The 283,588-nt window shown below is 39.8% G+C and overlaps 8 protein-coding genes across 14 annotated transcripts; 6 read left to right on the top strand and 2 right to left on the bottom strand.

Moving 5' to 3' along the window:
• Window positions 1–13,992: 13,992 nt before the first annotated feature.
• NT5DC1 (5'-nucleotidase domain containing 1) lies at window positions 13,993–162,531 on the top strand. 2 transcript variants are annotated; one of them, XM_037391260.1, is made up of 12 exons: window positions 13,993–14,148; window positions 16,296–16,387; window positions 18,035–18,106; window positions 19,630–19,736; window positions 21,108–21,187; window positions 24,859–24,940; window positions 113,134–113,308; window positions 117,926–118,023; window positions 142,016–142,134; window positions 143,002–143,160; window positions 149,358–149,526; window positions 153,202–155,423. In XM_037391260.1, the coding sequence occupies exons 1-12, from the start codon at window positions 14,056–14,058 to the stop codon at window positions 153,240–153,242; spliced, it is 1,287 nt and encodes a 428-aa protein (XP_037247157.1). In that variant the 5' UTR covers window positions 13,993–14,055; the 3' UTR covers window positions 153,243–155,423. The 2 variants fall into 2 exon arrangements, with proteins under 2 accessions (XP_037247157.1, XP_037247156.1); XM_037391259.1 differs by lacking the exon at window positions 153,202–155,423 and adding an exon at window positions 162,291–162,531 and having other exon boundaries at window positions 13,994–14,148.
• COL10A1 (collagen type X alpha 1 chain) lies at window positions 31,246–39,590 on the bottom strand. Its single transcript, XM_037391261.1, has 3 exons — window positions 39,516–39,590; window positions 38,776–38,929; window positions 31,246–33,398 (listed from the first exon to the last, which is right to left on the bottom strand). The coding sequence occupies exons 2-3, from the start codon at window positions 38,912–38,914 to the stop codon at window positions 31,504–31,506; spliced, it is 2,034 nt and encodes a 677-aa protein (XP_037247158.1). The 5' UTR covers window positions 38,915–38,929; window positions 39,516–39,590; the 3' UTR covers window positions 31,246–31,503.
• A 12,953-nt stretch (window positions 162,532–175,484) lies between the features above and the next one.
• Window positions 175,485–212,690, top strand: DSE (dermatan sulfate epimerase). Of its 5 annotated transcripts, none has more exons than XM_037392133.1 (7): window positions 175,485–175,690; window positions 176,619–176,688; window positions 189,688–190,156; window positions 201,535–201,788; window positions 205,544–205,783; window positions 207,249–207,456; window positions 209,667–212,690. In XM_037392133.1, the coding sequence occupies exons 3-7, from the start codon at window positions 189,741–189,743 to the stop codon at window positions 211,429–211,431; spliced, it is 2,883 nt and encodes a 960-aa protein (XP_037248030.1). In that variant the 5' UTR covers window positions 175,485–175,690; window positions 176,619–176,688; window positions 189,688–189,740; the 3' UTR covers window positions 211,432–212,690. The 5 variants fall into 5 exon arrangements, with proteins under 5 accessions (XP_037248030.1, XP_037248032.1, XP_037248029.1 ...); XM_037392135.1 differs by lacking the exon at window positions 175,485–175,690 and adding an exon at window positions 175,982–176,062; XM_037392132.1 differs by lacking the exon at window positions 175,485–175,690 and having other exon boundaries at window positions 176,535–176,688; window positions 207,249–207,426.
• Window positions 212,691–224,636: 11,946 nt separating this feature from the next.
• On the top strand, window positions 224,637–227,943 carry CALHM6 (calcium homeostasis modulator family member 6). Its single transcript, XM_037393225.1, has 2 exons — window positions 224,637–225,258; window positions 227,425–227,943. The coding sequence occupies exons 1-2, from the start codon at window positions 224,725–224,727 to the stop codon at window positions 227,839–227,841; spliced, it is 951 nt and encodes a 316-aa protein (XP_037249122.1). The 5' UTR covers window positions 224,637–224,724; the 3' UTR covers window positions 227,842–227,943.
• Window positions 227,944–232,030: 4,087 nt separating this feature from the next.
• Window positions 232,031–253,290, bottom strand: TRAPPC3L (trafficking protein particle complex 3 like). Its single transcript, XM_037392887.1, has 5 exons — window positions 253,025–253,290; window positions 249,864–249,961; window positions 247,094–247,193; window positions 234,013–234,198; window positions 232,031–232,969 (listed from the first exon to the last, which is right to left on the bottom strand). Exons 1-5 carry the CDS (start codon window positions 253,061–253,063, stop codon window positions 232,850–232,852), a joined length of 543 nt encoding a protein of 180 aa, XP_037248784.1. The 5' UTR covers window positions 253,064–253,290; the 3' UTR covers window positions 232,031–232,849.
• On the top strand, window positions 234,815–240,141 carry CALHM5 (calcium homeostasis modulator family member 5). The gene is made up of 2 exons (XM_037392886.1): window positions 234,815–235,486; window positions 238,298–240,141. The coding sequence occupies exons 1-2, from the start codon at window positions 234,947–234,949 to the stop codon at window positions 238,685–238,687; spliced, it is 930 nt and encodes a 309-aa protein (XP_037248783.1). The 5' UTR covers window positions 234,815–234,946; the 3' UTR covers window positions 238,688–240,141.
• Window positions 253,291–257,744: 4,454 nt separating the features above from the next.
• CALHM4 (calcium homeostasis modulator family member 4) lies at window positions 257,745–259,822 on the top strand. Its single transcript, XM_037393146.1, has 2 exons — window positions 257,745–258,302; window positions 259,075–259,822. The coding sequence occupies exons 1-2, from the start codon at window positions 257,745–257,747 to the stop codon at window positions 259,477–259,479; spliced, it is 963 nt and encodes a 320-aa protein (XP_037249043.1). The 3' UTR covers window positions 259,480–259,822.
• A 3,799-nt stretch (window positions 259,823–263,621) lies between these two features.
• Window positions 263,622–275,410, top strand: RWDD1 (RWD domain containing 1). Of its 2 annotated transcripts, none has more exons than XM_037392495.1 (7): window positions 263,622–263,830; window positions 265,663–265,728; window positions 266,957–267,087; window positions 268,096–268,239; window positions 269,270–269,402; window positions 271,121–271,183; window positions 272,899–275,410. In XM_037392495.1, exons 1-7 carry the CDS (start codon window positions 263,758–263,760, stop codon window positions 273,009–273,011), a joined length of 723 nt encoding a protein of 240 aa, XP_037248392.1. In that variant the 5' UTR covers window positions 263,622–263,757; the 3' UTR covers window positions 273,012–275,410. The 2 variants fall into 2 exon arrangements, with proteins under 2 accessions (XP_037248392.1, XP_037248393.1); XM_037392496.1 differs by having other exon boundaries at window positions 263,772–263,830; window positions 267,034–267,087.
• The last annotated feature ends 8,178 nt before the right edge of the window (window positions 275,411–283,588 follow it).

Here is a 283,588-nt window from a genome sequence, read left to right on the forward strand (position 1 = left end):
GCAAACAGACCAAGCCTGGGTGTCTGGATACTGCTGTTGCAAAGCAGCCTGGAAAGCCAACTGCCACATCCCAGCAGTGCAACCCAAGCTTTATAACAGCTGGAAACCACCACAGCCTGGGGGACACACAGTGATTGGAGCAGGAGCAGGAAGCACAGGAGATGGCCTGTCTGCACCATGTGGTGGCATTTCAGTAAGAGGCAACTCTTATGGGTGACAGGTCAATCAAAACTATACATGGACCTATGGCTCCTGGTGATAAAGAAAACTGGCTCCCTGGCTCCTTTTTTTTTTTTTTTCCCCTGTCAGGAATAACTGCTGTTTTCCTAAACATTTACACATGTCTCTCAGCTCTGTTTAGAGTTGCCAACTTCTGTTGCTTCACTTCACTAGAAAGAAAACCCAGCTGAATAACTTCAAAACCAAAGCCACTTGTTTTCATCATGTCTCTCAGTTCTTTGAATGGGGAGACCAGTGGCACAGACAGAAGACTACTGATGGACTAGGGACTGTGAGATGACCGAAAGAGGTCTCATTGAAAGTTTATCGCTATCAGGTGCGTCTCTACTGAAGAGGACTGAGGAACTGCTTACTCACTCCTCTTCTGCAACGCTGCAAAGGAAACCGAAGAAAGGAGAAAGTATTGTGCATATTAAGTGACCACTGAACCTCATAATCCGTAATAAACATTTTGGGTGTGATAAAAAAAATGGCATGCTTATTTTTCAGATTACGAAAACCATATTTAGTTTCTGAAGCACTACTGGAGATTATTTTGCCCCACAGCAATTACTAATTACTACCTAGATCAATAAGAACACAGATATGCAAGAGATAATTAATTTTCTTAGGTCTGAAGAACAATATCCAAGGTCAGGAAAGGTCGGTTTTGAAAAATAAACTATCTTCATTAGTCTTATTTAAAGAATTATTTACATTTACTGAAACCAGAGAACATTAGAAAAGCTGTTTTAAATAATCTGGGGGGTTTCAGTTTGCATATTTGATTGGCTTTTCCTGTAATTTTTGTGGTTCTGACAACTTGGGCATTAATCTGGCAAAGATCTGCATATGCATCTACTGCATAGAATAGTTTCATCATGACAATGGAGCCACTTGCATCGCACAGAATCAGTCTCATGCACTGTTCTTTTCAGGATCAAGACCCATCTTTACACTGAGGCGCCAATATATATACGCATTAGAAATCACTGCATTCACTGAGACCACTCAGATAAATATTTATAACTGCAGCTAGAATGGGGCTTAAGCCTACAAACATTTGTGTATATGAATATCTTATCTCAAATAAACCCAGGCATTAAATTCATCTTCTCTACCAATTCAGTCCCGTGCTTGGCTTTAGAAAACCAGAAAGACATTTGCTGGAAGAGATCAATAAATATAAAACAGATTACCTTCCTCCCAACCAACTCTTCAGGATCAGTTTTATTTATGAAACAAGTGGACTTTAACAAAAAGCCATGAAATTCATTAGTCAGATTTAAAACTGTCCTCAAAAAGAGAGAGGAGTGGGGTTGCTGAGAACTGCTAAGCAGATTCCCAAGCCCATGTGGGGCAGGAGCGTGGCTGAACTGTGGTGGCCACACTGCAGCAGTGCCTCTGCCAGGGTCTTTGTTCCCATACTGGTGACTTTGAGGTTTTCCTGCATTTCTGAAAATAAAGCAGTACCATTTATGTTTTAGAGACTATATAATTTTATCACAGGCAAGAAAAAAAATGAACATCCAATAAAAATGTTCTTGCTGGTTTTACTGAAAAAAATAAAATCTGACAAATCCCATAATCCTAATTTTCATGCTCATAGTTTGGAACAAATGACAATAATCATATATATTCAGGGGCTTTTCCATATAAACTATTGTCTGAGTCCTCAGCACTAGTATTACATATTTAGCAGGATAATCTTTGCAGCACCTATTTCTGGACTTAATTTAGGTGTTTTTTGCCTTGCATCTCACGATATTTTCTTTTTGCAAAAGGAGGCCAAACAGATCTGTATTGCTTCCTGGCCTTCTGTATCTTTACTGAAATGTTTTGGAAGCTAAATGTCAAACCAGAAATTATCCAAATATATAAGCTACTGGATGTAAAGTGGCTGTGAAAGACTTAATCAGATATATTAATGAATTTTATTAGCAAAAACGCTTTGAGAGGGACACAACAGTCTCACCTCATTCTTACAGCCAGCAATAGCTAGTGAGAAAGATGAATTTATTATTACCAGAACAGCACATTTGTGGTATGGGTACTGAAATTTAGTTTTCTGGTCCCTATATTATTTTAAAAAATCATTAATAATGCAAGTAGTTTCTTGAAATATGCAACACATTAAAGCAAAGATAGATCATTTACAGAATGTGTCTGACAGGATCATATAAACCTAGATTTTAGGAAAGGAAACAAATCTATTCAATTAAGTAGTACTTCTCCCCTTCAAACTAGGTAATTCCCCATTGCTTTTAAAGTGTGTTTCCTTGTTCCATTAAAAAAAGAACGTCCACACTGATGCTATAGGTTTGAGGATGACAGATATCTGAAGTTACTTTTTATATTCTATATGTTGCTTACAAAGTCCCATATAAGTTGGACTCTTGCAAGGAGCCTTACCTCTGCTTAAAGCATAAATTTGCAGTCCTTTACATCTATTAAATCAAATTCTAATTAACTTAAAGTCCGTACTCTTTAGGCCTTGTTTATTCTGCCAAACCATCATGTTTAAACATGATCGTGAAACAGACTTCTCTAACTCCTTTGAACGGACAGAAAAACAATGTGTTAATACACTGTGTTTTAGTAGGCCTAGTACAAATCTACTCTGCAACACCGATATTAATTGAAGTGCTTTTGGAATGGGCTACTGCTCTGCATGAATTAAGGTGTCAGACTGAGTCGTGAATAAGTACAGATAAGACTTGAATCCATAATATTTCAAAAGTCTTGTTTTGATATAATTTTAATTTGTATTCGATGCTTTAAAAAATTTTGTATGAGTTTTCACTACAGATATTTCCTATGTTTATTGATTTTTACGTGCTCTGAATGGAACTTTTGGTATAATTACATAAAAATTTAGAGCTTTAGAAAATATGAACCCTCCTCCACCTCATAAATATGCTGCTTCATATTTCAGAGGCAAGGAGTGAACATCACTGAGCATCAGGCTTTGGTACTGATGATACATGATGTTTGAAACAATTCCCCTATGCCATGCAGAGAAGAATTACAGTTAGAACTGTACTCTGCTGGGGAAAAAAGAATATTCAAAGGCAACAGTTTTGTTAAGAAATATGAGTCAGTTCAAACTGGAACTTGAAAAAGAGAGAATTTTTTCTTAATAATAAGGTGAGACCACAAGAGAAACATTCATTTTTCTCCGCAGTTTTTTCAGATTTTGTAAACAGGAAAAAAGCACCATGTGGCAAAATAAGGAATTAAGATATAAAATACAAGAATCATAATTAAATAGTGCATGAAACTGCTGCCTGTTGCACCACTTTCTATACTGCTTAATCTTTTTCAAGTCAGTACTCATACTGCTGCATTAATATATGCTAATTTAAATAGTTGACATAACACATCTTGCTTAGAAAAACTTCTTAATACATTATGATAAGGCAAGTCAAATATTCCAGAAAAGTACAATATTCAAATAATATGATCTTTAAAGAAATTCAAAGAAAAGCAAATACATGCTGCTCTGAATCTGTGCTTGGGAAATAATTTAAATGATTAAACATCTTAAACTTGTGTTGTTTTTTTTAAGGTAATGAATTGAAATGAAGCACAGTGATTTTTTTTTATTACAGCTGTCTTCTCAGCTATATTTCTTTCCATTTGCACATTAGAATGGCACACATTACCACCACTTTGTAGCTTTTTTATAATCCTTTTAATCAGCACTTCCATTTTGTTTCTGTAATTTGCAAATTGCCATTCTTTTCAATGAAAATAAATTATGTGTGCAGTTTTACTCTTGACAAAATTGTTTACTCTTATTGATTAATCACTTTCCTGGTTTTGTATATTATCTTAAACCATAAATTCACAAAGACATGGAGTTATATTTGATTCGGCATTTTCCAACCTTAAATCTTTTGCATTTGTAATGAGAAAACTCTGGCTATTTATTTTCATAAGGCTGATCCGGTAATCCATCTCTACTCTAGAAAGCATTAAAAGTACATATTCAACTGCTTCACTGATGAGGATTGCTTATTTATTAGCTGAATTTGGGCCTAAAACAGGCTACGTCTGAAAACAAATGAACACAGAGGAATAAGGCTCTGTCAAAAACTGACAGAATAGAGACTTTCTCTATTTGTTCAAACAATAAGACCTCGCTGCTTAAATTTAATGTGAATTTTGCCATTATCTGCAATGGGACCAGACCTCAGCCATTATTTTTCATTTTATCGTACATTATTCTAAATGACATACAGCACACACTGTTAAAAATTGTAAGTTAATTTGCTTTCTATGAAGCAGCCTTTCTGAATAAAACCATGCTGTAGCTCTCTAAGGCATGAAAAATACTTCTAATCGAGCCTATCTCTGGGTGGAAAAAAATATGGTAAATGGATAACAAAGATATATCAGCGAACATGACTTTGCCATTCTTCTAACAAAATGTATTCCAAAACTGACCCTGTTATGGATAGTTTTTAAATTTAGAAAGTGTATATATTTATGAAGATTTTATGATGGGTCAAGATCATTTCTCGCATAACTCTATCAAAGTCTGCGTGCTATGCCACAGATGACTTATGAACGTGATTTACCATCTTTATCTTCAGAAGCTGAATTGCATCAAGAGAAGCAGAGAAATCCAAAGAGCGATGGACAGAAAGGAACAGTGTATCAAAGTACTATACTCATTATTCCCCCTGTGAATGAAAGTGGGTGCATTTTTTTTCCCCAAAATAAAATCAGCACTCTCTCCTGACCTGTGCATGTGGGAAAGGAAACATCTTACGAGGACCTAAAACTTACAATTAGAATATATTGATATACCATATAAAGGAACACATATTTTTAATTACTTTAAATTACTGAAATATTACATGTAAAAGTAGTAGAAAAACACTATGTATTAATTTTTAAATAGAATACGACAGGACAGGGCAGGACAGAATAGAATAGAATAGAATAGAATAGAATAGAATAGAATAGAATAGAATAGAATAGTTCAGTTGGAAGGGACCTACAACCACCATCTAGTCCAACTGCCTGACTGTATTGGGGCTAACCAAAAGTTAAAGCATGTTATTAAGGGCATTGTTCAATTGCCTTTTAAACACTGACAGGCTTGGGGTATCAACCACCTCTCTAGAAAGCCATTTCAGTGTTTGGCCATGCTCTTGGTAAAGAAATGCTTCCTAATATGTAGTCTAAACCTCCCCTGGTGCAGCTTTGAACCATTCCCACGTCCTATCACTGAATGCCAGGGAGAGGATATCGGCACCTCCCTTTCTCCTCCATTTTACTTTTATTCTTCCTGCTAGATAAACTGTATTTATACACATTGCTCCACATTACTGCAAATTGTGCACACACTAATATTTTATACAGCTAAAATCTCTCTGTAGGAAAACGGCTGGGTCTATAATCAGTTCCTGTGATTACATGAACCCGGTGCACTGTCCATCCATCTTTCCAGACTAGGTCCCTTTCTCCTTGTGTATTTTCTATATAGTTTCCCACCTCCTGATTCTATTCTGCTGTATCTCTCTTTCATAGGTATCCAGTGAGATGCTGTGCAGAGAACATTACCGAACATGGAAGACATTGTCTTCAAAAAATAGAGGAAAAGGGATCAGCAGTGCCCCACACCAACCTTGGGATGGGCATTTGCACATTTTCCACATGAAAAGGAAAGAGTACGCAGAAAAGGAAGGCATAATCCTGGGGTTTACTTAAAAATTAAGTTGGGAACCAGTATCCAGGGCATGTGTTAGACTCTGGAAATCATCTCAAACACCATAGCATAGCCATGGCCAAGGGCACAAGTGATTTAAAAACTGTTATCTTAGCTATTCATCTTCAGAAGCATAGCTATAGTCTGAGGGTCAAAAAATACCAGTACCTAGGTGACTAATTTCTATATTAGACTCAGTATAAAAGGTCTTAAAATCATGTTTTTCTTATTCTGAAGTCAGTGACAGTATACTCATTGGTTTAACTGAGAGCAGGATTTCATTTTTACCCTTAGTTCATGTATCATAATTTTTGTATCAGTTTTTGGCTCATGTTTGGAATAATCTTTATGTAATGGTAAAGATGCAGTATGTGAAATTATTTCTTTACTATGTTGCAGCAGCAGTCTGACCAGTTTCGTGTGTGTTCAAATGTAACTGATGCAACTTCTCCTGCAAATATGTGTTCGCTTACTTTTCTTCCTTTCCTTTTGTTTCTGTGTTCTTCTCTCCCTCTCTCCTAGTATCTTTTCTACATAGTTTACTACCTACTCTTTTCTTTCTGCTGTATCCATCTTTCACCAGTATGTAGTGGGATGCTGTAAAAAGAATATTACCCAACAATCAAGACATGGTGTTTTTAAACTTCCCCTAAGGAAATGGGATAGGAAGTAAGCACCTTTAGCGATATGCATTTTCAGTGAGCATTTATGATACAAATTTCTGTTGTTGTAGAAAAAATAATTTACTCCCCTTCTCTGACAAAATTTTCCCAAATTCATATTCCTCCATCTTCATTTCCACAGCTTTAAACCTTGTCAGAATTCCCCCTCTCCCTGAGAAGAGTGGAAGGCTCAACACAACACAGGTAAACCTGAACATACTGTTTTCCTAAAATAGAAGGCATTGACCCTCTTCACAGACTCACATAGAAACAGAGTACTTAAAAGTTACATCAGCATGATGGAATCTTCTTGGGCCTTCGTATTTACTTAAGAGTTTTAGAATATATTCTTCTGGATCACTTCCCTCTTATCAAAATCCAGCATACTTTTATTCTTTCATCCAATCATTACTAGACACCCTCTAGAGGCAGCAGCAGAACAGTAAATATCAAATGCAGTTTACATTCAAAATAAGCTCTTATGAGTTTTATAAGCATTACTATTAGCATTCTGTTATGGCAGCTCCAAAGAACATCACTCTCAGTTTCCAGTATACTCAGCTATGAACACATACAGAACAAAATATTTCTTAAATAGAGGATCAAGCACTCCTTAGGAAAGATGACTCCTCATTAAAAGAAGAAAAAAAATTGGTTTCTTTACTCATCATAGTGATAGGATAGAATTTGATCTTGAAAATCCTAACACTGTGATGATTGCAATGAAGTAACTAACTTGTATGCTATTTTTCGAAAGCCCAGATTGCTGTGTTACATTACTGTGCGTTCAATATTTCTGTACTCAGCCCTAGTAAGGCAAAAACTGAAGCAGGTTTTGATCCTGTATTCCAGGGAAAAAAAAGTATATGGACCAATTTGATAATGAATGAGTGATGAATTAATAGCATCCAGGCTGAGAATGAAAGATAAGTGGGCTCAAAACCCCTCAGCTTTTACGGAAGAACCTTAAATAACTAAATAAAGAGTCTGTGGGAAAATATGAAGTAGTGGCTGGTGTGCAATGTACATGGTTCACACATGTGCTAGGACACAAGAAGAACAGATGCATTACAGCAACGGAGACTTTGTTTTGACATGAAGGAGGGGAGAAAACCCAGGGTGTTGTGTGTAAGGACTGTTAAACATTGGAAAAAATTGCCTCAGTGACTCTTTGGTCCTCTTTAAGAGGAAGTTAGACAATTTACTATTAAGGATATTTGTAGTTGGATTGATCCTGCCCCAGGGCAAGAAGATTACTGTCTTTAGGTCTTTCCTAGTTGTTATCTTCAAGTCCATAGTTTTATAGTTGTGGCATTTCCCACTGGCTGTTCAATAGCTGTTCTTTTGTGCAGACTGTGTAATGAAATGCATCAGATTTGTCTTTTGTGCAATTACTAGCAAGTGTCCAGACTTGAAATGCAAGCCTGTAACCTACCTGAAGAACCCCGAAATCCTCAGAATGTCTGAATTAGACATATTCCAATTTTACTCATGAAGAAATCAAAGCCATAACTGATTAAGGTATCTGCCCATAAAGACACTGTGAACGAATGGGAAATGAGGTCTGAGAACTTAGGAGTCCTACTCAAGATTTTATGTTTAAAATTGTAAAAATAAAATAATGGTATGTTAAAAAAAACAAAACAAAACAAAAGACATAAGAAATAAGAAATAAGGCAGTGTCCCCTAGATCATAGAAACTGTAGTTCTCTCGCCATGAAATACATACAGGTCTACTTTGGAAGTATAGTTTACCAAAAAGTCCGTAATTCCAGTGCTGCAATTTCTTTTGACTAAATATAACATCCACCCAGCTCAAAAAGAAAAATCTTTTGAAGTACCTTTAGACAACTATTCAGAGTTTTAAAATATATACTCACTAAGGGTCCAGCAATCAGTCGTGGCTATTAATCACTCTGACAAAATCATTGATTTTCGTTCCTTCTTTCATGTTGCGTGGGAACAGCCTGAGTTAGATTACAAGATCTGAGAGAGGCGATAACGACAATAAGCAGGCTTTTGAGAGATTCTGAGCATCCTAGTGGATTACTGTCTATTTAACCTGTTAATGCACTCTTGGGTTTAGTTTTGGGAATCTGCTTTCTTTAGCAGCATGAATCTCATTTGTAAGCTGGTGAGACAGAGAATGTAGCCAATGTAGTACTGAGGTGTCAGATGTAATCAGATGTTGTACTCTCAGCAGGATGCTATAAATTGTACATATGTGATTCTACTGAAAAAGTTAATGAGTCCATATTTTGTGCCATATAAAAAGGCTATTAAGCAACACAATAAACTTCTGAAATAGCTAGAATTTAATCCTGATCAATAGGCAACTATGTTCACCAGGATTCTCTACCTAGTAACAAAGCACCCCGTGTGTCACAGAGGGACACCTTGAAAATTACAGAGTATTTTGTTAAACTTTTAGAGGTCTGCTAAACAAATAGCACATGCTAGTTACTGTTTTTCAAAGCAAATATATTCTTATCAGATTTCATTCTCTTACAGAGAATCAGGTCAACCTTGAAATGAATTAGTGTTGCTAGATGTATGTCTACTAAAGCATCACTCTGCAGTAAGTCAGAGGCCTGCTTCTGTATATTCTTAGCTTATTCCCTTCATGGTTCCTAAACAAAAGTGTTTCCTTCTAAGCGTCCTAAACTTAAGAATATAGATCCTGCAGTCCTCTTTAACTTTAAACACATCTAAAATCCCACTGAAAGTATAATTTCATGCAAAATGAAAAGTATTGTACCTGCATGACTACCACCAACTACTAGTAAGTTATTCTTTCAAGCTGCGATTGCAGTGTCAGCGATGAAACCAGCTTTACGCTCCCCTCTGAGTTAAATAGGTAGAGCATCGTTATGCCTAAACCGCTGCACTGTATTTGAATCTGGTTATTGACCCACACATAAGAGAGGAAGCAGAAGGGTAGTGGTGCATTGTCAGGAACTGCCTGTAGGATGGGAGCTGCGTGATGGCTTTTCAGGAGTTGTTAACAAAATGGCGAATACACGGGTCTACCTCAGATGGGAGTGAAGTTACAGCAACAGCAGTGTTTGTCTGGGGGCTGCCCCAGGCTGTGGGGGGTGGGGGGGTGGGGTGGGGGGTGGGGGGGATTGTAGGTAAGGGGAGCTCTCGCGAGACATGTATGCAGGTCTCGCTGAGCTGGACCAGCTGGTTAAGGCTGAGACGTGGTCTCTGTCCTCCTGTCAGCCTGGGATGGAAGTAACAGTACTCAGATGGGGAGTATGTACTGTGAAGAGCAGGGAAGCTATCCCAACAGGGAGAGCGGGCATCATGCTTCGGGGGGGATAGAGGTCAGTGCAGGATGGGGATGCTGGGCTGTGAGGCACTCTTCTACCTGTGCATTGAACAAATTCATGTGTTAAAAGCTAAATCAATTGCAAATCTGAGGTTCTAGCTCTTGCTAGTCTGCTAAAATAAAATATATATTTAAAAACCCTAACACTTTTTGGTTTATTCTGCTTCAAAAGTATTTTAATTTGTTTTTAAAAACAAACAGGGAAAAATCCAGAATTTTCTGAGCTTACTTTTTAGTAAGAAGGTGTTACTTGTCCAAAATGAAAATGCTTCATGTTTGTTCCAATTCTTGTTTTATTTTCACATATCACTACTGCACGCTCTTCTGTAGCAATATGTGGGGCCCTTTCCTTTTTTTAAACTAAACTCTTAGAACCTTTGCTAAATAGGCAAATGGCTGCAACTGCATAGTTGGACAAAACACCACTGACAAAGTCAGCTTATACAGCCTTAGGAAAATAAAAGCAAGGGTTAAGGAAAGTAAAATAGATTAAGGTGCTGATGCTTCAAAGTTAACTGGGAGGGACAGTCCACTGTATCGTAATGCTGCCCTCTTAAGGACAAAGAGAGCAAGGAGCTGGAGTACCTCTCGCATACAGGCCTACAACTTCTGTGTGACAGGTAAGATTTATTTCAGGTATTTTGACATAGTTCTCATGCCTTTATGTATGTTGCTGCACTCCGTTACGTTCCTTTCACCTGCCAGGGCATGTTAGTAGACTCCTTCACTCCAAAACTACACGGTGGTAAGAGCCTCTTCTGCACGGAAAGCAGGCATGAGGCACAACGAAAACCAAAATGGCCCTTTGTATGTCTAGAAAAGGCTTTGATGCACCAGATCTCACACGTGTTTCCTACAGATTGCTAAACCCGAGTGTGCCAAGCATGGACAGCACCTGCTGCCCTGTCCTGCCTGTCCCATGGGGGTCTCTGTACCCACCAGCAGCCCCGCCACCGTGCAGCACTGGCTGGGGAGCTGGGGGGAGTCCCTCCAGGTGGCCTTTCCGCCCCATGCCAAGGGATGCTGCCACTGCAGGAGGCGAGCCATGACACAAACACCTCTATCTCCTTCATCCTGACCAACTGGAAATTTCCCTTGCTAGGGCAGGATCTATGATTTTTCTCAGTGGATTATTACCACATATTTACAATATCAAATGATTACTGTGATGCATAAATTAGCCATGGGGAAACCTGAAATATTATCAGTTAGGACCTGATAACCCAAAAGGCAAACTTTAGTTATGTGGACATCTCTGAATGGTGCCATCAAACTTGAAAGACAGAACTGAAAAAGTAATTTGAAAGGATGCTGTTAACACATTAAGGTAGTTCAATTGTTACAGAGGATTTTGATTAAAGGCAGCTCCTTTCTGAGAAAGGCCCTAGAGTGGGATGTCAGTATGTTTAAAGGATTGATCTGAAAGGAAGAAACTGAGAGACAAAGCAACCCTTTTAAGACAAAAGAAAAAGAAATAAAATTTAGGAGTTCTGTGCTAGAAGTAAACAACTGAGACTTCCCTGTTATCAGGTTTGTGCTGTGAATGCTGAACATGGTGATATTCTCTCATTTATCTTCGCTTTTCCCAGAACTGAAAACCAATTCTCTTCATCCATATTTTCTATATTTCTTGTTGTCATACTTCTAATTTAATCTTCAGTTTCATGTACCTGAAATTTAGCTTGCTGAATCTCTCCAGTGGTGTGTATTGTTCCTCACGCAAAGTGGTTTAAAATTAAATATGATTCGTACTTTTGTATTGCAGATTCTAAGACAGCTTGTCATTACTGCCAATATAATTGTTCAGCATTCACAAAATCTGGATTTTCAAGATTACATTCATTTGACAGGGAATACAGTGACCAGAGGGCTGGACTAGATGATCTTTAAAGGTTCCTTCCAACCTAAATTATCCTATGATTCTATGTTTTATGGGCACAGCAAGCAAAGTTATCAATTTAAAATGCCATAATCTAAACACAATTTTGGAAGCTACATGAGTCCTTTGGGGGGGAGGGGGGGGGGGGGGCGGTGCAGGGAGGTCAGTCAGAATTGTGGCCATTGACCTCAGTGAAGCAGGAATTTGTTTCATATTTCCTAAGGTGAACAGCTTTAGGAAGATAAATTGTCTTGTGCTCTGAGTTCCCAGGCTGCTACCTCATCCTGATAGTTGTAACCCCTGTTGTGTGTAAGATCCTGGATGCATCTTCCTCTATGCTCAGGTTTCACACCTGTTAATTTGGATGTATTTAAGTATATATGCATATATATATATTTATTGGACATACATATCTCTAAAACATATGTATGTACCATTGTGTATATATAATTTATGGTGTATATATATAATGTATGGTGTGCAATATATATATATAATATACAATATATATAATAGCTGTTGTTCATGTATATACATACACAACAGCATTAGAAAGCATAATAATGTCTGTAAGATACCAGGAACCTGTGAAAGAAGGTACTATACAATGGGATGAGGTAAAATTATGCAATCCATTTCTTTCTTGCTTTGACACCTTAAGTGCTCACCCTGTCCTATTATTACCATTAATGAATTTTATTCCTGATTTCCATGTATTTTTCTGTCTAGTCCACTTTCTAATCTGATACTGAACTTCTCCGTAGAATTTTTAAACATATGCAATTGGTCATGTTATTTAAATTTCTCTCATCTGTGTCTATCTGAGCACAGCAAACTGGATTTCAATATGTAAGTACATTGTATCTCATTCAACTATTTGAATGCATTTTCAAAAGCATTTTGCTCTGGAATACGAAATTATCATTGAGCCATCCTGCAAAAATCAAATCATAATTTGGTATAATCAAAGCATAATTATTTTGATATAATCAGAACTGCTGCTGTGCACTGCTGCCATGGTTATGCACCCCAACACCCACCTGCAAAGCACAACCCTTACAGCTGTGCACAGGAAGGCAACACTGGCAAAGACAACTTGCATTAAATGTTTCATAACAACTTCTCTTAATTCAAATACGGTTTATGTTATTATTTTCATAGAAATAAAAGATTTTTTTAAAAATTATTTGCAGCAAAACGAAGTTTTGAAGGTGTACAGGGAGACCAGAACTGCAGAGAGGACCAAGGGGCCCTGCAAGCACGGCTGCCAAGTGCAGCTATTTCAGCATCCCCAGGCCGGCCTTACTGCAGACTAGGTTCAAGTTCAGCCCCGGAGAAGAGAACGAAGCCACCCCAGCTCATCCGTTTGCTTGTCCCCAGACGCGGGGCTTCCTTTCAGCCAGCACCTTCTAACAGCACTGAGGCCACCCTTGTTGGGCAGGCGCCCATCAAAATACCCCTTTGACTCCGTTACGCGGGAGCAGACCGTACTCTTCCCCGTGTTGCCTTGGTTCCCGATTGCCAAAGCTGTCAGGAAGTTAAAAGGTAGGCAGTGATCTCCGGGATTTTGTTTTCCCACAGCTAAACGCGCAGGGCAGCGTGGTTCACTGCGCGCCGCTTACAGCCTGCAGCGCTGCGCGCACCCTTGAGGAGGCCGCAGGAGCGGGGCCTGGCCCCTCACGGGGGGCGGGGGGGGCTGTCCCTGGCAGGGCACCCGAGCTGCAGCACCCGCCGCCGGGCTAGCGGCTGCCCCCGCCCCGCCGCCCCCGGCCCAGCACGGCCCCACCGGGCCGCCTACGCGGGACGCGCTCACCCCCCGACAGAGCCCTGGCAGCAACGCGGCCCCCCTGTTTCCGCGCCCGTTCTCAAGCGCACAGAGCCTCGGCGGGAAACGGACATTTTAAACCCGAGCGCGGAAGCACGCCTCCGGGCGGCTGCCTGGCGCCCGCCTCTCCCAACCCCGCCTTCCCTGCCGGGGGCTCGGCCGCCCAGCTGCCCTGGAAGCCCCGGTTCGGCGGGGGAGGGTGCGCTCGCACCGGACCCAGACCCGGACCCCGCGCAGGTGAGGGCGGCCCCGCCGGGCGGGGCGGGGCGGGGGCGGGGCGGCTGCGACCGGCCCGCCCCGCGCCGCAGGAAGCACCGCCCTCGCGCCTTCCTCCCCCTCCTCCCCCTCCCCCTCCCCCTCCTCCTCCCCCTCCTCCTCCTCCTCCGCCCGCCTCCGCGCGGCGGCCGCGGCGGTTCGGGGATGCAGCGGTACTTCTGCCTGGCGGACTGCGACGTGATGGGCTTCGACCTGGATCACACGCTCTGCCGGTACCACCTCCCGCAGAGCGCGCGGGTGAGTGCGGGGCGGCGCGGCACGGCTCGGCACGGCACGGCACGGCACGGCACGGCTCGGCACGGCACGGCACGGCACGGCTCGGCACGGCACGGCACGGCACGGCTCGGCGCGGCACGGGAGCCGCGGGCCGGGGCCCCCCCGCTCCGTCCCGCTCCGCCCCGCCCCGCTCGCCTCCGCCTGCCCAAGCGAAAGGGAAAGTGCCGGGAAGCGGGGCGGCGGGTCCTGGGGGGCGCGGGCGGCCGGGACCCCCGCTGGGGGCAGCGATCCTGAGTCTGCTGGCGCGGGTACCCGTGGAGGAACCCGAAAAGCCAAGGGCAGCACAAGTGCGTGTTCGCCGGCCGCTTGCTCGCAGGCCTGTGCCCGCGGGGGGGACAGCCATGTCTTCCTCCTTGAGCGTGGTGCCGCCTGGCAGCTTCCGAACGGTAGCGGCGCTGAGGGAAAGGTAGAGACCCCCCCGAATGTGGAGGTGCTGCAGACAGGGTGACAGGAGCCCGCGGCGCTCGCCGCAGGTGACCTTTGCAAAGTTTCTGGTGCTTAAAATAAATCGCCGAGCTTAAAGGCAGCCAGCATCTCTGGCTTAGAGGCAGCATCCCTGTTGTGCCTTACGGAGAGGAACTACTGTCATGTGCTGTGCCTTCCCGCCCTGAGCACTGTTGGGTTTTTTTTCGAAAAAAAAAAAAAAAAGGACATTATTAAAGGACATTGACTCATCCTTCGTCGTTGATGTCAGGACTTTGCCACAGAGCTGTCCAGTGTCATGGAGCTCGTGTTGTCCCCTTCTCCCCTTTTATTTGCCTCCATTCACCTACAATATGTTTTACACTGTACAGGATTCCTACGCCAATTGCCAGATACTTCAGCATTTGATATAGAAACAAATGTTTATGAGGTATCCCGTTTATAAATAGGCATGGTTCGGTGTGTACTGTGTTGAAAAATCGCATTGCTTCCTTTAGCTGTGTGTGACTTTATGTAGAGAGGCATCTTCCTAGCAAAAGAGGGTTCAATAGTAGCAAGTTATAAAATGTACATGCTCTTAAGTTCAGGCTGGAAGCTACAACTCTAGGCTTACCTTCCATGTTCCTTCTGTTGTGCCACACACATTACACCTTATACAGGTACATTCTTCCTAATAAGGATTTTTGCCTGTCAGAGGCAAACGTCAGATAATGTATAACTAGAGTTTCAAAACAAAACAACAACCGAAGAAAAGAATAGAAAAAAAAAACCAAAAAATATTTACTGTTGTTCACTCTGCATCTTCTCACAGCACACAGACTGACACATGCCCATTTCCTGCTTCCTTATCTATTGGAAATAAAAAATACTTTCAAAGGCTGACAGGCACAGCGGAAAGTGCAGTTAGTGCTTACTCTTTCAGCGCTGGCCTTCATATTAGTCTTTCTCAGACATTATTCATATTCATTCCAAGATCAGCTTTTGTAATTAAAAAAAAAAGGCCAGGGAACAGCTTTAATGAAAGAACCATGAGAAAAAGGGAGCAATTACTATTTCTGGATGGTCTTTTAAGGACCTGGCAGCATCTGCATAGATCTTGTACAACTTTACCAGCACATTACACTAATAAATTGCTGACTGATGACCAAGCTTTAGCAGAGTTCTTTCTGAACTTAGAAGTAGTAGCAATTCACTTAGTAGTTGCCTGCCTCCTTCAAAAATATGTTCCTTTGAATACTTTTAAAATATCCCCTAAGGTTAGTTGTTTATTGGTTTGGAATTTGCTTGTTCAGTCTTGGTAACTATGACATTTAAAATTAAAAAAAAAAAAAAACAAAAATAGGTTGGGAAACGGAAGTACTGACTAGTCTTAAGTACTTACCATCTTTGTTTCCCAACAGTCTTGAAGCACAGGGGCAATAAGGTAGAATGCTGTAAACTTGGTTAGGCTGGACATATAGCACCAGAACTGCTGTGTGAGCATCTTGAGCTGTTTTCCATCTGTGACAGAAACAATCTCGGGCACTATTTCCCAGAAGCAGAGGCAGTGGGACAGGGCCTCTAGCTCCCTGGTTTGATTTTGCTAAGGAGGCACCAACACTGGTGTCTTGTCTCTTTCCAAAGAAGCAGTAACTTTGGTCCCATTTAATCAATATAATTAATGCATATATTTTTTTCATTTGTAGCTAATATATGATAGTTTTGCCCAGTATCTGGTAATGGAGAAGGGTTATGACAAAGACTTGCTGACTCTAGCTCCAGACAGCTTGGACTTCTGGTGAGTACGTTGAAAAAAAACAAGAAACTTTCTTCATAACTTCCTTTATGCCATAATTTTTTACAAAGCTTGGAAAACAGCTTCTCTTATTAGGTAGTTGTTATGATTGTCAAACCCAACAAAATTACAGTTTTAAATACTTGTTCGAACAAGTATTTGTCACGGGATACTTCTAACATGGTATTTTGAAGAGAGAACTGAGCATTCAAGCTTGATTTGTGCTTTCAGCTGTTTAGACACAAGCCTTTTAGTCTGATTTACTCTCTTATTTTATCTCTTTACTATCTTATTTTATCTCCTTTGTCTTCTACCTTCAATTCAACTGGAAAATCCAGTAACCATCAGAATTCAGTAATTTTTATTTTGACAGATGTGGTTTCATTTGTGTAAGGCAAAATAACCTCAACAGCCTTCTGAGGAACTGAGGAAAGGTGGTGTGCCAGGAGGTAGTCCTTGGGTGGCATGTCATGCGTAAAGCTGTGAGGCAGAAGACTGAAATGCAAGTTTCTGCTCTGAGCTCAGTGGTCTCTGGGCAGGAGCTTAAGCATGAATCTGTGATCTTCCAACTTTAACAGGTTATAATCTAGGCCACGAAGGTAGGGACTTGATGCCCAGGTAATCACTACATTTTTTAAGAGAAACACAGGGGGAATTGAATAATGGATGTATTATTGTATAACAGTTTTGATCATTTTTTTTTTACAATTCTGCATTTGACTGAACAGTTTTCAACAAGATTGTTTTCAACTTCCATAAAACAAGCGATGTATCTGTATTTCTCATATTTTGAGGTCTCTGATATGTAAAATCCTTTGTTAAGATCTAGATATCTCAGCCTCGGTCCCTTATTGGAGCTGGGAGGTCCATGAATGTGGACCTGCGAGCCTGCAGTGTTGGTAGCTGCGTGTCAGTTTCTCACCCAGGTGTCCTTTGTGAAGGGATGGGGTCCACTTGCTGCCTTCATGGCATATCTTCTTTTCTTTGGGTACCTCATAAAGGAGGATGAAGATGCCACTACTTTTTCAGTATTGTTTATACATTATTATTTTAGCCACTGAACTCTGAATGAATTTTTCAAATAACCCAAGTGAATGTAGATTAAATTATCTGGAAGGTATAGATTTACCAGGAGAGTTGGGAACTCCTGTTATCTGTCGTATGCTGTCAACTCTTCACTTTGTCAGTGCTGGCTAACATGGCAGTGCTTCTGCTTTATGTGTTCCTTGGATATGCAGTTGCCTCATTTAGAATGATGTTCTAGCCCTCTGTCCCTTAATAACTGGTGTTACCAGTCTAGTAATAATAAAAACTTATTTCTTTAATGGAAGTGGCTTAAATATCACATTTCTTAGTTGTATGTGTTTGGACCTTAATCCTCCAACCTTATCTGTATGAACAGTCACTGAACAATGGAACTGTATTTATTTAGTAGGAATTTGCTATGTAAGTGAAATGCAGTCCTCATGGTAGTAATAAAGTATTTCCATATATAAAGTATTGTTAAAAAATGGAAATATTTGAAGGGTTGTGACTTTGTTTGCTTTGTGTAGCATCATTGTGTAGCTTCTGTAGCTGCATTTTGCTGATATAACTAGGCATTCCTCTGAAAGCGTTAATTGTTCATTTCTTCCTTAAAATCATTCTTAGTTGCAAAGGCTTGGTGTTGGACATCGAAGAAGGAAACTTTGTGAAGCTTGCAGAAGATGGAACAGTTTTGAGGTAATATTGACAGTAAGTTTATGTATTTAAACAAATACCAAAATCTTATCCTTTTTCTGAAAGCCATTTCTTAGTTTTATGAAATATTTAAATACTAATTTCAACATATATTTATTTATTAGATGTAAAAGTTTAAATACTCTTTGGTAATGTGGTGCTCAGTCTCTCTTAATGTTGTGTAGGCAGTCTAGTTAGCTGCTAGTAAAGAGTATCTCTGTTTTAATAAATATCTAAGACTCTGAGGGCATACTGATCTTGAAAGTAAATTCACTTTTTCAGTGGCTACCAGTGTACTTTTAGTCCAGTTCTCCTAAGATCCAGGATAATGTTTTTCTTTGGATTGTGAGCAACCTGACTGAGTCAGCGCTCCCATCATTAGCATTAGTCATTAGCACTACTATCTTTGTACCATACACATTCAGAATTTTGCAGGCTTAGAACATATAATTTCAATAGCCTGAGGTAAATTAAACACAGAAACTGACAACCAACATTCTGGGTTTATTTCCTCTTAAAAGCTATGTTTTGCCTTCAGTCATCATTTCAGTATATCCTTAGTTCCTCCTTCCTTCCTTTTTTTTTTTTTTTTTTTTTTTAGACGTGGAAGACTGCTATTTTGAATCACAAATCTGAAAAGTAGATATACCTAAGTATATCAGTCCCTGTCCTGTTTCCCCCTTATTTTTTTCCAGGATGAAAGTCTGTGTAATTTAGTATGCAAGATAGACTCTACTGCTTTGATTGGTGTTTTTTTCTGATAGTATGTGGGAGAAGGAGCTTGAAGATGCTAGGGAAGGTCGGATCTTATTGAAAGAAGGGAAGAAATTCCTGTGTGCCTCTGCTGTGTAACCCAAAATTCATTTAGTACCATGGATTTCAGAGTGCTAAATGCAAAATTCAAGACTAGAGGGTATACCACATTACAGGGAAGAGTGATATAGGATTAGTTCTCCTAGCATTGCCTGCATTTGCTTCAAAACTAGATTCTGTGCATTCTTTTGAGGCCTAATTTGATGGTCAAGCTAGTTGATTTTTATCCCTAAAAAGGCTTCTGCACACTTCTGTATTACACAGCTGCTTGCAGAGCTCAAACTAGCACTTTTCCATAGTTCTGCCCTGCATTCTGTGAATGTTACCAGGCTTCAGAATGATGTATAGGCTTTCTGTACTGTGTTTTATTGTGCAGCGTATATTGATAGTTCAAGTATAGCGAGTGTCCTCACACAATTGAGAACATTCGAGCAATACAGAGTGATTGTGTTAGCAGGTGAGGCACAGTAGCTGTGCCCCCAGCCAACCAAACCTCTGTGTAGTAAGGCTTTTATTGAGGACTGCAATGTATATGACAAAAGCTTAGGTTCTGGGAAACTTCTAAGTTATAAAGAGAGTTACTTTTGATCAACTTGCATGTACTTCAGTGTTCAGTTGCAATGCATTATTTTACACAAGGAGTAGTTTGGCTGTTTTTAACCTTTTTTTGGTTTGTTTTGTTTTTTTAACGAATAACCAAATGCATCGAATAGGGCAAGCCATGGTACAAGGAGCATGACACCTGAAGAGCTCCTGGAGACATACGGAAGGAAGGAGTGGAAGCACTTTAATACAGTCAGTGGCATGGTTTCCCGCTCAGGTAGCTATACCTTAGCACATCCTCTTCTTTGAAATTGCTCTGGCCCCTTCAGTGCCTCATACTTCTTACCACAAATATGTAAAAATACTTGAACTGAGAATTATTGGAATAGGTGAGGGTTTTGTTATTTTCAACTTCTAATACTAGAGTTCAACTTAAATTTAGGTCACCAATGATGAGACAAATGAGCTGACATAGGTGTGTTTTGGTTATAGAGATGGGCACATTGTTCCTTGATGAAGTAGGCTGATAATCACAGTCTGTCTCATTTAGGACATGTCAAATCTTAATTTTTCTTAACCGTTGACTCATTATCATCCGTGCTGTTACTGGAGCCCTAGGTGCAGGTGCAGAGAACAGCGTGGGTCTGGAAACAAAACTACTCCTCCTGCAACTGAAATTTCTTGATTTTAAAATGGGAGTCACTTTGAAGGCGCTGTGGCTAGGTTTGCGTTGTGGGTCTGTACTTCCTCTCTGTTTTACTTTGATCTTGGCAATTGTGAGTAATACACATACAGTGCTCAGTTAAGTTGCATTGTGCTATGTAATGGAGGTATTTTCCTTGTGATTTTTCTGACACAAACTTGTTTGTGATGCTTATTATGAACTGCAGGTGATCTTTTGCAACAAGGTACAAGAGAGGGGTTTTTTGCTTCATAGAGCACATGTGCCTTTCTTTTTCACTGAAAAGTGCACTTGGTCTCTCTTCTGAATGTTAATCCCCGTTTTGCTCACTTGCTCTTTAATATATCTAAGAGACAGCATAGACAAGGTCATGAATACAAAAAAAAAAAAAAAATCACTAGTTAAGTCATTTTGCTCCTAGGAGAGAGTTGTTGAACATGACCTCGGTCTGGGGGGACATTTGCACCTCCTGATTTAGTTCTGTTTTGTGGGGGTCATGTAATAGTGTGGGCATGCTTCCAGTTGCACTAAGACACTGTCTGCGGTGTTTGTGTGCAAAGGGCAAGGCTATGTGTGAGACGTGTCCAAATGTTTCTGAAACAACTTCTCAAACCCTTTATTTGTCTTTCCACTGTTAGGGAAATAGATATTTTAGAAGAGTTGAATGATACTGTCCTGACTCTTAAAATTCATCGTTCTCTCCCATCTCTTCCACCTTAAGTTTTAGAACCTTAAAATGTAATTTTAAAATCTCACTGCCTTGATATAGATGAACAACTTTCAGTTACCAATTATGAGAAGCAAAAGTGGGGATAAAGGCTAACAAAGATTGGGAAGCAGATAATGCTTGTTACCAGTAAAATCCAAATAGGAGCTTATATTCTTATTTAAATGTGGTTTTTATTTGTGATTAAAGCATACAGTATGGATTAAAAAATTTAGGTTGTTTTGTTGTTTTTTTTCCAGCTAAATACTATTTATATGATAACTATTTTGACCTGCCAGGAGCTTTCTTGTGTGCAAGGGTTGTGGACAGCTTAGATCAGGTAAGAACTGTATTGTTTGAAACTAAGTATTGCATTATCATTCTCTTACCCACCACAGATCTTGTATATATTATTAAATGCGTACAAATAGAGTATTGAACAACATCAAGGTTTTTAGCTTTTTTTTTTTTGTTTGTTTGGAATTTTTCATATTGGACTTGGTGTGTTGGCTCCAAAGGTATTGTGAGCTACATGGCATGTTCAAAATACATGTACTTCCACCAGAGGGCACAAATAACTAGGATACGACTAGAAACGCACTGTTTTCTCAAGTTCACCCTGCAATATGTAGAATATAGTTCTTAACATCTCCTTTAATTATACTTGATGATACTTCAATTAAATCTAATGCGAGTCTTCTGAATGACATGGTTTCCTAATTTGCAAAGTGTTAATGGATTGAAAGCTTCATTCCATGCTTTTTTAAACTTGTTTTTGTCTTAAATATATTGATCTGTGTACACAGATGTACACCTCTAGAATAATACGATTTTTTTTTTTCTCTGCTAAACAGTAGGTTATATTCTCAAGGCATAAAATGCAATTGCTTGAACATTTTTCAGTGCTTTTTAGACAGAATGTCCTAAATCCTACCTTTGAAGTTTGATGCTAATTGATTTGATTGTGTTAAAAAAGGCTTGAATCTTTAATTTGTGTGCAGCTGGGAGTAGGAGGGGTTTCTTCTCATACACAAGTATATTGATGTCAGAGTACTGATGTCGTCTTCTAGCTAAAGATACCAGAGCACTACAGCACTGAAAATTGTCAATACTAAACTTTGTCTGCAGAGTGAAATCCAGAGCTGTGGGATGGGTATCAGAGATTGCTTTGGGTATCAGCTGACTTGATGCTTTAGCTTCCACTCCAAAATAGCATGCTTAGGGGATTGCTGCCTAAGTCCAAGTGCTGCATGAAGAGTTAGCTAAAGCTAGCTTATCAGGAAGCACTGAGGAGGGGTGCACTGTAAGACTCTTAACTTTGTGCCTGATTAATCTCCTTCCTCTAAGCTGTTCACAGCTTAGAACTCTATCTGAGATGTAACACCTGTGTTGTATTACTTTCTTTTGTATTTAATTTAGACTTGGCACAGAATCATCTATTTATTGAGAGAGGAAGCATGTCATAGCATGTGTGTAGTAAGCTTTCAAATTCAGTTACTAGTTCATGAGCTGGAGCGTTGACCCTGGATCAGTGCTGTCTTCAGCCAGAGAGATTTCAACCTGTGCTGTTTCTCCAAAGAGCTACCAGAAGTGGGTCATGAACCCTCTTTATCTAGAGCTAGCAGTTCCTGAATATTTTACTGAATGTTGGTGGGCTACGGTAATTCCAGGGAAAGTTAGCATCAGCTAGATGAGCAAGATGAAAGGCAGGAGCTGGTAGTTCTCTCCAGCGCTCATACCTGCAAAATCCTGCATCCTAGCATCCTAAGGGTTAGAAACCATCACATTTTCTTCCACATTTCTAAAGGGAAATAGAGGCTTCTGTTTCATGTTCTGGGAACTTGTTTAGTAAAGACTACTCTCTTACATTTTCCAGACACTGTTCTAGAATCAGGAAAGCTTTCTACTGGAAACAGATGGGAGAACTGCTAGGTTTGGATTCAAAATGAGTTTAAATATGAGTTGGATGCTGGCCTGCTCTACACTGTTAAAAATGAATCTGCTTTTGCTGTATCCAGAGCCAGAACTCTTATGTATTTTCAGACAAAGCAGAGGAGCTTCTTGGTGTTTTGGATCTTCACACTGAAAAGCTACACAAAGTCCTGCTTTATCTGGTAGCTAATGAAAGCACATTTGACAGTTACACCAAAATAATGGCGGACTGCACGGGCATGCACAGAATTTTCTTCCTGCTTTCTGGCAATTGGTCTGTTTTCTTGTACATCTCATATGCAACGGCTGTAGATTTGCAAGCAATTTGTTTGACAATTATTTTAGTCTTCTCTGAAGTCAAATGTTTTGAAGGAAGTGTACCCACTTTTAAACTTGTATCCATCTGTCCTCAAAACAGGGCTCTGAGAAACTGTTAGCTCATTGCACTGTTTGGTTTTTTTTTAAAGAAACAAAAAAACCCAAAACTCCAAACTAAGGAGCAAGTCAACCACATGGAGTATGAGGGGGGCGGACATTTGAATTTGTCTGTCTCTAGATTAGTGCTAGTGCCATTGCCACTAGACAGACAGGTACACCCTAGCACCACCTGAACATGGCTTTGAATAATGACCTTGGTTACCAGCTAACTGAAGTTTGACATATATGAAACCTTTTCTTTTAGTTTTTAGTTCTTTTATGTATTTCTGGGGCTGTTTGCTATAGGGACAGATTAAAAAAAATATTTGAAAGCCACAGCATTGTATCTTTCCTGCTCTTAACCTGTAGAGCTGGTGGATGGTAAGCAGACTGTCATAGTGCTTGTCAGTCATGCACAAAAAACCTTGTTTGTGTGACTTACTGGTTTTGAAATTGAGTGGATCATTCCTCTGGAAGCCTCCATGGCAGATTAGGCCCAAAATAGCAGTTTACTTCAGTATATATAAACTACATGGGTTTTGTTGGCAATGTTAAGGGTTTGTGGTTTTTTTCAGTTTCTGAATATTTCCCTCTCTAGAAGATGCTTTATGCTTACAAAATGGTTATTGTTCAGGTATCAATGCAGTGGTAGGGACACAGAAGGTGCCAATGCCATGAAATCTGTTAACAGTTACCTTGAAATTTATCGTAAGGTAGGTGTTGAAAGCCTGTAACGACACTTACAAAGATACTTCCCATGGTATACAAACTCAAAGAGACTGTACCACCTGCTTTACTGCTGCCAGGTTAGCTTGTAACTCTGAGCATCTCTTAAGGGATCCATAGCTGATCCTCTGCTCTGTAATACTGGGTGGCTGTGTAATTGCATCTGTTTAATACAGCACTCCTAAAATTCATGGAGTTTGAGAGTGCTGTGGCACTCAGCTCGTTGGGAAGCTTTTCCTCTCCCTTAGTGAGATGCTGAAAGGACTGTTGAGGTCAGCTGGAGCTCTTCTGTGCCTGGGCAGCTTTCTAGGAATGGCGAGAAACTCTTCACAAGCACAGATCGCCTTCCCCTGTCCTTCTGCCAGAGCTGGGGTTTGGCAGTCTGCAGAGCACAATGCAATGCAGTGCTGCTCAGCCTGGCTTCTGGATGGATGTTTGATACAGCATTTGGAGTGGAGTTGTTGGCAGAAGGGCATTACCTCTAAATTATAGCAAAGGAGTTTGCTGGTTCTGAGGGTGGAAGGTGATATGGATGCCAGGCTGTAGATAATGTCAACCTGCTAATTAAGTACTGTATCTGCAGCTTTAGGCACTTCTTTTTCCCAAATGTCACTGGGGATGGCTCATTCAGTAAGTTGCTATTCTGTCTAATGCCCCCTTTTGCTGCAATGTTTTAGAGTTCCTCACAAATATTAATCCTTTCTCCTTTTGCCTTCCTCCCCCCACCTCAGCCATAACCTTCTTAAGTAGGGAGATAATTTGTCTGTGGTTACCCAAAGTTAAGCTGGGTACTACTGAGTCCTGAATCCTACTGTCTAAGACTGTTTTACTCCAAATACTTATGCTTATTAATGGCATTGCTGTCACTGCTTCAGTATGAAAGCTCAAAATAGCTGATACTTAATATAATGACTAGGTTCCTTTTGACACTTACAGCATGATGGTCAGAAAAAGTATGACTTCTGGAAGGACATGGTGGCTGCTATCCAGCATAATTATAAAATAACAGCTTTTAAAGGTAAGTGGGTTCACTGAAAACTTACTATAATAGCTGAAAATATTACATGCGCTTGCCAGAGCAAATAACATTTGCAAATACACTGTAGGCTACTCGACACAGCTTTTACTTTTCAAACTTACAAATAGTTGTATAGCAGACATGTTTATCCTGGAGTAGAACATCTTTATGACTACTGTTTCTATTTCATTTAGTTGAAACTGTTTTGCTGTCTTTAGTAACATTTGTGATGTGCTACTTCACTGAATTTAGAGGAAAAATGATTTCTCACAGTGATTGGTATTGTAATGTGGATAAACTTGAACTGTATCTTGATTCTATTCCTTTGATTGTAATAATTCCTTATGTTCTTGTAATCATAAATATTTGGTATTTTTCTTTAGCATTCTAGTTTTGGTTAGAATTCCTCATATAGTATTGACACAGTAGTGAGGAGATAGTTATTTTGTTATAAGCTTACTAAAAATTGCAGAAATAATAGCCTTTCCTCACCCAAAGCCAGCCTTATAATAGTGTAATATAAATTAGATTTGGAGATCTTGGCTACCCTTCAGCTAGAAATTATTTCCCTTCTTTCAAAGAGTAAACTTCAGAATTTCTGTTAGGCATATGAAATAGTTGATAGTAAAAGCTAACAATCTTGTGTGTGCACACACAGTTAATTGAAATTATTTTTAACCATGGTTTTTTGTAAAAAAAAATGTTATGCAGCTCAGTTCAGAATCCTGTAGCATTTTGCTGACAGCGTTTTCTGGTAGAATTGCCTCTGTTAATGCAACATTCATTAGGCACAAGTGTAGTTTGGACCCTCTTAAAACTTATTTGTTCAACCAGAGCTGTAATACTTGCTGTATTCCTTTGAAATGTAATGGACAAAATTGTCTCAGAGAAGCTCCAAACAGAAACAGAAATTGACTTCAGGATGCATATTGTAAAAGACAGCAAAACATTACTAAAATGCTTTGGTTGTTGTTACAGTGTTTCCATTGGAGCTTAGAGTATGATTGGTAGTTAAGGGTTCTTCTAGGAACTCATTCATACATGGAATAAACGTATCCTTTGTTTTCTGCTGATATTAAACCAATCCAAATCAACTGTAACTATTTTTTTGGCATTTTTGTTAGTTCTTTTTTCAAATCATGAAAGCCTATTGTTTTAAAAGGTATGGATCCTGCAGCATTTGGCAAGAAGAATGATTTTTAAAAGTGTTCTTTGGAAATGAATTAGATCAAACAAAATTTAGTCTGATCTTTGAACTCACTTAAATAATTGCTCAGTTTTATTTATATGTAAGTGTCTGCTTGTGTGTACATGTGTATGTTTATGCATATACCTACCTATCAAGTATCTCTTTGTATACGTAAGCATGGAATCTGCGTACAAACAGATGTGTGATAAGACTTAATCCTTTCTAACTCCTATCAGAATTGGTACCTAATTTAATACACCTCATTCTCTGTTATAAGAGTCATGAGGCACATGCACAACAGCGTTGAAAATGTAAGAAAATATAGTAACTGATAGGCATGAGTCATTTTGGATAAAGCTCTGTAAAATCAGAAGTGAAATGGTGTAGATTTTATACCCTACTTAAATATTTTAATGCGTGATGCATGACAAAGCACAGCATTTTCACTTTGACAGGCTTCATAGTGGTCTTGTTTTCCTTTTAATAACATGGTCCGGTAGATAAAGCACTGAACAGGGAGTCAGAAGAACCAGGGATAATTTCTTCCTTTATCACCTACCTGTGATATTCCGATGGAGCGTGTCTTTTTGCTTCAGGTCACTCTGTGAAATGAGAATAATGGTACTAGTCTTCTGTCACAAGTTTGTGGCAGAGATATTTTTTTTTACCTTTTTTTCTTTCTCAGTTGCAAACTTAACATAACTTCCTGAAGAATCTTAAACCTGGCTCCAGCCCAACATCTACATGCCAGGAAGCCCCACGGTCTTTCTTAGCCGAGAACCTGGCCTGAAGACCACAGCTTCTTGACTTAACTCTGCCCTCATGCCTTGTAGAGGGTTTAACCCTTTAGAGAAAAGCAGAGCTTATTAGCAGTTAGTCAAGGTAAAATATCCAAAGCAAACTTACTAAGCCGTCAGTTGAGGAGACACAAAGTTCCCAAGTCAAATGCTGTCTTAGTAGTGCCATTGTCGGTGATGGAGCAGAACGACTGACCGTTTATTTTTTCAACGCTATTAAAGTATTTGCAATTTGCTTTGGTTTGTTGTCGATATGCCCTTATTTCTCTGTCCCTTCTCTTTCTCATGATTTCTTTGATCAGGTGTCTGGTGAATTTTGCTTTTCATTGTCTTAGCTGTGGTAATTGCCTTAGATAATTGCCCTATGATATTTTTTTTGGATGGCTTTTTCAGATAGGCATGACTGTCCTGACTCAGCTTAATGAAGGGTATTAACCTACTCATCTACTTGTAAAGAAGTGAAGAACTGAGGTTTGCAAAGGGAAAGTTAGAGGGTTCCAAAATAGGCTTGTGCTATTTAGACCTTCCTTTGTGAAGAATAATTCCAAAAACTGAGAGAATCTATTAAACATACTATCAGAAAAACATGATGTCAGATAGTAATGAACACAGATACTCGTACTTGCAAAATGGTAATTTCTAATTTAATAATACCTGCAAGAATGTCCTCTGCAATTGATACCCAAGTTGAGCACTAAATTACTTGAGAATCCTTTTTGTAAGTCTTTCTTATTTTTTCTTTTCTTCTGTGAGTCTTGTATTACTGGAATATTTTGCAGCTTTAAGGTGATTAATGTTACTTTGTATGTGTATCATTTAGTCTATGTTTTAGAGACTTCAAAGAGCAATTTTAAATTAAATGTGGCAATGTATTTTACACTGTATCAAGTGGACAGCACAACACATGGAAACAGTTTGATCTTCAGAGGAGTAAAGAGGTCTTGAAGTATTGTGTATTTATTCCCATGTGAAAAGTCTCAGATTTGGTGATTTTTTGACATAAAAATCAATGGTGTTTGTTGGAGGAAGTTGCCTAATGTAACTTCTCAAAGCAGGATTTTGTAAAATTTCTTCTGTTAAAGGCTGTTCACACTCTCACATGATTTTCTTTCCTTATGATTTCCCTGACATTTCAAAAACCGTTGTATCTGTGGTTGTATAATGCAAATGATATATTTGTAATATTTTCAATCAGTTCATAAGATTGGATTTCATTTTATAAGTAAGAAGATCATGGCTAATATGGTGGCAGACTTAATAAGTTGCCCATAAAAATGCTTGGTGGGATCTGCTCTCACGTTTCAAGGATGCATCTGAGAAATCTGTCACTGACGATCTTTTATGAAAATGAAAATTATCAGAGAAAATGCTAAACTTAAAACATGTTTTTTAATAACTTGCATTTGGTTGTTTTGGGGTTTTTTTGTGTGTGCTTGATCAGTATTCTGAAGTGGCATGCTGATATACAGGAATTTGGGAAGGAAAATTTTGGATCTTTCTGAACTACTCCATCCTCTTCCAAAAAACATGTGCGTGCACATACACACACATACACACACAGAGGTTTTTTGTTACAAGTTTATGGTATTACCCTGTTGTCTTGGCAGAAGATACTGAATCTAGATGTCTGTGATACATGTGTTATATCTTTTATATGGAACTTCAAATACATCAAAAGAACCCAAAGATGGTTTTCTGGCCAGAAAGAATCCTCCAAACATTCTGCAAAACATTAGAAATTTCTAATGTTGATGTAGTCCAGTGATCAGTGGTCTTTATTTGTCTTAATTGTGCAACAAAGATAGAAACAAGTAAATTTGTTACACTTCTATTCTGCGCTTTCCAGCTAAATACAGAAGGAATTATTTGTGTGCTTTGTGTGTTTGACCACTTAAGGCTTCAAAAAATTCAGTAGTTTTTTGGAAGTGAGTTAGTTTATACTATTACAGGCTCTTATGTTTTCATTTTAATCTCATACTGGCTTTTCTTTCCTGTAATGCCTATGACACAGAAGAGATGTGGTTTCTGGAAGAGCTTTATCTTTAGGTAGGTTGCTGATCTTCATGTGGAGAAAATATTTAAAAACAAACTTAAAAAACTTACAGTCCTTTTCAAAGTCCCCTCTAAATTGAGAATCCAAAGCTAAAATCATGGTTGTGCCACAATTCTTACCTGTATTCTCTAGCTTTTCAGTGTTGCTTTCTTGGTGACTTAATGTCTAAAAAATTATGAAAACTCTTCAAAGAGGCTGGCATATGAGGTACAAAGCTGTAGGCTTATTTGAAGTCCTATGTGCTAATTCAATAAACAAAGACATTAAAGGACAAAACATGATTTAAAGTGGATGGACAATAAGGGTTAGTGAACTATGCTTTTAAGAATACTGTCTGAGCCCAGTTTCTGCTGCAGAGACTAGTTAATTGGAATCACAAGACAGTAGTGTACTGCTGAGCACCAAGCATCTCCATTTTTACATGTGCTTTAGCATATGTTTCATATGTAAAGCAGTTGACCAGAAACTTTACAGCTACTGAGCAGTATTTTCCAGCTGCAGTACCCAGTCCCTGTATTTGTTTCTGAAACAAAAGTGCCAGATGTATGGTTGAATGTATGGGCAGCAGCACATGCTGTGTTTAAATACTGGAAAGTGCTGTTAACTAATGCAAGTGACTGCACAGGAAAACATCTTTTATTCCAAAAAAGAGATCATTCTTAGGAGATCTGTACTTAGTATTTGGCCTAAAACAGGAAGGTAGAAAAGCGGGTTTAGACAATTCAGACTCAAGTTTCTTGAGCTTTATATTGGCTTGAAAGAAAAGTATAGCAGAATTGCTACTTATAAATGGTGATACTGTCCACTTTAGTATTTCTATACAAAGATTTGTGTGCAGTGTTTACAATAACAGTACCAATTTGCTTGCCTAGGTCTACCTGGCTGCTAAAATAAGCAGATCTCATGTTACACTCTTTATTTAAGCATTTATTAATTTACCAAAGTATGGCCTAAACCACAGGCTTCTTTATCCAGCAGCACTTAATAGGGGGAGAAAAAACAAGCTTACTTGCTTGGTAGTTCTTTAAAGTTTTCAAAACATTATATGGTTTTGCTAATAATGGATCGACCTGAAAGTGTCCTCACTTTTTTTATTGATCCCAACATATTATCAAGTACTTTGGTGATTTCAAATGTATACAACATAACAAGTCTCAGGTTCTGCCTTCATGAAGAAATGGTAATATGAGAAATTTTTAAACTTAAGCCTACGTACTTTTAGTGTAAGTGGTTAAAAGCTTCTGTTTAAAAAAAATGAAGCTAAAAATAATAGTTGAAGGGTTCATAAGGTTTTGATGTATATGAGACTTCTAAAGCATGTGCGTGGTAGTTGTCATTGGAAGAAATGTTTGATCAGACTACTGTGGTTTCATAATTTATAAGCACTAATTTTGCTAAGCTGGTTTACTTCATACCATTAACTTTTCATGGTGTTACAGCAAATTAATGTTATATCTAATGTTTGTGAGGCATGAGTGTATGTTGGTATGGTAAATATGATTATGTGTACTGACTAATTACTTCCATCATCTGATAGATTTACCGTGTAAGTAAAATACCTTCCTCAGACTATTGTGTTTTAAAGGAAATAACTGTTCAGGGAAAATCAGTTCAAAGATTGTCTCCAATTTTGGGGTGGTAAAGCTGTTCTGATTTTGTGCATGTCTGCGTACTTGTGAAGATAGGTTCTTAATGTCTGGATTTGCTGATAATTCTTTTACAGTATTCTGTATATTGTAGTTTTACAGAACATTAGGAGCTTAAAAGTATTGAACTAGTTCATTGCTGCAGCTTAGAAAACATGCATTAAACAAAGTTAATTGGATTTCTAGGCTTCAAATCTGGTTGGTTTTTCATATTGCAAAAGTCTTAGATCTTCAGTAACAGGTAATAATTTATCAGTCTACCTTTCTCTAAGGTAGTTCTTAATAAGAAAAGTGGAACTAAATTAAAACTGTGATGTGGCATGTATTATATTAGAGTTGTTTTCTTGACTCCTGTTTGATAGCTTAAAGATGAAGCAGACAGATAGCAGAATGTACCTGAGGTATAATATCCAATTTTTGTGATGAATGTTGGGTATCTGAGTCTTTACTTTTAATAATACCTTCAATTAATTCAAGTTTAGTGAAATATAATCTAGAGTCCTGAATGAGTACTTTATGAAAAGCGATAGTTACAAATTGTGATTTTCCTTTGGGGGATGGGGGTACGATTGGTGCAGGGAAAGAAAAAGGAAAGAAAAAAAGAGGGAGAGTCTGGTGCATTATATTAATTCATAAAATTTTAATGTTGCATTCAGTCAGACAATTGATCCATCATTTGGAAACAAATTTATTGTGACAATTCTCTAAAAATATACAATATTCTACTGGGTTTGAATGACTGTCTTTCACCTTCTCACTTCCTCCTCCATTTCTGTTGCAAAATTGAAGCTGCATGGCCTGCTAATGACAAATCAGATCAGCGCCCAGTCAAAATGGTCTGAAGGAAAGAGTGTCAGGACAGTGTAAGTGGGATGTTGTTAGATATGAGCAAATAGGAAACCTGAGAAAGAAGAGTGAACATAGTCAGAGGAGTAGAGACCATTAGATTCTGAATTGGGCAATTGGAGCCATACTTGATCATTCTCCATGAGATCAATGACAGCACTGCCAGAAGCCTGGTCAAGGTATCCTTTCTTGTATTCATCATAAGTGTACATGAGTGGGGAACCATTTTTGTAGAGTGCAACCCAAACATTTGTTCCTTTTGCATGTACGTGGTAGGAGAAATAATACAGTCCAGGGATCCTGCAGGTGAAGATTCCTGTTCTGGGGTCATAGTGTTGCTGCCTATTGTACAGGATTTTATCAAATTTGATGGGGACTGTTGCCCCAGGGTAGGCTTTGGAGAGGATGACACTGAAAGCGGACACTGGCATCCCTGTAAGAGCTTGGTTTACGCCTCCTTTCATGAAAGACATTCCTGATAGCTCCCGAGACTCTCCTGCTTTAACGTAGCTTTCAGGCATCTGTGGGATTACAGCTTGGCCGGGGGGACCAGGAGGACCTGGGGGGCCTGGCAGGCCAGGCTCTCCATTGTTGCCTTTAGGCCCGGGGGGTCCGGGAGGTCCCATGGGTCCTCTTAAGCCTTTCACAGCAATACCTGCTGGGCCTGGCAGCCCTGGTGCTCCTGGCTCACCTTTCGCACCAGGGGCTCCTGGCAGGCCGGGGGCACCAATGGGACCTCTGATCCCAGGTATTCCTGAAGGCCCTCTAGGGCCTGGCTCACCATTGATCCCTGGCACTCCCTTAACTCCTTGTGGACCCATTGGACCGGGCAAGCCAGGTAGGCCAGCATGGCCAATGTCACCTTTTGGACCTGGGAAACCTGGGTGCCCCTTAGGACCAGCAACACCCTGTTCACCTGGGTATCCTGGTTTTCCCTCTAATCCTGGTAGACCTCGTTCACCCTTGGCCCCTGGGAATCCTGGGGGGCCTGCAGGGCCCGTGTCACCTTTTGGCCCTGGTAGGCCATTCTCACCGGGCAAGCCTTTGAGTCCTTGAGGGCCCATGTTCCCTGGTGGCCCAGCAGGCCCTGGCTCACCTGGCACACCAGCCGGGCCTTGATCTCCTTTAGGTCCTGGAAGGCCAGGAGGACCTTCAGGCCCTCTGTGTCCCTTCATCCCTGGCAATCCTGGCTTTCCAAAGCCTGGAAGACCTGGGGATCCAGGCAAGCCTGCAGGTCCAGGGTGTCCCTTGGCTCCAGGGATGCCTGCTGCTCCTGGTGGTCCCATTGGCCCAGGCTTGCCAATGCCAGCTTCTCCAGGTTCTCCTGGGGGACCCTGGGGACCTGGGATACCAGCTGCTCCAGGTGCACCTGGTAAGCCTCTATCACCTTTCATACCTGGCTGACCTGGAAGACCGTTTTCACCAGGCTTGCCTACCCCAGCAGGGCCAGGGAGGCCCCTGGGTCCCTGTGGGCCTGGAAGGCCCCTGCTACCTGGGCGGCCTGGAACACCAAATCCACTTTCTCCCTTTTGTCCGTTTATACCAGGGATACCTGGCTCTCCCTTCTCACCGGGGAGGCCCCTCGGCCCTTGAGCTCCCGGAGGGCCTTGTGGTCCTGGCTTGCCAGGAACAGACAGTCCTGCAGGGCCGGGAGTGCCAGGGGGTCCTTGTGGCCCTCTTGCTCCTGGAAGCCCAACAGGTCCAGCTTCTCCTTTCTCACCACGTAGTCCTCTGTCTCCTGGCTTTCCTGGTAGACCAGGCACGCCTGGCTTTCCAACTGCAGAGAATCCAGGTGGACCTGGGGGACCAGGGGGGCCTTGGGGACCAGGACTTCCAAACCCTGGTTTTCCTGCAGGACCTGGTTGTCCTCTTGGCCCGATAGGGCCTGGGGGACCAGGGGGTCCTTGTTCACCCCTTATCTGCACACCTGTAAGAGAGAGGAAATGGGTAAACCAGGGCAGTTATAACATTTGCAGTCTTATATTGTGGTGGTGAAATGTGCGAAGGGTTAACTTCACTTGAACCTATGGAAGTCAAGCTTCTTATTAATATACTGTGTTTGGTCGCTGAGAACCTGATGTTCAGAGCAAAAGTGTTTCAGAGCTCTTACAAGTGCAAATTTGTTGGAGTTGTGTCCTGAGTTATGAGGTCTCTAGAATTACTTTTTTTTTTACTTCAATACATTTAGGGTCATCAGAGAGCTTAAAAAATGCTGTGCAAGTAGATGCAAACTATTAAGGAAAAAAAAACAAACCTCAGGTAACTGATTTAACAAGTCATCAGACTTGCATCTTGATGATGAACAAAACCAGAAAAAGCTTCCTGTGCAGGTGTAGCTGCTTTTCTGAAACCAGTTCATGCAATATTTAAGTAATGAGATTTTATTCCTTTCTCCCCCCAGCTTTCAAAAGTGGGCTATGGCTCTGGGGATTTTTTGGTAAACATGTGAGTGTTATATATTCAAATACTGTCTTAAAGATTTGTGTTTGTCATTAAAAATGTCACACAGTGGCAAAGTCACAACTGATAATTCATCTTCCTGCAGTCAGAATTCTGGCATGGTGTTGCTCTTTTTAATAATGCTTCATTTTCTTAGTTACCAAAACAGCAGGTGGAGCCACTTAACCAAATGTCACAAATAGAGGAATAAACAAACAAGCTCACTACTTAGTTTTCTGTGCACTATGGGGGAGCTTGCAGCTTCGTGTTGGAATTAGGATGCTGATTTGTGGGACATTACAGACAAGATTAATATCAATATTGTGAGACTAATTCAGTAGTTTGAAGCAGCTGACAACTTTATAGAACAAAACACCATATCTATGATGAATGTTAATTTAAGAAGTAATTACAAAAATAAAAACTGAGGGATATAGGAACAGCCTGGATTCAGTTTTTTATAATGGCAGCATATTCTGTTCAATACTTGTTTAGAAAAGATTGATAATTGATCAACAGCTGGATCAGCTAAAAATTGCATTTCAGTCTCACAAAAAGAGCAGTGTTTGTATATATATATGACAGTTTATGCAATGACTGTTCTCCTGTCTCTTGGGTAATTGCTTTTTCCAGTCTGTGGCTAGTCTTGATGAAGCAAACATGAGATGGAGGAAGAAAATTGTTCTTGTACATATTCTATTTAAAAAAAATAATAGAAATGTGTATATAAATATATTTGATTTTGGTTTGATATTGCATCTGCAAAGTTGCTGCCTTCCTATATTCCAGGGAAATTGTTCTTATCTACCAAGTATAGAGAGTGCATTTTCTTTTTTGCTGATGCGTAAAATCAGTGTAAATGCATATCACCTTATTTTGCACACCTTACTATCTCATCCTCCTTAAGGCAGTGAAAAGGAAGATAGTTGTTAAAATCCTACACATAGAAAGAAAGCAGTATCTGTGATTTATGGAAAAACTGAAAATGCAAGCACACATCCTTCTCAGCTGCAAAGGCAATTGTGGATTCTGTGAGTACCAGTCATAAGCCTGGTGCAGTCTTCCCTATCTTACTCATATTGTATTTCTTACTACTGAGCTCCCAGATTCAATAAGGTGCGATTCCAAGTTGGTTTTCTTGTTATATAGGTGATATAAGATATGGCAAATTTTAAGAACTACATTGTGAAAAAAAATTGGGAAAGGCTTAAAAGCCTATCAGAATTAACATGTACCCTGCAGCAGAAGCAGTGTTTAAATGTTCTTTACATGTTACATTTTCTCTTTACCTCAGGTAAGAGAACTGCCATCAGAGAAAACAGCTTACTTGGCTGGAGGACTCAATTTATTCCATAGGTTCTATATATGAATAGAACTTCAAAAACTAACTGTTCACATCAGGGAATGCAGGCAGGTCAGATCAAAGCCTCAATACAAATACCTAAGCAGATTCCTGAGTTAATGCTGTTTCAGTTGTGAAGCATTAGGGGAAAAATACTAATAGTTTTCTACATCAGCTGCATCAAATTCAAAACCAAGCTTTTATGTGGGTACTTTGGCAGAAAACAACAGTGACCCCAGTTAGGTCTGCTCTTTCATAATGATAACTCAAGGAATTTTGTTCAACATTGGTTTTATTCAGCTGTGTTTAAGTAACATGCAGTTATTGCACTTGATCTAATATATTTTATTTTTTTGGCAAATTGCATGTGGCTTAAGCTTCAGAGTGCTTCTCTTTATTGCTTTTTACCATGTATTAGATGCAATTTCATATCAGTGCTAGGTTCACAAAGTGGTGGGTGCTGCCTTTTTGGCATAAGATGCTAAAGCTTTGTCAGTGTTCATGTTATAGAAATTTTCTGTGAGGAGCTATAGTGTTTCAAAGCTGTGCTGCTTTTAGATTAAGATGTCTGGTAATTGTGCTGTCTAGAGACAACAGTAAGCTTTCCGAGGAAGGGATAGCTGAATGTATTAATAAAGTAGGATTTCTACCAGGAAAATTGAAGTAGTGGTTGGCTACTTTTTTGTATGTCTTGGCACATATCTTGATGCAAAATTGGTTTACATTCTCTGAATGCAGTCAAAACCTATTTATGTATTGAATTAATTATGAAGACTTTAACATAACCTGTAATAATGGCTTATTTTAGCATTGCTGAACAGTCATGATTATTCTCAACTAGGACTTTTCAAACATTCCAAGCCAAAGAGCTGCTGGCTTAAAAATGATGTCCTGGTAATGTTAAAAAGCACTAAATACATACAGAAAAGGAAAGTATATTCTGATGGGGGAGCTGTCAAGCAAGATTTTTAAAACAATGTCACCAAATTAAATGAAGCTTTAATAGGTTTTGATTACCAAAATAAATATTACATGTTGTCCTGAGTCAGGTTGGGCCTACACTGTCAAAAAGCATCCTGGAACTAAAATTTCAAAGTTGTACAAAGCAAAAAGAAAATTTATTAATAACTGAATCTCCAGAAGCCAATGTTTGGTGATGAAATAGGAAAAGTAAGCTGTGATGAAAAACTTGCCATATGCTACTTGAGTTACTTGCATATAGAAGAACTCACTAGTTAGACAACAGTTAGATTACTTTGGTTCTGTAATCTCCTCTTTCATTCTTCCATGATCATAACAGATCAGAAATTATGTTTTCTAAGTCTACCTGTTTGTTTTTTTAATTCTCCTAAAAACCCTCTGTAGGATGGTTGTTTTCAAGAGTGGTTTTCCAGTCATCCATTTTGATGCTTGTTCACCAAATGAAGATTTGTCACACAATTTTGGGTGACTGGACTCCCATGTCTGTAAAACTATAGGCTGTTCCTGCTTTTAAGGTCTAGTATATAGTCTTTATTACCTTTCCTAAATAGAGAACATTTTATACTCATATGTTGATATAATCATTTTCGCTCTAAGTATGAAGTTTCACACACATTAGGTTGTGTTGGTATATAAAGTGGAAAAATTAGTTCAGGACAATTAATATCCCCCTTTCGCCCCATTTCCTGTCTACCCTGCTCCTCCCTTAATTTGCTGCTGGTTTCCCCCTTTCCCAATGTTTTCTATAGAGGGGAACAAAAGCCACTATGAGAAGAGAAGTAAGGGAAGTATGGTAGAGGATAACCAAGTAAATACTGTACTTCACTTAAAAAATATATAAATGATACTGAATAAACTAATGGAAAAACACTATGAAAATTTAATGAGGGGAGAGGGAAGAAATGCAGCTTTAACTCATTTGGAATTCCAGTTAGTAAGTCTTCAGAGTAGCTCTTTATGTTCAGGTACCTAAATTCAATCTGAGAGTGCTGGTAGGGTTCCAGAAAGTTCTTGTGCTCAAGGCAATGGATGAAAACTGTGATGATGGTATTTTGGTACAGCCCAGAAGAACATTTGGAGGGTAAGTTTCCCAGCCATGCTGCTTTCACTTGGTTCTTATTGCAGAGTGTTTCTTGGAGCTTGTAGAATGGAGCTGGTTGGGATGAGACCAGGGCTGTGTCTTTGGGGTTGATGTGTGCTGCTGTGTGTGCTGTTCATGGGCATCCAGTCCATAGGATCAGACTAGAGCTATTCTGAAATGAAACCTCCTAAATTAATGTAATGTGGATGCAATGTTCTGAGCAGCAACTCTTCTGCTTTCCAGATCTACTTCTGTTGTGCTACCCTATTTTCTAGTGCAGATGTAGCCTAAAATGTCCTCTTTCTGCTGAAGAGAAGCTTATTTGCAAATGCTATTTTCTGAAGTCCCTCATTCAGTTTCCTAATTTCTGTCCAAATATGATGATTACAACTAAAAGTAGATGAGACACAGCAAAGCTGAAAGCTATTCTGAATAATCAGTGATGTCTGAAAGAAATTAATGGGGGGGGGGGGGGGCGGGGAGGGGGATGGTTTTAAGGAAGATTCAGTTCTCTTCAAAATTATCATCACTAAAACAAATAGACTGCTGATCATACTTTGGGGGACAATTCATGAAATAAAACCAGTATCTAGGAAGTTAGAAGTTTTGATTTCAAGGTTTGTTTTTTTTTTAAAAGGCTTTAGTCTAAGTATGGAAAAAAAAATACAGAGGTCAAATAGTTTCAAACACTGGGTATAGCTACCCATTTCATTTCCAAGATCGGAGAGGATACCCAGAAATAAGATGTCACAATGTATAGCATTGCAGTTCTGTATGGCCTATACGATCTGCCATAGGACTGATTTATGAAATTAAGAGTACTTTTTATAATAAAGCTAGAATTGTTATATTACTATGAGATTTGTCTGATAATTAAAGTATAAGCTTAAATCACTTATGAAAAAACTGTGTAGAGGTTTGCCACATTTTTTACAACTGTATATAAGTTTATTTTGCCTTTCTAGACTTCAAACAGGTCTTCATTTGGCCATGTGTATCAGATATGTTTAAATTCACAGCTACAGTCTGTTTTGAGTAGAGATAAAATGACAGAATATGTAACAGTTCTTTCTGAATATTGTAGATGACAGGTCTATTGTTAGAAACCCCTGTGTTGAATCAAGAAATCTGATAACTAGCAGGTTGTACATAATTATGTACACAATCACGTTCTATTATTCCCACTACTGAAGATCAGATCTGTAGCAGTGATTTTGTTTCTGCTTTATATGCTTTTAGTGATGATGGTGTAAAAAAACTTTGTGACAAGTGTGCATCTTTGTAAATAGGAGGCAACTGCCAGAACCACTGCCAGTTCTTTCTGCAGTGGTGACATTATTTTAATAAAACTTAACTGCTAGTGAAAGTTGAATACCCGTAGTATAAACAAAGAGCTTTTGTCATGTATTGACCCACTAGGAACAATTGTGTTATTAAAAATAATAATAATAATATACTTACCTTGACTCTTTACATTGTATGGTAGAAAATGTGGCCCCTTGATGCTGGATTGTTTCTGATATCGCTCAGAAAAATATCCATCGCTACCATGGACAATGTTCAGACAAAATGGCAACAGTAAGGATATTTGTAAATGCATGTTTCCAAATCCGTTCTGTGTTAAAAGGGGAGGAAAAGTTTGTTATAAAGAAGAGCTGTTCAGTTCTGTTTCTGGTGCATGAATGAGTTTTCTTAAAGTATTGGTATTAAAAGTAACGTTATTTGTGCTTACTTCCTCCTGCTTTCACTAGTTGTGAAAAATCCTCTAAGAAAAAAGGAATCTGTATTCCTATCACTTTGAATGCTAGAATCTTGTATAGGTAGCCTAAAGGCAATAGTCTCACTCTTAGGAAAAGAGTAATTTTAAATGGATGCCAGCATATTTAAAACCACTGTCTTCAGAAACAGTGATTATTTTCCTAGTTACACCAGAGCTCCAAACGTAAGTTTGGAGTTGCGTGTATCAAAACTCATGAAATGAAGCACGATATCCTGGCTCCTTCAGCATCAGTGGCAAAAATCTCACATTGCCTTGCTTGAAGCCAGGCTTTCATCTGTAGCCTTTCAAATAGCCCTGGTGGCAGTAAGGATGTTATTACTGGCCCTTAAATATCAACCCCCTTCCCTCCCCAGTCAGAAGACATGTATCCTATAGAAGTTACCTTCAAAACCGAATAGAATGAAATGAAATCATAACATACCAAAATGTTGCAGAGCTCCAATGCAGAGTGGTAGAGCAGTGAAACCTCTACTGAGGAGTTCTTTTGCCACTGGTGAGTGAGCAGAAGCTGATGATTTCAAGTGTAACCCTTGAGTATTTATACGATTTTCCCCCTAGTTGGGTGACTGCTGGTCATAAGCTCCTCCCCAAAAATCAGTAAGCAGTAATTATCTGTGTGTCTATGTGTGTTTTTTAGGGGTGGGGGAAGCTATTTTGGGCGGTCGTCCTAGGTCCTGTTAACGGGGTTTTGGGGTTGGTTGTGGTTTTTTTTCTTCCCTTAGATTTCTTAATTGTTGATGAAATTATATTGCTTATAGCTTTTATTTTCTAAAATTTTATGACCCCTTTTTTTTAGAGCTTTTAGAACTAAGAAGGATAACATTGGAGAAAAAAAAATAATGAATTTAAATAAGATGAGTAATTCTAAGTGTTTCATTTGGATTTCTTTGTAATGTTTTAAGGGAAGAACTATACATTTTGAACTATGGTGAGCTGTTACTTTCAGGAATAACCCCTCTGAAGTCTGTAGAGACTACTTATGTGAGTAATTGTTCGTTGGGATATAAGTAGAGAACTTGAAATCAATTAAGTTGTTAATAAGAGAGTTTTGTGAGAACCTGAACTTTTAAGTAGTTATTTTAGGTGATTCTTAGTTTCACATTATATTTCTAGACTTCTGTTTTGATGCTGGAGGCACAGTACTATGTATATGATGTATTCTGCCAGTAATGTTTCGACATTAGGAATTCTTGAAATGCAAGCTTACCTGACACAATGAGAACTTCATTGTGTCTAGTTGTAACAAATACATTGAAATTCATACTTGTATGAAATGCAAGCTTACCTGACACAATGAGAACTTCATTGTGTCTAGTTGTAACAAATACATTGAAATTTAAATTTGCAAATGTTATACAGGCTTATTTGGGGCTGATGGAGCTTTTTTTAGCTTTTCTGCTGTCAGCAATTAACTTTTTTTTAAGGTTTGTTCAATCAAATGCAGCTATTGCTGTACTTCTAAATGCATGTGTTTCCTGTTAAATGGTTTCAGTTTAGTAAATTTAAATTGCTGCTGGTTTACTGCTGGTGGATCAAACTTGATTACATCTTATCTCTCTTTTTTTTTTTTTTTTTTTTTCCCTTCAGATTATAAACCAGTTATAGCCGTTAGTTTGTTAAACCAGTCTTGATTAATGGACTTAATCCACACGTTGTGACTTCTTTTTTTTAATAAATAATGGAATCTTACAGTGTTTCAGTGTCACTTTGATTAATGTTCAGTACTAAATTGTAACTTTCAACCCTTGAATTGTTTGGGATGCTGAAACATCATTTAAGATCAAAGGGCAGAATAAGAGAGAACAAAATATTAGTGTACTTTTATCAAACATTCTCAGTGAAAATCCCTACATATAAATTATTCATGTATTAAAATTCTTCTGCTAATTGCAAACTTTTTTGACATTTTTATATGGTATTCAGTCTTGCAGGTTTTTTTGGATGTGTTTGAAATTCTTTGTTTCCCTTGCACCAAAAACTGGTTGAAAAACAGAGATAATTTATATGTGTTGTTACTAAAGGAAGTTGAGCATGTTCTACAAGTTATAGTCCTGATGAAATGAGCATGTATTTATTTTTCAAGGTTATTTATGACATTTATGGAAGCTGTCTGAGGAGCTTTTTGGTGAGGTACAAGCAATAACTATGCAGAAGAACATGTATGCATCTGTACAGTATTTCTACAATTGGTATTAGGATAATCAGGAAAGGGTACTAGCGTGTTATGTTATAGGAATATGAATAAATAACATACATTACTGTTCTCATGCACGGTAGCTACAGAAGGGACACCTGTTACCGTTCCAACCAAAAGACTGAGCTGATAGCCCAGAACTGTGTGGCTATCCTGTGGAATGACAGGTTAATGTGGGCTGAATTTTACCTGCTTTGTGTCTTTGTTTAATTCCACACTCTTCAACTTTTTTGGCTTTTATGTATTATGGCAAATATCCTAGAACACAAGTTACTGTACTGAAAGAGACCAATGGACCATCAAGTCTATTTTGCTTACAATTGTGCTAATACCTTTGCTTACTAGAGGGCTGTATTAATGTTGTGACTTAAAGGCTGCTGCAATAATTTATTTAATGTATTGTTGAACAGTTCTTTTCTTCTATTCTTCTTCCTAGCCATCCTCTAAACAGCAGTATGTTCCATTTTTGTAAATAAACCTTTTCTGCTGCAGGGGTCTTCAGACTGAAGCCTGCTTTTTCCATTAAGCTTGCATGCCCAATCTGGTCAGTGGTTTTCAGAGAATGTTTGCATGTCTGAGATAGCATTTTTACCTCCCATACGTGCATTCGGTTCCTTTTTAATATTTTGGAGAAGGAAGGTTTGTCCTCAAGTTGTTTGTGTAACTTCTCGAGGTGTTTCATTTAAAAATTAGTATCTATAAATTCAAGTAAGCATCCGGTCATTTGCTTTTGACAGAGGCAGCAAATGTATGGGCATAGAGTTTATTTCCTCCTTGAAGAAATGCAACTCCAACCCCTTTTTTTGGTTCACATAAATCTAAAAATAGCTTTTGATTTTAAAACATTTAAATATACAGCCCTCAGTGGGAAGTGTGGTTGTTGCTAATTTGACAATATTTGGTTAAGAACAGCAGGCGACAGTTTTGTGCACACACAGGTTCATGCTAATTTCTAGCCTAATTCATAAATACCCCCAAAGCAGGCACACTTACGTTACAAAAGCACCAATAATGTACACTGATATTTACCCAGCAGCCTCGCTTCCTGCTTTGGCTCCTTCTGGGCAGGAAGGTGAATAATCTCTACGTGTTTCTCTAAACGGGGATGATTGTGGGCTCAAAAGGCAAACCTGTTGTCCTTGTGTTTAACCTGAGCTCCACTCTATTGTGCTATCTTATGCTACTTGTTTGGTTTGAGGTTTTGTTTTTTGTGGGTATGGGAAACTGAGAACTGGACTTCACTGCTTTTTTATGTTTTCCCTGTTGCTGTGCATATTTCCTATTGGCAGAGCACTAGCACATATTTAGCTCTAAGCATGCATATAAAAGGCAGCCTTCGGTATATTTTGCATGTGCAAAAATACATGCAGTAGACATACTTGTATATACCTGGTTATAGTAACAGCATGTTTTTAAATAGGTATGCAAATAACCTTTCTTGTTTTCAAAGTATAGACATTCAGATGTTTTTGTTTTATAGTTATGCATTCAGAAAGTTGTTTTTGCTTACAAAGGGAGGTGTCTTTGCTCCCTCATGCTCCCCGTCCTACTACTGTAATAGTGAGGAATAACATTTGATCCATTGCACCATTACAAAACTTGCTTTTTAGTTATGTACTGGCAGCTTCTTCCCATGTAGAGGTAGCCGTGGTAGGTGCTACAGTGATGTAATAGCTGAAGTCCTAAGCTTAGCTGCAATAAAAAGACTCAGAATAGTTTCTTTGGACCATTTGAAATAGGTACTGGAATCACAGTGTCTTTAATGCCGTTTGCAGCAGCAGCAGTGTTTGATCGTATTTGCTGACTGAATTTCCAGTTTGCTGTTGAATGTTGTTGGAAAGCAAGCGCTCACACGTGCTTTCCAACCCCCCCTTGTTGCTTCAGTGTCTTACTCCCACAGAGTCGGTATAAGTGACATGGTAGTGATATCATGATTTGGGAAATGGGAACTGACTTTCACTGCACTCCTGCAAGTTACAAAGTGACTTGAATGAGTCCCACAATAAGTAACTACTTCCAAGGGCAAAGTATGGAACGTATTTATTAAGCATAAATTTTAATAAAACAAGCAACCACTCCCTGTCACCCACCCTATCACCACCCTCATGAATACATACCCCAAAAAAAGGGAAGAAGAGAAGCAAAACTCAGAGAAAGACTGCGCTAGGTCCTTGTAGTGGTTGGAAACTGGCTAAATATGTAACTGATGCTGAGGAAAAGAGCTGTGAGTCCTTTGAAAGTAATAATTTACAGCTTTAACTCAGAATTTGTCTTATTTTTAATAATTGGCTTTTAATCTTAATCCTGAACTTTTTGTACTTTATAATTACTATTTATGTTAAAATATGGTACTCAAGGAACCTGGTGGGTGTTGTTTACTCCTTTTGTTTGGCTGGGTAATCTCAGCTGTGAAGAAAGGGACGGGAATGCATTGGAGGGAGATTTTTCCTGTAGTTTAAAAAGTAGTCTGAAACATTTGGAGTAGCTTTTTATTGATGACTGAAAATCTCAACACAATTATTAACACAGTTAAGACAACACAATTATTTTGCTGTCTCTGGCTCAGTATTTATGACTAGTGTTTTCTGATGTTGTTGGTTCCAGTTTTGTTATCTGCATGAAGTAACCTTTGAAGACTTAACCTTAGTGTGTGAAAAGTTTTCCTCTATTAAAGTGCTTATACCCAAAACTCATGGTAGGTACCACTTTGCAAATTATATGCAAAATAATATGTATATGACAATATATATGTGTATGACAATATACGTATGACCATAATAGCTTGTAGCACCATCTCTGGTGAAGAAATTCTCCAGTCTCCAATTTTAAGTTCTCAAAGAAAGGCACTCAGGAATTTCTAAAAAGTGTTTGAAAGCCTGCCATGAAATTAAAGGAGTAATTGGGTTTCCTAGTCTGTGGTGCACTTTGACACTCTGGAAGCTCCTAAATCATCTCAACTCCATATTTTAAAACTGTCCTCTCTTTCTTTCTGTCCCGCTATGGTGAAGAGTGTTTGCATGCTCCTGTGTTAGTGGACAGGTAAGCCCTCAGTGGAAGTGCAAAGAAACATGTTCCACTGTACTGTAATAGGGGAGACTAATACAGAGGTTTTGCAGCTGCTTATTGCTGACAGTCAAATGAACCCAAAGTAGTAGGAAGGAGAAAAAATTATGAATTCAATACCTGTGGGAAATCTGGGGGGTGGTTTTTGGGGGGTTTTAAGTTGGCTTTGCTTTTGTTTTGTAATTGTTGATACTTTGTATTTACATGGAGGGTATTTTCTGTTCCAACACTAACCACTTAGACTGCATGGGACTAGAAAATACCTTGGTGAAGAAGATACTTACCTTGCTAATTGCAAAATAAATAAGATTTCTTTTGCGTTTCAGAATGCATGTCATCTTTTGAAATCAATAGAGGCTTGTTGAAGTAATCTGCAGGGCTGTGTAATCCTGTCTATCTTAATATTTTGAGGTACAATAAAGAATTCTCTCTTTAAACAAAACAAAGGAAACTGTTTACTCCTACAGTCCCGTACTAGTCTTTTTATAAAGTCCTTATACTTTTAACACTTGTAATTGTGGTTGAATAAATGTCCTACTTTCAAGTAGTAATGGAAAGATGGTCTGTATTTTTTCTGGCACTGCAAAACTGACTGCTGACCAGTTTGTGCTGTTAGCTCAGATAACTGTTGATCATAGGAGCTCTACTTAGTATAGCAGTATATTTAAATAGATGACACCAAGTTAAATATTTATAGTTGTATTCTGACTGTGTTAACTTGCAGAGGCACTGAATAACTACGCTGAAAGCTCAGGAAAAGTGTTCCACATAGGCTATAGAGAAAGCTCTGATTCTGACATGAGTTTCTGTTTATCCATTCCACAGTCAGATAGTATTATTGCATAATGCTTTCTAACAACACTACATTTTTTGTGGCCCCATTTCATTATGCTTCTATAAAGATAACATAATCTCCACCCATCTTAGAGAATTTATGAGACTAGCGTAGAAGATACGAAACAGAAGTACTGGTGTTAGGAAGGATGTTTTGCAGTACCTTGGGTATGTTGCTGGCCTGTCTATTCCTCCCTCATTTTTATTCCTCCCTCCCTTGCCTCTGAAAGTAAAAACAACAAATATTGTTCAAATTAGTGCATTAATTTGAAACTCCTATCAGATGTCTGGCTGTAAATGAAAACTGATCAATTTCCAAGATATGGAGAAGACAAAGCTGTTTTTATATGTTGATATTAATCCTTTCTCTCAGAAATGCTTTTCTAGTTAAGTAGTTTAAGTGTTCATGTCGCAGCACTCTCAAAACTATCAAGCTGCAACATCTCATACCATCATTCTCTTCATGCCAGTCCCTCTGCTGCCTTCTCCTCATCCAGGGCACGTTCTCACTCTTCTCTCTGCTTTTTCCTCTTGGCTGCCCAACCCCTTAACAGAACCAGCCACAGCTGCACTGTATCTACATCAGCCAACCCACCACCCCTGAAGCCAGCCCACAGCTGTATGTTATTAATATTAATTAACCCAGCTTCATTCCTCTACATGTTCATATATTTAAAGTTTTGGATTTTCACTAGATCTGTTTGAAGGTGTAAACATGCAGGTGATGGCAGGACTTGTGCCTTCCTGATGGAGGGGAGGAGCAGCATTATCCAGTGAACTTTGTACACAGTTTAGGAAGAAAAATTTTCAGGAGGCCTGACCACTGAGTAGCCTAAGCAAGTACGAAAATGTGACTTTGGATTTTGATGAGGGGGTTCCACAAAACTGTTTCTGGAGCTGCTTAAACATAACCAGGTGAAGAGATTTCCAGTTGCTTCTACCTGGAGATGCTCATTTTAAGCCTTCTGCCTGATGTTCACTGCACACTCAGTTGTGTCAATACAGTGGTTTATGAAGCTTTCCTGTAAGCTAAACGTAAGAATTTGATTTGGAGTAAAATGCAATCAGACTTTCCTGGGAGTGATGGAAGGAGGGAGGCTTGTTTTCCATAGGTCCAGATCATTTCACAGAATGTGTTAAATTATTTTTCAACACCTGAAATATACAGTTGGTCTTTAAAGACTGCTGCAAGTGTTCTTTCTTTTTTAGTAAGTGCCTGATGTTTAAAAACCTGATATCTAACAGTTTAAAAAGCATTCACATAAAAATGTAAAAAAGCTAAATAGTCATATTTTCCTGGGGAGGAGTAGTTTTGTGGCTTTTTAAATTAATTTTTTATTTTTCTGTGACTTTTATTAGATTATTTAATACCTTGTCTTACCTCTGTGCCTGCTGGGCACAAGGTTTCTGCAGACTCCCTGGACCACAGTGAATACTGTAGAAGACATGGTAAAAGAATGTAGGAACCACTCCTACTTTCCAAAAGGTGAAAAAGTTCAAGCAGCTTCCTCAGGTATTCCATAATTAGGGGAATCTTCCAAATACTTGGTGAAAAATAGGTGTAACTGAGCTGCTTTTTCAAGTGTACCCACTGGAGCAGGTAGTCAGCCAGCTGAATAGTCTCATTCATTGACCTTACTACCTGCTGTGGTTTGGACAATTGGCACAGAGCTGTTTTTTAAACATTCATGTTTAAAAACATGTGCCAGAGGTTGGGGGGGGGGGGGGGGGGGGGGAGTGAAGATCCAGACTTTTACAGCCAGAACAAATAAAAATTGTCTGAGTTCACTTTAAAAATAAGGGATTTATTTGTTTTTTTAAAACTGGTATTTTAAATATTGCTGTCTTCATTTATTTAAATCGAAACTTAGGAAAGTTCTGTTAGTGGATAGGCATATGGTGGATGCAGGTCTTGTGAGGAGTGGCTGAGGGAACTGGGGTTGTTTAGCCTGGAGAAAAGGAGCATCAGGGGAGACCTTACCACTTGTTAAAACTAGCTGAAAGGAGGTTGTAGTGAGGTGGGTGTCTTGTCTCATCTCCCAAGTAGTAAGCTATAGGACAAGAAGAAATGGCCTCACGTTGTGTGTAAACTCATCAAGTTTAGACTGGATATTAAGAAAAATTTCTTCACCAAAAGGGCTGTCAAGCGTTGGAACAGGCTTCCCAGGGAAGTGGTAGAGTCTTCTTCTCTGGAGGTATTTAAAAGACTTGTAGATGTGGCATTTAAGGCAGTGGTTTAGTGGTGGACTTGGCAGTGCTGGGTTAACAGTTGGACTTGATGATTTTAAAGGTCTTTTTCAACGTAAACGGTTCTATGATTCTATATAAACTTTCTATACTCTCTCCCTTATGCAAAGTAAGTTTGAGTCCATGGAGCCTAATTGTTCCTGGTGATCATTAATAGGACTAGATTTAGTTTCACTTAGCTGAGATTGGATTTTTACAAGCATTATATCGTCATAAAGGGGAGTCATAATTACCTGCTTGTAATAAAGCGCTAATGAAGTGGCTGCTTTTTATTATTACAGAAAATGCATCAGGGCTGCAAAATTTTATAGGTGACACTTACTGTATTACCTGACTCAAATGTACAAGCTTCAATGTCTCCTGCATTTAATAGGAGAAAAATCACATGAATGTGAAGGATGTTTTTTTATAGTACTTTAACCAGTAGGCTCTCATATTCAAAGGCTTGAGGATTGAAAGATAGTTATATAAAAGTGGTTCTTATGTGGAGCAGATAAATACTTCCCAAACTATTGATACAAAAAAATATCCAGATACCAGGGAAGGATAGGGACTGCTAAACTCATGACAGACAACCTGACCAAACTGTCAGCTTGTTTCCAGTGGTGATACTTTCTGATCCTGCTGTTACTGTAGAAAATGGCAGAACCAAAAACTGAACTCCTGCTGTAGGCGATGTTCGATGACTTCTGCACCCATTGATGGTGAGATATAAGCAAGGATCTCCACAGGGTTAATGGATAAACCTGATGTGTTTCTGCTGCATACAGAAGTAGAAGTGGATAACTTTGCAAGCAAAAATTAAGTGCTTTGAGATTTTGAGTGTGTTACTCTTGGATTTAGGTGTGCAGGTTCCACTAAAGCCTTTAAACCTTTCTGGACATTCGCAGTAAATTGACCGCACCTTTGACTTTGTAATTATCACAGCTTAAGAATATAGCTATGGAAAGGTAATGGCTGCTTGACTGTATGTGGTTAAAGTGCCGTAATGTGGATGTGTTTAAGTCTTAATGGATTTACTAGATCAGAGAAGTTGAGAGGCAGGGAACTGAATCCACAAATGTCAGGTCCCCATCTGATTCATTAACAAGTGAGACATTTTATTCTGTGAGATCTGCAACCAATAAGCCAGTGTTTGTTCTTGAAACAGATTTTTTGGTAGTAACTTAGCTAGGGATGTGGACAAAGGTAAAGTTTGTGGGACTCCTTTTGTTAAACAACTCATAGTCCATAAGCAAGGAGGAGGCTGCTCTGCTGTCAGCAGCTACTGACGATGACATATGCTACAGCAGAAGGCTGCTGCCAGATTTTAAGGAAGATTTTCTGACATGCAGGTATTGCTGCAGGTCTGGAGTGGAATAAGTCTTCCACCAATCTGCGATAACCAGGATAAAGAGTTAGGAACTTGAAGGGGGGATGAGAGAGTCCTATAGGATAGGAAATGGTATATGGAGGAAAGGAGTCATTTATCTGATTGTGATATTGTGTCACATATATCCAGATTGTGATGTGGAGTCTGATTTTTATGGTTCTGTCATGCAACATCTTTCTTGAGAAATTCTTGTAGAACCTGTGGGTTTCTTTTAGTAACAAAAGATTAAAGGAGGGAGGACATGGCAACTCCTGGTGCTCAGGTCATCTGTTTTCTGATCAAACTTTTAATGAAATGGGGAAGACCTTTGAGCAGTTCACCATACTAGGTGAATGTAAGCCTATATAATACACAAATTCAAGAGAAACAAATGATGTTTGGGTACTGCTGAGTTGGAAATTAAACCATCTTAAGAGTACATGCCTTATCCTGGGCCTGAACCCAGCCTTTCTGGCTGTATACAGGCTGTTGGACCTTAGTACTGAAAAGATGAAGCAGTTTTACCATACTTAGCTGGCTGGAACCTGTGTTGAGCCGCTGGAAAACCAGAGGGACAGACAGGGTAAATGCTTTGTGGTTAGCTTGCACTGTGCTCCAAGGTGTAGTGGGAATGAGCAGTCTCCATCTACAACCAGTCTGGGATTGTGTACTGTGCGTTTGCATCTGAGGCATGCTCATGGGTGTACTCATTTTGCTATACATTATACTGTTGTGACTGAGGTTTGAAACTCACTGTACTCTGAGTATGAAACTGTATTTGTTTCATTTTGTTCTCGCTACTGAATGGATTTAGTAGGTCCTTACAGAGCTTGAAAGTCAACTTTAGAAAACCTCTGGCAAAGGAAGTCTGTTGTCCAAATTGCCTTAGTTCCATGTTTCTGATTAGATCTTTAAAATGTTTTGGGTTTTTTAATGTATGTTTCCTGGCTGGGAAATGTCTTTAAATGTTGCCGCTATGACATTGAAATATAAGAGCATGAGAACTGATCAAGATCTGTAGTGAACATCTACTCCAAGTATCCTGGAGTTCTTTACAGATTCACCTCAGACAGAAGTGAAGAGGGGTATTACTTAAGCAAGCGCCTGTCTTCCCTAGCACATATTCCAGACTATTCAAATGGTGCAAAGATTTGGCCTCCCACAAGCTGTAGATTCCAGTTTGAAAGCTGCTATAACTACTTGTCTGCAGAGGAAAAAAGTATCATAAATTTTTAGGAGGACATTTTAACATGGAAAAAAGAAGGCAGGATATACGTAAACCCTGAATGTTCTGAGACAGCTTGCCATGTTACGCATAAAAAAAAAAATACTTTTCAACTTAAAAGTGTGGAATCTGGGAAGACAGGGCTAAAATGAATGCTGTTATTTGATGCGGTTTCTACAGTTTGCTTGATACATTTTATCCATGCTAGTTACATCACATCATTTATCATTAAACCTGGTAGAGTCGATTCAATACTGCCTTATTGCCATGGCTTATCCAATTAGTATCTAGTTGTCTGATTCTGCACTAGAAGCAAGGCAAAATTCTGTCTTTATATTTGCAATTTTATTCTGCTTGCTAGCTTTTTTGTTTGGTTTTTGTTTTTTTTTTTTTAAAGGTACTTCACAGTTTTGGGATAAGTGAGAAATAGACTTCTGTATTCAATTCAGATGCAGTAGCATCAAAAAGGATCCTTATACACAAAAGATCCATCTGCAAATTCACTAGAAGTTACAGAAATGACATTTGGAATTTGGGTTTATGATTGAAACCTTTTCATTTACCAGCTTGAAATATTTTTATATAAAGCTGAGCATCTTTAAACATTCTCATTTTTTCAGGATCTAAACATAACACTGTTTGTCTGTTGAAGTATTAGGTCACCAAGAATGCATGTTAGTTTATTCAGAGAGAGCTTATTGTTTCAGAAAATAGACTTCCTATGTCTATAGACCTATGGTGGGATGTATTTGTTTACCTACCTATTAGTAAGTAAAAGTAAAATTAACATTACTAGCATATTCTCCTCCTTGTTCCTTTTTATACCTGTCTAAATCCAGATCTTTTCTGGTATGTCCTGTGTACATAAATTGTATTGGGTTTCAGTGTTGGATTCCACCTTGGGCTGTGCTGATGACCGCAGGATGTTTATGTGAACTATGCTGTTTCTGGCAGATTTCTCCCTCTGAGGCCTTCATGCGGTACTCTGTGTCAGAGACACTCATGTTATTTAGAACAGGTTTTTTTGTTTGTTTGTTTGTGCACCAATAGTTTGAAGGTACTTTAAGGGAAAATATATTTAGGCTAGTCATGTAGGGAGTGTCAACACTGCTGGGAAACCAAGAGCTGGCAGGAGCATGAGCAGAATTTCTTTGATATGTGGAATAATCTGTGGGCAACCTTAAATTATTTAATAGTAGTATAGGATAATTTTAATACCTTTTCCAGTTTTTAGGGATCAAAAATGCAAAACCAAAGATAAGACAACCTTTTGCATTGCGTTACCTCACAAACTTAGAGGGGGTAATGGACATATTTTTGTCATGTTCTTTCTAAAACTGCTTTGGAATACCTGAATTTCTACTGGATCATCTTTTAGAAGCAGAGAAAGACTTCTCTGTAAAGGTTCATATTATCTAAAAACACAATCTGTAGTTTCTAGAGAATTTTATTAAAGTTGTCACAGTGATATTATCTATAATCTCCCAGTTAGGTCTTAATGATCTCATGGGAACTCAAAATCTTGGTCTTTTGAGAATGGAAAGTCAAAAACAGCCATAGAGGTAAAGGATCAGAATATCTGTCTCAGTTGAGAGGTCACTTCTGCAACTTCAAGAGTAGAGAGCAAGTTAACATTTCAGTATTTTCAAACTGTCCTTCTCCTGAAAGATAGTGTGGGTCACACTACCATCTGACTGTTCTGATGGAAAACTGCCTTGGGCTGTTTGTTCAGAGCCCTGGGAGAAGCCTCTCTCCTGAGTTGTTAACATGCTATCCTTGGGAGTCCTTCATTCCTAGGTTACGTGAAGGACCAATGTGACACCTAAGTGCATAGATGCACATGCTTATTTGTGTCTACTAGCTGTGGGCAGTTATTTTGAATATTTACATGCATACAACTGCAAAAAAAGTGATAGTTAACAAGACTACATATTGTGTTTGGATTTATTTTATGGCCTACATCTAAAATGTCTACTGAAACAAAACATTTTTTAGTCCTCGGTTTTACTTATGGTCAGGAAAAGACTGTAGTGCTGCCCAAGTCTCAACAAACAACTTGCCACCAAGGTTTGATGGCATCATGTTACATTTAAGATGAATGGACAGTGAAAAGTAAAATACTAGTTTTTTTGGGTTGGGGTTTTTTTTTTTGGCAATGGGATCTACACTGGTTTATGCAAATGTGGATAAAATCTCTGATGGCTTTTTAAAGGATATATATGGCCCAAATCTCTATTTAACAGAAAATGAGTTTATAGAGTCTAAGAACCTAGTTCTGAGTTTCTGCAATCAGGTTGATGGCCCATCAAAAGTCTACCAGCTCCCTGTATGCCTACAGCACAGTACTTTCCTTACTTCTGCATCTATGCCTTGTGCCACATGCCTGGAAGGCACATAAGAGGCATCTCAAGTTTCTGTTCTTGTGCTTGGAGGACAAAGCAGAGGCAGTTATACTCTGTTACTGTCTCTTCCAAAAGAAAGTCTGTTTCTTTCAGAATGTAGTCTGTTAAGCAGTGAAGTAGATGTGAGGTCTTGAGGAGCATTTAGATGCCAAACTGTAATAAGTTTTTATTGTGCAAATGCAATCTGAAATCTGTAATAATTGTATAGAATTTCATGACAGTGGCATAATAGATATTTGCACATTACACCAATATGTGACAAATTCCAAACCTATGGAAAGAATGAAGGAATTGAAGCTGCTTTGCAAGATGGATGCACAGAGCTAGGGAAGAAACATTTTTTTCCTGATAGTTTTATTAATGAATGGAAAACAGTTTTAAACAAATTTTTCTGAAAAAGCAAAAGCCTAGCGTATAAGAAATTGAAGTTGGACTGGTGAAAATTTGACAATGTTTTAATTGTCTGAAAACCTAATCTTGAGGAAACCTCACATTTTCCACTAGAGACGAAGCAAACGATGTTATAACGTTGGGTAATTATTTTAATGGTCAGGCTCTTTTCTCTTACGATTTTATAATCCAGGGCACCATTTTTTTTTGTTTTGAGGAAATAGACTTTTGCAGTCTTTACTGATTATTATTGCTATTAAAGACATAATATTTAATATTATTATTAAAAGCTGTTTAATCTACAGAAACTGATGTTGGAAGTGCTGTGTGTTAAGACTAAGTGACTATAAATTAAAATGAATTCTTCACAAGAAAAAAAGCCAAGAATACAAATATTTCATACATGTCCTCTATGTGTCTTTTATATTTCTGTAATTGAAAGCATAATCATTTATTGTCTCTGCATTCTCTCTCCTTACTGATATTTGCTTCCTCTAAGAACCTCTTGCCAAACAGCTCCTAAGAGTAAGAAACTAGTACTTTGGAAAAGTTGAAATTCACAAGTATGCCAGCTTCAGGTCATCTCTTCCCAATGGGGCTTCTTCTTTTCTTCCTCCCAATCATTTATGAAGCTTGCATCTGGAGAACCTTTTAAAGATTGGTATTGCAATGTTCCTGGCTCTTCCTGAAGAACAATGTTTTTTACTTTTGAAGTAAAAAAAAAAAAAAAAATGACGGCAAAGTTGTTAAGAACTGGTTTTTTGAATTGTGTTTTCCCAAGGTCCGGCATTTGTTTGCTTTAGTACAGAATGTTTGCTCTGAATTTTAGTTATTGTCCTTCAGTATGAGGACAAAGTGCTTATAATATATTCTATGTTTTGGAGCTGATTGAACTGTTAATCTTGTATCCTCCTATATGTATGTATATCAGAATAATCTGTAAAGAACTATAAATATAGTTAGGAATATCAGTATATCTTCTAGAGTGCATCTTTTGGGGGAATTGTAAGCTGCTTTTGGAAACTGCTTGGTCATTACAATATGTAAATACAGAGAGAGGATAAAGGTTTTAAAACTCTGTGTGTGTGTGTGTAGGTGATCATTCTTTGGCTTTACCTCAAAGTAATCGGAATACAACTATCAGATAACCCTTTTTCTGTGGTTATTTTTGGGGGCTTGGTTTTGTTTTGTTGGGGTTTTTTTTTCCCCTGCGCTTTGCTTCCCCTCGATATTGTGGCTAGGCAGGTACTGGAGATTTCCAGTATTATATAGACCTCCAGATTTTCTTACTGCCCTCATGCCAGGAATCCTGGATGACAATGGCATGCTTATACACACACACACAGGTAGGCATGACCACTGCTGTTTCAATGGCAGTAGCTAAAATGGTAAATCAAAGTACAGATGTTCGTATATCAGCGTGCTCGGTTCATACTGTTGTCTTTTAGCTTACTACAGGCAGCCCACAGGTCCAACGCTGCCCAGAGAGATTTGGCCTTACTGCCCCCATACTGTGCACTGCAGTCATGATGTTATGTACAGTAAACACAAAGCTTTCAGGAAATTTTGTTACACAGGTCAGCTAAACTGTAGATCCTCTCTTGGAGGCCTTGGGATTACTGTGTGCTACAGTCATCTGGGAAGCCTGGGTTGTCAGACACGAGCTGTAATTCAGAAAATTAGGGATATATTTTATTCCACTTGCAGTCAGGAAGGAGCCAGTGTCAGGGGGGCAGAGTAGAGCAGAATGGGAGTCACTCCAAGGGCAGGGGTTTTTAGTGATCAGCAATAGATGGTAGAAGTGGAAGAGAAATGAGAGACAGAATCTACTCTAGTTCAGTCAGGTTATGAGAAGGTAAGAAAAGTGTGCATGCTGACAGAATTTTTAGACCCATACTCATAAACTAAACTCACTGTGCAGGCTTTATCAATTTCTCTAAGCACTGAAGTTCTTAATTCTGAAAACAAAGTGTAGTTTAGTTTCTACTGGAAAATAAAATACTGAAAGGGATTTGAGTAGGTGTCGCTATTGCAGAGAGTGCCGTCTCAGATCAATAAAACCAATGGCTTTAAAAACTGCTGCCTTCTTAGGCATCACACATTTTGACTTAAATTTTGTAGGTGCTTGAAGTACTCACAAAATTACCTCCATTTAGGCAATGAGACTCAAGCCCATGCCACAGATAGCCTCAATCCTAGGGGACAGGCACTTCCATGTTCTGAATACCACTTTTACAGAGGCAACTAAATGCTGTCCTCAGGATGAGGCTGAAGATAAGATTTCAGATACGTGCCTTTCTCCAGGTGGCCGACTGAGGCATTGTGGCACTCTGTATACTGCCAGTTATAAATCCATCCTTAAGTGTCTCACGCTGTCCGTTATTCAGTGAATTGCAGGACTGAATGCTCTGTGATTCCTGCATCTCTCTTTGCATCTGGACCTTAGCACCCACTGATGACGAATGGCTTCTGCTCCCTCTAGGCAGAACCACCCAAAAGGACTAAAACACACCAGATGCTGTCCACATTTTAGTCAAACCTTCCTAAAATGCAGTTGCAAGTACCTTCATTGATGGAGGAAGATAAGATCATACAGTTGAACACATTTGTATTATAGTTCATATTTAGAACAGTTAGGCAGTGGAAGATGGGGGAGTAATTTTATTTTTTTGGACTTCAGTGTTATGTTCTTTCCCTGTCTTACCTCCCCCTCAGCATCGCTTAGGGCAGCTGTTTAAGGCAGTATAGTAGAATAGGCAGATGTTTTGATTGGACCCATTTTGGTCACTTGTGAATTCTTAAAGCATGTGTCTCACTCCCCAGCATGTTTATCTAATTCCCATGCTATGGATTGGACCAGATTAAAAGCAGCTTTCTATTCTGCTTCTGACAAAGCTGGATTACTGCTGAAAACCATGAAAGATTCAGGGAGCCAGAAAATGTTTGCATAACATCTTGTTTGTACTGCAAACTTCAGTGTTGCTGCACAGTGTAAGACATTATTTCAGAAATGTTCTGTTAAGCAAAGTAACTTAAATGGCATTTAACAAGTATATAAACACTTGTATAAACAAATGCTGCCATATCTATGATCCATGCTGATTCTTCACCTGTTTGTTTAAGGAGCATAGAGGGACACATTGCAGCAGCAGAACTTTCTGATATGGAGTCATAGAATTCAATAGAATCATACAACCATAGAACAGCACAGCTTGGAAGGGACTTCGAAAGATCATCTGGTCCAACCTTTCATGGGAAGGGAAGCCTAGATGAGATAATCTAGCACCCTGTCCAATTGCGTCTTGAAAACCTCCAGTGATTGTGACACTACCATGTCCCTGGGGAAGTTGTTCCAGTGAATGATTGTTCTCACTGTAAAAAAAATCTTATGTTGATATGAATATACTTCACAGCAGTATATCAGTGGATTTTGTTGATTCGTTTTCTTTTGTAAATTTTGGGGGGTTGGGGGTGTAGTGGAATATAATTAGTATTAAAATAATAAATTTTAAGAATACCTCCTTTTCCCTTTCCTCTACTGCTAGTTTTTTCCTCAACCTGTTAGTTCTTGAAAGTTGCTTTCCAAAGTTTGCAAAAGGCTAAATGGCAAATCATAAGAAACCAACAAAGGAAACCTGTTTTGCTTTGAGGCTGTCCTCTTTCCAACAGCACATCAGAACGTGGTTTTAATCTCTTTATTGCTGCAGGATTTCTTTTTCTGAAGACTCTCTGGTCTGATGGAAGTGGGTGTCTTTTACCTAGAAATGTGAATGCTACACATCTCATACATCAAACACGCGAGCAATGAATTTTAGAAATGAAGGCTTATCTCTGTCTTTCAGTGATTCTTTCTATGCATTTCTTTCCATCTTCCATACCTTTAGCTTTGCTGTCTGCTTCTCTGTACATTTGATGCTTCCTCACACTATTTACTATGTTCTATCTGTGCCATTCAGCATGGTATGGGTGGGAGAATTTGTTGCTTCTCCTTGTTATCAGCTCTTGATACCCATGCATTATCAAGCAGGAGCTCCTTGGAGCCAAGCAGCATCAGTAGAGTAAGAGTCTTTTTTTGAGAAACGAGGCCCAGAGAAGGAAATAAATTTTTGAAGTTGGGTAGAATAAAGGCTTTAGATAGCAAGAAACTGCTGCATTGTACACTATATTCTTGCTGCAAATTGCCTGACCATATTGACAGAATCACTGTTTTTAAATAGAATAATTTAACTAGCACATAGTTTAGGTCATATTTTATACTTCCTCAAAAACTATATCCAAAACTCAGTATTTAGCATTTAGACAGCCAAAGGTGCTGGTCTGTCCATTGACTCACTTTAAAATGTGTTCCTGTAAAAATGCAACCTGAGACAAAAGCCAGCAATCCTGAAAATGCGGAAGCAACCACCATCTATTTCAGGTGAAAGTTTTGGATTTTCTAATTTTATTATTATCATTTCTGTCATGCTGTCTGAGAGCAGAATTTTCAGTCTGTCTCATCTTAAATAGCATGTTTCCCATTCAGCAGAACTGAAAGTCATCTGCGTTTGAGTGCTAGCCTGGGTATACTTGGTAAAAATTAAGTTTTAGATTTCCCATTCATTTTGCTTGTATACACACAAAAGAAAAACCTGCCTCTTAGCTCTGTGAAGCTGCAGAGTGACTCAAGCTTGTGATGAAATGTTTCTGCTGTGATGACAGCCCAAGAATGCTGTCTGTTTGATCAGGTCAGCTTTGGAATTCAGGGCACTTTTTGTTTATGTCTGTGAACTTGACAGGAGCTTCTTCCAGCGGGAAACAAATACAGATATTTTTATGAAATGCCACTCGTTTTAGGTTTCTTCTTGCAGTTACTCAGTCACTTGTTTTCTTCAATTTTATTTAAACTCTGAGACACAAGAGCTTTCTTGCTATCAGAGAAATCACTACCAGGTTTCCCAATAATTCTCTGGAGTCTTGACATGTGTCTCCAGCTTATTCTCCCTTGAGCAAAACATAATTTTAAATATTTCCAGTGGCTAAGGCCAGACTGGGTCATTACAATAATTCAATCCAACTGTCATAACACAAGCCAAAGAAGCTTGCCCAGGAGCTTATGTTTCTGTCCAAAGCATATCTTTAAGGACGTAACACCGTAGCCTTTATTTAGCTGTGGGTTGCTTCACACACTGCTCCTGATTCTCAGGAGGAGAATTCTTACTTCACACCACATAGGGGAGCTCCCTTTAGATGGTTAGTTATCACATCTGTCAAATGGTTGGCAGGAAGTTTTTTTGGTTTGTGGGGGGTTTTTGTTTGGGGTTTTTTTTGGGGGGGAGGGGTTGGGTGGGTGGGTTTTTTTACTTTTAGATGTGAATTCTGCATTTGAGTATTGTGGAATACCATTTTAGGATGCAAGGAGATCTGATCTTTGTAAAACTATATGTCCTCCTTTTGATTTTGGAGAATCTAAGCTGGCTACTTCAGTCACACAATCTGTCCTATAGCTGCAAAGGAACTTGATTTTTCTTAGTTTAGTGTTCAGAGAACACTTTTCACTCTTTCTCAAATACTGCTTTAAAAATCAGTTCTGTGGTTCCATTTTCATATCTTTCTTTTTCTTTTGAATTTTATCCTGTCTTCTCTTGTTTGGGTATGATATATATTCTGTCTCTTTGATACAGCACATGTATTGCTGTTAATATATACCTGTCTATATCAACATAAACTGTGTTTAAGTGTACAAATTGGACAATAGATTTGCACAAATAAACTCTAAAAATATGCTTTTTGGTAAAAGACAACTTCTGCGTATATGGAGATAAAAAGTTGCCTAGCATCAACTAATTCTCAGTATTTGTTTCCAACACCATTTTTAGGCCACATATAAAAATCATAATTTTTTTACTACAAAATATTCATTAGTTTTGGAAAAAATATCTAAAAAATAATCTAGACAAAATTATGAAGTTACATAGAAAGTATATAACCATGTGTTTCTCATCTGTGAATTCAACTAGTTCCTGACTTAAAAATTCAACTGTTACACTAATTGACATCGCAGAGATAACTATCAGAGCTAGGTAAGCTGTAGCAAAACTTTGTAAAAAATCTATTAAATACATTTACCTGCAAATTCAAAAGAAAGAGGAGCACTTTTTCCTTATCAAAGAAGGAACATTCCTTGAACTATTCTTGAGACTTTACCCTTAGGTGCATCTAAATCCTTGCTTTTTCAAGTGTCTTTTTCCTTTTTTCCAAAACAGTTTTAAACAATATAATCATCTTTTGAGAATTATGAATACTTTTATTTATAGAGCTCAGTTAACTCATTCATTATGCTTTAAAACAGGATTGTTTCCAAAAGCAAAATTACAAGCAGTTTCACAATTATTTCAGGCTCCACACACTAGAACTTGCCCCCTTTGCAGATGATGGGGAGGAGAATGACCAACCGTACTATTCACCAGAGCAAATGTCTAGACTGGCTCCCTGCATCTGTCAGTAGAGTCTGTTGGTTCCTGACTTTGTCCATATTGACAAAGGTCCTGCCCTTGTCAAAAGTTTCCTATTAGGATAGTCTGCTAAATTAGTCTGAAGTGTATCTTTCAAGCTGGAAAATGAGTTAAAATAGGAAAGGTTAAGGTTGAAATAAGGCTGTGGCAGCAAGTACAAGTCAATAAAGGAATGCTGTTAAGCCTGGCAAGCCCAAAGCCTACATGACTTACATGAAGGATTTCAGTGTTTCTGTCGACAGATGCATGACTGAATTTGCATCTGGCAAGTTCTACTGAGAGGCACCAAAACATCTGGGTTTTTTTGTTTTTGTTTTGGGTTGGTTGTTGTTGTTTTTTTGGCCAGAAGAGTGGATATAAAACCCTTTCTGTGACTTGCCAAATGCACACAAATAAACTTGGGACACCAATTTCTATTTGAGACCATGGTAGCAGGTTGTACTTTTCCTCTCGCTGTCATTATTAACTCTTCACAAGTGCTACAGCACCTCTCCATTGCTAATGTGTAGTTGACCCTGTTAGATTTGTTGTACTTCCATTTGAGTTATTGGGAGGCTGCCTCTTCTCTAGCAGCAGCAGCTTTACAGGAGGATGCTCCTCAGCATATTTCATGCCTCTAGCCAGCTACACAAAGCAAATTCTGCTTTTTGATATTTGGGCCTCTGAGGACATGTCTGTACAGCTGGTACCACTCTTGCGATACTGTGGAATCCGGCTGGATGTGAAGCTGGCCTCAACTGGAAGCTACCTGATCATCCTAGAATGGTGCAGCACCAGAGCACTGATACATCTGTTAGTGAGGGGGCATCCATGCTAATGCAGCTGTTTCCAGGCCACCACTGCTTTGTATGTAGCCAGCCCAGGGTGTAAGCAGACTCTGTTTGTACCTGCCAGTGTAAATACCTCTGCTGTGTCCAACAGATTGTGTAGAACTGCCAGTTCTGGTCACCTAAAATTAAATGATCAAATTACAGCAAAAAGAATAGTTGTGCCATTACAGAATATGAGAAGAGTGGAAAAAGAATGCTGCTGGAAAGGGAAAAGGAGTTTTACTTTTACACCAAACTATTTCCGTCAAAATGCCAGAGCATACAAAACTGGGAATTGGCAGGAGCCTCCTCCACGCAGCAGTTCTCTGTTGGACGCTTAGGGGAAAGCAGCTTTGGAGCTGGATGAGTGGGGAGTCTGGAAATGCTATTGTGTGTGCGCTTACAATTTTGAACTGAAGAATTTTTTCATTCTGAACTGCAAAATATGATAGTTGGTATGTGGCAAATGGTAAGGTTTGTAACAAATATGCACAAGCAATTGTGGGGTACACTATGAAGCAGTGCATCTAGAGAGAAGAGCTTTGGTGTCTGTTATACTGCATTCCTAGAACTTCACTTGATGATTGAACAATTTTAAAGAAAGTGAAAGATAAATACTTACAAACCCATTGGAAAAGCAGATATTTTCCTTTTAGCAGAGAACATCTGTTGTGGTTAACCTTATATATGAAATACTTTTTGCTGAGAAATCAGAGCTACTGCAGTTTTTATGAACAGTAAAGACTGAAAAGAGGATAGGAGTCCTTATGAATTAAAGGTACCCTTCTATATAGAAAATAAATGCTTTGTTTATATCAACAAAGATTTTACCACAACCTTCATGGCTCACATTGGTTTTGTTTGGTTGATTTGTTTTCTATCTAACAAAAAAAAACAATCAAAACAAACAAACAAAAAAAATCAGAATCTCATCCCCAAGAAGAGCTCTAGAGCTGTTGCTTTCCTCTTTTTAAATAGGTGTGGTCTGTGTTAGTATTCTGGAAACGTAGATATATCAAAAGCCCTGCTTTACACACTAGACAATGTGAACAGCTAAATATTTGTGTAAGTGACATTAGGTAGCATTAGTCTTTGTCTCCTAAAAAAGCTAGTCTAGATAATAGTATAAGGGCCACCTTCTTTAGCTCAAAAGTTGACTCATGCTTTTAGTTACTGATTCAGCTGAACATGTTCTGTTTACGGCACGTGAACAGCCCCATATAATCGCACAAACTGCTCACGTGATTCAGAGAACAATTATCGTTTTGATTAATATGATGGTGCTTTTTTTCCCCCTCCATAAAGAAGGTCAAGAGTCACAGAAGGCAGTTTAATTTATCTTTTAAAAATGTTTGATGCTGTACTGATAGAAGCAGTGTTTTGGGGCTGATTTATGGCAGAAGGAGCCTCTAAACATGGATTAGGAGAAGTAGCATCTACTATTAAATCAGCCAGCACTATTATAAAAGACAACTTTGGGGACTCAAAAGTAAATTTGATGGCGTTTTTAAAATATATATATAAATTAAAGCTAATCAGTCCTGAAGGCTTTTTTTACTTTTTCTAGATGTTGCAGTTAGATAAATAGGTAGTTATACATCAAAAAATGTGGAAGAACAGAAAACACTATAAATGTGCCTTGTTTGAGGACCAACCACAGCTTTGATACTTGCAACATTGACTACAACTAAGTGTTTTATATAGCCTGACTTAATTCAGTAGCGTATGGATTTGCCCGAAGTAACTATTGATTTAAAAAAAAAAAAAAGAAGGCAGTGTCCAAATTGTTTAGTGCTGCTACAACTTAATACCTGGTTCAATCTATGAATTTCCAGTCCATCTATGCATAGGTTTTATCCTGTCATGGATTAGTTAAAGCTTCCAAAATAGTCTAAGGGAAATGCAGAATATTGATTTACAGTGCTACTAACGCAATGTTAGCGATGAGCTGTTTTGCCTTGAAAGCCCAGTGGAAGCAGTTATATGCAAGATGTGACTGGTTTTATGTGAATGGAGATAAAAGGGACGCAGTTGATGAAGTGAGCTGTTGGAAAATGTCATTGTACTCCTCAGTAACTAAATTCCCTCTGTACCCTACAAATGGAAAGAAATCTCAATGTTTTAAAATCTGGGTTTCCTTTTAAAAAGCACTTTTCAATTAAAAAAATCTTTTGTTAGGAAAACTTTCTAATATTTTTTTTCCCCTGAAACCCTTTTTCTTCTAAATATTATTGTGAAAGGCTGGGAAGCTTGTGGCTCAGTTTCGTTATTTCATATGGTCTTCATTTTCTCTTGCTAAAAGCAAAATAAATTTTATATGTATGTATGTGTATTTATAGTGAGAGAGTAAGGAGGGCAACCTTAACCTGGAAAAGGTGACAAAAGACTAAGAAATACTGCCCCATCACTAATTTAGCCTTTCCAACTTAGTTACATATGGTCAACTAGTAAATTTCTCTTTCCAAACTGGCTCATGAAACACAACATGTTTACTTTGGCTGCAGGACCTCTAAGGAGACGTGGTACGAGAGGTGAACAGTGCCAAGTTAGTTGAGAAGTCTATTAAAACATTTTAAAGTGGGCAAGGAGGAACAGTGCTACTTATTTATTTGGACTTAAAGTATGGAAATATGGAACTTCTTCATGTAGTAGTAGAGAAAGCTTATTTTTTCTAGTTGAGAATGTAAGATAGCATTGGCAGATGGCTGTTACAGGTAGAACTATTTGAACTTACCCTCTTCTATAAACCTATTTTGTTTACTTAGCAGTTTGTGAAAGAAAAAGAGTAAAATTTCGCATTAACACTGAGGATGGAGAAAATATTTAAATTATTAACAGTGGTTTGAGTTTAGCCTGGGAGGATGCTGGTTTTTCTGAAGGTGCAATGCAGTTGTTTTTCTTTTGTTTGCCTGAGGACTTAAGTCCACAAAACATGGCAGGTCCACTGGTCTGCAAATAGCTTTTAATTTGTAATACTTAATGCATAAATTGGTATTTTTTTTCATTGCATATTAAGTTTCAACTTAGATTTTAAAAAATGATGCGCTGAAATACAGAAAGATATCCACAAAACACCTTATAAAAAGCAACAAGGCATATGTCTGTCTCTAAAACTGAGTAACACAGTTTGCCCCTTCTATTTCACTTTCCTTTGCACATCTTTGTCACTGTTACCCAACTTCCACCTTTCATTAGTCTTTTTTTCTTTTGGTTTTCCTAATTTTGTTCAGATTGTATTTTTTTATTGTCAACAACATGTTTTATTACAGCCTTCTTTTAAAATCTGCATTTATTTTTCTCATTTCCTGTATGTAATAACATTTTATATGGTATCACATCATTACATATGTAATTATTGCATTGTCTGTTATGTATGCCTAAGGATAAAATGGAAACAAGCTCTTGTAATCCATTTGGCTACGTAGAACTAAATGAAAATAGCACCTTGTTGGAATTATTTGTTGAGCAGTTTATGTCATTTTATGAATATGAGAAGTCTGCTACTGTCTTCCATTGGTTTTGTGTAATGGACAAGAGACATGGTATTTTGGTGAAAGCAGAAGAAGTAACCCTTTTCCAGAACTGTAAGAGCAATGTGGTTGTGAGACATAACTGATTTGAATTTTGCTTTAAGCTGGATCGTCATAGCACTAAAATTTCTCTGCATGACTTTTTGAACAACTATATGTCCAATTCCTTATTGCAGTAGGACAGAGGAGCTGCACAAGGTATAGAGTGGACTGAGAACTCCATGGTCAGAATTTTTTGCTTATTGCAGCACATCCCAGCCATCCTATCAAAGCAGCTTTAGCACCCTCCAGTAGCATTCCTATATTCATATTCAACATACAAATTATTCCGTATGTTCCTTTACATTATGCCTTCTCATTATAATAAGAGAAATAAACAGAGAAGGCCAGTTCATACACAGGGCACCACAGCTGACATGCATCAGGGTTTATCTTCTGCCTCCAGACTCAAAATCTGTCTTAAAGGAAAAAGTGTTAATAAAGAGCAAAAAGAATACATACCTAAGTGCTAAAAGTATTCTTATGTTTCCATTTAAAGGTGTCTCTGAGTAATTCCCACAGATATAACATGTTTTCCTTTAATAATAACAGCCTACAATTTCACGTGTGTTTTACTACAAGAGTTTTAAGTGTTCAGTCTAGCACAGAAAATGTCATCTGCATGCAACAGGAGAGACTGCATTTAGAAAATTTACCCCTTGACTATTGGAGTACCAGATTCTTGGCCTCTGAGTTCCCATAGTGCCTATTTATACAGGTAGTACTAGTTGGCTTTAGATGAAGGATGGCAAAAGGGGGCTCTCAGCTTACATTGTAGTAGTGTAATTTGTTTGACAAAAAAAAAAAAAATCTTTAATAAGAAAATACCAGAAGCCAAAGGCAGTAATATCTTCAGCATTTGTGGCATTTGCAAGTTACTTTCCATATTTTAAAAGCATTCCAGCTCTTTTTCTTCATAATATAATGCTGCTTCCTAATTTAATAACTTTCAAGATAACCTTTAATCTAGCAAATGATTGTAAGAAAACTGTAACGTTAAGAGACATTTTTGCAAAAGTTAACCTTAACATCTAAAATGCCAAGAGGAAAACTATTCCAAATTAGACATCTGTCTCTTATTTTAAGCAATAGTTTGAATAATTTCACATTATACAACATGATCTTTATCAAGTGCATGTTTTTATACTTGATAAATTTTGCCCTACATTTCTGCAAGGTATCTGCTTCTTTCTTACTGAGTAACCCTTTCCCCCCATCTCCCCCAAAGTGTCATAACTATTGGAATGGTTTATGTGTATTTCCAGGGGTAGGTACTTGGAGGTTCACATTTTATGAGTAATATGTGCTACTATGGTGTTAATTCAAAGTAATTTGGAGGCAGAAGGATAAGCCACCAGCATGTAGTCCAAAGCGCAATGCTAACTGTCATCCCTCTTATTTCTGTGCTTTAACTCTGGGACACACCATGTAATGAGTTACCTTGCATCAAAACAGCAGTGTGTGAATATGTGCTTAGTAGCCTGTGGTAAATATGGAAATAATGAGAGTAACTAATTCTAGTCTTTATGAGCTAAGCCAAAGTTTCATAGCTGAGCCCACCCATTGGGCTGCTGCTGCCAAAAGTTCAGCTTCTCTGCCCTAGCTCTGTCCTCTCCTCCCATTCCTATGCTCTCCTCATTCCCTTACACCATGTGTGGCGATTGCCAGGTTCTTCTGGGACCTGCTTTAGCTAAGATAGCTAAAACTAATCAACCTTATTCACTGGTTTAGTTTTCTTCCATTTTAGAAAATTAAAGAGCATTACAGAGACATTTCATCAGCACTGGATTGAAGAAGTGATCAAAGAAGGAACAGGTCCATAAATCACTTAGCATGTTTCATAGTCCATATTTTGTTTCAGGTCTTTGGCTCTGGCTGTGAGCACAACAGTATGATTTAGCTGAGTGGTGCGATTTTTTTTGTTTGTTAAATCTGCATCTTGCATGTGAAACAGAGCCATTTATTTCCTTATATGGTTAAAAGTAAACTGAAGTCCTGAAAATTATCTGTTGCAATTTATCTTTAGATAACTTTATATATGTGTGTGTGTGTGTGTGTGTGTGTACATACGTGTATATATATATTTTAAAAAAAAAAACACTTTAGGTTTATTGTATGTCAGTGTATTAATGCATTCTAGATATTTGAAATCCTTTTGGGTTACCTAGCAGTTTGGGGCATCTTGAGTTAAGACGTATGTTCTGCAGGAAATCAAACCAGTCTGGGTTCAGATCTGTGATGGCCAGTTATTTCAAACTGCTTCATGCTGGAAAACAAAACTTGGAGAGAAGTGTATGCTGGAGGAAGAGGTCCCGTGCTTGGCCGGTCCACCTTCTCTTTTCCTCTGTACATCATGACTACATACAGCCACCACAGCGGCATCTGAACAAATCGCATAGTCAGTCCTCCAGTGCAGATACGCAGGTGTCCGGGATGTGGCCACCCTCCTACCCATGCCCACAGATTGGCCAGAGCTGGTTGCAGGCAGCTGCAGATGGACCACGCTGGTGGGCTCCACTGGGTACAGCAGCACAGCGGCCAAGTGCCAAGGCTCGACTCTTGCGTGTGCCTTGTACCACAGCAGGGAAGTAGGACAAGCTGTGACCTTATCCTGTGCTAGAGACTGCAGAAGTTGCAAACATTGTAAATATTAAGGAGAGCTGTTTCTTAGTTAAATCACTTTCCTAAGCCTGTAGTGGGTGCAAATGAAACTAGGAAACTTCCATTAGTACAAAAGCAACTATACTTTTATATAAAACTTGGATGCAAAAAACCCCATATATGTACTATTTCACATCATTGTGTGAAGTCTGGGCTACGTGTTGAGACAGTTCTGAAAGTTATAGACAGAAGATTAGAATATAATGGGCATTTAATTTGGTAAATAATACAGTTGTACCACTGGGTACTATTTGATATATTCTGCATGTTTTTTAAGATCTAGGTCTTATATAATTCAAATATAAAAGTGGACTCTCTGATGTTATATTAATTATTCTGAATACCTCAACTTTTCAGTTTTTTAATTTTTAGTTCCTGCTTTTAAACTCATGATATTTGCTTTACTGCAAAATTGTTACCATTTTCCATCCCTGTCCTAGACAAAGATGGACTGTGCTGTTCCGAGGGACATGGAATGAGGTCACCTTATGGAAATGTTTGTCATATAATAAACAAACATAGGAGGAGAGTAAAAATGGAGCATAAAAGTGACAAAAAGAAAATTGTCAGCTATTGGCAACAGCTGAGAGGAGTAGAAGGAAGCATGTGGCAGCAGGAAAGTATGGGAGAGGAAGGGGAGAGCAGTGCAAAAAAGAGATGGAGTGGAAAGTTGGAAATGAGTTCCTGTTGTTCAAAAATGATATCATGACAGCTTTGCATACACCAGCAACAGGGAAGGTCAACATATGTGTATTCACTGAAATACAGACAACAGGTTTAAGTCTGTATTTAAAACTGAATGTTGGCTGTAGCTGATCCAACTAAGAAACTGTCAGAATGCAATGATATACTTCGTCTCTACAACCCGGTGTGCTGACTTACAATAGTCCTAAGCAGATGCTTGGAGAAGAGTTTGAACAGGATGGGCATCCCAAAGGATGAAAAGGTCAAAAGGCTGTTCAGTTTGGTTTTAATTTCTTGTTTCTTGGGATTTCAGTCACAGTTTTTGAATACTTGGAGATAACAATACTTCTGTGTCTAAGTGCACTTATCATGCTTTCCCCTTTTTACTTCCTGATAAAAATTCAATTTCTTGGAATGTCTTGATTTTGTTAGAAAAAAATATTAAAGATAATTTTTAGATAATAAATAATCTCCTCTGAGCAATTTTCCATGTCTTAGATTTTGAAAATGAGGACACTTACTTTTTCTGCCAGAAAAAAAAAGCAGCTAACCAGCATAACTTCAGCAAAGTATTGTGTCTTTTTCTTCGCAGCTTTTTGAAAGGAACCGAATGCTTGGATAACAGTAGTGCTCCTAAGGATTTAATAGTCTGTTTTGGTTACACAGATTATACTTAGGCAACTTTGACCCAGTGGATTGTTGTTTTCCTCTCATTCCTAAAAAGGGGTATGATTCTTACGTACTGCTCATTTTGAGAACAGATTGAGCTATTGATCACTGTTTTCATCGAGACCCCAACATAAGAGCACCTGCCAATTGCTGTGTATTACACACTGCCATCTGTGGTATTATACACTACCATCTGCAGAGTGGCCTAACAGAGGATTATGATGTTCCTTAACACCGCCCATCTGGGTGGCTGTCCTAAAAATAACAAGATAATGCTACTCAAGGTGATGCCCCAAGCACATTGACTGCAACCACTGCCTACTGCCCTTCCTGATAAACACCATGCTGTCACCTAAAATGCAGATGAGTTACGTTATGCTTGTTTCGGTTCTTTCTGCTTTAGAGTTGATCATGGCATGCAGTTTTGCTCTCCATGGTCTGTTTTGTCATTTAAAGAATCCAATGTGTACAGCCTCTCCCCTTTCACCTATTTGTCACATTATTGGGGAAGACAGCCTCTACAAAGGATCCAGGTATTGTTTGATGCCGGGGTAGGGAGCTATGAGCAGTGGCATTTGTGAAACATTAACCCCCAAAATTACTACCTAATCATGTTCTGACACTTAAACAGATTTTTTCCTAATGGATCACTTAGTACAGGCCCAAAGCTTGTCTTTGCAAAAGGCAGACATTCTTAGTTAAAGATCTAGATGCTTCCCCCAACATTATCATTGTTGTACTCTTTTTTTTCCTTTGTGTAAATTTCTGTGTGGAATTCTTTGGGTTGGATTTTTTTTTGGTGCTGTTTTCTTCTGAACCAATAATTGGTGCTCTCTATGTTCCATATAAGTATTAAGTGTTAGACAAAAATAAATACTGAGCTAAAAAGTCGCCTCAGTAAGTTTAGCCAAATTCTTGTTCCACTTTTTCATGTTTAGAAGTTGTTTTCAATTATTTTTTTTATCCTAATTATGTGCTATTTTTCTTTTGTCATGTTTCACAAAAAATATTTGGTGGCCATATCTTGGAATCGTTGTTAGGATTGAGTTGGCTCCCAGACACCACTACCACAATCTACATGGGTAGTTTTTTCATGAAAGACCTTAAGTGTGATTTCATATGTATTCTTGACCAAATTCTGTTCACTAATTTATTTATTTATTTAATGTAAAGTGAAAGTCAATAGCATCACAGTCGCTGGGCCATTGTGTGTGTGTGGTACCCATGGTCATCCTGTGCAGAGACAGGAGTCACCTGTGACAGTGCTTCCTCTCTCTGGTAGGAGAGGGGATGACTGTATCATGGCTGATTTAGGCCGCCATGCCACCCATACCACAGGGGAACAGATAATACTGTAAGTTATAAGTGTAAGGTACTACTGCAGTATTTGCAAGTTGAATTATTTTTGCCTTCTGTAAAAATTTTCCAGGCTGTGGTCAGTAGTGTCACTTCTCGTAACCCTAGAGTCAAGCCATGCAAAAAATACTCTGGTGAAAAGAGCATTTTAAATGCCATTTTATTGTTCCAAGAGGAATAGTATTTATAGAAGGTTGGTAAGTAACCTTTCCCTGAACTGTGTAGTGAATGAACAAGACAGTGGACTTTTTCAAATGAAAATTGTTTGAGAAGAGTAATTAAACTGTTTCAAGCTATGGGCAGGGTAAGGGAGTAAATGCTTTCAGAGCATTAAAAGTTGAAGAAAAAATCACTGATAAGTCAGTAAGGAGAGCAATCATAGAATCAGAAAAATCTGAATTGGTTTAGGAAGCACCCAACCCTTTTCTCATTGCCCAAATCAATTCCACACTTAATCTAATTTAAATTTGTCAAAGTAAGACAAATTTGTCAAACGTTTAATAATCTTGGGGCAGAATTATGAAATACGCTTATGCTTTGAACTTGACTCAGAAAATTACCGAATGCAAAAATAAATTACTCTAATGCTGTTTCTTGGAAAGTATTAAAGATGAAAATTCAGCACTTGGAACTACTGATGTGATTGGTAACAAATAATGCACCATCCTGTGAGGAACTGTGCATGGGACATTGATAAGTGATTTATAACTGAAAGATCAGGCTGAGTCCACTGGAAAACAGTCACAATAAGGAAAAGGCTGGTGATCTGCAGTCTCCCATACCGTTGTAGAAAGTCACCAAGCTTGAAGAGAAGGTGAGAAGCAATTCAATTCTGACACTGGAGGAGCCACAAATAAGATTTTTTGCTGTCAGAGTTACTCAGACTTCTTATATTCTGTTTAACTTCAGGCTGTCTCCCTGGTGCAAGGTTTGCTTACCAGGTTAGACAATCCAGAGTGGAGTATTTACACGAGTTATAATGATAGTTTCATTGCTTTTGGTGAAGCAGTTGTGTTAGTTTGATCTTGCTAATTCCTTTATGCTATAAGTGATTTGCAAATCTCTTTGCAGCCTTTTGAAATTTCTTTGATTTGGTAATCTTAGGCTATGCCTGTATGAGTAAATTGAGCTGTGCCAGGTCCCAAGCCCTGGCCCCAGCAGGCAAAGTGTTAAACTCTCCTTGTCCTCCTCCCTGCAGCCCAAAGCAGCTGCCCTGCTCCCGGGTAATCCTCAGGCACACTTCAGGGGTTAGGGAGGTGGCCAGCCTGGCAAATGAATCCCACTGCGCATTTGGGTGGAGCCTTTTTTATTCTTTTTTTTTTTTTCCAATATTTTCTTTTGTATGGCCAGACTGTGCCAGTTGTGCTCAGGGCCAGAGGGCAGCAGGCAATGGCCATGCCAGCATCCTGGCCTGAGAGGTGGAGTGGGAACTACCAAAGCACACCAGAATGTTCTGCAGCCTGTAAAAGATACATTGACAGCAAATAGCAAGTACTGTAATGAAAAATGTCATTAAAAAAAGATGTCTGGGCAAACAATATTTGATAAAATATTATTAATTTGGCAATTCCTAAATGCAGCTTCATATAAGGTAAATTTTATTATGTCGATCCATTCCATAAATATGTTAGAAAACATTATTCATTATATCCTCAGATAATAGCTTGAAGTAAATTGCAATAATAGCTCAAAGTTGTGGTGCACTGCAAATAAGTCAGGTCCTGATGGAACACAAAGATAAATGAAAATCTTGGAGTTTAACTGATGTGTGCACTCATATGCTCTGGAGATCCTTAAGGCTACCAGTGGAAGATATGCTGAATCTTTAAAAATTGAGTTCAGTAGCTGACTATTATGGGAAAGTAACGCTCGGTCAGCAATGGCTGTGTTTAGGAGAAACAATATTGTCTGGTACATTTCTCTCTCACTCCATCTTATTTTATTGAGGATATTCTCCTTTGATTTATACCACAAAATTATTTAGGCCATGATTATTAAAATGCATACTTTTCTTTCTCCAAGCCACTTTTAAAAGGCAGGATTACCAACTTTCATGACCAACATTTTACCAACCATAATTTAGTCATAAGCCTTCAATTTTAGGAAGGCTGCATGCTGTATGATAGACGAATTTCTGGCACATCCATTTTAAAACGAAGGAAGAGTGTTCTACTCTTTGTAACAGGCTGCTTAGGTCTTCTGCACAGATAAAAATTATGTTACATTTAAAAATATGTTTGACATTTATATGCAAATAATTGTTTAAAAGTAAGTGCTTTAAAAATTCTAATGCTATCGGAAGACAATACTGATTTAGGCATAAAGGAAGGACATTTTCTTGGGGTGCTCTGCAGCTTTCTTTGATTTTTATACTGCTTCTGGTAAGGTGTGTGAGGATGAGCATGGGGGCCGGTCTCTTGCTCACTGTGCAGGTCTTTCCAGGTGATGACTACCTGCAGCAGACCTCCCGGATCCTCCACCCCACACTTGAGAAGGCCCTAAGAACATGCTGGGATGCAGTATGACCCAACTGAACAGAGCTCCTTAAAGAGGTGGCGAGTTACAGAGCTTGTATTATTAATATAACCACAAACGCCTGGAATGAAAGACTATTAATTAGCTTTTCTGAAGCACAAATGTTAATATTCAGTCTTGAGCTCTGCAGCCCAACTAAGGTTAGAGTCATGCCTAACTTTAGAAGTGCCGATCCCCTTCTAAAAGTGTCTTCAGTGTTTTATTTTGTTATACAGAAGTGGAAACGCAAAAAGCATTGAGCAATATTGAGTAATTCCAGTGTCAGGAGCCACAGGGCTAGGCTGGGGAAAGGTGGGGTTTGATATGAGCAGGTTTCAGGTGCAGTGTGGGGTTGGAAGCAGTGGATCAGGAAAAGAATAATTTGAGGAGGGTACTTGCATGACACAAGCTTCAGTGGGAGAGAACTTGATGGTAAAACCTCAGAGGAGGTGCAGACTTGACATTAGGAAGCATTTCTTTATGAAGAAGACAGTCAAACACTGAAACAGGATTCCCAGAGAGGTGGTCAATACCCCAAGCCTGTCAGTGTTTAAGAGGCATTGGGACAAGTGTCCTTGATAACATGCCTTAACTTTTGATGAGCTCTGAAATGATCAAGCAGTTGGACTAGGTGCTCCTTCTAAGTCCCTTGCAGCTGAACTTTTCTATTCTGTTCTGTTCTATCCTGTCCTATCCTGTTCTGTTCTGTTCTATCCTATCCTGTTCTGTTCTATTATATTCTATTCCAAAAGGATTGGAAAGGGATTGGATGTGGAGGGGGAAAAGCAAGAGGTTTGGGGGGATTGTTTTGGGAAAACAAGATAGAGTTTAGTTAGAAGCAGCAGTGGCTGGCATGGCCAGTTTGGGAGAGTGGAACTTTGGGAGGCAAAGCATTGGCACTCTGGAGTAAGGACGGTTAGATTTTGGAGTAATTGGGACAAAAGAAGTAAAGCCAGGGGCTTTAGGGGAGAGGAAGCTGGGGGAGGAAGACTGGAGAGGTGGGAAGTTCTATGGCAAAATGGACCCTGAGTCAAGATCAGCTTCAGCTGCCAGAGGCCTTTTCCCTCTGCCAGACATATGCATGGTTTTGATATATCTTTGCCCTGACATTTTGCCTTTGTAAAGCCCTATGTTTCAAATTTCAGGGATGTGTTTTCTTAAAACAAATGCCAAACAGCTTTAAGATTCTGATTTTCCTTAAATTCCAAAGTTAAATAATAAACTCAGCATTTGTATTCTGTTCTTGAATCTCTGCTTCCCCACCCCTCCTGTACAGAAGGAGTGTGGAGTGTAACTGAGAACATAGCCGTGACAGCTTTTATGCTTTCCTTTTACAGACTCATTTTGGGGCTCGTTGATTTATGTGTGTCCTGGTGTGTAAGTTCCCACACCAGGCTATGATACATCCAAGAACCACTTATAATGAAAGCTGTAGTAGAACTGGGTCAAATGCATTTAAGTAAATACACTAGAGAAATAACACAGTAAAAAAAATAATTTAAAATAATGTAATGCTAAAAAGATAATAGTCTGCAAGATGATTAAGTGTGAAGTACTCTTGTTAATGTCGAGCAAACTAATGAGTTCTTTTGAGTTATCAGCATGCATTATTTAATTTCAGGTATGAAGGAAGTATGTATGCAAAGGTAAGCCCATACTTGCACTTTACAATGTGAGCTGTAAGATAAGACATGGAAGAAGTTCTGTTGGTGGCTTCCTACACCAAATTTGGGCCCTCCTGCATTAATATATAATACAGCAACGCTCTCGTAAGACAATTTTTCACTTTATTGAGATGGGTACTTTGAACATTTAGCAGCTTAGTCTAACTACAGCAGAGCTGTAATAGTTGGCACAGTGAGGGTTGTCTGGTATCTGCATTGAAAGTTAATGTTTCTCCCTTCAAAAGCCAATTTTCAAGTCTTAAATTTTTAAGTAAGGCAAACACAACAGTTGGTTGCTGAGGAGCCTGAAGTTCAAAGCAGGATTATGGGATCATTAAATAGTACTGGGTAGACTGTGAACAATACCTGAAGCATCTCCCCCACTTTGGCCTAAAAATAACCAAATCAATTTAAAAAAATATCTTGGGAGGTGGGGGAAAAAAATAAAGACACTTTTATGCAAGGTATATGTTCAAATCTTGTTCAAAGTAAAATAAATTAGACTATTTTTAATGCAGTCTCAGTTCTATAGCTGTGATGAGCTGCTTCCCCAAAAAAGATGGTCATCTTTGTAACCCTATTTTTACACTTTCTCGTGTAGATGCATTTCCAATGTATTTAAATAATAAGGGCAGACATCAAAACAGATAAAACAAAATGAAGTATTTGTTTTTAATCTAATTTTTCAGCACTTCTGTGCGACTCACACTGTTTTGTTAAGCTCAAGCAGTTTTGCCTACTGCTACTGTAAGAGTTGCAAGGCTGCTCTGGAATATTTTAAACAGAAGCCTTTTGAACACATAGGAAATATTCATTGTTAGTAATTTCTTGAATCATCAAGCTAGTAAAAATCTAATATATGATTAACCTGGGAGACAAATATTATTTCTTTCAGTTGGCTTAATGAGTAAGGATAAAACCCCCATTCAAAATGCATCCCCTTGGAAATGTGAGTGAATTACAGCAGAAATAGTTTTCTGATTGTGTACATTGCATGAAGGAATATTAAAAGCATTTGAAGGCACAGCTAAATCATTCTGTGATTCAAGCACTGAATTTAACATGAGGGGAATGTTTAGTGCTATTTTAACATTTTTATCGCTTCCCAAGACTTGAATGGAATGTCTTTTTCCAACTTGCAGTAGTGTTTATTACTCAATTATTCAATGCTTGCTATTATAATCATAATATAGAAGAAAAAATCAGCATATTTTATGAAACATCTTGTTTTAGGTAATGAAACATTTTTCTTTATAGAAAACAGTATATTGGATTTTTTTCTTTAAAAGCTCTATGGTTAGGGGAGAGTTGTAATTGCTATGTATTTTAATCATCTATCTAAGTCCTTTTCAGTGTCCAGCTACAGGAATTTGGGTTTGTCCTACCTTTTAGTTGAGTGAAAGCTGTCCCTCCATAGAGGGAGTGTCTGCTTGCCAGCTGTCACTGAAAGTCCCTGCTTTCTTAACTCAGAGGTGCTCCTCTTGCCGCAGGCATGATTCACAGGAGTGCTCAGCAGACATTTCAGAAGAGTTAGAAGGAGGCAGCCCTCTCATTCAAAACCCCTTTTTTGGTGGCTTTTGGACTTTTTAAATTACTGAAAAGCTGAGCTGAATCATATGCTGGCTACCGACTGACGGGTCTGCCTTCTGATTCCGTTCCAGGAGAGAATAATTTTTTTGTTTCCCAGCAGAAAATGGCTCTGTATGAGAGGTGGAAGGGGACTGGGGATTTTACTCATTTAACCCCCAAGTTCTTATTCATCTGTGTTAAAGAGCAGCATGAAATTTATTTGACATTTCTCTCTAATGGGATGGGCTTTTTTGGAAAGTAGAAAACAAATTCCTTTATGTTCTGTAACCAATACAAATTGCTTCTTAGGATAAAAAGTTACATGATTTTCCCATGTTTGGTACTCTGTTCATATTCTTGTAGCAAAACTCAGATTTCAGAAAGGGGAGACAAGCTTCCTAGAAGATCTTACAAATCCCTTCGTGTCTGTTATCCATTTTTCTGCTTCTGTGAATGTACAGGTCAGATACAATATCTGAATATTTTCCATATTAAGGAATGATAGGTAAGTCCAAAGTATTAGTGTTTCCTGGAATCCAAAAGAATAATTTCAAATCAAGATCTTCTCTTCCTTTCTGTTACCACTTCTAAATCTATTAATTCAAGTATTGGATTTGGATAATTTGAAAATTCCATCTTTTAAACGCTGGTTTCATGCCTGTAATAGTCCCATACCAGACTTTCAAAGATGTCTATGCTGTGCTTTATTGAATCCATGTTTTATCTCTTGTTGTCTTGGTTTTATCTCATTGACATATTGTTTATGCTGATACTTATATTCAGCTAAACAGTTCTTCATTATCAAAGGAAAAAAACAAAAATCAACCTTGCTCTTGGAATACATTGAGTCATTGCCATAGCCCTTGGGAGAAAAAAAAATATAAAATTAAGTATAAATGTTGAAGACGGCAATGCAGAGTGCAAATTATCATCATATCCCTTGGTTGAGGCAGATTCAGTTTTTTTACCATCACTGGTTTGTTTTGGTATTTCTTTGATGCGAGACTTGTAACTACATCTTAAGTGTGCTTCTTAAACACCATTGGAGTTACTTTATTGTGCTATTTTAAAATGCAGTATCAGAAAAGTTACATACTTCTGTTAATTCATACAGACAACTCTGTCATGTTCTCTGTACCTTAGTTTCAGAGGTATTTCAAACTTTTCAAAATTAAGTGCAAAATACTCCAGTATTTCGATACCAAAATTGTAATCAGCTCCATGGCCTTGAATTTTACTGGCATGAGAAATACTTTTTACTTCTGATTATTTTCTGCACGTCAACAAAATCTTGTGAGAGTAGTTAGTCCTACATCTTTTGATCCTGCTACGTGGAATGTATTCTTCGAGAGCTGCTTATCTGCCTGATTTATTGCAGTTTAACATAAGTCTGTCCATTCTAAGGATGAGCAATTTTCTGAGATAACATTAGCTTCATTCAGATTGTAAGTCAGTTGCAGCTCTAAACCTGAAATGAAAATCATTTGGCTGAAAATTTTAATTTAGTGCCATGGAGAAGACTAACTGGGATGGCCAGTGTTAGGGCATTGCTTCTCTGGAGGCAGCAATCCTATTCATTTCTGTGACGTTTTTGACAATGGCTTCAGGAGAGGCAAGCTTTTCATTGAACTGCAGAACTTCTGTACGTTGAGAGGCACAAGGCTGACACGAGGCACATCTCTTTGCAGGTGATCATTTTTTCTGGACCTTTTTTCATCCTTCAGGGACTGAGGGCAGTAGAAGGTTTGAACAGAAGAGTGTAATACAAGTGACTGGGATTTCTGTTTATAAATAAGTTTATAAGAAAGAAAAAATATGTCAAGGGAAGGCATTAGTTTTTAGGAAGGAATTATATCCACCCAAAATTAGTGGATATACGTACCACAGAATCTCTTTGCTTCAGGCACCTGGGATTCCTGTAGCATTGGGATAACAAAATACCAGTATCTCATAGAAATCTGATGAATGTTCATAAATGTTTGTAAAACTCTCAGATGCCTTGATGGGTGGTAATGCTGACAGTCATAAGAAAGCCAATATTAACAGATTGGTGTGCCAAGTATATGCATGTATGTAAAAAGCATATAGAAATAGGGTGGTGAGCCTGACATTAAGAGGAAAAAATGAAACTGCATGGTTATAAAGTAGAAGGAATAGAACATTATTTTTCTGGAATTTCAGTCTCAGCTGTTTGCTTCACATAGTGGAAGCATGACTTGACTTTTATGATGGATCTTATAATGAAAGTGACATTCCTGTCTTGTATTTATTGGGCTGGCTCTTTAACATGTTTCTGAACATCCTTAATGCATCCCTTTAAATCCACAGTTTGGGACTGCCGTATCTATAGTCTAGAGTGGTAAGTGCTGCAGGACTGTTGAGAAAGACAGGAATTGACAGCAGGTCAGCTACTGATCTCCATGAAGTAGTTTCTGTATATGTGGGCCTGAATTCAGTCTTTGTGAGTTCTGAATTTTTTTGAGTCGAATGCACTAGACCTTCACCCATCACTGCTGGGTAGTTAACATGGCTGGGATGAGGACAGGATAAGCCATCATTCCTTTGCAGTAGGTCATTGCTTCTTCCCCTCTCCCTTCATATTTTCCTAGCCCCGCTTCCCATGTCTGTTTCTTAAAAATTTCTACCCTAATTGTCTTCAAGATGTGTCATTACTTGAGAGACTCTTTTGTTCCTTGCCAGAATACCAAGGTAGCTGAGAACTGAGAAGCTTGTTGCTCCTACCTGTGGCTGCTTCTCCACTGGGGGAAAGAACTGCAGATGAAGTCTTCTTTGTGCTTAAGGAGACTTGGAACAGGGTGTGTTGTTTCTAGGCAGGAATAATGAATTATGTAATCCTACTGGCACAGCAGCACTACGTGGGAATAGAAAATGCATAGGAAAGATGGAATCTTTGAAGAATTTTACTGCCTCAATCCATAATGCAAATTTCAGAAGTGTGTATTTTAGATTGTTGCTGAAATGTAAAAACAGAGCACGTTAGCACCAGGAGACAGTCTGTGCTGTTACATAAATTTCAAGGACCTATATTATAAAAAGTAAGAGTTTCTTATTAGTATGATTTGGTGGTGGTGGTGGTGGTGGTGGTGATCACTGCTGTTGTTGTTATTATCATTGTTGTTATTCTGTGCAAGTAAAACAATTTTTTCTTGTTCTTTGCGTTCATGGCAGTGGTCAAACCACTTTTCTGAAACTCTACAAATAATTTCTTTTTAAAAAGTAAAGAAATTCATCATGATGCAGCCATCTGGTGTGGAAAATCCTGACTGGTAGAAGTTTAGCAGTCACTCACTTTAGGAATGGAAATGCCAACCCACCCTAGCTGTAGGTATGGTGCTTTATCTATAGATAAATTCTTTTCATGCCCTTTTCACAGCGAAGGAAATCCTTGAAGGACAAATATTTTTAATCCTGTTTACAAATCTTGCTCTGAATGTAAACCAGACCTGGGTGACCTGTGTTCTCGTCTTAAATTACTTATCATTGCAATACCTGTAATACTAGAAAAGACTTCCAAAATCAAATCATTGATACAAGCTGACTTCATTACAGTAAATCCTGCATGTAGCAAAGTGTATTTTAGCAATCACAGCTATGTAACTTTTTAATAGGCTTTTATCTTAAATCAAATCATGTTGGCACGAACGCTGTAGTCATATTTCTTTTCTCAATTCATACTCTACTTGACATTTAAGCACATATTTTCTTTCCTGTTTTAATTTAAATATATCATTACACCTTTTGATAAATGTGAAATCAGTGCCATAAAACACACACACAACGTCACTGGTCAATTCTGATTGAACTTGCTTCTTTACTCTGAATACCCAGTTGCTAACCTTATCAAAATGAATTTAATGGCTGTTAGTTTTGTTTCCATTAGAGCTGTGGAGAGGTTGGACTGTGATGCTCATTGGAGAATTCTGGGTATTGTCTGAGTCATGCTGGTCTGCTTTGGACAATGAACTTTGCATTCAAAGTGGAATTTGTGTTTGATTTGCGGACACATTGATACATTTATACATCTTCAAACTTGATTTCTGTAATTCAGTCTTTTAGTCAGGAATCATAATTCATAATACAGATTTCAACACATAGATTATGTATCAGTTTGAGGTGGGTTGATGCTGACTGGATGCCATGTGCCCACCCAAGTCACTCTATCACTCCCCTCCTCAACTGGACAGAGGAGAGAAAATATAACAAAAGGCTCCTGGGTCAAGATAGGCAGAGGGAGATCACTCAGCAATTACCGTCACCAGCAAAACAGGCTTGACTTGGGGAAAGTCTTACCAGATAGATCAGAGTAGGATAATGGGAAATAAAGCCAACGCTTAAAAACACCTTCACCCCCACCCCTCCCTTCTTCCCAGGCTTAGCTTCACTCCTGCGTTCTCTACCTCCTCCCTGCCAGTCACACAGGGGGACATGGAATGGGGGTTGCAGTCAGATCACCACACGTTGTTCCTGCGGCTCCTTCCTTCTCAGGGGGAGGCTCCTCATGCTCTTCCCCTGCTCCAGCATGGGCTCCCTCCCATGGGAGACAGTTCTCCATGATCTGCTCGAACATGAGTCCTTCCCATGGGCTGCAGTTCTTCACACACTGTCCCAGCGTGGGTCCCTTCCATGGGGTGCCATCCTTCAGGCACAGACTGCTCCAGTGTGGGTCCCATGTGGGGTCACAAGTCCTGCCAGCAAACCTGCTCCAGCCTGGGCTCCTCTCTCCACGGGGCCACAGGTCCTGCCAGGAGCCTGCTCCAGTGTGGGCTTCCCACGGGGTCACAGCCTCCTTGGGGCATCCACCTGCTCTGGCGTGGGGTCCTCCACAGGCTGCAGGTGGGTACCTGCTCCAGCGTTACCCTCCATGGGCTGAGGGGCACAGCCTGCCTCACCATGGGCTTCACCAGGGGCTGCAGGGGCATCTCTGCTGCAGTGCCTGGGGCACCTCCTGCCTCCTTCTGCACTGACCTGCGTGTCTGCAGAGTGGTTGCTCTCACGTGTTCTCACTCCTCCCTCCAGCTGCAGTTTCTATTGCAGAGGGGTTTCCCCGCAAACTTTGCAAATACGCTATCCCAGAGGCACTACCACCATCACTGATGGGCTCAGCCTTGGCCAGTGGTGGGTCTTGTCTTGGAGCTGGCTGGCATTGTCTCTATTGGACGTAGGGGAAACTTCCAGCAGCTTCCACAGAAGCCACCCCTCTAGCTGCACCACTACCAAAAACCTTACGGCACAATCCCAATACACAGTATAAAGTACTTCAATTGTCTTTTGAGATGTTTTGTTACCAGATGCATTGCTTTTTATTCTCTGTTAATGGCATTAAATCACATGTGACTGTGCCCCAGTTCTCAACAACATGAATGTATTTAGAGCTGTGGGGTTTGTTTCCCAACTAAGCATGAGTACATAGGATCCAGTTCTTCTGTAGTGGACAATCCATTGGATTTTAGTTGCTAAGGAGGAAGAACCTGAGGCCTGAAATTGAGATGTTGTGGAGCTGTAGCTTCCTTTAGCCATTGACTATGTAATTCTTACGAACGCAGAGAGTTGATCATTAAAGATCTTACTCTGTTTAAACAGAATTATTTTAGTTTCATGGACCAAACTTTCTGCACTGTTTCTGGAGACAAAGAGCTGTTAAAACCAAATCATCACAGAAAACAAGCAGATAGCAGCCAAAAAAACTGAGGCTGGGCGCCACCAATCTAAAAGATTTGTTTTAATTTAAATAGATAAACATTGCATTTGTAAGAAGAGGAGTTTTTTCCCTTTTTCTGAATTAGAGTTTATGCATTTTCTTTTTCCTGTCTCTTGATTAAAGCTGTCTCAATATTTTTTTTCCTAAATACAACTGTTAATTATGATGATAAATGCATTTCATCTAAAACATGTTATTTTGGGAAATACGAATATGTAAAAATTGTCTTACATCATTTAGTTTTCATCTTTCATTGGAGATCCTTCTTCTTGCCTTGAGATCTGCCTAAGAAAGCTATGAGTAGATTTCTGCTTGGAAAGGAGAAGTGGTAGTATTTAAGTTTTTACTTTTAATTTTTCCTAGCCTGGAGTGTCAATAAATATTATGAAAAGTAAGAATAAAAAAAACAGGAAATCAAATTACGAGCTGGCAAAGTTCCTCACAGTTTTGGCATCTCATAGTGTTTGACCTGTCTCTGTCATTTAGAAAGGCATTTGTTCGTTACAATTTACTTGTAAAAATATTTAAATACAGATTTTAAAAGATGTTGTATAAATGGGATTTATTTGTGATTTACTATTTTAATACTGAAAGTTGAAAGAGAGCTCAAGCAAAGGATGAAAGTGACATACCATAATCTGTGGCAAACAGAATGATTTAGGAGACTGGTCATGAACTAAGATCCAAGGATTATAGTTTCTGATTTAAATTCACATATCAGGTATTCACTGAGAACAAGTATTTGATAACAATAACTTTCCATTAATCCATTAGTTTTATTTCACATTACTGGAAATCTTGACCTTATATTAGGTACAGCCTGATAGATGGAATCATTCTCCTTTTGTTACTATCAGTGTGTCTTAAATGGGAGAGTTTCCATTTTTCAGGGGGTGTACTGCTTCTGTACTGCAGAGCTAATGCCAGAAGACACTGCTGTTTCTGTTGCTGTGTCATAAAACTCCTAAGATCATGACCAATAGTCTTGTACATGAAATTGCAGAACAATGGGAACACATATGGGTTTATCATGAGTGCTGTCAGTCCTGATGACTTAATAAACTGCTGTAGGCTAGGACAGATTGCCTATAACTAAGCATCAATATGCATAATAACCTTGTTCACAACAGAAGGGGGAGATACCTTGCAGAAAAATTTGTTCATCCAACAGCTTAGCTTTGAAGTGTGAAATAATTTTAATACATAAGTACAATGAAGTTCAGAATGTGTATACTCTGATTCAGTGAAGAGAGTCTATTTTTACACAAAAGTTAAAATGACTTCTTAATAAAGAAGAGAATGTTCTGTTATGTGGGAAAGAGAACCAGATGCTTCTTCAACAGTGGAAAAACTTGTGGTCTTAAAAGTTCTGCCTTCAATTTTGTCTTCTTCACTTTCCTATACTTAACTGATGCTTCTTTCATCTGTATGCTTGACAACTACAATCCCACTCATCCATCAGATATGGTTCTCCCTTATCTGTGTTCTTACTTCCTTCACATACAGCCATCTCTCATCAATCAAGCACCAAGCTATAAATGCATAATAAATTCTACCTTGCAAAAATATTTTAGGTCCTTAGACACTCCTAGATCTTCTTAAAATTATTCTGGCCAAAGCAGCTTTGTAAGGCTTTGTGCTGTATAAAAATGCAAACTAAAAAAAAATGAAAGAATATACAACACACATCTGAAATGAGAAAAATGGAAGAAATACACTCTTAGCTTGGTGTGAGATTACTTCTCAGTGTTTTCAATTGCAAAATGATAGAAATTATGTGTAAGGAAGTTTGTTAAGTACTGCAAAATGTTTCCAACTGCTTTGCTTAAAAAAATATTCCTTCTTGAAAAGTGTAGTACTAACATGGGAAACTTTTCACCCATTAAAAATTACCTGCCCAGAGCTTACCCTACTGTTAATGAGCCAGAGTTTGTTTCATTAGCACAGCTGCTGCCACAGCTCTTGAAAAGAAAAGGGAAAAAATAAGAAGAGAAAAGAAAATAATAAAAGCAGTCTATTTAGAGCTCATTAGGAAAAGCTTTGTAGTGAATACTACTCTGAATGCCAAGTGACATCTTACCGATATGAAATGGGGATGCCGTTAGCGCTCTGGAGCAGGAAGGCGTGCCAGTCATCTGGCCTTTCTTCACATTATGCAAATCAGTTATCTCTGGACCTTAGTCCCATAGGTAGAAAACAGCTCCCACTGTATGCGCTTGGTTATGAAAATATTGGGCTGGAACTCGTAGGTATGATAAGCCTTTAACAGAAAAAAAGACTAATGTACAAAAGCTGGAAGAGCAAGCTTGTCATCTCAGGAGAAGGATCTGTGCATCTCTTGACCAGGCTGCTGAGCACCTTCTAACCATGGCAACAAGTACTTCCAGCCTGAGGGTCCCCACGCCTGTTACCAGCCAGATTTCCATAGAGCCCTTGGCTTGTTTGGAAAATAAATGCATTAACATTCATAAGAAACTAGACATTTCAGTGAGGTTCTTCATAGAAACACACAGACAGATAAGCAGGAGGAAACAGAAGCGCTTGGAGCTTGAAACTGAATTTGTCAATAGTAAAGCTAAGCTAAGGCTTCTTTCTTGTTCCCTTAATTGAGTTATCACATGATATTAAAGTATATTAAAACTAATTACAAAAGATAGATAGACAGAAATAAGATAGTAATGGCATATGTAGTTCAGTCCCTTATTTGTCTATATATTTCTGTTAAAAATATGGAAAGTTTATTTTGTTCTGAATGTATATGAAATACGAAGACATCCATACTTGCAGTGATTTTCTGCTGTTCTAAAAATTGTATGGCTTTGCTTCAAAACTTAGCCGTAAAACCATACGGCTAGGCTTCAACGTATGTCATTACTTGTGGCAGTTTCACATGGGCTTTATTTTAAAATAATTTATCTATGCAAGATATACTTATTTAATAGCTAATATATCTAGTAACAAATAAGAGACCCAACAGTGAAGACTGACTGGCTAAATAGATTTGTGTGTCTTTTTGGGATGAGAGTGCCCCTAACATAATATCCTTATATCTTCAACATGAAAGAATGACGCTGTAGCTTCATGTAAAGAAACAGAGTGAGTTCACGCTACAGTTGGTCATTACCTCTGCAATCGTTACCATGTTCACGTGATACAGTTTTTTCTTTATATACAGCTGGCAAGATAATGTATAGTGTGGAAAAGTCAAGTTACTAAACAATAAATTAGTGCACGTTTCCTGCACACTGATTTTTCAAGGAAACTCTGCCTGCAGTTCTGCCCTGCTTTGCAGTGTTTTCTCTTCTTTGTCATCATATGTAGATGTCACTTTTCTATACAATTTTGGCTTTAGGTCACTGTTTCAATGGTACACTGGTCCTTATCCTGGCCCCTTTGAGATTGGCAAAACGATTCTGGATGGAACTATTTGAGGTCTGTTCTCCTATCTTTAAATGTTTAGCTTGACTTTCTAAGAGAACACATATGGAGTCTATGTGAACACAAGAGGGTAGCTTGTGTGGGTGTTGCAGGGTAAATTGTACACCTTTGGGAAATTTCAAAGGATTTTTACAAGTTCAGATGTGATTAAATTCCTAAAAAGCTTCATTAGAATTGGTAACCAGATGAAAGAAGGAGACCTGGTTTACTACCTTTACATTTGCTAACAAGCTCTAGGAAATCCACGCTGGGGAGAGGCCATAGGAGCTTCAGCTAAAATTCGGAGTCGGTCTGTGCAACAGAAACCCATAGGGTCATCAGATGTCCTCATTTTGATTATGCAAGCAAAATCCCACCAGATATATGGGAGCAGAGGGGAGGATAAGCATGTAAGGGATACACAGCCACAGTGCTCTGAGTATGGGGAAAACTTCCTTGCATGAAAGCAATTCTTCAGACTGTAGTTAGAGGTAGCAGGCCATATGCCTACAGCAGCCATATAGCTCTGACTACACAGTTAGTACATCTGAGCATAGAGCAAGCAAGATCCCTGATAAAGAAAGAAATTAACAGATTTAAATTTTTTATGATATGATTGAAATAGTTTGTAGAACAGTGCAGCTAAAATAATTAATTTTAAGGTGTACATGTCCCTGTGAGTAATGTAATTGATATTCTTGAGTTTGTTGGATGACTTCTGCTTGTTCAGACACAGCACAGAGAAATTTAGAGATGTCTTGATTTTACCTGTATTTTTGGTTTTACAGAAGGCTTATTGTGTGATTTTGGATAAGCCACATAAACTTCTAATTTTTCCATTTCCCATATAAAATCAAGATAATGTGTTTGCCTTCAGGGACTTTTCAAAGATGCATGAAAGAAAAGGTGCTATATCAAGTGTAACTTTATTTATATATTTTCATTAACTAACTTCTTTTTATTGGGTGAGGTAATGTAATGCAAGGTTGGGAATTGAAAACTAGCAATTATCTTTTTTTATCATACATTTATTTTACAGTTCCAATATTTTTGTCCATGCTTGTTTCAGCATGTGCTACCCAAGATCTATGCTACAAGAAGATGCATTTATAAAAAAACTTAGATTCCGTCCATAGCTATTTGATACTGCTACAATTATGACTGGCATATGGCAAAATGACAAACTGAGATTTGAAGTCCTAGGAGAAGAAATAAAAACATTATTCACAGTTGTTGACTCTTACACTGAGCTGATTTAACCTGGACATGCTACAAAACAGTCTGGTGGCTATGTTGTAAGCTTTGTAAATTCAACTTTTTGATGAAACTGTTCAAGGTCTCTTTCAAATTTAGGTAAGGGCATCAGACATTAAGTAGATTTATCTCATAATTAATCTTAAACCTTCTATTTCACATGAAAAAGTTACTGAAACAACTCAAGTTACAATATTTAATTTAGTTATGGTATATATTATTTTACTAAATATTAATTTATTTAACAATGTGTATATACCTGAAAAAGCTCAAGGAAAAGAAAAAAGTGGAAAAAAAATCTGTAATAAAAAGTTCATGCGCTTGATCTGTCCAAATGAAAAAAGGGGGGGGGGGGGGGGAAAGCTGTAAAGAAATAGTGCATTTGAACACATTTCAAGGGAGGTCTCATCTATATTGTTCAAATCACTTTGTTTCTTTCTAAAACAAAAAACTAAAGCATAAAATCAACAACCAAATGTTTGATATGATTAGATTAACATGCCCCCATAAAGAAAAAACATTGTCTTCGGGTTCAGGCATTTGGTTCTGTTACTGTCATCAGAATTGACAAATCTGTTATTTCCCTCTAAAAACCTGTATAAATATACTAAGGTACACTGGAAAAATATTTTAAGAGCTTAGAGATGGATCTTGGGTGGGTTTTTTTCAGTTTAAAATAAGATTTTCCAGGGCTTTTCAGCCCATTTCCAAATTACATTTAGGAATTTAGCTTCTTGATTATTCTTTCAAGCAAACTTAAAGCTAGCAAGATCCTTCCAGTGCACCAAGTACAGCCTCTTTTTTTCAGGCCCTGCCTCATATAACCTATTTCATAGAACTGTCCAGCTCATTCTTAAAACTCTTCAGGTTCCTAGCCTTCAGCAGTTTTCTGAGAGGCAGTTCCACAACCTCACTCTTCTGATGGTTAAGAAAGTATCCAGCCTAAATCTGATTGCGGCAAGTTTGTAGCATTTTTGCTCTTGTGCTTTGAAAAGATTAAATTGTCCTTCTCCCTTGCAGGGAGGTCTAATATTACGATGTATTTAACTCTTCACATGGTTCTTACTCTTGCAGTGTTTTTTTGCAAGACAGGCTGGCTGTGTTTTGAAAGACTCTTGCAGAATATGGACAGCCAGGTGCTTACTCAGATGAGGTCTCACTAGTGTTTTCTATGCTTGCACTGACTCTTTGCTGTTTCATTTGAATTTACCTTGTGTAGTACATCTGAAGAAGTTATTTGTATTTTACAGAATCCTGGATCATATAAAAAAATGCATGTTTTCCTCCTGTCTAATTTCTGGCTGTTAAGCTACTATAATGAACATTTTCAGTAGTCTTTGGGGAGATTTTTCACATCAAATTTAGAAGTTTATAAGTTAGGCACATAAGTAAGGCTTCCAAGTGTCCTTTATGAATGACTGTAGAAAGGCGGAAGAATCTCCAGAGAATCTCCATTCATCCCATATAGACGTGGGTCTAAACTAGGTAATGTGAAATTACCAGAGGACTTGTTCACATCTTTGTAGTGATTATACAAGGAGATTCAACAGCTGCAAAGACACAGAGCTTTTAGGTGTATTAGATGAGATTAATTCCATTTTAACTGCAGATGCTGTACTTTGTAGTATTACATTTCATCCCACATTAACTGTTCCAGTCCATTTTTCCTTTCGCAGGGTGTTCTTCCCCCTTCATAGTTGCAGTGCTTCTCATTTTTTTTCAGACTTCTTGCATTCATTCCTATTTTAGGGGTGAAATCACAAAGTAAAATAGTAAACCAAATGAATGCTAAAACTAATCCAGGAGGAGAACTACTGGAGTTACCTGTTTTCAGCCCAAAGGTTCCCCTTTCAGCACAGTTATTGGCATTTCCTCTGCAACAGTCACTTTAGTTGGCACCTTCATAGTCTTTTTCTAATCTTTTTTTCCAGTTTACCTAGTAATCTCCATTGTGACACCTTACCAAATGTTCTGCTGAAGTTCAGATAAAATCTAATCTCTCTGTGCCGTTCTTTTGTGTGGAAATCCAGGTATCCTATCAAAGGAAAAAATCAGGGTAGTCTGACATGACCTACCTTTACTAAAGCCATGTTACATTTTATTCTATTTTCCATTTACCATCAAACCATTAATTATTCTTTCCTTCAAATTCTATCCTAAGATTAACATAGAGCTTGAGGTGTGAAAGGATAGAGAGTTTGGAGTCACTTTTTATTCCCTGGTGTTGGCACACGTTCTGTTATAACCTGAGTGTATTTTGTAGCTCTACAGATTCTGACATGAAAGCAGGCTTGGGGCAGGCTGAAATGCATTAAACTCTTTAAGCTTTGCTTGTGCCTTGACTATGATTATGGACATATTTATCTCACGTATATACCACATTGTCTTCACTGAAGACTTCCATTTAATTTGGGGATTTCTACTACAGGATTTTCTGCTTCTTCCCTAGAGCTCCTTTTTTTCCCCCACTAGATAAAAGAGTCATTGGCATTTCCTGGAGCATATTTTTTTTCAAGGAGTACTTAATTTTGCTATTTTGACAGTTCTTCCTTTTTCCAGTTATTTTAGGCTCTCTGCTTTTTCAAAAGTCATTACTTCTCCATTTGGATCTGGAGTGTTTGTATAAAAGGATTTCCCTTTCCTTGAGATGCAAGTTCCAATTAATATGTGAATATTTGATATAAAGAAATTCAGGTGTCCTTCATCAATGTGGTGTTCTTTATATTTTGAAATACATCTCAAGGGAGTTTTTTGGCAAAGGTACTTTGAAGTATGTCCTCTCTGCTGAGTAGTTTATTTTACAGGTAAAATAAATAGCTATGCAAGTTTAATAGTAAATCTAGGCTTATATTACTTGCGTACTTTTAAGAGAGTTTCTGGTTAGTCAAAGCTTGTTTTCAGTGACTGTAGCATTGCTTACGTAGAAAGCAAAAGTCTTTGGTATTAGTGACCAAACGACTTTTAGAAAACACTTTGGCTAAGATATAAACACAGTATTTTAAGTCATGAAAGCGTAGTAGACTAAAAGACATTTTGCAAAGGAAATACAAGAAATAAGGCATCGCTCAATAACAACCACAGAATTATTGTGCTATAACTTCACCAGAAGGATGTGGAAAGGTAAAAAGACCAAATGCCTGTAGACACGTGCCCCACACAGTGGATGTCACTCTCCCATGACAGTATGGGGCCTTTTGCTGTCTAGATTTAGAAGTGTTTTGAGAGGTCAGCATCTTGAGCTGTTTGCTTTACAAGAAGGGATAAATACGATTGATTAATGCCATTTTGGACCACAGCTGCTTTGTTTGCTCCTTCATTTGTTTCTCCGAACTAACTGGACCATGATCCTAGCAACCTAGTTCAATAAACAAGGGAGTACAGTTACAAAGAATATCACAACTGAATGTTTTATTATGAAATCAAAACACCTTGCCATCAATGACACTTGGCTGCATATTTTTTTCTTCTGTATTAAGTGGACAGAAAGAGGATTATTTAGCTCAGAGAAAGAAGATTATTTTGCTAGTTTGTTCAAATGTTTAGTCAATGGGGTTTGGAAAGTTGCTAATGAAGTACAAAGGCCAATATTCTCTTTTGCAAATATGAAAGGAGGCTGTTGTGTGCCCCACTGGGAATACTCTGCTCTATTTGCTGTGTGCAAAAGGCTTTGCATGACAATCAGAGGTCACTGGGAGACCCTTTTTCAGCAATCTCCATATTACCAGTTTCTTAATCCAGATTATGGAATGAAACAGAAACACCTGTTGTTACCTGCTGTAGTATACTGATGTTTAGGACTGGGATCAGCTAGTTACCCTGGGGGTTTTTATTCATTTTAGCCTAATCTAAAATTAAATACAGATAATTAATTGCAGCATTTGCAATAAAGAGCAGAGCTGCAAAACTGTATGAGAAAAGTGAATGCAAGTAAAAGAAGTTAACCCACATGACTTCGCTTAGCATAAATATTAGTTTAAAGGTCTCTTTCATCTCCATGCCCTTTGACAGTGGCTGTATTCAGGCTAAGATATCTCGTTTTCCCCAAATTGTGGGTATTTGTAGAAGACAGTCAAGATTTGGGGCATGTCCTTTTTTATCTGCATAGTCAACATTCATCTTTCATGAAAGAAAGGAGGAAGAGGATGGAAAAGGAGATCATTCATATTCTGACAGTCTTATGCCTCTAGTCATTCAGTATTCATTAATCCAGTTCATCCTTGCCTAATCATTGTTTGCTATCTCCTATTTTAGAGATGTCCATGTTTAATTGGCCCAGCTGAACAAATTTCATCCTTCCAGCCAGACTGGGTTTCATGGGACTGAACACTGGACATCAACAATTAGGCATCTGTTGTGTAGATTCCTTTTTTAAGCAAAGGAAAGAAACGGGCATTTGTAGTGTATGACTCACATGATCTATTTTAGGCATCTGTGTACACTGGGATGGGAGAAGCAGCATGCTAGAGACACCTGTTTGTCTCTACCGACTATAAAAGAAGCCTTGCCATCCTGCACAGATTTAGGGATCATCAGCCTTCAGTGGGGTGATTCCCATCCTTAAGGATTGTTCTTGTGTTAGGCTGTTTTTATCAAAGCAGTGATTCATGAGCAAGTCCTTTCCACTTCTTGCAGAGCTGGGAAATTTCCATGTCCCACAGAGAAACTTCTCATCCTCTCTCTTTGCTCACCCCACGATTACGGTGTAGCTGTACCTTATGTAGCTGGGAAAATGTATATGCATTTTGAGGGACAGCTCTTGTCAGGACCAGTCCCAGATGTGACCCATCACTGCTGGCATTAACTCCTTTGGGAGCTTCTTACTCTTCTTCATAACACTGTGATGAAGGCAATGAAAATCTGCCTTGGAAGACCTGGAGGGCAGACAGGAGTTCCCAGCACTGCTCTCCTCCATGAGCTCACATAGTTCCAGGACTTTGCCATCATTGTGCTTGCACCTCCAAATGTTCCTGCAGCAAAGGGAAACAGATTAGAGTAATTGGTACAGAAACTTTAAGCGAAGCTTTTACAGAAACAGTGTTTGCAATAAGTAGAAACCATGATAGATGCTCTAAAATTGGTGTAATTGTGGACAACTGCAAAAGGGAGCATTTAGAAATATCTTTAGTGTCCAAGTATAAACATCTTCAAACACTTCCTTTCGAGTTGAACCTGAATGCATGTGCTCTTAGATTCAGTGATGAACTGAAGCTGGCTTAAGGCTCCTAATGCCTGATCCAGAACACCGCGTGACATAAAGCACAGGTGTAGGGTAAAATCAATTTGGTGACAAGATTTCTCTCCAGAAATATAAGGTTAACTTTGTCCCAGCAGGCTTTCTTTGAGGCCTCCGTCACTCAAACTTTATAAAGGATCAGGTATTTATCTGCATTTAGCATAAAATCAGCACAAAGTTATGATGTGAGCATAAAGAGCTTATTATAATGTGCTTGGGGAAATGTGAAAGTAATGTGATTACATCCACAGCTGACCTGGTGCAAATCTGGGTGATCTGCTAGAGCACAGATCTGATATAAATGTCTGTGGAGCTTAGGTTTTATCCTGTGACATTTCTGTGAAATTACCTGCCTATTCTAAAGAAAATAAAGAGTGATAAAAGAGAAGCCACCTGATGAAGGTATTAAGATGACAAAGGTGCTCATATTGCAACTGTGCTAATATTCCCTTCCCTAAGAAAAAGTGAGTATTGTTCTGGTTCCTGGGAGGAATGACAACAAGGGAAGATTCTTATTACAATTAAAAGAAAATAAAAGCAAAGAAAAAAAAAAAAGCACATTTTAATAAGACAACACCGCTACTGCTTGATTTATTCATTTTTAGTTCTAGATTACCTAGCAGGAAAAAAAAAAAAAAAAAGGTGTAAAGAAGAACTAGAGACACTGAGCCTTTAGTACCCCTTTGTGGTTCAAACAACATTACAAATTTTTGCTGATGTAGATTTCATCAATTAAAAAACAGTAGTATTCTCAATATCCTAACTGTTCCTCTACGTTATAAAGCATACTAGGGCTTTGGTTTTGAAAGCTAAAATACTGCAAGCTGTAAATGGAATTTTATATTTGTGCACCCAAGAGATTTAAATGAAGTCTTGAGGGTAACCACAGTCCCTGGCGAGAATCCTCTTTCCTATTCAAACTGACCTGGACAGGACTTGCTTTCATGCCACATTTAAATTGTCCAGAAAAAAGAATCATTGTGGGAGACATCACACATTCTTCTTGCCTCTGTGCCTCTGACCAGCCTAGCAGAGCCACTGCATCTTAGTCATTAGCAGGGGAGAGAAGGAAACCAATACTTCCCAGTTCTGGAAAAGAAAACCCTTCAAGAAAAAGTACTTAGTAGATCACACAAAACTAATAATGAAAAGTCTGTTTGATTGCCAACTTACTCTTGACCTCACAAACTAGAAAATTTTTCTGTTCTGCTTGGGTAAGTCTTGTCAGTGAATTGTTTCAGGATTTCTTGGGATAGATGAAGTAACTTCAAAAGTTATTTGTTTAGTTTTTTTAACTGTTGGTTTATTTATTCAGTACACTTCAGTTTGCTAATTATTTAGCCTGAGCAGAAGCCATTAGCTGCCAGTAGAACACTAGCAGTGAGCTTTCTGTGATGTTCCCTCTACAGAGTTAGCACACCTGTGTTAAATTGTTGTTCTAAAGCACCACCCGGACCTGCCTCAGTCTCTGCATTAATAACTTAGAAAAACCGGTTTGGAAAAGTTAGACAATATAAAAAGCTCCCCTTCTAAAAAAAAAAGAAAAATAATATGTTATTTGCATACTTTTTTATATCAAATAGACACTTTAAGGTTCTTTTATTTTCACATTTACATAGTTTGAAGTTACTGAATCTGCTTTATAAGTCCAAAGCAGAGATTTGCTAAATATAGACTTGCTTGCTAGATATAAATCTGGAGTGAATTTTTGTGGTCAAATGTATAAATAATAACTGTTATTATTTATTATACTACTTTTTAATGAGGTTAAAAAACAAAAGAAAGGATACTGATGAGATACAGGATCTAACTCTGTATGGGATCTGACTGTGTGCAGCGCCATGTACTTTAGAACTGCTATCAAACTTTAGGAAAGAGGTCAACTTCTTTTTAAAAAGAAAAAAAAACCAGAAGACTTGGAAAAGGATGGGAGAGGAAAAGGAACCAGAAGTAACGTGTGCTGTTAAAGAGGACTGAAAAAAAAAAACTTTAAATCATTTTCCATTAAAAGCACATAAGTGTCTGCTAAATATTGATACTGGTGGTAACTGATTTTCTGACAAAACTAAAACAAAAAAACTATATATGATCATGTGCTATTTTTGGAGGTATATAAGTTTCAAAGAAATCTGTCAGGAAGACAGATAACTACTTCAACACAAAATTACTTGAATTTTCTTGCTGCTAAATTTGAAAGCAGTGTGAAGTATGTTCAGTCTCTGGGTGTATGGCATACATCCACCTTCCATCATGAAAGCCACTATGTGGCGTTAATGTGTATTTCAGAGGGAAACTTCCAAACAGCTGGAGGGTATCAGCCAGCTGCCTGCACGGAGAGTATAAGAAACTGAAACCCAAAGGGAGAATGCCACTGCTGAAATCCTTTAAGCCTCCTGTGCCTTTGCACCAACTATTTGCCGTATAGAGCTCTAAGCAAAACCAAACAGGAAAGATCTTAGACCTGTTGCACTGCCAAAATATTCTGTGGTCTCTGGGAGCTGGAGAGTTGAACTACAAGACCTGTGCAGTATGTGAGAGGGCTGGAAAGGGTTGTTTCAAGCAGGGAGGCAGTGATGGCACTGCTGGATCTCGGTAGCCTGCATAGGTGCCAGACAGTCTCTTCCCTGGAGTTTAACAAGGGCAAGTGAAGCGATCCAACAGCTAGTAAGTTTATCCAGTAAGGTCAGGTGAAGAACAAACTCCCTAATTACAGTGACCTTTCTGCTTACCAGAAGAGGGTAAAAAGCTCTGTGGCATTTATGAAATCAGAGCCATATTGTTTTCATTCAGATACACCCTCCAGTCTTTAAAACCTCACGGTTCTTCCTTAGACCTGGTATACCAATTTTTGATGGAGTTGTGCTAGTTGCAAACTACAGTCCCAATAACATGTCTCAGAGAGAAAGATGCCTTAGAAAAAGCTTGTTGCAGGGGTGTCCCACCCAGAGGTGGCCGTCATTGTACAAATGGCCTTTCTTTGGATGAGGGTTGCTAACAGTGCTGGCCTGGAGCCCTCTCACCACAAGTTGCCACTGTATCAGATACATGAGCAAACCTAAGAGCTCCAGTGGGACAAGGTAAATATCAATGATCCAAAGAAAAAGAGAACTTAAGTGGCTTCTCATAGAAACAATTAAACTCACATAAGAGCACTGAATCCCTGGGACTGCATGAGCTTGGTACTCTAGATGAGAAGGTATGTCCAGAATGGAGAGCTGCCATGCCATTTGTGGAAGCTAAAACGTGGTTACTGGGCTACAAGAGCCATATACTCTTTTTACATACTGTGAAGTAAAACTCAGAACTTCAAACTAGTTACAAAGGCAACTCCATAAGAAAAAGTTCAACACAGTGTTTCACAACACAGTATTGCCTCAACAACAGATCTTCAAGTACCAAAATAATGGGAAGGAGACAGAAGGATGTAGTTTGTGGACAGAGTTCAAGAAGCCCAGACCTGGGTTTGCTTAGGGTTCCTTAAAATCTTATTTCAGGACCTCCCTAATTTCTGAACAGCCGATGTACAGCAGGGCAGTGTAGTGGTGATGCACCCCGAGCAGAGAAATGATGCAGCCCAGAGACAATGAGGGATGAGCTTCTGAAGATCTCTATCACAGAGGGCAGGCCTGGCAGGGCATGACCTTCTTCACGTATGTACCTGTCTCCTGTATTGCCCCAGTCACTGCTTATACTCCAGCAGCCCTCACGCTGCCAGATACTGTGACAGTTTTCCTTTTTTTCAGTCTGTACTTTGGAAGCAGGAAGACACTGGGGTCTAGGCATTAGAAATCCTAATGCTGCCTAAAGGCAACTAGGGGCAATAAGGCATTCTCTGACACTTTTTTTGTTTGAAAAACTTTTGACTGACTTAAATACAGCTACAGGGCATGTTGCAAAGTGCTGTCTTTTCGTCATTCTTTTTGCTTGCTCCTTGCACCCAAATCTTTGTTTCTTGCTATAATTATGATGATCAAACCCCTGGGATGATTAGTGCCTTTCTCCCCTGTCATCATAAAGTGTTTGGAGTAATGTAATGTGAGCCAGTTTGCTACTACAATGTCAAATAGATCCGCTCGAAATAAACCTGTCACGAATTCAGCTTTCTGCTGCCGTTGCTGCTCCCTGACCAGAAACCCTATTCACTCGGGGGGCAGCTCTTTTTCCCTTCTCCCTCTGCTTCCCAGGCTTGGCTCTATGACTTCCTCCACTCCTCCTCCCTCTTTTCTGAAACTCATTGTTCTTACATTGAAAGCAGACTCCAAAACCACCACAAACTTTTCTGCCGTTTGAAACAGCCATTCCTGTGCATACTGTATATACGGAGTGACTTGCTAAGTCTGGATCAGGCGCCAGGCGCCAGGCACCATCTATAATAAATTTCAGGAGGCAAAGGGAATTAAAATGAAAAAAAGCTTTATTTTAAACTAAAATGGAAGACCACCAATAGTCTGAACAATTAAGAAAGGTGAAAAATTCTCCATGAGGAGAAATTCCACTAATGGCAGTGCAAAGACGACTCCTGACTTGAGAGGCCCCCCTGGAGCAGGGCACCACCAGCAACAGGACAGCAGTCACGATGAGAATCGCTTGGGATCTTACCATGTAGTGGGTGGCACTGTCTTCTGGCCAGATCTGGGCCCAGCGTAATGACGTAGAAGGATTTGTATCATTGCTGAATTTTAAGCAGTACCGGTGATGCAGGCATACATAGTCACTTCGTCAGTCCATAAGAGCAGCTGAACAGTTTCAGTTCCCAGTTAGGACTCACCACAGGGTCACTTCTGATTCAGGTCTGGGTTTTTCAGACACGAATCATCAGAGAGACAACTAATTTGGTGGGCTTTTTCTTTTGAGTCTTGTCTAGGTTTATGTCCTAGTGGAGGACAAGAGAATGTGTTTTTTCCAAGTAATTCAGTTCATCGCATAGGTGGGTTTGACTTTGATAATTTCTGTGGCTTTTTTTAAATCTTTTGCAGGAGGTATGAGTCACAACTGAATCTCTGACTTTGTGCTGTGGAGGAGGAGTGTGAGTCAATTTTTAAAAATCTCTCTGTGCCAAAATAATCTTTATTAGACAAAGACAGCAAGGCTGTTAGGTTTTCATCCCGTAGTCAGTAACAGAACATTTTTAAACTTCACGTGTAAAAACCTGTAGCCATCCAAATGAAGCGCATCCTCCGTTTTTCTGATGTTTCATGACTCCTTGTTACATATTTCATCACAAGTTGAAGACCTTTGCTTCACTGGTGTATCCCCAGCTGTTCCTGGTAATCTGACTAAATTCTTTTGCATCCTACTAAATGACAAAACACTGTTAGTAGCCGGGAGAGTCTCAATAAAAGCGTTCGCTCCTCTGTGAAACTTGCTCCCTCTGGTGTTTCAGCAGAGCCAGTGCTTGGTGACATTTGAATCCAGCTTTAATTATGACATAATTTAATTATGTCATAGTAATGAAGGAATTTTTTCTTCACAAGATCTGTAAAATTATTTTAAAACATACTGTATCTTATTGTAAAATAAGATTTTGTTCAGTGTTTTCGTAGAGACACTCATGTGTCATTACAGTGAATACAAAGAGCAATACATATACCTTCCCATATTGCTCTGAATGCCATCTTCCCTATAAATAATCTTTTCACTTTATTATTTCATTGTATTCCCAAGTTTTTGCTTACATACTTAAAGAAAAATCTTTTGTCAGTCTCATTTTGGAACATTCATTTAGAAACATAGCGTGTTATTTGGGTTTTTTTGTTTGTCTGTTTTTGTTTATAATGTAAAGCTACTTGTATCTGTCAGGCTAGAAAAAAAATGGCATGTAAGCATGCTTCTAATTTAAATTGTTACCAGAATATTTCTAAAAAACCTATTTTGGGAATATAAATTATCCTTGATGCTGAACTAGAATTATGTTTAAGAATACCAAACTGTGGAGAGGGGGCAACTTTCTGCATCCATCTGACATGAGGTATTTTAAGAGTTTAGTCCTACTCCCAGTGAAACTGATAGTACAAATCCCTTTTACTCTTCAAAGGGTCAGGACCAGGCTGTCAAGAACAGGTAGTGTGGATAGCAGTGGAGGTGATAGAAAGTACTTGAAAAAGCAGCAGTTTGACTGATGCCTGGGAAAGGCAGATTAAAGGTAGTCATAGAGAGATTACAATCTCCTTCACAACTATCCAAATTATTTATCTTGTATCTATTTTAGTGGATTATTACATACTTCAGTTGCTCTCTCATTTAGATCAGGAAGCTGTCATTACTAAAAACTTCATTGGTGAGCAAGCAAGTTGAAATTTCTCGTGAACTTGAACAGTTTCTGTAAAAATGAACTCCGGCTTCCGTTTATCAGTATAAGGTGTGTTATGGTCCTTCAGTTCTCATCTACTACACACAAAGCTGATATGCCATATTATGGCATGATTTGGGGGTGGGGGAATTCTCTACCTTAACATGATACAAAACTTTGGATAAGCCAGTTTTCTGTTTCAGGTTGTTTTTTTTTATTTGAAGTGATGTAGTTAGAATTTGAATATGTGCTTAGAACTCAGATAAGGTTGACTGAGTAACCTGAGACACATACCATGTAGACAAAAATTGTATGTAGCAATTGAAACGTTTCTTGCATGCCTAAGATTGTAAGTCGCTCAGACAAGCATCTTACTGCACCATGGGGAAATACTGTCACCTGTTTGGTTTAGTTTTCAGCGCTTAATAAGCCAGAGTGCTTTTCCCAGACTTGTAATATATCCATTTTGTTTGGCCAACATAAGGGACATTTTAAAGAAGCTGGAAAGGAAGAGTTTAAACTTCCCAGATGAGTATTGTGAAAGGTGTTTTTAGATTGGCATGTTACATGGGGCATGTTCCTGGACTTGCAAGTGGCATAAAAAGTTACTGCCTGTCAGGTGAGATGGAGTGACTAATTGTGTATGTGCACATTAAACCTGTCCCCATGGTGAAATAACACATTTGCCTAAATGAGGGAGAAAAGAAAACAGGTATGCAGGTACAAGTTCTCAGCTGCCAGATGGTAACTGCTTAGATTTGCTTGTTTGATCACTTGCAATCGTCTGAACGCAGGGAGTTAAAATGAGAGCAAAAGTGGGAGCAAAATCGGCTTGTGTCTTTTGAATATATAAAATTTCAGTAACTGATGGTCAGTCTCTTTATCAGTCCTCGAAGACCCTTATCCCTTTGAAGTCAGTGTAAATTCTGTCATGGGAATATGAACAAATCCTTAAGATGCATGCTTCTATCAATCTATAAAATATCTCTTAGTAGTGCACAGTCAGCTGTGGTCAAGTAGTAACAGCTACACACATATCGAAGCATATAAAGCTAGAAAGAATCAGATAGAAATTGCTTAGACCGCTTATGGCATGATACCTTTTGTTTCTATATAGTACTTACACTCTTTGAGCAAAAATATTTAAGCAAGAATGCAACCATAGCTCCAGGATAAACCAAAAAAGACTTTTATTACCACAGTGATTGTGATGAGCTAATCATGAAAGAGCGTAAGGTTAAATAAAAATTCCAAGAAAAAATTTATTATAACCTTTCTATATTTTTCCATTCATAACAGCATGTGATGCTGTCCTCATACTTTCTAACAATGCTTTTCTGTAGATGAATGATTCTAGTCTATAAATGCAGCCACATTGCTGATTTCATGAACAGTAACCCGTCACATTATAACGACAAACGAGGCATTCATCTTTAGCATCTGAATAGCTACCATATCAAAGCACCTCACAATTGACTAATCTTTCCAGTCATATTACAGCTTACCTAAATATTGACTGTTGTTCAGTGCTGCTTGTACCAAATCTGTTCACGCAGGTGACTCTTGGATAGTTTTCAGTTCTTCTCACTTATGAGGATATATTTCATTCTTCTAGACTATCCCGTATTTTTCCATTTTACTATCTTGTAATTGCTGTCTTATGAGTTCCTCCATTTTACTTTCTAGTATAGTTGTTATTGTACACTTGGTCATTCTAGCCAGCAGTAAAATTGTATTCCCACAATTTGAATTTCTGTGAAAGGCAGATTGAGGTTGTAACAGCTGGATGCAGGCACTGTGTGTCTGTCCTCACTTTGACACCTTATATTCAGTTATGTAAATGCAGAAAACATACCACTGACAAAAACACCTGTGTCTGATTTCTTAGAGACTTTATTTCTTGTATGCAGTGAGCAAAGGAAATAAACACTAACAGCATTAAATTAGATTTTCTGGCTTATCCCGGGATACTGACATAAACAGTAGGCCAAAAGTTCTGAATTTTCAGAGAAAACCAGCATCACCTTTTACAATCACAGAGACTTTGGCTGTCTAACCATGGGAAGAGTATGAATGTAAAAAGAGAAATTCAAAGATAATTTAATGCAATTTTTATCCTTTTTCATTATAAAACGATGTGCAAGCATATGCCCACATTTCATTAAAAAAAATTTCTATTAGCAATTATGTCAAAGATTATATATTATCAAGTAAATACTGTGTTGCACCTTATACATGCAGCTTCTTTAGCAATTTCATAATTTATACTACTGAAGCACCACACAATTTCATAGAATCGTAGAATGGTTTGGGTAAGGAGGGACCTTTAAAGGTCATCTAGTTACTCTCTTTAGTTTTCTAATGTATTTATGGCATTCCAAAATGCTTATCTTATCTACTGGTCTAACTCTGTACTAAGCTGTGCACCTGGTATAGTATTATCAGACAGAGTCATGTCTTTGATACTCAAATGGTTTCTGATGTCTGACAATTTCCATTTTAAAAGGAAAAAGAAAACCTTATTTCTAATTCTTTTTCTTTTTGAAGGAGTCTTTATACAGCAGGGAAATTCCTCTTTAAAAGCAATTGTGACATAGCTATTAGTGCTGATACAATTTAAGGTTGGTTCTGATAGGTGCATTTTAATGATAAAAATAGAGCTCTGCTTTGTGTCCTGTATCACAATAAACAGTCTGAGACCCGCATTATTTATAGTTACATGTTTCATACTCCATTCATATCTTCTAGTAGAAAGGAGGTAATAAAAGAAACCCCATATAGCATGATATCAACAGAAGAATCTGACATTAATATTCAGGTGTCAGTCCAAAAAATAAGTGAACAAGGATGAAAATGTTAAGTCTCATTGCAGAATGTATAGAGCTAGCTGCATGCAAACACACTGTGCATATGTCATTGCTTTTGGCAGGAATGGTAATTTAAAGTCTAAAGCTGAAGCAGGACTCATTACATGTCTGTTTTCTTGGGATTTAATAACCAGTCCTGCAGTCTGAAAAACAAAAGAGCTGTTTGTGTGGCATCTGGTTTCTTCATAAATATTTTTTATCCTCTTTCATTGTAAGGGAATGTGCAATCATATGCCCACTTTTCATTATTTTGTTTTGTTGCTCTGTGGAAGCTGCCTCTACAAACATTTTAAATGTGTAAGTACAAATTTTTCATGCAGTCTTTACTTTCGTAAATACTCCGTCCTGTTTGGCCCCGTGTAAGTGGGCTTCGAATGGCAGGACTTTCTTCCTTGCAGATTAACGAGGGTTCAAGTGGTAACCAGGCTCTTGCCTACTGTTTTTTCTCATCAAATAAGTGTTTAATTGAGGGGGGAGGGGCAAGGAATTGGAGCAGGGCTATTGGTGGTGGAGAGGAGATCCATGGAAACCCTCCTGCTCCACAGCCCACCCACCCTGGAGAACAGCAGCAGGATGCCCAGGAGTGCCCACTGCTGTGACGAGTGCTGTGGGTTCCCAGCACCCGCTGCCTGCCAGCCACTGCAGAAGACCTGAGGGGCTGAGCCCGGTGAAGTCTGAATTAACAGAAAGAGCAACAGGCTTTCAGCCGTAAGGCACATTCTGTAGATACATTGGAAATGTAAGAAAGATTCTGTAGACGCTTTTAATACTTTTTGTCAAGCATATAAATTGCCTCAAATTACGAGAATTTCCTGCTAGCAGCTGCAGACATCAATGCAAAAATGGCCACAGAAAGCCAAGAGTTCTCACTTAATAGAGCCTACAGATGACCTGAAATGGCAAGGTGGTTTGTCCAAATACATGCAATCTATCCAGAGTACCATCCGCTTGCTGTAAGAGGTCTCTTTTAAAGCCAGAGCACACTTAGACATGTATCAAAATGTATCTTCAAAAAAGTTCGGACTCTGCTGTCCTAATTGTAAATGTAGCTGTTTAAATGTTTAACAGCAAGTTTCTTGCAGCTTGTATGCAAGATTGCTATCACCTTGAATAGCCCATGCTAGCATCTCTGCAACTCTGGCACAGAAACAAAAAATTGAGATACTTCTTATAAGAAAATGGTAGTGGAACTGGCTGAGGAACAGTTACTTAATTTCTGATCACAATGAGGCAAAAGGAGAGATCAAGCTTATCAGGTACCCTTAGTCAGATATTTATGTGGCATGTAAGAAGGCCTGTGTTCACATCATTCCTTTTCTGCAAGATTTAGGTTGCAGTTTTGACTAACAGATTTCCGAAGGATAAGCTTGAAATACAGAGAGTAATTGCAGGTTTGATGATTAGGACACCCACACGCAGAGAGGTATTGTAAAGTTTGAGTCCCTGTTGCCATATGAAGTGGCGAAGGTCAGGTAAATGAGATTAAAGCACAAAACCAAAATCATATCAGCTCCAGGATTCATCAGACTGGAACCATGTTTCAGCAACAAAGAAACAGTACTTCTGCCTGACTTGCAAAATGGACTTGTGCGTAGTAAGCAAGTCCAGTCCATGTGCACATGTGTTTCTCCATTCTTTATTTTTCTTGTTTTTTAAGGGCTTCTGTTTAATCTGGTGCAGGGCAAGGGAAAATCTGGAATCCCAGAGAAATTTGTGAGCTAAAAATAATTGCTTCTTGCACAATTCTGCTTACAGAAACCCTTTTTCCTCCTCATGCTCACTCCCGGAATTATTCTGGGCTAGCCACTGTTCATTTGGGATCTATTTTACATTAAGTGATACTTACAACTTGACTTTTGATCTGTTTGCCCATGTTTGGATAATGTTAAAACAGATGAAGAATCAAACCGGGAGAGAAAAGAATGCAGAATCCCAAATAGAAGACTTGGAAGATTTTTCTTCATAACTTTTAAACAGATTTCCCTGGCCTCTAAACTAAAAAATTCTGGTAGACAAACTGACCTGCAAGGACCTTTCCAACAGAGCTTAAGGAATCATTGTAAATAATTTCTTCATTTCCATTCTCCGTAAGAGAGTGATGAACTCAACACACAGGCTCTGCACAAAATTAGTTAATTTAATTTTGCAATTTTAAAAACATTTTTATAGGAGATTGTACATCTTAATTTCTAGAAAGCCACTTTTTTTTCTTTGTTCTCAAGCTGATAGCACTACAATAAAAAAACCAGGTCTTTATGCTCAAAAGAATGGCATTAGAAATGGAATGTTCCTCTCTCAGCCTTCCTATGGAGAGTTATCTGGTACAAACGGGAGAGGGATGGTCTGCAGTGAAAGTAGGATGAAGTCAGTAGTCTGTGACTCCCTTTTGTTTTGATGAAGTTGTCAGACCTCTGGTTTGTGTATTGTTCAGATTGGCAAAACTGTGTTGTTAACAGCAAGAAGTCAAAAGCTATGCTGCTGCTCCTTGCTGAATTCATTCCTTTTACCTCCTACAAGGAAATTTTGTTTCTGACATGATGATAGGTGAGGTGGATATCCATAGGTGAGGTGGATAAATAGGAACACTAGCATCATTCACTAAAGCAAAGGGTGGAGATGGGGGTGCCTATGCATCTGTAATATGTAATAATAGTACTTTAAGGAACTATAGAGGGTATCTTGCGTTTAGCCTACCACTACCAAAGGGGTGGGTTAGGTGTGCACTTCCTAACAGATCATTTTCTAGCCTCTTTTTAAAGACCTGAACTTGCAAAGATCATACAACCTCCTAGGCAGCTTTTCCAGTGCAGCAATAGCCTTGAAATTAGGAACTTTCTTATCATCTGTAATCTAGGCTTGCAGAAATACAAGCTCACTGCTTCTTGAGTCATTGACCTTGGTCTCCGGGGACAGATAATTCCTTTTTTTTTCTTTTTTTCCCTGAGCAGGAGCCTTCTACATGTTTGATCGACTGTTATTGTTTCTCTTCTAGATTTAACTTTAAACTGTCAAATCATGCAGTCTTTGCTATTAAGCTTTGCCTCGCACCCTGACTTCTGGTGGTTGCTGTTGGCAGATCATTGCCTTCTGGGGTCATTTCCGCAGAGCTGTTTGTTTCAGCTATGTTCTGTCTTTTAAAAGTTTTATCTAAAAATTGTAGGGGATTTCCCAAGGCCCTGCTGCCTTCATGGAGACCAATAAATAGGGAAAAGGAAAAGGTTAACCGAAAAAATGAGCAACCCAGGAAGCAGCAGGGGTTTACCCTCCCGACACCCGTGTTTTGATGGGTCTTGGTAACCGAGAGGCGCTGGTGCTTGGAGATGCAGCTCCCCACCCGAGGGCATCCTCCTCCACGCCGCCTGCGGGGCTGCGCTGCCGGGGAGCGGGGCTCTGGGGGGCCGGGGCCGGGGGAGCGGGGCTGCCCCCGGGGGAGCGGGGCTGCCGGCGAGCCGGGTTCCTGCCCGCTAGGTGGCGCCACCCGCACGTTGTACCGGAGAAATGCCGCCTGCGGGGGCGAGTGTCCAGCTTGGGAAGTCGCTCGCTCTCCTTCCAGTGCTGTATGGCTGAACTGTTCGTATGGGAAACATACGCGTACCTGTAGGGTTTGTTCCCTCCAGCTGTGCTGGCTTCTTAGAGATAAATGAATGCCTTTATACTGCCTCTCACTGCGGTGTCTAGATGCAGCCTGACTCTCTTCTTGTCATTTAGGGCCTTTGGATCTTATCCTGATGGTCCTTCTTAGTACATCATCCTGTTAATACTTTTTGAATACATGGGGACTGGAAATACACTTCTGCAGTCTCATCCAGTGGTTCATGAAGCTCTATAGGTCAGAATCACAAAAAGTACTTGGTATATATGTCATTTCAGACCTGTAGTAACAGGACAGCTAGTGTGAGATCCCAGGCAAGAAGAGTAAGTCTTTCATTATATATTTATATATATTATAAATTTGATAATAAGCTTAACAGGAGTTGGTACATCACCTACAGAAGAAGTAGTTGTTACATTACTCGTAAGTTAGAAAAACCATGAGATCACAGAAAGCACACGCGATTTGTAAATTGAATTTTCTGGATATATAGGTTAATCATAAGATGAAAGGTAAATAGCCTGTTACAAATCTCCCTTACTGTTACACTCTTCTGTATTGTCTTTTATTTTCTGCTGTGTTTTTTTGATTCAATTTAAAGTGCCTCATTTTACACCTAGTTCTTCCCCCTATCCCATTCTTGTGGTGCTTTTTGCTTGCAGTTTCCCATTGCCCATCAAGTTGTTGTTGAAGTGTGGATGTGACAGCTGTACAGGAATGCTAAGTAGCAAGCAAAACTGGAATCTACATACAGCTCTTGGTACATCTGTACCCATTTGGAAAATTTGCAACTGCAGACACAGAGGATGGAATTAACACCATTTGTTATTGTCAGTGTGGAGTTCCTTGGGAGTCAGGAAAAGATTATTTCTTGTTTTAAGAAAAAATACAGGGTTTTTGTACAATGTGTATACATACATACGTATATATCTCTTTGTGTGTCTTTTAGTATATGCATATGCATGTATAAAAGGTATATGACACTACTGCTTGCAGTAAAAATATTTCGGACAACTTTTACTTCATTCTTTCTGCAACAAGTGCCTTAAAGTAGCTGGTGCTTTCAAAGCTTCAAAAAGAGTTTCAATTCCTCCCCAGAACTATTTTAATTTGAGATCTACAGAAAAGGGGATTTCCTGTAATGTCTTCTTGGTGGAGCAGTACAGCTGAATAAACTTTTAGTTTAAGTTTATCAGCAACCTGTAGTCTGGGTGTCATTATAAAATATCAATTGACTGCGTTTTATTTCTCCGTTATGCGTTTCATTTCCACACCAAACACAACAGCAAGTTTCATGCAAGCCGATGGACTCAAGCAAGCCTCATCAGATGTATATACAAAAATGTACTCTAATATTTGACTTCCTCTGAAATTAGGTGCCAACATTTCTTTTAGACTACAGCAGCATCCTGAACAGATCCCATTTCCCACCTGCTTAGTTGTAGTCAGTTGAACAAAACAATTTCCTCCTTCTGTCCTAAATTCTTTTGCAGTTTTTTTATGATGTGTTATACAGGGGATATATTTTAAAGGTTTGTGAATTGGCCTCAGGTAGAGTTTAACAGTCATTTAAGTACACAAAGTTTGTTGGGAAAAGAAGGTGTTCAGTGCAAATAGTTACAATGTATATCGAAGAATAATCTCAAATATATTTCTATGGAAAAGAGCAAGCTGGTATGACAAATGAATGTATAAGGATTGTTAGCTTCAGCAATCTGCATATACATGAAGATGGAGATCTCCAGAATACTTATGATGATTTCTCACTGATGGGTTGTCGTCCTCTAAATATTGGTTTATATAACAAGTGATCCATGTAAATCTTTTAACAGGAGGAAAAAATGTGGGTTTTATCGCTTTGAGTAATCACTATATCACCCTTCTGTCTTATACTTCTGATCATAGCTAAGTGTGTTGCATGAATCCTATAGGAAGACATTCTTGACAATCGAACAAAACGTATTGCAGTAGGGATTATGAAGTTCTGGAGAATCAGACTGATTTAACTGAACGTTTGTCCAAAAAATGGTAGTTGCCTCTGCATGGGTTTAGTGCTCAGCCCATGGGCTACAAGATTGTCATCACAAATTAATTGACCTCATACGGTTTGATAAATCTGGTCTGTTATACTGCAAACTAGCATGGTAATGTAAAGCAAGGAAGTGAATTATTTTGAGAAAGAATTTCTTCTAAATTGTAGCAGCAGATCCTGTCCTACCTCCCAAGTACATTCTTCCTGCTTTGTAGTGTACTGTGGAAACAGTGCTATGTTGATGTAAATATTAACATAAAACCAGAAGGAAAAGAAAAAACAAGGAAAGAAATGCTGTTTCCAAGTTTTGTTTATACAAAACTTTGGCAGGTCATTTGAACTACCCACATCTAGACACCTTTCTAACCAATGTCATGTCTTAGCAGTCCACATGAAGTCAGTCTGAAAATTTTGCAACGTACAAAGTGCTTTTCATTACTTTTTTTAAATGTGTGTTGTTACCCTTTACTAAAGGAAGGGATCTGCAAGCATGGGATAAGACAGGACACGGACTGCAGAGTAGGGCTAACTGGTAGTGGGAGCAGTTGTACCAGCAAGGTAGAAGTGGTCTGGGCTAGACTCAGCCATTTGGGAATGCTAAGAAGAACAGGTAACATATGAAAATAGCCTGGCTTTCTCTTCGGGTGTCCATGGACCTCAACAAGAAGCAAGAATAATTCTACATGCAAAAAACCATTTCAGTGTCTGACTGTAGCACTGCACTTCAAGGAGCCTTGATGGTTCTGCAGCCAGAACACGGCTGATGCGATAGGAGATGGGGCAGGATTAGGAAGCAAGAGGGTGAAGGTTTGAAGCAGACTGAATGGGGTTGTTCTTTCGGATAGGAAGGAGTGAAGCGTTTCAGAAAATGGTAGATTTTAAGCTTGCTTGAAAGGCTTTTGGGAAAACAGTAGTTACCAGGTTATGTTTTCAAGAAAAGATACAGCCTCATCTTGAAGTTGGCTTTGGTTAGGGCCAGCCCTGAAACTTGCAACCTTGAGGTTCTGGGCTGGTCATCATAGGTCGTTGGTCTGCTGTGAAACACAGATAGTGGGGTAGGGGGTGTTTTTCAGCTGTGAGATGGCAGAGCGGCAATAGCCTCTGAATTTGACATTATGATTTCCATTTAAATATATCTAAAGGTCCAGTACTGTTCCTGACAGCCTTTGGCATGGATGTCTCACCTCGGAAACACAAGGGTGGGAGGGGGTGTGGTGGTTCCTGCATCATTATATCAGGCCGGAAGAAACAACAGCTGCTCTTGCCTTCCTTCAAAGAACTTCTAGGCATTCAGCTTCCTTTTAGTTTGAGACCTATCTTTAGCAACCAAAGCATTTTAATTTTTGCAGTAAGCTTCTTGTAGGCCACAGGAGTAGAAAATAAGTAGAAGAGGAAGTGACCCATGAAGTGCTTGCAGAGGTGCTGTTTTGTGTGTGTCCTGCTAAAGTGTTTTGTTCAGTATATTAAATATTTGTATAGCCCTGCAGTCACTATTAATCCCAGTAGTCATGTTTTCCCCAGCCCACCGCAGATCCTTACCTTATGGTCACCCCCTTGAAATTAATCAAGGTGAACACAGAGTTGTCATCACTGGGAAACAGTTTATTATTTTAGAAAATATGATCTATCATATTTTATGATAAAATATGATCTTATCATATGAGCCTGACAAGAGCTCAACGTTGCTAAAAATATTAAGAAGGTTAAGGTTATATGAGCTGTATACATTTTCTTTAACAGATACACAGGCAAAAGAGGGAAATAGAGGATCAGTTGATCCTGTATTTCCATCGGTAGTACGTGATTTGTTCAAAACTGAAGGGCCATATGCAAAGCATTTACTTTGTGATCATAGAAATCCTTACTTTTCTGAGAAAATAGGAGGAAAAGTTTTCTCATTAATTTGATTTGCCATACTGATACATGTTCCCTATCTGTAGGTATGCATTATTAATAGAATACAATTTATCCTTAATACTGGTCTATTTCTAATTGCTCTTCTTATTTCCTAGCTCCTCTCTTCTGTCTGATTTCTGTCGTTTTTTCCCTTTTCTTTCTCATTCTGTTCCACTTGTACATACAAGAATAGTTTGAAAGATACTCTGCTTTGTAGGCAACCACTCATATATCAGGGCACACAAGCTAACTCTTAGCTACAGCAAGCAGGGGTCCATCATGCTATGCTGCTGAGTTTGGCCTCATGACAGGCAGCAACTCACTGAGGTGTCGTCCTGCATTCTTGGTCTCCACTGGGCAACCCACCCATACTCCTTTTTTTCCCTTCTCTCCTCCCAGAAATACTGCTTCTCTCTTTTTTTCAGTGAGAATGAGAGATTTGGTACCATAATACTAGCATCTCCTTTGTCTCCAAACTCAGTATCCTCTTTCCATATTAATTAAGAGGTGTAAATAACTAGTATTCTTCCTGCCTGAACTGGACCAGGATCCTTGAGCCTCTGGTCTGTTAGGAAACTGCACAGTAAGGAGTTGAGACAATTGCAGAAAACTTAAAAATACATAATATTTTACATCCACCACACTTCTTTTTTTTGCTCTTATGACTTTTGCCTCTTCCTAACCTCCTATCTTCCTGGTGTCTCATCCTTTTATTCTGTTTTTAACATCTTTATCTCCTGGGGGAGGGATAGGGATGATTTATCTCTTCCTGCTTCTCCCTGCTCCTGGTATCTGCCTGAACCCAGGCCTCCAGAATGTAACAATATTTTGCCCAGTCATTCCTGTTTCATGCTTCACTCTGCTTTCTTATCTTGCTTTATGTTAACATTTCGTTCCCTCTGCCTCTCGTTTTGCTTCTGCTGCTCCTACTAGAATACACACTTGAGCTTAAATGAAAGGAAATGTAAGACAACTTGTCTAATGTAATTTCAGCTGTCACCCCCTTTCTCCTCTGCTTGCTTAGATGAAATGTAAATTCTTTTGCAAAATCTTCTGTAATGAAGGTACTTTTCTTGTGTTTCGGTTGAACCTTACATTAGTTGTTGGATGTGTTTGTTTAGACAAGGGAAGAAGACAGCAACAATAGTCAAAGAAGTGTCTCTAGTAACTAAAAATCCTGAAGTGCTGTAAGAGCACAGTGGAAAGCAATATGCAATGAATATAGTTGTCTGCATCATTGTTAGTAACACTTTATTTCAGTTCTACTCTGTTTATCGAATTAATAACTGTTACCTACAAGCCTGCATTCAGACAAAAATTAGGGAGGAGTTGTAAGTTCTTACTTGCATCAGAGCTGCAGAGAATCTGGCTATGGGTATCAATAGCTAAGCTATCAAATTGCCTTTGAATTTGAAAGAGAGAAAAGTCAAATCCCCAAATACTACTTTCATTGTAAGAGATGGTTAGTTGTTAAAGCCACTAAATACAAGCTACCAACTGGCAGCTGAAAGTTTATTTTTCTTGGCTGAATTCTCAGAATTTTTTTAGCCTCATACCCCTCTGCTTAGCTAAATCGAATAAATAGCGGATAAATTATATTTAATTCAATCAAGTAGGTGCCTCTTAGAAGCAGTGACAATACTAAAAAATACACTGTGTTCCTGTGTTTAGTTCTGGACTGAAACCTAGCCAGAAACATGCCTCTTGAACAGTTGCCTTTTTTATAATCCAGCTAAAAGTTAAGGGATGAAAACTGCAGTGTCCTGGCAGTGCAGATTTACAGACTTTGAATCCAAAGGAGTCCAGAGCCAGTGGAGTGTCAACTGACCCTGCCAAGAGAAATGGTGTAACAAAGAGCACAAAAATCCACTATTATTTTTGTCCCCAAATACAGGTATTATATTAGAACATCAAACTGCACACTTCAATAACATTATTTTGTGACCATAGTAGAGGTGGGTGGGTGGATTAAAGACTTGATTATTGTCTGTGCTGGAAGGCTTCTTGACAGTCATGGCAAGCACTGTACAGGCTCTTTCTGAGTTTGGTCTGGGGGTTCTGCATTTCCAGCTATACATAATTCCCATCACACTTGCTATCACAACTGAAAGGCAGGACAATGCAAAGAACATCTTGATCAAATTACAATGTCAGATGAGACAAGAAAAAACAAACCTCAAACTGGACACTAAGAGAACCTCTGATAATACGCAGAGGAAATTATATTGCTTTGAAAATACAACAGGACATAGATCTGATAAGAGGCTTTGCAGGACTTTAATATGTGGCAGTTCTAGACAACTCATTTTAACGGCTTATATTTCTATCTTCTGCTTAAAAAGGAAATACATTTTTCTTAAAGGTTACTTAATGGACTTCAAAGGCAATTATTATTTTTGAAAGTGTATTTGGAAGATGCTTATAAATTCCTACAGAGGCTAATTGCTAATTTGCTATCCCAGGCTGTATTTCAGAGATTTCAGATAACCTCCAAGTCGTTCAGTAACAGGAATGGAAATTGCAAAACTGCATTTGTTCCATGGCAACATACATGTAATAAATTACAAAGTTGTGCATTAAATGCTTAGACGCTTTCCTGCTCCATGTTATTGGATTGAGTTTTCTCGTGCAATCACAGCTGGTAAATGTCTTGATTGCTATGTCCATTGTCAGAGTCTTCTTGTTTCCATGTTCTTTATGAAATGTTTTCTTGTATTTTGCGAGTGTTCAGACAGCCTAAGAGCCAGAGGTTACTAGTGTAGGCTTTGGCATGCATGCAGATAACTGAAAACAATAGAGACATTCGAGGTGAAAGTTGGGACATTTGTTATTGTCGTTTTGCTTTCACTGATTTGTGGCTACACATTAATACGTGTCAATGTCCATATAGCTGTATGTTAAGTGATATTCATAAAACAGAGAGATAAAGACATAGATATTTTAAGTGGTGTACAGACAGTGAACTGACATTTGTAGATCTGGTGGTGACCACAAGACCCCCATTTTGATACAGTGAATTTGTAGACCAACAAAGCTTCTCTAAAGCATGCTTATAGTTCCATTTTTTAAGAGTATTTTGAAACTTGGGTGGCCCATAAGGATTATCACAAAGGTACTGCAGGCTAAAGACATTTCTCAAGAATGGTGTTTGTCTGAAGAATTACTTCTTTGTTTTTCAAGAACAGAAGTGTATGACAGTTCCATAAAATCACATTATTACCATTAACTCACTTTCTCCTTTCCTCTGTTGCCTCTGGTAAAATTAGTTCTTTTCCAGTTTCTCACTGACTCTTTGCTTGATGGAGGTTTTTTATTATTTTTATGGTTTTCCTGCTTTAGAAAAATAAAGTGCAGCATATGGCATAATGGTAATATATAACCTTGGAAAAAATGCTTTATTTCTCACTGTCCAATCAGTCCATTTGATTGTGAAAGCTTGACGTGATGCTATTTCTCCATCACATGTTAAAACTTCCACAACTGTTTTTTGCCAACAAGGTGCCTGTGGCTCTGCTGTCCTCCTCAAAACTGGCTCTTGCCCCAGGGTAACGAGCAAGGGTTTCAACTTTTATTTTGTTTGGCTTTCAATACAATCTTGCAAGCTTTGGCTGTTAAACTCCGTTACAGGTATGAATATATATTTGACCAAACTGAATTCACCAGACACAATAGTATGTTAGGAATTAAGTGAAACTCTGCTTTCCCAGGCCATGTTGGTCTAATTACAGTAGGGTATGCCTTAATGAGAGTTCTTCTGAGGTACCTCTGCCTGATATGGCAAACAGCCCAGAGGCAAACTTCAGATCCCAGTGTCAAGAACTGATTCATTGGTTGTCTGCAATTAATAGTTGGGCTTCAGGGACTAGATAGAAAACTAGAATGAGACTGTCTTTCAGCTCATATGTTGAATCCAGAGTTGTTGACCTTTTCCAATGCAAATGTAACTCAAAGGCCAGATATCATAGATTTATCACGTAGCAGATACTGCGCAGAGTATGAACAAAGAAGACAGTGTTGATTAAATTAACTCAAAGTCTTTAAATCAATTGCACATTAAAGAATGGTCAGCAGAATGTGGGAAGCATTTAATAAGGAAAGAAAGAGTGTCCAACGGTAAAGATCATTTAAACATAGCTTTTTACCTTTGAGTAAAAAGTGAGAGATCACTGTATATATAAATGAACTTTTCCATCTTTCTTTTAATTGTTTTAACCCGAGAGAACTAATGCCAAGCCTGCTTTGTTTACATCCCCCTTCATTCTCATGTATTGTGTGTTTTCCAAAACAACGAAGAAGAAAAATTGTCATAGCATAGAATATGAAATATAATTGCTAATGATAGTACTGAAAAAAATAATGCAGCTTCTTCTCCTGAAAACTATATTGCTCACCCCAAGCAATATTCACACCCGAGGAAGGAGAGGGGAGAAAACACTACAGGAAACATTCTTTTTTAAATCTGCTTTAATCAAGAAAATCTTTGGTCTTGGCTAGCTCTCAAGGCAAATGTCATGGCATCCCGTAATGCTGGCTGCAGGAACAGGCTCATATTCCCCTGGTACAGGCTGTTACACAGCCTGACCTAAATACTATGAAGATCTGGAATAGTGACCTGGTTATGAGTTGCAAGATTTTGTTTGAGAGACTTTCTTCAGATGCGGTACTCCACTTTGTAGCTTATGGGAAGAAATCTGTCAAGTCACAGCACAGAGAATAAGACGCTTTCGTCTCCTGTCTAGTGGCAGTGATAACAGCCACTTTGAAACTTCTTTTGGGAGAGTTTTTTTCCCTGCCATCTGTAGATGTTTGAATGTGTAATTTATGAAATAGTGTTATGTTTAGCACCCAGCATCTTTCAGTCTTTCTTTGATACTACAGTTTCAAACATACATGTTCTCTTTCATTAAATAGCTAAAGTTCAAGTGGTTTAAATCTTATTTTTTCAAACTAGAGGACAGCATTACTCACATACCAGAAGGCTAAGTAATGTCTGGGATTTATTAAATCATTCAGCAAAGTTGACCACAGACAGTTGCATATAGAACAAATGCTGGAAGAAAAATAATCTCCTATGACGATGTTCATTATACTATAACACTCACAGACTGAGAGCCAAATACTTGGTATCATTTCTGTCTCTACAATTATTATATTTCTTTTTAGACCTTTAACTGGCTTGATATTTTTGGTTATAGAGGGTTGAGAACAGGGGAAATAGGTAGTCTTAGATCATAGGAATGCTAAAAAAAAGGTAAATTTAATGTTAATTTGACGTCTTGATAAATCAGCTGTTGGTTGTAATAAGGTAAATATTTATTGGTGACTTAATAAGTAACTTTTACTGCCAACCTAGTGTTATTGCACACTTTTTAAAAACTTACATTCCGAGTGTATTTGCAAAATTCTGTTGCTGTTATATTCAGCAAAAATAGGATTATTGAAGATGGAGTTGGAATTGTTTGGGGGTTTTTTTGCGTCAGTTCCTAGTATTCCACATACCTGTGAATCCTTGCCAGTTTGTTTTATCAACCTTTCATAGATAAAGTGCTAGTTGTGAAAAGTGCAAACATATTAATATGGATATTATCAATCATACAATGCAAACCTGAAGTGTCAGAAGTAACTGAACAGATGTTCTTGGGAATTTCAGGTTCATACTATTTTCTAAACATTAAATTCATTTTAAAATCACAAATTGAGTATCCAAAAAATTGAGCAAAGGTAACAGGAAGTAATTATTTGCTATGTAAGACTACAATCTGTAATTTATGTATTATTTACTCTTATGAGCAAAAGAACATCAAACAAAATTACTATGAAAATACCTTAATAAATGAGAAAAGTCATACAAATGTATTTCTGCTACGGTGTATCCTCTTGGTTTGATTGGGTTTTTGGTTTATATTGAGTTACAACCCAGGGAAAATTTTAGACTTTGCTTTGCCTTTTTGAAATTGTATTGTTTGCACATAAAAGGATGTTTGTTGTGTGGATTAAGTGGTTTGTGAGCAGGATTGGATAATACATAATTATGCTTTAATTTTTTAGAAGACTGTGGGACATATTTCCCAGAAGTGAAAAATCATCCAGACAAATATTTACAAAGATGTCCCGAGTCTGTAAAAAAGTGGCTGAAACAACTGAAGAGTGCTGGGAAGATTCTGCTATTAATTACTAGTTCTCACAGTGACTATTGCAGGCTCCTGTGTGAACATATTCTCGGGTACGTACAATGTCCATTTCAAATTATATCTGCCAGACAGCAATTGGAGATAAGCCTGAGCTATAGGGAAGTTAATTTGAGTTTCTTTATTTGGATCTGAGATTTCTGGTGGGCCTCTCTCTAGCAGAGTGCTACAGGCTACTCAAGGCAAAGTAGTCCGTCTGTGAGCCTGTGAGCTGTATCTGACCCACAGCATACTTATATCCTGCCTTTTCTCTGGGCATCACAATGGGATTGAAGATGACAGGGAATATCTTTCAGGCCAATACCAAATACATCATCTGAATCCTAATTTTATTGTAAGTTTTTGCTAGACTGCCATATTCAAGCCACTTCTTTTCTGTGCTTCTCCAGTGGTGAGTGCAAGTAGTAGTAATATTTAATTTCCTTGCAGTAAATCTGCATGGAAAAGCTTACAAATACTTCTTCCCAATGGTGGTTTCCAAGAGAAGGTTGCATGAGAAATGTGCATATACACATCACAGAGGAAGAGATAAAACAGGCAATTCATTGCACTTGGCAATTGGTTGAGATCATAATTGCTGATCACAACAGCTATTTTTAGTTGTAATGTTAAGAACGTGACTGGTCAAGTAAAATTCAGTGAAATTCAGTAGAACCATCACTTACCTCCCTAGAAACAAATCATTCAGTGATGCAAATAGCAAGGTGGGTTATATAGTGAGACTTTTAATAAATGAATAAAATAAACAGAAGTAGTGCAATGTGAGCCAACCTTGGCTATCTGGATATCCAAGGGAACAGCAGAGTGAATACAGCGGCACAGTAAGAAAACCACAGGTAAGGTGAAAAACAGAGCTCCAGTCCAGTCCAGAGTCCAAAACCAGTCCTGCCAGTATCCCTTCTCTTTTGTACTTTCTGGGTGAAATGCTAAACAGAGCATCAGCTGTGCTTGTTCTCACTGCCTTGCATGAACATTGTACTTGCTCATTTGAGGGGGGAATCTACCTCTGCACAAAAAGTAATTCTCCTTATGAGTAAGAGGCCTATGAATTAACTCTTCTGTATAGATCTGTCTGGTTGCTTTCTGCATGAAAATTCAGTATGAAAATAAATTCTTGGCACATAAAATGATTTTTGCTGTTTTTTCCTTGGTGAATAATGTTTCAGCTATTTAATGCAGCTGTAGAGATCCTGCTGGAAGGCATAAGCAAGGTAGCAGAGAGGGTCAGTTGCCTTTCAAAAGACAGAAAAGAGATGTTCTGCTAGGAGGAGACTGGATCACTCTCTTTCCACTTAAGTGTAGGATGTTCTACAGTGTTTATTACAATCATATTTTCCAGGGACTCCTGCAATGTGGCTTCCAAGACATCTTCTGGAGAACTGAGTGCTCCACTTCCCATTAGATGTTTCTGAAGATGTTTTTTCCCTGAAAATAACTCAGAAATTTTTATTGATTTTGTTTGTTCCATGCCTCTTATATCAGACAATAAGACTGTACACACCCATGCTGCTTTTTGCGGTACTGGAATATAGTCTAGGTTCACACCTGTTATCTCTGCCCTCAACTTTAATTTGACCAGGGTTTTGACTGCATTTTGTTCTTGAACTCAACCCTTATGAATTACATCTATGTAGTCCTTTATTAATTTCTCTTGCCACTTCTTTCAGTTAATCAATATGATAGTGAGAAGTTCAGAACATAATAGTATTACTTAAAAAAACCCACTGAAGAATAAAGATGAAAAGAGGACATGTGTGTGAAGTTTTAGTCTCTTACTCCTAATATCCTTACCTTTTAACTGTTAACTTCTTTGCACTTTATTTTAGAAGTTCCTTTTTGGCTAAGAAATTATCGTCCACATAAAGTCAGTGCTGGGAAATTCATGCTTAAGTGTATCATTTACCATTTCAAGAGCAAACTATCCCAGTTGTGTCCATCTGACCAAGTCATTCTTGATTGAAAGACATTTTGGTAAGGAGAGAGGAAGTCTAAAGGAAAATCTCATTCTGGAATAAAGTGAGAGCCATTTCCCAGCCAGAGCACACACATATTGCTGGGATCAATATATAAGGCATGCAAACCTACAGAAGCAACTGCCAGTCATTCACACAAGTAGCAACATCATGGTGTGACTCTTCAGGCTTACCTACCATGAGGACATGTTTCCAGTTAACTGAATGTTTAAGTGTTGGCAGGCGCACACCTAAAGACAAGTCAATAATCACGTAGTCACTGGAGCAGTGACATTTCACCTTTTCATGTATGTTAGCCATCTAAAAGCTAGAAGTTTTTTGAAGCTGGTCATTTTGATTCCCTCTGTGGTTAGTGAAGAGAAAACACTGGGTATCACCCTTGGTAATTCATTCTGTACCATAGAATTATGTCTGAAATAAGTGGGATGAATTGCCTTCTAAGAATGTGGATGTTTCTCCGTTGGCTCTGTCTGTGGTATAGATCAGTAGCTGTGAATTCAGCATGCAATTTTCAGATGGCTAAGGTTATGTGAAATATATCCTACCCTTTGTCTTAGCCGTTTACTGTAATCACAGGCCACTATACCAAGCACAAGCAGTAACTGGAACAGATTTTATCATGTATAATGCTACGTAGTAATGTAACACAACATATAGGCTCTCATAAAATCAGTAGCTTTGTACATGAGATATAGTATGATTCAAAAAAGGCCACAGGTAACACCTCTTTTCACACAAAATGTAGTTTTTTCTTCAACAAATCAATAAAACGTTAACTGAATCTTGTGAAAACTCTGTTTATTCCATTTCAAAGTTTTTACACAAAGCACTTACCACTGCTCCCCCAGGTCTTTGTTGTGCTCCTGACTGTTGGCTTTATTTTGAAAGTTCAAGCTTAACTTACACCTTGGAAGCATTATTTGCACAGTATGCTAATTTGAAAAGTTTACTTCTATTGATACTTTTCACCGAAGGACAGAAGAGCTATGCCTGTTTGTTCAACTTCTGGAATCTTCAACACAGAAGCTAATTTTAAAAACACACCATTGTCCTGTTTAATACTGGTTCTTCTAAGAAGGTAAAGATCTACATGTGGTCACAAGTGCAGAAAAATAGACAAAGCTGAAATTTCATTAGAGGAAGGAAATTTAAAGACATTCTATTTTAAGGCTGGAATGTAATTTAGAGCACAAAATAAAAGCTTGAAGATAAGCTCATAGGGAGAGCATTCAGTTTTTTAATTAAGATATCTCGGTCTCATGGCAGATTGTAGATTATTTGAAAATGACACAGTTAGCTAGTTTACTTCCAGTAAACTTCCTCTACTGTTGGTAGCATTTTGGTGCCTGTACCCATGCTGGACTTGCCGTCTGTGACTTCTTTGTTCTGTGCCAGAGTACCCATCATTTTTGGGGTAGACATTATTTATAGACAATAAAATCACCTAAGCAATGAAGCATTTCTAATAAAATAAAATCAGTCAAAGGTGGGGAATGTTTACATCTTCCAATAACAACAACAACAAAAAAAAACCCAAAAAAACACAACCCTTTTTAAGCAACATTTGACTAATTTTATATTGTATTAACTTCAAAACTTGTAAGTAGGCATTATTGTTATTATTTCTTGCTCAGTTCCCAGCTTGATGATGTAATAAGTGACGTTAGATTCCTTAAAGTAAGGAAGACCCTTGCTAGAGTAGAAATAACTGGCATCTCCAGAAACAGTCTGTCTCACAGTGGGACACTTGGCCTGAATGTTCCCCAAGGTTGCCTGTTTTTCCTATTGGCTTTGTAATGTTAATGACTTTTATACAGGTCTCTAAAAAACACCTAAATGTAAATAAGTCCCACCTATATACCATGCTGAAACACTCAATCCCATTTAATGGGATTTCCACAGTTCAGATATCAATCTGTATTCTTACGGACCTAACGATCTTTGAAAAATCTGAATCTAGTGGTGGGATTCAGCTGGCAGATTAAAACTCGTCCTTGGTAGGTGTTTATCTGTGAGCCACATGTCTAACCTCTCTGTAACCAGCAGGGATTTAGTCAGAGCAGCCAGTCAGGTCTGAAGAAAGAGTTCAGCTAACAACATGGCATTTCAACCTCAGGTTATGTGAAACCATCCTTTAGATTGCATTGGCTATGTTAATTAGATCTCTGTTGACTACCCGTGGCATCTTAGACACCCATTACACCTGTGCATACGTACAGTATGGATACCAACAATACAAGCACCTGTCTTTAAGTGTCTTCAGTCTTCAGTTACTTCCTACCGTATCACTTGACCTCATACATTCTGCTTTATAAAGAAAATCCCTCATTTACACCTTTCTGTACTTGTCTATGCATATGTTGTCGCCTGAGATTAAAATATGTGATCTGTTACGTGTTCTCCTGAGATTTAAAACTTCCTGGGCCAAGGAACATCTTTTTACAAGTGGTGAGTGATCCTGAAGGCACAGCGCTGTGGGTCGTCAGCCAGCTGCCTTCTCACTTTTGACTGCCTCAGGAAAAGAAGGGCAGTAGTGACACTGAACAAGTACTGGGGGAAAAAGTGACAAGAAAGGTGCCTTAAAGAAGTGTTTTACTATTTTCTCAACTCTTAAAGAGTATTTAGTGGCATCTTAGCTAATTCATTAGTTTAACTAATTCAATTCCCTTTACTTTCTAGGAATGATTTTGAAGAGTATTTTGATGTTGTGATCACAAATGCTTTAAAACCTGGTTTCTTCTCCCATACTCCAAACCAAAGACCTTTCCGGATTCTTGGTAAGTTGTAGTCATGACTTCCTTCTCATGGGCTTACCTCTATTAAAATTTAAAAGAGAGAGAGAGAGAAATAAAAGAGAACTCAACGACATATTTTGAATCTAGCACTGGGGGTGAAATGGACTATACAAAACTCTTCCAGAGATATTAGTAAAAGATTCTCTTAAAACTGAGGAGCACGGAGAAATGAAGAACTACAGTGCTGAGGACAATGAAAAGGCAGAGCTGCAACAGTAATTAAAAATGGCATTGGGGCTCAAATATTGCATCACTAATGAAACAGTAAGAATCATTTTCTTCATTATGCTGACAAGGTCATGCACAGAAAATGAAATTTAGTTTTGGGGAAAAAACGTAGCCAAAATATTTCAAGAATTTAATGGAAATTCACAGAACAGTACAAATAAAATTGCAAGGCTGAAGGAAATTATTTTTGATGGAAATCTGGCAGTGTTAAATCTGTGTACTTTGGCTAAATAATGACAGAGTAGGTGAAAAGGAAGTGCCCCTGTATTCACTTAATTAAAACAATCTGAAACATTTGGCAGTGTTATTCATTAGGTAATTAAGGTTGTAACAACAGGGGTTGATAAGAGCTATGTTCATTGAACTACAAATAGCAATAGAAACATGGCTGAAGACAGTTAATTTTTTTATATTTCAATAAATACCTTTATGATTGTTACCTGAAAATTAATCTTGTATCCAAAATAGCACAAGTCGACATATATTGAACTGTATTTTAGCATTTCGTGACAGGAAAGTCAGCTGTTCCAGCCCAAAAGAAATTTTGCCTGTGGAACTTTTACAGGAAAACTAAAATGAGCAGCGGAAGTACATATTAAAACTGCATTTTAATGTTTCACATATTTATATAGGAAAATAAGTAAGAAATATCTTAAATGTGATTTTTAAAGGATTAGTTCAAATAGGAAACTGCCAAGTTGACAATTTGAGAAAAAATAAGCTCAGAAAGGAAATTGAACCTATTTATATGAAATGAGGGGGAGGGAAGCAAAAACATAAAGGGTGAGAAAGGCTCAGTTCTGCAAGCATTTTATTTAGTTTCATATAATGCAAGTTGAAAATAAAATATAATTCACTTTGGATATTTTTTAAACAGTCAGATTAGCCTGACTTCCTAAGGAAATCCTGCTGTGTCCCTCTGTCAGTAATCCAGCCAGCGACTTTGGAACCTGTTGGCCAGTTTCAGTAAGTTTAACAGGCAGCCAGAAAGTTCCAAGATATTTTGACAAGGTTTTTTTTCTGCAAACAAGGGCAGAACAGAGGGAGAAGACTTGATATTACTGACAAAATTGTGTAGGATTAGCTTAATGACCTTATTAGATTGTAAGTACCAGTTTTCTTGAAGCTATTTTTTTTCTCATGAGTTCAAACAGGAACAACATTCCCTGGAGTCCTCTTAGTGACTTACTGGTTTTCAGTCACTTTACATTTTGTCATTGCAAGGAGGCTGAAGTGAGGGTTGATAAGTCATTACATTAATACCTTATTAATGCAGAATAAAATGTGATTTCTGTTCTGGAGACCTCACTATCTAAATAGATAAAGGACACAAACATAAATAAAGCAATCATCAGATAATTTGCTTACTCACTGACCTGTGAGTAGGTATTTTTTTACTATCTTTGTATTAAATTGACAGTAACTGGTTTCTTCTGAAAGACCAGCCTGAATATTCAAAGCAAAAAATTATACATATAGGACAGGTTTTTAGAGACATGTTTTGAAGTAGTAAAGAGCTTGTTTAAGAGTACATGAAATTTAAACCATCAAAATAGGAGCAATTATATGAGAATATAATATATAATCATATATTTTTATAATGGATCTTTTGCTGCCCTCGCTCTGTGTTCCTCACAACAGCTGTATAGCATCAGGTAGGCACTAGGTAGTTTCACCCAGTCACTGCAGGCAGCCGGGAACGCAGTTCATTTCTGAAACAGCATACAGTGGAACTTCTAATACGTGGGGGGGGGGGGGGGGCCGGGGGGGGGCAGTTTTCCAGTTTCCAGATTTTTTTTAAGGCTTTCTTTCATATTGTAACTACTGAAAATTCAAAATTTCGGCTTCAAGTTTCTATCTTCCTTTTGCCACTATAGTGGCAGAAGAGTTTAGTCACTGTGCTTCAGACCCTCTCTTCTCTGAGACCACTGGAGATAATGTATCAGGGAGACAAAATTTCCTTAATTTTGCTTTTAAACAGGGAAAAAAATTAGGGGTGGACATCATGGTAAATATTTTCTTGAAGCAAAAGAATAAACTTTTTATTTTCTTGAAGCAAAAGAATAAACTTTTGCTAGTGTAATTTAGGGAAAAAAGTTCAAGTGAAACAAAGTTTGTTCGTGAAGAAATTTGTTGCAGAAAATGAACTAAAGTAACTGCTTATCAATCCTATCCATTTCTCCAGGGCTGAGTTTCAGTTATGTTCTTCAATCCATCAGCAGGTCTGAATTACAATAAATTCCCAATAATACCATATTCCCTTCTAATCCAAGGTAATTGTGTGGTGAATGGACTTCAGGCACAAACTGTGGAATGTGTTCTTAGTTTCAAAGCCGCCAAGTGTTGCATTGTTATTTATATATAACAGATCTTTTGCTGCAGATTTACAAAGAAAAATGTTTTGAAGTTTACTACAGAGAAGGATAAATTCTTTGCAGTGAATAATTTCAAAAAGGCAACTGTGTTCAGCAAACATTTGAAGGAGAACAAGAGGCAGGACAAGATGACAAAGAAGGCATTGTCAAGAAATGTGATATCGGATAACTGCTTGGCAGAAATGTTTTTTTCAGTAGACAAGTACTTTTAGAACTAATCCACTTAGAAACCATGAAAAAATACTTTAGTTGTGCAATTAAAAACGCATCACTACTTCATTTGAGTTTCAAAACATGCATCATTTAAAGCAACCAAAACATGTTTGAAATATTAAAAGATTTGTGTGACTGCTTTTTATTGGACTGGGGCACTGAAAAACACAATAATTATTTCATTTGCTTAATGATCTTTCAAAGTACTGTTCTGTTAAATGGAGGAACAGTTTTACATATCTTTACAGATTTTTGAACAGCTACATTCATTTTTACCTGGCAAAACAGTTTTTATAATTAGGGGTAGCTTCTATACCAAAGCACATAGTCTATGAGAACAATGCAATTAAAAAACCAAACAAATTAAATAAAATTAATAAAACCAACTATACTACCATAATATTAATATCCGATAATTTACTTGTTTTTCATAAGGTTACATTTTCTTTTCCACAGGGGAATTATTTACATGATTCTTGAAAGTATTAATATATTGAGCTATTCAATCTAAGAATCAGGTCGAAAATGTTTTTGTAAATCCTGTGTTGAGAATGTCGGATTTTCTTTGCTTTCAGCAGCTACATCCAGCTTAAAATAATACATTGTTCCACAAAGGACTTGAAGGAACACAAATAGCAAATACAGTTGTGATTTATCTGATAATCTGCAGTACACCAAGATTTCTGTAACGTTCGACAACACAGCTTTCCCTTTATCACATCACTCATTAATGTATGTCAAATTACTAGCCTGACTGCCAGTTCTGATCATTGTCTCATAGATCTTTTTAGAATTCAAAATTAATCGAGAAATGCTACAGATAACCCCAAATTCCCTGAAAGCCTTTGGTAAGCCTGTATGCACAGGGAATTCTGACTTGGTCCTAAATAAGACTTTTATATCTTTTATTTCCAGCTCAGGATCAATACACAGCTATATTTTTTATCTGTTTTTTTAACTGAAAATGTGTTGCTGATTGTTCAGTGTCTGAATGTACAATGCATATTTAACAATTTATATATAACTTCATATATATGTATATATATGTAGAGGCTAAAATCAATCCTATATATGGAGTGCCAGTGGATGCCGTATTTCTGTGAGATCATGTGCCTTTATCCAATGCCTACAGAAACAAACCCACTCTCCTTCTCCTGCAGAGTCTCAGGTTTTCAAAGCCCATTTTCAATTGCACTTCCAGACTCTCTGCCTTATTCCTGCACTTGAATTTCTGTCCAGTTTATGGTGCCTCTGCTATGTGATCTCCAGATCTTCCCACCCTGACCATTCCATGATTCTATGATGTAGCCCCCAGTTTAGGAAATGCTTTCAGTCCTCCCATTTTTTACAATTCTCTGGTAACTCCCAACTCATTGCAGAAGCTTTTTTCCTGCTTCGGTTATTCTTCTGTAGCCTTCTAAAAATACAGGGAACTTTCTATAAACTGAAAGGACCAATTAGAAAAGAAAATAAGGGGACAGGATGTAAAATTAAATACTTCTAGACTGAACACTGCCTTTGATTATTAGGGGCTGCAAGACTTCAGAAGAAGGAGGTGATCCCATTCCCATGTCTGCTATTTAAGTTTTCTTCCACCATCTTCTGCGACATCTGGGCTTGACTGTTGCCAGAGATGGGATACAGAACTGGGTGGAGAATCAGGGCTGGTCCTACGTAACTATTTTTATGCATTTATGCTCTCTGGCCTTTCAGGCCTGAGGAGGGGGATCAGGAAGGGCGTGCCTTCATTTTCTTGGAAGTTAAATGTGTAAGCCATGTAACTTCTTTTTAGGTCGTTCTTTTTATTTGAGACTTCTGACTTTACCACCAGAAGAATACCAAAATACTACCCAGTAAATTTTATAAGACCTTTTAGTGAAACTGTAGAATATCTAATAAAAATGTGGAAATTTTGAAACAGATGATATTGCAGCACCATTACAAGGGACTATATCATTTAAACAGTCTTGCATTATTAACTCATCTGACGAACGTAAATGCCAACTCTAGAAAATTCTGATTCAATTTTCAACCAAAACACGTTGAATTGAGTCTACAATGTAGCTCAGTTGCTCTAACTGCTATGTAATAGGTATCTCAGTTGCTACCTCTACAGTCAAGGCCACCTTGCTAAGATAAAAAATGCTTCTTTCTTTTACATCAGCCTGTGAGCTTAAAACTCAAGAGACCATGTGTACTCTTTGGCTATGCTAATTGTTCCAGTCGTCTCTTCTTACCAATCTTGTCTTGCTTTAGGTCATCAGATCTTCAGATTTAAATTTAAATGTAAAAATATTTCTGGATTTATCCTTTAGTTTATCACAGATACAACAGCACAGTTGTTGATGTTTTCATGCAGAGACTTGATATTTGATGGAGAGCTCACTCTCCCAATAGGAACCTGGTCTTCTGCTGCACCTGTGAATCCTTACCCAGATGTATTGGTTGTGGTCTTCAGTCTGCAAAGACTTTCATGTTTTCCAGATTTGGTCTGTGCTGAATTCCTCCAGCCACAGGTAATTTCTGGGATTAAATAGGACACTTTTCTTCCTTCGTTCGACATGGATCCCTGGTACATCTTTATCACTGAACTCTGAAGCTCGGCTGCCCACTGCTCCCTCCATGAGCAGCAGAGGAGATAGGGGGAAGGAAAATCTCCAAAGCTAAATCAGAGCTGCACAAGGGCGTGTGTGTGCAAGGGCATGTGTGTGAGACAAAGATGAATCAGAGAGGGGATGGAGAAGCTAGGGGATGGGGAGGAAGAGCATGGGAGGAGGCAGAGTATGAGCCAAGCAGCACATGTACACACACAGAGGAGAGGGATTGCACTCTGATGGGGGTTTCTGAATTTCAGGTCTTTGCTTTTTGGTTTCAGCCATTGCCTTAAGGAGGACTTTTGAAATAAGCCTAATGTGTCAGACAGCTTAAAATGATTTACCCATGTACTGCACGGATTGATGCTCCCAGCTTGCCCTCCAGTCACGGCAGGGAATGCAGCACTGCCCTCCTGGAGGCTCTCTGGGTTCAGGAAGCCTTTTGCAGGGAACCCCATGAAAGTCCTCTTCTCCCTCAAAAGACACAAGCAGAATAACACCACCATCAGCAAAGGACACTTGTGTAACCTACTCCCTCAGTGACTCAGGGTGTTCCATATTTAATGCAACTGTGGTTGCTGCCATTCTTCAGGAGATGGTGCTGCTTCATATTAGCCTGCCTGGAAATACTCTTTACCATAAGGCCACATAATAATGCACCTTTGCTGAAAGTTTGTGACAGAGTAGCAATTAAAGTTGCATTGCCCGCAGACTGCGTTGTTCAAGAAAAGTAAGGCCCATAACTGTTTCCTATATGTCTTCTAAAATGACTGCCTGTATATTGGTATAACATCCCACAGTGGCATATAGTTTTGAAAGCAATGCAATTCTTTTCAAGAAAATCCTGTTCAGCAGTTCTTTATAGTGTATTTGCACTGTTTCTCATGTATTTCCTGGCTATTTATGAAAGAAAAAGAGGAGTTATAACTGATAAATAATCACATTTTGTACTCTAGTTTTCAAAACTAGATCTTTTGTACCTCTTGGGTTCGTGATGTACATCATGATGTTCAAGATACATATATGATGATCAAGAGTCTCCTAACTCTTTAATATCAGAAATAGGTTCGTTATGTAGCTGGCAGTAGGAGGTCCAGTGTTTTAAGGGATAAAGTATCCAGTTCTGTACTCAAGCCACCAACGAGAAATTCCCTACTCTAACCTCAGCTAGAGATTTTGATTTTATCCATCATTTCTGGAGAGAGAGGAAGTTCTTTTTAAGCAACTAATTTGTATGAATGATGATATAGAAAGATCTTCACATTCAGTAATAGAACCTGACCAGGTTTATTTTCGTGAAAACCAATAAGGATTATGGAAGTACCTTATAAAGATGATTCTTTCAGCTGACATCCTCTTTGGCAGCTTGGTCAATGCCGGATTCTACTTTCTGAAAAGCAGTTTAGGGTAGGCCAGTAGGGCTGTCAGTGGGACACACATACAAACAAATTTAATCTCATGTAACAGGGTTTGTTTTCATACAGATATTCATCATCCACCAGAGAAGTTCAGAGGTTGTTTCCAAAAATCTACAAGGACAGGCTCCTTGGTTGACTGTTTCACCTCCCATCTTTTGTTTAAATGATCTTAGTCTAAAACTACTCCACTTCACATACTGCATTTGCACAGATAGCCACTCAGTAGATTTTTTTCTGACAGTGTAAACAGCTGCCTTAGGGACTTCCGGTTTCCCAATATTATTTATGTGCTGAAGGCAAATAATTAAAAAATCAACATATGTTACCTTGTAATCAAAGGGATTTACCAATTAATCTTTTTAAAGTTTGCTAAATAGCACCTGTGTGTAGTCTGAAATCAACAGTTTGGGAATCATTTGAGAATAGAGGTGATCATTTCCTATCATGTCATCAATGTTTCTAATTTTAAGCCATGCGACAGGTAAGACAGACTGTAGTTAAGGACCTCTTTTTTCTAACAGTTAAATTTTATTTCATGTTTTATAAACATAGTCTTAGTTGACAATAACAGTCTGGATTTTGTTTTTTACATGTTCAGTACTGTGGTCTATGTGAAAGCATTTAAAACAGATGCAAAAAGCAAAATAAAGTTGTACCAGCACATACCCACATCCTTTTGCAGAATAGACTATTAAAGTCACAGACAGACAGAATACGTTTTTAACAGATGGTAGCAAAATGTTAGCATAAATCATTATTTTTTTGGATGGTTTTCAAAGTCCTTGGCCACCATATTTGATGGTCATTGCATCATAAAAACAAGTGTTTTGAACGTTTTTTGGTTCCATTGCAGAGGTAAAGAATTAGAAATTGAGAAGGTACATTTTATTACTAATTGGAAGTGTGTCATTTATAACTCTTTTGTAAAATGATGCAAGGAGCCACTCCGCAGTTTGCACTGATGGTACATGTATCCACAGTGACATAGTGTAATTTCCATAGGTGGCTGCTTTGTAGTAGTTAGACTGCACGGCATCCAAAGAACAACTTTCCCTTACAGAACAACCTTCTCACCATCTGAGCAGGGAAGCCATTCCTTTCTCCCAGGAAGAGGAATGGCGGGGGTTTGTTTTGTTCTGGGTTTTTTAGAATGGTCTTTATTGGTATTTGCTTCAGAAGTGTTGTAAGGCCAGATTGTCATTGCATCATTTATATGTATTCTCAATGATGGGTTTCACTCAGGCATTTTACAGAACATCAGAAGCTAGAGGCTGAGCTGTTTCTACCGGGAGGGCACAGTGGTGGCCTGACCACAGCAATTCACTGTAAACCTGGGGCATGGGCCGAGTGCTGGGATTTCAGCTGATGGTCCCTCCTAACTGGCATGGGAGGCACCTGGTTATCAGCCAAGCCAGCCATTGGAAATTGGGTTGGATGCTACTTCATGAGCTCCTTTGGGTTATGCCTCAGCCATATTAGCCAGAGGAGCTACCAGGACACAGGCTACATCTTTAACATTTAGTCTGTGTTCCTAAACGTTGTTGCTTATGTAATCACATAGCATGTGTGAGTAGGAATTTCTGCACATCTCCTCCTGCAAACCTCTATCAGTAATGCAATTTCAACCAAATCTGAATGTGGCATAGTATTCTCAGACACAGCACCTCAACAGGCTGGGAGAGGAAAAAATGGGTCTGTCACTGCCAGCTCAGAGAAAGGCTGCAGTGTGAACTTACCCCTGATGAGATAGCAGAGCATCCATCCAGGATAGTCTGGCCACAAATGACCCAGCTACTAGAAAAGGATCCATGAGACTTTGTACCCTATTAGACATTCAGTGAATCCAGCGGCAACATACAACTTCGTAAGAAGATAGGACCCATTATTTGCACTGTTGTTCATTAACAGCACCCTGTTTGTTTAAATAAATAAATAAATAAAATTAAATCGTCTTTGAAGTGTGGCATCTGTTTCTGAACATGGAGATGAATGCTGAACTGTGGATGCAGTCTCCAATGCCCATCCTTCTTTAAAAGAAAAAAATAAAGTAAATGTGTTGATCCAAGTTCTTTTTGTGTTTGCATAGTGTTCAAAGTACCTCAGAGGATAAAAGGGTAAAAGGAGTAAGAAGTTATTCATCAAAAAATCAAAACAGTTGAAAACTGCAATGTGCTTCTGCATAAAGACAGCAGGGGTTGCTCCAGCTGATTACCTTTGATATTAAATACCGTGTTTGGCACAAAGCTGATAAGAATATTACAGAAAGCTAGTTCAAAGAAAGCTAAAGCTGCTGCTTTCAAAAGCACGGTATCAACAATATTCCTTTTGTTAAAACTCAAAAACATGTTTAGCATAATTGCCAAGTATCCAAAACCAGAATTCTCTGTATTTTCATTTTCAAAAGGAGTTACAGAAACAAACAATACTGCAAAATCCTAGTTATTGACTATATCGTGTTATATTCAAGGCCTGGATAAAACTCAAACCCCGGTTCTTTAAGGTATTGTGCAGGCACGTGATAAGAGTCAGTCTCTGTCTTCAAGGAGCCCACAGGCAGACCAGATAAACAAACAGTGGAAAAACAAAAGCTCTGGCTCTGACATTAAAGCCAAGGAACCAAGAGATTGAATGACTTACCCATAATCATATCTTTAGCAGATCTGCATATTTAACTAAGATTTCTAATGTCCTAATCCAGAAGCAGTGAATAACTGTAAACTGAAGTTTGCATAAGGACCTCCTGAGAATCTTGACTCTGAAATCTTTCCAAAGATTTATCATAATGGGGAAATTAAGATAACATAATTGCAATTAATTCTGCTGGATTTACTTTTTATGATTCAGCGATATATCCTTTATAAGTTCAAGGAATTGGATCTACGAACTTGATGTGTTCTATACTGAAATTGTTCAAATTATTCAATAATTATTTCAAATTATTCAAAGCAATAAGCTAGAGTAGTTGTTTGTTTTGGAAGACAGTTCCGTACCAATGATTTCTTAAAATTGGTTATATGTAATCAGATCATGTTTATGTTTAATTTAAATTATTTTTAATGTTTATATTTAACTAATTTTAATTTATTATTTTAATTAATAAAATCTAATTATTTTTAATTTGGAAATTTAAAATTTCTGTCTTCATAGAGAAGCATGTCAAATGCTTCCTTGATATGGTGAATTATTTTAAGTTTTCCAAGCCTGTGTACCTAAAAGTTTATCAAATAACCACTTTTTGGGAAATAGGTTGCAAAATCTGTAAGTCATGATGATGTTTTAAATATGGTTGCCAAAAAGGTGACATCAGGATTTAAAAGTAACAGCTGTTTTAACAACAACATTTAGTAACTATATAAACTGTAGATAAAGTGAGTTAAATATAGAAGCTATATATAATTGCATTTAAACATATACACCATGTGATTAGGAGGTCATTAAAAGTCAAGATCTATAGAAAATTCTGAATCATAGTTTTGTGATCTCCTTCTGGTGTTGCTATATTATTTTCTTTTATTTCAGGATATTCACAGAGAATGGAAATGTGACACAATCTGATCTGGATTGTACCTGCAGTACCAGAGAGATAAGGCGTGAAAGCTCCCACACTTAGGAGGCCAAATTCATCCAAAAAATGCAACTTGTTTTTACAGCAAAATGAGCTACTAAGGGCTTGTCAACCCCATCTTCTCCCTATAGTGAGTCCCCACAGAACGTGAATTGCCATGCCCTAGCCTGTGTTTTTGCAACCCAAACCAAAATGCCTAAATGACCGGTTTGTATTCCAGACAAAGCTGTGTTCCACAAACAGACTTGTCTGGCTTAAGGAAATTCGCCTCCAACACACGAAAAGATTATTAAGAGGAGATTATTTTTTTTCTCCATAGTCTCTAAGAAAAGACAGCCAAACAGTATGTAAGATTTAGAAGCAAAGCAGTCAGCACTCAACATAGATTGCATTTATAGTGGGATAATACTCTAACAATGTGTGATGCTGAAAAAGACTTGGGATTTATGGAAGATTTTGTGCAGAATGTGAAGAACCAATTCAGTGTGGAAGACAAAAGTGAATGCACATCTTCCATACGTGATCAAGACTTGCAACACTAACTCTCATTGCAGCATTAGTAGCAGCCATTCTGAAATAATACCTTCAAGTTCTCATATTTATACTTCCGTAGAATGCTGCAAGTTTAAAAGGGTTGGCTGAGCAAAGGCACCTGAGGGGCTTGCAAGCTCACTTAATTATATTTATTGAAGAGCGCATTAAGATGTAGTCTTAATGATCAAGTAGTTTGTGGCTCCTTTACTTTGGCTGCATGGGAGCTCAGACTACTGTAACATAATACCTGAAGAATGTCTAGAAATTATTTATACAGAGAATTCAATATCCAGAATTCTAGACTAGAAGGGGTTTTTTTAATATTGCTTCTGGTTATATGAAATACTTATTTTCACCTTCATTCTATTTCCCAGCACACATAAGACTTGTCTGCCTGTGACTGGGGGGGAAGAGCTAAGTTGGAAATATCAAAAGACTGAAAGGAACACTAGGGAAACAAACCATGCACAAGTCAGCAGCTGTTTTGGCATTAAGAGAATGCATATTTCATTTTGATCTGTTTTGTGCATTTTTAATATAAGATTGTTAAACAGATATGTTTTATTCAGTCTGCAGAATAATAAAGGTCCCACTGGAAAGCTTGTTAACTCATGCAGATCATTACCAGACCCTACTGCTGTTTATAAGGAGGATGTTAGGACATAGCTTAGTTCAAAATGTGGCTTCTCTTCCTGCCAAACCTGTATCAGAGAAATGGATAGTTCTCAGAAACTGATTTATTACATCTTGTTGCAGACCTCTCCCTTAAACAAAAATTGACTCACAGCTACACTGTAAGGGTGGTATCATATGCCAAAAATCAGAGGTTTATTTTGAAATAAGTACCAGGAATGGATGCAGAAACCACAATGTACAGAAACTACTCTGGCTGTCCATCATTTGGTATTCCTCAGCCAACTCCCCGTGTAGGCAACAAGACCTAGCCAGCACAGTCAGTGGAGAGCTGTACAGCTGCCCAAAGAGCAGTGCCTACGCCGTACAGAATGCATTGCCCACATTGACTCGGCGCTGCAATCCGCAGGAGCTGTACTTCCTATTGTAGAGCCTTTACGTTATGTTTCTGCATCTGGGGCTGAATCCCAGCTGTAGTGCCTAATTATAGGCCTCCAGTGCTAATTGAGAGCCCCAAGGAACCCAAGCACAGGTCTTACAGAAGTGGCACAGGACCCATGCCTTGCCAGCTCAGACTAAGGAGCATCTCAAACATCTCTAACCACCAGTGTTTTAGCAACTGAATAGAACAGGGCTATGTGCTGAGTAGAAAGCTGTGATCTGTGCAGGTCTGCTCCTATGCCTAGAGCAGCCAAGGTCAGAGTGGCTGCAGGATAGGTCAATACAACTTCATAAACCAGCACTCATTCAGTGCAGACCTGTGAGAAATGACTTCACATTATACTTCTTAAACAGCTGTCAGAATCCACAGGGAATTTCTGGAAGAAAGATTACCCATGTCACGGGGGGCTTACCAGTATGACTTTGCAGGGAAAAATATTATTTGACATAGATCACATATGCGTAAGCAATAGGTGATAGAAGTTGGGGAGTTTATTCATCTTTGTTCTCTGTGTAATTGTTTTCTTCTGTAGGATTCAAAAATAAGCAGATAATTAGAAAGAGAACCTCATAAAGAGTTACCTTGTGATTTGATCTGTAATTAATTTGGAAACTGGGATTGAGGCAGTTTGGAGTAGAGCAAAAATAGAGTTGTGTATGGTACATTCCTGGCAGAACGAGGGTTGGCAACTCTTGCCGAAAGCTTCCTTTCAGCATAGTTTCCACGAGTCTGTATGTGCTGGTTTTCATTAAGGAGCTTTAGAGTTCTCTTGTGTGTTCTTCCAAAATGTCAACCTTTTATTAATGCTAGCCTGTCGAATTGTTTTTTCTCAGAAAGCACACATTGATTTTTGTATTGCAGACATCAGATCTGCTATTGGAAGCAAGTAGTGAAAGGAGCTGGTTAGGAAGCCCTAGAAATGAAATGAGAACACGAGGAGAAATCATGACCAAAGCCTGGGCTGAGATCTGGTTCACTTTGATGTGACAGTGAATCTCTGCCTTGGTTTCTCAATTTCTAAATACCAAGGCTTACCTGATGTTTATGAAGCACCAGGGAGAACTGCAAAGCAGTGAGTGGCAGAGGAGAGCTGCAACAAATAGCGGGTGTGGATTTACTGGGGCAGGAGGGGGATCTCAGGTGGGTAAAGAGTTACCTAGTTCAGGAGCAGCTCTGCCTCTCCCACCCAATACAGGGAAGTAAAAGGACAGAGAACACAAAACTGGACATTTCTCAGCTGGCAAGCGATCATGGGACACTGCGTCTTTTAGATAAGTACAAGTCCTCTGCAGCTGGTGTTCAGAAGGGAATTACTTCTTGTAAGCTGAAGGCTCAGGAAAAGGTAAAAGTGATGTACTTCTTCTCCCTAACTCTCTTTGTTCTTCAATCTTTTTATTATTCACATAGGACTCCAGATGTCCTAAACTTCAGTATGTACGTTGCATGTTTTACTAGGTAGAATTAGCAACCCCAGGACTTTTTCTCTTCATTAGTAAGCACGTTCATTCTAACCTGATACTTATCTGCTGTGAAACCACTTTATATATTATTACTGTCCACAGATCCCAGGTGTCTCTGTGATACTGCCAGACTAAGGCTGAGCCTTCCAAGATGACTATTTTTTCTGGAATAATAGTAGCAAGAGATTTTATCTGTGAAATTCCTGCATACAGAGATCTGGCACAATACACTTGGCTCTGAGAAACAAGGTGAAGTGCATTTTTGTATAGACACTAAGTGGTTTTGCAAACTACACAAAATACACAGATAAGGAACTTGAAAAGTAATATAGGAAGTGTCACAGGGATCATTTCTTTTTCACTTCTTCAAAAAACTCATCACTACTAGTCTTTCATGTCGGTCTTCCTATCAAAGAGCAACTAAACATACTTTGCCAGAAAGGAATAGTTTCCATTTTTCCTTGCCATCTCCAGCCTGCTTACTTTGTTCTGATATTTACAGTGACTGCTTTACACATAAAAACTTTTCCTCTTTGTTAGAACGTTTATTTCCTAAGGTTTTTTATCTTGTTTATTAAATATGTAAAGTTCTACTATACCTCAACAAATCTAATAGGAACACGGTTTCTTGTTCCTTGTCATTCTGGAGTTCCATGACACGCCTGGCCCCACAGCAGACCTTAAAAAGCATCCAACATCTCTGCCAGTTGTTCTAACCATTCTTTGTCCCTTCTTTGAGTTCATCCACGACCGTGGTCCACAGGGCCATGAAATTGTCCCCAGACCTCAAGACTGAACTTGCCATCACCTTTCTGTCTTCTGTCACACACACACACCTGCCTTGTCCTTCCCTTCTGCTCCCCATCCACCACAGGCTGTAAGTCTCAACAGGGAGCTCAGTGTTCACACCCTACATGGACAGGAGCTGCAAAGGGGCAGAAGAGGCACAAAGCAATGGCAAGAAGATGAAAACATTTCTTAGATTCCCTGGCCCCCAGGAGAAGTTTTCCCACTGTACTCTCATCTCCACATTCATGGCCTGAGCAGCATCACAGCACAGTTATTTGTTCTTTTATCTAGTCCACATAAATTGAGTTCTATCTCTCTCATCTCCATCTCATTTTGCCCTCTAAGCTACTTAAATAGCTGTTGCTGCCACTGTACCAAAATATATCATGCACCTTAATATATTTATTCTCATAAGACTTCTGATATATGGGAGCCTTAGCACTTATATTTACATACAAAGCACCCAAGGTCAGGTAGGAAATCTTTGGCATAACTGGTGAATCCCTGTCCCAAATGCCAGACTAATGCAAACCAAACCATGGATGCAGCATCCTCCACCCATGCAGCTGACTACAATCCCCCAAATGCTAGCTGCATTATGATGCTTTTTCCCTGCTACTCTCCCAAGGACAAGCACTTTTCCCAAGGACATCCTTGGTCACGGCTCCCCCATACCTCTTGGCAAGGCACGTGCTCACAGAGCCGGCCGCAGCTTGGCCATCCTGCTCCCCAGCTGGTCCAACTCCAGCACACCTATGGTCTGGGGAGGTTTTCTAGTTTACATTCTCCTCTTTCTCCTGTTTAGCTGTAACTTGTAGTGCCATCTAATTACTCACCAGCACAGCTCCAAAATATTTGCTTTCTTTAGCACAATTTTCTTGCTTTCTTTAGTTAAAGCAGGGGTCCTCAAACTTTTTAACCAGGGGGCCGGCGCGCGGATGCAGTGGCAGGCAGTCATCTGCGGCTTCTTGGTTTCCCCCCCAACCCCCTGCGGGGGGGGGGCGGGGGGGTCTGTAAATACCGGGGGCCGGATTGAGGACCCTGGGGGGCCGTATCTGGCCCATGGGCCGTAGTTTGAGGACCCCTGAGTTAAAGGCTTTCTGTGATGGACCCTAATATGCATGTTGCTCATGGCAAGTATGCATTGCACAACCCCAATTTTTTTAAGGATTGGTTTGGGTTTTTTTCTAGAAGGGATGCTAATGATATAAAATGCAGTAAAGAATATAGTAAAAGCATCTAAAGGTCCTCCTTGTTGCAATAAAATTGCAAAATCCCCATTGGAGTTCATTGATGATACACAAACAGAAGTATGTCTCCGAGAGGAGATTCTCTGAAGCTAAAATCAGTGTTAGGTCCTGAAGTATCTTTTGGTGCTTCTTGAACATTGTCTTAAGCAAAGGGAAACAAAATATAAGCTAAAAAATGGATCAGGAAAAAAAAGTCTATTTGCTACTGAACAAGACCACCCACTGTGATTGTTTTGATATTTTTTTCTTTTCTTCTGTGTTTGATACTGTCATGTCTATGGTTTTAAACTATTAGTGGTCATTTCTGTATTTTCTAATAGAAAATGGTCTTTAACTATTCCATCTATTCCTTAACTATGCCATCATATTCTGATAGTAAGTAAAGATTTTTTGTTATTACTACTTGAACTGCTAAATGTTACTAAAAACCTATAAAAATACTCACAACTTAGTACATATATGTACTCTCTTCCCTGACAGCCATATTCAAACGGTTTTAATACGGTATGATTTTTAAGTATGTCATATAATGCTTATCTTCTACCATGTGATAAAAAGAAGTCTTGGGTCAACAGGAGCCAGAATCCCTCTCTCAGTAGTCTCAGGTGTTATCTTTCATTTCCATTAAAAAATTATTATTCTAAGGCATCCAGATTTGTTTAGAAATATTGGAAATGAGCATACTTCACAACTTCTAAATAGCAGGATACCTGTGAAGCAGTGAGAGAATAAGCTATTTTCAAGTTCTCGTGCTTTTTTCCCTTTTTTTCCTTTTTTTTTCCTTTTTTTTTTTTTTTTTTTGAGAAATTTCCCCTTTTCAGACAGGAAAAAAAGATATTTGAGTTTTTTAACCTCCACACAGCAGCAGGGAAATGCCCAGGCTCTAGCGGCCAGGCCCCTGCACCTCCCAGGAGTACCCTGGCTGCGCTTGCCGGGCTCAGCAGCAGCGCTGGGCGAGGGAGCGGGGCTCTGCGTTTTTAATTACTGAGACACAAGGTTTTCATAACTGCTATCTGCAGCTATAGAATGCTTGTACAGTTACTAACAGGCAGAAGGCTAGGTGGATCTATTTATATTTTTTTAAACTCCCAGATTTGATATTTTTACTTGTGGAATCTTGACTTTTAAGTTAGTCTTTAAAGGTCGATATAAAACTGCCCTCTTCAGAGACAGCCAATATTTGGAGAGCTAGAACCTCAGACAGAATTAATCAATAAAATTAAAGTAGAGATTTGAGGTAGTGTAATAAGTTAGGAAAAAAGAATGGCGCTTTCTTATAAATCATAACTCAACTTGGCCATATAAATAGTTTTCACATAAAAGTTAATGAAAATGTCTTGCGTATTCCAGGCAAATGAATATGTGCAATAACCATGCATGCTCATGTCTACTTCACATTTATTATGCCTTTGGAAATAATGTATTTTAGGGAAATAAAAAACTAAAACAGAAAGATCGTTGCAGCAGAATCTATATATTGCTTTACGGAGATACATTTGTTCAGGATCAAACTGTCTATTCTCGTTTACATATATATACTTCATACCTGAAGTACTAAGATGTAGGGAATAAAAATTCTTAGTCTTTCTGTAACTGAGAATTAAAGAACTTTGTTGTTCTTTGTTTAATGTCTGAGGCCAAAGCGAATGATGGCAGGAAGCTTTTCCCCACTATGCTGCATTGTCGATTTTCCGTGAGGAAGAGCACGGTCCAAAAGCAAATTGCAATATGCCTTATTTCAGTAGGTATTACTAGAGAGGCTTAGAGGGCTGGGATAAACTGAGAGATTACAGTCTGCACAGTGCAAAGAAGATGCTTTGTGTGTCTCAATTTTATTTTAATTACGAAATTTGAGGCATTTTTCCCAACTGACTGGTGGTGCTTATCTCATCTTCTGTGCTTCCCACCATCTTCTTCTTCTATCAACTCTTCAAATTTTTGTACAGCAATGAAGCAGACCCTAGTAGGAAAGGTTATAGACAGCTGCTTGAACTGAACTGCATATTCCTGAAATGATTATGTCAGTTTTTTCTTCTATTACCATACCTCTCCTAACTTATTTGAATTCAAAATGCTTTCTGGAAAACTTTGTTTCTCTCCATAATTATATGGGGATCTCTCCGATGACTATGATATCAGTATTGATAGGGTTATTTGAGGACCTTTGTCTGGATATCGGGAGTTCCTAATTTATAAGGCTCTGGAGCTTCTTACAAAACTAATGAGATCCAGAATAAAACTGTTCTGGGGAGGGAATTTATTTATTTTCTTGCCATTTTGTACCTCTCCAAGATCCCAATTAAAAAAAAAAACAACAAAAAAACAAAAAAAAAAACAAACCCACCAAACAATTTAAAAAGTATGTGCAAGGAAGAAATCAAAATCTGTATTTGTGCCTCTCTTACCCTTCCAAAATAGAGCTTCTCTGAGTTATAAATGCAATTAAATAAAATCATGGAAAAAGCTTCACCAAATCTGTGCATGAGCTACATTTTAAAATGAACTTGCAGATTAATCATTTTCCAAAAAGTGATTTTCCTTTTCCAGGGAAAAAAGGCCTTGCTTGTATTTCATCATATCAATGTTTTAAATAGAAACACTTTGTTCATTAGCCAGGCTGTTCCTGGGAGGGTATAAAGTTAATGGCTTGACATTAGAAAACAAATTACTAAATCTGCAGTGATCCGTTATTTTCAGTTCCTGTAACACAGTAATCAAAACTTCCTAAAGAAACTTATTTGCTGACTTCTCTAAAGCAAATACTGATTTTCTTACAAACAAGTAAAACTTCAGTCTTTTCTCTACATAGCCTGTTACTTGGCAAAATTAAGCAGTAAAGCAGATTTTAGTAAAAACTAAAAATGTAAAACTTTTTATTCACATATATATTTATTTTTCCTCTCTAAGGAGTCTGTGGTTCTTATATATATGCCCAGGGCAATTTGAAAATACACTATCTTGTACTCTGGTCTCATCAGGCCTTATAAATGAGTGGAAGAGCAGAAGTCCATTGTGAGAAAAGGAATTGTTAGTAATTGATAAGTAGCACTTAGGAATTATTATGAAATAGTTTATTTTTTTCACAGGATGGTATTTGTTTTTTTCTCTCAGCATTATATATGATGTTCTTTCGGAGTATTGCCAGCTTTTAGTAGTACTGTTATTTAGTCCTCCATATGAATGAGCACATATATGTTGGGATTTCTGAGCGTAAGAAGGATGTGTCGCTGCCTATGTAAAAGTGAAAATCATGTTCCAGTTTTCGGAACTGAATTTTTAGTTCGATTATTTCAGCCTTTGTCTCGCCAATCATAAGCCACCCTAAAGAAGGCAGAACAATGCAAGGGCAGGAAGGGGAGCTGAGTTTCAGGCTTTTTTGGAGGGGGCGGGGGGGGTGGAACTAAGCAAACCAAAAAAAAAACCAGATTGGACAGCCAATCACTAGACAGGCTGAAATCACTAATCACTTTGGGAATCCTTAACCTTTTATTTCAGCACATCACACTAAGGGAATAATTTGTTCCTTATCACTTCCCTGCAGTCATCCAGTCAGACAGGAGACTGGCAAGCGCTGGTGCACGTGTCAGGCAGATGGATTTCACAGCTGCTTCCAGGGCACAGGAGTAATTCAGGGATGGCGAAACACACAGTACTACCTGCCAGAATCCTGGAAACCACCCAGTAAAGGTGGTTGGTCTGTACATAGGAATTCGGGGTGCTATGCTACAGAAGGGTGCCCATAGGGTATGAAATTTTACCTCCAGCAAGCTTGTAAGTACTTGCTTTCTTCATGGAGAGCATGCCCACAGGGGAACTCTACAGCTTATGCCATCCTGCCTTATTACCTTTACAACTGGAAGAACCTACCAGAAAGATTTTACTTATGCAGGTCCCTTTGTCTTTCCTGCTTTCCTGCCCCAAGTCTCCTTCTGGAAAAAGAGTTTGTTTTTCTTAACTGAGCTCGAAATGCCATCTAAAATCAGACTGTGCTTGCAAGCTGGGCTGGAACAGAACCCAGCTTTTATATTAATGCCCTCAGGGCCCGAAATGGCATTATTTTAAATTGCAGAGAGGCATATCAGTATGATAGTTGTGCATCATAAAATGTACTTGTTTTACAATAGCCCCCTGAGGTGGTAACCACGGCTTCAGCATGCCAAACACATATGCCCATCTGCGCTGAGCTCCTGCATGCAGCGAGAGCCCATAGGAGCTGCCTATGGGTAGGAAGAGGCAGGAGCAGGTACAGGCACGAGCAGCGACAGAGTCACTGCATGTTTTTATTTGATTGTGCAGTAGGAAGGAACAAAAAATATCAGTAACGCTAATAGCCTGTCTAACTAGATTTGTATGGAAACGAGTAAAAGGCTGTCAGGAGAAAGATAGAAAGGCAGAAGAAGGGGTCGCTGGGATGCTGTACACACACTGCAGCAAAGCCTAGCACATCTGTGGCCAGCACGGCCTCTGGGCACTTGGAGATGCTTCCTCAGCCCCATCTCTGCCCAATCAAGTAGGTGTGAGGCGTCCTTGGACTCTTGGGTGAATCACTGGTGGGTCCTGTCCCCAGCACATAACCAGCAGTCACTGTAGGACACCCAACCCGAGGAGCCGCGCACCACGGCGGCCTCAGGGGTGGTGAGCTGATGAAAATTAACTTTGGTTAATTTGGTGGCTGAGTATAGGTGAATAACTGTCAAAGGGTACATTCGCCCTCACCCCTTAGCTTCTCTCTTAACCTTGGGCTTCCCAAATGAGAGGCCCATCCCATGGGCTGGGGATTAACAGTGTAAACAGCAGGCAGGTTAGGGATAGAGCTCCAGCTGCAGACCCTGAGCTGAACATGCAGTGTGGACACAACCTCTGCACTGCGTGTGTTCAGGTTTCCGTCTCAGCGGGTATAATGCTTTAACAGATAGCAAAGCAGGCGGCAGTGTGCAAGCATGTGCAGAGCCTTTCCCAAGGAGCGACTCTGTGCCAAAGTAAATTACCGTCAGTTGTCATTTAAATGGAAATAAGCTTCGCTGATTACTTTTTGCATATTCATTCAGAACAAAACCAGATGTTCTTCAGCCCATGTTATAAACCTGCAATGCACATTTAAAGGCAGGCGAGAAAATTCTCACAAGGAAAAGGATATTGAATCTTGTCTGTGAATCTGTTTATCTGAAAAACTGTATCTGCTAATGGTGATGGGAGTACATTTCTGATTCCGAAAACATTTCCCAAGCTGTTAGACATAGCAATATGCAAATTGCCATTCCAGCAAATATTAATATTGCCCCAGCATGAGTCAAGCTTTTGTTGTTGTTTTTTAAAAGGAATGGTAATTTCCCCTCAGGAAAACTGCTCTGAATCACTGTTGAGGTTTGGGTGAGTGTTTTAATAGAATGATTTTCTGGGTTTAATTATTTTAATTTTAGTTGCTTGCTACCTCTACACTTCTTGTCATGGCATGTTTTCATTCTACATCCAGGAATCCAGGTTGCAGTGATATATTAGACTTCAGAAGGAAGCAGGTCACTCTATCTAAATCATCTGAGAAATTCTTTTCGGTTATCCAGTCTGTTTGAAATTGTCAGGATGTCTCCTTTTCCTTCCAGCTTATAAGACATGAAGCATTAGCATCCCCGCCTATATATGTGTTGCTTCCTGCTGAAGGAATATTTATAGCATTTCTGACCTTTACATGAACCTTTACAAATCAATAACAGCAAAGTGGGAGGAAAGTCAGCAGCAGTTTTACTCTTGTCTGAGTGTAGTTAGTGTTAGGCCTGGAGTATCTAAAATACGTTAGGAACTACCATGATCACAGGCAGCATTTTTTCAGGAAATTTGCAGGTTTCTTCAGCACTGTCACGTAGCTGCTATCTGACGGATACAATACGAGCCAGAGCCAATGGTGTCATAAATGGGGTTTAAAGTTGTTGTGTATCAATTTTTATATGGCAGAACTACTACAAGAGGCCTTAAGAGCCAGTGCTGAAGAATAATTTTCTTGACTATATTTTGCCACAGGGATAGCGTAAGTGGATTAGAAATTGTTCGTATTAATGACTGCAAATGAAACACCATTAATTTCCTCCCACTTCAGGTTACAGAAATAGAATTGACATGGTCACCTCTAGATGGGTGAGCACAAGAGCTGTATGAGATGGTTCGAGGCAAGGTTTGCCAGTTCAGAGTCATTACCCCTATGACCCTACAACTGAAACATTATAAAAGACCTTTCCTAATTCCTCAGATTTCTGAAGTTCCTTTCAAAATCAAGGTTTTCCCATAATGAATTAGACATCTCAATGCTGTTTGCTGCCTCCAAGCACAGAGGAAGAAACCAGGCAAAATTTCCCTTCTTTTCACAGCCTAAAAGCAAAGTTCCTAACTTAATTAAATCCTTTCCTTCTCCAGAGCTGGCACCTCTAGAAAGTGCTTCTTGCACTCTTTTTTGCCTACCAAGGGATCCTGGCCAACTAGTTCAGACTGTAACTGTAAATTAGAAGCCTAAATTCCAGATGCATCGAGTTAAGTGAGATGAATCCCATTGCTAGGGGTGACAGTAATAGATCTCACAGAGTGAGAGATCTTCTACCTTGTAATTACAGTGAATTTTTTCAGTCAAGAGTGCCCCTCATGCCTTTCCACAGAGGTAGCCAAGCAGGGTCTTTCTTTTTGCTAGAACCTTCTGGTGCTACTGTAATACATAGGGCTCCTATCTGCAAATGCAATGCTGTGCTTTTGACAGTCCCTCTCGTACTAGCTCAATTTTTCTCTAGTATTTTCCTCATTGACTGAATGGAGAGACAGTGATAGCTATACTTCACAAGTTCAAGAAAGTTTTGATAGCAGCTCTGAGGACTTTTTTTTATAAGTTGCTTTTTCTATGTCCATATCATTTGAAGATTGTGTCTGCTTGTTCAGTCAGCCTTACAATTATGTCTAAAAATACAGGGCAAATAAAACAAATTCACTGAAGTTTGACAACTTCTGTTTGATCAAAAATTGTGCAGTCAAAACCATTTTAAAAGTCAGGAAATGAAGATTTATTTTTCATGGATGTTATCTTACTTATTATTATCGCTAGGTTCCTGAAGAAGAACAAAGGAAAACTTTTCCACACAAATTCTACATGAATTGTTAGCATCAACTTTGAATTTCCTTGGTTTTCCTAGTTTATAAAACACCCTGAATATGGAATCATTTTGTCTGAGAATAAGTCCTGTGTTTATTCAAATCCATAGATTCATAATACTGAAGTTATTTACTGCCTCTCTCCACATATCTATTTCTCTCTTTTTGCTTTTTTTATTTTTCAAGGACCAATGTCTGTGCCATATACGTCTTCAGTGCTCTTAAACATAAAGCTCACTGTTCTCCAAAATTTGCATTCCAGCTTTCAGCGGTCTCTAACCAGATGATGTTTGCTCTTAGTCTTCTTCATAACACATTTTGACTACTTTGAAACATTCTATAAAGCAGGAGAAAAACGGAAGTCTGGATGTTACACCTAAGTCAGGTCAAAGTATGTATTGGCTTCTAACCCCTCTGTCTCCAGCATAAAAAAAAAAAAAGACATGTTTGATTGAGACTGAATAAAAAAATCACCAAGGTACCAACATTTGCTGTACTTCAATAGACAGACATTAATATTTCTGATGAACTCCTAGTTTATCGGTTCACTAAGGCTCATATTTTGGCTCCAGCAAGAAGCTAAAAGGAGTTCATCTGGCAATAGCACATAGTTCTGAATGAGCAATAAAGTTACATGGACACCAGAACAGATCCAGCTGCTTTGGGACCAGCTACAGACAAAGCCTATGGCACAGTTGGGTGATGACTGGGGGGTTTCATTTTCTACTGATTTTTCCACTTCACTGACAGCTGCCAGTGTGGATATATATGCCAATGTGGATTATACCACCAGCAGCAATATTGCCTGCTCATCGTTTCTTCAAAACTGGATGATAACTAGAACTGCTCATTGTGCTGATCTAAGTCTGGCGAGTGCCCATAAGAGCTATCTCAGTCTGTTTTGTTATATTTATGTCAGTGTTTAAAAGCAGTAATCATTTGTCTGTGAGGAAGGGTGCATGCTGTCTCTTACAGTCTGTCTCGACCCATGGTTTCACCTTAGATCTGTAGCAGCTCCTCCATCGGTCTGGTCCATGTGGTTTCCTGCCATCCCTGCTGCAGCGTTTGCGGGGCAAAGCTTATGGCTGATTCTCCAGCTCTTCTGTAGCCCCTGCAGGCAAGGCTTGGCTGCTGCCTGTCTCACAAATGTCTGCCTACCTCCAGCTGCCAAACACCTTGACTGAACCCACAGTCAGTACCAGGACTTGAGCCAGACACTGGAGCTGGTTTAATGCCAAGGCAGACCATGGTCTCCAAGCTGTGCACAGGCAGTTTCTGACACATCTCATGAATGCAGGCGCATGGGCTGCCCTCACTAACGGCAGGTGATTTTGCTTGGTGTTTTCAGAGAATGACGAGGAGCAGGAAGCTCTGCTATCACTGGACAAACCCGGCTGGTATTCCCAAGGGAATGCTATCCAGCTTTATGAACTACTGAAGAAAATGACTGGCAAGTTGGATCCCAAGGTACATTAAAAATGAGAGTAAATCTTTCTGAAAATACCCTGTCTCAGTCTAAAATTCACCAGACAAATTTTCATTACAGTTAGGGATGTGATTGGTCACAAATTTTTGTTCTGGTTCACTTGCTGTTGTCTAACAGACTGCAGTCCAGAACTGGAAGGAGCATATTAGTCTTCTTATCGGTAGAATATGTCAGCTTTCTAGATGTTTTATTCTTTGTGCACAGTCACACACTTTGGCAGCTTTGGGGAGAATCAGACTGTAATCAGGAAATAAACAATCTCCCTGAGGAAACAGATTAAATCGGTTAAAAGGTGGCATCAGTGAAAACTAGGATCACGTTATTTTAATTACAGATCTGGATGGGTGAAAATGCTACTGGAGATGGTGGGACCACATTTTCCCTAATGGGTAAAATGGGCAAACCACCCCCTGGGCACAGAACAGAAGAGTTCTGAGTCACCGAGAGGTGTTCCATGTTCTCCCTTGTTTCCAAAGTTGTCCAAAATTCATTCCGGTTGCTCAGTATATTGTCTTGGTAGTCTTTTCCACCGGTTCCTGGCAGGCTATTTCTGTCAATCAAAAGACTCAGTAGTGTCTCTGTGCCAGTCCCAGCCAGGGATTCCCCGTCCAACACCCCTGGCGGGTGGGAGCGAGGAGGGTGTGCAGGGCCAGCCTTTTCCTTACAGAGCTGGTTGAAGGTACAGCTCCAGGCTGTGACATTAATAAGATCTCTGTGTGTCTTGACCAACCGTAACATGAAGGAATTTTTATTAGGTTGTTTTAAAGCTTTTTCTCTCTCTGTGAAATAAAGTTTGCTTGTGTTTTCCCCATATACAATGAACTTTTAATTTGCTGCTTCCCTCATAGGTTGTTTATTTTGGTGACAGCATGCACTCAGATATTTTCCCAGCTCATCACTATAGCAACTGGGAAACTGTCTTCATCTTAGAGGAGCTTCTAGGGGACAAAGTTACGGTGCCTGCAGAGACTGAATCTGAGCCCGTGGAGAAGAAAGGAAAATATGAGGTAAGGGTTCCTTGCAGGTGTTTCCTGGAACAGAAGAAAGTAAGTTACAAAAAAAGCCTCATGCCACCTGCGCTGAGAATGAGCCTGGTTATCTTACCAAGGTGCTGGCAGCATCAGCATCCCTCACAACTGTATCCTCCTGGCTGCACCGGGAGGGTGCCATTCTGTCCCAGCTCGGCATTGCACGGGTGACACAGAGCCTCTACCCAAAGCTAAATCACAGATCTCAGAGAAAGGACTGTATGCTCTTTCCCTTAACAAAAAAATGTAGTCTTCTCCTTTTCAGTAACAAGAACCTGCCCTCCGTCCTACAAGGAGAAATTTCATCGCCATTTACGGCAACTCCAGCACCTGAACTCTGCCGAGTTCATGACATTGCCCTGCATGTTGTGGCCAACTCTGAAACACGGAGGAATTTCTATTAGTCTGTTTCGAAGCTCTCTTCCTCTCTGTGTGAAATACAGTTTGCTTGTACTTTCCTTATATACAAATAACTTTTGAGTTGCTGCTTCCCTCGCAGGTTGTTTATTTCGGTGACAGCTGCACTGAGGTAAGAGGGGCTGGTTTGAAGTCTGGTCCCATGCAGACGGCTCATAGTTACCTCAGATAAATCATGTGAATATTCAGGTTGATCTGGGTTGATCACAGCTGGGAACCAGCGACTTAGCACTACTGCCACTCTAATTCTCCCACAGAAGGTGGAGGGTTACTATGGTTTATCATTTTTCCACTGCCAAAGAACTAAACAGATGGGGAACGGTGCTCAGACGGCTGACATGGCAGCGCTGTAGCTCCAGCGTGTCCTGTGTAGGAACTACAGTGAAGCTTCACTCTCCATTTGGAGTGTTACTTCTTTTTTGTATGCTCCTAAATAAATAAGTCATTTTCTTCTAATTGCAGAGAGATATATATGCTTTTTGCATGTTGCTTTGAAAAGCACTTAACTTTTTTTTTCTTCTTAAATAATTAATCTTTGTGATTAAAAAGTTAACTTACTGATAAGAAGATTTTTGTGGGGTGTTTTTATACTAGAGATGCTTTTGATCTGACTAAGAAGCCTTTTAAAAGCTGCTGGGTTTTATGGAGAAAAGGATATCTTCAATGAAACTAAAACAATATAGATGTGACATCGAATTCTCTAGTTTTTTCAATAGACTTATCTAATATTTTCCCCCACTATCCTGATTTCTAAACTAAGGTCAGACAAGGGCATTTCAGTTACTTAAATAGGGAAATTAATTATCAATGTTTAGGCTTTTCCCCTGAGTTGCAGAAAAACAAAACTGAAGACAAACAAATTCAAGTCTCTTTATCAAGAAAAATGTGTTTCTCAGTAAGAAAGCAGGGGGGTGGGGGTGGGGGTGTGCGCGTGCGTGCACTATTAATAGGTTAATATAATTTGATTTAATTAATGAATCCTATGAAAATAACTCATTTTCCTCCATAAATCTGTTCATTCTCTGACTGGAGGCTCTGCTGCATTGCTGGTAGATCTTACATCTCTGTAAGATTTGGGGGGGGGGGGTTATTCAGCCATGGTTTCTTAAGCATGTTCAATATATGCTTTGAAAGCACACATTTTTAATTTTTAAAGACAACCAGAAAATGTTACTTTTCCTGGAAGTACAAAGAAACAGTTATAGAGTGATTGATGCATTTCTAAGCCCTTGATGATGATTTGGTTTTCTTTTGTTGCAATACTTCTGGCCAACTGCTCACAAGATCCATCTTCTCTATCACTGCAGTTATCGAGCAGGAAACTGAGACTTTTAGACAGGTGCTTGACATTTCACTAATGCTGTAGTATTCCTGATAAGAGATTGCAGTATCTCGGGGAGACACCACCCCTGCCACACACAGCCCCTGTTCAGCTTACATCCGCTACCAGTGACAGCAAGCAAGCAAGGGAGAAATGAATTGCGCTGATTAAAGGAACCTGAACCAGGGGGGCCGTGGCAGGTCAGTGGTGTTATTTCATTACCACGCTGCTCACTGGAGTCTGAACAACAGGTCACATCCATATCTCTGCAGTTGACTGGACACCACTAACTTAACAGGACTAGTTCAAAGGGACTCCCTTTACAAGCCTATGAAACTTTTATTTTCATTCCCCCAATCAACTTCTCCCATTAACCCTTTGATTAAGAGAGGGGAAAAGCCTATTCAAAGGACTGTAGAAAGTCAGCTGGGTTTGGAAAATTAGGCATTAGGAAATTAGATTTAGTCTTGTTCATCAGCCTTATCATTCATTGGCAATAAAAAAAATACACTACTATTGCAGATTTTCCATGCCATGCCGTGTGTGCAGAGGGACTGAAAATTTAGTATAAGATGCAGTCCTCCCTTCTATCAGTCTTTACAAAATATTATTAAAGAGATAAAGTAGTAGTTCTAATTTGCAATTGCATCTTTCAGAAAGATACTGCAAAAACCTGTTTTCAGTTGTTTGACTGGTATTTCATCACTAATGGAGAGAGGGGAAAAAACCAACCTCCTCAGACACAAACTGGGAGGCTTGTAATTTCCATTTTCATTAGCAGTTTTTGTCTTTTCCCTTCAATTAAATGCATGATATAAGCCAGTTACACATAACTGAAATTATGGTAACAACTGCAGTTCTTTCAAGTGTATGAGTCATAACCAAATGATCAAGAGAAAAGCTATTCATGCAATTACTCGGCTCCTCAGCGAATTGCAGCATGCAGCGGGGGGAAAAAATACCAAGCATTGTGTTGAAACAAGATTCCCCCCAGATTTGGGGGTTTGTTTGCTTGGCTGGAGGCTTTGGTTTTGCCTTCCGTTCTTTAAATATGTGATCACTTCCATCAATGAAAACTCAAAGAAAAGCTGGAATTTGTCCCAGGAGTTCGAGGGAAACAATTACAGAGGAGCTAGTCAGTGTGTAAAAACCTTGGCCTATAGGAATGAATGGAGCAGATATTGAATAATTTTTTGGTGGATATAGATGAAATTTTTCCGGTTAAAAGGAAAAAATAATTTTTACAGTATTGCCTAGTGTCTGATTGGTTGGGGGTGCGTCAGGGCCCTTAACCCCCCAATTTCTGGGACTCTCTCTGGTAACAAGGGAGTAATTTAAAAATAAGACAAGGCTAATTACTGTGTGCCTTTTGGCTCTGTTTGTTTGTCTCTTCATTCCTGTTTATCTTGAACACAAATCTAACAGTACTTGCAAGAACAACCCGATGGGCTGTTGTAAAGCCTGGCGAGTTAAAGCAATATCCTGAAGTGAAATGCATTTTATTTTAGTCTGCTTATAGTGATCCATATTGTACTTTAGGTACAATGATCATGGATGAAATGTTTTATATTTGCGCATGACTTGTTGGGGAAAGATTCTGTGCAAAAGTCAGACCAGTGGCAGACCTGCCCATTTGTGCACCCAGCTTGAGTGTGTTATTCAAGGACATCTGGTTGTTGTGACCAGCACAGCTCTGTTGGTGGAAACACCTCAAATACTTGCTGTTATACCGGCAAAACCATATTTCGAGCATTGATTTTTACTGGCACTAAGAGTCAATGGTGGTGTTGCTACCTCAGCACAGAGCATACAGCCATCAGTACCATCCATCACATTGGATGCAGTAAAGTAATCACAGTGCTCTGCACTTGGTACAAAGACAACGGCATAGGTGGCAAATCCCCATCTAAATAATGCCTTTAAAAAATACTGACAGCAGCTTGGTTTTTCACTTCTGTCTCCTTTACATCCTTCTTTCTTTCATTGCTTTACCAAATGTAGAAAAACTTCAGAGCTCGGCTCCCTGCCTGTTTGTGTTTTAGAAAGGTCACTTGTAAGCTGACAAATCTGCGTTACCCTAGAGTCCTATTAACAGATTCTGTCTGCTCTGTTAACAGACCCTATTTGTCTGCAGTTAATAAAGCAAAGGTGATAGTAAGTACTCCAGGTGGTTTAACTTAGCGGAAAGCCCTGGGACCTGGGGAACCCTGGTACCATCATTATTTCTCTAAAGTCTAGACATAGTCTTCCAGGCTTTGTACCCTCAACTGACACAATCAACATCTGACCTGCTACTGTCTGACCAATAAGCCTGAGAGCAAAACCACATGCTTGGGGGTTTTGCATAGGAAAGAGGGATTGCTCAGTAATTCCCAGGATCTACTGTCCTATTGCAAGAGCAAACCCCATGTGTGGGGACTGCAGGAGTGGCTGATGCACCTTCCAGAGCTCCTCAGCCCCACTGTTGAATGTGTGCCTTCAGGTATGTGAAGAGTAGTGATGTTAACAGGGGACTTTTGCCTCATTTCACAGATGTATAGATTCATGGTACATGGTCTTTCCTTTATTGCAGGCTATCTAAGCTGCAGATGAGATATGGACATCTTCTAGGCATAGTTAAGGATGGCAGGGGGAGCGATGTCTGATGCTTCCTAAGGATGTGGGCATAGTTTTGACAGCTCTTCTCAGATTTGAGATCCAGATTTAGCCTGCCAAACTGCCCGTGTCATGTGGTGATAAGTGAGTAGCAAAATGACAGTTCTCTACCAGGTGGCTTGATGACAACTCTCCTACCTAGCTAGGTTTGGTTTTACTAAGAGCTTGGGCTGTAAATGCAAAATCTAACGTTAACTCCCTCCTCCTTAATAAGGAAGAAATTCCCACTCTGAGAATCAGACCTCTGAAAAAATCAATTCATTCCTCAGATTTCAACTTTAATTGCCTGTTGAACCAACCATATGTTTCAAAAAGCAGTAGCCTCAGATTTTTTCCCCTGTCAATAAACAAGACCCTGCATTTTGTGTAAATGCTTATGCAGGCCAGTACTGGGGCTGTTGTTTGGATTTATCACCTGCACAGCTGTAATGGCCATAAGAGTTTTCTGCTTATGTCATCCAGCTGGCAAACATTTTAATTCAGCATAGCATCTACATTTAATTATAACTAATGTAAAGTCCTGGGATTTGCATGGAAAGGTAAGACTTGTCAAAAAAAAAAAAAAAAGTAAGATGCTGTCCTTTTGTGTGAGGAAGAGAAAAAAGGGAAAAAGAAAAAAAAAAAAAACCACACACAAAAAAAAGCCCAGCTCTTAATACCTTGTTTTGAAACAAATTGTATGGATTTTTTTTCCCAACCTATTTGCATCAGAAGCCAGAAACCAGTATCTGTTTGTCCAAATCAATACTTCCTCCCCAGCCCCAGCTATGCTTGGAGAAAAAACTGTTACACAGAATCACAAAAAGAATGGCCCTGTGTTTACTGATGTGGTCTGCTCGGCTAGATCAACAGCTGACTTGTGATCAAAAGCCACAGACCTCTTTCATAAAGACAAATTATTCCAGCAGATTCTCAGATCTGTTAAGAAAGGGGTTAAATGGGAAATAAAGTACAAAAGTTCACAAATCTGGAGGCACACGCTAGGATATCTGTTCTATGCTTTACTGGTCTGAAAAGTTAATTTGTACACAAATTACTTTAACAGATTTTCTATACTGTAGTTCACACTTTTGTTTTCCAGTTTTTCATCTTTCTGCAGAGGCCTCCTGGAGCTTTTTCTGGCTGCTCATGGCAATATATAGCAGGTTTCAAGATGAACTGCTAAAAAAATCAGTTTTCCCAATGCTGCTTTAATGCTCTCTTTAAAACATGAGTCTACATGTTGTTGTCTGAAAAAATACATGAAAAAAAATCAATTTTTCACAGTTTGCTAGGCAACTGAATGGCTTTCCATGGATCCTGCAGCTCTGTTCTCACTCATTCCTCAGCTCAGAACCAGATAACACGACACAGGTGGCATGATGTGTTCTTCCCAGTTACTCCATCTAGCACTGGGAGACTCCTTTCTCCTGGGAGGAGGTCCAGGCTGGGTTACTGACTGCGCCTCAGCTGTCTAGCTTCTCTAGCAAAGGCAGCAGGCTGTTCACACTATCAAACCCAGAAAAATGGGGAAAAGAAAGGTTTTTTTAAGGGACAATTTAATGCCAGCTTTTTATGTTCTAGGGAATCCATAAATTGCATAAACAGGAGCTTGGGGACTTATGGGAGGAAGATTGTTATTGTTTTTCTTTATAATATTTTTAAAGTTATATGGCTGCTGAGGTACAATACAGTTTTCCTAGAAAATCAGAGAAATGCTAATGTTCCTTAAACTAACACTTGTGGTTAGAGAGAGAAAGAAGATTTTTTTTTTTCTAAGATTACATGTTTCTTTTTCTTTCAGGGAGATTCGCTCAAAGCTCCTTACTTTGCTTCTAAACAGTGGGGCTCCTTCTTCATGGACAGATTGCCAGGCCTGGAAAATGCAGAGGAAACCTTAGTTCGCACATGGTCCTGTAAATGCGTTAGCACTTACAGCACTATTGCAATCCCTAGTCTTGAAGCAATAGCAGGTAAGGAAGATGGCTTTTTTTTTTTACCCCCCCTAATGAGCATGTAGTATTCATAGTAACCTTGTAATACTGTGGATGTATTTTTGAGATTACCTGTATCCAAAATGCATTCAAAAATACTGTGTTCATATCACACAACACTTAATGTTAGTGGCTATTAATTACTTTGATATTTGTGCTTTTAATAGTTCTCTGATACACCATTTTTTTGTTTGGCTCTGGAAATTTTAGATATTTAATGTATCCTATGTTAAAAATAGGATGCAACACTTACCAGACTGTAGATTAGTTCCTGAACTTGGTCAGGACTTCCTCACAGTATTTTGCTGTTTCTACTTTCAGTGGTGAGTTACTTTAGGAAACAAACGCATGCAAAGTTACTTGGGGTTTTTACACTTGCAGATATGTTTCCTTCTGATCTGGCTTATTATTCTTCCTCAGTCAACCCACTTATCCCATTACAGTTGAAATGTAGATGAACAAAGGCAAGAATGTAATGAAACCAAGAATGCCTAGGACTGTGCTTCTCTCTTTCCTTTGTATTTAAAATGTGTGCATTGCTTTTGAAACTGCATCATTATGGATAGAACTGGAGCCTAAAACACTCTCCTTGTCTGGAAAACAAGGCCATCACAAGCAAAGTCTTGTTCTCCACAAATTCACCTAAATAAGAAACCAGCTCAGACTTTCTACCTTCTTACATGAAGGCTGCGTTAAAGATACAATTATGGCTGATCTTCTGATTTCCACTGTTTATCCCCGGAGGGACCATACGTTATTTTGGATGGTTTGTAGCCATAGTTGTAGCAGTAATATGGCAATAACTTTGCAGCTGCAGTACATATCAGTTGATTATGAAGTGGTGGTGAAGAATCTCTTTCCATATATCCTCAGTCTATCATTTTGCCTTACTGAACTTTATCAAGATACCATATCTAGAGGAATAAACAAATTATTAAATGAATAAGATGCTTAGCTGTATGAAGAACACAGCAGGTATTTCCTTTACTGACCCCTCTGTTCAGCATGTTTCCTCCTTCATGCATAAGACCAAGAAATAAGTAGTTGTTCTGTGAGAGCATTTTAGATTTGCCCAGTGGTTATTTCTACACCAGAACATGACAGACCTGTTCTTTGCAGCCATATTGTACACATGTATGTACCTTGCAAGGAAATCTCAAAACAGAAAACTCGTATGGTGCCACAAGTTATTCATACTTCTGATATTTGCTCGGTATGTCAGCCTAAAGGTACAAAGCCCAAATATACCAAGGGAAATTGCCAAGAGAGAGGTAACTTCTGTAATACTTCCTTCTAATACCTCTTCTGGAGTAATTCTGTGGCTTGCTTTGGAAGCATTGGTCTAGAGCAAACACATTGGTCAGCCACACTCCGTGAGACTCTGCCTCCCAGCCAGCTCCCCCCAGCCACAGCTCACTTTGCAGGGCCAGCAAAGGCTTCAGACCACAAACATACCGCCAAGTTTCCAGCTACAGATGAAGGGGTGAGAACCAGAAAGGCATATCTGTGGAAATTAGCAAGTAGGATAGCTGCCTGTCATGGGCGGCGGAGCCCCCGCAAAGTCTGTTCCTCCACCAGGAGGGACACTGCGAGCCATCCCTCGCTGCGTCAGATCGCTGCTGGGGCAGGGGCTGGTGTCTGCAAAACTTACCTTCCAGAGCTAAAGGACAGGGGAGAAATAACGTTTTTAACTTGCAGCTGTGCACCTGAAAGCAGACTCAAAGCTGAAGGTATGAGAACATCTCTGGTTTCTTACAGAGAGAGGTATTTGTTTGTTTGTGCGGAAGAGCAGATGTTCATTATTATGGATGTTGAGGAATTCCTGACTCCTCTGGAGTACCTTGTCTGACTCCTGTCACAGCAAGCTGTGAGAGCCCCTGCTTTGCCAAGCCCTGAAGTTTTTGGCTGCAGTTGTAAGTCACAGCTTAGCTGCAGCTATTTGGGAATAACTAGCTAGAAGAGATTCAAACGGGTTGTGCAAGTTTGATGCACTCCAGCTTTTCCTTTTCTATTAATCTACTTAATTACCAGCAGAGGACTTTCCACTGCCAAGCTACAAAAACGCAAGCCTTTCCTCAAGGTGCCCTGAGCCCCGCCAGGCTGCCAGCATGCTGACCATAGGAGCCCAGCTCCTGGTCACCGGCTGGCACGGCACAGCAGCACTGGCTCAACCTGACCCCGCCAAAGGAGCTGCTGCCTCCCTGCAGGTGTGCTGCAGCCTCCCGTGAGCTGTGGGCTCACCGGGGCTTCTCTGTCAGCCATATCTGACCTCGCTTTTGTGCGATAGTAAGTGCCACATACAAGTAAATACCCCATCAGCTTGCAGCCTGCAAAAATACTTGGTGAAAGGCAGACAATTGCTGCTATGCTAACTTTTAATGAATTTATTCTTGTTGTTTGGATGCAACATGTATCTGTGCGTAAAGAATAGCTTGGTTTACTTCTCAAGGCACAGCTTTCATTGAAAAAGTTTATTCAAAAAATTATGGAACGTTATTCAATACTAGTGGTGTTTTACAAAAATAACTCAGTTTTCATCAACATTCATATGAGAATTCTTTTGAGAGAGTTATCAAAAATTCATTTTGGGTCATAAAACCCATCAAGCCTGTTCCCATTTCTTTTATTAAATAGAGGAAATATGTAAAAAAAAAGTAAATAAACTAAGCTATGGATCTGGATTGAGAAACTGAAATGGAAACAACTTTGACAGTTCTCTTTTTTCACCATGTTATACATTTGGTGCGGATGCCTTCTGGTAGTTTCATCTGAAGAATTTAAAAATCTAACAAAAGGGAACGATCTGATACTCACTAAAGAGCATGGTAGGAAAAGGCTTTCACATGCTGCTGCTGCAGTTTTTGTCCATTCAGAGCATAAAATAACAACACATACACACAAATTGTGCGTGTAATTAGTAAAATGGCATCTTGTTGATAAGATGATCCAATCCTTTCTTCATTAGCTTTCTGTGCTCATCAAATGTAGTCATTCTTCTATACTTCTGCCCCCGTCTTTACTTGAAAATTCAGTATTTGACTCAAAAGGGGTTTGGTTTCAAAGATGCATCAGCAATTCTGAACTTTAATCTCACCTGTGACAAAGGAAGTATTAGTGGGATTGTGGATTACTGCATCACAGTTTGTCATCTAAACTCCCCTGACAGACTCTGAAGAGAAATTGCCATTTTCCTTGTGCATGAAAAAGGACATTTTGTTTAGTGTTAAAATTTCCCCAAGAAATGGGGGATCTTGTATAATACCTTCTGTGTACTTTCCTGTTTGGAGTGGAAATCAGATAAAGGTCAAGTAAGACTCTTAATTTAAGACACCTTGACATTAAGATGATATTAAACAAATTAACCGAAGAACATCATTATGGTTATATCATTGTAATATTAAGAGAAGATGAGTTAAGTTTTAAGTTTTCTAAACATCTTGCAGGACCTTTATGAGCTAGTTCTCCTTACCCACTTTCATTAATCAGGGAAGTTTTTCTCAAGTATTGGAAAGCTGATGAGCTCATGATTATATTGGCCAGTACATGGTTAATAAAATAGTAGAAGCCAGTGTCCCTACTCCTGTTCTATGTGCCTCATGCACAAATCCATGTGTTTCTTCACTTTTCTGCTATTGAATCTCTCCTCATTTACAGCTCTCTTACAGAGTTTGACCATTTCAAGCACAGTGACATGATAAGCCAAATTTTCCATCCCTGTGGGAACATTACATTTGAGCTCAGACACAGAAACTGAAACGTGTAGGGGTCTGTGTGAAAAATGGCTTTTTGCATAAACCACAGTTTCTAATACATCCTCCTCCACTTCAGAAAGTTTGGTATGAGCCAAGTAGAGGCGAGTACTCTTATCTATCATACCTGGATAATCTGAACTTTACCTCCAAGGGGCAGGCAACTACTGCTCTGTGGCCATTTGATCAAATTTCCAGATACCCGTGTAAATAATTCCATGTCCTGCATCACATAGGTATTCCAGCAATAATCACAGAAGATCTCTCAGATTTACAAAGATCAAATATAAAATCAAGGTTTTTTAGGAAAAAGTCACTCAAATAACTAGCCAGTGCTTCCATTTCTGGTGGATATTTGATTAACAATTCTTTGATCCCAAAAATAATATGCATATTTCAAGCTAATACTTTTCCTTTGAATCTCATTATGCTTGGTATGTTTATAAAAGTCCCACTTCAAAAAATTCTGTGAACAGTAATTGTGGAGTTTTAGAGCGTACAGGGGTATTTTGGTAAGTTTGTTTTGCTCTTCATTGCAAAGAAAAGCTTAAGAAAGTTTTACAAAGATGTAAATGCTAATAAGGAAAAAAAAAAACTTTTTTAGAATTTTGTAATTGTTAACCTCATCTACTGAACATGTCTCAAAAGTGCTGAATGGTGAGGTCTGTCGTAGGATTAAAAGTCACTCTAAGCAAGAAGAGGAGATTGAGCAATGTTGCAGCTCAAGATAGTTGAATTTCAGAGAAGAATGAGTGCAAATGTAAATGTTTTATGGAGACAGTTCATCTCACACTTTGGAGATTTGATAACCAAGATTGTGTCACACATGAGGATAATGCATATTTTAAATCTTGCGTGCTGTATGAAATCTTATCATGCTTTGCCCATAAGTTTTCTCTTCATGCCTTATTGCTATTTCAATCAGCTAGTACAAGAGAAAAATCTCCATTATAATTTACCAAAGCTGTCTCTTTAAAGACGCCTACAGATCTGTATGTACCCTGCCACTTTCTGCGGGAGCTTGAGTTGTCAGCCTGCTTGCTGTATAAATATAATGATAAAATTGCCAGTGAACCATGGCAAAGAAGTTCATGTTTCTGCTTAGAGTTGCAAATTATCTGCACAATGGAAAGCCCAAGGCAGCTGGGGCTGGGGCACCAGAACTGGCAGCGTGCAGGTCGCAGATACACGGGTCTGCCTGTCACAGATCAACTACGAACTGCAAACCTCACACTCTTTCTTCAACAGGTACTTTAAAGATGAATGCCCTTGAAGAATCAACTATTACCATGGAAGTCATGAATTTCTATATCCTGAACAGTTTCATTCATAATTATTGCTGAAGTGAAACAAAAAATCCCCCGTATTTTAATACATTAGTTCTATTTTTTTCATTGACATTAAATCATTTAAAGTCAAATCCAGCTCCTATTAAAACTAAATTAGTCTTTCCTGTAACTAGAGTGATAATTACATGCTCTTATTCAAATAATAATAGCATATAATTTCCTTAAACATATAGAACTATCCATATTATACATGACTTGTTAATTAGCAGTAAACTTTTCTGTTTAATGCTTTACCTTATTACAACCATGCCTTTACTTACCAGCTTCAGTTTAAGAATGTATCTATACAATATCATCTGAAGACTAGGTTTATCCAAATGCTTTGAGGATGTAAACTGCTTTGGGGCTTAGCTGCTATAAATACTAGTTGCTACTAAAAGGCTGAAGAGGTTATTTTTATAATGAAACTTTTTATGCAAGAAACGTATTTTTACATCTGGTGAAAAATTGGTATAAGTCTACAACGACAACATTTCTGAGGTTTTCTGATTCTGAGGTTTTGATGCAAGAAAAAAAAAGCAGATAGCAAAGGTAACTGACTAGAGAGAAGATACATGTTCTGAATGTATGAACATTGTATTAACAGCATCCTGCTCTGTGTAAACTGAAAAGCATCAGATAAGGTAAATCTGATTCATCAGTTCCATGAAAATAATTTCAGTGTTCTTCATTTAAGAGAAAGAAAAACATACTCAACACTACAGATAAATGTAATGCAACTATTTTGTCAGTTGCAAAATACAACTGAAACCGACAATAAACTGCATTTAAACCATAACAAAGTAGTATTCAATAAAGCAGAACTAGTTTGTAAAAAGCCTTCAGAACACAGTTATTTCCCCAAGGGTTCAAGACCTCAGCTTTCCCAAAAGATTTGGCTACTTGCTAGTAATTTTCAGCACAGAAAGGACAGCTGTCAGTGTATTACAATTTGTTCAGCCTTCCCTTCCTCCTCCAGAAAGGTATATTGACTTGTGCCCCTGAAGGCCGTGTCAAATCATGCAGAACCCAAAAGATTACTTCCTAGCCAATAACTGACAGAAATGTTCCTGCCATCGTTACTGTGCTCTGTGAGATGTCAAAGTACAGCCACCTCTAAAAGATTAAAGGGAGAACTCATGAGCAACTCATTAAGAAAGGGGGAAGCACTCAGTCAATTCTGCTTTAAAGTTATCCTTCAACTCAGGCAGCATAATTTCATTTGCAGGCTGTAATTAAAGCTATAATTGGGGTTTGACTAGATCACGGACTTATGGGGTGAGTTTAGATTGCTTCTTTAAAAACACTGGTGGTTACAAAAGTGTTGATAATTTTTGAGTGTGAGAAACAGTGAAAATAGGTAGGTCACCAAGTACTGGAAGTATTTCTTTGACCAGGTTGCAATTTTACATAACCTACAATCTCATGTGCACAAGAAAAAGTTGCTGGAAGTATTTAAATACCCTGGATTGGTGCCTTACATATTCCCTTTGGATTAAGGTGGTAACTCACACACACAAAACAATGTAGGCTTTGACTTCACTGCTTAAAAAGCTTAATGTGTGTCTGTGTGTGGCTTTTTACCTTAAGGTAAGTAATGTTTGTCACCCATCCAGAGGAAAAAAGTAGGGAGAGGGAAAGAAAACATTTGTTTTACAAGAGAGGGGAACATTACAACGTTAACTCAGGTTTTGAGAGTAAGGTTGATCTTGGTGAGTTTATCTCAAAATGAAATAAATATAGCTCCTTCACAGTCTCAAAATGCAACTGACTTCCTTTCCTTATTCAAAAATGCCTGTCATCTCAAACAATTGCTTGTTTTCAGGCTAACTTCTTCAACTTACCTCAGAAGCCCTTCCCACCGCCCTTAGATCCAGGATGAGTCAGTCAGAAATTAATTAACAGATCCCTGATAGACTAACACCTGCTAACAGGATCTTGGCATTCTCTTAGGATTTTTTTCAGATTAAGTCTTCATATAAATGTTTTAAAATATTATAGTCCAATATTTTCTTTTGATCAGCTTCAGATCAAGCAAAGAACCAACCACACAGGGCTATTTTCTCAAAGGAGCTCCAAAAATTAATATTTAAACTAAAAAAAAAAAAAAGAGAAAAATTACCCTCATGTACAAATAATGAGTTTTCTCACATAAACAGAAAACATGGAAGGAATTTCTAAGGCTTTCCTTCACTGCAGACTCTATCAGGCTCAGATGCAAGTTTAGTGCACACCTTGTGCACAGCTGTTTTGTTCCAGCCAGCATCAGCAGTCCCTTGGCCGTAGGGTAGACCCAAAGTAACTCAAATTGTTACTCCCAAGATAATTGCAGTGAAACTGCATGCCACGGGCAGTTGCAACAGCCACGACGGGATGGTCTCTCCATCCCCCCGGCACTCATCCCTCTGCAAAACTCTGATAATGAAGCTGGTGCTCCACATCTCCCCACAGCTCGCCACTTGGGTTTTCTCTGTTGTCACCATCTTCCGTGTTAGAAACAGCAGAAGAGTAACCAGTGATAATCCCCAGGGGCAGTAAAACTCTTCCTCAGGCCAAGCTCATGCTGCAGATGCCTATTGGCAGAGCCACAGGCATCATCTCCAACCAATACAGCTGTGTTGGCAAAAGCTCATGTGTAGGTGCAATTAAAGCAGCAAAGCTGCACTTTCACTGAGGCTAGTTTTAGTCTAGGATACCCAGGAATAAACTGCACTGGCTTATATCACCCGATAAAACTCAGAAGTTTTATTAATTTCCTTCTGCAGAGATAGCTATATTGAAGAGTCCCCCCCGTTCCCATACGACACCACACAGATACCCTCGCTTCTCCTCCTCCTCTCTCACTTTTGATTGCAGACAGCAGCAATGACTTTCATGTAGTTCATAGGAGGAACACTTTCCTCGTGCTGACTTCACTATTTGGGGAGCTTTGTTTTAGTACAGCAAACACCTAACCTCCTGTTTAGGAAAATCGGCCTTAGAAGTATGGCTAAAAATAACCGCTATCAGATAAACCTGCTTGTGACCTTGGTTTGTTTTTTTTCTTTTTGCCACTAGTATGCTCCCTACATTTTGAGCTCTAAGTGCAAGCGCTGCTTTGACTGTTATAAAATAGAAATGGGTCAGGAGACAAAAACATTTAGTATTTGACAGAAAACCCAACACCTGTTATAGTTTATTTGCAAACTGGCAATTCAGGTCACTCAACAATGCAGCCAAACTGGTGAGTTCCCCTGCAGCAGTTGTGCTTACTCCATTGTTAAGAAATTATTATTAGAAATTGTTACCATTAAGAAATTAATATTTTCCTTTTTCTTCAACAGCAGCTTTGAAATACAAGGAAAGATTTATGGCAAAGCTTCTAGGCCTGTAAAAATTACTGGAATTTCTGTAAAAGCTGAAGAATTAATACTGCCTGGTGGTTTGCCCTTGTAGTTGTACCACCTGGATGCTGAGCTGTGAGATAAGAGCTCTGTCTGTGTTTTCTGAGATTTGCCACCATTAAGCAGTTTAAAGATTTTTCAAGTTAAAACTTGGATATCGCTAATGAGGTTTTAGTTCTCCTCCCTGTGCCCTTTCCTTGGTGGTAATCGGGAGGATACATTTGGATTCACTGAGGAACACAACCCTGCTGTTTACTAGGAGGTTTATGCAGCATCTGGCTCCAGCCAGGGAGCAGACCTCAGAGAGGGGAGGGGAGTTCTGCTTTCTGCAGGGCTTCTCACTCGTCATGGGGATGCTGCTGTGGTGTCATCATTAAAAAATGTTGGCTTTGCTTTTGTTGGTCAATACTGCAAAATGATTCCTGACATTTCTGCTGTGTATTTTGGGAGAAATCTGTTTCAGTCTTGAACTGGGCTTTTAATTCAAAAAAAATGCCTTCCATCTAAAGAGATTAAAGATCATATTTGTTTAATGTACTGGTTTGTTCAAGGAAATCTCCAAAAATTATTAGCTGTGAGAATTGCGTTTATCATGCAGGCCTGTGTCTGGATTAGATTATAATTGTCTTCCATTCAGTTACTCAGATACTTTCCTGATCACTCATCGAGAATATTATTTTCCCTTCTTCTTGTGGTTTCCTTTTCCTTCCTTGTGGCTGGAACTCTAATTTTACTTCTGATAAAAGCTTGTGGCTTTCGTTTAGTTGGCTTACACTAACTGAACAGCACACAGACTGAGATGTTGTCAGTTTAATAACTATGAAATAAATCCATCCATAATGCCTAAATACATGCATGGGTAGGGGTATGCATAACCATCAGAGCACAATGTTGTAACTAGTGTCACTTAATACCTGGATCTGGATAACTGGAACACAGTGACTTAAACACAGTAACTGGCGGTGCTTGCTGTTCAAACATTGCCATTTCATTTATACCAGGGCTGCTGGAGTCCTGCAAGCGAGGTAGGGAAGGGCAAGAGTCCTGCCTTTGAGCTCAGGCTAAGGCACGTAACCTGCCAGAGCTGCCCAGGCCATTGGGAAAGGCTTGTGATGCTGAATGGTCGCTGCAAAGGAAACTGGTTTTCATCACTCACTTGCACTCAGGCTCTGGTGTGGGAGCAAAGAAAGGAGTGGCACAGAAATTCAGGGAGATTCATCTAATAACTGACATTTCTGTAGATCTAGAAAGGGACATAGACCTTGAGACCCTCCATGTCTGACTTCTAGGAGTTGTTGGCTCTGAAAGTGAACATCCTATTTGTCTTGGGAACAAAATGAGTCTGCGTTGAATTACCTAAGTATGATAGAAAAATTCTTGGATTGTGGTCCTCAAGCAATTGGGTAGAGAGAGCCAGCTAGTTCATTCTTTCAGCCTCAAGCTGTTTAGTTTGTTCAGGGTTTGGTTTGGATTTGGGTTTTTTTAGGATAGCGATAATATTGGATGAGTTTTATGCTGAATTCATTATCAGTGCAGGTTAGGACTCAGTAGAGCCTTGCTGTCAAATTATACCTCAGAGAGGACTGAGTATCTGCCCCCTGCCTAATTTATGACCGTCCATCAGGGTTAGGTGAGAAGTGGGTGCCAAGATGCAAAGGTCTGCCACAACAGCAGCAGTTCTGAGCATGCACAGTAGCAGAACCTGAAGAAATTTACTTTCAAAAACACTAGGAAAATTAACAACTTGGAAATAAGCAACTATTTTTTCCTGAGACTGCCTTTATTATCAATTACTGTATCTTAATTTTTGCATGGTTTTGCATCAAGCTGTGGCCTGTGCAAGCATTTCAGTTTAGTGAAATGGAGCTGCTTATTTCTTCTCTATGTCATCAGTGATAATATGGAATAAGACCAGATATGAATCGCTGCTGTATTCTAGGAGGCAGACTCCAGACCTCTATCATTGTTCTTGGTGGATAAGCCAGTATTGCTGGACCTAGTGAAACCATGGCCATTTACATCAAAGAAGTTAGACTGAGCTTTGGTGTACAATTCACATACTTTTGCAATCCGGGGCAACTGTGCTTTATTTTAAGTTGAAAAGTTTTCAAAGAACTTCATTTAAATGAATAGTCTTTATCTATAACATTTTCTGGATTTTCATTTTTTCATACACTTTGCATTCCCCCAATTAAAAAAATCTTCATTTCTTTTTCCTTGTATACTTGCCCTTATTCCTCACTGTGTGTTTATTTATAGCCACCGAGATTCCAAGTATCTCCGGATCAGCCCAGAGTTTTCTCATAAATACATCACACTGAAATCAAGCAATAATATAAAATGTTGCGTATTCCCAGCAAAGGAGGTGGCATTGATGCAGCAAATGAAATCATTGATGAAAACAAACCTGGAAATACAGGAAGATCTTTCCTATGTGATACATAAAATCTGCTTCATAGACAAAGGATAGTATCTGCTTCATGCAGCTTTCAGTGATGCCTTGGGCAACATTTTTAAATATGGATGCCTTCTGGTCATCTTCCAAAGTCAGCTTGCTCAGACACAAGCAATATTTAAATGGATAGACTGGGGTTTGAATGTGTAAAAAAGTGATTATTCTCCTCTGGAGCCTTGTGCATTGTATACAGAATAGGTTTGGTGTTTAAGCTGATGGTGTAAAGCTGGTTTACCAGGAAATATCAACAAAATTACCATTTTGATCCAACTGATTCTTGACTTCAGCATAAGCAGCTCTGCAGCATGTCTGCCCCATTGCTGCTGCTCTTTGGTTAAACTACTCCTGAGGGACTCCAGACTGCCAGACTGAAGAGCTAGTGAAAGCTTTTATATAAAAGTAACTGTATGGCATTTGGTTTTTATAGATCATAAAGATATTCAGAAATATTTGCTTTCTTTTTAATTATTATTTGTTATTCTGGAAGCCTTTGTTTTAAACGGAGCTCTCATAAATAGGCTCAGCAGCCAGTAAATCCATTGGGCCCTCCACAGACTAGAAAAACATCTTTATTCTGCTGTGCTCTGAATGAGCTCCAGAGATTCCCCTGACTGACAGAATAAGAAAATTTACTTCTTCGACAAGCTGAAGTAACCCACATAATAAAGCGTAATTCACTTCCAGTCAATCTCCTCCCATTCCTACTTTGTTCCAGCCTCTATCTGATTTTTCAGCTGGATATAAATACTAATTTACTTGCTTCAGTTATGTTTAATATGGTTTTACAGCTGCAGACCTGGATGCTGTCCTGTGCCTGCCTGTGAATCGCGTATGAGACAGCCCTGAACTTCCTGTTTATGCTGAAACCACTAAAATTGTGTTTTTCTGTTTCACAAAAGTTGCTAAGTGAAAAAAAATGTAGCATATAGTGACAGGATATCATCACCACGATTTTACTCCATTTTTTTAAAAAACAGTGTTCATTAATAACAATGTTCAGAGTACTACTTTTTATGTTTTGCTTTGATTCTAAACAGACAACTTGGGAAGGAGCTAGCCCATTTTTATTGGGTTTGGGTTTGTTTGGTTTTTTCATTTATTGGAAGGGTAATTGCTTCTTGAATGAAGTTTTATTTGTGTGTTTTTTTAATTTGGTTTCTTGAACTGTGAATAGGAGGTGAGCATGGGAAGTATCAGTTTTCTGGCTGTGAGGGTGGCTGGGTCACCGCTAGCAGCAAAGACTTTTTTAAAAAAACTACAGAAAAGAAAGCTTTGACTGTTTAGAACTAGTTTAATGCATTCAGTGTTCTTTACAGACTGGAAGTGATGACTACACCAAGTTACACGTGCAGATTTCTAAGAATGCTTGGTACAAAATTATGTTTTTAACACTGGACGGCAACAAGGTCAAGAGCAGGTGCCTTTGGGGAATCTTACTATAATAGCCCTCGAGTAGATTGCCCAGATAAAAAAGAAAGGTGACAAATTGACGAATGAACCTGAAAGCGTTCTAGTGGGAAAATTCCATCTAGGCTCACTAAAGATTTTTTAGGTTTTAAGCATTAGTTAAATCATTTTCTTTCACTAGCATTATTTCAGCAATCAAAGAACTGAATATCCTTTACTGCAGTTGAGTAAACTCTGAAAGTCAATCCCTTGGACAGCTGAAGATGTCAAATAAATACGTAATCACACAATCTGATTGGGTTCTAATGCTGGTGAGCAAACAGCTCAAGGTCTTAAAAAGTACTGCTGTTCACGACAGGCTTATTTTTTATGTGATATGGACTGTGTTGCTAATCAGATGTGGTATGTTTCTGTCTTTCAGATTTACCACTGGATTATAGATTTACACGATTTTCTTCAAATAGCTCAGCAACTGCTGGGTACTACCCAAGCCCTCCAAGAGCACTGCTGCCAAATGAGGAGTCAGTGACTATGAAATAGGTTGTCGGCTTTTTCCTTAAATAACCCTGTGGCCCTTACTTAAACTGCTATTGAATACTAATTGGTGAAAATGCTGTGTGATGCTTCATAAAATGATGGATTAAAGCAGACTCCTGTGTAGACTTGTGTTTCACTTGTTTCTCTAGTCCAGCCAGAGCAGGTGAGCAATGCATCCTTCTCTCTAAATCTTCTGACCACCACTACCTTTCACAAAGTGCTGTTGGCTTTTTCCGTGCACTGCCCAAAGCCTTCAAGAGAAATGTAATAGTAATAACTCATCCCAAGTTACAGTCTACATTTTCAAGGACATTTTCAATACTATCCCTATGTAAGGTGATGCTGTTGGCTACCGTAAGCCCCAAGAAAGCCATGAACCAGACCTTCAGCCTTAATTCATTGAGAGTTACCTTGGATAGCCCAGGTTATCGCTGTAGATCAGATCGTTTTGCAGGCTCTGAGGAATTTATTCTCTCACTGTAACTGCTGGAGATACAGAAAGACTGAGGCCCAAAGAGAAAGATGCGTCATACCCAAAAAGATACTGGAATAGGATTTAGGCAACTAAATGCAGACTGATAGTCCTGGAAGCCTTTGCCACGTGCTTTGTATTCCTGAAAGTGCCTAACCACTGTTCAACAATAAGGTTCCCTTACTTGCCTTTTCCTTCTTCAGTCTTCAGCACCTCAAGAGTCAGAGCTCTTCTGCAGGAGGAGGGAACCCTGTGTACAGTTCCCTTCTCAACTTGGGTGGATTCAAACCCATATTCTCCAACTCCCTGCGAAATCCTTCCAAGAGTAGGAAGGATATAGCACCCAGCTATATAGAGCCATCTTTGCTAAGTACAGGCTGAAGACATCAACTGAATATATGCTTTCTTATAGGATAATTTCAGAAAACGGGCATCCTGTTCTCCATGGATTCAGTTCCAAAGACCCATTCCTCAGTGCTTTGGACAGGGAACCTTTGGTAACTAACACAGGGTAGCGGATGAAAAAACATGTCAAAGACACTTGTTTAGGCAGCATTTTTTTCACACTAGGGTGACAGATTTTTGGATAAATTTCCCCAGAAGTTTAAAGAACAATAAACAGAAAAATTATTTTCTTTTTTATAAGAGAAAGAATTTATTTTCTTAGGCCTAGACAATTATCAGAATGGATTTAACTTGTGTTGACATTTAACTTGTGTCACTGCAGCTCACTCTAAATTTTTGCAGCTTACCAGTTAAAATACTTTGTCAGACACAAACACCATTCCACCTCATTTCAGAGATATCAGCTTTTGTTTCCATAATTTTTTCCTACCTTTACATAGGATGTTATTTTCACATTCTTGTGGTCCAGTATACTTACAACTAACATGCAAGAATCCCAAATTAACATTAAACATTATTTTTTTGAAAGGGAAACATATGAGGAAAAAAATGATATAAACTTTCCTTTAAACAAGGTGAGTAAGGAAGGAAAATGAAAGCGCCATTCTCCTCATAAACTTTAGGTTGAAAATGTTTGACTCAGGAAGCTAACATTAAGTAATACTTCGGCTTATTTTGAAATCTTGAGATTAGCATCAATGTCTTGGGCAACAAATGTAGCTCATGATGAGGGTATGATTAGTATTAAGCAGAGAGATACCCAGATTAAAATCTCAGATCCCTGATTACAGCATCAGTTGAAATTCTAACCTGACTCAAGTAATCCTCTGCAAAGAATTTCCAGTATTTTAAGCCCTCACACTTATTGTTCTGAATTTGAAACTGTTTTTTGTAGGTTGGGTTTTTTTTCTTGTTTTTTTAAAGAAAATTAATCAAAATTGAATAGTTAATGAAAATTAGAGTGAAAACCCTCTAAGTAAGTCCTTGGTTCCTGGCATCTCAGTGGAGAAGCAGTATTTTTTTTTGATGGAAAGGTGACACATTCTAAGGACAGCCTGAACACAAAGCTCACAAGAAGAAACGCATACATGGACTTGCTCAGCTGGTAGGTAATGGTACCCATTTCTGACAAAGGCTGTCACCAGCCATTCGCTGCCAGAAGGACCACACAGTAGCAGAGAAAGGAACGGATAACAGAAGGCTCCTGTGAGCATGACTCAATGTGCCACCACAGCCTCCGGCTGCAGGAAGACTCAGGAAATATAACTGAAGGATTTGCCAAAATGTCAAAGTTCCTCTGAAATCAGGATTTAATGACTCTTACTAAGGACTTCTTATTCAAGAATCTCTGAAAATTATACAGGTCTTACTACAAAGCGGAGGTTGGTAAAGGAAGAACTTCCAGGAGGACAATTGGTGCTGTGGCAACAGGAGAGCTCTTGGAAATGGAGGTGGCATGGAGACACGGAGAAGAAATGCGCATGGCAGAAAACTGGTAGAGAGCTGGCCAAATTTAACATGACACTATAAAGACACCATCTTTCCTTCTTCCTTCCTTCTCTTTTTTTTTTTTTTCCCTGACCCCTGGAAATCTCTGAAATTTCTTGGATTCTCTTGTAAGAGGCCATTGTGAGAGACAGAAAGATCGCTGAAGTGCCTGCAAAACTATCTTGAGTATCAGCAGGGAGATATAAAGTTGCAGAGATTCTTTAAAAGCACTGTGTCTGGTTATACAGCCCTGAAAGCCACAGTTCTGCTTAAACCCAGACATGAATACCAAGTCTCTTGGCATCTGTTTTGGTGTAAAGCACGTGTCTGAATTTTAAAATAAAGAAAATTTATTTCTGAAAAAGATATACGTTCTCTGAATTTACTTTATAGCTGACAAGCAAAAAGAAAAAAGGGAGACAAAGTCATCACAAACCAGTGCAAGGGAAGGATCTTGCTACAGCCTTGAGCAAAGCAAAATTTGACTGACTCTGAATAAAAGATACATAAATCAACCAAAACCTAGTATAAATTAATATCCTTAATACCTATAGGGAAGTCAGCTTTGATTCAAAGCAGAGCTCACTGCAAGGGTTTCCTGAATAGGGCTTGATCCTGGAAACTAAAGGCTTCTTAATCCCCAGGGAGTAAAAGGTAAATAAACAAACACAGAGAGCTTATCCATGATGGATACAGGGCACTGCTGGACACAGGCCTTCCTGAGACTGCTGGGGTTCTCCAGCTCGCCTGGGTCCCAGGTGTGTGATAATGCAGCAGCGCTGGAGCAATTTCTAAGGGAATTCACAGGAAAATTTGATTACAGGCACCAGGAACCAGCACTCCCAAAACTGGTTTAAATCTGCGTAAGTAGCAAGCAGCTGTTGTCCAGCCTGGTGTGACAGCCTACTGAGGGAAAAACCATCTATAAAACAGGGTTGCAGGACCATGAAAAGGCAGGTTTGTACACAGATGTCCGACAGGAAGATCTTTTGGCCTGCAGAAGGGCTCCCATACCCCAGGCAGGGTGGCTGGACTGGCCCTCCAGTGTCCTAGGGTTTGAAACACTGTGTAACCACTGGTCTTACCCATCCCCTTAATGACCCGTGATGCTCCAAATGTTATCTGCATTCAAATAAATAACCTTTAGCCCTGCCCACATTGCCTAGCATGATGTTTTATAGCAGTAGTTGGCTATAGCAATTGAAAACAATATGAACTTTTCACTATGACAAGTGAACCTGTGCATGCCATGTCCTCCCAGGTCACGTTCTCCCAGCAGCTTGACAGGCTGCTGCTGCTGCAGGGTCTTAGTCTTTTTGACAGCTAGTTTAGAAATTGAAGAAATGTAACCTACTTCACTGGCAAGTTGGAGGTTACTTATCGGTTGCTATATTATAAAATAGGATGCAGAAAAATGCCATACACAATACTGATCTTTGTTTGAAGGGCAATAAGTATCAGCTTTGGCCCAGCTCCAAGTCATCGGCCCTAACACACCCTGAATCAGACCTGGCTACAGCCAGGTTGCAAACCATGTAACCCTCTGTAAAGGCTGGCTCATCATGAGGTTGCGCTAATTCCAAACTCTTCACTTGCATGTTCCTGAGAAACTGTCATTCTCCCATAGGAACTCCAATTATTTTTTCCTTTTCAGGAGTCCTAATCCAACCTGAGAGTGGGGTACGGCCAACACCTATAGCCCTAGAAAAATTAATGATTTCCAACCTGGCCTTGGAGTGCTTCTCTTTCCTATAGATGTATAGTTTTATTTTCTAGCTACGTAGAACAATATACAATTTGTACAATATACAATCATCTTTCTTGGCATCAGTAGAGATGTGAACTTAAATTTCTCACAGTGGCCTTGTTTGAAGTGTTTGTCATGACTTGTCCAATCACATAACAAATAAATATTGTAGCTTCACATTTAAGTCTTTCCTCCTGGGGCCAAGTATGCATTAAATCATACCAAGGCCAATGACAGCAGAGAGTGAGAACATAGACCTTAGCAGAGAGATGCTGTCAGTGAAAAGGCAGTGTCTGCGCTTCCATGTCAGCCTTCTTTTGCCACCACAGGGATCAAAAATGCAGTAAGTGTAAAACATACTTTTGTACACAGCCTTGATGTTTTACAGTACAGTTTCTCAGAAAGTCAGGTTTAGAGATAAAACCCACTTCTATGCAAAAACGTAAAAGCCTCACATGCTACACCATACAGCGAGGGATCTGGTAGGAAGGTGTCGCCTCTGACTCCCCTGGTGAGGGGGCACGGCATGGGGCATCCTGCTGATCCTCAGCATCGTGGCAGGAACACGACATGTTTTCTGGTACGTTTACAAGATTAACTTTTCAAACAAAATATGCCTCTTTTTGTACACATTCTTGGAGGCAGATAGTATTTCCACTGAAGCATAGCATCAGATCTAGGAGGGAAACCACACGGCTAAGCTACAGAAACCTTGTCTGCAGAGTGGCAGGTGTAATGGCTCTAGTGGTGTAGCCACAGATACCTGTTCTTAACAACTGCCCACAGACCAGCCCCTCCAGCAGGCACAGAGCTGATCCAGAACACCCTGGGGGAAAGGTTCAATCCCATTATGAATCCAGTTACCTATAATTTTGTTTCCTGCAGCCATGAATAACAGGAACATCAAATGGCCTTGGTGAGTGATGGGAGAGGAAAAAAAAATCAAGGATTTCTTCAGAAAGTTTTCAGTGCAAGAAACAAATCCCACTTTTCCATAAGCATTATAAATAGAAATGCTTAACTTGATAACAGAGCTTGAATTAGGGCCAAAATAAAATGGAATCCAGGAAGTTAAACAGACTCAGAGGTTTCCAGCTCGAAAAGCTTGCCAGCATCTTTACAGGGCAAACTGGGGATTCCTATCTACAGGTCAATGTTCTAGTATTCTGTGACCAGCATGACCGATCATTTTCTTGAATATACATCAAAGGTGTAAGGGAAATCTTTTCAGTATGAGCTGGGTACCCACAGCAGTTCTCTGGCAAGCTTGTCAAGACCACAGATGTTTGCAGCTGACCAGGTGTCACAGTTCGCAGAAGGGCAAACATCTGAAGCACCGTGTCTAACTTCTGACCTGCTGCAGCTAAACTGATTTGATCAGAACTGTGCTAAAAATCCCTCTTGCTTCCCACTCACGCTGCCAGAGCGCATACGTAGTTCTCTCACACATGGTCATAATGACTTTTAAATACTTGCACGGGGGTGAGAAACGATTGCAGCCACTTCAAAACTATGTTACGGCTTCCAGCCCTTTTTGCAAATTAGAGGGTGCAAGACACAAAATGGCAGCAGCACAAATGGAATAACAGTCTGCACAGCCCCCACCACAGCTCCGATGGCCCAGGCCAAGCAGATTCTGCCAGCCAGAATGGTATTTCTATTTCCCATTGTACAAACCCTTAAACACTCAGTTTGATTTCCTCTTACATGGTTGAAGAACTTATGTCCCTTTCAAGAGTGAAGAAAATCATAAACTATCTTGCACTGTATACAGGAGGAAAAAAATAGATGTTCTTGTCCAAAATTTATGAAAGCAGTATTTTCAGTTTATATCTTAAGAAAACAAGTTCACTAACTTGCAATAGCCTTTGTCCTGTCACAACACTAAAACAACTCCAAAAGTTGTGGCTCCATGTGCCTAATAAATTTACATTTAAAAAATTACTTTTTAAAGCCTCCACCACCTCTGAGGAATAAAAGTATAGGTGAATAAAGCAAGTCTTTTCTTGCCTTATCTCAAAATAACACCCGAGAATTGCAGTTTTCTTGCTATGCCATCCCCTGGGACCTCACCCCACACCGAGAATTTAAATGGGTGCTCCCAGGTGCTGAGCAGCCTGCAAATTACATTAATCCAGAGAAAGAAGATGCCACTGTAAATTTTGCAAGAAGATACATGATATTCTGAAATTGAGAGATAAAAAATTCATCTTATACTGACAGAAGGCCTCAAAAATACCTACTGAAGGGCTGCTGTTGAAACAGCAGTGTTGGAGACAGCAGCAGTGAACTTTTATCCCTATTTTCTCCCTCAAAACTGCCCAGAAAAAAAGGCATGACTGCCCAGATATATATATAGACACACAAACAGGCAGCAGTTAAGGGCAGGATCCCATGACAGGGAATCCCAGAGACTAAGGGAATGAGGGAATTATCTGCATTTCACAGGAGGTGTGGGGTTTTACGTCAATTAAACAAACTAAGCACTCTTAGGTAGTAAGCAGGGAAATCTCTAGATCAGTAGTAGACATGTGATGGAAAACAGAGTATAGATGAAGCTCAAGAAGGATAAGTTTGAGAGTCAGCATGAGCTGACATTAATAGCTCAACAGGGCAATAGATGGCTAGAGGGTATCAGGGAACCTGATATATTATTTACATATATTACAGTGAATAGTAATTACCAAGATGTATCTATTGTGTGGTGTTTACCTCTTTCCTCTAACCTTTCTCCTGTTACTGCACAGGACTTGGAGTACCTGGTACATTACTAATATTAATCCATACACAAAATTGAGAAGGGGGGGGGGGGGAATTGTAACGTGAAAACAATTAAATTCATATCAGAAAATAGATATAGTAACCATTAGTATGACCACTGTCAAATAGATATTATTAAAAGTAACTGCAAAAGTTTTTGTATATATGTATACACATTTAGAAACTATTGCTGTGTAGAGTGACTGCCAGTGACTCACAAATATGGGGGCGTATGAGTGAATGAATTATAATGAAGCAGTTACAGGAGCCCCTGAAATACTCAACAGCAGTGCCCCAAAAGCCCCAGAACTATACACACAATAACCAACTATTGATGCAGACCAGTGCAACAACCTCATGAAGCCCCTGAAAACTAAGAGCAGAGACAGCTGTCTTTAGGGAGTATGTATGACTACAACAACAGCAACCAGTTGGTGAACACCATTGCTTCAGAATCAAGTGCGCAGAATTGATCACTACGGTATCCTCTAGTGCTGCACAGGTAAGTATTTAAGTGGGAATTAATTTTTAATGCCTGTGTTTGTGTTTGATCAAATGGCCCACCTTTGAGTCTTGGCTGCAACTAGGATGCAGCAAATCAGAGTGAGATGGTTACAAAGAGAAGTGGAGAGTCAGCAACAAGTTCAAATACAGTCTCCAAGACACACCTTTTCATTCACATATCTCTAGTGTAAGGAGGAAGAGAAAGACATGAGAAACATAAGAATCAGGGGTGGGGATAAGTAAGCAACTTGTAAATATTTTCATTAATTCCAGCAGTTGTTTAGCCATCTGCTTGGCTTTCCACATATCAAGTGACTCCATAAAATAGGTGGATTCTAGCCTTTAAAAATACCTTTCACTGAAAACAGTGTGTTACAAATGAAAAATGTTATTGCAACATACCTGGCATCTAGAGAGGGAGATTGTGGCAGTCAGCTCTAAGGGAGCGCTCGCCGAGCCTGTCTTTGGAAGGTTTCTCTCAGTATGAGCATTAATGGTTTGTGCTCCCCAGGGGATACCGCTCGGTTTACAACATCGCAAAAATTTGGAAGGAAAGAAGTTGACATGTTGAGAAAGGTCACACATTTGAGAACATAAAGTAACAAGCAATTCAGCTGAATGAAAAGCCACATGCTGCTGGGTGCCCCCCCACTCCAACCTGTTCTGATCATTACCAGAGGGAAGAAAGGGTAAGTGCTAAAGAAGGAGCAGGCCAGTTAGGCAACCTGACAGCTGCTAGAAGGAGATAAACATAAACCCAGCTGATGCCTACACAAAGGTAAAAGCAATAAAATGGATTCTGCTGTTGAAAGGCACAGATGACATGATACATGTAATTTTTTATTGGATCCAGGTATTTTTTGGCATTTCACAGTATGTACCTATGTCCCTGCTTTGTGGTTGCTCTCTTCCTGACATGTCTGAGGACCATGAATCTGTCTCCATTCACCAGTGTTTTACCTTGTTACTGATGCTGCCCATCATGTTGTTATCCATTCCCTAAGAAATCTGCAGGAATTTTTTCTCATCTGACTTTCTGTCTGCTGGCCTCGGGCTAAACCAGACTGAACACATGGTGAGAGCAAGAAAGGGGGAAAGAAAGGAAATGTAAAGCAGAGAAAGATGTTCTATTTACATACAAAGAGCTGTTTAGGAAACACATCTAGTGCTTTCCCCTTCCAGCTACCCTACTGATAATTTGGCTAGCACAGTGTAGGAGGGTAAAACGCTGCATCTGTGGAAAGAGAGAAGCGTTTCCAGTCTGTCAATGTAGCAGCAGACAAAGGAGGGAAGAAGCAGTTGTTGCACTAACATACACTTCCAGTCCCATAAATGTACCTGACACCTGATAGAGCCATAGGAAACAACTGGCTAGATTTTCCTGTGAGATAAATTGCTTTGTGCCACACTAAACATGCCCCAGGCAGGAACGTGTCCTGATGAGTTAGGCAAGATTTCCAGATTTCCAAGTCTTTCTGATTCTCAGGGCTGATTTCAGGCTACTTCTTTTCATTACCCAGTTTTGGAGCTGTGACTGTTTCTGCCCATTGCCTGCACAGTGAGCCAGAGCCCCAAATCCCCAAGTAGTAAATGGTATGAATCATGCAACACTCTCATAAACTTGAAGGACATAGTAGGAACAACAACGAAGTTAGGACACTGTCTGGTCCACACCCTGGCTGGAAAAGAGGAGATAGCCAACATTCCCCCATATGAGGCTGGAATTGGGATAAGTTTTGAAAAACAGAGCTGCCTTCATGTGGCACTAATAAAATCCAGGGGGAAGAGTTAGAGAGAACAGCTCAGATCAAGGACAGCAGGGTGAGCATTATGCAAGTATCCAGATTTGCAATTCTGCAGTTCAGCTCCAAGGAGAGATTGGCCTAACACTCTTGTCCTACAGATTTCAGCTCACAGGGCTAAAACAGAAATCACCACAGCTGGACACAAAAGGCAAAGGGAACACAAGGGTTATGGTCATAAGAAAATTAATTGTTTTGGAGAATTAGTGAAAGAATCCAGAGAATTTTGTATTTTTCTCTCTTTTCATTTGAAGAGGTTTGTCACTTAATGACAAAAGTAGAAGCGCCTCTTACATGGAAATTAAGAGACCAGACAGATCACACAGAGAACAGGACTTCAGTGCTAGGGAGGTACCTTAAAAAAAACAACAAAACAAACACACAGAAGAAAAAAGGAAAAAAAAAAAAGCTATTGCATAGGCTGGGCAGGAAGAAAGAAAAGAATGGCCAAGGCTGTGTATGTGGAACAGACTGAATGACATACAGCTTCCCTCTTTAGCCTAACTTCTTCAGTCACAAAGAAAGAAAAAGGAAACGTCCCCCCATTTTCACAACTAAGTGAGAACCAAAAGCTTTAAAATGTATGAAACATCAGCAGATACTTGGTGTCTCCTCCAGAAAGGATAAGTTCTACATCACTGGCCTACCGCCCTGCTGCCTTCCTTTCTCCCTGCCCTTGCACAGCGATGGGGGCTCGCTCTCTCTTCATGTCCCCATGACCCAGCTCCTCAATGCAGCAGGAAAATAAAGCGCCTTTCCCTTCCCTGCAAGCCAGACAACCACAGGGTCTTCTCGGAAGTTTTCGCTTCTCTAACTTCATTTACTATAAGGTGGAAAAAAGGATAGATGTTACCAAGATGTTACCAAGAGCTGGTTGCTCACAGTCTCAGATGCCAGAGACATTTTCAAGACGTGCACTGTATACTTCGGTGTCTAAGGCAGTGACTTCTATGTGTGTGACCTACAAAAATTGCCATTGTTGTAAAAGGGCACATTTCCCACATACGTTTGGCTCAGTCACACAGACACCAGACATTTCATGTTCCTGGTAATGTTGCTTGCCATAAAAGCCAAGAAAACATAAATAGCATGTGACGTATGAGTAGAACAGTGTCTGACCTGAACACTTTTCAATTTTCATGGAACATGTTCTGCACAATTGGACAAGTCAATGGTCTTTAGCTCCAAAAGGCAAATTTAGCTCCTCTCCTAAATCCATTCTGGAGCAAAGCCACCTGAAAGGTCAGTTTGCTCTATGTTTCAGTGTCTCATGATGTAATATAAGGAAATGACAGCTACAAAAATTATTAACCTCAGTGAGACCCTTCCAATAAAAAAGAGGAGAGAACAAATCTAGCATTCTGATACTTGGGAGCAGAGAGGGAGTGAGAGATTTCAGGGACAGAAGCACCAAGGGAGTGGAAATTGTATAATGGTATGCTACTGAGTCAGTCATTTAAACCAACTTTATGATTGGTGCTCAGAATAGGTAGCTTGGGGACAGGATTTGCCACATCTTAAAGAAGACATATAAAGCAAGTCAGAATAATTCTGTCCCAAAAGTATTTATTTTTCTCTGCAGTCATAAAGAGAGTCTAACATGACTAGATCAGAGGTACTTATCAGTCAAGTATGGAACAAAAGTTCATGACACATTCAGAGATTAGACGGATCTGACCCATAATTTCTGCTCCAGAGTGACACTGTTCTATTGTTTAAGTGTTTTCTTCTTGCTGTCAGCAGCAACAAATTCACTGGCATGCAGCAAGGCTAGCAAACCACCGAGAGAAGCTCAGCCTTAGCAAGGGAGGTTATACCCATTGCTAAAGAGGTGAAGGGCACAGGAAGATCAAAGAGGAGCCATAATCTTGCCTGTGCAAGCAGCAGTTTGAACAAAATCACACAAAACAGGACTGCAAAGGACTTTGACAGGTCATCTGGACCGCCCCTTGCTTTAAGGCAAGATCCATCAGACTTTCTAGACCTGAATTGTTCTTGTCAAATATATGTCCAACTTGTACTTTAAAAGCCTCCAGGGACAGAAGTGCCGTTCATTCCTGTTTTGTTTACCCTTATAGATTACTTTTTTTTTCTTATTTAGCCTACATTTCTCTTACTGCAACTTACATGCTATTCTCAGAGGATGTGGCTAAGATCTTATTATCTCCTTTTGAGCAGTTTTTATTTAGTTGAAGGTTGTTATCACATCTTCCTCCAATCTCATCCTCAGGCTAATTTTTTCAGTCTTTCCATATACATGGTGCTTGCTAAACCTAGGGTCATTCTCATTTCAAAATTGTCAGTGGCAACGCTGAAATTAATCTAGAATGGACAGATCTTGCCTCTCTTCGATATCCCTAAATCATCCTATGAATTTTCTTTATTTCTTTAGCCTGACAAGCACCCTGTGAGTTATTGGGAAGTAAAGCAAGCCCCATGTTACACAAGAGGACATAAGGCAGAGAGGATCTGTGGCTCTCCACTCCGTGTATGTACCTCCACCATAGTCCAGCTGCACAGCAGAGCAAGATCCAAGCACATCCAAGCTTATCCTCTATGAGACAGAAACCCAAGCGCCCAGGGTGTAGGGGAGCCACAGTGTGCTTTGCCCAGGCCAGGGTAAGGCAGCACAGCACAGTTTCTCTACGATATAGATAGATACAACCACAGACTAAGGTCAGGATTTCAAAAGCTTTTTGGGCAGGTGACCATTCTGTTCACAATTGTAAGGGCTAATTCCATTTAACTTGAGGTCAGATACTTAATGTATTTAAATACCATGATGCAGATACGTGACCAGTACTTAGATACCTCCCTTCTCACCGCTTTAGGCATCCCAATGATTTTATAAATTCCAGCAGAATTGTCCTGTTAGCCACATCAGGCCTGACTGAGGGACTCTGTAGCTCTTCTCATGCTCATTCATGTCACAACATTGATATTTTCCAACTCTACTATCAATGCAGTATAGCACAATACCGTTCAAATAGGTGTTTAGAAACGTATCTTCTAATGATTAATTTAGTGTTTGCATGACTGAAACTGAAGCACTTACTGCTTTTAGGCATGTCATTACTGGTAAAAAAAGCAAGCCTTCATTCCAGGCTCTGGCATTGCTCTCGGAGTTTGCAGTAACAGCTTGCGGATCCCTATTCATCACGCTGTCAATAGGTATCGCTGGGAAATACAACAGGAGTGAAGGGGTGAAGGGAAATGTATAGCTTCTAGTTTTCACTAGTTTATTAACCTCGATAGAACAGCAAGAAATCACACTGAAAACCACGAAAAGCCTGTATAAAACCATCCTCAGAAAACAGCTTTTACATTGGAAAGCTGAGGAACTGAGCACTTCGAGCCCACTGACCGATTCAGTAACATCAGCAAACACATTATTAAAATGAAGAATAAGGTTTGTGAAAGGCAAACTTCAGGTAGGACACCATCTTGGTCTGTCACACGCATTTTTCTTTTCATTTCAGTTGAGTAGTCAGAAGATGATAAAACACGCTTAGCTTTCAGAACCCAACAAACATTTGGAATTCTTCACTTCGTACTTTCTCTTTGTTCTAGTGGCTGAGAAAGCAAAGAGAACTGTTCCAAAGGACCGTTTATTTCATCTTATATTTTTATATTACTTTCCTAAGTATCTTCAGTAGTGCGGCTGCAAAACACGTCTGTGAGGCTGCCCTCGAATGGTGACGGTGTTGCAGGTTTTTGTTCTACACGGGAAACGTTGATGTAAGTCACCCCGCACCGAAAGGGGCAGATTGAGGAATTGGCTTCTTGCCTCTTTGCTGGCTGGAGGGACCTTTGGGACGGGGCCCTTTGCTCTCGTACAGCACGGTGGCAGCGCGGGAGGTGGATGCTGCGGGTGAGCGGGTCACCCTGGCGGCTCCCGCCTCCGCCGCCCCCCTTGCCCGAGCCGCGGTGCCGCTGCCCTCCGTCTGGGTGCAGAACCCCGACCTGCCGACACCGCGGTGCGGGGCCAGCCCGCTCCCCGCGGAGACACGGGTTCCCCCGCCAGAAGGGGAATTCGGGTATTTCTGCGCAGTACGAGACGGGGAGGAGCGGGCCGGGAGGAAAATCCGTGCGGCCGCCGGCACCGAGTAAGAGCCGAGCGCACGCAAAGCGAAACCAGCGCCCGGGGGCTGCGCAGCCCCGGTGCCGGCCGCCAGCCGCGTCGGCGGGGCCGTGAGGGCCGGGCGGGCTCCCCCGCCGCCCCCGCCCGGCGCTGCGGTCCCCGCGGCGGCCCGAGCGCGCCCGCGGCCGCCATGGCGTGAGGGGCCGGCGGGCCGGGGCGGAGGGCCGGGAGAGGTAAGGAGGGAGGGCGGAGGGCGGGGAGGCGGGAGGTGGAGCGGGGGGGAGTCACTTTCTTCCTGAGTTGAAAAGCGCCCCCCCCCGCGCCGTCCCCCGCGGCTGCCGCGGAGAAACTTTCCGGCTGCGAGCGGCGGGGCCGCGCCGGGCAGGGGCCGCCGGCGGTGAGTGCCCGTGCGGCGCGGGCAGCGCTGCCCTCCGCGCCCCGCCGCGCCGTCCCGACCCTCGGCTTCGCTCCGCTCCGCCGGGCGGCCGCCCCCGCCCCTCCTGCCCGCGGCGGGCCCGGCGGCGGGGCGGGCCCCGGGAGCGCCCCTGCGCCCGCGCCAGGCTGGGGCATCGGTTGCCGGCCGATTCGGGGCGGGGGAGGTCGGACCCAGCGCCCCCGTCCCCGTGGCGCGGGGCCCGCGGTGGGCGCTGCCGGCGGCGTTAGCGGGGGCACCGGGCGTCGGCGGGCGCCCCGCGGCAGGGCCCCCAGCTCGACCCGGGGCGGGGGCCGGGGGCGTCCCGCGGGCAGCGGCCCCCGGGCACGGGATTTTCCGGGCTGTCCGCGGCGGTGCGGGGCGGCGCGGTGGGGGGTGCGTTCAGGGCACCCCGCCGGGGGTGCTGGGCCGCCCGCAGGATGGGCCCCGCCGGCGGCGCGGTGCGGTGCGGTGCGCGCGGGGGACGCAGCTGGCTCTGTGCGGGCTGCGCCCAGGCTAACAGCTCCCTGCTCTCCCGTAGCACCATCGCCGCAGGAGCCTCCCAGCCGCTTGCTGCCCGGTGAAGCCTCCCAAGCATGCGTGTGTGAAAGGTAAGCGGTAGCATCCTCGTCTTGCACCTAGGGAAGCTGAGAGGCAGGAAAAGAGCCATCTGCCCGATGCGACTTCCAGCCGCTTTTTTGTTGTTGGAAAAGTCGTTAAGTGACCTGGGACCACAGCTGTTGACGCAGGCAGTCCGCTCTCCTCAGCTCTCAGGACGGCAAGCTGCAGCTCCTTTAGCCATTATGGCATGGAATCGGTGCATCGGCACTTGGTGGCATCCAATGCCAGTTCCTAACATTCACGTTGGTATGAATGAAAGTAGCCGCTCTCTCTGCTTTTCTGTCCATTCCTCTTGAAACCGTGTAAAGCTGTGATGTACTTCCAGCACTTTTCAAGCTGGAGTGGCTTCTTCGGATGTAAGCAATGGCAATGTAAGAAATAGATAAAATTGTGAATGAAATACAGGAAATATTGCTCAACTAGGTGGAGATTTTTGGTTGCCCTAAGAAGATCAATTGCAGTTTAAACAACACTGGACTTTTAATACGGTCTGAACAAAGACAAAGCAAACCTCGGCTAAATATTGCCACATTATGTTTATCATGCCAACAATTATTATAACTCATTGCAATATTTCAAAAAAGGAACAATTTAGCTGAAGGGCAGCAGTGGGAATCAATAATTCTGATGCTGTTTATTACTCTGAAAGACTCTTGTTGGGTAGCCTTGGGCAAGTCACTCCACCTCTCCATGGCTCTGTTTCCTTCCCCATAAAACAGATAAATGTGCTTGCTTGCTTCACAGGGGTGTTGAGAAGTTTAATTAATTTGTTTCGTAACTACTTGGAGATCCTTGGGTGCATTTTTCTACAGAAGCGCTAAATATTTTTTCAACTATGAGTTCTTTTATTGTGTGTCATTGCTTATGTGTGTTTCTTCAGTGACCTAAATTAGCAAAGTTTTTACTTGAAATCTCCGAAGTAGCAGTTCTGGGTTGGGGTTCTCTTGGCTGTCTGTAAACTCCGCTAGGATGCGAAACTAGAATATACTAATCACAGCGTGTTTTACTGAGACTGAACTATTTGTACTTTAAGAAAATGTAATTTTCTTTTCTTATTCGAAATAAGAGCTTCCTTTTTGTTGTTTTGTTTGAAGCATTGTGATACTCCACATAATTTTGAATTGCCATGGAAAGAACTGGCCGTTACTTAATGCAAAAGAAAGAGATGAGCATAGTTTATAAACATACCTGTGTCCTTTACTGTGGAGACTGACCTCACAAGACATGTGGTGCTGTTTTTCCACTGCATATTTGTACACAACATCCTCTAAAACCTATTCTTCAGTCATAGAATATATGGGTTGCAAAGGAAGAAAGGCAAGAGCTGAACAAATGGTCTGAACAGAAATTGAACAAAACAAGTTGATAGATTTTGGTTGCCTAAGCAACTTCGGTCTTTACTACAGTGTATATTATTTAACTAGATATTTCGTAAAAGTCACCACCACAATGGAGAGGAAAATATGTTTAATTACCTGGCAAAATTTTAGATGTGATTTCCATAGGTTGCATACAGTTACAAGTAAAAAGGAGTAGCTGAAAGTGCTGAAAGTAGCTGAAAGTTTTAGAGTGACATGTGAACTTTGGTACTTTATAAAGGCTCATGCCTTTAGAAACACTGTGTTCATAAGGTCTGTGAGTACCATTTCTTTTCCTCAAGTCCAGTGACCACAAGCACATAAGTTTTTTTCAAAACTGAATGCAAATAAAGCCTAGATCAGTGGTGGTAGAAAGTCATTCCCATCATCAGGCAGCTCTTGGGTTGTGACTGAACATAGTATATATGCTGGTGGAGAAATGGTCGCATCCATCAGTACTCAGCAGTCTGAGCAGTGATACCTAATGTTAAATGAGGCTGTAAACAATCTCTAAAACTGAAGTGTCCCTTCTCAAAAGTGATTGCGTTTAGCTAAAACTGAGTCACATTCTTAGGCTTGTGTGTGAAGACTTGCACATCTGGCACCCACAACGTAGTCTAGCAATGAGCAGAAAGAAATTTAGTTACTACTGCTATTGTTCCTGGACATTTTGCAAGAAATAAAGCCTGTTTTCCCTGGGTTTGGGGTTGGGGTTTTTTGGGTTTTTTTCTGAAAGGATTGAAAAAATAATTAAGCAACTTTCTGTAACCGTTGTTTCATGGCTTAAACTTGGTAATCCGAGTGTTTGTTGGGTGAATGAAAATATGACTTTTGCTTAGCAGGTTATATTTAATTGGTAAGTATGATATCTCGGCAGCAAGTTTGTCCTGGCTGTTTACACCTTCTTTTCTGCATCCATTCAGCTGGAATAGATAAAAGAGCTTAGTTACAGTAGCGTAGTCCCCTAAAGCTGTTAAACCATGGTACCAGTGACTGTAGCCAATTATCTATTATAAATAGACTCAATATATGGTGGAAAGTCCTTCCTTTGAGCTACTTTTCTGTTTAGATGGGTAAGCTTTGTACCAATGTCTGTTAGCCCTGCTAAGCCCAGCTGGGATATGGTGAGGGTGTGACAAAGCTGCATTAGCAAAAACCCCAAAGCCTTGTGTGCTGCGCTTTGGCGGGACTCAGTTATCTGCTCAGGATGGGAACAGAGCAGAGGAGGGGATTAAAGCCTGCTAGAAAAAAAGCTGATGTCACCTGGGACCTTTCTTATGAATGCTTTGTCAGTAGGAGTTTAGCAGGAGCGTAGCGTTGGTAACAGACTGCTGACCAGAGGGGTCTGGTCATTTTGGGAATGACACGAAGGTCAGACAGAAAGCTGGAGGTAGTTTCTCACATCAGGTGCTGGCTGTCACCTGCTCTTGGGACATAGTTAGGTGTGAAAGCCCAGGCACAATGCGGCCATTATGTACCCAGTCTGGAATTACCTTTGTCTGGTCTTTCTGTCTTTCCCCTTGCTTAGACTCACATAGTATAGAGCAGGAATTGGCGATAGCGTTGTTTACATCAGGCAATGGGTTGTAGGGACCCTGGTCACTTGACTCAAGCAGGTGTTGTATCTCAGTACCAGATAAATATAATTCTAACATAAGAGTTCTTTCACCACAAGTTGTCCTGGTTTATGTTCATTTTGGGGTGTGTTGGTTTTTTTATTTATTTATTTTTATCAGTAATGTTATAAATACTGAATGGTTTCTAGAAGCCTGGTAACCCTCTTAAGTCTTCTAATCAAATGGCTGCCTAGAGTTGTTACAGTATTTTCAAAAGTGTTTGAAAGTATTTCTGTGGATGTCACATCATTTTAAAGCATTTTAATCAGATCCTTGCAACTGTGGTGCATCACACTTTTTTGCCAAAGCAGTCTGTCAGGTTTCAGTTCTGCTGCAAGAGCTATGCCTGCACAAACCCAAAGGTCAGGAATAACATGATACAATTCTAAATTTCAGAATTAACCTGTAATTTTGTGGTTGTGTTGACACATACACGAATTGCTCATGCCAACTCTGAGTAGCTGAATTTTGCAGGAGTAATATAGCCAATAACTTCATCTGCAGCTGGAGGCTCTGTCCATGAAAATTTGTCTCTTCTTATCAGGGGTATTCTGGGCAGCAGTGGGGGCATTAATAACCCCGAAGGAGCTACAGGACAATACGTTTCATTGTCTCTCAAGTTTTTACCTTGAAAATATAAGCTGCACCTGGGTGTGTATATATATTATATCTATCAGGAGAGAAAAAGGAACTGTATGCTATATCTAGATGTGTATAGAAACCACAGATGATGATAACAGATGAAAGCAACAGAGGTAACAACAGAATTGTACCAATAATAATGAACAGCATATTGATCTGCAGAGAGATGTACCTACCAGGTAGGGTGGTGCAGTTTAGGCCTACAAACACAGACACATTTATCCTGTAGCAAAAGGAAGAGTAGTTCTTCTGTGTGAATACACGTTTGGGGTCTGTGTACACACATTGTAAGATTATGTGTAGATTATATAAAAGCAAGTGTTGATTTAAATTGCTTAGATTGCAGTCTTTGTAGGTTCGTAAATTGACTAGCATAGGTGCCTTTGGACTTTGCTGATGCTCCTATATGCTGTCACAATACTAAAATGAATAATTGTTGTGGTTTAACCCCAACCAAATGAAGCCCAACGCAGCTGCTCACTCACTCCCCTTGGTGGGACAGGGGAGAGAATTGGAAAAGTAAGTGAGAAAACTCATGGGCTGAAATAAAGGCAGTTTAATAGCTAAAGCAAAAGCCACGCACGCAAGCAAGCAAAACAAAAACAAGGCATCCATTCACCACTCCCCATGGGCAGGCAGGTGTTCAGCCACTCCCAGGAAAGCAGGGCTCCATCACGCATCACGGTTACTTGGGAAGACAAACGCCATCGCTCTAAATGTTCCCCCCTCCCTCTTCCTCCTTCCTCCCCCAGCTTTTATTGCTGAGCATGACATCATATGGTATGGAATTTGGTCAGTGTGGTCAGCTGTCCCAGCTGTGTCCCCTCCCAACTTCTTGTGCCCACCCAGCCCTCTAGCTGGTGGGGTGGGATGAGGAGCAGAAAAGGCCTTGGCCCTGTGCAAGCACTGCTGGGCAATAGCTAAAACATCCCTGAATTATCAACATTGTTTCCAGCACAAGTCCAAAACAAGCCCCATACTAGCTACCAAGAAGAAAATTAACTCTACCCCTGCCAAAACCAGCACAATAATGAATACAAATTTAATAGTTTTGTATGTAAGACCAATTCATAAACAGGATATGGAAACTTAGATAAAATGAGTTTTGATCCCATAGCAACTGAAGGATGTGATGCATTTTAGAATTCCTGTCTATAAATATGACGTCCTGTGGAAATGCTTTACAAATACAAATATTTATTTGGTGTCTTCAACTACTGAAGTCTGTAGATAGATGTACAGAGAGTGAGAACTGGTTTTGTAAAACTCCAACGGAAACACTTCATCTGTTTCCAGCGTCGTGGAGGCAGCTGAATGAAGGACAATTAAAACAATAAGCAGGAAAGATTAAAACTGTTAAATATACACAGTAGAGGAGAACAACAAGCCAGGGGACTTAAAACATTTAGAAGTATCTGGAAGAGTAAAGGTCAAGGCTAACAAAGAAGTGTTAGTTGGAAAAGAGGATAGAAATTAAAGTCAGAAATAGAAACACTGGTCTCACAATCAAGACATTTCTGGTGCTGTAATCAACCTCCTGCGCAGTGAGGGCAGCAGCTGCACGGCATGCAGCACTGAGTGTGCTGGATTAGACACAAGGAGGAATTCTGTTTTGACAGCAATGAATCTGGCTTCTTCCTTTTGCATATATGATTCGCACCCCCAAGCCCCCGGCCCAGTCCTTTATTTGTGCATCCTGGGCATTGCGATCTCACTCTGAAGATTTCCCGGCCCTTCCTGTGTGCTGTGGTTGTACCACTCGATCCATGCAGAGTCCACGGTCTCGGTTACCTCGGATCCTCTCTTCCATTGCTCGCTTGCTCTTGTGAGGCACAGTTGTGCTTCCCGGTTGTAGGCTGCTGTCTGAGGAAACCCTAAGTGTGGTTTCCGATACCCCACACCGAAGGGCTCACAGCCTTGCAGACCCCCTGAATGGGTCTGTGTGCATGGGCAAGGGAGATCCGTTACTTCCAAGCAGCTGCCAAAGGAATACTGTTTCACCACCCAAATTGCTACAGGTGCTTTGTGTTTCTGCTGTGTGTGTTACCATCATAGTCCTAGGCACCAACAAATGCCCTACGTGCTGTAACAACAGAGTGGATGAATGAGTGGTTTGATTGACTTCTGGGACATTAATGGAGCAGATGAACATAGTTAATGTAGCCTTTTGGCCTTTAGAAAAATTCTCAAACTGTCTTCTGTGAGTGTTGGTGTCTCTGAAAGCATTTCTACAAAAAATAACTGTATTTTTAATTATCAAAATGGCCTTGTAAAATACTTCAGCTCAGGATAAAATGCCAGTGCTCTACAGGAAATCCTTCTGCGGTAGCTTATAGTTTTATGCCTTTGATGGTAAAAATGACTGAATTTTTATTCACTGAACGTAGATGCCTTGACAGGCATGCCTGTACTGGTTGGGAATGATCAACTTCAGGATTCTGGATACAAAATTACTTCCTTACTCACTCTGTACAGTGAAGTGTGGAATAAAAGATCCCAGTAAGGGATAGTAATGTTAGCGCAGCCAAAAAATTATTGAGAAAGGATTTATATAGTAGGATACATTATAAAATAGAATAAAATTCCAAATTCCCGGATTATGGTTTGGGCATGCAGACAATTTGAATCTTGTTTTAGCTTGAGGCAGAGAGAAGGTTGTGCATTCAATGTGCATGTGTGTATGCCCCATTAATTCATACCTACAGTAGTAAAATAGACAAATAAGCTTTTAAATGAAAGGAATTAAGAGATGAAACTTCCATCACAGATACTTTATGCATCCTACTGTAAACTTATAAAAATACTTTGCAGTTGCTGTCCTGTCTGTAGCATGGTGGTGAATGAATGCAACCCTCCATTCTCCCAGAATGATGGTCTCACACTGCTGTGTACTGCTCTAAATAGAACCATTGAATTTTGTGCATAGATCAAAGGACAGATGCAAGTTTAAATCTTGACTGCTGACATGATGTCATATGCTGATAATTCCTATAGGAACTGCTTGTTTCTGGTTGCCTTTGTAATTTTCATAGCACAGCTGTTATTCAGGCATATAAGTTGATACAACGCTTCTTTCAGGGTGTTTCAGATCACTTCAGAACAAGTGCAATACTAACACCTGGGTACCTGAGCTGTACTTGATTTATTGTATTTTTGATTCTGAATTATATTTGGGATTTCAGTATTTAAGCTTTTAAATACCTTTGACATTATATAATTGTGATGTAGCATATTTCTCGTAGTGAAAAAATCAGAGGAAGAAATGAAGTAATGTCCCCTGGTGGTTAAGGTCATAGTAGGTATTTTTGAAGTTGTAAGCAGTGATTTTTATAGGTTCCCAGCATTTTTGTTGGAGAGATAGATGGTCCGTGGTTTTATCTCGCTGACCAAAAGGTGGGTGGAAGGACTCCCGACTGCTCTTACTTTGAAACGTGGGAGTTCCTTGCACTGTTGTCCAGCCCTGCAGCTTTGAAGGGACTTGGCAGTACTGCTTGCTGGTGTGGGAATTATACTTTGGTCAGTAGTTTTATTGTGATTGTTACAGTACAAAAATAAGTATATATTCCTTGGTCCCAACTCATTTGCTACCTAATTTTGCTGTATCAGGTATGTTTCTGTGAGTCAGTAGGAACGAAATGGCAATATGTATGGGAGTTTGTTTCTACTGACCCTTCCACCTTTCTGGTTTTGTGGACTTAGCCCATGTTTTTTAGTACTTAAATGTCATTGGATTCAGTTAGAGGACTTTTGCTCTCCCGTTTCTAAATCTGTTTGCAAAATAAAAAAAATTGCAAAAAAAAATAAAAAATAATTGAGTAGAAAAGGTTGCTTTCACTTTCAATAATTTATCAAGAAGTGATGCAGAAAAATTGTGAAAGTTAAGTCCTTGCTGATTCACTGGTCATTGTCTATTGTAAAAGTTTATAGGCTGAACCTGAAGATTTGCTTTTTGTCAGTATGGTGGAACAGATTTTTCCATTAAATATTTGAACACAGTTCTTACCCAAACACTTGTGGAGGTAATTGGGGTAGCAATAATGAGAACTGTAGCCTTTGTGGAAAACCGGAGCTGCCCAAAAGAAGACAAAAAGTTGTAGAATCTGTGGAGATAAGTCTTTAAATGGTAATTCTGAGTTTTAAAGTAGTTTAAATATACTAATTTTTTTCTTACAGGCATAGAGGTGGGATACCCAAGCTGAGTGTCAGGGCTTCTCTAAAGGCAGCTACGTGCTTTGCAGGGGCGTTCAGAGGAAAGCCAGTATGTCAACAGTAGAGATGCCAGGAGTTTGCCTGCAGCATCTCCTGAGCAATCTAGAAGAAGACAGCATGCGAGTAGGAAACCCACCTCTCACTGAGGGTGTAATTCCGTCCACCACCTTCTGGCTGGAGACTCCTGTTCCTGTTTGAGTGTTAGCCTTCCCCAGGGTACACAGTGAGGTGACTTCAGCGGGTCACACCATGAAGTAGAAGAGGGCCCGTGGCTTCCTCGATGGTTACGTGGTGAGGTGTAGGAGGGCCCATGACCTCGGCGAGCATAGGCAAGAGCAGTGCGCTGTGACAGTCACTCCTGGTGTGACCACATGGGCAGGTCTGACTTGTTCATGTCCCAGCCCTGGGCTCTGGGAGGCTGTTTCATTCAGAAACCTGAGTAATCTCTGGTGTAGTGATGCCTCCGGTTCATAGAAGTTTTAGTCACCAGAAAACCCACTTTTTCTGTTCGTGGCTGTAAATGTTGATGAGTTACCCATGTCAGAGGTGAGTCATGGGCTGGTGTTGGTGATGCTGGCAGAGACACCTGTGATGTCTGCTTTTTAAGAAGTGATGCAAATGTTGTCCCAACAAAAAGCATCCACAAAGCATAGTGGCTTATTAGAAGTGATACTGCAGAAAGCCATGATTCTTCATGGTTTTATTTTTTTGTGATCCACAAGAAGGTCAGATTGCTTCAAGGATAGTGCTGCCAGCTGATGGTCCTAATGGTGCTGTCCTTTCCTCACCCTGTCCTGCTGCCCCTCTCCCACTCTGCGCTCACTGCTGGAGCAGCCTTTCTGTGCACCAGTGGCAGAAGTAAATGGGGCCTCTCTTTTAAATAGTGTCTCAAACCAAGTTTGTTTGAACTTGTTTGTATAAACCAATGTCCAGTTCAGTTACTGGCATCAGTTTTACGATACTGTTTTTTTTTGCTGCAGTTGAACATCTACTCATTGATGCACATGGTGAGAACTGAAATAGTTAAGGTTTAGTGTGTTTTTTCTAGAGTAATTGTTGTTCTTTACTGTTTGTTTCTGCTGGCAATGGAGTGGAAATCGTGGCAAATGCTCTTTCAGTCTAATGCTAAGTGACAACCTTTTCAAAGCACATTAGCATTTTCATCCATGGGCAAGCATCCTTCACACTCCTTTTAATTTTTCATACTTTATCAGATCATGGTTTCCAAACTGAATAAAACCACCTCATTTTCAGAAAAGGTTGAGTTGCTTGGTAAAGTTTTTCTTGGAAGTTGTGGCTGGTAATGATGTAGTGTAATATGAGAGTAAGGAATTCTTTTAACTGTAAAAAATAGTATTGAGTGTGCAGTTTAAGCAATCAGAAGGCCCAGGCTCCTATTCTTTTGAGCCCCACATATCAGACTTGTAGCAGGGTCACTCACAACTGGTAAATTGGAGATTATGTGGCCAAGTTTGTGCAAGTCTGGCTTCACCTAAGCCAGGGATTCTCAAACTATGGCCTGTGGGCCAGATACGGCCCCCAGGGTCCTCAATCTGGCCCCCGGTATTTACAGACACACCCCCACACCCCCACCGGGGGTTGGGGGGAAACCAAGCAGCCGCAGATGACTGCCTGCCACTGCATCCGCACGCCGGCCCCCTGGTTAAAAAGCTTGAGGACCCCTGACCTAAGCTATGCAGATAATTGAGGTTCGTATGTGTGTCTTTGAACAGTGCTATGTGTTTCTTTAGCTTTTAGTATGCAAGTAAGTTAACTAAAGAAACCTCAAAGTATGGAGTTCAATACAGTTACATTTGTGTTCTGCTTCAGTGGTTTTGGCTTGTTTCCACACCCCACCTCCCCACCCCACCCCAGGTACATTTATGCCATTCTAATGAATTCTAAATAATCCCTAAATGTCACCAGTTTGGGTCATATTCTTCTACTGAAGGTGCTTTGGTTCTTTTGCAACCACCTGGTAATTTTTGAAGTGGTTTTATAGATCTTATCCATCAGTGTAGTTTCTAAAGAGCTACTGAACAGAGGAGCGGTGATCATTCCCGTTAGCCCGACGGAGTTGCACGGATGAGTCAGTAAGGCAGTGAAGCGTGTGGTCAGGTCTGGTCCTAGTCAGTGAAGGACTCGATGATATGCATGGTTGAAGGCAGTTCTGCCAATTGAACTCCCTGCAGGGGTGGTTTGTCATGGTTGTATCCAGAACCATCCGATTTGTATTTCCTTACTATCTGGGTGAGGATATCCACATGTTTATTCCATGTGGAGCTTTGTGATTGTTTCTGTTACTACTTTTGCTGGTCCTACTTTGAAGGACATCACAGATGAGAAAATGTGGAACACCTGTCTCTCTCCTCGCTTTCTGTAGCACAGTTTGAGCTATAGTCATGCCACCCTGAGGCCTCATCTGGGTGATCCTCTCCACATAGGTGTGGCTGGTACCTCCACAGAGGTTTGCATGGAGAGGAAGGTGGACTCCTTTCTAGCTGCCTCCTCCCATCCACCAGTCACACCAGCCTGAGCCCTGCAAAGTTATGGGATAGGGCTCACTGGCCTTACGGAATTGTGGCTGCCATGGGTTTTCTTCATATCACAGGAAGGATGTCAGTATGATTTAACCAAGAATAAATAAGAATGACTTTGTAGTCCTGCTTTTGTCACTGCCTATTGACTTTCTTCCAGACCTTGACTCTGAATGTGCTGCCTGTGAATATACCGTAGATCGGTTTTCCAGTTATGCTGCTGTTAATCTAAACTGTGTGGAATGGTGGTTGCTTCTCATGTACAAGGTAAAAAAAGGGTTTACCTTGTCTATTAAATGCACACACACATAAGGGGAGAAAAAAAAGGGGACTATTGAATTCTTAAAATATGGACTATGAATTTTAAACAACACTGGAGGTGTCTGATAATGAGGAAACGCTGGGAAACGTGTGTCCAGGCTTACAAAGAAGGAGTTCTGGGAAACCTTACTGTATAATCCCTAATCTCTAGTCAGAAAGACCCTAATTTAGGGAGCTCTTAAAACAATCCCTAAATGTGTCTGTGTGCTTAATTCTCGTTGATGTGCAGAAGTACTTAGAGAAATCAAACCAAGGAAAAGAATGCATGAAGTCCTTACTGCTAGCCAGGATTTTTTTCTGATTGTGTAAGCCAGGAAACTTCTTTCAATGTACAATCATCACAGAAAAAGTTACAGGCATTTTTTTGTGGTCTTTTTTAGATATTTGCGGGTTTTTTTTAAAATATTTTTTTATTATTATTCTTTCCTCTTCCCCCAGTTCTAAAGGGTCATAGAGGCTTTAAAAAAACCTATTTTTTTCTTTTTTTTTAGTTATGAAAAAGCAGTTCTTTTCAACAGTTAAAAAAATGACATCGTTTTTCGAAACATAATGTGCTGGTTTGGCTGAGTTTTACCTGCTTCCTTTCAAAATATACTGTTGTATAGTTTCCTTATTTATAGATGAGAATACGAGTAGACTTGAGTATGTTTGGGTAAACTGCGGTGCATGTTTCTTTGTATGTATGTATGTGGTGAGAGACTATGTAGATATAGTAAAAGTGTTACCAAATAAACCATCCTGTGATCTGCGTAATGTGTCCTGTAATGACAGGTTTACATCCAAAAAAGGACAAAAGTTACTTGCAAAATGCATTAAAATACTATGAAAATGTCATTTTTCATTATGCTCTGTTAAAGCAATTATGCTACACAGTGTAATATATAAATATAGGCGGTTACGGGATGCAATATTATTTTTACCCTAGGCGGGAATGCATAAGCAAAGATGTACTTCTTGGCCAAAGATGCGTGCTCCCAAATTCAGTTTAGGAGCTGAAAACAAGTACCTCGAGAGTCTATGTACCCAGTAGTCATGGAGGACCCAGTCTTACCGAGGTTGGCTCATTGTCTATGCACGTATTAATGACATTGTTGAATCAGGATGTGGGTCTCCAAGTAAGGTTTTAGCAGCCTAAGTTTCTGTTAGAAAATTTTGGCATCTATAGGTGGGGAGCTGTGGGGAGAAATAAAAGGTTACTTTGTACTTCAGTTTCTTACAGGTTTAATGACTGAACCCTGTGAAACAGGTTTTCCATGGGAAAAAAATATTTCATGTTTGTTTTTAGGTTTTCCTTCCTTCTGTCTATTTCTCTTTTCAATAATTGAAAACTACTGTTCGTTATTTACATAAAACTGTCTCCCTTGGGTCTGCTTTCTGTAACCTTTCCCCTCGGAAGAATTCTAGGAATTCGCTAGCTTTCCTCAGGGGGATCCTGGTCATGTTTTATCTGAGACTTCAGGCTAGATCTTTGGTAATTTTTACGAAGTAATTTACTATGTTTAAATACTTGCATTCAACCTCTGCATAGGTTTGCCATTTGAGCATATTTTGAGAAGTTGTGTATGTAGGAAAATATATGCTTTAATTCAGTGTTCATCCTTGGTAGCTGGCAGTAAATCTCCACAGGCAAAATGGAGAGCCCCCTAGAACAATAATAGTAATAATGATGCGAAAACCCTAAATGCCCTGAAGGCAAGGTATTTCAGCTGTTTCTCTAAGGCTCTGCTGCTTTCTCTTTCTCTTTTTCTTTCTGACTTCTTTTTTTTTTTTTTTTTTCCTTCCTCTGAAAACGAGGACGTGTCAGAACCGGAGGCCTCAAGCGCAGTATAAAATGACCCCAGTGCAAACCTCCAGCATTCCTCGTCCTTCCCTCTCCAGCTGCTAACATCAGCCAAGGCAGCACGCAGGCTTGGCTGCCGCCAGCACAAGTTCCTTGGCTCTCCCCCTTCTTCCTCCCCTCCCACCCTCCTCCACTTGCCAGTACAGTCAGCACTGCTTCATATTAGGCGCTGCTGCAATTATTTGAAATCTTGCATACAACAGTGTGTTCCTTTGCCTTGTATCTAGAGGGAAAGATGTGGGAGGGAGAGGCTTTTCTTCAAAGTGTACAGATTTTTTTCTTTCAGATGAATCGCTCAGTAGGTATTTTGTCCAAAGTATTCATATAGAAATGATTTGAAAGCCACCTGGACAGTATGTGGGGTTCTTTAGGTCTAGATGGAATCATATTTCCTAGAGAACATCCTGAATTACAGTGTCTCAGAGATTCATTTTTTAACTCTCTCTTTCAGGTCCATCTGCCATAGGATATTTCAAAGATGGTTTGGCTGCCATTGAGACTTGGAGATCTGATGCCACGATGAGGACTCACACACGGGGAGCCCCAAGTGTGTTTTTCATACACGCGGTTTGCTTCGCCTTTGCCTGCGGTGCCAGGGAGGACCCGGACGTGATGGTTCCTTTTGTCAATGCCAACTATGACAGCTACCCCATGCTCTACTTCTCCAAAGGGGACATGGAGGCTCTGCGTCTCCAGGCTGCCACCACACACCAGCACATTGCAGCTCGCCTGACTGAGGCAGTACAAACGATGCTGTCTAATCCCCTGGAGTACCTTCCTCCCTGGGACCCGAAGGAGTTCAGCGCTCGGTGGAATGAAATATATGGCAACAACCTTGGGGCTCTGGCGATGTTCTGTGTGCTCTTCCCTGAAAACATCGAGGCCATCAACATGGCCAAGGATTACATGGAGAGGATGGCGGCTCAGCCTAGTTGGTAGATTTTTGTCTTTTTTTTTTTTTAAAGTTGTCCTTACAGTATAAACTGCTTGCAGTTGGAGGAGTGAGTGAATGAGTGAATCACTTAAATTATTTCATTTGCTTTAATATTCACTTTAATAGTGACTAACTTGCTGAGTGCGTTTATCGTCATCTGGACCAGCAGTGACACACAGTTTTTCACCTTCGCTGGACTTACCCTGTTTCAAATTAATGCTGAAAGAAGGAGTATGATCCTTTGTGTACCACCCTAATTTCTGTAAAGTAAAAAAAAATATGTAATTCAAAACTACTCTCAATCAGAAGACAGGGTTTCACATCTGATTTGTGTTGAGAAGTGCTAAAAGTGTTATTTTTTAATCATTCCTTTTTTTTTCCCCTTGGACTCATACATATCTTTTGGGTAATTCTTCCTTAGAAAGAATTCAGAAAAAGGGGGACCTATGAAAAGGTATAATTAGGTGCAGGTAAAAATTACACTCTTGAGTTTCTGCAGTCTGCTCTAACATGTGTCTGAGCTTCAGTTCAGACTTGCAGCTCCACTTGGCTGTACAGTTCTTGGGACTCTCCTTAAGACATAGTAGGACATGATAAAGATAGTTGTCCATCTGATTATTTTACTGGAACTGCCTGAGTAGTTGGCATTTTCATGATTCCTGGATTCATTTCAGCTGGATGTGAGTGGTCATCCACACTCTGTCCTTGCCATGCCACAGTCTATGGGGACAGAAGTTAATGTTCTCACCGTAGGAGTTAGTCTAGTAATTGGGACCCCAGGATCAGTCTCCTCCTCATCTTCCTATTTCATATCCACCAGCAATTTATCGCCCTTTTTTTCTCAGGCAGCCGCATTTCCCCTACCCCCTGGAGCAGCTGCCACTTGGTGTACCTTGCAGCCTGTGGTCCAGGGTTGCTGCCGTTGTGAGGAGGTCAGAGGATGGAAACACGGGCTTTGCCAGGACAGTGGCTTCTTCCCAAAGCAGTGAGCTGGAGCTGCAATGGGCACCGCTCCCCTCTGTCACAGCTGCTGTCTTACAGCTCAGTGGTCGCAGCAGCTCAGCAGATGCCCGAGTCAGGTTTCAAGTCAGTGCAGAAATAAGCATTAGCTGTTCAAACAGTATTCATTGCTCCAACTATTCCTTACTTTTTCTGGGTTAAGACCAACTAGTATTGTCCTATAAATGGCATCTATCCACAGATTGTCATTGGAAGTATGCTGGATTTAAGCTAGCATTACTTGGGATCTGTATCCTCCTGATGGGCATGCTTTAAAAGGCATTACAGTGTTGGGGTTCCCCTATACCAAGTATTAAAGTGGTGAATGCCACCGAAATACAGGAACCAGAACAAGAGAAGTGGTGGGAGAGAAGGGACATGCTGGGCTTAAGTTGCTTGCATGTCACAGAAGAGGGGGCATGTGGGAGCTGGGAAGAAGTATTGCCACAACGGGATGGTGGTGATTTCCAAAATCTTCCACTGAAGCGCAGAAATACAAAGCTTCAGTCTTACTTACCTCCAGGAGCAGTCTGTATTTCTCCTGGTGCACTGGCAGAGGGCTAGAGCTGTACAGAGGTGACTCCAAGGACATGTAACCATCTCAAATAGGACCTATGGACTGCTCCAACTAACTCCAGCTAGCTCCAACACTCTTTCTCAACCTGCTTTGGGTAGTGTAAACACATAGTTAACATCACCGTCTGTTTTAGTGGAGTAAGAAAGAGGGGCAAGTAATACTCTGAGTAGTGGAACTTCCTTGTGTCTGTCTCTGTTTCCTGTGCCTCACTCGCTGTCTCAATAACCTCATTTCAGTTCCTTCTGTCTGGTGATTCCTGCCCTGGATTAATTGTTGTTCCTCTGTCCCTTGCTGTAATACTCTCCTTTGTCCCATCTGACCAGATACCGATCAGAACTGAGCAGATGCCCTATTTCCATTTGGCTTTGATGATATCTACCTCCCCAAACTGCTGCTGTTCTTAAGCAAGCTTCTTGTGTTACCTTGGTGAAAGTGAAGTCATGCTTTTCCTGTCTTTCCCTTCTGATGTAGACATGTCATTCAGCAAACAATGAAGGTTTAATCAAGGTTCTCTGCTTTGCAAAAGAAGTGGGTGCACTGTGCTTAGTAGGGGAAGTACAGGAGGATGAAATCAGAAACACAGGCCATAGGGCTGGGGTAAGCTCCTCTTTGTATAACCTCCGACTGGCCAGCTCTTCAAAAGCTGTGACAGAAACATGGATCCGGTTTCCATTTTTGTTTTTCCCCTGAGAACCTATGGCTGAATGCTGTCAACATGGAGTTTACACTATGGCTCCATCAGTGATGGCAGCAATACAGATCTCTGCCTTGTCCAGCAGTGGTTTTCAGGAAAACCACGTAACATCTCTGAGCTTTGTACCACTCCGGCTTTGCTGAAATAGGTCAGCAGGTTCAGAACATGAAGGAGTAGACAGACAGATTAAATCAATCTGGTTTTCCTAAGGAACTCAACTAAAATGTGCCAGAAAACATGTTACTGCACACACTTCCCCGCTTAGGATAAGACTAGGAGAACAAACACGGTAAATAGAAGAGTTGTGGTTGTTATGGCATGTAATGACATTGCCAGAACAGTCTTACACAATGCTTAGTAGTGGAATTGGAGAAAAAAAACCCAAAAAAGATTTCTCCAGGCTATTTAGGCATGTTTAGTTTCCCTCAGACTTTGGCAAAAATATCATTCTGGATATATGTTACGAATGTTATCCTTATTAAATAATCTGAGAGCACACATGTTCTGATCAGTGAAAAGACGGAGCAGTTTTGATGATGTCCAGGTTTGGAGCCTTGAATTTTAGAATACTCATGGGCCAAAACTCCTTATGTCATCAGTGGAGAGGGCTTGTCCAGAGACATATCAGTAAGATAAGCAAATCAAAGGAACTTTTCTCTCCCTAGACTTCCTCCATAATGTAGGTGCTTCAACTGCGATGTAAACTGCCCAAAAAATGTCTTTTTATCACTGACAGATTCATCAGTGTGTGTTGGAAAGTTAAATCTGGCAGTCATAAAGATTCCTTGTTAGCAGCCTGATTATTTTGACAGTATATTCTGGTTTTGGTTTGTTTTGTTTTTACTTCTGACATGGCATTGACTCTAAAATAGCTCTAGAATTTAAAAAAAAAAAAAGTTGGATGAGTTTCCTCTCATTTTTGTGGTGATATTAAATAAAATTTAAGCCTTACCAGAAAACAGGAGTCTATTTTAGTAGTGTGTGCAGTAGTTTGATAAAATAAATAGATTTTTAAATGTCACTAGTTATTTGTCCCAGAATGCCAGAAGATTAAGGAGACTAACATTTTAAATTTCATCTTTACATTAATGAGAATTCTCAGTAGTCCAAATATGGTTGAATAACTCAGGATACAAATATGATAAAATCTACTGGTAATTGATACATGTGTGGAAGGGGCATGTAATTAAGCACTTCTGTCTTTTCTCATCTATTACGATAGTAATTTTGTATCACATAATAAAGTACACCCTTAAGTGAGTTCCCATTCATGTAGGCTAGCAGACCTCAAGCTGTTTGCCATAACAACTGATGCTGATACGCACGCTGCTCATAACAGAGCATCTGTAATTGCTACATCCTGGAGTAGGTTTACATTTTAAAATAAACAAAGGGGCAGTGGCTAATAGCTAACTATAACAATCAGCCAAAATAGTATGGGAACAGACAATGTTTTGGAGACTTACAAGAGCAGGGAAATGTAGTGCATTAATATTTCAGTAAAAATATATTAACTTTAATGGGTTTGCCTGTAAAGATTCAAAGCTGGTGTTAAATAACTTCCTTGGTTTTCCTGGGATTTGATATCTAGATGCTGCCTAAAATCTTAGGGAAAGCTTGTCCTTATATCTAAGCTGTATTATCTTATTTTACAGAGAACAGAGGATATAGATGTGTTCTGGCATTTTATCTCTTGACTGGCCCCTAGAGCACTCCCCACCAGAAGTGCGTTTTGGCCGAGGAAATCTGTACTCGTGATTCTTTCCATATGCTGCCTCGGCCCGTTCCCGTACCGAGCAGAGTGATGTAATTGGAGTCACACATTGTGCAGAAATAAGAGTCCAGTCAGATTCTGTGTTTTGGACAAAGCAGTAAAAAGCTTTCTTCTTACTAAGCCTGCCTTATAAACAAATGCCTTAGAAGTTCACAAATTCTGCACCTTTCTTACAGCAGCAGACGTGTCTCCATTTGCAATTGCCAGACAAGAGATTTCTGTGGGGTTTTTTTGTGGGGTTTTTTTTTGCACATAGTTGGCCCACCGTTTTTAAAGACAAGTATGTTATCAATGTGCAGCAAGGTGTGGGATTTGACAGTAAGCCTGGCTCTGTGGGTCTCATAGGGGAGATAATTACTGTCAAGCACATGCAAACATTCCAAGGGAATAGCAGCGAGTAAGGAGAAGCTAATGGGAGACTTTAGCGTAACAAATCTGTGACCATTCTGCTATTTCTTATTAACCAGCAATCCTATAGTCTTCTGTTAGTCCCTGTTTGTTAAAAGTATTGGAGCATGCTATAGGACTATTGCTGTTAGTATCCAGATAGCGCTTGGTGTTGAGCACTACGGACTACAAAGTAAAAATACAAAAATATAATGTGTAGATAAATGCATAACTAAAATAAATTCACATGTGCCAGGTTGAAATAAAGCAAGTCTCCATGCTGACACTACAAATTTAGAACATCTGTTTGACTCCCAATAATCAACCGGCAGTCACATTCAAAGAAAACTTAGGAGGGTTTTATAAGAATGCAGCATAGCAGTTAGTATAAAAGAAGCTTGGGGGATGCTGAGATAGTCTCCTACAAGGAGGAAGAAAAGGAAGGCTAGGAGGATGAATTTGGTATCTGGAATATATATTATTTTAGTAAGTGAAATATCAAACCCTCATGCTGTTTTTATCTTCTTCATATGCAGCATTTAAAAATAGAAGCTGTGCATGACTCTGAAATTCAATGGCTAGCTGGATTCTGAAGAGTTTCTGTTATACTTTTTTTTTCATGGATAGGATCTCTGGGAGATAAATTGGCACTAAAGTTCTGTGGTGCTACAGGGAGCTCGCTTTGTGGCATGCCTGGTATAAAAATTTGCTACAAGAGCTAGAGGTAATCTGTTGAAATAATAACATAATTAAATTTCAGTGTCTGCTTAATATGGCACTGAGAACTACTAAAACAGACTCAGTTCTTGTTTATTAATGCCAGCACAGAAGGATCATGATTGATAACCAAGAGCAAGCCCAGTGTGAAAAGGACCCTCTTGTGATCAAAGCTAAATACAAGAGAAGAGGATCTGAAAAAAGCTTTAGAAGCTGCAGAAAGATGATTATAGACCTGTGAAGGAACAGAGAACAGAAGATAGAAAGTAGATGAAGATTTCCGAAGGAGTAAAGTTTTAGTTGTCTCGTCAACACCTAAGCAGGACAGCCCTGCTTTTATAGTAAGCTCTTAGCACTTCTGAAAACTTTGTCTACACATTGCCTCTTTTTTTCCATAAAATGAATGTGGCCATTTATATTTAACCACTCCTTTCCCTGTATTCCTGTGAACCAAGCTGCAATGAACACAAGCTTGTCAGTGGTTGCTGCTAAAGCACAACTGGTAAAGACATAGGGGTAAACTTGCCATGTTTTACCTTAGACACTGGAAATATATATCATCAGTTTTTCAAGGACGTTTCTTGTTCTTAACATTTTGGTTGTTGCAGATCACTGAGCACTTAGGTTGTGCAGATACAGGGGGTTTTGTTTTGGCAGCCAACCAGAAAAACGTGAAAAGGGTGAAAGCTGAGAGGTTGGTTTGGATGAAACAGATTTTTTCAAGGATTTTTCTTTTTTCTTTCCAAAACAAAATTTGGAAGCTATTCTTCCGTTAGTGAAGAAAATATTCCATTTGAGCACAAGAAAATATTTTGTTTTGGAGGCTTCTGTAAGAAAAATACTGGAAATTGAGTCTAGTTTATAAAACAAATGTTGGTGGTCTTATTCCCCTTGGCAGGTAATACTCCCTCTTGGTATGTATACTCCCTCTGGCCATGGAAGAATACTTCTCTCCTTTGCCTGACGGGAGGTTTAAAGCTGTATCTCTTTCCCCCAGAAGTGGGTGAGAACAATAACAAGGGTCTGTGGAGTGCCAGGGCATTGCCATTGGCATTGGGAAGACTGTACAATTGCACAGTTGATTTCAGGATCAAGAGGTCAATTGCCCCCATTACACACCACGTTTGCATCCACACTTGACATTTAATGTGCATTAAACTCAATCATGCTGTTAGCTAGCTACCATGTCTAAGGTAGAGTGCATTGAAATGCAGTAGAGGGCTGTCCTTGGACCAATTTTCACCCGTAAGCCTTCAGAAGGGAGCCCTGACTGACTTTGCATCTACCTAGTGAGGGTGAGAGGCTCAGTGCTGACTGAGGGGGAGTGCCAGCATGCTTCCTTCAATCATTAGCTTAATCTGCCCTCAACCTCCAAGAGTTACTCCGCAGTAAGTAATTTGTCATGGGAAACGCTGGAGCGTTAAACTTCAGGATGTGGATTACTTGTGTAATATATGTGTCAGGATGTGCTTAATGCTTCATTTTGTGCGCAGCGATGCCATATTACTTATTGACACAGAGGCCAGAAATCAGATCTGACACTGCCTGGGAAGGCATTCTGTTTGTCAGGTTAGAGAGTGTTACTCTGCTATGTATTTCCATTTGGTTTTAAGAACTGGATACAAAGTGAGGGAAAGGTGATTCTAAATATCCCACAGGCCATGATCAGGGAACTCTCTTAAGCAGGAGAGTTTGACTTGAATCCTGCCTTGAAGTGGGCAGACAGTGGTTTTTTTCCTTATTGTATTTCTTAGGGAAGTGCTAATAATTCTGGTTACAATAAGGAAACAGTTATTAATAGAAAGAAATTAGGGGAAAATACAGAAAACCATTGCTACTGAGAGAAGAGACATTAATAGCATTAGGAATATTGTCGTGAAATAGAGAAGTTGTGGTAATCTTACCACAATTTTTCTTGTTGTTAATACTGATTTTTATTTCCCATCCAAAATTCTATACAATTGCTATACTTACTCAGAGCACAGAACCACATTTAGTGAAGGTGGTATGTACACTCTTAGCTTTGGACAATGCAGTGCATGCATGATAGTTCTTGACATCACAAACTGATGACTGAAGAACGGGGTCTTAACCTCACCTTCGGATTCATTGTTCATTGTAGAAGGTGGTAAATCTAAAATGGATGACCACATTGCACCATGCTAAAATTCTCAACATGTAGGAAAACCATACTACTTATCCATAATACCAGCCTTATCCACGATCTCTTTATTTCTCCAGTTTCTTCATGGAGGATTTATATCAAACTCAAAATGTTTGTAATGAAGTAACAAAAATATTTTGTATGACACAGATGAAGAGAACTTAAAAGAACACTCCAAGCATGTATTTGTCCAGTGCTGTTCACAGCATTTGCCCAGACAGCAGTTCTTTGTGCAGAATGATGCATATGGCTTTGGATGTTTATGGAGTTTGATCATTAGGCAGCAAACATGTTCAGCACTTTTTGCTCTTTTATAAACCACCTCAAGTTTCCATATAGGTACTTCTTCCAAATACATGTATAGATGTGTAAGTGTGGGGAAAAAAAATATTTTTTTTTGTACTATCTGTAGGGATGCATTTATGGTTTAGCTGTTACTTTGAAGTATGTTTTAGAATTTTTGGAACAGTTTCCTTTGCTAAGTGTTTGTTTGCAACTAAGTAGTTGCTCTGCACTAAAGAATCCATTATAGATATTTCTATTTACTTTGGATTCTTGTTCTGTAGCATCTTACACCTTTAAAACACCGAAGAGTGCAGCACTGAGGTAAACGTTACTTGCTGTCTCCAGACACAGTTAATTGCTAACCTGGGGTTCATACTGTCTGATGTTAAGTTTTTGTCCTAAGAGGCGTAGAAAATAACTGTTTTCCAGTGCAAAGCATTGGCGTGTTTTTACCAATCTTTATTTGTATAAATACACACAACTTTTCTTTAATATTTCAGAGCAGAGTAGCTAATTGATAGCCCTGAAAACTCTTTTTTTCACGTAATACATTCAGTGCAGGCCTGTGGTACTGTGCTTTCCCACAGTTTATCAGCCAGGTTGTTTACCAGATCTGACACTGGAGATCCATTTGAAAAATGAGAGTATAATTCAGATACAAAAAGCATTTAATGCTTGCTAGTTGTCCATTCTTCTTGTGACTCATGTTCCACATTGTTGTTTGTACATTGCTTGGTTCAAGTGAAATTCAGTTAATGGAGGTGCACTGATTCGTATCAGCTAAAGAGTTGTTACTTCAGGAGAGCTTAATTTTAAGAACAGATGTTGACTGTGGTTTTGTATGTTTAGAAATGAGGGTCTTTAAATCATCATCTTTAATTTTCTGTATTACTTGTGTGCATCTCCTCTGTTAAGTTCTAGATGAGCCTTACTATACAGAATTGCAATTTGGAGGAAGTTAGGACAGAATTACTTTGTCTAACCCAAGGTGGGTAACCGTGCCAGTAAGTAGGCTTAGGATGCCTAACATAACGTATTTTACACTGAAGGGTGTTGTCTTTTTTTTGCTGAAGAAATCAACAGCCTAAATGCAGTTATAAATTATTCGTTTAGCACTTCCCGTGTAGAAGAGTGCTTTCTATTTTGTCAGAAATGGTGCCACAGAGACTAATACACACTTTTATACTATAGAATTTGATGCAGCATTGCATTTGAAACCAAACATAAAGTTAGCATACAGCTTAACAATGAAAGTTGCAATCCATCAGTTCCACTGTCAAATCCCATTTAAGATGAAGTCCAGGTAAAGATCATTAAATAGCTTTAAGCATATTCTAATTAGCAATTTGTATGTTGTTATAAGGACACTGAACTTTGAATTAAATGTTTTCAATTAACTCAGATTCTTTCATTGTTCTTTTCTTCCCCCCTAATGTATGGCTTAGCCTCAATTACTTTGTAATTGTTCCAGGCAGAGGTGTTTAAAGGGATAATTCCTGTACACATTTGAACTCTGGTTTCTGAATGTCCAAAAAGTTTAGTAAAAAGCAAAATCAAAAATAATTTGGAAATTAGGATTCATGATATAGCTGGTCAAAGGTATGTTCACGTGTCAAATGATTTCCAATACCCAAGCACAGTGCCAGGGTGTTGCATATAACCAGCATAGAATATAACTTTACTTTTATATGTAGGACTAAACATTTTAAGAGCTTTTTCAATTATAAAGAAAAATGAAAAAGCAGAAATAGAGATGGAGAGAATTAATTGAGGTTGACAAATAACCAGTTAACTCAGATTTTCAATTTTTGTGCCTCAGTAACACAGTATAAATAAATCTGGAGAGTCAGAATAGTTGCTTGCCCAGTTCAGCTACATTTTCTCCCAGTTTATTGGAAATACAGAAAGAATGAGCATGTACAAAAAACACGTAAATGTTTTGGCGTACAGGTCTGTAATTTTTTTGCATAACAATTAAGTGAAAACAATAATAAGAAATTTTACTATACCTGGCTGGAAGTCTTCACTAATAAGTTTAGTGTTTGAACCAGGAAAAAACAACAGAGAAATGTTCTTGACATTGATCACAGAGAATAGCAGGTGGATGTGGATGTGGAGAAGACAAGTAGTAAATTTCTAGAATTTTTTTTCCTCATGCTTTAACAGTTTTTTATTACCACACTCATAGCTGTCAGTCTTAATGCTGTTCACGGTTTTGTCAATGCCTGCCAATTAACCAAGAAACAAAATAGTGTACATAAAATAACGTAGTCCAGTAAAACCCCAGATCAAATCCTGCTGCTCAATGCTGAGTAAATTCATGTATTTAAAGATTTCATTTAAAAAAAGGAAAAGTGAATGTATAACTTCACTCAGTGGAAGATGGGATTGAAGCTGAGAGGTGAATACTTAAAACTGTTGGAAATTCAGCTAATCAAAAAGGCTAAAGAGGCTTTCCTTCTTTACAGATATGAATGTGCCAAGTTCATTTGAGTTCTTCCAATAGTGTTAGATATACTGAAATAAAAATCAAACGTCGTTTTTCTCACTTGTACGTGTTGTGTTCTGCCATAGTTGCAGTGCCCTAGGCTGTTGGTCATAATTTCTGCGTGGTTCATTCATGCATTTTGAATGCAAATAAATGCTCCTATAGCAGAATGAAGATTTTTTTTAAATCTTGCACTTTTGGTATTTTTTCTTATCAGTTCACACTATTGCTTACGCAAATTAAGATTAAATTATATTTGTAGAGTCATAGAATAGTTGAAGCTAGAAGGTGCACATCTTCAGGAGCACAACACAATCCCTATTGATTGCAGTAGGATATTCTCTCATCTCAACAATTTAATATTAATTTCTGTAATTAAAAATATATTGCAGAGAAAGGGAAATAAGATAACCATGAAAGCAACTGACTGTGCAGTTTATCAAAGACTTTTTTTCATCATATATTCCTTCACATTTCCTTTTCTTTAGAACCGTGGCCAGAAAGTACTGTCAGTACTGCAAAACTAAAGTCTTTGATTCACAATATATGCTTTATTTAAGAGAAATATTTGTTCTACAATACCTCCACCTCCATTATGAATTATCTTGGTACAAATCTACTATTTTGCTAAGTTCAGTGTAATCATTGGGTACAAGCAGGTAGTTCCTAGACATTAATTTTGATTAGTGGCATCATTTTGCCTCTATTTTATTTTTTAATGCTATTAAGTATGTTAATTTGAACTGTACTCATGAAAGTAAATTTAATCATTTCTACTTCTATTGAATGCATTTGGGAAATGAAGAAGCAACATAGTGTGTTTTATTACACTTTCTTTAAAGACAACTTCAGTTGCATAGCCACCAGAAATTTATCAACATTTGGCTCCTTCAGAAAAGAAGAAAGTTGTTACAGGATTTTAGAGGAGTGTAAACTCTGAGATAGTACTTTCTCACAAAAATGATGTGAACATTGCTTCAGATAAATAGATTCCATTTCTGTACAATCAATATTCTGCATATCTGTTTCTCTTAGGGAAACACAGAATATTGCAAGCACTGTTTTAATGTTTAACAACTTAATCTAATAAAATTAATGAGCTTTGAAGCTTAATGTTGTCCCTACTTAGGAAAGAAAAAAAATGGTCTCAGAGACTTGGTAAGTAGCTTACTACTGTGTTAAAATTAAGCATGAATTGCCTAACTTCAGAGGCATAAGACATACACACCTCAGTACAGTAATGGAGAAAATAAGTGGGTGAAACTCAATTAATTGGCGTATTTTTTATTGACAGGTTAGTGAAGGATGCCCCATGGGATGAGGTCCCTCTTGCTCACTCCTTAGTTGGTTTTGCCACTGCGTATGACTTCTTGTACAGCTACCTTAGCAAGACTCAACAGGAGAGATTTCTTGAGGTCATTGCCAATGCCTCAGGATATATGTACGAAACATCATACAGACGTGGATGGGGCTTCCAGTACCTCCACAACCACCAGCCTACCAACTGTGTGGCCCTGCTGGCTGGAAGCCTGGTTCTGATGAATCAAGGTATGTCCTAAACTATAGCAATGTTTTTCTGAAGTGTATCAACTCAGTCAGCCGTTTATGCAGCAAAGCTCAGGAACAGATGGAAATACTTCCAAGAGTACAGCAGTATGGGGTTTGCTCTTTGGTTGCTTAGAAAAATTCAGTTTACTGAGAAGAACAAAAGTCTGTGAGCAGATGCACAAAGTATAATATATATGTATATGTACCCATGTATATAAATTCGATTCTCTAAGTGATTCTGAAATTCTTACCTCGCTGTTTATAAGAGTTAAAAATCCCCTCGTGTATAGTCTGTCCAGTCCAGATTTACAGACAGGGTCTTTCAGGATAGATTATCGGTAAAGAGTGATGCACTTGGTCTCCTTAAGCAACACACTGAGAAGGTCAGTAGTCAGAAACATCCCACGCTGTGAGCTGGGTGCTAGACAACAGGATAACCTGGAATTTCATACACAACTTGTCTCCCTGAGGGAGCTGCAAAGGTGTAACTTTTATCCACCCAAAGGCCACAGCTCAGGACCTTTCTTTCCAGCATCTTTTTCTATGGAGATGAGTAGGGCTTTAACTTTCTCCCTCTGGACTATGCCCTTGTGCCCCACAGCCTTCATCCAAGAGGTGTCAGTGCCAGGTGTCATTTCCTTTTTTGCGCCAGGTCTTAAACCCAGCCTTGCCAGTTCCCAGGTGAATAACCTTACCAGTTTGCTTTTGGCTGCTCTGACTGGGGGCTGTCCCTCTTCTCCTAAGTGCTGCACAGTGTAAACAAGAATGCAAGTCACAGAGTCAGAGGGAGAGCAGATGAGATATCCTGACTTTAAAGCCCAGTGGTACTTCAGCTGAGAGGTGGAACTCATGGAGCCAGCTCCTGCTTTTATAAGAATGCGTCAGTATTTTATCAAGTGATTATTTAATATGTGCTAGAAGTATTTTGAAAACGTGATGCCCTATGGAACTACTTGCTGCAAGTTAAGGAAAATAGTTTATAGATGCTGATGGTGTTGCCAAGCTGTTCAGCTCTGCCAAGCAAAGGCACATCTGCACATCGTTGGAGCTTTCAGATGCCCACAGAATTGTGCCAAAAAACTGTGGCACCTACTCTGTTTGAGGGGGCATCTTTTTGTTAAGTGTTTGTCAAAGCAAGCTAATTCACTGATGTGCATATACTGAAAAGCAGCAAGAGTATGTGTGGAAGCTGTTCCCATTCCTGCTGTCTTGTCTTCTGCAAATGGAAGACTCGGACCATGTTTATTCAGTGGGTTTTGCTAAATTCCTTGTAATTCCATCCTGCCCCAAACCTCTGTTGGTGCAGAAAGCTGGCAGTTTGCAAGATGACTCTGCTTTTCATTAGAGTATAGACCATAGGAATGCTTTGTGCCAAACAATGGTAACATCACAAAGTTGGGCAATATTTCTTTCACCAAAGGTTGGTGGGAATTTTGGAAAAAATTAAAAAAAAAGGGGGGGGGGGGGGAAATTCAGCAACATTTGAACAATTTGAAAATAGTAATGATATTTCAAATGAAAATAGGTCAGAACAGACTGTGTATTTCTAACTGAAAACTCAGTTGTTTTCAATATAGAGCAACTTTATTTTTAAAAAATGGAAATTTAAAATAAGCTTTTCTGTTGGTCTAAAATCAAAAAGAAGTTTTTAAAAAAAATTTCATTCCAAGACAAAAGACTTTTTCTGAAGGAGAAAAAAAAAAGGGGGCAGGAGGAAGAAAGTGAGTGAACATGCTATTCTTCCTGTATCAGATCACAGCAATTGCAAATGGTGTTGTATCCCAGTGTATACCTTTCACCCCAAAGGTTTAAATTCCAGCTGATTATTTTAAACACAATTCAGCTATTGAAGCATGCAGGGACAAAATAGCCAGCTTAAAAACATGTAAACATTGTCATAGGACTGACAAATGAAACTAACTGAAATGAATTCTAGGCACACACATATATTGAAGTCTTTGTAGTTAAGGTAAACAGATATTCAAAAAAGAAAGTTCAGTAACGCCTAACTTGATATAGATACTGCTAATTTTAGGTGAGATTTGTTCTGTTTTGTTCTGTAGCCAGACAGAGTGTTGAGTCTGTTACTGTTTTTTCATTCTAATATATTATTCTTTAATATACTACAAGTATAGGGTTATAGCATAGATGTACACTAAGTAAACAGAACATACGTGCATTACAATGATAAATGCACTATGCTGAACCATGGAAAATACCATTCTTGCTTAGTGCAGTAGTCAAAAGTTAGCTATTGTGCCTGTTAGGAGAGGGAACAGTGGAAGCATTTGGGATTTTTCTCAGACATACTGCTGTGCTGCCAAATCCCATCAGAGTAATGAAGCAGTGTCAAGACAGCTGTAAGTAAAGTAAGTGGAAGTAAGTAGCACCACCTGCCCCTGTTGCTCAGGTTTTCCCCATCATAGTTGTCTCTTCAGCCAGCAGATAAAAGCATCATGTTAGTTTAATTTAGACATTGCAATTTTTTTTCTCTCTGTTAACTGAGTAGCCTTGACTAGTAGGATGTCTGAATTGCTCGTCACTCTGCAACTGTGGCAATGAAGTGAAACAGTCTCAGTAACGGGTTTGAAAGGCAGATCATACTCCCTTAGCCTGGCACATGCATTTCATTCAGCAGGCACTGCTTCCCACGTAATGGGGTGTAATGTATGCCAGCTGAGCTCTGCTATAAGTCTGTAATAAGTCTGGAAATAAGTCCGGTAAAAGCTGTGTCCAGACACTTTGAGTTGAGTGGACACTAAGCTGCCATATACACACACGAGGCAGTTGTTCTCTGTTAGTCCTGCCTCTCTTGCCAGTGAATCCAAAAGAAAGTAAGAGAAGGCACATAGCCTTTCCTCTGCTGGGATCCACATGCTGACTTCTGCAATACATAAGTGCAGTGCTGAGGCTCTTGTGCTTGTCTTTGTTCCTTAGTAAAGGCAGACAAGCCCTGAGAAGGTCTTCTCACAACCTTTTCCCAGTTCTTGATTTTCATAGAGCGCACAAAAATAGTAAGATGTCTGAAAGTCTTTTCTTTAGAAGAAATACAACTGTTTAGGGCTTGTAATATGTGGAGGCTGAAAGTTATCCTAGTTGAAAGGTTACCTTTATTCTGGAATTAAAGAATCTGCATTTGGAATTAACCATGCAAAACTTTCCCAACTTAACTTCTATTTGGATAACCCTTCAGGTCGTACAACAAACCAAAAGTGTAAGTAGAACAGAGCATCTCTTAAATTAGAGCATGAATTAGAGTATCAGTTAACTGCAGCTCAAACGTCAATTTCTTTGTATTTTTAAGCTCTGAGGATCTCCTGACCATGCTGGTGATCAAGCCAGTGAAAAATGACTGATTAGAATATTTGCATTATTGGAGCCCTCTAGTGGGGACCTAAATTTGTTTTCATAGGGCTTTAATTTGAAATACAATAGTCTTGACTGGGCTCTTCCCTTTTTGCATATCCAGAATGCATTAAAGAAATTTTCCTTTAAGATGGAAAGCATAATCCCACATTATCAGCGAAAGGTGGTTGATAGGATTTTCCCTGCTCATGTGACCTTGCTTTGCTGTGTTTAAATACAGTGTTTTATTTAACACCCTAGAACTACAGGGATGCTGCAGCACTAGGTTGTATTATAGAGCTCTGGATTGCAGATTCCATGCTGTAAAGGATACCATTGTGGGAGTACAGATGACATACTCTAAGATCCATGGTGGTGTAATTAGATTTCCCAACACCTTTTTTTTTCAGGCTACCTTCAAGAAGCTTACTTGTGGACCAAGCAAGTGTTGGCAATCATGGAGAAGTCAGTAGTCCTGCTGCAGGAGGTCACAGATGGCTCCCTCTATGAAGGCGTAGCTTATGGCAGCTACACAACCAGATCGCTGTTTCAGTACGTGTTTCTTGTCCAAAGGCACTTTGATATCAATCACTTCAGCCATCCCTGGCTCAAGCAGCACTTTGCATTTATGTACAGGACTGTCCTGCCAGGTAGGTCCTTTGGGTGAATGAAGGTGAATCTTTTAACTTTTGAAGCAGCAGTAAATTTTGTACTTGAAATAGGCCTTTTTAAAATAACACTGTACTTGGGTTTTTTAAAATAACCTTTTCCTCAGATTTCACCTATGTCATCCATCAAAACAATGACATCCTTGTTTAACACTGCTTATTAAAGATCATTATTAAACTGTGGCTTTTAAAATCAGTGAAAAGATAGAAACATCATTTGGGAGAAAAAGCAATGCTTCAGAATTTGATTTCTGGATTTTTGAGTTTGAAACAGACCTGTCTCTGGGGTTGTCTGTTTGAAAAATAATATTCTTCAAGATTCCTATTGATATTTTCCTTTGCCAGAAATTATCACACCAGAAGATTAGGTAAAAGGAAGAGAAAATGATGAAGCTAGGGTAAAAGCATCAGTAAAGCGCAGGAAAGTTTTACATGATCACCAGTTTTCCACAAAACAGTGAAATCGATTTTTATACCATTTTAATAAAAATATTTTTCTTGTAGAAAATGTCATTGACACAAATGATAGGTTTCTTTCTATGGTCCAGGGGTACATGAACCATTTTGTTATGTCAATGTGAGAGTTAATCTGACATCACCAATGGGTCTATTTTGAAGACTTTTAATATCTCTGTTCTCTTGCTGGATCTCTCTGCTGTCTTGTAGTGTGTTTTAGCATCTCTGATTTGAAGTCCTAGTTGTGACTAAAAGATGGAGATGTACAAATACGAAACCAGTTATAAGTTAATAAATATTGCTGACTCCTCCTAGCCTTCAGAAGAGATTGAGTTTCAGGAAGCCTTGCAAGATTTCAGTGTTGGTTATTTGCAGGACAATTAACTAGGAGCTTACGTTGTCCAAATTTCTGGTTAAAAAGACCGTGATAACTTTAATGGCTGTAAGAACCCCAGATCTAGCTGTGTATGTAACAGTGGCTGAGCACAGCTTTGGCATGGCAGCACAGGCACATAAGGAATTGCATTGACTCCACGTGAGACTGCAGGCATCTACTGTGGAGAGGGTCCTAAGAGCAAAGTGAACTCATGCTAGCTGTTTCAGGATGAAGCTGGTTTTCTTTTTTTCCTTGGGACACCTCTGTTTCTTGCTTTGGAGAGTTTGGATTGACATAGGAAAAGTGAGAGCAGTAAACAGAAAGTTACCTTTGCCAAATTTGAGTGAGAAGAGGCAGTGGATGGGATGTTGCTTCTTACATTTTTTGTAGTACTTTGTAGCCCAATGCCGAGGAAGAAAGGTGGGTATTCAAGTTAGCTACAGCAGAAGGGAACAGCTCCTGTGCAACCTGTTTATGGCTCATTTACAACTAGGTCTATAAACATCTGAAAAGGCTGCGTCTGTTTGTACCCCTTGGTTTCACCGTGATGCTCTACAAACACATCTTTGTATGTTTATTTGTTCTTTCTTACATTCCTTTGCACTTTTTCCCAAGGGTTTCAGAGAACTGTGGCCATTGCGGATTCCAACTATAACTGGTTCTACGGGCCAGAGAGCCAGCTGGTGTTTCTTGACAAATTTGTCATGCGCAACGGCAGTGGGAACTGGTTGGCAGAGCAGATCAGAAGGAACAGAGTGGTGGAGGGCCCAGGAACACCATCCAAAGGGCAGAGGTGGTGCACTCTCCACACTGAATTTCTCTGGTATGAAAGGGAATGAGTGGGCTCAAAAGGAACCTGACAGCTGTTTGCTCTTAGTGGTAATTCATTATCTTAGATTTGTACTGTAGAAGCCAAGATTAGGCTGGCCATGTGTGACCCAGAGAGTCCTTAGTCTCAGAAGAACTTCTTCACTTAGCATAGATGCACAGTATGTGTTGCTGTAGAGAACATGTGGTCTTGCTCTACATCTGCTTTTGCATTTTGTTTCCATTGTCTATTGCTTGTACAGAATACAAGCAGTTCCAAAAGAACAGAAATTTTGCCTGCCTGTATTCTTTGGTTTATTTGGTCCATTGAATGGGTTTTAATCCTGTTGTGTTCTTTAATAATAAAGAAATTTTTTTCTTTTAAAAGCTGTAAGTAATAATATAAACTTTCTTTTAAAATCTAAAGTAATGTAAGTGGTAAGGCTACTATTCTTTTTGCCCACTAATTTGCAAGTTATGCTTAGGAAAAATATCATGATAGATGACTGGATCCATATCTTCCATGTAATTTATAGCTCTGCTAACTTGTATGTCAGTCTTCTAGGGGTAATAAATGAAAAGACCCAAGAGGCTTTAGATATCCATATAAATTCCCTCAGTCAGAGGAGAGAACAAGTACATTTTCAAGGAATCAGTGTCACTCAGTTTCTCTCTCTTAGAAGAAAAGTATTATTGAATATATATTGGTTTACGTTTTTGATATGCACATTAGAATGCATGTTTATTGGGCTCCAAGCAGCCTTCATCTTGTTATTTGCAACGTACAGAATCTCTTCTCTAAACCCCATTCCATCATTCTTTACTCCTGCATCTCCATGGAAATCTTGAGAATTCATACTTAGGAAATTATTTTCAATGTCAAAGGGAAAGAAATTTTTTAAGAGCACCTGAGTAAAAAAGAAAAAAAATCAAATTACCTGACTATTCCAACAGTTGCCTTTTCCCTGTGCTGCAGTGTTGCTCTTCTGATGAACATGTCCACTTGCATTACCGTCTCAGGGAAAAGGTCTGCTTTTAGGGGAATCTCCATCAAGGACCACCAGATACAGAGCAGGCTTCTGGCGCTGGTTGGAATTACCCAAAGCCCTCTGCAGGACATGAGCTGTGATTGTCTAGCTCAGAGGTCCTCAAGCGTTTTAACCAGGGGGCTGGCGCGGATGCAGTGGCAGGCAGCCATCTGCGGCTGCTTGGTTTCCCCCCAACCCCCGGTGGGGGGGGGCGGGGGGTCTGTAAATACCAGGGGCCGGATTGAGGACCCTGGGGGGCCGTATCCAGCCCGCGGGCTGTAGTTTGAGGACCCCTGGTCTAGGGCTTGACAGAGGCTCCTGGCTAGCTATAGAGAATAAATCTGATGAGGAGCTATCTAACAGAAATACGACTGGGCTTAATGATGGCTTTGTTTATTTTGGTTGCTTAAATAAAATGCCAGAAGGTTAGGGTTTTGTTTTCCATGGTTGTTTTGGGGTCTTTTTTCTTTCAAGATCAGTAGGTCAAATAAAACAAAAATTATAAGCATTGTAACCTTTTCTGGAATGAAGACCTCTTTGTAAACTGAATGTCTTGCATCTTACAATTTATATAAGAAAGCCATGCAAATTTTTTCTTCGACCTAGTTGCAGAAGGAAACTAACATACACTAAGTGATATAAATCATAAAAAATTATCCTTCAAAATGCCTTTTTATTAGTTTTTAGTTAATTGCCAATTCTGTTTGGAGACTCCAGACTTCTATAATCATCAGTTAGCAAAACCGATACTCTGCTTCTCTTGCTTAAGAAGTTAGTAGTAGGTGCTGATGTTGATGTCTAGTGCAAAACAGACCGTGTCTACAGCCTGGTCCTAATGTGCCTTTTTTAGAGATTTATGTTGCAGTCAGTAGCTTTATGATATAAGAGAAAAGGTGGATAGTTTGAAATTAGTGGTACTCTTACTTTTTTGACTGCAGAAGGATTACTGGTTTTAAATGCGTAGCAGATGCTTTCAGCTATTATTCTATAAAAAGCGCACCAAAAAATATTGTAGAGGGATTTGTATGATAAGTATTGTTAGAACTGTATGATTAGTTCAGTCAGGAAGCACACGTGTGAGCTTTATATAGCTTGCTCCTTGATGTAAATATTGCATCAGTTTTGGAGTTTTGTACAGGTGCTGATAATGGAATCAGTCGAGTGATTTTTAAACCCATTTTCTCGATCTTTTTGGCAGGTATGATGCAAGTTTGCGCTCTGTACCTCCGCCAGACTATGGGATTCCTAAGCTGCATTATTTTGAGGACTGGGGAGTGGTAACCTATGGAAGTGCTTTGCCAGCTGAAATCAACAGGCCTTTCCTTTCCTTCAAGTCAGGAAAGCTGGGAGGACGTGCAATATATGATATTGTTCATAAGAACAAGTACAAAGAGTGGATCAAGGGGTGGAGGAACTTTAACGCTGGCCACGAACACCCGGACCAGAACTCCTTTACATTTGCTCCCAACGGCGTACCTTTCATAACAGAAGCTCTATATGGGCCAAAATATACTTTTTTTAATAATGTGTTGATGTTTTCCCCTGCTGTGGCCAAGAGCTGCTTCTCCCCATGGGAAGGGCAGGTTACAGAAGACTGTTCCTCGAAGTGGCTTAAATATAAACACGACTTGGCTGGTGACTGTCAGGGACGAGTGGTTGCCGCCATGGAGAGAAGCGGGGTGGTTTTTATCAGGGGAGAAGGAGTGGGAGCGTATAATCCTAAACTGAAGCTGAGAAAATTGCAAAGAAACCTCATACTTCTCCACCCCCAGCTTCTCTTGCTAGTGGACCAAATCCATCTAGAAGATGACAGCCCCCTGGAGGCAGCGACCAGCTTCTTCCACAACGTGGATGTGCCTTTTGAAGAAACAGTTGTTGATGATGTCCATGGGGCCTTTATTAGGCACCGTGATGGGATATATAAGATGTACTGGATGGATGACACTGGCCACAGCGAGAAAGCTACCATCGCCTCAAGGATGTATCCCCGGGGCTACCCGTACAATGGAACAAACTACGTGAATGTAACCACCCTCCTGCGGCACCCCGTCACGAGGGCCATTTACCTTTTCATCGGGCCCTCCGTTGACGTGCAGAGCTTCACCGTCCGCGGAGATTCTCCGCAGCTGGATGTTTTCGTTACCACCAGTGAGCACGCCTACGCGGTGTACCTGTGGCCCATTGAGGATGGGTCCCGCTCTGCCTTTGCACAGGTAATTGCGGACCGCCAAAAAATTGTCTTTGACAGAGCTTCTGCCATTAGAAGCTCCAACGTGCCAGAAGTGAAGGACTACGTAGGGATCGTGGAGAGGAACCTGCAGCATTTTAAGCCTGTTTTCCAGCATCTTGAGAAGCAGATTTTGTCTCGTGTACGCAACACAGCTAGCTTTAGGAAGACTGCTGAGCGCCTGCTGAGGTTTTCAGATAAGAGACAGACAGAGGAGGCCATTGACAGGATATTTGCAATCTCACAGAGGCAGCAGCAGCAGCAGCACGGCAGAGCAAAGAAAAACAGAAAGGTAGCCAAAGGCTACAAATTTATTGATGCCGTTCCTGACATTTTTGCACAAATTGAGGTAAATGAAAGAAAAGTGCGACAAAAGGCACAGACTCAAGCACAAAAAGAGTTGCCTGTAGATGAAGATGAGGAAATGAAAGATCTTCTGGATTTCGCAGATATCACTTATGTGAAGCACAAAACTGGGGTCTCAGTCAAAGGCCGATCAGGGCTGGCACAGATGGTGACAACTGCTCGAAGTAGTGCCCCATCAATATCAGCTTCTTATACCCGCCTCTTTCTAATTCTCAACATTGCTATTTTTTTTGTCATGTTAGCAATGCAGCTCACGTATTTCCAGAAGGCAAAGAGACTGCATGGCCAAAGATGTCTGTATGCAATACTTTTAGTAGACAGCTGTATATTATTGTGGCTGTATTCTTCCTGTTCTCAGTCACAATGTTAGCAGGAGACCTCTACTAGTCGACCAGTTTATGGTCATATATGTCTATGCAAAAGCATTAACCCTAATAGGGCCAAAATTTATCTTCTTTTTTCTGAAACATTCCAAAAACAGCTGGGGAAGGATTGGTTTCAGACCAGAAGGGATGTAAGAATAGGGCAAGCAATTAATTATCTCGGAAAACTAAGTACTTAATAAGTACTCCTCCTTTGTGTTTTGAGTTGGGCCTCACATCTGAGGGAATGTTATGCTTTGTTCATCAGAGTTCAGTAATGTAAAGTTGTAATTAATTTTTGGTGAGAAGAGCCCTCTTAATAGATTTGTTTCTAAGGGCTTTCTTTTTTATACAGAACTGGGTTTGCATTTAGTGAGTTTTCATTTCAGGCTGCTATGGATGTCTCTGGACATTCTCTTAAGAAAAGAACATTCAAACACAAGTACGCAAGGCAGATCTTAGCAGTACACTTCCTTTCTCTCTGCCAAACCAAAGAAAGCTTCAGTGTGGGACACTCCTGTATAATTATTGCAGACCCTTACATCATGTCGTCTCTTCCGTGCTTTACAGTCTGGCACAGTGCGAAATGGCAGTCATGTCAGTACTTGCCAAGTGAGAGGCACAGTGCCTAGTAGGCAGTAGCAGAAGGCAAATATGGGGCTAACTCAAAGTATAAAGGAACAAAATTCTCAGGAAAAATAATCCTTTATCTTTCAGTCAAATGTAGACTGTAGAAGGATGGATGCTGTAGGGTCTGGTCTCAGTTTTACAAGGTGGAGTTTTCTATAGTTTGAAGCACAGCTTAGTAGAGAAATAATGTCCTAGATCACTGCCCTGCCATATGCAATTGTAAAAATACAAACGAAAAACCAAAGCAATTGTGTGGTAACCTTAGCAATTGCTGGTATGAAAAAAGAGGCATTAAGGAAGTATTTAATGTCTTTTTTTCTGTTCACATGGCTAGAAACAGAGGACAGTTAAATTGTGTGAGCAGCCTGTTCTCTATAAAGCACCAGCAAGGGTTCTGCAAGCTCTTGGTGGCCCCGGGTCAATTATTTGGGGATTAGTGGTAAATGGAATCATGTGGTTTATGACACAAATAAGTTTGACATCTCCACATATATCCCCTTCTGTTCATTAAACTGATTTCAAAAAATCATAGCTATTTGAGAGAATGGAAGCTTTGTGGAATTGCGGCATATCTGTATGTCTTCACAGAAAAACAATTCTTCCAGTACATTTGCTAAATAAAAACATTGTAATTGTCTCTGTGGAAAAGTTGTTTTTCTTTGATTAAAATATTTTTCCTGATAATTACAGTAATGATATTCATCAGCACTTTGTTCAAACCAGAACCTGTTTCCTCGTCCTTATACCCATTTAGGTATCTGTTACCTATGTTGCTGCTGTTGTGTTGCGAGTCTGTATGTTGAAATGTGATGAGCTTTCTTTGTCTAAACATCTTCAGTGAACAGGTCAGAATATTTTCACCAGCTTCCAGCTGCTGAGCCATTTCAGAGCACTGTATTCACATACGTAAGCCCTACTACAGTCTCCAATGCCTGGATTTGTCCAGTGACATTTGGTGCATTTAGTCTAAGCAAAGATTTAGGATCCCAGTTAATTTCTGATCCTGTGTATAATCAGTGGAGAAAGAGAGCCTTCAGATAGATACTCGGGCTACCTAAGACCTTGAAACTCTTTCAAGACATAGCTTTCCTTTTTCTCCAATTGCAAAAGGCATGTCGGGTTGTTAATCACCTATTTCAAACCACCCACTTAACTGCTTAAGGTGAAGGAAGGTGAGCCTGGGGAACGTCACCCAGTATAGCTCCATGTTTGTAGTGGTGCCTACTGAAAGTGACTAGATTGTGGCAGACTGCGTGTCACTGGAAATGTCCTTGTTTCTGCCTTTGTACTGTGATGACGTGAACACAACTGAAATAGCTGTTGGGTTATGTTCAGTTTCAAGGACACTGTTGGTTAGTTTTTCAATATTAGGTGATACTACTGTTGGCCATGAAACACTGAGAAATCCAGGTACCGTTGCAGTTTAGCTGAACGGCCTGGCACATCCCTCCAATGGGAGCTGGTGCCATAAAATTGCCCCAGGGTAATCCAGAGAGTCATTATGCCCTATAAGTAAATAACCTGTGCTTGTATCTCCATGTCCTCTGTGAGCCTATGAACCTTCAGGAAAATAAAGACCTGTTGTAGCTTTTAGCCTTTATCAGGGTAATGTCAACAGTGGAGTTAATACAAACATTTCACTTTATTTCATGTCTATGCACATTTACCCTGTGTCAATTTGCTATTGCTTTGAACAGTCAGCTATATAGAAAGCCAACCTATAGTGTAGAAGGCTTTTGAGAAATACCTGCATTTCTTGGTCTGCTTTGTAGTGTGGCATCTGAATTCTAGCACTGGATTTGTGTGACTGTCAAATGAAACTGCAGAATTACAGAGGTTGGGAAGTAAGGTATGGTTGTGCACCTTAGCTCTCATTTACACTATACTCCTCTGCACCGTTACAGCAACACAAAGGGTTAAGACGTGGTTGCAAGAGCTGTCCATGTTCACAACCAGATCTTAAAGCAGCTTTTAAAGCAAACCAGCATTCAAACAAATAGCGTACATGCAGTGGTGGAGGGGAAGGAAATGAAATGTACCACTCTGTCCTCCTGAATGGGAGACCAGACCCATTTCAGCATGAAGCGGGAATCCAAGGTTTTTCCTGCCTGTGCTTGGTTTGCAGCTGCTGATACCTTTCTGTTAAAGATTTACGAGTTACCTGCATATGGCTGTCATTACTGGCCACTCTGAACTCCACTTACACAGATGTAGCTAATTCAGATAGGGCAACTAATGTTTGCTTCAACTAGCAATGAAGCCGTAATTGTATGCTTTGTAAGCTGAGTGTATTTCAGATACGAAAAGAATCTTGCGCATTTTCTTATTCTTTTCCAGGCCAGAGCCTTTAAAAAGTCCCTCTGCAATGGTCATATAAGTTTTGTTTCCAATGTTCGCTTCCATTCTCATTTGTCCTTCTCATTCCTTATCAAAGATCATCGTTTTTAATGGAATCAGAAGCAAATGGAAGAACAGATGGTTGCATGCCATCAGCAACCAGCAGCTCAGGCTGTTGGGTGTGTCTGTGTCACAATGAAGAAACAGTTGAAGGTCTCAGATGGCAGCATACACTGAAAAATCTGAGCTGCCCTTGCTGTACTAGGAAGTGTGGTGAGGAATAGCAGGTATGGGATCAACCCATGTAGCCCTAATGGCTGGTGGGAGGGCTGGAGAAGATTGGTGTTCTTTAATGTTTGCTGACAGGAGAGGATGCTGTCCTCACCTTTGTGTTCTTTATCTGAAATGCAGGAGAGAAGCAGTCTCAGTGGGCTCTGTGGCAGGGACACTTGGCACTAGTTTCATCTGGATTGGGTATACTGAACGGCTTTGAAATGTCACTGTATGGTGCCCAGTAGTGAAATTATCTTTCACTCCCTATTTACATGGAGTCACAATACTGAAGTGTTTCCGGCACTTGTGATTTAATGCCAGTCTGCAACTAAGTACCACCAGCCAAAACCAGGACAGGCACATGCCTCTGCTCCCATTCTTGTTCTGCTGCTTTCTGGTTTCTAAAAATGTTAATTTGCTGCATCTCTGGCCACAGGAAAAGATGGTTATCCTACAACTGGGTGTATGTGGATGGGTTCTTGTATTCATCTGAGACCCCTGCTGACTTCACTCAACTTCTCTTCAATAGCTGAGGTTCAGTCACGCATGCTTTATTTCAGAGCTGCAGTCTAAATTAGTCTAAAGTTAGTTCAATGTATTCTGAACGAAGTGAATGGCAATTCATCCCACAGGTAGCGGTGTATATGTTTGAGTGTGCAATCTGGTTCTTAGATTTTTTTGATGATTTTTCGAGTCCAGCTAAAAATTGGCTGTGTTATATACATCATTGTGATAAAGGAAGCAAAGGGAATGGAGCACATTACCTCATTTCTTAAAACTTGTAAGATCAAAGCTTATTCTGAAGGATTATGTGTCTGAAATAGATCAAATTCTTCTGTCGGCCTATGTATTTTCCACAGATGAAAAGTTTTTTCTCAGTGTTTGAAAGCATATAGTATTTGGAAAACAGCTCTATTTCTGCACTGGGACATTACGTTTACATTCATTTGGTCTGCAAAAATCTTAGTTGGGATCAAACATACCTTTGTCTAATCCCTTTTCTCTGGCTACTCTGTTAAAATTCAGTAGGGTACCTTCAAGCTGGTAAGTCAGACTCAGCTAATGAAGCCAGGATTTTATTTTCTGCCTTTTCTTGGCAGTTGACTCCAGGAGCACTCTGCAGCGGGAGGCTTGTGTGATCCAGTGCTGGTTATGTCCATACTGTCATCAGTACAGAGACTGATTTCTAAACGAATTCAACCTTCAAACAAATAATGTCAAAGCACTTCAAAGAAAGAGCCCAGCACCCTTTCAAGGAAGGAATATAGTTGCTGCCTGCTTGAGACAGGCAGGAGAACTGGACCTAACTACACAATATATAAATGCATTCTGAAAAATAGTCTGAAAAACAGGTTTATCACTGGGTCTTCCTCAAAGCTGGCATCAGTTTTTCTCCTGATAATAACGTAATACAGATGGGTGACTAAATTTGCGTGTGCCTTGGTTTGCTACTCCACACTAGAGTGGCTGCAGCCATTTAAGTTAATAGGAAAACTAATAATTTCATGAGAATTTAGATTTCATCTTCAGATTTCAGTGAAACTGAACATGACTGCAGTGGTCATGAGATACTAAGGAACACATGAATCCATATATACAAGGCTATATCCTCTCTACTTCTAATTCCTGTTCATAAATATAGCAAGAGAACAATGAAAACTATGCATTGTGGTAGTAATGTTCTTGTGGTAATGGAATTATGCAGTTAAATCCCACAGATCTGTTGTCAGTCAAGTTCTAAAAGGCAGAAAATTAGGAGAGATGCTGTCAGCATGCCTTTATATGTCCATGCTCTCCACAAGAATGCCTGCAATGCTACCAGAGTTACTGTGGGAATCCTCACGATACTGAAGACTAACAACGAGATCCTAGTAGTCCCCCTGGGCCTTAGTGATGCTGTGAAAGCTGTGTTCTTCTCATCTGTTCTCAGGTAAGCTTTAACTTGTAGGTGTGAGGTGCTCTTGGACTTCAGAGCTCTTCAGCTCAGCACCTAACTCGGGGCTGCCCAACATGCAGCCCCATCCATCTGGGCTGCGATATTCACCAGTCATAGAAAGGAAAGCACTGTGAGGTCCCCTAGGAAAGATAGCCATGAGGAATGGGCTGTGACTACCATTTGTCTAGCTGGTAGCCTGCTCTGGGTATGAGAGACCCTTGGGGAAGAGCATCCAGCAGGGTCTCTGAGACTTGTCACAGTGGTGGCAGCCCACTCCCAGCTTCCTTTTTTTCTAAGAGCCTTTGACATATGGGCAGGCAGCAGTGTACTGGTGTCCACCTGCACAGCGTACACCCAGAAGGGTTGGCATGTGTCAAGCATACTACGCGTGAGTTGTACCACATTCAGTCATCTGACAGGATGGGATCCAGTATGTATGTCCTCCATGGTATATGGAGCCATGGTATATGCAGTGTATCCCACTGCAACAGTACAGCTGGGCATTGCCACCTCAGCAAGGGGCACTCGCTTTTTCCTCATCCATAGGCCTGCTGTAGGCAATGAGCAGTGGCACAGGCACATGCCTTTATGAGGAAATCCCAGTCCTGTTATCCTGTTTGCCATTTTACCCCAGTGTTATCTAGTCATTCCTTCAGCTAAATGCATGTGTAGCATTTCCCCCAGATGCCACATTTCCTGACAGGTTCCTCAGGCCTGATAAAAGAAGACAGCATTTGACTCAGAGAAAAACAGTTTAGCATTTGAAATGTGTTATTGTGTAAGACTTCCCCTTTGTCACTGGTGGTTTTGGACACAAGTCTTTACTGGTTTCACTCCTGACTGATGCTGGGACAATCAAGAGGAAAGCTGTTCTCCAACTCCCAGGGCTATGCTACCATGAACAATAATCCATAGCAAAAGGATATATGAATTTGTGACTGTCCCAAAATATTACCATACCTTTTTTACACCAGTAAGTACTTTCACTCCGAACATTACACAGTCAGCCTAGCTATGTACCTACCACCAGCTGAAAGGCAATCTTCAAGGAGTTGGAATGATTCTAAAATCCTGAGTATAAAATCCCTAGTTTTCCACTTCGTCTTCATAAAGGTTGTAACACAGGAAGCTGGGAATGCCAGGAAAGATGGGCCTGGTGGATCTGCCTTCAGGAAATGCCAACAAAGGAAACTTGAGGAGGATGGGGTGAGGAAAATTCCCTATAATGTCACACCGCTGTAAGAGTAAGTTTAATTCAGCCTGTGGCAAAAGAGTAGGTGATCAGCATATACATTTCTTTTTCTCCCTAAAGAACAGGACTATCTTTAGGATGAGGAGCTGAACTCCTCAGGACATGCTAAGTAAGGCCAAGTTGCTTCATACCCTAGTGAAAATGCTAAAACAGTTATAGTAGATCTTAACTGATAGTTATAGATTAGAACTATAATCACTTATCTCATGCTTGTCTTTTTTTATATGGCATAACCCTTTTTTTCAAGCAATCAATTTTGATCAAGTAATTGTATTCTTTCATTTATTAAGTTTGTCAGGTAATTAAGGTGACTGTGACTGACCCATTGGCACCGATGAGATCCCATTTCCCCAGTGCGTGGTGAACAGCATGCAATGTATCAGCCTTAAAATGTCATATATTTTACCCTGCCTCAGAGGGCCCAAGGCTCCATAGAACGTTGCTTCAATAAGCTGTGTGGAGGAGCTGGCTCTGACAGCACAAGTGGTGAACTGGTAAACACAGTCTTGTATGCCTCGAAGTTTCCTCTTGTGGACTCAACTGCAGACTGCTAGCAATGGGAAAATGGGCAGAGGACCACAGTCCCTGGAAGGATGCTTAAATAACTCTGCCTTTATGTAAGGTAAAGCAATACAGAAGATGTTCAATAATGCTACAAAATACTTACAGCTGCAAATGCCTTGCAAATAAAATGATAAGGATGGTGAAGTATTTGAGCATTACAGAATAAATGAGGGTAGACCCAGAGACTTGGAAACTTACTGCTAACACAAAATAATAGGCAACTGAAAATGCTTTCTCCTTGTGTCCCATCTGTCATTCTTTCCTTTTGAATCATGTCTTCCTATCAAGAAAAAAACAAAACTTTCTGCTCCTTACAATGTCATAGATTCTCCCAAATGGCAGGACAGGCTGACAGCAGGACCAGCTGCATATAAAAGGTAAGTACTGAAACTGCACACCCAAGTGCTGTTGAGTGTAATAGAGTTCAGCCTCTAATACAAGCCATACGTAGCTACCATAGCCTGACACAGCTCATACATTTCTGGTACGCTGAAACAGCTTCTGCAGGCAAGGAGTAAGATTGCCTAGAAAAACTGTATGAGCAAATGAGATTGAGGACCAGAAGCCAGGAACTTTTCAGTTCTCTAAGAACAAAACTCAGTTACAGGAGACTAAGAACATTACTAGATCTCCATTGTGGTCATCATTGCTGAATAAAGAGCAGGATGAATGTTTATCCTGCAGAGAGAAATGCAGAATAAATTTGAATTATATGCTATATCTAGTATAACATGTAGGCTCTTTGGTGAGAGAAAGGTTGAAAATCTGCAGTGAAACCTAGTCACCCATCATTTCCTTTGACAAAGTAGTGCAGAAGAAGTGACAGGCATCCCTTCACAGGAATATTCAGTAGGTTTCTTTTTTTCATTCTTAACTTGCTCCCCTGATTTTGCCCAGAGAAGGCTGTGAATTTATTGTCATAACTAAGACAGCTGCATGTGGACAGCTTTGAAATTGATAGGGTCTCAGCTCTTGCACTGCCTTACTGTTAGAAAAAAATCCTTTAAGTAACAAAATTTGGGCAGCAAAGGAGCCCAGGATGGGAAACTAGAGATGGGGGAAAGGGCCATACTACCATGAGCTGAAGAACTAGTTAAAGTTTAAAAAGAAGAAGGATTAATGGAATTAAAATTATGCAGCATATTTTGTAGCGTACATGATCAGGCAGCATTAAGCCACACACATGCACATGCAGCCACGCACACACACACATACACACACACAGGAGGAGTCAAACCAAATCAAATCTCAGCCATTCAGCAATTCCAAGACAGCAAGATGCAACGGTGTAACCTGAAGAAAGCAAGGACACGTGGAATACAGAACATTTATAATAACAGCATAGAAATATTTTGGGTTTAATGTGCTTAAATTTGCAAATAATTTTATGGCATTTCATTTTCCACAGTAAATGGAAAAGACTGAACTTTGTTTTGTAGGAACTGACTAGTTGACTACACAGGGTAATTTACCTGGTAACAAATGAGTTAACTCTATAATCTGCCTCACTAGGGCTCCTTAATTTCATCATAAAACCTGACAATTTCTACCTTTATAATCCTATGAAAATACCATATATTTTCTTATAAACTCAGCAAAGATTTTTCACTTAATCCACAGCCAACACTTAAGAATTCCGCAGACTACTTTATGGCACATACTGATTGTAGCTTAGCGTAGGCTGAACAGTAAAGCACTCACACTGCTGGTTGCTGTAGGACACTTGGACTGGGTTATAGGACGCTCCTCATACAGAAATGAGACCTGCAGTGGATCTGTACTGTTAAAAGAGCAGCAGTAAATAACAGCAAGAGAAAATAGTGCAACGGCTTGTGTGAGTCTGTACCAGAGCTCACTCACCAGAGCCTCCTTCAGAGCTACACTTGGTTTTGCAGCCCTGGATCCTGCCTACCCACTAAAATCTGTTTTCAGCCAAAAACTTCTAATAAATGTAATGCCTTAAAATAGCAGTATAATGTACACAAATGCTTGTAAGCTGTGCATGCCCAGTCACCGTGCTACTTCTCAGGCTGCTGCTCTGCCAAGTATTAGTATTATTAATGATTTATGTGGTGCCACTGAGCTGTGTGACACTCCACAAACATGTAAGAAGACTGGTTCAATCGTAAAGTCAGAATAACTTCCCCGGTTTCACAAACTGAAGTAATGGGCCTCCAGGGGAGGTCAGTCCACCTGGAGGGTAGGTGCAGATCTGCTTGCAGACAAGACCCCCACTAGTTAAGCATTAATTTCACCTGCAATGAAACAAAAGGCATTACAAGAATTTTCCTAGAATAAGAAAGACTTTTCCATGTCTTTCTGAACTGAGTACTGAGAAATGCAGCTTACAACTCTTTAACCTGAAGAAGCAAGTCCAGTTGTTATGAGAAGGAAACCAGTGCCACGGTGCTCTTTCCCATCGCACCCGTGGATGCACAACATGTTAGATTAATCATGTGAAGAGGAAGCTGCTCTTGATAAGACTCATGACAGGAATTTGGGACAGGATGGGCCTTGGTCAAAGCAGCTAGAAATGGAATGATTCGTGTAAAAACAAAAGCAGTTTTTTGCTATTCCGAGCTAATAGCAAATGTCTCAGCAAAAGAAAAAAAAATAAGCAACTTATTGGAAGCGCTTACTAACATGAGTAAAACAAGATCTACTCAGTAAGCACTGGAGGAGCCTCCATTGACCGGACCTACACACAGACACACGCCACTTTTCAGACCAGCATTACGCGTCTGAGGCAACCACAGGACTAGTTCAACTGCAGCTCTTTCTGCCTAGGCAGCATTTGAGATTCACTCCGCTGCAAATAAAAGGATAGAATTTAAAACATCAAGGAGAAACTTGGTAAAATATTAGAGTCAGTTTGTTTTCAGCTGACCCCTTCATTTAAATAAAGTATATTTCAAAATGAAAAGATGTTTCAAATAACAATCATTTTGTTCTAAAAATGTCCATCTTTGTCACCCTGGCATTGCTTTCACACACACCCCTTGGAAGGCATGAAAATCAGCGCAAATCAGTGCAGAAACGACCGTTACATGGGAGTTCTGGGTTGTTTAACAGGAAACTTATTTTTCTGAACACTCTCCAGTCAATGCTTTACAGCTGCTGGGGTGAGCCAAGGGGTAGCTCAGCGGGCAGGGATGAGCCGCCCCGGGCGGACAAGGCCCCGCACTGCCCCGGCCCGCCCCGCCCCCGGCTCCCGCCCGGCTCCCGGGGCCGCCCGCAGGCCGCGCCCGCCCGGGCCACGGCAGGGCCCCGCTCGGCTCCCAGCACTGCTGCTCCGCTGCTTCCCAGCCGGGGTGGTCTCTCCTCCCTCTCCCACCTCCGCCTGCCAGTATTTACTGGAAACATGTTTGCGTGGAGGCGAGGGTTAATCCTTTTTCACACAGCGCTCCTCTCCCTTTCCCAGGAAGGGTGTTCCTGAAATCGTATTTTATGACAGATAAACAAAACACTGCTAAAATCGGGCTCCAAAGGAGAAGTAGCAGGGCTTCTTGGCGGCACTCTTTCCGCAGTGCGGCCATCACCTGCTCCAGGTGGTCAGGCTCCCTCGTTAAAGCGGTGGCTCCTGGAGCAGCCCCCATCCCGGCCTCGCTGCTGTTCCTGCTGCCGTCCCCACACCAGCTGAGACTTTTCCAGACATGGTATATTCTGGCTTCAGGGTACACTAACCGTTGCCTCTAGCAGTCTCTAGGTGAAAATCAAAGTAACGATATTTGCCAGTAAACAAAGTTATTCTGGATATTTTAAAACTAACCTCTGCTTTAAAGAGCTGCAGATACATTTTCGTAGACTGCCCAACCAGAAAGGAAAATGGCGGATCGAATTCGGCCTAGAAGGAGTGGTGTTTGAACTGAAATCAAGTCCTGACACTGACAGACTCAGATCCGACTGGGATTACCCCTCAGGACTGAGAGTTTTTTTGTTATAATACATAGCTCACTGAAGTATCGACTCCGTGCTTCACAGATGATCAGAAAGCAGTTAAAATTCTAGAAATGATTACAAGGAAATAGAAAATAAAGTCATGTCAGTATGCCATTGTAGCAAACCAGGATTCAGCTGCACCTTCAATGCACTACAAATCTAGCATACCCTCCATTTCCCCTCATGTGAAAAATGATACCTGAATCCTACAGAATGGTTCAGGTGGTGACATGGATTTAAAAAATATATATATATTCAAAGGTATACATCAGATAAGGAAAGCCCTACATTACAAGCTCCTCAGCCTGGAAAAGAGGGGGCTATAATGAAGGTGCACAAGATCATGAGTTGATGAAGGTACCAGGTAGGGATCCAGTGTTTTATCTCTTCCACTTCCAGAACCTGGGAGCATCGAATGGGCTGGTGTCAGGTTTGAATGAAGTATTTTGTACAGTATTTTGGATGCTGAAAAATCTGCATGGGTTAAAACTGAAGCCAGACAAATTTACAGAAGATACACCTCAGGAGATGTTAGATGCAGAGATCCCTGAAATGCAGATTCACAGGGTGCGAGTGCATTCCTGAGCTTGCTTTCCCTGTCCCCGTGCTCCTCCTTAGCTATCCGCTGTAACCAAGAGGTGACCAGACTAACTCAGCCTTCAGTCTGATTTACTCTCACTAGTTTTATGTCCCTTTTGGTTTTATGTCTTTATTATACACTGTTGCTTAATAACAAAGCAAATTCTCCTTCAGACCAAGGCAAACATTTAAGTTAGTGGCATGTTTTTGCCTGCAGCAGCAGCAGGAGCTCAGTGCTGAGCACAGAACGTCTGGTGCAAGCCCAATGGGCAGCCACACCAGCGCTGACTATTCTGGCATCTCTGTGCCACCTACTCACTGACCAAAGAGCTGCAAGGACCCTTCTTGGAATGTTTAAATGACCCCCAAAGTTCATTGAAAGCAATTTAGGCTCTCACAGAGTTTTGACAAGCCACTGTGCTTCCACTGTGCTTGGTTCCTGCAGCCCCAAGTATGGCATGGAGTCTAGCAGCATCATACCTTGCTGTCTTGCCTGAAGTAGCCAGTACAAAAATCAGGCTGGCCCAGCTGGAGGCAATGTTTCCCTGAGCCTGGGGTGAGGCTCTGGCTTTGTGGTTAACCTCTGTGCCGTGATAATGCCCAGGAAGAATCAGTGCAGTGTAAATTATAGCATTTCAAATCTGATCAGGATGAAATCATATTGCTGATCCACCCAGTGAGCTCCCAGGTCATGCAAGAGGCAGGTAATTTTGACTAAAATCAGAGATAAGCGGCTGCAGCAGAGGAGACAACGGTGACCACCATCCTTGGCTGGCAGCTCATCTGGGTGTCACCAAGGATATGATGACAGTGAACTACCACACTGCCTACATTGCCTCAGAGATCTTCAGCTACATGGCTACCAGCAAACACAAAGCTTCAACTTCCTTAATTCTAAGCGCCAGTTCACCTCATCTGGATTTAGACAAGACAAACCTTAGCTAGGAGCCTGGATGAACTCCCTCAGAGTGTGAATGAAACCTGGGGTCTCTGGGAACAAATGTTTTCATATGCAGCCCAGTCTTCCAAGCCCAGAAATCCCTTCCAGATTTCTTTTTCTTCATTATGCAATACATTTCCATCATTTTTCCACTTCATGCCATCTGCTTAGTTTCTGCTGGTTTACAAGTGGGATTTTGGGGGGGGGCTACAAAGCTGCCACCACCTACTACGGAGAAGGAAGTCCAAAGTCTGGTTCCTGGCAAATGGTACTCTGGTAGTTGGAGCTTCAGTGGAAACCACTTGCTGGGCCATTGCTATGCGCGTACTGCCTAATTTGCTCTAACTGCTTTAAAAAGATTAATTTCTTAGCTTGAAAAAAACATTATTATAGTTGAACTTTCTTCCATAAGGGAACAAGCCATGTTGTATTGCCAATAATAAGGCAGGATAGAAAACTGTACATGGTCCTGGATAGATTTCTCAAATTTTATTCACACTTTGAATCTGTTGCCTCACTGAAAAGATGATGATGAGGTTTAAGCCATTAGTACTTGCAATGCATGTGCGGACAATCTATTTTTATAGAAACAAAGACAGATCATTGTTGTTTTGATGTAGATTACTGGGCTGAGTTTCGACCGTGGTCTCCACATGACCTTGATACTCTGCAGTGGGCTTGTGCTCTTCTGTTTCCTCCGAGAGCTGCTTCTATGCCTCTTTACGTCACCACCAACAGAAACTGAAAGCTTCATGAGCTTCTCTAAGTCGTGGGAGCTTCAGGACACTTGTCTTCCTCTATTCCTTTTCTGACTGAAATTTTGCTCTCCTCAAAGTAAGGGGACACAGAAAATGGATAAGTTACACTGGGTGCTGGATTTCTGCATCCGCCACCAGACTGTTCTGGGTTACAGCACTGTGTCCCTGCTGACAGCTGCCAGTGAGCACATCTTCTCGTCTGTGGTGTTCAAGTGTCCTTGCAATTCTGGGAACATGCTGTATGGCTGCGTCTTCCTCATAGTGCCTGCCTTCATCCTCTTTCTGCTTGGCTACATGGTGAACACCAGGACATGGCGCCTGCTGACAGGCAGCTGCTCTCCGGAGAAGTGCTGCAGCTGCAACCGCTGGGGAGCCTGCACCCACTACTGCTTCGTGCTGCTGATGGTGACAGCCAGAGCCTTGGTGGCCCCCCTCACCTGGATTGCGGTGGCCCTGCTCAGAGCTAGCTTCTACGAGTGTGCAGCCAGTGGGAACAGCCTGATAAGGAACTTCATGTGTAAAGGCAAAGGACAGGAGTGCCACAAGCTGCTGGTCAAAATACCCTGTGATGAGAAATTATCACAGAACATATCGACTGAAGTCCTCAGCCTGAAGGCACAGTCTCAGGTAAAGCCTCTCCACTCTTCACCCTACGAGCTTCAACCCTGGCTGTTCTGTGTATGGTGGTGCCTGCTGGGGCTGTCAACAGCCCCTCCCTTTCATGCTATGTAAGCACCAAAAGTATACAATTAGCAAAAAAAAAAAACCACTAACAGAAAGGTAATAAGTGTATATTTGTGCTAGTTTCTGGGTTTACATGGCAATTGTTTGGCACTGCCATTTACAAAACCCCTTTCAAAGCTGGGCAGGGAACCCGCCTAGAGACCAGGACTTTCCACAGGAAGTTTTCTTCTCATTTAACTTAGTGAGTGCGTTCTTCTCTTTTTACATTTCTATCCCTCTAAATTCCAAAAACTTCCGTAAGTACACATTAGCTGAGGGGAAGCTGAGGTCACAAATAGACAGGACACTGATGTCTCTTTGCAACAGAGCACCAGCAAGTGAAACTAATGAGGACAGTTTGTTTGACTATTAATCTCAGCACTTGAACCTATCAATAATTTCATACTGGTGTACTAGAATCATTGAATCCCAGAATGGTTTGGGTTGGAAGGGACCTTAAAGGTCATCTAGTTGCAACCCCCCTGCCGTGGCCAGGGACACCTTCCACTAGACCAGGTTGCTCACAGCCCCATCCAGCCTGGCCTGGAACACTTCCAGGGATGGGGCATCCACAGCTTCTCTGGGCAGCCTGTGCCTCACCATCCTCACAGTGAAGAGTTTCTTCCTAATAGCTAATCTAAATCTACCCTCTTTCAGTTTAATACCCTTCCCCCTTGTGGGATCACTACAGACCCTACTAAAATGTCTCTCCCCATCTTTCCTAGAAGCTCCCTTTAGTTAAAATATGTATACATCTTGTTAGAGTGTTCTTGTGCTGAAGACAAACTGCATGATCAAAAAAATAGCATTTGTGGGTGGATTTTTTTTTGTTTGGAGTGAAATGAAATGCCCAGATTTTGGCAGCACTCCAGTTTTGTTTCTAGTTTTGTTTGGTTGTTGTCTTAATTCCAGTAGAAAAATCAGGTTTTACCAACTTTTTCTCAGGAAAACATCAAGTCTGGTTAAGGGAGTTAAGTTTATATGAGATTATAATCACTTGGATTTTAGTACTTCCTCTTTACTAAAAATGCTTATTAAAACAAAAACAACTGTTTAGATTCATCAAATATTTAGCATGCTGCTGCTCCAAGAAAAAGACTGAAATGGGGCAAACTCTATATCATTTAATTCAGATAGGGTAGAGAAAGGAGCAAAATCAAGACTGTCTGTTACTGATACCGCAGTGAAATCTAAAAGAAGCAAACCAGTCAAACAAATCAGAGAAAGTATGAGAGCATTTTTGTTACTGACCATCATTTTTAATATCTGATCTACTTCCAAAAACTTTAAGAACCAAAAACCTCATTTTTCTTTAGCACTCAATGTTTTCCACTTGAAAAAAAAAATCAGCCAGATGTGAAAGGGAGTACTGTGAGATCTCTGCCTGGACCTTCCAGCTATGTACCACTGGGTACTGGAGGGACCAGCATCTACTAGGACACTTGCCTTAGGTGGGGCCTCTGTGACTTGTCTAAGGATGTTAAAATCATGTATAAAACAAGAACAAATTCCAATATTCAATAGTCAAATCTGTGTCCTGCCTACAAAACATACAGGAACCAACTTTTCTTGTGTACTGTGGCAACTGGCTATTTTTTGCAGACTCAGACATCGGGGAGAGCAGTTACTTTCTCAGAGCAGATAAAACACCATTTTTTCACTTGCAGCACCAGAGGCAGACAGGGTGATTCTGCACCCTCTGTACCGTAAACCTGACCACAACTGCAGAAACTGCTGGCCAGTATCTTGCCTTTAAAGTTAAGAAAGCTGGATATAACTGAGGAAAGAACTTCACTCCACCTGCTCTTTTTCTTTTTTCTTTCTTTTTTTTTTTTTTTCTTTTTTTTTTTTATATTCATCCTCAATCCAACAAAATCAGCTCAGGGGTTCATAAGCTCTGTAAGGCTTGCTGAATTGTGTACATGTGGTCCCCTCTTCCCAGAGCAAGCAGACTGTTAACAGGCACTCCAGAACATCTTTAACAGTTTTCATGTCTGCTTCAATATTAAGTTCTATACTCCTACATATGACCATGAAACCCACCATTAACGCATCTATCTCTTTTCCAAGCTGATAGGATGGATCCTGGTATCCAGCATCATGACTGTGGCACTGATTTCAACATGTGTCAGCCATTGTTACTCCCCAGTTAGCTATCTTCAGCTCAGGTTCTGGAAAATTTACTCAAAAAAGGAAAGGGAGCTCTGGGAGATTAAGGCTAAAGAGCATGCAACCAAGCTGGCAGAAATAAATACGAAGTGCTTTTTCGAAGCCACTGACCCAGCACCGTTCCAGACTCCCAGCAATGAAGACTGGAGGAAGATTTCAATCTTGTATACCTTCAATTCACAAGAGCAGTATTACAGCATGATACACAAGTATGTCAACACAAACAGAGGCAACAGCGTCAGATTCAAGGAAGGACATCAGAATCTCCCTGTTTTAGAGTTTGTGGATGAAGCAAGTGCAAGCGAGTCCGGGTTTTAATGAAACAAATCCTTTGCAACGCCTGCCGTCTTTTAACCCTATTGATAAAAGAATCTATGAAATCTATGCATATTGTGTGTAAAAGCTGATAACTGTAACTCTCCGCAGATTTGGTTTTAAATATACTTGATAACTTTTGCTTAAGTACATTTAAATAAATGAATCTGTCACAATGGGAGTTTTCATATGTCGTTGTTCATTGAGAACAGCCACATGTATAAAATAATCATCATCCACAAAGATGTCAGCACATACTATGTCAAATTATTACCAAACACCATAAGGGCATTTGGCATCTGGAGTGACAATAACAAATCTTCGTACCTGGCAGTATCAAAAAGACAAAAAGGAATGGAAGTTTTCACCAGAAATTCAGCTTAGTTTATTAGCTCTCACTTGACCACATATTCTTCAGTGAAGTTTAGAGCAAGCTCTAGACTAAAATACTTACTTTCAGTCAATTAGTTTCTCAAGGGAAGGACGGTATCTTTTAAAATCTGGGAAGCAATCAGGATTTTGGAGCTATCTGTGCATAACAAAGGAGTCCATCAGAATGACTTCAGCTGCTTATCAGTTTGATTAGATGAGCAAAATGATTCCAGCGATTTTACCACTACATGCTCAGCAGCTTTAATAACAGTGAAACTAAAGACTATTATGGTGGTAAATTTTCTTTACCTCTGCCTGATCTTGATCACCTTTTGCAGCAGGCCTTCTTAATGAGCTCCACTGCTTATTTCCTGTAATTGTACAGCTTTTTATAGGCATTTGAATGGTGCAGGGGAAACACACAAACATTAAATCTTCCTGTTTACATTCCATTTATATTTTTTCTATTTTTCCTGAAAAATCCATAATTATTATGCTTTTTTAAAAAATATATAATATTATATATAGGGGTTTGGCCCTGGCATCGGTACCTAAGCTACACCTGAATGTCCCTACCCAATTCACTATTTAACTTGGTCCAGAATGGAAACTTAACTTAAATTTTCATGTCTTGTGTTAGGCTTATGCATAGGATGGCAGTATAGGTGAAGCTTATATTAACAAACATTTACAGCGCAGCTACATACTTAAGGACATTATAAATCCACAATCCATATTAGCAAATAATCATGTTTTCATCAAAGAACATCTAATTATAAGAAACAAAGATAGATATCAGTTTTGAATGAAGAACAAGACAGTTCAGGTTTTCTCTGAAAAGTTTTTTTTTAGAGAGGTGAGTCAGATTGTTTGGTCGAGGCTGTCTTCATTTCTCCCAGAAATCTTCTCTTTCTAGACAGTAAATTCTAACCTGGAAACTATTCAGACAGACAGAGTGGAAGCCCTTGAAATTGTTTGTTACAGTCATTTTCCAAGGAAGAAGGAAGGGAAAAGCCTTTTTTAACTAGATGAATATAACTAGCTTGGAAGCTTCTTTCTTATTATATAACACATATAACATATGTATAACATGACATAGACACATATAACACATAAAAGGAAAACAACATTTAATTCTGTAAGTAGAAAGGAATTTTAAAAAGCATTCATTTTGTCACAGAGCCACTGACTTGCTCAGTGCTATTTTCCTTCCAAGAAACTTGATAATAGAGTAACAAGCATCCAATTTGGTATTTGTGACCCCAGAAAGCATGGTTCAGTTAAAAATATTCCATTTTACCTTTCATATTGAAGAACTCATTTGTTCATTGACACGTAGAGAAAGATAAATCTCTGGAATGTTGCAAAAGGGAAGGAAACAATATCCTGGCCCCACTGCAATCAGTGCCAAAATGTTCCTTGACGCAGAGGGGCTAGACTTTACCTTAGAGTAAAATACTTCTGGGTAGACTGAAATCTACCAGGAACAAGCTGTGCCTTCTCTTCTTTTCTTGAAGAGAAGCTGCAGCTGAAAACACCCTCAGATTTTGTGTTAATCCTCTCAGCTGCATCTGGGTGGGCTTTTGCCACTTTCCACAAACAGTTGCAGCTGCTAGGGTCTCATTACCAAAGCTGCCTTAGCTTTCCAGGCAAGACACAGAGCTAGCACTTTTAATTAAAATCAAGGAGCAAAGGCTTCAAATGGGACTGCAATACATGCCTTCAAGTTTGCTGGAAATGATGGCAGTCTGTTTTTCACAGGTGAAGTGACTTTTGGGGGAAGGAAAAAATATATATCTATGTACAAGAACAGAAGCAGATGTGTATTGGTTTTGTATGCAGTCATGTTTGAATTTTGATTTTTCCTCACTTTATGTAACACTCATATCTTCTGTATGTAATTACATTTATAATGAAAGAAAGTTTGGAGAGAAGCTTCAGCACACTTGTGAGTCCTCCATTAGACACCTTCAAAAGAAGGGCCTACACTAAAACAAAACACTGAGGAACACTTCTGTGAATATGCTACCAAGCGAGACAAGCAAAAACTGTATGTGCATAGGGTAGCGAATGTCAGCAATTAATGGTAACGTAGCATGGGTCACTGTTTTTTCTGTTGTTTATTACCATTTTTCTAGCTAATATTGGTTTATTCCATATTAGAATACAACGGATGAGGTGATCCAGTGTAGGAAGAAAATACAAGAAACGCTAACAGTAAAACATTGTGCATTCAGCATGTCTGCCCAGCACAGAGCTGAGCCAAGAGGAACGACTGCTGCACAACCAGATGCACAAGCAGAATATGAGTATGAACTAGCACCCAGCCTAGTCTGGCAGTCTTATGTTGCCTCTTGGCTTGATCTCAATCTGTGCTGCCTTGACTGACTCAGGCATTTCTGCTCTATGTTCAATTGCACAGTGGAAACTCATCCTTCAAAACTTACTGTGTCCAAATAGAAGTAAAGATTTCCTCAGGCTGTTTATTCTGAAATACTGAAACCTAAAGAAACAGCTTTGATGCCCTACGTCACTTTGATGGAACATCACTGCAAATGTTTGATGCTAAAGGAAGGGGAGAAAGCCCTGGCCACGCCACAGCCAGTGCAGCAAGACTGCAAAGGCCCCAGCATGATGCTAATGGTCCTTGCTTTAAAAATGTTGAAATACCCAGCCCTGACTTTGCTAGCTAATGCCTGCAGGCAGAAACTCTTTAATAGGTCCTGAATACACAGGAGTCTGCCTTCGTGTCACTGCAGTGTGGTGACTGATGCTTTTTAACTAGTGCAGACCTCGACAGAAAATGTTACCATAGGTGTGTGCATGCACACAGACCTGTGTGCACATCTAATGCAACAGAGTTTTAAATAAGATAATTGTATCTTACAAAACAAAAACAGTATAGGTTATTCACTTTCAAGATAATAATAAAAAGAGAATATTTGATTGGTAGGATGTTACTGGAAAGAGCAAAAATGGCCAATGCCTTGTAAAAAACCTTTTTGTGGTCAGCCAAAATCACCACATCTCCATCTCAGCCAGCTGGGAATAACCAGCAAAACCCCACCAAGGGCTCCTGCACTGGCAGTGAAATCAGGCAAATTGCACCTGACGTTTCAGCCCTGATTAAAAAAAAAAAAAAAGGCAGGGAAACTTGTTACTTGTTGTAGCATGTTGTCACATGTTGTCATTTGTTACGGATAGCATGTAACAGCATGTTGCGCTGAGCCCAAGGCTGGGTAACGAATAGCATAGTTTTTGTTCTGTACAAAATTGTTCTCTTAAAGCTGCATTACAGTACCGCGTTACAGTATGCCACCACTGTACTACCTGTTAAGACAAAAGAAGGGAGAAAGATTATTGTGAGGATTGTACAGTTCGGGTGGGAATGAACCCTGTTGTCCCCAAGGTAAGAGGTGCCCCTGAATTAGCAGGATTAAAAGGTAAACAGACTGAGGGAAAAATAGGAGATGAGGGTGCAAATCACAGCAATAAAATCAGGGTTAACTCTAGGCTTCATTGAACTGAATTGAGGGTTTGTATTTCAGTTTAAAACAAGCTCTTTGGTGGAAGAAGGTGAGCTGGCGTTGTGGACAGGGTACTTGGGGTTTTGTCCACCCCCTTACCCAACCCAGACATCTTGCATTACACTGGACAACATTAACCTTTCCTATAACTCAGGTCTTTGCGAGGCTGCTGTTTCTCGGCTTCGCAGTCATGTTATGGTAACAAGTGCACTGCCAAGAGGAAGATATTCAATAACCAGTGGTGAAGGTCAGATAAGAACAGACATAACAACCAGCAAACCAGTTGTGTGGCAATCTCTGAATTTTTATTCAAGTTTTCTTAGGCAAGTACAGATCCACGGTGACTACACGTTAAATACATCATGCTTTCTTCATTTTGGTCATAAGATCAGTGCTCTTGAAGAGAAGACTAGTATGAAAAGGCCTATAGCTTGAAGCAGCACAAGCACTGCTGCAGTTGTCAGAGTGCTGCAGCCTGCCGTACGTACATACGGGGCTGAACAGGCATGCCAGCAAAACTGCATGTGCAGCCTGAAAGAGACTTAATGAATCAAACCTGCTCCTGCCATCAGTGAAGCCACATCCCTCTCTGGTTTCAAAGGGCGCAGGATGTCCAGTGTGGAGGACAATGAACAGCAAACCATTACACATCAAAACAGGCACCCGACAGCGAGACACTACATACAGCTGTCACAGTAGATTAATTAATTACAACATCCAGGGAAATAAAGCTGCCATGCTTTGAAACATTACCAACAAACAAAATGGGAAAAGGTGATCATTTAGCTGAAAGCAGCTCGTGTCTGAAAACAGTGGAATGAATATTTTGCATCCAGTGTGCAATAAATATTGAGATAATCTTCCACTGAGCTCAAAAGCATGGTTATGTGAGAAGGAAGGGCAGGACATTTTGATCTTTTATACTGATATCTGTGTCATGACAATTAACATTGCTTTGCCCCTGCTCTGCCCTGCCTGTTTGCTGCCTGGCTCTCTTCACCTTTCAAATGTATGACAGGTGCAGCTGGCTCAGCGAAGCCATTTTCACCCTGCATGTCTTCTTCAGAAACAAAAGGTGCAAAAAATCCCTCAGAAAGGTTTCTTCCAATATTTCATTTATTTCTTCTGTACTTTCTGTCTTCAGCCTTCCTTAAAAACCTAATTCCTATTTCTGTCACAGCATCACCCTTCAGCCTGTCCTGGAGAAAGGTAACTTCTGCTGTTAAGTGAACCTGGAAAGAATCAGGTCTGATCAGTTAAGCAAAGAAATGCCCAGTTTTTTCCCTGTCCTCCAGTTTAAGGAGCTTTTTCTGTCTCTTACCACAAGGGGACCCCCTTTCTCAGGATTCATAAGAAAACAGATTTCTAGCTTGTTTTAAAATATCTTTCCCAACCAAGTTAATAAAGAGGACGTTTATATACGCTGGAACTTGTATAATACATTACCCTTCATTCCAGTGCTTTGCTTTCTTCCGAGAACCTGAATTATGTACTTGATGATTTTGTGATCGCAAAATTTCCTGGTGATGTGCTAATACTTATACTACTTTTGCTATTTAGTCCCATCTCAGATACTATAATTCTGAGACTGACGTACATGCATAATACTTGTACAGCTTCTGTTTTCTTGAAGCGTAAGATATATGACAAATTAGATATTGACAGAAACATAAAGCAGCCCAAACATTATCTTCCAGAAAATGCCACAGAAGCTCTACAACTCAGTGAATTTCAAATGATGCCCTTTGTTTATTTTTTTGTAAAAGTCTTAAATTTAAGAACAAAATTCGGAATGCCATCTGATACACTTCTGATGCTTTAGCTTTAACATTATACCCATCCACACTTTGTTCGCTCTTTCAGCAGGTGCTGTGGTAACCTGAGAATATTACTCATTTTCATGTATTTGGCAAGAATCAGGAATGGCTATTACAGGTTACACCTATGCAAGAAAGTAAGATGGGCTCAAGGAGCAGCTGAGGAGTCCAGCAGGCCCCCCTGGCTCTCTACATTATATGTTAGCTGGTTCCCTGATCCCACCTGGCTTTTGCACCCAAGTTAGATACTGAAGAGCCAAGTAGGGACAGTGTGGGGGTGAGCTAACCTGTGTGCTACTCTACCCCAGGATCCAGGATCCATCTGGCCCTTTAGATACAAACATTTAATCTGACAGAGAGGTTAAACATTACTAAATTTCCTTCATTTATCCGAGCAAGTGGTTTTGCTTTCCTGCATATTAGCAAAGAATGGAGAAAACAAACGTGCACTTCCTTACCATTTCCAAGGCACCTCGAATCACCCCACAGAGGAGGTTGCAGTAGCAAAGTGATGCCCGTTCTGCTGGCAGCTCCTCCACAAAGTCCACTAGTGGGTTTTTGTCCAGGATTAAGGAGAATTCATTTCCTGCAGCACTACTGCAGCTCACACTAGGGGTGACCCCAAGGTACATCTTGAAAGCAACCTGCAAAAGGATGAAACTCTGCTGCTTGAATCTGTTGTGTGCAAACCAGACATGAAACTTTAGGATGCAGCATACTGTAGACTAGCTTTACCCCAGGAAAATAGGGAGAAGGGGCAGACAGGCTGGAGATCAAATTAGATTTGCCTCTTCTGTGATCAGCTTGAGCCAGAAACACAAATCTGGACCTATGTGATACTTCAGGGAAGTACAACAGAAAGCTGCTTATTGTGTCTTTGACGTTCCTACATTTACAACCCCATACAAAGTGGTTTTGTTGTTATCACTCATCTGCTTTCAGTCACGGCACACTCCCCTGGGACCATTAGCATCTATATTAGGTCCTTCACTATATTGCCAGCAACTTTGATAACCACAGCTCAAAAACTCCTGCGACTGGTGAGTGTGTGTCTTTACTCTGACCTCCATCCACCGTCAGAAAAACAACCACCAAGAATAAGACTGCCAAGACAGCAAACTTATTTGATTACATAGAGCACTGCTTGCTTTCCTTCTATTACTGATGAATGTTACTGTAAATGTGCAACATCTGCTCTGCTAGTGGAGGGGTCCCCTGTGAGCATGTTTCTCCAGACAGTGACATCACGGCGTTATCTAGACCGCGCATACGCAGGCAGGCTAGCAGCAGGCTGTTCTTCCTCTGGAGAGCTCTCCCCTGCTACACCACTACAGACTGCTACGACCAAAGATAAACGTGTCTTGATTTTTACCTCTTTAGTGAGCATGAAACATGGATGCTTTCCAAACAATCCTGAAATTCTTTATGAACCGGAAAACCGCTATAGGTTACAGTTTTATGGCACTCCTGACAATGGGAGGTGAGCGTGTGTTTTCTCTTGTTGCTTTCAGATGCCCCTGCAGCAATGAAAACTTCAGGTACGGTTTGGTATTTCTCTTCTCCCCTGCTTTTGTTTTGCTAGTTATTGGATATTTCTTGAACAGCAAGACCTGGAAACTCTTTACAGGCTGCTGGGTGAATCCCAGAAAAATATTCCCCAGAGGGAATATCTGCCATTTTTTTTACATCTTTGGACAAATCACTTTAAATGCTCTGGTAGCCCCAGTGATGTGGCTTTCTGTGGCTTTGCTCAATGGGACTTTTTACGAATGTGCTATGAGTGGCTTGAAAAATCCTGCCTACTTGAATGCAGTTTGCCACAGCAAATCTGCAAAGTGCTTTGAAGAGCTATACAAGGTAGCCTGTGACAAAAGCTCCATGCCCTTTTCAGAGAGTGACGAGCTGAAACGAACTCTTCAAGCACAGTCCCAGGTAAGAAAAATAAATTAAGAACATTATGCAGTTTGTACTGTCACTGTGATTTATCTGTGGATGATCCTGATGTCAGATGCTAAGATAAAACTGTTGATTTCACATAAACAAAGTTTTGGCATGATGCAGCCTTGCAAAATACAATCAATCCATCTTGTAGTTCAGTTTGAGCTGTGCCATACTTCGGGGGGGCGGCGGGGCACTGACAGCAGGATCAATAAGACCAGATAACTTAAAAGATTTCTTTCTGAATGAAGATTGCTCTAAAGAGAAAATGGATTGTTTATGAGGCTGAATTAAAAGATGTCACCCCATTAAAGGGAACTATCCTATTACAAAATCCATACCACACTCTCCTATTTTATACTATCATGATAACTGTAATGAAATCTTAGGTCACTAATAGTAGAAAAATACTGGAAAATAAGATTAGTGACAGATTTGTGACTGCTTGCATAATACATTTCTGTTTGTGTTTCTCATGTTCATGGTGCCGGATGATGACATGATTTTGTCCTGCTTGGAGGAAGGAAGAAACACTAAAATAAAACAAGCAGAACATACAAGCTGAGACTGCATTACCTCTTACTGTATTGCTGTGATACAGTTCTGTTCACTGCCTTGTAATGTAAATAGAGACAAAAAGTCAAAACAAAGGGGGGGGGGGGAAGTCTACAGAAAATGACAGAAAGATGAGTATTGGCAGGAATTAAAAAACCCCAGTGGAGCCAGCAAGGTTTTGTCAGGCAACTGTACCCATCTGCAACCACTTCCTCCCCAACAGCCGGTTTTATTTTCTCATGCAAATAGGACCGGTATGCAGACAAAGCCTGTGCTGCAGACAAAGCAATTTACTTGAGAGTTTTAGAAGGAAATAACAAATAGTGCTGAAGACTTTAAGTTGTATGTATGGGAAATAGTGAAAGACCAGTGACTCAGTCTATAGCACGAGAAAACATGGGTCCTTTCTCCAAGAAAGTGAAAAGCTGCTAAAAAGAGCAGTTTCTCAAATACCCATAGAAATCATCAGTCAGTACAAAGTGACTGGAAACATAAAAGAAATAGCAGAGCTATTCTTCCATACCAGTCCCTAAGAATAATTGCTTGTCAAGCTTCTCTGTTTCACCTATTTCCCTGAGGGAACTTACTATATTCCCTCAGCTAAATATAGACTTTTACTGGTGGTTATTTTTTTAATATTAGTGCAAAAGTTCACATGAGAAAGGTTACAGCTCTCCATATCATCACCATTAAAGCATGGGAAATCAGTTCCAGTTCATATGGGTCTCTGAAACCTAGATTTGTTCCACTGTTTGAAAACAAGTTTGTTTGTTGCTTTTTTTTTTGAAGATGTTACACGTTGCAGTGGAGTAGGTAGGTAAAACTATTGCTTAGGCCAGTGGCACTAGGCATGATAAAATTGTGTTCACCCCTCTGCTCTCCTTAGAGGAGAACATCCCACAATAACAATTTCAAGTAAGTTTTTCCACCCTCAGCCCTTGCTCTAATCCTAGAAGTAGCTCTTTCTTTGAAAATGTTAACGGAATTTTGTCAAACACTGAAGTTGCTACAAAAGAAGGTTGAGTTATGCTGGAAAAGCATATTTCAGCAAAAAACAAAGCTTTCTGAAAACACAACTGTTTCTAATCAATGTGTAGATGAATTGGGCTCTATTCCAGTGCCAATACAGACCTGCCAATGCGCATGCTAATTCTTCTTTCTCATGCCCTCTCCGCCCAGCATTCTGACCGGATTGGGCAAGAAGGTGATTTAAAACCAGTTTTGGCATAAAAATTATTTTCCACTACAAAGGGCTGATTCATTGAAGTCTAAAAAAGTTCACAAGAATAGCACAGATTTCAGTGAATCTCCTGGTAGAAGACTTGGGGAACACTTCTTAAATTTAAGAGAGTCTTTTATATTCCTATTAGCTAATTAATGCAGTTGTTGGTTTTGGTTTGGTCTGTGTTTTTTTGAGGTTTTTTTCATTAAAAGGAAGTCTAAAAAAACACATCTAAAAATGGTCACAGTTTAAAAGGTTGATTGAGCTGAGACAAAAGTTACTTTTTTGGGGTTTGTAGTTCATCATAATTCAGAATTGTGTCTTAACCTTAATTCTTGCTGGGTAATTTTATTATAACACTTCCAGGAGACAGAAAACCATTTACCATCTAGTGATTGGGATATTTTATTCTCTTTATGCACTTTTCCCTTTTTGTGACAGGACTCTGTGAGCAAATCCAATACACTTCATGCCAGACAGTTATAGTAATAAACTCTCATCATGCAGGCACTACTCCTGCTTTCAGGTCCTCTCCGTTTTCCTGCTTTCAGGTCCCCTCTGTTTTCTATATAGCTCTATTCATTTGATTTATCATCAGACTTGAGTTCTGATTCGAGACAATCTATCCCTGAACCTGCCATTGCTGTTATGCTGGAGACATCACTTCAGCTATTTTTATAAAATGGGATGGGGAAGCAGCCATACTCTAGTATAAGCCAAATTTTCCTGAGCATTTTACCTTCCACTGTAAAAATCAGCCAGCTTTTGCCTTCCTGAAAAAGACACACCAAAATAAGCACTATTGAGAAGCCTCAATCCTCATGTCTTCTGCTTCCCACTGGTTCTTGTATGGATGCCCCATCAACACTAATGCCAGGCACGAAATGCAAACTGGGATGAGACACTGCAGTGGGGTCCCAAGAGGGCCCTCTGTACAAAATGTGGTCGCTCTCTCAGACATTCTTGATTTAAGTAGCATTTTCACTTGGGCCTTTTTAACCTGAAACACATTTCTTTTGTTTTCCCAGATTTTAGGCTGGTGTGTGATAGTTACCACAGCTCTCCTCTCCCTGCTAACAACTTGCTGCGTCAGCTGCCAGTCAAAAGTCAGCCACCTCCAGCTGATGTTCTGGAGGGTGTATGCGGAGAAGGAGAAGGAGCAACTTGAGCAGATTTTCCAGCTGTATGCCACCAAGCTGAGCGAGCGAAACCTGAAGTGCTTTTTTGAGAACAAGGAACCAGAAACAATTCCTCTGCCAGCTTTTCAGGCATGGGAGGATGCTTCCCAGCTCTACTCTTTCAGCAGTAGCAAACAGCATTATAGCACAATTCACAGGCTAGTTGAAGAAGGCCAGAAAGAAATCAATGAGGAAAGAGAAACAATGCTGGACTTTGTAGACAGAAGGGAAATACCATAGATCAAATATATTTTCAGCTTTTTTACATCTTGCTTATACGGCATATTTCTAGCTGGTTTCGTCTCTGTATTTTTTCACAATGGCCTCTTCTTCATCAAGTTCCTGCCTAGTTACAAACTTGCTCCAGAAGGATGGAATGAAATTATTTCCCTACATCAGTGAAAAAGCTGCAGATCTCCATGGCACCTAGGGTTCACACTCTACTAATGTTGCAGACTCCAGATCAAGAGCTGACAGCAAAGAGATGGATAAAAAAAGAGGGGTTTAGCAATATCCTATGTAAAAGACACTATATTATGCTCATCCTATGTAAACCAAGAGACCATCATAATGTAACACCATTTAAAAGGTGTGAATATAATAGGGGTGTGTGTGAATACAATAATAGAGGATGTGTGTGGTTTTCTGCCAGCCCACAGAAAGTAAAGGTTTTGCTTCCAGGTCATTTCCAGGCCATTTACAGATACAGCATTGTTTTGAGGCACCAGTGGTCACACAAGGCATCTCAGTGTCTTTGGACTCCTATTGCACCTACAATGCTACGGATGGTCACAATGATCAGCCCGGGTCCTCTAATCCCTGAGACATCTGCCTGGGGACGTGACCTCCACTGACAGTGAGGTGCCAGGTAAATTTTTAGACAAATCTTACAGTTGAAGTGTAGGGTACCAAGAACTTGAAATTACCAAATAGCTCGGCATTTTGTGTAAAAATTAACATGCTATTTTGAAACATAATCAGTTGTTGTTAGAGCTTTGTTACAATAATGAAAATGCATTACTAATATTTTGCATCTATAGAGTACTTGGTATTATCTTCTCCACTGAGAATTTCTCTTTGTGTGGGTATAAAGCTCCTGTTTTGAGTGGGGTTTGGGCACTGGGTGCAGCCTGTAGAGCTATGCAATTATTGTTTGTACTGGGCCAAAAGCCAGTGTACAACAGAGGGCCTGGAAGAAAATTCCACATTTTAAGACAGGAAAATATTTTTGTAGCAGGGTGATTTTCACTTTTTCTGAGTATCTTAGGAAACTTAATGTCTGGAGCAAGAGGAACTGGCAGGCAATGCAGGTGAGGTGACTGCATGATCAGTACTTCTGACAAATGCATTTCACCCCAGAGCCCTATGCTTTACCTCACCTACTTGGAATTCACCACATGGCTCTAATACGGGGTGTTTAGAGTCTTTGCAAATACTCTATAGAAGGAGAACAAAGTTTCTGCCAAGTTCCTTTTCCTGGGGTGACTGGGCAGGCTTTTATGCAGCATTTTACTGCCGGTCTCCCCAAGTCTGCAAAGAATCATATTTTTTTGCTCTGTTTGAATAGGGCTCTTATCCACAAATCAGGGTACTCTGTCCAGCTGTTCTCATGCTCGCTGCTCTTCTGCAGAAAAAACTTCAAGAAACTATCTGTATTTACTCTTTGTTAAAATAAAATCCAAGAGCTAACTCCACTGTCTGCTTAGAATTTTCTCTGTGTTTTTTAATAACTTGTGGTCTTTGAACAAACAGTTTAAAGGTTTTTTATCCCAGCTGACCCACTTTGCATCAGACTTAGAACATATGCCTGAATGCACCTGCTGCAACTGAAAGCACAGATGTGACACTGTCAAAGTGAAAGTCACAACAGCAGACATGTCTGACACCACGTATGGCACGTGCATTTTTCTCCCCAGGCTCCTCTCCTGGTATAGCAACTATCTACTTCCAGGGTACACATCCCTTTGCATTTGTCTGCTTTCTCGTTTTTTACAAGATGCCCCAACATCTACTGCCCAGCCCCATTTCATCTCCTCCCTACACAGTAGGGGAGAAGTGACACCACCTAACAGGACGTCCCCACTGCCTGGGCCACTCTTCCCTTCCCAAAGCCACCTTTCCACCTCCTTCCTCACAAGTACCGCAGAAAAACAAAGCAAGAAGGGATGCAAAGGCAAGGACTAAGTAGGTTAATAAGCTGATCACAGAATATGGGAAACAAGTGTGTTGATATAAGGAGGAGATCTCCACTGTGACAAGGCAAAAGCATAGTTGGCAGGGGGAAAGGTGGCAGGACAGATGGGTTCTGTTTTGGGCTTTTGACACCCTCTTTTTCCTCAGGAGAAAGCTCAAAGCTCTGCACCTGAGTAGCCAGTGCCATCTGAATCAGGAGTGTTTTCCCAGCCTGGTCTTCTCCTTCATCGTGGAGGAACAAGACCAAGTTATGTTCTCCTCCCCTTGTCCGTACCCTGCTTCATGTTCACAGGTAACTCATGTTCAGTGTCCCCAGCTCCAAGAGCAGCTGCTGAGCACTTGGTGCTGCAACATGTGCCTGGTAGAGGCCCAAGTCTTTTGCTAACCCTTGTTCTCAGGGCTGTGTTACTCTGTGTTGTCTTGCCAAAATGCCTGCAACGTAATGCAATTTCTGTGTGGATGCTGGAATACTTATATAAACCCAGACAAAAATAAAAGCCCGTTTGACCCTATGTTTTCAATTGGAAACTGGTTTTGGCAAATCTAACCCTGCCCTTGAAGCAGCTATGGCAAAAGTTCTTCTGTATCAACATTGTCCCTGAATTAAAGTTCAGCAGCTACCATAGCAGCTCAGAAAGTGGTGAACACTATTGTCAACACTATCCAAAACAAAGTGGAAAAAACCCCATAAACAGCAGAAGCAATATTTCTCTCTTGGAAAACTTAGATTTTCACATTAATTCTGATGTCCATCAAAATATGAGTGCACAAATAAACAGGAATCTTCTGCTCAAGTCTCTGTGCTTTGCCCCTCAGTTTACTATTTCTTCTCCTCTGCGAGAACCCATTTTTTTCATTTGAATTCTGTTAACTCTTCTTCACCTACACATCTGCTGCTCCATCCAACTTCAAGTCTGTTATAAGAACAAAAACTAGTTAACAATGCTAAGCCCTCATATGCTTTCAATTTAGTTTCATCTGTATTTTGCATTATGGTATGACGCATCTGTCCAAATTCCATTGTTAGAATTTCCTGTGTAAAAGAAAACTTGCATGGAAACTATGCAAAGCCAGTAGCTGATTTGCAATGGAACACCAAATTAAACCAAAACTGCACATTTAAAATTGTAACAAAGTCTCAGCAGAAAAAAATATAATTAAGTATAGATAAGTAATTCAATGGATATGAACACTTTTTAAAAAAACAGTCTATGACTGGACAGAAATTCCTTTAAAACTAGCATACACAGCTTCTCAGAAGGTAAAACAAAGTTCTGCTAAGTCTTTTCTTGTGGCTAAAAGACAGGGAAGTAAAACAAATGAGAGGTTTAGAAAGCTGCATTCCTAAATCTGTCTCATTTCTATCTATATGAAAAGGAAGAAAAAATAAATCTGTTTGACATGTATGTAGGCTCACCATCAAAATGACACCCATATAAAGCAAAACCTCTCTTCTGAAAATGTTAATTGCAACTCTATGGGATTATATATTGCTTAATGTCAAACAAGAAATCTGTGCAGCCAGAATTAAAAATGTACCACTACACTTTTTCAGTCTTAACCATAATCCTATCTCTCTCAAGCAGCAAGAATAAAATTCATTAACATTTTGATGGTGTTCAAATACAGTCTAGAATTACTGAAATATTTAGGAGGCCACTAACTTATCAGTCCCTTTATATACTGCTGGGGACTCTTCACTGCAAAATGCTGTATGTGTAAATAATGTTGCAAAGTAAGTGATAATACAGACTGTTAAAACTGAAACCATAATTTCAGATAACAGAATAACAAGATTAATTAAGGACCAGAATTAATCTGCTTGGAAGGTGAAAGACAGCAAAAAAACTATTTTTGCTAGCATACTTTTCAATCTTAGTACTTTTCTACAGTCGGTGTTTGGGAAAAGCAAGATGCTTGAAAGGTTTGCCATCTGTTGCTGTTTCTGTGTATTCACAAACTTTTCTTCACTGTTTATAGTGCAGTTCTCCAATTTTTTCAATTTAACTGTCTACTGCTTAGCACAGCAACCTGCTATATGCATTTCCCTCTCACTTTTAAGACCTGAAAAGCAACATCTACCAGCTTTTTAAATCCTGCCAGCTTCTGTCAGACTTTCAAACTAGCCATATGTCAATATACAGGGACCTTGCTGGTCCATTTGGTTTCCATTTTCTTATCCCAATTTGCCAGTGAGCAGAAAGCCTATTTCTACATGGCCTGTTTCAGCTCTTTTTTATTCAGTCCTGGCAGTAACCCTGCAAAGTCACAGCACCAATACACGAAGTCAGTGAGCACCGTGGGAACTCAGTGTAGAAGGACTCACTTTGGCTCATCATCAAAACTGGGCCCTCCTCCAATCCAGTATAAAGTAGCAGTAAATCCCAGGCTTTGCAGTCTGAACCAGTGGTTGAAATTCTAAGCCCTCAGTCACTGCCTTAGGTGCACCTTTCCTTCAGTATTTATTTCTTAATATGGCAAGCTGACTTGTACTCCTCGTTTTATGTTTTTTCCCTTTGCTTCATCTCTTTCCATTTCTGCAGGGAACACCCACCGCCTGATCTGACTTATCCTCTGCTTTCCAAAGGGCTGCAGGGTAACAGCTGTGTTTACAGGATGTTTGGCTCTGACTACTTGAACTGCTTATCTGCCTTAATTACTTTAACTTTGAACTGGTTTTACTCTAACACACTCATCCTCAAACAGGTTTCTGCCTTGGAAGAGTTAGTGCAGTTAAGTATTTAAGCACTTTCTCCTGGCTGAGGACACTAGTGTGGAAGGGTTGAAGAGATCACGGGAAAAAGCTGTGTAATCCTGAGCTGATAACTTAACAGCATATTTGCAGTTATTTGCTGTGTCGCTTTATGTATGTTTTGTTGGTATGTGCCTCGGACAAATGTGCTTGAAGACTACTTAAAAAATGTTTTGCCAAAGAATGGTGAAAATACTTTCCATATCACATTTTGCCTCAGAAAGGTTATACTCCTACTACAGAACTCCACTTTTAGTTTGCTAAAAATAGTCTTTTCAAGAGACTGTGTGCTTTAGTTTGTTCCAGTCTTTCCAAGTAATTTTATTTTTCTCAGCAATTCTCTTTTGAAGTACAACCTGCAGAGAAATAGTGTCTTTTCCCTTAATTTGATGGTTAACTTCTCACAGTATATTGTTGTTGAATCCCCTGTACTCAAGAATGTACTTAAGTTTAACTGTACTAAAGCATTTGTAAATAAGGGAACCATAAGGAATAAGACCCAGAAAACCAGATATGTGGCACATATGTGAAAATCCAGGAAAAAATTACTTTTAATATTAAAAAAATATATTTAAAAATTTAAAAACAATCCAGAAAAAGAAGTACACGAACTATCTGAAGAAGAACATAAATGAACACAACCTTGATTTTTCAGCCTGGTATTGTTCTTTTAATGAGACAGTGTATTTTGATACAGTGATTGAAATGCTGCTTGTCTCATGTTTTTTATTCAGCTGCTCTCACTGCTTCAGTGGATCCTCCACTCCAGCTCAGCTCCTCCAAAGGAAGAGCTTTGTTATACACCATCCTGATTTGAGACTCCAAAATACACTTTACTTCAGTGTCCTGGTTTTGGCTGGGATAGAGTTAATTTTCTTCCTAGTAGCTGGTACAGTGCTGTGCTTTGGATTTAGTATGAGAATAATATCAACAACACATGATGTTTCAGTTGTTGCTAAGTAATGTTTACCCTATGTCAAGACCTTTTCAGCTTCCCATGCTCTGCCACTGAGGAGGTGCACAAGGAGCTGAGAGGGAGCATAGCCAGCACAGCTGACCCAAACTAGCCAAAAGGATATTCCATACCGTAGAATGTCATGCTCAGTATATAAACTGGGGGCAGTTGGCCAGGAGGGGCCCATCGCCTCACAGGGACTGGGCACTCATTGGTCAGTGGGTGGTGACCAGTTGTACTGTGCATCACTTGTCTTTTCTGGGGTTTATTTATCTCGCTTTTTATTACTTATCATTATCATTATAATTATCATTATTATTATTATAATCATTATCATCATCGTAATTATAATCATCATTATTATTATAATTATTATTATATTTTACTTTGATTTTTAAAATGTTCTTATCTCAACCCATGAGGTTTACCTCTTTCCAATTCTCCTGCCCATCACATGGGAGTGGAGAAGCGAGTGAGCAGCTGTGTGGTGCTTAGTTGCTGGCTGGGATGAAACCACAATATTCAGGAGGAAATTTAGTTTCCAGTCTTTCATGAGCTAATGGAATCTGGCTGGCTTTTAGTAATGTCACCTGTTTCTGCTTTAAACTTTGGCAGATCATGGGGTGTGTGTACTTTATAGCCCTACCCGCAATAGCAAATGCAAAGAGGTCCTTTCCCTGTTTCTGTGACAGCCATCAGTTCCTCTATGACAAGCATTTTGGAATGATAACATAACTTCTGTCCCTCCATTTCAGTTAGTTGTAACATAAGTGTCTCTGACATGGTTAATGTGAGCAGGATCACACATCACCCGGTAACATACACTTTGAACTAAGATAATCCTGTACAACCAGCATATACTGGTACCTTATTTCACCGTATAGAAAGCCTGCTCTTCCCCAGTACATCAGTCAGCAGTTAAACATAATGCTTACATTTAGCTGATGCTGCTGGTAATTCTCAAGCATTCAGAAAGTATGCCAGTCATATTTTTGTCTCCTAAAATGAGCCAATGGAAATGAATGCCAGTTCAATTAACTGATGCCCAGATCTGTTAAAACAAACTACTACCTTGCAAACTGTTCTTTCTAATAAATTGTGGTTAACTTTTGCCATTGGGGAAGGCTAGGCACATCTTCATCAGCAATGCTTCATAGCTGAAAATCATAAAGCATAAAGGGCTCATTCATCATGACCTGAATGTGTATTAGTCTGAGCTAACTCAGTATCTATGAACTACTACCTCCTTTACAGTGACTCAGCTGTCTAAAGGGGCTGAATATTCCTATGGATTTCTGTAGAGGAATGAAGCTGGGTTAATTATCATTGATAATATACAACTATGGGTTGTAAAGTAAAGACAACTGCTTCAGGGGCGGCGGGTTGGCCGATGTAGATAAAGCTGTGGCTGGTTCTGTTAAGTGGTTGGGCAGCCAATGAAGAGAGCAGCCGAGGAAGAGAGAGGAGGAAGAAGCAGAGAGAAGGGAGAGAGAGCGTGCCTTGAGTGAGGAGAGACTAGGGGAAGACAGCAGAGGGGCTAGCACAAAGAGTATGTTGGTATGTGACGGTAAAAGCCCTTGTTGCGGCTGGCTAGTTTGGAAGAGTGCTGCGACAGATTTCTCCTTGAGCTTCCCCAGGAAATCTGACTTGCCCATGGAGGCAAAAATAAATCTTTAAACACCCATGTATTGCCACTAAATTTCCTCCTAGATCTTTCTTGTCTGACAATAGTGTGAATGACTGATTAATAAAAGGGAAATTTCCATCAAAGAGAGCAAAAGCACTCACTCTGATTTTATCTCTTTGATTTTATTATTAGACTTGTGGGTAGTCAGGAAAATGTTCTTCTCATTTTCTTTTCCTTTCTTCTATTTCTTCTCTATTACCATTAAGTCTCCCTTTTGAAGAAAAACCTGAGGCTTATTTCTATATTACCATTTTAAAGTTAAAAAATGTCTAAGATAATTATGGAGACACTGAGGAGATTTAGATGACAGGGTAAGAATATCAAAGTTCAAGATCTGTATGAGATGGTTAAGACTTATGCTCCTAGAAAAAGAAAATAGTGAGGGAATATATGATTTCCAGTTTGTTAAAACTGGATCATTTTTTATTGTTTGCTGCATTCTCTGGCAAGAGTAGAAGAAATCAGCTTAAGCTGCATTAAACAAAAAGAAACTCTTTACTTATTCTAATGGCAAAATGCCCCTTAGGCTACTAGGAATAGAAGAATTTTAATTTCAGCGTAGCAACTGACTTTAAGGTCAATTTTGGTCAGGGTTTGGCAGCCTCTCACATTTTGTGTTCTCAGTCCTCAGATACAAAACTAACTCACCATTAGGTGAATGAATACTGTGGTTTTGTCAACCTTTTGCGGTAAACTTACCACTATGGGTTTGTCAAGACCATCCACAAAATTCTTGTCTCACTAAACATCACGGTTTTTGTGTTCTGTTGAATGTGGTTTTTTCACCAGCCTGATGTAGCACTATGTTACAGAGGTAGAAACTAATGTCTCCTCTCAAGGCCAGCCTCTGTGAGTTACTAATTGACATGAGGTAATCAACATAGATAAGGAAAAGTGTGTATTTCACCCAATGGAAACATAGGTGTGATTGTAGAGATATGTTTTGATAGCAGTATGGCAGAAAATGTAAGTAACTCCTGGAGCAAAACTATAGAGGACGAGGGAGAAGCTGAGACCATTGAAGCTGATGAAAATATAGAGAATGTAAATTTTATCTACCTGTGCAATCATGTCTGCGGTTTCAGAATAACTGCGGCACTTTTTCACAGCTGAATGAGCTAAAAAATCATCTATCAGCCTTATGCCAATGCTGTATCCCCTAAGGAGAAAACAAAGAAAGTTAATATTCAAAATGGGGGACTTCTTTCCACCTACCATCTCCCTAATCTGTCTCTTGTGCTTTCTCAGCAAAACAGCTGCATGTTCCTAAATGAATTGCTTTGAGGACAACAGAATTTGCTGGTCTAGATTCTCCTTTCTACCGCATTTTGCAGTGCAGTGGGATTGCTGTTCATGTAGTCATTTAAGGAATCAGACTTCGTTATGCACAATACTCCTGGCAAGGATGATATGAATGTTGTTTACATACACATTGTCTATACATACATTTATATTGACATATATGAATAAATATTATATGTGACATGTGAGTATAATATATAAACATATGCAAATAATACAAATAATACTTCTTTGTCACTAAAAATAGGATAGGATAACATTGCACAGTATTTTCACCATTCCTCTGTGATCCCCAGAGTTCATCTTACATTGACCCTGTCAAGGAGAACAAAGCAACTGCCCCTTTAGGTCACAGCATTCACCTCTGGGCTGGCATGGAGTTCAGCAAATCCTGGGCACCCTCAGTGCAGTGGTCAGGTGCCAGGAAAATCCACAGGAAATGGACTCACATCTGATCTCTTTCTTCTTATTTCTTTACCTCATTATTTGCTCTTTCCTCCACATTTCCCTAACATGTTCCTATTTGCACAAACAATTTGAAAGTTGCTAGTCAATACACAGTTTCACTACACCACCAACTTCATTTTGTATTTAAAACGCTACGGTTTCAGAGAAATTAAATAAAAAGGGATGGAAGTTAATGGATTTTTTTATAAAACAAATACTCATTCCTAGCTCTCACAACATTCCACAGATATTTATTTTATAGTCATCTCTCATTCATCTCTGGTTAAAGTAAGAAGTTTCAAAAATACACAGGCTTCTTTACGATGCTATGGTGGAAATTACTAAAGAGTAGTTTTGGAAGACGTGGAGAAATTTTTCCTCCTTGTGTTTTTATTATTATAGCTTTTTCTATAAAATATTTTGAGGTTTTGTCTTGATAAAGACTTGATGAAACAATGACAGGTTTCATTAAAGCAATACAGCTATTTTTACTTCTATGAAGATGGAAACAGCCCATCTAGAGGAAGAAACCTTACAGATTCATAGATGACCTGTGACAGTTGGCGACAGTATTCTTAGCTCTCTCCACATATATATATATATGTACGTATATAATCTGTAGTGAGAAAGGTGTTTTTCACCATACAGTTGCCAAATAGTTGCTTGTCAATTTGTTATTCATTTGACTTTGCAAATCTAAGGTGTAACAGTTGAAAGGAACCTAAGCAGTCTTGTACATCACCAATACGTACCTTGCTAACTGATGATGATTTACCAATGTTATTGATACTGATACTTACACAATAAATAAATATTTCATTTTTTCTTGATGCATGACATACTGCAATTTTAAACCTCATGCTGTCAAAACCACTTTTTGATCCTGTCATCACATTATACATCAGATCACTTTTTGGCTTCTTGTCAAAGACATGGTACAAAATCAGTAAGAAACTTCATTGAGTTCAAGCTTCTTCACTGAGGATGAATGCACTGACAAACAGGCAGAGGCTGCCAGAATCCACATAAATGGAAACAAAAAATTCCCTAAAAACATTTCTGAGTTCACATTCTTTCATAACATTTGTGTCAATCTCTTTCTGTTTTTCAAAAAATGCTTGGAGGTATTAACTATTTTGTGTGCCCATTTTGCCTGAAAACACAAGCCTTACTCTTCTGCCAAAGATCTTAATCTTCTTATTTACCAGCCCAGAAGTTGTTTCTTGCTGATTTTCTGTGATACCATTATTTTTACTGTGGTAATGCCTAGGAATCTTAGTCAGGATGACAGGATCCTATAAACATAGGATCTCAATTTTTCAAAGAGGTTATCCATTATAGAAATCAGTTCCTCATTGACCATTTGTGCTAACTCACTCATTGCTGTATGATCTTTCAAAGGTGAGAAGCCCATCTGCCCCTAACCCAGGGAAGAGAGCCACCTCACAGGGGACAATTCAGACCACCCAAGTCAGCCACCTGAATTACCTGCTCTGGGAAGGCAACTGACTACAAAAGGAAGCTGCCTATTGACTGAGTCACCTAAGCCAAATCCCTACAACCTGGAATTGCAACTGCTTCTTAGCTGTCCAAGTCACAAACCCAAGGTATATGAGTGGGAGGCACAGGAAGGCCACATCAACAGTGAACATAGAAATGCATGTTAACTAGAAAATACCTGTGAGAAACAAAACGTTTGTCCCGTTTGAAAGAATATGGGTACAAAGAAATAGAAGAGGAGAGTTAACATGGAAGTTGAAATTGAATACATGGATATAGGAGATGAAATTTATAAGTTTATATTATGCATTAGCATAACAAAGGATCAACAAGGACCAAGTGTAAGCTATCAAAATAATCCTGAAACTTTTCTTCTGAGAATTCAAAAAGAGAATTGTTGATCTTAATTCACAAATTTGTGTTACTTCTGTTGACAGAATATTGAACCTTATTCTCATGATCTCTGTAATCCTTGACAGAGGGCTAGAACTCATAAGATAGCTGACATAAAGCTGAAAGGTAACGTATAGGTGGACAAATAGCATTATCAATAAAGCTGAACATTTAAAACAGTACTTACATTTTATCTAACCAGGTGTTGACATCTTCATCTTTTTCATAGTCCTTGCACAGCTGGGCTACCAAAGCCCCATATGTGAGTACAAAAAGTTCTCTGCTCTGAAAAGGTCGAAATTGAAAATGAAGCAAACTAGAATCAAACTTTCCCACACTTTTGAGCTGCTACTGCATTAAAAGCAAGCAACATTAACATCTCCATTAATAAAGAAACTTCTGTCTGTGGATGTGTAATCGCTGAAATCCACAATTCAGTGTGACAGAAGCTGAATTGATCAGCACTTGAGTCTCTGCACAGGGAATTTGCTTGTCAAAAAGACTTTCTTGGGATACAGCTACTTTCATCAGGTGCACTCTTGCATCCTATAACCACACATATGTATGCTTGATTGATAAATGCTGTCAAATGCCACCCAAAATTAATGACAATCATTTAGTTGCAGGGAGAATTACAGAGGCAATGAGCTATTGGTCTGTTTACGAAAGGAATAACAGTATATACACTGAAATTCCAGTTCCTTTACAAAGGTATGGTTGATCTGATTCAGATCATCAGCTGCTTTCCCAAGAAAATAAAAATTAGATAAAGAAATTGGCTCAGAATAATGAAAACATACTATAATTCAGCACAAGTGTAAAGAATAACAACAAGTAGAGTAGAAAAGAATCAGCCCCATTGATATTTCCCCTCCTTTATCAGTCTTTACAAGTAACCTGCATCACCATCAATACTAGCTCTCCAAATTCCTGGACAATCTCGTTGCTACGTTATTTCCACTACCTGAGCAAGATGAAGGGAATGGGTGAGGATTACAGCCACCTGCCCAAGGAGCATGGAGAGCAACTGAGGAGGTCAAGGGCATATCTCTGCACAGATCCTGTCACAAGCACTAGTCTGGGATCTTCAGCTGCGCACCAATCCAGAGGAAAATTTTCTTCCCTCCCTGCCCTGCCAGATCACCTCCATGGCACTGCAGAATTGACTGTATTTAGCAGGAGCAGCAAGTGTCCTTTAGGCGAGAGACTAGGTTGACTCTCACTAAACTTCTTGGGCAAGAATTAATTAAAGGAAGTGCTGCAGGCCTGAGGCATGTGGGCAGACTAGAGGTGCTTTTGTTTATAGCCTGTGGAAAAATAATAGTGAATACCAATGAAAACACTAGAGCAAATCACAGGAAAGGAATAACAGCTTGGTAGAAAGTCTTCTTCCTGCTCCTCTTGAATCAAAAGCTTGGAGTTTAACCAGTATGTCCATTTCACCAAGTCACTGTTCAAAATCTGTAGTATGGAACCATGTCCTAAATTCACCTTGGTGATAATTCCTATTTACAATAATATTGTTCACTTTGCCAAATTCTTGTTAAGAAGTTTTTAATGGAGTAAATGGATGCTATACAGGTTCTGTATTGTTCTAATCTCAGCAAAAAGTCAGATTTGTGATAAGACAAATACCTTAGAGAAACATAAGCATACTCTATCAACATGAGTGTATTTATCAGCCACTCTTGCTATCTGTTGAAGTACTTTTTGTCCATAAACTTATGTATATTAAGTTTAATTATATCGTATTCTTCCATTTCTTTTTCAGTAGAAACCTCTGTCCCCTTTTCAAAAACTGACATAACATTGTTTGCTGTGTCATTCTGGAACTTCTCTACTGCCTCAGCTCCTATCAAAAATCACCATTCACCATACAGAAAACCCTAAGGCTCTAAGTTCCTGAACAAAGATTTGTGTGGAATTGAACCATCCAAACACAGGACAGACTTTGTGTTTCATTTTAATATCTAACAACAGAGGCATATAAACTTACCTGACATTTCTATCTTTGACCATAAACTTCTCTAAGCACTTAGACCTCTGCCTCTGAACAAATCCCAGTCTCAGAAACTTTGTGCCCATCTTTCCTAAGCCTGTTCAGAATCTCAGTACTAGGGATAAAGTAAAAACATGCAGTTAAGTGCCCAGTGAGTGAGATAGTAATTTTTTGTTATCATCTTCTACAGTTGTCTATGTTCTCTTTTCCTTACTAGCAACTTCCTCTCTCTTCAGTTTGTTGTACATATGTATACATAGATATGTGTGTCATAATTATACTTTTAGATGCAAACATATTCTCTTCAAGACACAATACTATCATTGGGTATTTTAAACCACTGTGGCCTTATTTCTGCATTTATGGCATTTTGGTTTTTTGGACTTGTGGTAAAATAGTCCTATACATTTCGAAATTTTCAACCATAGATAGTTTCTGAGGAAATTGGCTATCTGAATTTTTCCTATTTAGACACATCACTGCCAGAGAACAGGAAGAATAACCAATATCTTCAATGACACAGAAGAATGCTTTTTGTGACCATGCAGTTTAAGAAGACCTGTTGGGAAATCTTGTATGCAGTATATTTAAAACAACTGCTGGAACTTTAGGAGAATATGAACATGAAGTACAGAAAAAGAAGGAAGTTTTGGTCTATATAAATTCTACTTGATAGGATTCTGTGCTATGTGATCAATGGTCAAAACCAACATTCAAAGACAATGGTTACAGTTTAACCATTGTTTCCCAACAATCAGATTTTGGCCTTAAAGCCAGCATTGAGGTCCTGTGATGGTGCACTCCCTATGCACAGCAAAATCATGGCATTAGGAAAATTAAGAAGGACCCCTGCTCACGCAGCATCACCACCAAAAGAAGACATGGTATGGTGTGATCCCAGATGAACCATCTCTTCCTGTAATTGTTCATGGGATAGAGGTGTGGCTGACGCAGCTTCTTTTCTCCAAAACAAGAACAGAGTTTTGGCCTCAAGGATTCATGTTGAGGGAGAACTGTCTGAAAATAATTTCATTTTATAGTCAAGGTAGCTGGAGAGATATGCAGGCTCCTAGAGCAAACCTCAGTATAACTGCTCAAACAGACTCCAAGTCCTATGGGCAGGCTTTTTTATGTCACTGCTTAATAGCCAGCAGATTGTTGGCAGCTCACAAGGGGGTCCCACTGTAGTCATAAATGCTGCCAGCACCTCTGCTCTGATACTGGCAGACTCATCCCCATCCTTCCAGCACTTTTTGGAAATTAAGGCTATTTGGAAATATACAGTGCATCAATACAATAACAGTTTATTCCTAATCCATGCACAATTTTAACTTAGAAAAATGTCTTACTATTTTGTGGTTGTCCTTTCTTCTTGGTGGCCGAGACATGTTGCTTGTGTAGCACCTGATGTACTTGTCAGTTTATGTCTTTTCTTCCTCCAGCAGCATAGTTTTCTCTCCAGTCACTGTATTTCCTCTTTCCCTTTTCTAAAGTTTTCTCCTTTCTGCTGTTCTGCCTTTTGCATGAGATGTGTTTGCTGCAATCTGTAATGCTGCTGATGCTCCTCCTATTTTCTACGTGTACTGAGCCCTTTGGGAGGAATTTGACTGGCAACAGATCTGCCCCTGTACACAACATAAATAACAGCTCCATCCATAAGAATGATCTGTAATCAAATACACAGCAAACAGCCATATGAAGTCAAACCGGGCAGCCCCGAGAGATTCACAAGTCTTATGTTTTTAGGGACAGCAAATTCATTCTGTTGTTTCTGTCAGGTTTTGGTGTTTGGAGAGTTAATAAAAGTGCCCTCTCTGAAGAACAAAATCACAGACTCAGAATCATGGAATTGTTTAGGTTGGAAAAGACCTTTAAGATCATCGAGTCCAACCGTATACCTAATACTGCCAAGCCCACCGCTAAACCTCGTCCCTGAAGATACTGTTGTATAAGGTAATTAAAAATTGATCATTTTCAACTTAAAGGAGCTATAGTCTTCTGTCAGCTCTGACTGCTTTAGTCTGGTGAGTTAATGCCTGCCTAGGCAGTAGCAGTATATGTTACGAGGCATTACTACCACCATGTTTCTGAAAAGCTGGCAGGACAGCCCTAGAGCACCAGACTCCCAGAGGAATGAACTGTGTACCTGCCACAGCTGCCAGCTTGTGCAAATGGTACTGTCATTAGCAATGTTTGCAGGTGATTTTATATCATTCTTAACCTATTATAACCCCTATTTGTAAACATGCCTGCTACCAGCATCTAGGAAGGTTTGGCTTACTTTTTCTGTTTTCCCCTGAGGTAAATTTGGCCTATTCCATTAGTTTAGATTTGCAATAAATTTAAACTATGATCACTAGTGAATTTAGACATTAACTTGGTATCTGTCTTTCCTTACAGCACTTATCTTCACATATATGCCCACTGAGTCCTCTCGGAAAGGAAGTAGAAATTCATGGCCTCATCTGAATCAATGCTGTTATTAAATTTCAATTAATTAATAAATTTGGTGCTAGAGTAAAATTAAAGGTGTTTACTACTCCGGATACACAGAAAGCAGCAAATGTGATTCATTTTGGATAAAAAAGATTCATTTACTTTAAAAAATGGTATTTTAAAGTTATGACACAATGCCACAAGAAAAAATAGGACAGATAAAAGGATTTTTAGCTTTTTCTGTGGAAAACATAGTCATCCTAACAGCTTTAATTTTACACAGAACAAGCTGGTGTTGACAACTTTACAATGCAATAAACCTCTTCCATTTTTTTCCAGGAGCTTTCCTGGCCCTGTAAAATCTAACTCGATTTTATAAGTGAAACTATTGTAGGTACTTCCCGTATCTAAATTTAAATAAATTATAAAAGCCAGCCATTACAATTCTCTAGATAATTACTTGCATTTCTAAATTGAATCTGAGATGGGTTTGTTCTCAGATTGTCTCCAACTGGTAACAAGCACCAAATGTGTATCTTACTGCAAAAGACATCTGATACTCCCTAAGAAATTGTGCTGCATTGTATTTTTAAAAAATCTCTAAAAGATTATCATTAGCATAATTTCACTGCAGTGAAGCCATCACAAAGCACTTAAGGCTTCCCATAAATGAGCACCATTTCATTTATCCAGTTCTGAATGTAAGGATGAATTACTTCAGCCTGCATTATTATTACTACAGTCATGAAAGAACACTGTGGACTGGACACTGCAATGCATGGTAATAACACAACAACATCGTTTGGAAAATACATATGTGCACATGTATATACATGTAAGTTCACACATATAATAGGAAGCCATTCATAGAAGGTACTAAGTTTTGAAAGGTTTGCATGTGATTGAGAAAATGAAGCTGAAATGGTGTGACCAAATAAACTGGGGATTCAATGGCTCCAGTGAGGGAAACAAGTCAATGATGGACTGCACCCACATCTTCAGGAACAGAACAAAACCACCTTCTTAATTATCGTCTGACTTTCAGCCCTATGAAAGTAGTAGAGGCTGGCACATTATCTGGCACCTGTTTTAAAACTTAACATAGACTTCACAGGAATCATCCAATGACAAGCAAATGACAAGCAAAAAAAAAAAGACAAGCAAAACCATGGCTAAGGTTTGCCCACATATCCTGTTTGCCTCAGATGTCAGCTATAAGCATCTCTCTGCTTCAGAGGCAAGGTGGCTGTCACCTCAGGTAGTGGTATTTTGGATTGCATTCAGTCCTAACTCTTCCTGGGCATTGGATAAAGAGCCTAAGTGTCTACCTCAGGACTCCAGGTTCCTCTGCAAAGGCAAGTACTTAAAGGTTTGATGTGCCGCCCAAGCTCTTAATTGGATCCAAACCTGTAATTTGTTCCATAATAGGATGACCTAGCAGGATTATTCACAGCACAGCATGAAAGTAAATGCCAAAGAAGTGAAAATGCAGCAGAACAAAGTTGTATTGATTGTATAAATTGCCTCATTAAACAGCCTTAGGCTGACTATGAATATTTCAGTGTTGTACATCTCTTCAGTTGCACATCTAATGCGTTTCTCGAGTAAACAAGTGATGCTTGGGAAAGCCTTCCTCCCTTATAAACAAAATAAGACATGGGCTCTCAAAGAAAGCTCAGCAGCAATCAATTAGAGATTTTTAAATGAACTGAGGCATAATAGAAGACTCTTATAAAACAGATCTTCAAAATAATTTTGTAATAGCCTGATGGGTTTATTTCACTGAATTTAAAGGAGGTAATTTTTTCCAAAATATAATGCCACCTGTAAAAAACCAAAAAAAACCCAAAAAAAAAGTTATTGAAAATCCCATGATACTGAGAAAATGAAGCTTCAAAATGGCAGTGTTCAACCAGCACTGGCATTTTGTTGTGCTACTTCTCTGCCTAAACAACCAAGAACTTAACAACAGGTTCCAGACAAGCTGTGGCAAAGTGCTGCTGGATGTTTCAGCGTGTTTCTCTATCACTTTTAATTTTGTGTAATAGTGTCACATAGTTTTGAAGGCCAATTACCAGTGAGAACCTCTTTCACAGATTGTGACTGGAGATGAGACAAGCAGATGTCCACCCTAAAAGTGCACTGGAGGAACAAGGTCTTGCCTAGTAAATAGGCAAGACGTGTAACACACCATCCATGCATGTAACAGCTGTGAGACTACCTCTGCCACGCAAGCAGATACCATGGGTCTTAAAACTATTTTTTGAGCTGAAAGTTATTATTAGCAACCCTCTCTGCAAGGGGAGAGAAGAGACTGTGCAGTCAAACACTATTATATCATGCGACCAAGTCCACACATGCTGGAGATAGTCTTCCATTACAGGTGGCTGTTTTCCTCATAGATTTTCTGCCTAATGTTTTTTTCTGTTCTTGGTAAAAATATTTATATTACAGGCAGTTTGACTTCTCAGAACTTAAACACAAGTATTTGCATATTCAGATCAGCTTAGGGTATGCAATGTAGAGAACTACTGGATAGCATGACCATAGACAAAGCGCAACCCTGAGAAAATGAGCAGGAGTGAAACGTTCTAAATTAACCTCTGTTTAAGGCTTGATTTGTGACAGATGCTGACAGCCCAGATCATGACTCCCAGTATTCAGAAAACAGTCCTGGAAATGTTTAACTGAAAAATTTCTACCTCTGTCCACAGAAGAGACTGACAATACTGACAGAAAATCTTAGAACTTGTAATCGCAAGCATGCTAAATAAATGCCAGCTATTATCATAAGCATGTCTGAAGCTGGCCTGACGCTGTGTGAATAGCAGATTACACATTACCAAAAAGAAAATCTTTCCAAAGGAAACATTCAGTCAGAAAAGAGATATGCTAGCTTCTTGCCACCTACAGGTGAAACACTAGAATTCTCACGGTCCAGTGCTAACTACATCTCAGACTCCAGCGTTTGGGGACCAAACTGCCCAGAACTTACATTAAATACAAATAGCATTAGGATTCCAATCTTTATGCAACTTATGGCCTCTTTCCTGGTTACATTTTAAATTTTAAATTCTTCAGTTTCTATAATCAATCCACTTGACAAGGCCTGCTTTGATTGCTTTTTTATGAAGAATAACTGAAAAATCTCCTTTTTTTTCCCCTCCTTACTCCCCTGCCATGCTTCTGCTAATTACCATTGATTAGCAAACAGCTTGCCAATTAACCCTAACAGGGTAGTCATTGGTTTGATAGCACTGCATGTTATCCAAATTAGTTTCAGGCAACTAGCAAGGGGCTGGCAGAGCTCACAATTGCCAAAAAGCTGAATGTTCCAGAACTACTGAGATAAATTATTGAATCAGTTAAAACACATGATTGGAAGTTTGTAAGTATTTTTAAAGCTAGTAAACAAGCTTCTAGTTATCATAGAGTAGAATCAAGAATTAGTAGGAGCAGCAAGACTAGCAGGGCTGTTTTGGTGTTGTGTTTGGGGTTTTTGTTTGTGGTTTGCTCAGTGGTTTTGTGGGTTTTTTTTATTTATGTTGTTGGAGTTTGTTCTACTCTAGTCTGCCATTAATGTTAGTTAAATATAACTAAAAGCTAGCACTGACTTAAAGCAAAAGATCTAAAATGACTTTACTTCCAAAGTGGTTAACTTTTCTAAAAGGCAAAGAGGTTGTTATTGCTAATGCTGTAATTGCAATATTGACAATTGGTGGGCAGCAACTTTTCTCTTTTTTTACATTCAGCTGTCCCTGTCACGTTGGGCAGAACCTTATCTATGGGCTGGCTTTCCTAGGAGTTCCTGCACTGATTCTTCTGGTTGTTGGCTATGCTCTAAATAACCAGACTTGGAGGCTGGTTACAGGCAAAAGGTCTCTTCTTGAGGAAACGGCTACACCAAACCGGTTACTGCAATGCAAACTGGTCTGCTTTGTCTTGTGCAGCATCACTGGGAGAGCACTGGTTGCTCCAGTAACATGGCTAGCAGTGACCCTGATAAATGGCTCATATTATGTCTGTGCTGTGAGTGAGTATGTGTCTGAGCATTATTACGGAGCTAATCCTAATGTTACTGCTAGTGAACGCAGAAGGATATTGGCTGCATTTCCATGCAGTCAGTTAGTTCCTCCGGAGCTGACCCGGGCCAGAGATGAAGTGATTCTTCTACTCCGATACCAGTCACAAGTGAGTAACTCATGTTGCTTCTATTGCCTGCAGAGCTAACGATGACAACTAGAGTTAATTCAGCAGACCAAGTGATAGGAAAAAACAGTATCTTCTGCCTCAAGTGCCAAATCTGTGTTTTGTGAAGCCCACTTTGTTCCTCTAAGTGGAACTGAACTTGAGGTATATAAATTACTATTTGTGGTTGTCCTGTTTATTACTTGCTACTGGAGGATGTATTCTTCCTTGTGTAGTATCTTGAAAAGTACTGTCAAGCAAGACAAACAGAAGTTCAAGAGCCAGAGAGGGTATGAAGTTCCTTCATTCAGACCTAAGAAACATGTGACTAAGGGGCCTAGGCTGTGAGAGCTCCACATGAAGCGTATTAAAATCTTGGGTTTAGATCAGACTCAATTCTAAAAACTTACATACTGGATAAATAACAGGGTGACATTTATATATAAATAACATTTAGTTGTCACTTCAGAGAAAATTGGTTTTGAACAGGCAGGCCTATAAACTAATATAGGCTAGGAATTGGATGGCTTCCGTAACAGCTGTGGAGGCAAAATCCTTAACAAATTACACAACAGAACTTTGTTAAACTTGACAGAAAGAAGCTACTTTACTACATGGCTACCTCTAGTGGGTTTAATGGCAACACACTATTACCAGGCTTGTACCTTGTTAACCTTATTTAGGAAAAGCAAGATAATCTTGCAGATTTTTCTGATGCTCAGAAGTTACTACTGTATTTTCAGCTGTACAGTTCTGTTCTTTTCTTCTTTTTAAGGTGGCTGGCTGGCTTCTAATTGCTGTGGTAGTCATCACTGTCTTCCTGTCTTACTGCCTGGCGAGCTGTTTCTCCCCACTCAGCTTTCTACATTTCAGATACTGGAGCAACTATGTCCATAATGAGCAGGAGCTCTTTGATGAAGCAACAGACCAGCACTCCAGGCTCTTTGCCATGCAGCATGTAAGGAAGTTCTTTGGCTTTGTCCCAGGGAGTGAAAATGTAAAGGAAATCCGTATCCCATCTCTCAGAGAGTGGCAAGCCATTTCTGGTCTGGCCTTTCTAAAACGAGTGGATGAGGAGCACTACGACTACAGCCTCCTCCATGACTGGGCTCTCAAGGAGTCTGTAAATGGAAAATACATGAAGACTGATGGGGACCCTGTGATCAAAACACACCACTGAGTGTCTGAGCCCCCACCAACACGCTGCAGAAAAACAGGAATGTGTCTAGCTCCACGTCAGACCTGAGCTGTTCTGGAACTTCTCAATGCCCGATACCATATTACGCTGCTACATGATGTGAGCAAGTATGTCTTGCTAATGTAGTCCTTTAGCACATGCTTCCAGAAGCCTTTTCTGACTGTGTGTGATTCCTGTGGGATGTGATGGTCTAGGTCTAGATTAGGGTAGGCTGTTCCAGGCTGCAGCTCTCTGCTTTCTAATATTTGTACTAAAAGGATGAGTATGTAGTGGAAGAGAACGTTATTCCCAAATGCTTTTTCTTTCCTTCCATAAAAAAAAAAAACACTTTGAAAATACTAGCTAGACTTTGATTGGATCATATGAGTTCCATTCTGCACAGACCAAAAGAGGTTATCCAGCTTTACCTTAGTGACCCCTAGCAGAAATGCCTTCTCTTCCACATCTTTCTTGTATTATGTGAATAAAATGTACTGAGCTAAGCCTGTGGCAACAGCAGCACAGAAGAAATGTATAGGGAAATGTCAGCAACAAAGGCTGAGTCTACATAGTGATGAGAGAACTTTCAGTTCTGGTAAGGAGATAAAATGCTCACTGAAAAGCACAGGATGGAGGGCCGCAACAGCTGTATGAACACCTACTTCACCTGTAGAAAACTGAGTTCAAATGTATTCTGGGTGAAAGCAATAGTAAGGTCAGTCTCCTATTCCTTTTGGATATACTTCACAATTTGTCAGCTGTTTGTGTGCTTGCCTACTGTACAAATAGCAAACCAGGATGGGAAACAAATCTCACTCTGCAGTAAGGTTTGCTTTGTCTGCAGAAAAACTTACAATCTAGCTGTACTACTGGGCCCATAAATACTACTGTGTTAAAAACTTCTTGCTGAACTTAGTGAAAGAAAGCTTAGTAATATTTTTGTGTTAATTCAGTGTGGTATGATGTGCAGTTACTGCATCTCATCTCTCCAACTCCCTGTCCAGAAGTTTCTAACTCTAAGGGCGGGGGAATGCATACCATAGTTCTTCATAATGCTTCCTGGATTGCTATGCCATGTACGTATGTCCATGTGTGTGCTACAAAGCCATATGCTAGATTATAGGAAGTTATCTGCTGTTAGTAAGTGACCCCAGAGCGTTGAAATGGAAAAATATAATTACTTAGTACATTTTACTAGGAGCCAACAGTAAGCTAAATTGCAGATCTTGGTAAAGTGTTTGGTCTTGAAGATTTAAACTTCTAAACAAAAGCAAGCACTTCATCAAATGCAAATAATGTATGTGCTGAATAACTGGAAAATTATGCATATTTTACATCACTAAACAAATTCTTACAAATTCTGATGTGTATTTCATCTGAATCGTAAACTTTTAGGTATGTGGTGGGTTGATCCTGGCTAGATTCCAGGTGCCCACCAAAGCTGCTCTATCACTCCCCTCCCCAGCTGGACAGGGGAGAGAAAATACAACAAAAGGCTGGTGGATCAAGATAAGGACAGGGAGAGATCACACGCCAATTACCATCACAGGTAAAACAGACTCAGCTTGGGGGTACTTAATTTCTTACCAATCATATCAGAGAAGGATAATGAGAAATAAAACCAAAGCTTAAAACACCTTCTCCCCATTCCTCCCCACTTCAACTCATTCACTAAGTTCTCTATCTCCTGCCTGCCAGTAGTGTGGGGGTGGAATGGGGGTTGTGGTCAGTTTATCACACGTTGTTCCAGCTGCTTCTTCCTCGTCAGGGGAAAGGCTCCTCACGCTCTTCCCCTGCTCCAGCATGGAGTCCCTCTCACTGGAAACAGTCTTCCATGATCTTGTCCAAAATCAGTCCTTCCCGTGGGCTGCAGTTCTTCACACACTGCTCCAGCGTGGGTCCCTTCCACAGGGCACAATCCTTCAGGCACAGGCTGCTCCAGCGTGGGTCCCCTGTGGGGTCACAAGTCCTGCCAGCAAACCTGCTCCAGCCTGGGCTCCTCTCTCCATGGGGCCACAGGTCCTGCCAGGAGCCTGCTCCAGTGTGGGCTTCCCACAGGGTCACAGCCTCCTTGGGGTATCCACCTGCTCCGGCGTGGGGTCCTCCACAGGCTGCAGGTGGGTACCTGCTCCAGCGTTACCCTCCATGGGCTGAGGGGCACAGCCTGCCTCACCATGGGCTGCAGGGGAATCTCTGCTCCAGTGCCTGGGGCACCTCCTGCCTCCTTCTGCACTGACTTTGGTGTCCACAGGGCTGTTAATCTCACATTCTCACTCCTCTCTCCAGCTGCAATTGCTGCTGTGCAGTTTTTCCACCCTCTTTAAATACATTATCCCAGAGGCACTGCCACTGTTGCTGATGGGCTCAGCCTTGGCTAGCAGCAGGTCTGTCTTGAAGCCGGCTGGCATCGGCTCTATCAGGGGAAGCTTCTAGCAGCTTCTCACAGAAGCCACCCCTGTAGGCCCCCCACCCCACTACCAAACCTTGCCACACAAGCCCAACACAAGGTAACAGAACTGCACTCTTCGTATGATCTCCCTAGGAAGCAAAGTACCACTATTAGTAAACACAATGTCCAATTTAACTTTAAAAATCTTTGTGTGTTTTTTTATTTAAGTAAGACAGAAGTGTAATCTGTAATACATGCACCTGATTTGTGTATCTGAAAGTTTTGGCAAAAAAAACCCTAGGCTGTGTCTGGATTTGCATGACAAGATACTAACTGCTGTCTATGTGGGTTCTTTCCACTTCTTGTGTTTTACAGTGCCACTATAAAATGATGCAATATTTGCAGCTAAGAGAAAAAGTGAACTGTCAAATTACTTTAATTTCTTGCTAAACTAACTTTTAAATTAAACTTCAAGTTTTCTGATTTTGCCTACCTACTATTTGCCCTGTATTTTTTTAATAGTTTATAATTCAAAATCCTGATTGGAAGTACTAGCTGTATCTGTCATTCTGAAGTCAGCCTACCAATATACAGACTATAAATAGACTATCAACCCTGTTAGCATATATTAATCCATAGTACCAAATACAGCTTTAGTACTATAGGTGATTTGGTGTATTTCCCTTCACACCTCTGCTCCCTGAAACATGTCATGGATTGGCAGTGAAGTCACAGCTTTCAAAAGAATTCATGATTACAGAAAAATGAATGGGCTGGTACTACAGAGTCTACCTGTGTCTGCTAAAACCTGAGTCATCTTACCCAAAATGAATTTAGAAATGCAGTTTGCTCACTTGAAGTGAAAATTATTCTATTCATGTCCACAATAAAAGTTTTCTGGAAACCCTGGGTTTTTAAAGGGCACCTAGGGGCAAAGTGCCAGCCATACATCCAGCAAACTGATGCACTTTAAAGCTACTCTGTGTACCCGCTATCCATCAGGGTCTGCTGTTGTTTAACCCTCAACAGTTTTGAATTCATCCTTGCGGGTAACACCCGCCAAGCATGGGAGCTCCCAATACTGCTAGCCTTGGCAGCTCCCGTTCTGCACTTACATAACGATGCTGCTTATGCGACGGATTTCTGAAATCAGCGAGTGTTTCCTGGGAAGCTTGCAAGTGCTTTTTAACTCCAAGCTGTACCACCGATTTTTCCAGCTCACCAAATGAACATCCAATTTCAGGCTGAAATGGCATTCAGCTGCTTCCATGGCACTCTCACACCACTTCTAGAAGAAGTTTCGAATCCCCTCCCGTTTGCTGACCCCTAAGAGTTTTCAATGAAAAAAACGATGAAGAGTGAATACCTGCCTAACAGTGCACTTTTTACAGCCACTCTGAAGCCTGCCTCTAGGGGGGGGTCCACACACCTTCAGAAGCCTAAGTAACAGAGCCTGCAGCCTCACGCACTCAGAACACCGCCGTTCCCAGCAGGGCCGGGTCAGGTAACGCACCAGGGCCGTTCCGCCCAGAGCTGAGCGCCAGCAGCAAGTACAAGAATTAACTGACCAAAGGGCACCGCGCTTGATCACTCTGTGAAGACAACCGAAGCTCAGTCAGGCAAAGCACAACCGCTTTTCACCTCAGGCGCGGCCCCTCGCCCGAGCAGCGTGCGCGCGCGCAAGCGCCCGTGCGGGACGTTCGCCACGTGCCGCGCGGCCTCCCGCCCCTCCAGCCCAAAGGCATCCACCGCCGATGGCGCGCGGGCGGCGGCAGGCATGCCTAGCCGCTGCCGGAGCGGAGCGCGCATGCGCGGGCCGGAGGGCCGAGGCAGGGGGCGGGGGTCGCGGCTGGGGGCGGGCGCCCCATGGCCGTTGGCGGCGGCGGGCGACGATGACCGACTACAGCGAGGAGCAGCGCAACGAGCTGGAGGCCTTGGAGTCCATCTACCCGGACTCGTTCACGGGTGAGCGGCGGCGGGGCCCGCGCCTGGCTGCGCCGCACGGCCGCGGCCGTGTGAGGGAGGGGCGGGAGGCCCCGGCGGGCGCAGCCGCCCCCTGCGCCGTGCCCGCCCTGGCGCCGCGCGCTATTAGCTGCACGCGCTCAGGGTATCTTTCTTTTTTTTTGTTTGTTTTTGTTTTTTTGTTGGTTTTTTTTTTCTGGTTTTCCCTGGACGGGAAAGCAAAGCACTTGCCGGCGGCTCTCGCCAGGTGCGCGGCGGTGCGTGCGGCCGGCGTGGCGGTACCGGTGGCCGGCTGGGCGGTGCTTGACGCCGTGGTACCGCCGCCCAGCGCGGGCACCGGCTGGGCCCCGGGTGGCGGCTGGTGGAAGGTGCTCTTTGGAGAAGCCTCTCCGAAGACGCGGGCGGTGGCAGTCGGGCCATGGGCTGTGCGCTGCCCGGCTGTCCTGTCCGGCAGCAGCCCCTCACAGCACCGGGCGTTCGGGTGTGCTTGAAGGTGCCGGTTGCTCTGTAAGTGCGTTGCCGATGTCTGCCATGCTCCATCGCAGACGTGTGGTGGAGCAAAGGCCAGCTTTAGTTCCCAGGTGCAGTGTGTTAAATTGTTAAATTGCTAAAACTTTCGTATGATGGATACATTGGTTTGTCAGATGTTCAGGACTTCCTAGTTACCGTCAATTAAGAGTATCTGCTGTAGCAGCTAATCCGATGTGATTTATGGTGCTCAGTATCCAAAGAATTGTAACGGTGAAAAAAAATTTTGTATTTTCTGTTTCTTTCCTGCACGGTATCTACTCTGCCTGAGGTCCCGTAGTATCTTACTTGGCAGCAACTTCATCATACAGACATTTGCCCATTACATTTGCTTTTGCTTTAATCTAAAAAGCTTTTAGATTCTTCAGTTTTACATTAAAGGTACACGAATTGATCTCTGGTAGCTGGGGATGCTGAATCACTGATACCAATATGGAAGTAATATACTTTCATATAGCTTCTACGCTGATACTTACTCTGAGTTACTGTTCGTTTATGTAATGCTCTTATGCCCAAAAGAAGACGGAGGAAAAACGTTGGTGGTATGTTAGGAATCTGGCAAAATTCAATTAATACTGTGAAAGCATATATGTAGTAGATCTGGTACAGGTTATAACAGTGACACAGAGCAGTCCTTATCTGAGGATAGGGTCTGCAACCCACAATTGTGCAATGAGGCTTCTAGTTTGTGAAACTTTAGATCACAGAGCTTGCGGTTTTTGCATCTCTGTAGAACTGCTTGTCTGTCTTCTAGCTGCCTCATTCATGCAGTTTCATTCTAGTACTTACTTGGGTAGTACATTCCTGAAGAAAAGCACTATGTGTTTCTTTTCTGGTTTAAGAAGCATTTGTTACATTAAGCTGTCCTAAATACAGAAATAGGTGCAGACATACTACAAAATAGCCCAGGGTCAAGAGTGCAGTGGATGCTCATCACACATACCTGGTGCAGTAAAGCAAATAAGCTTTGGGAACTTTCTCCATGCATCCAGTGCATGAACAGAAGTTGTTTGATGGTGGGTGGATTTGCATTTTTTGGAAAAGTGAAACTTCCAAACGAGAAAACTTTCCAAGAAAGAAACTTTTTGATATTATATGGTTTCATTCAAAGAGCACTCCAAACATCACATCATATGGAAAATAGCTGTTTACTGAGAAGTATTTATTAATAGTGTAAAAAGATGCTTAACACTGTATCAGGAGCATCCTTGTTTCATTTGTCTTTGAGAAGTTCAGTTTTAATGATGTGAAGAACTTGCTGTCTGATTTTAAGGAATCTCTCCTTTTCTTTTTCATTCTTTGAACAGTATTGTCAGAAAAGCCGACGACTTTCACAATTACTGTGACATCTGAAGCAGGAGAAAATGATGAAAGTAAGTTGATCGTTTCTTAACATATATAGGAGGAGTTTCTGTGTAAGCCTAATTCTATCACCAGCAACTAGGTATACCTCCACCTAAGTGGAGGCTCTTGGGGGCCTGATCCAGCAAGCATTCCTCAGAAAATGTAGTTCAAGGATTCTGGTGATTGTGTTTAGTTCATAGAAATACTGTGCACTCTCACTAGGGCTACTTTCTGAGATGCTGAACCTCCAATACTTTGTAGCATAGCTTCAGAAAGTATTATGGATTGTCATCATCCCCGTAGTAGTTTACAGCCATGTTGTGAGGTGATTTTCTAGCCACTGTATGTATGCCAGCCACTTGGGAGAGCTGAGTCTGTGTACTGTGAATATGCAGTCCTCAAGAGCAGTTTCAGCGTGAAGAGCTGTGGGTCCCGACTCCCTATGCATTTGTTGGTATCGGTGATTGCATGGGCTTTTTGTAAGCAAGCCTTGCCCCAAGTAAGTTTGAGAGCTGCTCTTCTGGGTTACTGGATCAGAAGGAAGAAACTGGTGCTGTCTGCTTCAGTTTTAAAGGAGGAAGTCCTGCTTGGAGCAGGTGTCTGTGTTAAAGAGACTGCTGGACTGCCAGAACTGTGAGTCTGGAACTAAAAGGCGGCTTTTCCCCTGGTATTCTGGCAGTATATTTGAAAGGAACTTGATTCTCTTTTGCCTTGTTTCTGTTATCCTGGCTCTGGGTGGCTTCAGGTTGAATGCATTCTCAGCCAGTTCTCTGCTTAATAATAACTTCTACTGGGCATTGTGTCCTTGTCATATGATTTGTGTGGAGCTCTGGTACCCAACACGGAGGTTGATACCCCAGCCAGACACACAGTATTTGATGCATTAATATGCTAAGATTCTCTCTAGATCTGTTGTTAGGACTGTTCCTCATTTTCTCCAGCTTTAAGTGGAATATGAGGGAAAAGAGGTTACTGCTGTAGTACCCACTGTACCACAGAAGGTTTTCCCATTAATAGCCTTTAATAATTGGGTAATATAAGGATAAACATAATCTTAATTTCTCAGAACTCTTGCATTATATTTAAATCTGTTCATATAGTTTAACATCTGTTAAAATGTAAAAAGTAAGATGACCGTTCCTTTTAGACAAGAGTATTTTATATATTAAAATGTTTAGGCTGCTGATGCAATAGAAAAATATACAATGAAAGTTACAGAGTTAACACTGTAAGAATATATGCTTTTTCATCTTGTAGCTGTCCAAACAACCCTTAAGTTTACCTATAGAGAAAAATATCCTGATGAAACTCCACTTTATGAAATTGTGTCACAGGAGAATCTTGATGATAATGATGTCATGGACATAATAAAGCTACTAGAACAACAGGTAAGGAACACTTAATATCTCTGTTCGGCTTGATATTACTTCACACTTTAGCCAGAAGTTCTCTCTCAAATCAGTTATGTTCTGAGATGTGTGCTACTGATTTGAAACCTATTCCATACTGTAGGGACTGACTTTGAGGTTTGAGTTTGGTAAATGATATTGAGGTAAATTATGATAATGAGGTAAAATATAGGGCTAATTCAGTGTGCACAGATACAATAATGAAACGGAAGTGCTCTAGGTCTTCCCAGCTTTTGCAGTTCTAGTTTAAGGTGAATTTGTTTAACTGTATATATAGTATTTGTGGAAATAAGCCACTTTAATTTTCTTTGGAAAGATTAAAAAATGCTACATTGATTTTTTTGATTCTTTCTAATAACATAACTGTTTGAGGGGGTGGATCTCTTCAACCTTTGGGATTTTGCATTGTGAAGGAGTGAGAAGGAAACACTTTCTCTGTTTCAGGAATTCTTGAAAAGTCCCCCCTGCCTTAAAATGACTGTAATATGTTAAGTAGATGTACGTTCCTTCCGGTTTATTTCATATAACCTTCCTTCCATCAACTTATGTTTTTGGGGTTTTTTGGGAAACTGTCCCAATTCAAAGGGGCATAGAGTGGCATTAAGGAATAAGCCATTTCAGGAAAGCAGGAGTTCTGAGTGACTATTGTCCTGTTGTCTCTTATGATTTATGATACTCATATCTTGGAGTTGTATTCCTAATATAAGTTTTGTTCTATTCATGAAAAAGCCTTCCAGATGTCTATAATATGTTGATAACCTGAACAGAGGTGTTCATCATTTGTGTTTTGCTGCGCACCCGTTTGGGAGTAACTTTAACTGGGCAGTTGACTTGAATTTTACAGCCAGCTTTTGAGGCTGGCGCAGAGCACCTCAGCTGTGTTACCTGCCTTTTCACAGCATACTGCTTTCGCAACACACTCAATGGAATTCAGCTGCTGAAGGTTTGAGGTTCTCCTTGTTTGAAGTTGACTTCTTTGTGTTGTAGGCAGAAGAAAATTTAGGAATGGTAATGATCTTCACTCTAGTCTCAGCAGTACAGGAGAAATTAAATGAAATAGTGGATCAAATAAAAACACGAAGAGAAGAGGAAAAGAAACAGAAAGAAAGAGAAGCAGAAGAAGAAGAGAAAGTATGTAAAAATAATGTTTTCAAGTAAAAATTTCCCACTTTTTTTAAATGCATGGTTTTGATGCAGGAGAAATTCTCAGTTATGCTGGGAGAGGAACATCAGTCCCAAAGCTGACACATTTTAAAACTGAAGGGCTAGAAGATTCTTTAGTGCATTTAACTGATAATTTTTTCCCCCCTCCGTGTTCTAAGGCAGTCTTTTCAGAGATTTATTGCATGTTTACGATCATTTCTAGCATTACTTCCTAAGGCAGGGGCAGAGGTTTTTCCCAAATGAAATCAAAGTCGCTGTAGCCAGTTTTTTGCTTGAAGAGGCAAGAAGGAATGGGGACCAAAAAAGGCCTAGAATGTGGCGTGCTGCATGCAGGCTGCATGGTCTGAGGAAGTCTGTCTTCCTTGCTAGACTGAGCGGGTAGGGTGGAAGCAGTGGGACCAGTCTTCAAGACTGGTTTGTCTTCCCTGCTCCTGTCTTTTCTTCCAGCCACTGTGAAATAGTTTTTCCATTCATGGAATGTGCCATAAGTCCAACAACTGAGTCTTCACTTCCTTCCTGAGAAATAGCTAGAGCGTGATGGTACTTGGAAGGTTTAGTATGTCTGAAAATGGCAGAAAAATAGCTGGAAAAAAATATCCTTTTTTCTGTCTGAACAAGACAGAAGGGCTTATGTATTTTAACAGACAATATTTCAGTGTAGATTGCAGTTAAGAGTTGATAAGAAGTTCTGTGTACTTATGGTTAACCTGTATTAGTGGTGTGTTCCTAATTATTGCGTTGTACGTCCAATACTAGTACGCAGGGCTTTTCTGTAAGAATTTCCACCTCAGTGCAGCTGTCTGAAGGGAGAGTCCCATGACAAAAAAACAGTAAGAATGTGTTCTTTGTATATTCTCAGGGTTAGGATTAATTTCTCAGAATAACTTCACAGCAAGCAGTGCTTCTGGAATGTTGTGATTTAAATAATTATGAGAATGGTCGTCTTTACTTGTAGATTTGCAAGTTATGTTTGCATCCTTGTTTTCTGTTCTTTCAGCAACGTTTTCATGGCACTCCTGTTACCATTGAGAACTTCCTAAATTGGAAAGCAAAGTTTGATGCAGAACTCCTAGAAATAAAAAGGAAAAAAATGAAAGAAGAAGAACAAGCGGGCAAAAATAAATTAAGTGGTATGACTTAAAACTGGTCCTGAAGTTTTTGCAATGTTATTGGACTACAGCTCTTAATGCAGTATTTCATTATTGTACTCCATGTCATGTGAAATCTTTGAGTGCAGAATTTGGGCTAAATACAAAGCTAATAGATACAGGATTTCTGCTGAAGGCATAAAAGTTCCCAAAATGTGCGTTTAAGCTTCTTTGTTCTGTGCTGGACAGTATATCAATTGGAGCTGCTACTGACAGGTGTTATTCTGGTAGAGATAGTTGGGGTTTGTTAAACAACAGAAAGAAAGAATCTACATCAGTTTATTGATTTTTGCCTTTATTGCACTGGATCATACAGTGACTTTAGATTATTCAAGCGCATGTGGCAGTTTGGGATGCTGTTGCAGGACTGAAGCAACACAGAGGCTGGCTGCTGCTGTGACAAGCTTAACAATGCCTAGTGAGAATGGCTCTGATATTTTTGGGGAAGAGCTTGTCATATCAGTGGTTTTGGGCTCTGTGTTTTGCAGATCACGGTCTGTCCAGCAGAAAGCAAATTCTGTATCCAGTGGGCAAAATGTGGAGGAAATTTCTTACCTATAGGTTCTCATAATAGAAGTAATCTTGGGCATTCTCCTCCACACTCCATGGCTTAGCTTTGGACCTGTTCTCCTGTGACGCTGGATCTACTTTTTAACCTGATTACCTGAGAAAACATGACCATGTGATCATGCTGTGTCTCTGTTATGTTTTCTCCAACCTTCTGAAGGCTTTTGAAACTTTTGACTAGTTTGGATGAAATTTGACAGAGAGATAGAAATTTTAATGGTAGGTAGTTTCATGAAAAGCTGTACAGGGTAGGGGACATGTTTGCTTCCCCTCTGAAGGGAATGCATTTGGGAATCTGCAAAGCTGAAATAGTAGAAATCAGGCTGCTTCTAGTTTTCTTGTTCTTAAAATTGTTAACATGCTGTGTCTGTTTTCCTCTATACAAGTCTGGTTTAGTTTTCTTTACAAAACTAAACCCAGATTTATTCTCAGATGTCGTGAGTGTAACCCCAGTAGAAGTAAAAGGTGTCTTAAATGTTTTACTGTGAACACCAACCAGTCTTGCTGGCAGAAGCTTGCATAAGCAGTGCAAATATAGACAGATTATGGTTTATGTGGAAAGAGTCCTGAGTTTTTCTTCCCCTACCTCCCAATTAGAAAGGCTTCTACTTTGCTTTGTGTAGTATTTCCTTCACAGATACGTGTGTATAGAAGCTGGCGATTTGTGTGTAGATCCAAGTTGCTTTTTGAATGAGGAGGACTGATGGAGGAGGCAGCTAATTTCCTTTCTTGTTCCCACAGAGGATTTCTTGTGGAATACAAGATGAGGACTGAAGCAGTAACAACTGATCACAGGCTCTGGGGCAATATGGTGTAAAATTTCCAAACCCCCATTATTAAAGCCTTAGTGACTGTAAGAAACAGTAACCCGTTCACATGTGAGAGCAGGAAGCCTGCTGGCATGGAAGAAACCTGGATGAATACTCAAAAAATTAGAACGGGGAACTTACAGAATAAGTAGCTTAAAAAAACCCAGAACAAAACAAAAAACAAACAAAAAAAGCCCACCTCACCCTGCTCAAAATGGTTAATTTTAAAAGCCTAAAATACATGTGCTAACTATTGTTGCCTTAGGTTGGTCAGTATTTCAGATTTTGACTTGCTAATATGTTATTTTTTACTTTTATTTGTAGGTAAGCAGCTGTTTGAAATGGATCACAACCTTGACACCTCTGACATCCAGTTCTTGGAGGAAGGTAAATTTCTGTTTGTTTCCACAACTGAAAGACAGTGGCTTAAAATAGGTCAAAATTCCTAAGCAAAATCTCTTATTATATTTCTGTCCTAGTATCTTACCTTGATACCACTTTTTACATTAGAAGAACTTTAAAAGTATTGTTTTGCAAATTGAAGTGCTTTTAGTTTCTTTCAAAAAACAAACAGAACAGTTTCAAGATGCTGAAGTGTACTTACTTGCAGTTTTGAGCTTGAGTTGGTTTTACTTCTGTTGCTTCTATTCAAGTTTTTGGACTGGAAGCAGAACCAAAAACAAGTAAAGCAAAACCAAAAAAGACATAACCGCCAGCCTTCTTACCCCGGACTTCAAGCACAGATCTTGAAATTCTGTCTCCTTTCTGAATCTTGACCTGCAAGATGTTTACAATTGGTGTTAAATGAAATGCTGATTGCATCTGTGCAACCCAGTTCTTAATGGTTTTGTGCACACTTATTTATTGTCTTACTGAAAATGTCTGACCTGGTGCCAGCTGAAAATTTTGTAAACCTGTGCCAAAAGATGTTAAACTTGGAAAATATGTTGGAGATAAATCAACTAAATCTACTCACAGTCACTTATCAACTTAATTTTCTGTACTGTCTTTTAATATCCTTGTTTAAAAGACTGATTTTTGAGTTAAGACAGCTATTTAATGTAGCTGCATTATCTACTGGTATTGCAAAACACACGTGGAAGAGTCAACAATTTTCTCTTCAAGTTACAATGTAAAAGTCATTTATGAACATCAGTGAGTATAAACTTGAAATGGTAGTAATGAGGGAGTTGAGTTTCTTTTAGTTAGGGGGCATAATTTAAACTTGTCTTCCTCTAAAATGTCTGAAGTGAAGCTGGGTTGTTGATAGACCTCTGTATTTGGGCTCTGTGCCCAAATGACTTGCGATTAATGGATTAATTTTTAATCCTGTTTCTATTGTGATTAAAAACTCCTGTTCTTATTGCTGTTTGCATTCTATCAACAATGCAACAGGTTACTAACTGCAATTTAATATTGCAATACTGTGTAATAAGTAATTCTAATTTTTACAGTTTAAACAGGATAATGTTGTTATCTTTTAGAAGGAGATGGTTTTAAAGGCTCTTTCAAATCTAGTGAAAGAAAACAACATTACTTAGTGGCCAGAGGATGTCACTGATGATAGTCACAAATAAAACAGCAATAATCCTCCAGTTTTATCCTTAGGTCAGCATCATCTTTTTCAGAAGAAAGTGTGAAACCATACAAAGCTTTTAAAATTTAAATCTGAAAGCAAATGTATGTATGTAGGCATATAAAATGGTGTGTAAGGGTTGCTTGGGTTTTTTTGGGGGGGTGTCTTTTTTTTTTAATAAACCCTGTGTTTTTGTGGCTATGATTGTAACTATTCCAGCACCTGAGATCCTGAGCTCCTACTTTGATGGTACCTGGGAGAAAAGATCTCTGCTTCTAGGATCTATAAATTCTCCCAGTGCATTCTGAGGTCCTGTGTGACTTTTGTCTTGTCTGAGTTTTGGTATGAGGGAAAAAAGTTTCACTTTAGTTGTAAAAAGATAAAATGGAAAAGGAAAAGCCACATGTCTAAGTCAGTTATCAGCTACCTACATTGAAGAATAAATACAAAAAAGCATTGTTTATTTTGTAGTTAGGTACTGGTTTCCTACTTGCATGAAAATAAATTATTTTTGTGTTCTTTGCAGCTGGAAACAGTGTGGAGGTCGATGAATCTTTATTCCAAGAAATGGATGATTTGGAGTTGGAGGATGAAGAGGATGACCCTGACTACAACCCTGTTAATTTAGATAGCGATTAGACTTTTTTGAACTGGCTCTGTCATCAGTATGGACATATGTAAGCAGAGAGGGACAGGCAGGAAAGCCACAGTATCTGTGGTTTTAGTAGTGTGTATTGGTTTTCTTTTTTTTTTTTTTTCCCCAAAGAAAATAACCAAGATATTTTAAATCCAGGAGAATGGTCTTCTGCTGACTTTCATAATAAATAAATTAACTTTAATATTTCAGATGAAAAATTTTAGAAATTTTGATCTGTCTGGAAATGCTATTCTACTTGCTCTTACTTTTTCCCTCCCACTTCTGTAATTGTCCTTTGAAGAGACGTGACAACGAGCAAGATGGAAAGATGTTATAGCAAGTACTGAAGACACCTGCCTCTGAAGGCTGAGCAGCTGTTCTGCTATCTTCCACCTGGGACATACATGGGCAGCTTTGGTGAATAAAAGGGATCACATACTATGCAGTTATTTTTTTTTATGTTTTTTTCTTGTGTGGAATTTTGTAACACTTGAAGTCAGTTCTGGTACCACAACCTAGCAGCTGTAGATAGGCAGTTCTAGTCACCTTTTAATAAGGCATCACTTTAATAAAGTTGCATGGAAATGCTTTCCATACCACTACATAGTAGTAGAACTACTACATAAAATCTTCTGCTGTCCTTGAGTACAGTAGTTTCAAAATGACTAGTTCAAATCTGTGGGGAAAAAATCAGAATGAGGTGGAAGTCCTCTTGAAAAGTTTGGTTGATTTGTTCAGAGAGGAAACATAATAAGTGAAGTGCAGTACCAGGATTTATAGGGTTCTTAAAGGTCTGAATGTAATGGGTGTTGTTTTAGAAGCATCGTGTTGGCAGCTTATAAATGCACAATGTACAGGAAAGCTACACATCAACTCACGGATGTTAACCATCCTGCAGAGTTGTGTATGGAGCCAACAGCTTGATGCTAGACGACTCCTCCCTTCCCACCTCCAAAAAAACCCCAAAACACTGCGAGAACTGTGGCGTTTAAACATGCAGTGTTTGAGACTCCATCAGCTAGAAGGATGACTATGGATGAAGGTTTCAAAAGACAACTCTCCAAATAGAGAACCACCAGGCGCCTCAATGATTAAACACTGTGTGCTGAATTTTGAAATACTGTTCGTAGACTGCCTTAACTGCACCAGCTTCAACCTTTGAAGAGGGTTGCACTAAAGTATTGCAGTGTTTAGAGGAATAATAAATTTATGAATTCAATATTTGGAAATACTGTATTCAGAATTTAATTCCGGAAATAATTTAATGGTGTATAAGATTCTCTGCTCATATCGCTTGAGAGCACCTGTTTAGGATGATCTCCTTTAACATGTTTTCAGTAGTCTTTTCGTTTTGTATTCAAGATGAATGAGTTTCTATTAGGTAGAAATAAATGTTCAAGTACCTTGTAAATACTTTTATAAATTAACCATGTGCCTTTGCTCCTACTGTCCTCTATTTGATCTTTTTAATTTTGGCTACTAAGAGCTCTAAACAAGCATCTAGTTTTCAATGATAATGTTGTATGTTTCAAAGCAATAAGCGAGATCTGTGTTCCAGCAGTTACCAAATATGTTAAAAAAAATGTGAGCTAATGTGATATTAAATCTGAATTTTCCAAAGATACAGTTGGATTGAAAGATTCATAGTGACTACATCCAGCTTCCTGTGTAATTGCTAGGATGCTTTAAAATGCTCTTCAGTACTGGTCTTAATTTACTTCTGGTATGTCTCAATTCAGCTGCATAAAAATATTTAACTCCTAAGGCTGCTTTTCATTTTCAGCAATGTATGTTTAAAACTGGCATTTTTTCATAGGAGTGAATTAGTTCTCTTTACATCTGAACTGAATCCAAGAATGCAGTGTAGTCTGTGCAAAATGTGGTAATCTGAGAAAATTTTCCAAGTGGGTCACTGACAAGAATGATGTACGTATGAAAAAATGTTTCTTGTTAATGGCATTTCTAGATTAATGAAATTTTCTAGTCTGTTTTCACACTAACATATTTATTGGTTTTCAGGCAGAGGGTCTGTAGCTGAAACATGTTAAAATGTGAAAACACTTTCACTGTTACATCTTATATTTCAAAGCAGAGGAAATAAGGTTTGAAGTGACAAAAAATTGCATAAAGTCTGTTCCTCCAAGTCTTTGGAACAAGTTTCAGTGACTCAATCTGAACTTCAGATTCATTTAGCTTTGTTAGCAATTAACATCTGTGAAATAAAAGGGAATTTGACTGAGAGTAAGCTCGGCTATGTTTGCGTGTTTTAGATTGCTGAAATGGAATGAGGTAAGGTTTCTTTGGTGGTAGAAGTTTAGGTGAGATATTTAAAGTTTACTTATGCACTTTGGATTAGATTGAAGTCTGATTCATATTAATCTAATAAAATTCCATTGATGAACTTTGATGAGATTTTAGTAATTCAGAATTATGGTGCTGACAGCCTTGCTTGTACCTTGCTTTTAACGAAGTCCAAAGCGTACCCTGTAATGCATGTAGGGAGACTGTTATGGGTTGCAACACTGCACTACAACCGGAGCTAATCTAGTTTTGCTCATGCTGAACTTTCTCAATAGTGGTGCCTGAGCTCTAGTAAAATTCAGAGGATGGTGCTGTAGGGGAATACAATCTTGGGTATGCTGCAAAACCTAGGATTTTGCATCCAAATTAGGATTGTTTTACGATCTGCTTTAAAGCAAACAAACTCCTAGTATGTGTCTCTAGGGTTTTGGGGTTTTTTTTCCTTGTCCTTTGGCCAAAAATGGAGAGCTCGAAATACATCTCCTGTGGGGAGAATCAACTTCTGCCCTTCTCCTAGGGGACTTAAAACCGTCAGGCTACCTCCACGTTTTAAACTGTGTGGTTGCTGAAACAGATTCAAAGCTTGTTGGACAAGGCAGTAGACTCTGCGTGGATCCAAGATGCTGATGCCCTAGATCCTGAGGGAGAGCTGTCATGTGAGTGTTCTCCCTCTCTTCTTGCAGAATTTGACAGGGTGTGAAATGCTACTTCACTTTTTTTATTATTTTTTTTTTATTAGCCCTTCAGAGCCTTGCAACTTGGCTTGGAGTAGGAGGGAGAGGCTTTTCAGTTGTTTGACGCAAACGCATTTATCACCGTGAATTCAGTTTTACTTTCTGCAGTACATGTTCCTGGAATCTGGAACTGATCGAGTGAGCTGATACCATTGGGCTGTGGCAGTGTAGTGTGAGGTTTACGTGGCTTGTATTACTATGCTGGGACTTCCCATCTTCGGAAAAAAGAGTAAAGATCAAGGTCCTACTTGTAATCAGGAGTTCTGTTCGTACTTACAGCAAACTCAGCAAAAGGCCTGCATTAGGCTTCTGACTTTGAACTGGTTTTACCTTTTCTGTGGCCAGGGTAAATACGTGCATGTGGAAAAGGGAACTTTCCACGAGGGGACCAGTGACGACTCGAAGGTCGGGGGATGCGGTGGTTACACAAGTCACAGAAGGGGTTGTTTTTTAACTTTTCTTGGTATTGGGGATGCAAAGTTCCAGAAGGAAAGATGATCTGACTGTATCATTGAAGCACATGGAAAAGGATGTATGCTAACAAAACACTGGTTACGTTATCCAAAGGCTACGTCCTGAAGGCTGCTGAAGAAAATGAAAGGATGATGGCAGAGGTTCCCAAGAGCACAAGCAGGCTAGCACAGCAGAGGCCTTGAAAGTACAAGCACAGATTAGTAGCTGAGATGTGAAAGCTTTAGTCATAAATCACCGCTGAATGCATGATCAAGTCATTAATTACTAATCACTAAAGAAATGGAGTCTTGAAAAATGCGTAGACCACTTTTAGAGCATAAAGTGAACCTGTGTGGAAATACACAGGTCTAGGCATGTCAAGACTTTAGATATCATGCAAGATGACGGTGAATCCAGGTGGTTGCTCAGTTGCATTTGCTTCAGAAATAGGAATGCAGAATTCATCACAGCAGTGTCCCCTATTGCTAGGTAGGTAAATAGTAATTTATTACCTTTGAAAGGAGGTATGTATCATTGACTCACATTTGCTCTGATCTCCTGCTTGATTGTAATTTGGATGCAGCAACCCCCAAAACACCGCCATGTGAGCCCACAAATCACTCCAGATATCCCACAACCACCTCCAGCACTCATGCACCCAGCCCTACCAAAACTACCTATGTGTTTTGAGAGGCACAGGAGGTCAGTTTGGTTTGCGTGTAGCTTGCTCAGGGTACACCTGCATGACTGAGCCCAGGAATGAGGTAGACCCGTTCAGTTGGACCTGAGCAGGAACCTCGTGTGTGGGCTGTTCAGGCCATGGCTGACCAGGGTTTATACTTAAAGCTACACTGCATGTACTCAGAGATGATTCAGGTCTAAAAGCAAAGGTAACAACCCTAGGTACTTCTGCAGTTAGGTAGCTGAATAAAGGCAGACTTTCCCCCTCCTTTAGTAACAATTCCATTGTTTCCTGATTTCGGGTAAGTAGTTATGAATGTGTCACTATCTTTGATTTCACAATCCTTCAGGGAAGCTACGTACTCAAATGAAGTATTTACAGCAAAATAAAACCCTTTGTACCTGATGGTTCCATTGTTAATCTGTTGTCCTTATAGGTGAAAAACCTGCAATAAGAAAATATAAAAGTAAATCTTTTTCTTTGATTGTCATCTCAGAAGCAAGCAAGTAATTAAAACAAAGAATCCAGTGCTGGGAAATTTTAAAAAAATGCATCTCAGCAAAATTCTGGAAACAATACAGTGAAATTTAGCTTTCAGATTTTCACAAGAACATCACTCAGGATACATTTCTAGTGAAAAAAACCAACAACTCTATAGCAATACCTTTTATTCATATACTTATTTACATGCTATGTGCATATAAAAACTAATGAACTGAAGGCAACCTATATAAAAATCATATGTCAAAACTCCTCTAGGATCTGAGTGGCTGTAGAGTTTTCTTTGGGATGTCAGTAGCTCTTGGACAGAGCTTAACTACCAAGCTCTCATTCTGAGTTTTGTGACTGGAACTGTGTTAGGAACATTTTATTACAATTTCTGCCTCCTTGTACTTATTCTCTGTCTCATTACTAATGTTTCTCCCATGGTAAGCATGAGTTCTGAAAACAAGGATGGGTAATTGTGATTGTGTGCTATTGTTATTTTCTTAAAAATGCCTACTGGTTTTATGAGATTGTTGTCTTGTGTCTCATTAACACCATTGCTGTGTATTTGCCAGAAAAAGACATTAAACATCATTGTGGTGACTAGAGAAGAGCAAACGCTTAGGGCGATAGAGGAAGAGTAACAGAGAGACTGACTCTGGTAGCTGAGCCAGAGCCAAATGACACATCTAGGTCTGGAGGTTTTGATCTGTGTCTCTTCTGCAGTCTTTGGGCTAAACAACACATCCATGGACTTCAGTGAGCTTAACATCCCAGTCTCTCCCTCCCTGCTCTGTAGTCATCTGAAACTATGACCTTCCAACTTTTGTTCTTATAAGTAACACTTAATAAAAACACTAAAAAAGAGCAGGGAGGAACAAATTCTAGAGTCTGTTGATGTAGAGGCCATCAATTAATTTGTGTATCAGTTGATACGAAGTCTTCTATGGGTCTCCCAGAACATGATCAACACACTTGTCTTTTTCTCCCTTAAACCTGTGAAGCAAATACCCTTTGCTTTTCCAAGTCTTGGTTTGGCAGAAGGAAGTTTACCTGCACTTTCAAGGTTTAGACAGTTTCCTCCTACCTCTTTTCTTTTGTCTAGCATTAAGGACCTTTAAGTGACCTTCATGTAATCTTTTATCACTCTCTTATGATATTCTTCATCATGCCTAAGAGAAATTCCTTCTAAATACCTACAAAGCAAGATCATTTTTCTTCTTCAAATCCCTTCTTCAGACAACCCTATGCTATGATACATGTAAACCACTTGCCAGCAGATCAACAGTCATTGCTGTGATCATTGTCTATCACACTAATTCTGTCTCCTTATTTCCTTTTTCTCTGGGACACGGCTATGTCCATCTGTTGTTTGTTGTCTTTATTTTTAGATTGTAAATGCATTAATCGTCTGTGTGTGCCCTTGTTAGCATTCTGGGCTTTGCCTAGGTATTTGAGCTTTTAGGCATTACTTCAGAATAAATTAATGTTTTTTTATAATGAATTGATAAAAGAAATGTCAATAGTAAACGTTAATAAAGCATGATAAGCTTTGGGACTGACTTTCTTTGATCATACCACAGGCAAAACAAATGCATACACCCAGCTATGCTGGCCACAGATGAAGGCAACAACATACAAGATACTGTTGTGATCCCAAGAGAGAGGAATGGGCATTGAGATGGAGATGTAAAATGGAGAAAATGCCATCGTGTCAGTCACCCTGCTCCTGTGATCAGAACAAAGACAGTTAAAGAAATAAACCAAAAGAATGCTGACGCAGAGTCATACGGAGAAAGTTTATTTAACAGAACCAACAGCATGTCATTAAACTAATCAGCCTTTATTTTTTTTTCTTGGAATTTCCAGGCAGTATCTGAAAGTTGCATAAATTGAAAAAGGGACCAAAGTCAAGACAAGGAGGATCAGTCTTACCTAGGTTTCATGATGAAATCTATGTGCAGGTTACAACTTCTGTTATGAAGCTCTGTGCAGATTTAACTCATTTTCCTACATCATTTCAACAACCTCTTTTGATCTGAGGCAATAGTTTTCATTCTACCACTATCAACACTTTACTGAATTTCAGCTGCTTACGTGCTTTTGGCACATCCGGTTGTAAAAGTAGCTTATTGTTACTTCTTGTTTAATGGTTTCTTCATAACAAAGAAAAAGAGTAATTCCTGTGCATACACTAACCTTTACCTTGATCTAACGAGATTGCCGTAACAAGTAGAGGAGAAAAAAGAAACAGAAATAATCTACTAATGTATGAACTATTGTGAACTCATGGTATGTGAGTGTCCTAAGTCAGGTAGGACAGTAACAGGGAACTGCTGCCATAAACCTCACTCATGTAACATTGCTTTTATTTCAAAATGATGAGGAGAGGGAAAGGAAAAGAAAAATCAGAGGGAAAAGAAGAGTTCTGAAGATAAAAATTAGAAATTGAGAACTGTTAATTGAGAATTGAGAATATAGTTAATATTAAAGGAGGTTTTAATATTTTTTTTGCTTTTGGATTTTTTATTGAGGTATGTAAAGAGGCTATTTATTCAACTGTAAAAAATATCTATTAAGTAAAATATCATAATTCCAGGATTCATTGTCAATAATGGATGTGCTGCATGAAAAGCAGGAAACCTGAGGGAGTAGTTACATACTGATGTTTTCTTCCTTCTTCAAGCAAGAGCTTTATTTCCTCTCCTATTTATTTAAGAGAAATTTAATATTTTACACAATAATAACTGCTTTGCTTAAGTGAGAGTGAATAGACCTGAATCTTTTATTTCTTCAGGAAATTCACTAGGTTTGATTTTTCTGACCTGATTAAGCTTTTGAAGGAATGAATAAAGAAGACTAATAGACATAGTCAGCAAGAAAACATTTACTTTTAAACTCAGAAAAGATACATTACTTCAAAACGTTAATTAGATGTGATTTAGAAACAGACACAAACTCTCCATGAGGATGAATTTATCGCCCAAGATGCTAGAATAGGCAGAGACGTATACTGACTTTGTGCTGACACTACAGAATAATGCAACGCTGATGTATGACACCCGACAGTTTTTAGGAAATGAAGTGAAAGCCTTCTTAGCACTTGCTGGTACGAAGAATACCATTTCTATAACTGGGGCTCAGATGGTAGTGGTTCCTCGTAGTAATACCCTTCTCTAAACTCTTCCTCTCTAGAATCTGACTGCCATTAAAAAAACATAACAAACTGTTATTTGCTGTGCTTGCAAGGAAAACACAGTAGCGTTGTCTGAACGTGCTCTGCGTATGAAAACTATGACGAAATAACCATGAGATGGCATTAAAAGTTATCATTTCTCTCCAGTCTACAGATGCCTCCTGCATGACTCCCTGGGATGACCCCCTGTAGAAAGGAGAGGAACAGAACTGAAATAAAATGCTAGAAAACACCCCATACAGGCAAGCTCTTGTCTGTGCAGCGGAAATCAGCACTTTCAGGGCTGGAGGGTGCAATGAAATTCACTGCCATATAGCTCAAGGGAATAATTAGAAAGTGTTAAAGTTGTTTCTGCGAGAAAAACCTAGGGGTCACCAAAATCCACGTTTTTCACTGGAACCTTCAATTAGGAACACTTAATCTGAAAATGCCTGTCTATAAAGCAATGTGAATTAGTGTTAAATACTAGAATTACTAGAATATTACTAGTATACTACAATTAGATGACTTGATTTTTAAAATAAAGTTCACATTAAACTTTTTATAAGTTCTTACAGTACATATAAAAGTATTTGGACAAGTCTTATATAGGATAAATTGTATATAAATAGACAAAAAAGAATGAAACATTTTGCTCCCAAAATTTTGGATTTACAGGGAGTTTTGACATTGTTCCCAAGGAGAAATGAACACATTTTGAAAACCATGGTACACAATTAACAGCTTCTGACAATCCTGAGTAGCAATTATAACAATAATCAACTGAAGCTTTTCTGAGTAAATTTACTTCATGTAAAAATAAACTGCTTCAGCACTTGATGTACAGCAGACTTAGGAGGCTTTTCAGTAATTAATTTGTGCTCTGTCTTGTGTAGGTTCACAGACACTTCTTCACTGTTTTGTTCAGAAAACAGAGTTTGCAGCTGAACACAAGCAGCCAGGGCCCCCAGCAATGACAACTCCCTGTGATTTACTTCTGATTACGGAAGTGTCCTACTCCTTTTGTTGCCCAGCTGCCTGGGAAAAGCAGATCAAAGTCCTTCTTGGAATTTCAAGAACATGCCATCATTTTCTTCACCCAAGCAGTTAACCAAATATTCAGGGTCTTGCAAATAGATCCAAACAGGTTCCCATTCTTTATTTGAGGTAACTATTTGCAAAGAAAAGTTTGGCTTCTGTGAACCCAAGGGAGTCTTGATGATAAGAGACAATATCCCTCAAGCAATTACTTTAATTAGTATTGTGCTCAGATACACTCATTCTCTCTCTCAGGGCAAACTTCCAGTAGTGATTCATGCAAAGTCCTGCGCCTCGTTAAGGTTATTTTAATGTTTTGTTACCCCACTGCTTCCTTTCCAGCCGTGCATAGCTAATGTTTGAAAGTTACCCCATTACCCTGCTCCAGCTGCAGTTCCCTGAAAAGGCTATTGTTCGTTATACCATGATTACCTTGGTCGGTTAGATCTTTACATGGCATCCCTGGGGTCAAGCTGAAACAAGTGAGACACCAAGAATATGACCTTAATAAATCTGTAACTAGGCTTGTGCTACTCTGACGCTCCCAGAACACATGTTAAAAAAGACCCCAAACAAACCAACCAACCAACTAAAAAAACCCACACCGAACTAAACCAAAACCCAAACACAACAACATTTATTGAGGTCTTGGCAGAAGGTCATGCTACACAAGGAATAAAGTATCCCGAGTGGTTGGTTGCTGTCCAGATGGTACCAGGAATCACCATTGCAAGAACCCTTGCAAAAGCATCTTCAGCTGGATCAGGTGAGACTCCCCTCTTCCGTTCACTTTCAATCTAGCTGCCCCATGGTGATTACACAGGAATCAAACAGCATGCACAGAGGTACTGCAAATCTGGCACGTTACAGCACTTCACCAAAACACTCGCTTAGCCCCAATGGCAGTTTGAACACGTAAGTGAAGAGCTGGGGCCGAGGGTGCAATTCCTCCTCCTTAGGCGTACACACCTGGGCAGTGTCACACTGGTAACGAACATGCTCAGTCTGGAATGAGCAGAGCCTTAGCCAGGAGAAGATTCAGTTCCAGTCACGGGAGGTGAGGGAGCAGAGCAGAAGAGATTGAAGTGTGTCTGAGAGGTTAAGTAACTGCATGGCTGCAAACCTTCACATGGCACATAAAAACATATGCCACACAAGCCAGGGCTAGTGTAGGAGCTGGTGGGCCCTCAGTTCCCAGAACTCTGTCCCTAGTCTCAGCCCCTCCAGTGTCCTAAGTATTTAACCCTTTCACAGGTTATAGGCCACTTCTACATACCTACTGAAATGAATTAATTTTCATAATTAAAACTTCTTACTTTCATGCTTTTTTGAGAAAATTATCTATTTATGGGTTGCAGTAACTTTGTATGTTCACGTTTCACTACTACCAAAAATTACTAGTTCTTTTTTCCAGAGCATATTAAATATGAGAACAACAGTAACATTCCTACACCTACACCTAGATGCCAACGTGTAAGAAAGCCTAAATGAAAGGGAAGTATCCAATCCCTAGGTACAGTAAATGGATGCTATGGCATGATTCAGTTGCTTAAGCAGAAACATCTAGTGCTGTCTGCAGACACACCTGACCACCCCTTCCAGCCTCCAGCTGCCCTACTCTTACATTCAGCCAGAGCAGCACGTCTTTGACACAGCAGGGCACCTCAAACACCCAAGAAACTCATCTCAGCGGATAGCTACAGTCTCTTC

The sequence above is a fragment of the Falco rusticolus genome, chromosome 6 (assembly GCF_015220075.1).
Source record: "Falco rusticolus isolate bFalRus1 chromosome 6, bFalRus1.pri, whole genome shotgun sequence".
In the NCBI taxonomy this organism is placed as follows: domain Eukaryota; kingdom Metazoa; phylum Chordata; class Aves; order Falconiformes; family Falconidae; genus Falco; species Falco rusticolus.

Coding starts and splice junctions, on each gene's coding strand:
- CALHM4 (XM_037393146.1), top strand. CDS start 257,745: ATGACTTTACTTCCAAAGTGGTTAACTTTTCTAAAAGGCAAAGAGGTT. Junction 258,303..259,074: donor TACTCCGATACCAGTCACAA/GTGAGTAACTCA, acceptor CTTCTTTTTAAG/GTGGCTGGCTGGCTTCTAAT.
- TRAPPC3L (XM_037392887.1), bottom strand. CDS start 253,063: ATGTCTCGGCCACCAAGAAGAAAGGACAACCACAAAATA. Junction 247,194..249,863: donor AACACCTGGTTAGATAAAAT/GTAAGTACTGTT, acceptor TTTTCTCCTTAG/GGGATACAGCATTGGCATAA. Junction 232,970..234,012: donor TTCGAGGTGCCTTGGAAATG/GTAAGGAAGTGC, acceptor GATTCTTTCCAG/GTTCACTTAACAGCAGAAGT.
- CALHM5 (XM_037392886.1), top strand. CDS start 234,947: ATGGATGCTTTCCAAACAATCCTGAAATTCTTTATGAACCGGAAAACC. Junction 235,487..238,297: donor CTCTTCAAGCACAGTCCCAG/GTAAGAAAAATA, acceptor TTGTTTTCCCAG/ATTTTAGGCTGGTGTGTGAT.
- COL10A1 (XM_037391261.1), bottom strand. CDS start 38,914: ATGCATTTACAAATATCCTTACTGTTGCCATTTTGTCTGAACATTGTC. Junction 33,399..38,775: donor ATACAATGTAAAGAGTCAAG/GTAAGTATATTA, acceptor TCTCTCTTACAG/GTGTGCAGATAAGGGGTGAA.
- NT5DC1 (XM_037391259.1), top strand. CDS start 14,056: ATGCAGCGGTACTTCTGCCTGGCGGACTGCGACGTGATGGGCTTCGAC. Junction 14,149..16,295: donor ACCTCCCGCAGAGCGCGCGG/GTGAGTGCGGGG, acceptor TTTCATTTGTAG/CTAATATATGATAGTTTTGC. Junction 118,024..142,015: donor AAGACCTTTCCGGATTCTTG/GTAAGTTGTAGT, acceptor TGGTGTTTTCAG/AGAATGACGAGGAGCAGGAA.
- CALHM6 (XM_037393225.1), top strand. CDS start 224,725: ATGGATAAGTTACACTGGGTGCTGGATTTCTGCATCCGCCACCAGACT. Junction 225,259..227,424: donor GCCTGAAGGCACAGTCTCAG/GTAAAGCCTCTC, acceptor CTCTTTTCCAAG/CTGATAGGATGGATCCTGGT.
- RWDD1 (XM_037392495.1), top strand. CDS start 263,758: ATGACCGACTACAGCGAGGAGCAGCGCAACGAGCTGGAGGCCTTGGAG. Junction 263,831..265,662: donor CTACCCGGACTCGTTCACGG/GTGAGCGGCGGC, acceptor TTCTTTGAACAG/TATTGTCAGAAAAGCCGACG. Junction 267,088..268,095: donor TAAAGCTACTAGAACAACAG/GTAAGGAACACT, acceptor TTTGTGTTGTAG/GCAGAAGAAAATTTAGGAAT.
- DSE (XM_037392133.1), top strand. CDS start 189,741: ATGAGGACTCACACACGGGGAGCCCCAAGTGTGTTTTTCATACACGCG. Junction 201,789..205,543: donor CCTGGTTCTGATGAATCAAG/GTATGTCCTAAA, acceptor TTTTTTTTTCAG/GCTACCTTCAAGAAGCTTAC. Junction 205,784..207,248: donor GTACAGGACTGTCCTGCCAG/GTAGGTCCTTTG, acceptor CTTTTTCCCAAG/GGTTTCAGAGAACTGTGGCC.